General features: G+C 39.1%; 1 protein-coding gene and 2 long non-coding RNA genes across 17 annotated transcripts; 1 reads left to right on the forward strand and 2 right to left on the reverse strand.

The window, feature by feature from the left end:
* Positions 1-16603: 16603 nt before the first annotated feature.
* Positions 16604-28351, reverse strand: LOC128906555 (uncharacterized). Its single transcript, XR_008465219.1, has 4 exons — positions 27848-28351; positions 27040-27074; positions 23149-24176; positions 16604-16873 (listed from the first exon to the last, which is right to left on the reverse strand). It is a non-coding gene; the product is annotated as an uncharacterized LOC128906555 (long non-coding RNA).
* A 20314-nt stretch (positions 28352-48665) lies between these two features.
* Positions 48666-211961, reverse strand: QKI (QKI, KH domain containing RNA binding). Of its 13 annotated transcripts, none has more exons than XR_008465211.1 (9): positions 211374-211961; positions 173307-173449; positions 144643-144759; positions 120763-120813; positions 101322-101465; positions 61869-61956; positions 59254-59550; positions 55950-56580; positions 48666-51836 (listed from the first exon to the last, which is right to left on the reverse strand). XR_008465211.1 is itself a non-coding variant. In XM_054193915.1 (9 exons), the coding sequence occupies exons 1-9, from the start codon at positions 211513-211515 to the stop codon at positions 51820-51822; spliced, it is 1068 nt and encodes a 355-aa protein (XP_054049890.1). In that variant the 5' UTR covers positions 211516-211961; the 3' UTR covers positions 48666-51819. The 13 variants fall into 13 exon arrangements, 8 of the variants coding, with proteins under 8 accessions (XP_054049890.1, XP_054049891.1, XP_054049889.1 ...); XR_008465213.1 differs by having other exon boundaries at positions 56506-57352; XR_008465212.1 differs by having other exon boundaries at positions 55950-57352.
* LOC128906554 (uncharacterized) lies at positions 211946-223677 on the forward strand. Of its 3 annotated transcripts, none has more exons than XR_008465217.1 (2): positions 211946-212186; positions 213280-223677. It is a non-coding gene; the product is annotated as an uncharacterized LOC128906554 (long non-coding RNA). The 3 variants fall into 3 exon arrangements; XR_008465216.1 differs by lacking the exon at positions 211946-212186 and adding an exon at positions 212688-212806; XR_008465218.1 differs by lacking the exon at positions 211946-212186 and adding an exon at positions 212699-212806 and having other exon boundaries at positions 213322-223677.
* Positions 223678-254104: the final 30427 nt, after the last annotated feature.

Below are 254104 nucleotides of genomic sequence, written 5' to 3' on the forward strand. Positions count from 1 at the left end.
TTTTTTGCACCCACACATCCACAGCAATACAGGTCATTTTCCCCAGCAGGAGAGAGACTGTAAAGTGGTATTAATATCATGTTGGGTCAATAAACACAGAGCACACCAGGATTTAGGAACCTTTTATGTGGGCTAGCCCTTCGAAATCTCACCTGATCTCAACACAGAAAAGGGAGAGGGGTGAGAAAATCGAGCGGGTGAGAAGCACTGCAAAATATGCCACGTAGTACGTTTCCTTTGTTAGATGTTGAGGCGTACTAAGTTAACGATCATTAAAATCCAATTAAGAACAGGGGGGAAAAACACTCTGGGTGCTTAGAAGGCCCCAGCCTTCTCCAGGGAAGGAGAAAGCAGACAAAAGGAGGTAAAGGCAGCTTGCCATTATCGTTGCCATTCAGAAGGGGAGGAACGCTGGATAAACTAGAGCTTTTCCACTTTATTTTGTGTTTCTGTTTTTCTCAGACCTGTCTGGGATTTCAGCTGTTAAAAAAAAGGAGGGAGGTGGGGGAAGACAGGCTCTTCAAGTTATTTTATGAATCCAGAAAATGCTTTACACGTTTCAATTTCTGCCACTCTGTGTTCCTTTTCACACTGCTAACCACTTGAAAGCATCTTGCAGGGGAGAAGCTACCAGAGAAAATAGTTTTGGATGCTCCTTGTTTATTATATGCAGATCAAGCAGTTCTTATTAACTCAGTTTCCGTTCTTCCTTCATAGGTAGCAGTGCTGTGATATTATTTGCAAGCAGCCAAGGTAATTACCATCCAGCAGGGTCCAATTGTTTTCAATTAAAAGCTTGACTGAAGTCTTTAGTTTTTAATACCATTGTGACCATCTGCTTTCACTGAAGTTCATCAGCAAAGGCACAGGCCTCATTCTAATGCTGCTTAATTATATGGAGGAACCTTTTTTTTTTTTTGGTTGGAGATTCATTTTTCCCTGCTAAAGAAATGGGCAGCAAAGGGACTGCCTGGCTTCACTAATAGCCTGCAGCAAGATGGAGTATCAGGGAAGATCATTACCTTCCTGGGAGATCCAGCTGTTACCACACTGACAAGAAGATCCAGGGGACCAACAGGAGAAAGCAGTTAACCTCAGCCGCCCTCCTCTCCGTTCAGTCACTTGCCTCCTTCTTCTTCCAGCATATCTGAAAAGGCCACAAGGAAGAGGAGTTCATCTAAAAGCAGGCAGCACAATCCTCCCCTGCTGAATACACTTTCGGACTCTGGTCCATGCCAGGAATGCAGGCAAGCTCTCCCGCCTGGGCATCCACTCCCTCCTCCTTGCACGTGCAGTGAATCTTTTGCAGTCCTGTATCATCTCAGATCTGAGGATCTCCAAATCCCTTACAGGCATTCATTAAGCCCCGTGCAATCCTCAGGAGAAGTAAGTAAATATAATTTTCCAGATGGGGAAATTAGGGCGGCAAGAGGTTAAGCGACTAGCTTGAGGCCAAACAATAAATAAGTGGCAGAATCAGCATGAGGATCTGCAAAGTCCCAGGTTTAACGAAAGTCTCTTGAGTGCTCAGCTCCCGAAAAGGAAAACCAACACCCCAGCCCTCAAATCCTCAGGACATTTAACTCGTTTACTGCAGCTCTGCTTTATATGTGCCAGTGCTAATAAGCGTGACTACATTTCCAACTGTACTGTGCAGAGAAAGGCATTTTGTAGATTTAATGTGGGAACTGCTGTCTCAATGCAAGGAAGCATGCTTGATATTACTCCATACCGTCGACCCAGACAAGCACACAGCTTCCTTACGAGTGCCTTCTGCCATTTCTGCTTCACACGGTTATTTCCAAGGACTGGCCCCCCAAGGGGCAGGTACTTTGCCAAGTACCAGTTAAAAAGGAAGAATATGCGGTACGACACTGTCAAAGCTGGGGAGATGCGCTGCACTGCTCTAGTGGCAGTTTGAATCCCTGAAACAAGAAGCCGGAGACCTTTCTGTCTTCTTGGCCAGCCATATAGGTACGCCCATCTCTCGGGTAAATCCAGAACCGTTCATCCCAGACTTAAATCCCTGCTCCTCGCTAATCTTTGGAGAGGCAGAGACTTGCGTTTCACCCTCGCACCTGGGGGTGTCTCTTCATTCTCAATGCAGTGTGTTAGACCCCCATTAACGCTCCCTCCCAAAGGCCAGCAATCCTGCTCTGAGCTGGTATGTCATGCAGGAGCACTAAATCTACTTCAAGGCTGTGATACAGCCAAGCCCGGGTCCTTGATGCTGTATTGAGACCTCTACAGCTCCTGTGCAGCAAAGGCATTGAAACTGGAATCTGAGGCTTGGGAGATAATTACTTCAGAAAATGGTGTAAATGACTTCAGTATTTTGAAAGGCTTGAGGTGTTGCTCTTCAACTACCTTCAGCTACTGCAAATGTAATGCAATTTGTTTCCATACAGATTTCTTTTAAAGCTGTGTGTAGTATGTGTCCTAAATACATAATTACACACCAGAGTATAATGGCTCATTCGGGTTTATTTTGTAACCAATATGCATTTTAAAAGCAAATTCTGAAGGAATATGCAGCAACAAACATGCAGCACACATTCTGGAAGATGGTTTTCTTATACTTTCACTCCTAAGAAGCTCCCGAAGGCCTATTCCTGCCAGAGAAACAGACGAGAAAAAGTGAGAAGAAATAAAACCTTTCTTTAAGAATTACCTTGAAGGAAATAAAATGACCCTGTTAAGAAAATAGTCCAGTAAACACAATTTTGGCATGAGTGTCCCGTGAATTGGATTGTCTAGGAAATTGGTAATAAGATTTTGCATCTTTTCTTCCTGCGTTTGAAACTAATCTGTGCTCATAGCAAGTCAGCATAGCTATTCCAAAGAAGTTTTTAGTGACCTATGTAAAATCATTTGGCAGTGTCCGTTTGGGCAGCTCTTACAGAGCTATGCGTGCACTGCAAGAATTGTAGAGAAATTTCTATCCTTTTCCAAAGTACTCTCTATAATCCCCCAAAAAGCCATTTTCTAGTGAAAAGTCCTACAAAGACAAAGGCAATAATGCATCAATGCATGCAGGTGAAAGATTTAAACAGCGCTCAGACTGATGGGAATCACCTGGGGTTGATCTCAGACAACCACTCTCACTTATGTTATTGGTAGTTCAACATGCTGCTTTATTCACTAATTCTAGCCAAAAATGTTTGGACTCTTTTCCTTCTTTTGTAACTCCACGAATTGCTGTAAGACAAGGAGCTGCCTTTGGACAGGAGTGCATGACCAGCAGCGCCTTCCCTTAGATCTTCCCAGCAAGCTAACACAACTGTGAAGAGCATTAGGTTTGTCCCGCTTAATTGGAAGCATTTAAAATTGAGATGCTGAAATTGAGTACCATCTACACTAGGAAATAGGCACTTCCAAAGGGAACCTAAGAGGTAAAATCTCCCTTCAGAATTGCTTCTCTTTCTCTATGAACTACAGAGGCAATTTAGCACAAACAGGTCCTAATTCTGGCACCTGAGGTAATCGCTTAAAGAAAAATAAAAGTTAATCAATTCTCCCTCTTTGAAACTACCTGTTAGCTATATTTAAGCAGAGGAGCTACTGGATATAGGAACTTCCCTGTTTTAAAGATTAAAGGGAGCAAAATACTTTGCTTTCCTTGCTACCTTATGGTCATTTAATGTGTGAGTAGGTGAGATATTCTGAGTCTGGACCCCAGTGGGCAAAGTCAATGGTGTAGTCTGTGGGAATCCAGTTAGACAAAAGGGCAGGGGGCTGTAGGTCAAGGCAAATATAAAAGTCTTTGTGTGAATAACAGACTTGTTCTGCTTTAGTATCTGCCAATGACTCTACAGCATCCTTCACAGCAATAAATAAATTAACCCACACTGACATGCAAGAAAGTTTTGCCTATCTTTGTAGAGGGGGACAAATCAAGCACAGAAGGTAGCCCAGGTTTAGCAAAGGCAGGAGGAAGAGCCTGAATTGCATTCTGGCTAAATATGAGACTATGCTACCAAATTTTACATGAAAAGTATACAGCTCATCCTATTTACTCTCTGTGAGCCTGCAGGCTATGCACCTGTACTGTACAGAAATGTGCTTTCCTGCCCACGTGGTGACCCTGTGCAGACAAGGCCTGCACGTAAACATACATGGAGTATAGTTATTGGTTTCTCAGTTTGTTTCTGGAAGTGCAAATAAGTCTGAAGGAAGCTGACGTGGACAGAGATGACAGTGTTTGTTGGAAAGAAATCATCTCTTCCTTAACAAGTGAGAGAATCCTGTTTCCTCTGCTATTTTCAATCTAATATGACTAAAGTCAAAAATCCAAATCTCATTTTCTTTCTTCTTGCTCTTTTGATTAGTTCAATGAAAGTACTGGAGAATTTTTAAGTGAAAGTATGGAAAATTACTCAGGGCCCTGGGATTTGTCCACCTCCCTGCTGGAGCTCCAAAGTGAGGAAAGCTTCATTCCGTTACCTTCTTTCCCTTCTTGTGAAAGTTTCGCATTCACTGAATCCAGATGGGATCTGTATTTTCAGTGTATGTGTTTAAGGTCAAAGAGCTGCAATATTAGTGTTCAGATTTTACCATACTCTCTCAGACCTGAGGAAAAATGAGATTTCCAAGCACATCTGCATCATAACAACTCACAGTCCGTTCTCTTTAGATCTAATAACATTGCAGTTCCAGTCAGAGGCAGCGGAGCCTAATGAGATGGAAAAGGACCCTTCGGCCTCAAGCCACGAGAGGTGTGCTACACCAGTCCGTGCTAAGGGGGAGACTGATTGCTCTTTTAAGCCTTCCCAGATGGTCTCCATTTTGGTTTCCTGACTTCTTTTACCTCTTCTCCCTAAGACAGCCCCACACACACTTTTTTAGAAACATATATGGCTCAGCAAAATGCTTCGGACTCAGCTGAGGGCCGAGGGGGAAGGAAGCCGGTATCTCACACTTTGTACATTTTCTTCTGCGTAAAAGGAAAAGCTTCCTCATTTTTTCCACTGTCTTTATCCCTTCTTAAAGCACCCAGACAGCTTAAAGACATAGATATAGAGTCTGAGCATCAAGAATCTATGTGAAAAACAATGTTATCAGAGGATCATTCTGAAAACCTGTATTTCAGGGAGCTTTGTGCCATTTCCTGAGTAACACCCTCAGATCTCATGTACTGTCTTATAATTACAAAAAATATAACTTAGTATAGCATGCACTATGTCAGCTTTGATTATGCCAGCAGAGAAAGACATGGGATACAGAGAGAGAATAAAGGAAGAATGATGGCTGTCTACCGGCTTATCAATTTGCATCTCTCTACAGTAAATCTAAGTCCTTTGTGCTGTCAGTCATGCACTCCTACGGCAGTGATCGCTGGAATATGAAAATCACGGCTTTGAGATCCATTTGTACGTTCACATATTTGCACAGCCTTTCTGGGTTTATTGCTTCAGTGGCTGCAGCATCCCCCATCAGCACAGGGCCCATGATTTGAGGCTTGACGTTTCCTCCTACTATGCAGCTTATGTGCAGCAGTTCATACCGACACCCTCTGAATCACCACCTCTCTAGTTCAAATTACGAAGGAAAATGGAAAAAAACCCTCAGGAAACTGTAAAGGTAACAAATGATCATGTGTTAGATGACATATTTCAGGCCTATAAATCCCAATAATATGTTGTGATTGTGGCTAAAAATAACACACCTCCTCATCAAATATTTACTGTGACATGAATAGCTGCCTGGCCAACATCATGCTTTTGAACACATTAACAGCAACTGCATATTTTCAGCTGAAATGACACACTGGAAATTAATGAAGACAAGAACACATGAACAAAAAACGTCTTACTGCTGCCGTCGCCTCTGTAGCAACTGTCAGCAGTAAAGAGCAGCTTCCTGGAAATTTCAGAGGCATGGCATTCAGAAAACAAAAATCATACTTGTTACCAGCACCGCAGGTGGTTATGCGCACACACGCTACAACTACGTTTCTTATAAGCTGAGCAGTAACTTAGGGCTTCACCCTTCCCAAGCTCTTTCCCATCAGGACCCACAGCCTGTGGGTCTGACTGGCTCACAGTCAGTGAGATTTCTTGCTGCTGTAAAATACAAATGGTGGCAGAAAAGCACTTTCTCAAACTTCTTATGTGCCCAGTGTGGGCAAACACTCTTCCACATAAAAATTCCCACAGATAACTAGCAAAGAGGAAAAGAAGAATCCAAAAACTTCCTTGTCCTAAGAAATGCCTTCAGAGATTCCCCTAACATAGAGTAAGCATTAAAATCTGTAGCAGAGTACAATCCTCATCTAAATACTTGAATGCAATTTGCCCCTAATGGGTTAAGAATTGTGATGCAAGGAAAACAAAAGCCACTGGAAAATATGGCAGGATAATAAATTATTGCCAATTTCCTGAACTTACGTAAGTTGATCAGAATCCCTTAGAAAACTCTCTAAACAATGTTTCTGTCTTAAAATCCTCTGCATTAAAAACCAGAAAACTCATATTCATGTGCTCAGCTTTCGGGCTGCATTCCGCAAGGCAAGTACAATTCTTCCAGATCAGCAAATCTGTACAATATGGCAGTGTTTGGTTCCCACACTGAATAAAACATGGTCTGTCCTATCTGATCCATTTATTAGACTCGGCATTATTTTCTCACTATAAACATTCCTAATAGCTTTGGACCATTTTCGTCATGAAGTAACAAGAAGAGCATGAAATCTCTACTGTCTTTAAAATAAACATATACATTACGTTTTGGGTTTTTTTCCTTATGTTGAGGCTGAAGTCTCCTAATGCTTGGCACTCCACAGGGTTTCTGCCGCAGAAGGTTATTTTCTCCTTACCGTCTCATAAAATCACAAAATTCCTGTCTCTGGGAGAAATGGGTATTACAAGCAAGTAAATGACAACAGAGAGAGCAGAAGGCAAACATTTTCATAATTTACCCTTAATTCTAGCTTTAAAAAGATATTTGAGTCCCAGAGTTTGATTTGAACCAGTAAGGATCCTTATTTGGGGAACAAGAGGTTACGACCAACAAACACCATTTTGCAGCATTTGTTATTGGTAATAAATAACCCAAAACAGTATTTGCTGGTTTTGCAGCTCCTTAGACATCTGTGATACCTCTACTGGAAACTAGTCTCCCTTATGGCAAAACCACCACCTTCTTCAGCATCACTAGGAACCGCGGTGGGATTACCCTAAGGTCCCTCGAAGTCGGCAGCCTAGTACTGACAGTGGCCGACTGCAGATGGCCAGGAAGTGGTAAAAGGGCAAAGAAAGCCCACAGTGAGCCACAGTTACGGCCTTGTGTTTCTCTTCCATGTCCGTGTGTCATTTGAACCAGCCTAAATTTTCATTTTAAGCTGCTGCCTGCTAAAATTGCCTTGGTGAGCCAAAGACAGAGCCCAGAGCATAGTGCAGTGAATGTGTCCGGTCTTGAGTTTTAACTGCCAGGTCTTGACAATCTTGCCAAAAAACCTGAAGAGGTATCTACGCCCATAACACCAGAAAACACTATACACTATACAGTCTTTCACCTACTCCGTGTTCTTTCACCTTCGAGACACAGTTTTGCATGAGAAGTACTTGAATGACAGCCCTAGCAGCAGTCTATCACACCAGAATAATAAAGGATTAATTACCTCCATCATCAGCACTCTATTATTATTTGTAGCATCAAGCGCCTGCTCTTTTCTTGTGAGCTACAAATGCCTGGGAACACAGAAAAGAAGACACTGTACATTAATTCAACAAGTCTTCTAGCCTGCACCTGCGTTTAATTAGTTACTCTCAAATCAGACCTGCAGAGCCAGAAGCTGCAAGTGAGAGCACCGCTGACTGCTGGCCTGGCTGGGCTGCCGGTGTAATTAATTGCATTCTTACCATGGCTCTGTCCTCTGCACAAACAAAAGTTAATCATTTACTGGGAAAGTCTGAGCTGATGCTTCTCCGCCATTTGAGCCAAGGCATAGAACATTTCGATAACGGCATCGCCCCACTTCGTATTTACTGCTTGCCTCCCAAAATGACACGCTGACCACCTCTGTGCCACTGGAGACCTACACGGAGGCAGCGGGTGAGAAGCTACACAGGGAGAAAAAAGAAGTGAAAAATCTGAACTAGAGAAGTGCTGACCACAGAAAAACACCATTCAGCAGCTGTCCTGAAAACAAAGGCTTTCTTGGGCAGAGGTTTGGCAAAATGACAGCTAATAACCTGTCTGTGATGGCATTCCTCTAGCCCTCAATGTTACGGTGTTCATGTAAGCTTCAAGCTATTCATACATATTAATGACCATATCCTCAAAGCACTCTTTCAAAAAGAGGGAAACATCATTATTGCTATTTAATCCATGACAAAGAGAGTGGCTAAAGGTCTTCTCCAAAGTTTCCACAGAAACGAGCAGAAAAGCAACATCCACTGTGCCTTGGAGTGGCTGCTGTTTTCAACGCAAGAACATCCCTCTTTGCTGGGAGCTCAGGCAACCACGAGCTACACCTCACCAGGGGGCTGGCAAGAAGACAGTGCAGAAACAGAGGTTTGGGCATGGAGCTGGTACCTCTGAACCAGGCGGTACCTGTGGAGCATGTCTGAATGGAGAGGACGGGGTACAGGTCTGAGCAGAAGCCTTGCACTTTCTTTGCTGCAAAGGAGTGGGTGGATTATTGCTCCCAGCTCCACTTCTTCTTCTCCTTCCTCCAAGGACGGCCAGAACTGTTTTCAGGCAGTACTCGTGGGGCTGGAGCGAAGATAGGAAGGAGAGGCATGGCAGAGCTCAGCAAGCCTGGGAACAAGGAGAAGTTTCCTTTCCCTGCTTGCTGGAATAACCCTCTGGGGTGATGTGAACTTTATTCCCTATGAATAAACTGCGAACGGACTGTTTGTTTGTGAATGGGGGAGAGGGACTCAACGAACAACAACCTTCAAAGCTTGCGAAAGGCGCAGTTTGGAAATTATGGACTTTCTTTTTAAATCTTTTCACTTCAACTTTTTGAGAGCAGCCTGGTACATCTCTTTTTAAAATTAATGGCATATACTTGATCAAAAATGCTAAAATGCTGGTTCCAGCAAATTACACAGATAATTAAGCCTAATTTCAATAATGCTCCGAAACACTGCTAATAAATCTTTGGGCTCTTGCGTTTCTTGCATATACACTAGCTACTTCACGAGCACCAAATTCCACCCTTGCAGCTCCTTTTCTGTCGAGCTTTGGCAACCCCAAGCTAAATTCTGCTGTCAGTTTTATCCCTGTAAGTCTGGAGCAATTGCTTGTCCTTGGTGGCATAACTCAAGATTACAGCTGTGTAAATGAGCACAGAATGTAGCTTGAAACGTTGTAAATCTGACCTTCAGCTTGCTTCCATGAAAGGGGAAAACCCAGGATCTTGTTTTCACATCCAGTAAGCTTCTTGAAAAACTACCCTGCGTAAATATTGTGATTACAGTCATAGATATAGCAGTATTAAAACGGAGTTAAAACTGCCCACTATCTAGGTCTACTGGGAGGGGGCAAGATGCCGAGTGTTATATTTATGAGCTACCACAAGCAACACATGCTTTTAATAACTGATGTGCACTTTGGCCCCCTACTATGTCGCAGCAAGACCTTCAGCTTATTTTTGGTTAATAGGGCGCTGTCTGACCTCAAGATAGTGCAGCATTTCATCACCAGTAGCACTTGAATGTTGATCACCCAACCTCCATCAATGTTGACCGCCCAACCCTCATAGCTGGGTCTGTTGTTTTGGGGGGGCTCCGGGGGTGCATGCCTCCTAGACCACCAGAGAGTGAGACCCCCATGGACCTGGGCATCACCGTTGCTCCTGCTGAGCTGTTAGCTCACTGCCCCCCCCCAAAAAAAGCTGACCTAAGGCATCTGGGGCCACGTCTTCACATGGGGATGGACAGACTCAGTCCTAGTGTCCTCCTGTGCAATGGGGTTTTGCACTGGTTCAGAGATATTTCTGCCTGTACCCTCGAAATACGCGTGAGCAGAGAGGGACCGGGGAAGTGAGATCTCCCTTGTTGCCCCAACTCCTCATGATAAGCAGGCCCAGCAAATAAGAAAAACACTCTCACAGCCCTGAGTACTTTCCTGCCTCCTTTTAGCCACCATTTCTCTGAAGGGTATTGTACAAGACTTGTCAAAGGGAGGGTATTGGAACACACATTTACCAAACTGAGTTAGAAGGAAGAATATCACAGAAAACAGGCTTCTAAACAAAACACCAAAAAGAAAAGAGAAAATAATAATTTCAGTGTCTTTTGTTTGTAGAAGCACAAGTTAAATAATTCATGGTTTTTCTAAACAACTGTTTTTGGAGAAAACATCATTTGCCAAAAGTGCAGTACAATCCTTGCAGAGTTGCCATTTGCAGTTATGAAAGCACATCTTAGTTATTACTTATATACACGTCTGAAGCGTTAGCTAGATTCAGGCTAGGAAAAACACCCAAATGCTGCACAATAAGTGCTCCTTTACATGATGGTTTTGATCATCAAACTATCCAAATCTCTTTGCCCTGTCCTGATGTGTCCACGTAACATTCAGAAATCTCTATCAGGCCACTAAGTATAACAAATTACTGGCCTATACATTCAGGACTTTTATCTGCCCAAAGAATAAAATGATGGCTCTGTACTACAGCACACAGCTGGACAAAGCTGGACAAAGATGCACATATCTGTGGCAGCAAGAATATTTTTCAACGGAAGAAAAGCTCGCAGAGGATATGCCAGCATTTTATTCGCTTCTAGACTGCATTATCAATCTCTGGCATTACCCAGAATTAAAAGTCACTGTATTTATGCAAAATACTTTTAAACAAGCAGCATCTCTTGTCTTCATTTCTAACTTTCTTAAAGCATAATTTCGTGCATTACCATAAATGAATGAAAGAGCGATGAAATCTCATCAAAATGTGAAGGGAGACTGGATCCAAGTATGACGGCCTGTAATTCACCTGCCATTGGGGGCTGCTTTTAAAAAATGGACCAACTTCACTTCATGCTTATTGCTATTTTAAACACTTTAAATATTTTAAAATAACATTTCCATTTTTCTTTCTGTATTACAGAGTGAATGTGCTTTCCATTTTAATTCCTAAGCTCAAAAAAACAATAGAACAGTGTTTGAAGAAGCCATTTCACATACACATCAACACAGACGTGGACTTGGAGACAGCAGAGGTGGCAATATTCTTGACCAGCACCATCAACAGACTACTAGGAAACTGTGGCAGGTCAGCTAAGGACCTATATCAATGATGAAAAATAAGAGGGGATTTCTCTTTACTTAACATTGAAAACAGTTTCCCTGATAAAACCTTCCTAGCGCCCCATTTGTTTTGGAACCTGTGGGATCTGCAATTCCTTCTGCAAAGGGGGGCTGTTTCTGTGGCATCGGAACAAAATTACCCACAGATATTGAAACTAAAAAATCATTAATAAAATTACCTAGATTTAATTTACTCCCTTTTTTTTTTGCCTCCCCTGCTTTCCACTAGCTTATCACTTCTTCAGAGTTTGTCTTGAGCTAAATGTCACTGCAAAATGATGTGCTAGGTGCAGAATAATAAATTTCATCCAAGACCTTTCGAGTTACAGGTCATTTAATATAGTAACTGTGGGCAAGCCAGGCCCCCATTGTGCTCCCACTAATGTCAATGAGTATTTCTTGCCCGTGAGTTCAGAAACGGATACCATCCCTGGCTGTGACAGATTGCTCCTAATCTAAATTTGTCACACACTGTCACTGTCCGTACCTCATTTTCTGGGTGCCCATCTTCAGGCATCCAAAGATTAATTTGCAGAGTAGGCAGGTGCTATTGGAAGCGGAGGGAAGACGATCTCCGCTTTGCGTGCGGACACTCTTGCTGTTTGGATGCAGTTGTGGTCCTTTACGCACAGCCCTCGCGAAGGGCTCTTCCCCATCCTAAATGCAGGCACAAAGGGGAGAGCTTATCTGGTTATTGCTTTGTGTCTGCAGCAGAGTGGCAATAGTCCAGGGAAGCAGAGAACATAAAAAAGGAAACAAGAACTGGGAATTTATGCCCAGGACAGACAACAACAACAAAAAAAAAGCCATTTTTTGTTAGTGCTGGCAGATAGCTGGGTGCAAAGACACCGTCATTTGCACTTTGGTTCTGGCTGTGGTCAGGATTTGTATGCTTTGTAATGAAGTCCATCCCGCATTTAAAAAAAAGAAAAAAACAAAAAAAAACCCAACAAAACAAACAAACTAAAAAACCCTAACAAAACAAACATTTCATCCTTTCAGTAAAAACTAACCATGTTCTTTTGTATCTGGCTAACTTCAAAGGTGGAAAAGATAAACGTCATGAAGCTCCAAGCAATTTCAACAAAAGCAAAGTCCTTGAGTTACCTACAGGGACCTGCCCAATTAGCTGACTCTCTTTTTTGATTTTGCTCTCTACAACTAAGTTTTTCAGGAAACAAAAAGAATAAGAGCACTTCAGTGCACCCAGTCAGCTATGAATATGCCCAGGATGAAGATGCTCTGCTGAGAAAGCCACAGGAAGAAAAGGACTGATCCTCTGTAGAGTCCAGGAAACCCAAAACCCCCTACTGAATAGTTAGAGTGAAAAATAAAGAGATAAAATAAACCCAAGCCAACCACAAAGGATATTTGTTTAGTCAGGAAACACCATCCATCCATAGCCCAATGTTCCACTTCACAATTCTGATGCGTTTCAATACATTTTTTTCCTGGGCTACGTAATATACCATTCATTAAATGCATGCATATATATTAATCCTAAAAGACTGAACAGTTTCCCTTGCCAGCTTTTCCGTATCAGATTTTCCCATGTTTATAACGTCTTTCTCTGTTCCTGCGAAATAGACCTGTACAAACAAAAATCAATCTCTGCCTGACTGCACAGGGAAACACTGACCCTAAGTAACCACCATGTGCAAACACTGTGGACAGCCCAGATTTCACTCCTTTAACCTGTCCAACCCTTGGAAGATGAAAAGCAGGTCAGGATTTTTGCAACAGAATTTTTTCCAACAGACTTGTTCTCCTGAGGTCTTCACATTGCCACTGGAGGATAGGAGTTGCTGGCTGAACACAAGGAGAGCCACTGGCACGCAGCAGGTCAGTAAAATGTAGACTCTGCAAACCCTTAGATGTGTGTTTAAGGATAAGAGTAGCAAGTGAAACCTTGGCCCCAGCGACATCCATGGCAGTTTTGCTGCAACGTCAATGGAAGCAAGATTTTAACCCATGGGATTAATTTATGAGATTAATGTAAAGGACCAGGGCCCAAATTGTTCTTTACTCATCAGAAATGAATAATCCTGAGTTTGAAGTAACGCCAGATAACCAAATTACACATGCAAATAAACACATTATGATGGACTGCAGCAGTGTAAGTGAAAAATATTATTCACCTTCCAGGAGAAAGAAATAGTTTTTTAAATTAACCTTTAATTTAATCTATCCCTTTAGAATAATAGCTTAACAGAAAAAGTTATTACCCTTTAGGAAATATACCCATAATGGAGGCTTCCCAGGTAGCTTTCATGAAAACATTCAAAATAGATGTGAACACACATTCTAGGTTTCCATAAATGTCAACATTTATTTCTGGTAAATATTGTCCCTTGCTTTACCTCTGCCAGTGGTGTCTCCTCAGAGCAATAAATCCATGCAGGAGTCCATACCTACTTATTACTCTCATTGGATTAGCAATGATTACAAGTGACTGCTGCATAGCCGTACTAGATGGAGTCTGAACTCTTCCCCCATGGGTTGTCGGCCTCACACCACTGCATGATCCCCAGGAGGTATTTTCCTGCTTTCAAGCGGTACAGGCATTCCTGGCGAACCAGGAAAGTGCAAGGTCTGCCCCTGCTCTCAGGTCAAAGTGATCACCGAGCATTTGTTAATGACGAGTTGTTCCATAGCTAGAAGGGACATCTTAACATCCTACCCTGCCTTGCTACATACATCTACCTGGCTGACATGCAGTAATCATGTATACTAATCATACAGACCAGAGGTTAGGATAATTTAATGTATTTTCTTCAGAATGCCCCTAGGAGAGATGGAAGAATTGCCATGCCCTTTTCTCAAAAGAGAAACAGTCTGTATGTACCAATACAGGCCTATATGCAGGCCTTTTGCTATGAGTTTGGCAAATGGCAACCACAGCCAAAAAACGTAGGGCTGCATGGAGAAAAAAACCTGCTAAAAAGGAAGGGGCTAAATTCACCCTGGGGCAGCACTAAGCATACAAGGTCCTGCAAAGCAGACAGTCTGAGTGCAGGGAAGCGGAGGGTAATACAAAGCAATTCACTGGTTTCCCAAAGAAGACAATACCGTCTGTGGAGGGCTCATGGCCAAGACAAATAGAGATGTGCTGATTGTACATCTGCCCACAGGCTAATTTTGCTATGGGAGAAGGGAGCCTCGGAAACCTTGAGCTATTTTCCATTGCAGGAAGCCCTTGGTGATGATGGGAATGTACAAATTGCCCATTCTTTCCCTGAGAGTGAATTGTCCCTGGGTTGCACGGCTGCACCAGGTGTGAAGAAGTCTGCTGGCAGAAGATCCCTTTGAACCAAGACCGAGGACCTAAGGGGGGCAGGAGGGAAAGATGAAAGCAAGAACAGTTTCATGAGAATGTGGAGAAGAGTCTTTAGCCTTTTGCTAAAGGCAAAAAAAGAAAAAGAAACAAAACCCACTGGACATGAACTCCAGCGCCCCTGAGTGAAATTCCACCCCTGCCTCAGAAGGCTGAGAAATCAAGCTATGGAAAAGTAGCTGCAACAACACATAGCAGTCAGACTCACTGTGAACTTCTCTTTTATTGACCACAAGCAAGGAATGCTCAAGGGAATTCAAGGAAAATACATCTTGTGCTACTGGTGAAAAATAACAAAGGAGTAGCCTGGAGACAAAAGAGGGACTGGGAAGCCACTGTGGTAACTGAGCCTAAATAGTAATTGCAGTGAAGCGTCTGGGAACCCTGCCTCTGTACAAGTAATGATATGTTCAGTGCTCCTGAAGCTGCTCTCAAAACATGTTCTAACAATGATGCATTTGCAGTGTTTGGAATTTGTGCTGAAGACAGTTAATTCATACAGATGGAGAAGGCCAAATGGATGGCTTGACCTTGGAACTTGGCCTGAAAGGTATTCTTAGTCTCAGCAAGAAAAGGGCTGTTCATTTTGTATAGCAAAGCCTGAGAGGAGCGCATGAGAAACCCAGGGAAGCAACAGTGACATGCTGGGTTTTCTGTTCACTTAAAGCCACCTCAAGCTTCAAATTGAGTCATTTCTCCATTTGCTACAAACATTGCCCAGACCCCCCTAGGGACATGAAAACTGATCCAGCACTTTTCCCAACACATGGTTACACAGACCAAGAAGTCAGGAATGATGGAACAAGCTCCAGGTCAAACCTTCTTCCCAGGTTTGAGGAAGGTTAAGGCCTGGCCTTGCAATGCATGTAGCCTTCCGCTGGGAACTGGCCCTCCTGCCCTAAGACCCTTTCACCTTCAGTAAAGGACAAAAGCAACAAATGCAAAGGAGAACCTGCCCTGAGAGCCAGATAAACCTGCTCGCTCCTTTCCACAGGGTGAATGGACCATTTCCTGAGATGCAGCTCTTGTGTCTGCAATAACAGCAAATGGTTTGTCTTCTGAAAGGTGGGAGGTAGCTATCACCTAGATTGCTGTTACTGGAGCTATCCTGACCATGGGTATTGACATGGGTATGGAAGATACCACTGGGCAATGATCCCTCTAGCCTTTCAGTCTCCGTGATGGGTTATTCTGTAAAATAACGTGCATCAGTCTATGAATTGGAGCCTCATCTGAGTCACTAAGTAGCTTCGCTGCAGTTAGGCACATTTAGATGCTGCCTTGAAATCCTTCTCAAGCCCATGTAAAGCTCTCAGATGGGAACTTTGTGGGGTTGTGTTTATAAGCGGTGCTTTAAATGCTGGACTCTGTCCCCTGGGTTGGCAGCCCACCTGCTTTCCAGCAAGGATTCGGGCAAAATCCCCAGTGCTATCTGCACCTGGATGCCAGAAGAACAGCCAGGCTGCTCTCCAAAGCAACATGGGGAAGAGCCACGAGACCACCCCAGTGTCCTGCAACAGAAGCTGTCAGGAGAAGCCTGAGCAGACTCTCAGGGGTGGGGTTCTAATGCAGCACTGGTGGCTGTGATGTGGCACCTCTCATATGGGCTAGCCTCATCCATCTTTGCTCCCCGCAGCCCTGCTACTATGAGCCACCCTTTCCAAGAGTGACACAGTCCTTCCCGTCTGCTGGAGACTCACCTCCTTCCCGGGCTGCCTCTGCCATCTGCTCTCCCCAGGGCACCAGCAGCAGACCCTGCACTTGGGGTGACCCCAGAGGACACACACCTGCACCATGGTGGGTGGTTCTAGACAAAAACCCCTACGGATCAGCCAAGCTCACATACATCCCAGGCAAGAGCCCTGTCACCTGCTGACAAGTGACATAGCATAAAACATAGAAACCTTCTCTGCTGCTTTACCCTCTCCCAATCCAGTATAAATCACACCAAAAGGCAGAAGAGGTAGAAGCCAGTTAGCTTTTCCCCCTTTGCCCACTCACCTGTCCCTCTGCCCACGCACCCTTGCCCAGATGGGAAGCAGAGGCTCCAAAAGGCCAAGAGGACTGTCCCTCAGGTTGTCCAGCCTGGTTGGAAGCAGAAGGTCCTGATGCAGGTGGCATGAAACCTAGTCTTGTGAGAGCTCATCTTGGAAGTGCACAGAGTTCAAGACATGGTTTGAACTTGGCAGCTCCCCTCCAAGCTGCCCACTCTTCCCTTGGCGCAAGAGTGAACCTAGGATGTGTCCCAGCTGGAGTCTGGGATCCACTCTCCTCTATGTGAGGCTGCAAAAACAAAGTGACAGAGCCTGTAAGATGCAGAAGGCCTCCCCCTGATGTCACTAAAAGGGAAAAAAAAAAGACAGTCCATTGAAAATACAAGCCCAAACGTGTTTCTTACCATTTCCATACATAGTACGGGGCAACATACCCTCTGCAAGGGCATTTTTACCATGTCTGTTGATCCTGCCTTGTGCCCACTCAGGCTTGTATTTAACTTTCCACAACAGACTGTACTCAGCTTTTGGCACAATAAAACAAATAGGTTTCTTCCTTTTTATTTGTGCATGTCATTAACATTAAACACGTGATGCTGCAATGACAATGGAATTGATGGCTTAATGGGTTGAATTTTAATTTAAGTAATATTTCCATTAATCTAAAAGCTCTCCCTTAAAAGTCTGTAGAATTTATTTATTGGAAAAATTCCAGCATAATTCTACTGAAAATTCTCCTCTGAATGATAATATGTCAGACTTTTAAGGCTCTCTTCTGGCAGGTTTTCTTTTCGCCTTTGAATGTTACTGACAGAAGAATACATTTCTCACAAGTCTTCTGTGTAACAAAAAAAAAGACAAAGAAAAAGAAAGAGGGACTGCTGCAGAAATCACAGTAGGTGCAGAACGCCACAGCCCCAGATCTGTCCCCTTGGCTGGAGGAGTGCATCCCAGATTTGTTACTGGTTTATTTTAGGTTATGGAAAATGCAGAAGATTAAAAAGGCAGGGAGAAGCAGATGCCATGCAGGCAGAGGCAGCTAAAAGCCAATCTCCATCCGAGAGCGCAGAGGCCCTGCACCCAGCACAAGAATGTGTGTTGAGGCAAAGCTGAGCTGTGGCAGCTGGGGCTGGGACAGAGAGGTGCAGCTGCACTAGAGGAGGCGAAGGAGCAGGCGGCATTCCTGCTCTCGGAAAACAGCAAAATCCACCGTGCAAACCAAATAAACGCTGTCCTCACACCCCGCATGTTTGTGCTCACTGGCTGCAGAGCCCAGGGGAGCAGGATGGGGTCGGAGCTGCCTCCAAACCCCAGCTCAGCCTGCAGGTTTGCCCCTTTCCAGCTTCACGCAAAGGGCACAGCTCTGGTGGTGTCTCCTCTAAGCATGTGCCATCAAGGGGGCACACACACACATCTGCACATGCTTTTCCATGAGACAACCCACCCAGGTACTCTTCTGTCCGGACTTGTTTCAGGGAGAAGAGGGAAGACTAGAGACACGTGAGAGTTGTCGTCACATCGCTTTGTGCTCTGCTGGGCGACACACGCAATCCCTGGCAACTCCAATTAGGCAACGGAAAGTGCCTAAATAGGACAGCGCGGAGCAGCTCCCCTGGGAGCGCAGCCCCGAGCTCGGGATGCCACAGCTTCGTCCAGGCACATTTGTCCAGCCTCCACCTCCCCCAGCCCGGGGATGAGGTGGTTGTGCAAACAGCGGGGAGGCACGTGAGGATGACTACCTCTCTCCTAAACGGCAGCAGGCTCCCCGCCAGACATCCAGCCTGGAGCCCCATGAGTCAGCGCAGGCGAGAGGGGCCCACTCAGGCAGAGACACTGGGCTTCCCTCCTCCCCACAGCACCCGCCTGACGAAACTGGCCAGCCCCGGGGCACAGCCGAGGCTCTGTGTGGGCATCAGAACAAAGCACAGGAGCCCAGCACCATCCCAGGGCCAGGCCAGCACAGCCGGATCCTCCATCCAGCTGCAGCTGCTTTAGAGAGTTTAGATCCAAAGTGAGCACACTGAGATACCCACTTGTCTGCTGTGGACGGAAGGGGTGGACGTCCCCACGCCGCAGCAAGTCCTATCCTGGGCTGCACGGGGGCTTGGAACAGGGCAGCACTGAACTGAGACCCTGAAGACATCCAGAGCAGCACTGGTGGGCAGCACTGCTCTCCCCGCACTGCTCTCCCCACTACAGACCCAGGGTAAGCAGCAGGAGTGAGGTCTGGGTCAGGACACAGCATCTCTCTCCCTTCCTCTCCCCCATCCACTGCCAAAACACCCTTGGCTGTACCGAACGACCCTGCGCTGCAGCCAGCAGCGTATTCATTTTAATTTAGGGTAATTGTCAATAAGACTTCAGAAATAAACTGTACGAAGCAGCAAAACCTCAGCACAGAAGTTGCTTAGGACTTGGAAGCGCTTCCAGCTCATGAGAGCCTGTCTCCACCCATGGGTTGCACCTCCAAGACAGGCTGGTTTCTTGAGCAGGGAAGGTGGAGCAGCTCCAGCAGCAGGCATCCAGCAGCTGGAAGACTTTCCACTCAACTGTCTAGCTCAGCAGTGGGAACACATCGCTCCCAGCAACTCTGTATGGGTCCAAACAGAACCCACTTCTCTTCCTTGCCAACAGTAGATTTCTTCTGGAAGATGGCACCAACACCAACCCCTCAGTTTCCTGGTGCTTGCACACAGCCACGTGCTCCCTTCCTGACGCAGCCCTGTCAAGGTCTGTCTTTCTCCAGGGTTGGGGAGGGTCAGGAAAGGCAGCCAGCCCTTCGTGTGTGGCCTGAGCCTGGTCAGCATCTTTCACTCTTCATCACTCAGCCATGCCTCCCGCCTGCGCTGGCTCTAGATGTCTCTGTCTCTCTCTCTGCTCCTCCCCCCGCTCCCCATTGCATAGACCACTTTTGTGATACATCTGAAGAAAGCCAGTGAAAAAGACGTTAACTCCTGCCTGAACAATATAAAATGCTCCCACTTTTTGCCACCCAGAGAGTTAAGTAAATCCACCTGCTTTCTGCTACATGCAGCATACTGGTGCCGACCATCTCCTTGAAGTGTTGTGCAGGGAAACACATCACTGGGACACAGCCATGCCAAATACCTGGTACAGAACACGTTGAAGAAAGTTGCTCTTATTGGCAGCCATTCAGTTAGTTCATAAAGCCTGCAGAGACAGATGAGGACTTTGCTTTCGCATGCCTCGTTCTCTTCATCCATGCATTGTTCTCTTTCTTTTTCCCTTGTCTCCCTCTCCACTCCTAGCACCTCCCCGTGCCCACTCCAGGTTTCAGCCACGGTCCAGTCAGTTGGGCACAGGGCTGACTGGCAGCTCTTATAACTGGGAAGCCAATTCACACCTCTGCAGCCGGCTCAGCCCATATCACTGAAGCCCTCGGTGGCTCTTTTTCCTCATGTGGGAAGCAGTTGTGCTTATCTACTTTAGCAAAGATATTATTTCCACTTAATATACCTAAGAATAGCATGGGGTGTTGTTAAATTAGGAATCTAAGGTGTGAGAGTGTGTCTACGGACTGCTTTGCACGGCCACACACAGCTCCAGGAGAGCCATCTAGGATTTGCATCCCCCGGGGCTGAACTAAAAAAAGCAGCGTCAAGATGGCATCTGGAGGAGCCCATCCATCTCCCTCCCAGCAGGGCGTTAAGCAGCTACGCTAACAGCAGTTGACAGTGGGAAAGTTAATGGGTGCATGCATTAACCTACATAAGCGTGTTTAAGTTAGGAGGGCTATGCAAAAATCAAATGGGTTAAGTTTCCAGGCCGTCTGTTCCACAGATCGTGAAACCAGCTAAGAGGGCTTGAGCTCTGTCTTGGGAGGGGAAGTAACGTGACTTCACATCATCACATTTTTTACCTCAGACTCATCAGTGCAAACCAGTACGAGTGCGCGCATACATGTGTGTGTCTGTATATGCTATCTCCCTACTACCTCCAGAAACGTAGACCTATTAAACACGTGATAGAAGAGGGGTTTATTTCTTTAGACTCAGAAATTTCAAGTTTAAACACACCCCTACTGTGTTCACTGGTCCAGGTAAGAGCCAGCATCAGCTCGCCATGGCTTGGCACGAGCCCAGCGGTAGCCACCTAATAGATCTGTGCCATAGCATCAAAAGGTTACGGTGAATTTTTTTTCCTTGAAATAAGCAATAGACACTACTGTTGGGCTTAACAGAAGATGCAGAGCCTTGAGGTAAATATTTCATGATAAACAAGAAACCTGTGTAAACAGCAAGTATAGATATATAATTGATGGCAGATGCACTTGGGACTGGAGCAAGATCTAGAACACTTGGCTTTAGACACAGTATCCAAAGTAGCTACTTCTCCCTCCAGGACTGACCTCTGACATGTCCTCCAGGGCAAGCTTGTTCAGCTCAGCTCTATCTAGGAGCTTGGGCTGCCCTAGAAAGCTTGAGCCATGTGGGCTGGGAAGAGGGAGAGGCAATGGGAGCAAAGCCAGACTTGGTGAGTGGAAAATCTCTTCCATAAAAGCTTGTGAGACCTTTAAGGATCATCGTAATGGCTTTTTGTTGTAGTAGTTGCAGGGATCATTTTTTAAAACAAAGAGATAACATTTGGTTCATTTCTTTCATTTTGGAAAAGGGCAGCTCCTAAGCCCTTATCGTTAAGAAATAAGAGCAGTGTTACATGTTCAAACAATTTATGTGAGGATCCTGCCGTTTGTTATGGGAACAGCAAGTACAACTGCAAGTCCATTATCATCCCTCCCTGCCTCTGCATGCACAGCGTGAGCAAGTGAGGAAGATTAGGGGTAAGAGCAATGGAGCCTGCAAAGTCAGTGACAAATATTCAGTACTTAAAACTCTCTCTGAGGCTTCCCACACCGAGGCGAGGCTTTGCTTTGGTCAGCAGCCAGACGAGGACCCGCTGATTTTTCTCCAATTTACTTCAAGTCTCAAAAAATAGCAACCTCTGTTCGTGATCTGCTGCCTGAGACACAAGCGACTCAGTGCCGCCGCGGCACTCTCCCGATGCCCCGATGAGCAGTGGTGACAGGAGGTGGGTGGCAGAACTGATACAGATAAGTTACTAGCATTGGAAGGAGCTTCTGGACACTTGCCCATGTTAAAACCTGCCAGTTTTATCTGCCTTTTTACTTAAAAAAAAATTAAAAAAATCACAGAGCAATGGCGTTACATTCTGGTCTTGTTTTCAAGCCCACGCTTCCTCTGACCTCCACTCCCCATATCTTCACCCTCCCACTCGCAGCTAATCTCTCCCTGCCTCCCCTTGTTTCTCTGTTGTTTCTGCAGAAAACACGTTTATGCTGCTGCGAGTCTGCGGCAGCCGACAGACCATTTCTCATCATAAACCACTCCTGGCTGCGCAGCCAGGCTGGGCCCCGCTGCCCGAGCACTCGCCAGATTATGGATTTTGAGAAGAAGGAGCCCTGCACACGAGAAAAAACCCCCACATCTCCTGTAACAAGCACCCGCACCAGAGCAAGCACAGCGGGATGGAGGAGAAGAAAGAGGAGGAGGAGGAGGAGGGGGAAGAGGAAGAGGAGGAGGAGGAGAGCAGGGACCAGGAGGTTTCGGTGCAGCCCTCTGTGGCGTCTCGCGCTGTAAGTCCTCAGCAGCGAGGCCGTCATGGGCAGGGAAAAGGAAAATCAGTTACCGACAGGCAGCAAGGAATGGCAAGGCACCTGCTGGATTTACTTAGCAAAAAGCCTTTAAACAAAGAGAAGGTTTCTGAGGAGTGGAAGAGATCAAAATAGCAATTTAAGCAGCTTTCTGAGAGCGTGGTCTAGCTGTTCAGGCACATCCTTCTGTTCAGCGCTTCCGCCTGCCGATGTAATTAGGCGCAGGTGCAAACGGAGGGCCCTGGAAAGACGAGGCCGTCTGCTGTGCCACCATGCCTGCTGTAGCAGAGAGATGTGACGTTCCCATCACGGCGACCTGTTGGGGCAGCGGCCGATGCCGGGCCAGGTTTGGGGGGCAATTTCCAAGGGAAGGTGTCCATCCATAAATGCGAGGTTGTTAGCGCCCAGCCAGAAGCCAGCAGCAGCAGGAGAGCCCACCCTGTGCCCGGCTGCCTCCACTGCCCTGTGGACACAGCGGTGCTCCCGGCAGGGGGTCGGGGTCCAGCATACCCGAGTCCCCGGAGGGGGTGGCAGCTTTGCTCCAGGCTGCCAGGCTGTCACCGAGGGGTGAGGGGGGCTGGCCGGCAGCAATGTCCCCTTCAACCATCGCAGCTGAAGCTGCTGCCAGAGCAGGCGGCACCTTGACATCGCTCCTGGCAATGATGCTTTAGCATGGGCAAAAGCAGAAAAGGGGGAAAAAAAACTTACCTGGGGAGATGTCACGGTTTTGGCCGGATTGGCCGATCAGAACGACGGATGGCCCTCCCCACCCCCTCTCCTCAGAGAGGAGAGGAATAGATGAGGAGATTTACGAGTTTAGAGAAAGAACTAAACTACTTTAATGAAAATAATAATAAATAAGAAAATAGTAAATAATAATAGAATAATAAAAATTAAAGAAAAAAAAGTATACAGTATATACAAAACAGTACCCAGCTCCCAGGATGACGATCGCGTCACCAGCAGACACAGGGAAAGTCCCAGACTGGAGTCAGCGACAGACAGGAGCTGAATTCCGGAACTAGAGTCAGGAGTGCTCGGATCGGGATCAAAGGCAGACGAACTGACAGGGTCCTCTTCAGACGTCGGCCATTGAAGAAAGAACGAGCCAGAGCCCCTTGTCCCTTTGATCCCTCAGCTTTTATACTGAGCATGATGCATATGGGATGGAATACCCTGTTGGTCAGTTTTGGGTCACCTGTCCCGCCTGCTCCTCCCTGCAGGTGGGACCCCTCTACGCTTCTCCGCTTCTGACCCTCTAACGGGGCAAACAGCAAAGTTAGCTGACCTTGCGTGTTATAGCAATAAGTCTAAGCAAGAGCCTCTGTGTGTACCATTCCTTGGTATAACCAGGTCTTATCACTCTGAGAGTGAACAGTTTCTGAACAATATGCTGTTAATTTCAGACTTCAGAAGAGGCCCAGCTAAAAAGTAAAATTGCAAAACAGAAAATTGCTTCTGTTTTACCTCAAACCAGGACTGGAGATGACTAAACAACGCAACAAGACCCGGAGCTGATGAGGTGCCAGGGGGCCAACAGGGCCCCTCAAGACGAGGGCCAGCCCCCATTACGGACTTGCTGCCTTTGGAAAGAGGGGAGCATTGAAGGAAACCCTCTTCAGGAAGGCTGCATGGGCAGCGGAGGAGCGCCTTGCTGGGGGAGGAGAGAAGGAATCGGGGGAATTTGCTGTAATTGTTCAGCCTAATTGTAATCATGTCCTCAGCCTCTCCAGCGGCATTCCTTTGCCTATGGTGTCTTCCTCCCCCTTCAGAGGGAAACAGATTTACAGGCTCGGCTGACATTATTCATTTCAGCGGAAATTTGAGAGGGAGCCACTTGTAAAAGTCTGTGTAAAACAACAAAAGAAAAATGGCAGAGGGACAGGGCTGATAGATATTGACAGTTACAGATGTCTTCATCTGCCTGAAACAGAAGAACTGCATGCAGTACTCCAGCCACCTGCACCAGCAACAAGGAAAGAAAGAAAAGGAAAAAAAGGCATAGTTAAAGGACAAACAAGCCTCTAGGTTTTGGAGAAACCTGCGTGTCCCTAGACCTGCGCCAAACTGCTTGCTGCAGGTCCCTGCAGCCTCACCTGAGCCAGAACAGGCCTGCCATGAGAGGCCAACACAGCTACAACACTGAGCCTGAAGTACAGCATGGTAACTTCTAAAGGAATTGAGATGTGATAGGAAGTACCAAAGCTGTGGGAACAGCAACTTTGCTCCCTTCTGGCTCTTCTGTTGGAGCCTCAGATGCTTTGGACAGTGATCAATGAGGGGAAAACAACAGCATTTTCCATCTGTACTTGCTAAGCAGACACACTGGTATGAGCAGCTGCTGTAACCAGGGCATCCCACTGGCATCTTCTGCCCATGAATCCGTGGCTGGAGCAAGATGACTCCTGCTACAGAGGTTTGGAAAACGCACCGCTTTATAGAATAAGAAGTTTTGTACCAGTGAGAGAAGAATCAAAAAGCGATGCTCCCAGGAAACATCGCTTTTAGTATCAAAACTCTGGTGTCAAGGCACTAAGTGAAGGCTGCCAAAGGGCACGGCCAAATGTGCAAAAGCAGTGTGGCGCTGAGGAGTTGATGGCTGCAGCATCCAGAACAACTCTGGCACCCCAACACGTAGCAGGATTCAAGGCCAGATACCTGGAGGGTCCAAAAGCCCTGGCTCTCAGGCCAAAAGAAACACATCTCAAACTGAAGCTACAAAAGCTTTCTGGAACAAAAGAGACAGTGCAGAGGAGGGAAACAACCACCTTATGGGAGCAAGCAGCAAATGAAGACTTTGAACCAGAGGTCAAAATGTAGATATGAGCCCTTGAGAGCAAAGGCATCATGAGATATGGGAGCTCAGAAGAGGGCACATGGTTGAACCTCCTTGCCTGAATGGGTCTGGCAGAGCCACAACCCAGCAGCATGGATGGTACTTGCTACCCCACAGCTTAAGGAATGGCCTAATTTCAAACAGTGCTGACTACCAAGCAGGTTCTCACAGAAAATTCAGGCCATATTTCAGGCCTTATAAATGCCTGAAATCCTCACCTTAAGCAGCTCTTTGAAACCACCTGCTCAGGAGTCACAGCTCAATGTCCATGTGCATGCACATGCCTGGTGTGCACCCTCATGTTCAGCCTCTCCTGTGCCAGGGAAGCACAATTCCTGCACACAGCCCTCCCTGCTACATCCCTCTCAACCTTTTCTCTTCCAACACTGGAGGAAGCACTGGGACACCACTGGGGGTAGTGGGGGGGCCTTGCTTAGAGCCTAGGGCTACCAGTGGTGTCAAGGGCATGTTGGCAGGGACAGGTCTCTAAGGAGCAGATGGCAGAGAAGGAGGAGGAGGGGAACTGGTCTTTCAGTAACAGAGGCTGGATGAAAATACAAGTGTAAAGGCAAAAAACCCCACCCGTGTTGGTGCGAAATCATTCCTCTCACAAACACCAAACCTGATCACCTGAGTGCTGGGACTGCTGTAGAATACTTTAATCAGTTTTGGGAATGCTTGTGTCCAAAGCCCTGGTGAAGGTTGTGCTTGCAAAAGAGATAGATGTGCCTAAGCCCCCGGCCCGTTGCTCAGCACCACAGTGTACCTGATGCTGCCATTGCCATCTGCTAAAATCTGGCCTTTTCAGCCTCCAGAGTGAGGGAGGTGTGGGTGCTTGGCATCCGTTACCTGCATTACCAGAAGGATCCTGTAAATACTCCCTCAGCCCCTCCATTGGAGTGTTCAGTTCCTGCAGAGTATACTCTTTCCTCCCAGGTGCTAATCACACCAAGGATGCTCTCCACCAACTCAAACCTCCTTTTCCTCTCTACTCCACAATCCCCACAGATGGGGGATCTCCGACCACAGAGATACAGAGCTACCGACCGGTTCACTGTCCTGGCAGCAGTGAGCAGGAAACTCAGAAGCTTTAGCACCACCCCCGTGGACACGAATCCAGCTCTCCTGTGTCTCCTAATGCCTTTTGCCCAGCAATGCTTCATGCAGAATTAAATTCATACAGTTGAGCACACATTGGCAGAGATGTGCATCAGAAGCATCATGAAGGTGCCTCTCAGAGTTCTCTGTAATTCCCCAGATTCTGTAACTGAGTGCTGTAATTGAATAGATGGGAACGTCAGCAGAATTTTCTATCGCTTATAGAGAACAAAAGACTTAAAATTTAACCTGAGTGACCTCTGAGGGCTCAAAACCATGGACTCAATAAAATGCATGGCAAAGAACACCAACACATTTGTTGGAAGTTTTCATGAACATTTTTTTTCAGCTAATCTTATAATTTATGAGTCGGGGAGATCTGACTCATGATTTTGGAACGTTTTGGGGTGGCAGAGAAAGATGCCCCATGCATGTTTGTATCTCACTGCCTCTGAAAAGGTCAAGACCACTCATTAAGTTGTGTGTAAATGCTCTTGCAGATAAAGCAACCACACAGCTGGATGAGAGATGTACAATGAAGCGGTGTGTATTATGTTTTATGGAGTAGGATGCTATTTCACTGAGGGGCTGACCTGAATAGGCAGCTTGATCTCCTTCTGCCTTTGTAATTTCCTGAGATCTTGTGATGTCAGACAAGGTTTATGCAAAGAAAATGTTACAATATCCACCGTATTCATGTATCCACCACACACTAGAGGTGTAAACGTGAGATTTATTTCTGCAAAATTCACCTTCACCTCTCTATTCTAGTCAGTAGCATCCTTTTACACAGCTCAGGTGAATTTCCATACTGAGCTAGAGAGTTCACCAAATGAACAGATTATGCTATGATTTACTTTTGGGATTAAAGTATCTACTTACTGCTCACCTATTTCCAGTCATGGAACCTGTAAACGGGCAACCCTGCAAAAGAAAAATACAAGAAAAAACTCGTACACGTATATTAAAACATCTAAACTTCTCCTTGCTCTTCTTAGGAAACAAACAAACAAATCAAATGTATTTGAAATCATGAGCATATAAAGAAGGATTTGTTTCTATTACCGTAGCAAGCAGGATGCAACGCAAACTACTGAAAGGTTCATAACGATGCAGCTCTAAAGGGGTTTGTGTCAGAAACACTGCAAAAACAAACATGGAGCTATAGAAATCCAAGGTGGTTTGCTATGGCTGACTCTTGTTATCCAAGTTAACGATGCTGCCATGTCACAGCAGCACACCCATGCCTGGTGGGTCTCCAGCGGTGCCGTTTTGCATCCGTGGAGCTGACTCAGCCTCCAGAGGGGCTGCCCAAGGCTGCAGGGCCAGTGCCCTTCCTCGCCTGGGGAGGGGGGAGTGGGGCAAAAACCAGGGGGTGGGGGCCTTGATCACGGCTCTGAGGGCTGGAGAGGCGGGAGGGGAAGGGTGAAGAAGGTTAAGTGCGAGGAGCACTAGGAAGGGAAACACCTCCCTGTTGTCCCTTCCCAGCAGGAGCCACTTCCCTGCATTCCCCCCTGCCCTCCCTCCACAGCTCTACCCAGCTTGGCTTCTCAGGGTAGAGGATGGGCAAAATAAATGATGAAGACGGTGGCTGGTTTTCTGCCAGAGGCTTGCACTGCCCGTGTCTGAAACCAGCCCCGTGTGCTGCACTTCATGCTTAGTTATAGCTTTGATTTTATTTTAAGCAGGTAACTCACCTTAAGACATGATGTTGGTTTAAGTTCCCAGAGGTAGCCAAGAAAACAATGTGTTGGTTTGGTAATAACGACCCTTATTGTCCAGCAATTAATAAAAGCTGTGCCTATTAACATGCCATTGATGTTTGCACTGAATCATGTCTGAAACCTGTTTGTTAAGCCAGAGATACCTCATCATCCTGCTGGTTTTATCAGGCACAGTTTTTGGAAGTTCTTCCTCTCCTTTTTTTGGATCTAATCACCCATTTTCCTGCCTCCTCCCTGGCTCCTGTGCCCAACGGCAGAGCAGGAGAGGGAAGAGGAGCTGGCAGTAAGAGCTCAGGACCCGGCTACAGCAGACAAGAGCTCAGGACTCGCCTCCCAGGACCTGGCTTCCCATTGCCTTCAGTCTGCGTGCACGTATTGCACCAATCTGCAGTTGCAAGTTCAGCAAAATCAAAGCAGCATAAGGCTATCGTCATGCTGCAATGAACCAGACCATTGACATCCAGGTGAAAGTTTCAGAGCATCAAACACGTGTTTCTCCTCCTATAAGGGCCACAGCTAAGAAAGGCTCTTCTGCGTGAGCTTCGGAGAGGCTCTCTCCTCTAATTCCCTGAAGAAAACCCAAAAGCAGAAAGCGAGACCAGCATTGGTATATTGGTTGATGGGTACAAAATCTTCTGACAAGTCGTTTGCTCGGCCCTGATTGGAAAATATCTTTAATTAAAACACCACATCAGAATCCTGAACCAATTTCATCCCAGCTCCGCTAAGTGCTTTGTACAAAACATTAACTCTAAAATCTCATTACACATTAGCAATCCCTGTGACAAACACAAATGATAATTTAGCTCTAATGCGTTCTGGAGCAAGCCATTTTTAAGAGAGGCACATGATATCAGCTTGCTAGGAGAAGGGGAAGAGTTGAATTTATCTGTCTCTTTATTTTTTAAACAAATGGCTCAAGCCGTTTCAGCAATGGGCTGTACAAATCATTGTAGTGTGTAGATGTGACAGTGCACAGCAGCTGTTTAGCCCAAATCTGGCACTTGAGCCTGTGCTGGGTTTTGAAATCCCACCAGCAGTGCCCAGTTCCCAGGTCTTTAAGCATTCAGAGAAGGGAAACAGGGGTGGGGAAGGTGGGGATGTTTGTTGATTTTACAGGACAGAGGGAGAGGGAAGCGTGTCCGGAGACTGCAGGTTACCTGAGCTTCCACAAAAGCACAGGCAGAGTCAGGGAGGGGGAAGGAGAAGGCGTAGCGCCGGCCTGCAGCCATTGTAGCTGGCTTCGGGGGCAAGAAGCACGACTGCAAAAAAGGCAAGACTTGCAGCAGTAGCGCGATCCCTGGCACTGGTGGAGATTGTGCACCACTAAACATTGCACAACCCAGCCAAGACCACTGAGGACACTGCAGCGGATAATATTTATATTAAGTACAAGAACCGTCTTAACAGCACTTCTAGGCAGGAGGGACAGCACTGGAACTAATGTTATTTGCATTGTTTATTGTCAGAAAGATGTTAAACGTCCCTTCTTCGATTAACAGCAACACCCTCAATCTCTCCCCAGTCTTGAAAATGACCTTTCCAAACTCCACAGGCTGCACCTGGATCAATTTTTCTGTGTGCAAGTGGGCATGTGGGCATTTAACTTTGTGAAATGGGAAAATTATGGCTATTTACTTTGGGATTATGAAGCATGTACATGATGAATATTATACAGGGATTTTAAAAACAGGCAAAACCCAACCAGCCCATCTTCCCAGACACCTCCTCCAAGTACCATCTACCAGATTTGGTCGTTTCCTTGAAATCTAAAGCTGGAATCAGGTTTTTTATTGGCTGACATAAAGTCACTGAAATTTTCAGCTAAGAGAGGGCTTTTCCCTCATCTGCTGCTTTCTGGCTGCACTAGAAATCAGCTGGATTATTTCTGATCAAATTTTGTCTAAGGACATGGGAGGGGAGAGATCTCCTGCATCCATTCTCTTGTCACAGCTGAAACACATCCCTGTAGCTTTATGGATGTGACAACATTTCCAGTGGAGACAGACTGTTGCATCTGTAGAGAAAAAGGTGCAAATGAAAAAAAAAAACCACCTCAACTTTGGCAACGCACATCTCTCTCCTGTAAAAATACTTGAAAACATGTATGTTTGCTCCAGCAAGGAACAAGCCCCCTTAAAAATTGTTGCAAGATGGATGCAGTCTTCAACCAGCATCTTCTTCAGCAGCAGCTGTGCTTTAACTCTGCCCGACAGAAGTCAAGAGATGTTTACCTCCAGCTTCAATGGGTGCCAAGGCACGATAGCTCCATGTGCTTTTGAAACCTTTTTCTTCTATGGCAGGAGAAGGAAAATGACCACATTGGACTAAAAAAAAAGGGCTTTGTTTTTCTTTGCAACTGAAATGTCATTCTGTGATTTTCCCTATCTCCAGTCCTGGAGGCCTGACAAAGTGACGCAGCTCTGTGCGGGGAGCTCCCTCTCCCAGAGCTCTGCGGTGGATGTAAAGTCCAGCAGTCTCCATACAGAGATCTGCTAAGTGTATGGCGTTTTACTTACACTTCCGTTACAAAACATCTAAAAACTATCACATGGATCAGACAATGAAGCTCTGCTTGAGATTCAGGAAAAATGAGAAGCCCCATAGGAGGTTTTTGTGAAAAGGCAATGCGCTTTTGTTAGGGAGGGTGATGGCAGTTGGGGTTGTCTGGTTACCACAAGGCCAATGGTTCCTTCATTTTTAGTGCTTAAGAATAGTACTTTGGGATTGCATCTCTCCCTCTCTGTCTTAGCCTGCACTGAAGGCCAATGTCCCAAAATCATTCAGTTTCTGTAGAAGACCTTTACTTGAAGGGTTTTGCTTTTCCACCCTGGCCACTCAATGGACCCACCGGTTCTCAGGAAAGCCTCTCTGATACATACTTTCTGGTTATCTACTCTTACCTCTTCAACTGCTAGCTCTTGCAAAATTCAAAGGGGGAAGGTGACTAACGTTTTACCTTTCGTATCTAATTTTCCTTTCTCTTAGCTTTGCTCAGATTGGATTTCTCTTTTCTGAAAAAGACAGAAGATGGTCTTAAATCATACGTTGGATTTTGCCACTTTATTATGTTGGGGTTTCCTCCTTGCCTTGCTGCTTATTGCGGCAAAAGCCTCCTCTGCCTTACATTCAGATCAGATAACTTGGAGCCTTTCTGGTGAGCCCACAGATCTTAATTTCTTCACTTACAATAAAGCTTTCCTGAATTACTTTCTTTCTTCTAGAGGATTTGTCTTCCAAACCACCCTGTCATGCTGCCAGATTTCAGCATGATTTCCCTTCCTTTCCCCTTGCCACACTTGCCTCAGATACCGAACTCTTTTATCACACACTTTAAAAAATCTTTTTTAGTAAAACTTTCAGTAACAAGTAGCATGATGTGAAGGTATCTCTACTGCTGTAACCGCATCTGCATTAGGCAGCTGTTCTGTTTCTGTCCTCTGGGTTGAGACCAGCGCACCACCTTTCAAGCACAATTCAGTCAAAAACCATTCCATGCTGCTCACAGAAGGGGTGGGGAGTAATTTGAGCGGATCCTCCCCTTTCCTCCCCTGCATGGCCTTTGGCTAATCGCTAAGTCATGTCTGTTGGTTCTGCAGAAGCAAGTCCGTTTTGGAGGGGACCACCTTGATAAACACTGCAGGGTGGGAATGGGAGCTGTGCTTAAAATTTGTGTTTGGCAGTGACAATCAGCATTATCGAATGATGCTTCATTAGTCATGTGAAGAACTGGACAATGCTGTTGCTTTATTTTACAGCCTCTTGCCTCAGTTACAAATTCATATCCTGACCTTGGTCCATATAACTCCAGTCATAACATCGTCCTTCTGTGGTATACCTAACAAAAAGTCATCAAGGTCTTCGATCGCTCTGGACGTGCTTCACAGCTCTGCCTACATGCCCCTATAGCTGTGCACCACACCCACCTGGGACCTCACCGCCCTTGTTCAAAAGCAGCAACTCAGCCAAGGTAGCTTAAAAAAAAATGTGGAAAAAAAAAAAGAAACGGTTCAACTTGCCCCACTCCTTAGTTCAGCTTATCCTTGCAGAAAGTCACTGTCTGTATACTTTGTGCCAGTCACACGTTCAAAAACTACATTCAGTTCATATCAAGAGGAATTTATTTCTCATCGCCGCTCCAGCAGAAAGCATAAGCTTCACTTTCTGTGGAATACATCACGTCGCTCCAGAAATAGTCTGATACTTCTTCAGCTTGTTCAAGAACAACCGAGCTACCTGTTGGAGAGAAGAGCTATCGCTACAGGCAGGAAGCACGCTGGAGCAAGGCAGAGGACAAACTAGCTCCCGAGAAGCCCGGGAGTGCAAGAAAACGAATGGGGTGAAGGACGAGAGAGCATCAGGTGCAGCCCCTGTGTATGCTCTCAAAACCATGGATCAGATGTGTCTGGATGTGAATCAATTAGATGGGTGGGTCAAATACAAATAAGCCTGCGTTTGTGAGAGATGAGGTAAGTCTAAACTGGCAATGACACCGCAACGATTAGACAACGACTCTTTCAGACCTGCAGCTCTTCATGCTGCAGGCTGTGGCTCACCTGCAGTCTGCTTCTGGCGGCAGGAATGATCCTCAGTGCTCTTACTGCCTTCTCCCAGCAAGGGCCCCGATGCTGTTTGCTCAGCTTTCCTAGCCTTTTTCTCGGGGGAGTGGCCACCCCATGGCCTGCCCCATTAGGCTGTAGCTGCTTCTCCACTTGGATGGTGCCTGGATAAGGGAAGCGTGAGGCAGAGGGACATCACAGCCTGATGGAGCTGGGGCTGCCCTCTGCCCGGGACCAGCCTGGCCGTGCCACCAGCCATCCTGGCAGCTTCTTCCCTCCCATTGAATGAAGAAGGCATGAATGCATCAGTCTTTGCAGGATAACCATTGCCCAGGTGGAAAACACCCCCTTGGGACTTCTGCTCTCAGTTCCTCTCTCTCCTCCTTTCTCAACCAGAGGCTGTTCTCTGCCAGCATCATTTCTGGTAGGAGTTCATGGTAGGACACCCACAAGTGCTGCTGGAAGCAGTTGGGAAGCGAGGCGTGGGAAGTGGGAGGACTGTATCTGCTCTCACACGGATCAGTGCCCCCCTTCAAGAGGGGCCTGTAGATACCATTTTCCAGCTTTGCAGCCCTTGCAATTTCTATGGTATCCCCTGTATAGTCTCCTGTTGCTGGTTGTACTACAGGGAAGAAATTCCCCACCCATCAGACTGGCTCTACCCAGGCCGTACCTGCCACAGCTTGTGGTGGTCATGCTGTCCTTTTCAGTAACCTGCATTCACTGTGATTTGTGGCTGCCTATAAATCTGCCACCCCTGCCTGGTGGCATCAGAGCTCTCCCAGGAGGCATTGACCCTGTGAGGGAGGCTGGGATAAGAGCAAGCTGTGCCCTGCATCCTGCTGCAGGCAAGGCATCCCAGGGCACAGAGCACAGCCATCCCCAGGGAGCAGGTAGGCTGGCTCACAGGAGAGCAGCTGGGGTGGCCCACTGGCCATGCAGGCAAGTCCTGTAATGGGTTTTGCCCCCAGCATCGTCCTACACAGCACTGGAAGGGCACAGCCACGACCACCCAAGCAAATGCAGATCGACTACATCGGCTGAGGGGATGACAAACATAAGGAGGAGGAACGTGGTGTGAAGCAGCTCCTGGTGGGATCAGAAGCAGTGCAGCTTTCACACAGGTTTTGCTTAGCATAAAGGCTCCTCTGATGTTTCATGACTATCAAAGGCTTTGAAATTCACAGGAATTTCGAGGAAGGCAGAAAGTTCATCTGAAATGAGAGAAAGATTATATTTTCCCTCCCACCATATTTCCAGCTTCCCAAGAATTTTCCTTTGAAGACTCCACTGCTCCCAGAAATGTCTTTGTGATGTTTTTTAAGTCATTTCCCATACAGGATCATTACAGCACAGCACAAGCAAACGGCAGAGGTTCAGAAAGCAAAGTATGGGGGTGAGAAGTGAGGCTGTTGCTGAGCTTCGGCTTCTCAACAAAACCAAATCATTCCACCACAAAGCAGCATGGTTAGGAGGCAATTATACCAGATGTCCAATATAGGAGAGAGAGCAGGGTCTTTCCAAGGGGCAAATTTGACCGAGCAGTGCCTTACTGCCTCATTGCTGACTAGAGCAAGGATACAGATTTGGGCTAAGGGAGAAATTCCACTTGAAAAAAATTTTTTTCTGAAGTCTGGGTACAGGCAAGTCCCATCTGGGAAAGAAAGCGCTCGCAAACTTCCTGCAGCAAGGAGGAAGGGAGAAGGGTTTCATGGCGAGGCATTTTCTAGCCCCTGGAAGGGGATTCCACTGGCTGGTCTGCTCTGATATCTGGCCATAAGGGAATAGATAAGCATGGGGCAGACTGCAGAAACTATGAGATGAAACTGCTCCTTTCCCTCTGATAAGAGGGAGCAGGTGTTGAACCTATTACTCAGATTATGGTGGATCTGAATTCGTCTCCCCTTGAGCAGAAGCTACAGAGACAGAGCAGTTGGATTAAGTTTCACTTTCTTATGTAAAATGACTTAACTGGGTAGATAAAACTTAATATATTTGTGAAGCCTCATGTGTTTCCCTGAGACTTGATCTCAATAATGTCTTATGAATGCCTTGCTGATTGTTTAATGAATTATTTTTCTCCCTCTCAGACTGTTATTAATACATTATAAGTAGAAGAAATGCACAGACTGCTTGAAATAATTCCTCTAATATGAGTTCAGCTGCAGAACTCGAAATATTTTGCCTCCTGCTACATCTGAGCAAATGCTTTTTGATGAGGGTTTTGGGGCAGAGGAGTTCCCCCTCTTCTTGTGATGTAGGAAACCCCGCAGGATCTGAAGGGCAAAGAGTGAGCCGCACCGGGGAAGGTCAGCTTTACAAATACATGAGGCTTCAGCAGAAACCAGCTACTTCGCGTTCACATCGTTTTGTACCTTCACCGTGGGCTTCCAGTCAGCAAAGGAGAAGCAGGAGGGACAGAGAAGGTTTGAAGACAGAAAAGGGGAGATAGATAGTCCCATTTTAAGGCTGTGATACAGGACTAGGACCTTATTGTCCCCCTCGCCTGCTGTGGGCTTCAAGAGAGATTCAGTTCACGTCCACCTCACATAAAATTTAGTTGTCTGAAGGGCTCATGTCCAGCCAAACCAAATCCATGGGGGGCCCGGGCAGGTTACAGAGGAGGAGAACGATTCCCCCTCTTTGTATTAGACTTTTCTCCTAATCTAGGATGAAGTGCCCATGTCCGGCAGCTGACGAGGGAGGGAGCCTTGCTGAGAAGCCCAAACCAGGACTAAAGTCAGGCGTCCCACTGCTGGTGCCAACACCCACCCACACAGGAGTGTTATGTGGATGGGTCTCTATTAAAAGCTCGTAACTATAAGAGGCATTTTTTTTAATAGCTGTGAACTATGAGAACTCAAAGTTCTTAACACCTGAAACTATTTTCTGTGTAATCCACAGATTATGAAATTCTGTCCCTTAGCACAGTTCACCGTGGTGGTTTCATGGATCATTTCACTCGCAGGGTTAAAATAACAGCCCACACTATACCCGTAGGCATGTAAACGGATCAAACTCAGCTACCTCAGTTACTCTCAGCAGCACTATGCTCATGGGGGGAAAAACAACAGGGCATTACAAGAGAAGGAGAGAGTGCCAGGAGAGTAAATGAAGGATGGCATGAAAGACATGGAGTGCTATAATGTCAGCTGCATTTACAAACTTCCATTATTATCCTTCACCTTCATCCTTGCCTTTTCCAAATCAAAGTGCTTTCACTTTAAATAGCACTGTGCAGGCAGGGGAAGCTGATGAAAACACCCAGTGGTGCAGTTTTCTGCATGCAGCCAAGCCAGCCCATGCCTTGCATTCAAACCAGAGGCAAACAGCTTTCATAATCCCCGATGTGCCGCTACCACAGGTTGAGCTTAAAGCCAAGCAAGGACATCGAGGACATTGTACTCAGGGGAGTGGAAGGTGGCAGAGTGGCCTTTGAAGGGGTAGGACACACCCTATCCTGTCCTGCAGCGTGGGCATGGTGGAGAGCAGGGAGGACAGAGGGGGCTGGTGTACGTCGTGCTGACCCCAGGAGCACAGGGCCGTGGATTTCCCCAGAGACAACCCCACACACTCCTCTGCCCAGTTTGCTGCACACCAGCCCAACCAGCTCCAGCTGGCCGGGCTGGTGTGCGCAAGACAGGAGAGAGTGATCCCCAGCTGAAATCTGATGTTGTTCAAATAAAAACAATTCGGCAGCTTTAGAGGGAAATGCCAAATACAGAAAAAACACGGAAAGCTTCCTAATTACTTATACTAAGTGTTTGGGCATACACACTACAAGAACGAGTTTCTTCCATTAGTAATGTTTGCATTAAAACCACCGTCCCAGGGTCTCCTCTGCCCGAAAGGTGGCCCTGAGGCACACCAAGGCTGCAGGTTAACTTGGAGTCTCAAGTGAAGAAGCATGAGACAGGCAGATCAGCACTTTTGCTATTGCGCATTAGGGTGACTCACAGCTTAGTTTCAAAGCCACATAGATGAGGATTACTCACTGCTCCTTTCAGCTGATCAGAGCTCTTCTCTTTCCAGAACCAGTTAGCAATCGTCACCTTTGAAAATCAAGGGAGGGCCGCACCTGCAGCTGGACTCATTATCATCATTTAGACATGTATAAGTCATCTTGTGGCAAGACACCGCAGCGCTGAAGAAGGGCAGGGAGGGATGCTCTGGCTTCTCTGCTCCGGCTGCTTTCTCCATGACTCCCACAGCACCGACCAGCTGGTGGCATGTCAGCTTTCCACCACACAGGGCGAGGGCTCCCGCTCCCTGCACAGGGCACAGGCGAGTCATGGGTGGTCCCCGGGTTGGAGGCTGCCAGGTTTTAAGCCACTGAATAACATAATTTCACGACTGTCATTTGTGTGAGCCAAGCTGTGCTGTGGGGTCTGCCTTTCCAACAGGACCCAGAAGTCACTGAGGTCATTTCAGGAGAAAAAAACCGCCAAGAAAAGTGTGAAAGAAAGAAAATGATGAAGAACAAGTTGGGGCAGCTAGACAGCAGAGGCAATATGCAAGGGCTGGAAAAATACAAATACACCGCAAGTCTGAAAAGTGGTGGCTGACAGACACCTTTGCCCTTAAAGATATGTAGGCACCTAACTGCTGACTGAAATCAAGGGGGAGGTAGATAGATATCTTTGCACCTTTAAAACTCAGGGTGTGGACTGCTCCCAGGCCAGCACCTGGTCCTCAGAAATGGCACGGACTGACCGAGGATTGAATGGGAGAGCCCCAGAAAAGCTCTTCTCTTTCATCTCAGGTGTTACAAAGTGGGATACTGAAAACACCTGAGGTATCCCAGTTCCATTTTCTCTGCTCTGATAATGAGTGTTTTGAGCTTAGCTAGTCTCCCCCACCTCTTTATCTATATGAAACCACCATTTTAAAAACACCGGGTTTGGTGCTGCATTGCTGACTCCTGCGCTTGGGCAAAATTGCTCCAGAAATCAGAAAGCACTTGTAGGTCAATATTTAATAACCTTGTATTAAACCATGTGGTCATTATTGTCCTAGTGTTACACTACGCTCTTGGCAGTCATTACAAGCTCACTTGTAAAAATATCTCCTCATGTCTATACTTTCATCATGCTGGCTTACTAAAATAACTCCCGTATGGCAAATGCTCTTCCATGATTACTCCCCTCTCTCCAGTTGTATTGCTTGTACAGCTGCTTCTCCTTGGGTTGTCAGACCCACGTGGCACCAAATTACTGACCTCTCCTACGTTTGGCAGGGAGCTAGGAAGCATTGCCACATTTCCCCACAATGGTACATCATCATTTTTAGTATTTGGGGTGTTAGAGAATAGGTAGAGAAAGGAAAGGAGATTTCTGCCAAAAACACATGCCCTGGTTCTTAAAAAACTTAATGTTTCAGGCATTAATTCATCCCAATTAATTAGGGAGACGGCTAAGATAACCCTTTAAGTAACAAGCACTACAGCTGCTGGTTGAAAGATCTTTGGGCCTTCCTGTAACAAACCACAATAAAACGTCTGGTGGTTGGAGTTATAGCTTATTTATAAGGATGCCTTAAGCAAAATCCAGAGGAGAGGGAGAGGAGGGAGAAAACGTCTGACTAGAAATTGTATTTAATCTACGGAGGGCAGGTGATGACTTAGGAGATCCAAGAGTGCTGTTTTTACAGTCATGAAAATAACACCAAACACTGTAGGTCTGCACTCAGGCCACCAAAAGAAGAATCTTGCGAAGCAAGCAGGTGGGGCTGATTTTAATGCAAGGAGGAAGCGTCTCTGAAGTTATCCATTTTCTTTTCAAAAAGATTCTTGCAGCAGGCAGGGATCAAGTAATTACTTTGCCCCTGTTCACAAGATATCTCGGAATAGTAACAGACCACACACCCAGGAGATGATTAAAGGAAGTCAGGGGTCAGGAACACAGAAAAGCTTGTGATACAGAAGAGAAGATTTGCATGGCCATTAATATTTCATGACTTACCAGCCACGTGGTTCAGAGCAAGTATCTGCACAATAAAGTAGAATTGTCTGCCATCAGGTTGCATATTTCAAGACGTACCTGAGTCATAAAAGTATTATTTACGTGCCTTTACCCATGAACAGAATGCAAACCCCTCTGGATCTCTGTACCCATCAGAGAAGAACCTGGAGGGCCTGTCTGAGGGCTTAGCAGGATTTAAGTGGGGCCTCTGCCCTGGGCTAGACCTCTGCACAGGGTGAGCTTCAGCCTAAAAGCAAAGCGTAAGTGGTATTTTTCTTACGGCAGGCCGATTAGATCCAGTACAAAGGAAAGGAGTTACTGCACCATTGGTATGTCTCTTCAGCCATTATTCCAACCCGTGAAACAAAAGTGTTATTTATATGCAAGTGTATAGGTAGCAGTGCAGACAGAAGACCTTGAATTCTCTGACATTATTCCCATTATAGACACATCAAAGCTGGTAATTAAACTGGGGGGAAAAAAACCATGAATGGCTACTTTTCTCCCAGTGAAAAGAGCAAGACCTGTCAGGGATTAAGCAGAAGCATTTCGTCCCAGGATTTTGGCAATTCTGCTTTGTGAGATTTTTTTCTGAGCGAACAGACTTTACTGTGGCAGCAGAAGCAGGTCCTTTCCTCACACGCAATCAAAGCTAGGAATTTTCCCTGCCTGCACACGCCTGTGTGTGGCAGGAATAAGCAAGCGGAGCGAGTGGATCGGCTGCCTCACTGGCACAACCGGCCTCTCCCGCTGCCGCCAGCCACTCATGAAACTTTTTTTCCTGCCTTTGCAACTGGGTCCTCCCTTTCCCAACCTGCTATCAGCGCTGAGGCTCTTGACTCAGAAGGAATGTTTAGAGCCGGAGTGACATTGCTAAATCGTCCAAAGGGGTCCCTCAGAGGAACAAGGCACGTTAGCATCACTCCTCAGAGCCACGGCTACTCTCGTTCTGGTAGCGCTCTCTGTGTGCGTGAAGAAAACGGTGAGAGAAAATGAGAAGTTGTAGAAAAGCAAAAAAGAAAAAAAAAAGTACAGCACCAGAATTGCTCCCAGTGTTTTACTGACAAGAAATGTAAGTCCTTGCCCAGAGAATTTATAGCTGAAATGAGTCTAATGGCACTGGGCCTGATGGCCCCGTCTGCGTGCATTGCAAATTACTCACATGAGCAGCCCCACTGACTCCGTCTGAAGGGTTCTCCGACGTGCACAGTCTGGCTCACAGTGATTAGTGACAGCAAACTGCAAGGGGAAAAGGGATGACAAGGGAGAAATTGCTCTAAGGCAACATTATTTACTATTTCCCTCCCTCATAAAAAGAGTCAGAAGTCTGACTATTTCATTCACTGGTTTAACTTTTTTTTTAAACTAGGCATTTGCCAGAGCGGAAATAATTTATTTCAAGGTTCCCTCACACTGGGAAGTCACAAGACAAATCCAGAGCAGGTGAAAGTCCTACTTCATTGATATAATTCATTTCTATCACTGTGACATACATGACAACTAATGAAATGCAGTTGCTTACTTCGCCAAGATAAAAATCTTAGAAGAGTCTTGATTGAGGAGCTAAATCCCCACTTCTCCACCTTCCACCTACTGGGGCTGGCCAGAAGTGTTTGGTTGCCAGCTGACTTGTGGTTGAAGGTGACCAATGACAAATCAGCCAATACTGACTGGGCTTTGGTGGGACTAGTGGTACGGCTGACGAGGTGATTCTGTTTTATACCTACCTGCTAACGCTGGCTGGTGCTTTAGAAACCCAAAGCCCTGCTTCTCACAAACAGCATTTATCTCTTTCCTTCAGACGCAAGTAGAAAGCTCACTGCAAAATCGGCATCCTAAATGTAACCATGCACAGCTACAAGCCTGAGGCTGCAAACATTGTTGTTCTTGCATCAAAGTTAATTATTTTAAGGCATTTCAGCTTCAAAAATCATATGGTAGCCTGAGAGTTGAACAATCAGAACCTCGCATGACTGCAGAGGAGACCTGGTGGTTTTATGCCAACTTTTGCTCCCAAATGCGGTCAAGGAAGAGCAATACTAATAAAATAAAAGCAACAATCCAACACCCAGGTGTGGATTTAAAAAAAGCAACCCAACTTTTAAGTTCAACTGTCAAATGGAGATAGTGTATGTCACAGATATCCCCTCCTACATCCAACAACACTCATGCACCTTTGTTTAAAACTAATGCAAACTAACGTAGTGTTAAACTATCACTGTATTATAATGGTGTCAGGATTGCTTTAGTCAAAAGCTCAAAGCTGTTCAACCTCAGTACACACAGATCGGTGAAACTATCCGTGTGCTGGACTCTTCAGTGGGCTCTGTGAACAACAAAGAGTTCTCAGAGCAGATAGGCATTTTCCTAAAAGGCAGCAGAAAATTTGAGCAACCTCAGTATTTTCTGTCTGACAATACCAACAATCCAACAAGTAAAAAGCGGTGAGTTAGATACGCTAGTACTATCATCGTGCCCGTCTCCCGTGTTGTCCTGGGAAAATCTGACTGCCACCAATCAGGTTTGCAATTCAGCCCCGTCTTGCCTGTCCTGCTGGGTCTCAAGTGCAACTGGCACTCCCTGCTTCTACCTTCCACCGGTGAAGAGGCAAAGCAGCGTGGTTCCCTGCAGCTGCATCTCGGTCCCTTCGCCTCTCCTCAGACTTCCCGGCTGCGTAAAACTGGAATGCAGCTCAGTCCATCCACAGTGAGCCTGCAGGACGGAGAAAGTTATGAACGCAAATCAAGCCAAAGGAAGAGACAGCCATCTCTGTCACTGCTGGTACCCACTGAGGTAATCTGGTCTGAGACCTAGGAGATTGTGCACCCTTTTTATACTGTGGGCTTGACTAAGTAAGAAATCAAAAGTTGGTGGGTTTTTTTTGCTTACATGCTTTATTTTTAAGTACATTCAGGATAGTAAGACACTTGGACACTGTGATGATGCTAGACAGCACTCAGCATTGTACTATCTGAGTACTCCACAGTCTTGAATGCAGTCATCCACAGCTGACACGCTACTTGGGTACTCTTATTAACCTCATTTCACCGACGGGGAACTGAGGTACAACAGCCTTTGTACAACAATTCAGAACAAGAGCAACAAAGGTACTTGAGTGAAAGAGTACTGAGCTTCTTTATGGGTAGCTGGGGAATACAAAAGGCTAAGTTACAACCATACACACTGTGCACATAAAAATGGGGAGAGAGACATACCCAAGCAGCTGAGCCGCTAAATTAGTTACTCTGGGTGTGGTTGAAAGACAGGGATTTATTGACCAGTACTTTCCCCTCTGCACTCAAGCAGGTATGTTGTCTCTGCGTACCAGGGATTTTCTTTTTTTGTTGATGTTGCTGCTAAAAACAGACAAAAGAAGATAAGGCAATGGCGTTTTATGGAATAACATAAAAAGACTTTTCTGTTGAAAACCTAGATCATCACCCTCCATATTTCAACACCTGAATAAGGCTTAATTCCCACTTCAGGTGCAGGTGACTGTGGGTTTTTTTGTGGATTTGGCTGCAAGGATCTTGCTCAGAATTGCACAAGTCATGAGCAATGAAAGAAGCATCTCAAACCCAGGTGTTCCAAGTGTTAGATTTGTGCCTTCACCATCGAGAACATTCTTCTTCCATCTGCTTGGGCGGAGATATATATCTATTTAAAGCAGGCTTTCTAAATAATGTCACACTTGCACATCCTGATTTAGACCTGAAGTCTTGCTTGTAGTCTTTCTATACCAAGACCAAACTGTGCCACCTGGCCATACTAATGAAGGGAGAATTTGGCTGTAAAATGTAAGACAGCACAGGAGGGGGCAGGGCAGAACCTTAGAAGAACAGAACATGAAATTCAAATTAGGCTGAAAGATTTCCAGCAGAGAAATTAACAAGTTTGCTTAAGATAACAGGGAGATATGGCAAACCAGCTCTTCAAGGACTGAGATAATTTCAATTTTCTTCACTTTAAATTCCAGCCTACAGTCTCTGATGAACTTCTTGTCAACATAGCATGGGCTTCTTGACAGTGCTGGTCTTGTCTTCTCCTGGCTCATATAAAGTCCAAAGTAATTTTATTCATCTGTTCAGGACAGGATTCAAAGCCCTGACATTATTATTTTTCTTTATCTTCTTTCAGTCCAGATAGGTATACATTTCCTATTTTCTCTCAGAAACAAAGCTGAAGATCTGCTTCATTTGTTGCCTTTCAGGGAAAGAATCAAAATTGTCTCATCACTAAGGTTATATGGGAAAAGTCACACAAGAGCATGCCAGTAATGGCTTTGTGGTCCCCTCTGCAGCACTGGATCCACTCTCTATAAAAAGATCCAGAGATTTACTAGAGTAGTATGCATGTGAAGCTCTCCAGATTGCACCCATGTTAAAAACAAGACATGGATTTTGCCATGGCAATTAACATGCAGTAACGTCTTAGAGCTGGTAACAGATGTTTGAACTTTTGGAGATTAGCGTGTAGGCTAGAAAATAAACTACGCTCCCTGCATCACAGTTTTACCAGGTATTAGGTAAAGGACAAGACCTTAAAACCTTCCTTTGAAAAAGGCTGTGCTCCCTGAAAAGGCACGTACACAAGAGTGATTTGCAGTATCTTGTCATTTCACTACCTCTGAGCCGTACAAGGTACATTCTCAGTCCCATGAAAACCACCTTGCCCATTGTTATAAATTATCAAACGACAGAATCTGGAAATCATAATTAGAAAGGTGTACACAACTAACAAGTAAATATTACACTATTATTACATTGTGCATTTCTAATGTACATAATACAGTGAGACTCCAAAATAGCAATCCTAGTATCTTCATTGTATAGTAACATGTTTCCCATAATACTCTTATACACACAATCTGCCTTTTTACTGTAATAACTCCAGTTAAAAAAATACCCTTTAAAGCACTGCCCTACAAGGTACAGACTGATACGTCTTTCGTATTACAAAAAGACCTGGATCATTTTCATGATTTGAGAGACTATGAAAGCAAACCAGAAGTAACACTGAGACAACTGCTCGCTGAACGACAGACCTATGGCAAGAGGACCTGGGATCTTCCTAGCTTCAGGCAGTGGAAGTACCACCTATTTCAGAAAAGCCACCCTCAGTGAACTGAAAATCAACAGAATTCATTCTGAAAACGTCCCACTAACTGTTTAGACTCTGGTCTGCATAAGGGGTTTACAAATTTGGAGAAAAATTTGGAGAAACCACCTTCATTTACTGATGAGCTGCTGAAATGATGCAATGCTGAGAGGTGTGCCATTATTTGGTGTTTTTTCCTTGAACCTCACATCTGAGTTTATCCAGTTGGCTATTCGGACTAGTCAACCTTGTTTGCTGCTGAAGATGAAAACAGTTTGAAAATGCACCGACAGAAATTAAAAAAGGCAAATACATGCTATGCTATTTCGTTACAAAAACTTTAAAAGGTATAGTTTGGGGAGCCACTGGTTATTTGTGGTTGATAATTTTTAGAAGCGTTCAACTCAACAGGCACTGGCTGTCGGTTGTCTATTTTTAACTGTTTGAGAACTTGACATGGATACTGAGAAAAGAATTGGATAATAGCTCTTTCTACTTTTGCTGGTAGACCTGAACATCAAAGTGAAAGACACACATTTCAGACACTGCATTTTGCACTCTGGTATGAATGCCTCTCATTATTTTGACATAGATAATGTTTGTATTTCCTCAAGGTAACTACAATAACTATAGTAAAAACATTCAGGAGACATCTAGTAACATCTGGCCATCCTCCATGAACATACCAAAACACTGATGCAGAAAGTGTTGGTAGAACAGTAGTAAAGTCTGTTGATAGAAATTTTCCAGTCATAAAATTCCACATCTAACTTAATTTGTAGACCAATAAACGCAATTCCTAGTATGAACATGATCATCAACAGGTATTACTGGCTTGGGGCCGGAGATAAGGAAGATCATCTCAATTCTGTTCTGTGGAGGTCTGGATGGATGAAGGAGAGGGTTCGCACAGTGTGGCCAAAGACAGCGTGGCAAGTGAGGCTGTGCCCACACTTCAGGCCAGGGCTGCAGGGCAGAGTCGTGCCTGGGTTTGCTGCCAGCGTAACAGCAAAGACGTCGCGGGCTGCTTTACCACCTCGAGTGGCACATGCCAAATAGCATCTCTATATTCTACAACTACCGAGATTAACGCTCATTCAGATATGATGCCACCACTTTGTTGTGACTCACCATGGAAGGTATCTTTGAATGCTAGTTATGCCAAATTTTCCTTCCTGCATGGAAGAGTGTAGGAGAGGAAGTGCACCTAAACCTTGGTATTCAGCCTCCTCTCCCCTATTCTACCAGACTTAAAGACACCATATTTAACCTTATCTGTACGCTAACTTCTGAAGGAAACCATTTTTTATTTAAACACTGTAAAACAGAAGGAAGTTTTAGCAAAAAATACCTTGGTAAAGAAATTGTCTTGAACTATAACCGGATATCATCACATAAATATTAATGAACTGTTAAAACACCGTAATCTATTTCTTCTCCAAAGTGTTTCTCACTAGATTCATACTGGGTAGGGTGGCAGATTTATTATCTTCATCCTCTATAGTAACCAGAACCTCCCCACCAAAACAGTATGTTAGCTTTACTACAAAGTAGCACTCCTCTTCCTTATTTGCTCTAAACAATTCTAACAGTAATGCTCACAGAAGTACAACAACATCAAAATCACTTGGTCATCTTTAAGAAGTTTATAGAATTGGTGCAACCGCAAGCCCATATTCAAAATATGTATTGCATGTTTATGATACGTAATGCATGCTTGCTTCATTTACAGTTACAGACAACAGCATATGCAACAAGAAACTGTTAAGCAAAAAATACCCTGGTAATCAGATGACCATGAAAATTTAAGCCTCTTCAACAATTAACATCTTTCATAACACTGTTAAAAGCATTAATGAAAATTGAAGTGTGAAAAATGTACATTCTTTATTCTGCTGTTTAGATACAGAATAAAATTTAACTTTTCAGAAAATAAAACTATAGCTACAGCTTTGAGAGCTGTCAGTTTGCTTTTGAGGATAAAGTACATGCACTTTTTCCAGTTACTTTATTGCACATAATGTACAGTCATAAATGGTGTTTTATTTACATGTGTTCTGGCAACGTCCATGTTTGTTTCTCCCCTCAGAATACATTATTTTGCACAAACAAAACCTTAAATGCTTCACACAAACTGCCACAATACAAGTCAAAGCATATATGTAGATATGTTGTTTTGTTGTTGCTGTCTTTTCAATTCATTCTTCTAAGAGTTTCAGATCTCAGTTAATCTTTGCCTTGGGAGTCAGATTCCTCCCAGTTAGTCTGTTGTCAAAGACGGACATCCGAAATGCTGGCACCAAGAAATTAGCACTGCAACCTGCTGTGCCCAACACCCACCTCCTATGCAGAACCATACCACCTGCAATTAGTGCCCAGGCACATAGAAGGAAGAGCTTTCGTTAACCAGTTTGATTCAACATTGAGTACCATGTGTTAATGTTACGGTTCATGTGTTATTTGGACAGTGTTCCATTAATAGTGTTTTAGAAAAATATATCAAATATATTAAAAACAAAATAGAAATTCCAATAACAATTATGTACTTTCAACCCTAGGAATGTGTTACTTCGATTCCATTCTGTACAATGTGCTATTTACGATGACTGCTATTTTTACCCAGACACAAAGAAATAAGTTTCGTATACTCATAAGTATGTTTCCCCCAAGTTAAATTAATTTCTTAATGGATGGCAACACACTTCAATGTCTCCCTGCATTTTCAGGGCAGAAAACGTTTTAGTGGTCCCCCTCAAAGAGTACAGTCTGGGAATAAACCATTCATTACATGTAGATTTTGGACATACTTTTTAAAGATATGTTCAAATAAAATATCATTATTGTCAGTATACACCGAAAATATGTTCATTAAAAACATATGAATTATGTCCCTGAAGACTCTTTATGAAATATATTCTGGATTGATAACACACATACAAAAAAAATACTCTCAGAGAAACCATATTTGTTGTACTTTGGTACAACAGTTCACTTTTAAGAAGTGAATAGCTTTGCTCAGATTTTTCTTTGAAAGGCTTTACCACGTTTTTGTTTATATTCTGACCTACTAAAAAAAAATAGATTTACCCTAAAATAAATCCCACTGGAACAGCAACTTTCTAATTAACTTGAATATATGATCTTTCAAATGTTAGAATTTGACCCCAGAATAATAATAAAGAACAACCTAGCTTCAGTGATGTAGCAACACTGAAGCCATTGTCCAATTCAGTTCTAAAAATAGCTTCTTTCTTTCCTATAAGCAGGCAACGTATAAAATGGTTACAATTTCAGACAGGCACTTAGGTAAACTGAGAAATGCATTTGGTGGACAACAACAAAATTTTGATTTTAGAGTTTTCCTTTTTTTGCTGTCCTTCAGCTTTAAAGTAGTTCAAAACTTACAGCAACTTTCACTTCTGCACATAATGAAGAATGAGATGAAAATGCACTGTGGACAAAGTATGACAGTAGTTCATATCTAATAAAAATACAAAATAGTAAAAATATTACAGAAAAGCAGTAGTTCTGGGAATAGAAGTATTCTTCAATATAAAATACTAATCTTTTGTCCCATCTGAATAGTTTCACCTGAACTGGAGAGAGGACTCCACCAACTTTAAATGCCTGCCTCTGATAAAATTCTCTAGGAATATAAATTATTTGCTCTGAAATGACACTTGTGCCAATGCAATCAAAAGGTCCTGACGTTATCGGTTGTAAATGCCTAATTTTTTTATCATCTGCCCGTGGCTGACTTTTAGGATAGTAACATAATCAAGATCTATTAAGTTAAAAAGATTCTGTACAAGTGAAACTACTCTAAATGCACTGATTTTTCAGCTGTACCTATACATTTTTGTAAAACAAAAAGCAACATGCCATTAAAAAACTAACAAACACCTTCATCAGAGCTAGACTATTTTTCTCCATAAAATAAAGATGCATTCTATTTTAATTACTACCAATATTGTGAGAACTTTTTTAAATTAATGTTTTATATCACATGGATTTCAAGATACGTATTTGAAACATCATAAATTAAAGAAGGCATTTGAACAGATGCAAAGACTCCTCATCTGAATTTTTACTATCTACAGGAAAAAAAAATGGGCTTTCACAAAAACTGGTGATATCTGAAGAGTTATCTACATCAAGGATCTCCCTCGACATAAACTGTAATTACTGTCCACTTCAGATTACAAATCTAGGAGGACGACGTAGGATACGTAAAGGAGCCTCGAACAGCAGAAGCTTTGAGAAACATTTCTGTAAAAGCATTTGCATAGATGTACATTCAAAACAGCACTTCCCCCATTTCAATTCCCTGCATTCATGCTGCTACAGTCATCCACAGGGATATAGATCACATAAAAGCAGCCCTGGAATTTGAAATGGCTGTTGCATGGTAATTTAGCGAAAGGTGTATTTTCGTACTTTCTGCAGTCAGTAGGAAATGATCCAGTTTGACCTTTGGCTTACAGAAATTGTACTCCCCTGAGCTAGGCAATACTGATAGGCTATGGCAGAAGTACAAAAAAAATAAAAGTTACTTAAAAATAGCATGGCGTGAAGAAAATAAGGCACTTTTGGCAAGGAAAACCCCCAGATTTTGTATTTCAATGTACGGTAATTCTGTCTAGAAGTATTTTGTGCTTCGAAATGTCACGTGATGCAACAGTGAATCAGGTGCCAAAACCAACAAATCACCAATTCTTATGAGATTAACTGCAACCTCTGAATGGTTCAACAAAGAATCAAACTGGTTTCTGTACACCGTCACGATTTACCAATGCACTGGCATCTTTGCTCTTTTGCTGTGAGCTGACAGTAATTATTTTAGAGAAAGAAAAAGAAAGTGTGGAATTAGTAATGCAGATGCTGAAAGGCAAGTGGCAAGACTCTACAAGAAGAATGCCTCAAAAAAATGCTACTTTGTTCCCATTTCTACTGGCACCTATTCCCCAAGGTAAAAAGGCCAGAATGACCAAAGCCAACTTAATAGTAGTGTGCAGAATGTCAGCCGACAAACAACATAAAAACAAGTCACGTGTTATCTGTGGTCACGTTCTTCAGGGTTAGTCCAGTAACTCAAGACTTTACATTCTTCCGTCTTTATTTGTTTATTTTAATTAAACATGTAATGGTTAATAAACAGACATAGTCCAGAGTTAGTAGGTTGGTATTATAACATTTATTAAAATAATGCTATGGGTTAATAGAAACAGCAAAGAACCAAAGAATTAAAATGCAAGCTATGTAAAAACCCAACTAAAACCCAAATATGTCTAATGTATTCATCCAGTAGCTAACTAAAAGCCCAAGAAAGACAACACTCCCAATATAATAAAGTACTGCAAAACAATTGGCAATTTTTCAGTTATCAAAATTGTGGGTTTTGCATTTTGTATCCTTTTTTCTCAATCAGGAAAAAAATTCTTTTGAATGTTATATAACATACATATAAAACAAGATAGAAAAATACATTATAAACTTGTAACAATGGCTGTAAATACATTATCTTACATGTTTCTCATAGGCAATAGGTTGGTTATGGTACATACATAGCATGAAACTACTAAGATAATAAAGAATAGACAAATACATGTCATCTGTACGGTTACATACAAGCGACACTCCCATCTACCCACTCTAAAAAAAAATTACATAATACTGTCAGAAAGAAGTCTTAAAACTACTTATTTTAATAAAGAAAAAGTCATTAAAGAATGATAATACTGAGAACCAAGGCATCCAGAGATTTCAAAAGTCATGCTTATTTTTTTTTAAGTTGATCCAAAATTTTGTCAACTAAGTTTTCAGAAGTTTGTTCAGAGCAAACGTTACTTTCACATGTCACACATCTATTTCATACACTTCCCCTCCCCCCCCGTAAAAGACCTTTGATAAACATCTAAAATGTCCAGGTTTTATCATAGTTGAGATGAAACTGGATCAAATACTGGTATTGTTTTAGCAAATCTCTCTTCAAATGTTCGAGTGTCGCAAGTTTATTCAACCAACCAACCAAAATAAAATCAAAATGGCACAGCATATACTGTAAGTAAAATCAACACAACTGTATGTGTAACAGGAAGACAAAGCCGGTGGCACAATAAACAAAAAGCTAGCTGAATACGGAAGGATGAATGTCTATTGCATAGTAAATAAACTGATAATTATTTCCAGGTGAGACAAGATGTTAGATGAGGTCACCATGCAGGTGCTTAAAAATGTAAGCCCTCTTAGCTTACTATTGACCTTTCATTTGGAAGCTGTGAAGATTTGCAGGAGGAGAATAAGTTGACAAGAGGGGAATAAAGTTATCACCTGATATTTGCCAAGTTTAGTACTGAGCCCCACACAAAGTAATACTTAATGTTTTCAGAATTAAATACTGTGCGTTCAACAGCTTCAGCTCTTGCAATTGCCCAGCTGTATGAATCTCATGTGGAAATAAAGGTCAAAAATAAAGTACAGCTGGACTTCAAACAATTAGCTGATGCCCCTCTCCTGCTTAGCTTATAAAGAAAAGCCAGCGGGCAGACCTAACAATAGTCAAAGAAGAGCTGAAAAATAAATAATGCGCATGCTGTTTGCCACTGCAGGAGCTGCTCGTAAAAACCGGGGACATGCTCAGACTGTAACTGAAAACTAGCTAAGCTCTTTCAATGTCATTATCCACCGAACATCAGTTTTCTGGGCGACGACGAAGCCTCCTATATTTGATGTGTATTTATTCTAACCAAAAATCAAGAAAACTCCTCTCCATCCCTGAACAAAAATGACATACTTCCAGCTCTACAAACATTTGTCAGCTAATAGTCTCATCTAGCATGAGGCGGTCTGCATCACAGAACCCTTTGGTTTACATTGCACAAGTACGGCATTTGCTATGTTTTAGAAAGTGGAGTGGCTGAAATAACAATGGGCTGGTTTGACAAAAACTTAGCAAATATTTTAGGTAAGGAGATTTTGGCAAAGTCACATCACACTAGTATGGCAAAAATCAGGTAATTAATATGGTCAACTCATCATTTGTCTTTCCTCACAGCTTCTTTCACATACTGGGCGACTGAGTGGCATGCAGTAACTTGTCTGAGGGAGAAGCTGATTATACAAGACATTTGACTAAATGACCATGAAGAAAATAAGGCACTTCCTTTTCTTTAGACTTATTCCAATACTTAAAAAATAAAAAAGAAAGACTAAAAGGCTCTTTTGGTCTTTTGTTTCTTGACAACCACCAGAAAAAATCATTTAATGAAATAAAGGGTTTCTTTGTTCTTTTTTTCTTTTTTTATAACACTTGAAAGTATAAAATGCTACATTTCCAAAAATATATTTTTTTCTGCACCAGCACCCTTGTATAGTAAAAGTATCTACTTTTTTGTTCATTTTGTTTCAATGCACTACACTTATCTACAATTTCATTACATGTATACAGCAAATAGGCAAGCATGGCTTTTACATCCTTAATGAATTTTTTTTCTATACAGGGAGGTTTAAAAAAAATATTTGAACAGTTTGCCCAGTAATGTGACACATAATGCATGTACCTTGTTCTCATGTAATCTTCCGAGGAGATTAAAATATGGTTAAAATAATTTAAACTCAGATTTTGCTTTAATAGTGTTGCTGTTTTGTTCTCGGCATTAATGTAGTTCTGAAAAGTCATCGGAATCTGCATTTCATGGCACACTTTCCTTTAAAACGTCCAATTTGGCAGGCAATAGAAAAAAGGCGGCAACGTCTGCCCTTTGAGGGCACCGGTAGTGACTAAACAGCGTATCAAATTTTGAATACTTTTTGGAATCCCTTCCCCAATGACATCCCTGACCAAAGGTTCATGCATGATGCATCATCACACAGTACATTCAGAGAGAGCTTTGACTTCTTTTTTTTTTTTTTTTTTTTTTTTTTTTTTGAGAAGAAAAATATTCCTAGAAGTCTCTCACAGTAACTGCCTCTGTCATCGGGTAGTTAAGGGACATCTGTCTCCATCTCGTGCGAGGCCTCCTTACCGTTCGCTTGGGGCGGGACACTAGAGGATGATCAGTGCGGAGGGATGAGTTGGACCTTATTGCTTTACTACTATTCAGTGCAGGTTCTAGAACCACTTTCACCCAAACAGGAGAACAACAAAAAGCGGAGTTGGAGGACAACAATTTCTTTGTCTGTTTTGTTAGATGGTAAGACGAACGGACAAGTGCCCCAGCTCGCTGCACTGAAGACAGGCAAGCAAAGGCGTTTACCAGTTAACTGATCAGCAGGCAGGCATGGTCAGGTCATCATTGGGTGAAGAGTTCAGAGGTCAGAAGGTCATAGGTTAGTTGCCGGTGGCGGCTGGGTGGTTAGAAACAAAAAAAAAAACAAAACAAAAAAAGAAAGAAAAGATAGAGAAGAGATTAGTTCCAGCTAGTGACGGCTTAATGACAACATGAAAACTAATCACAACTAATAAAAAAAACAAGCATGTTTAATTCTGACATACTGATCGACACCATCTACAGAATGCAATAAAATCATGACAGCCCTCCATCATGATTTGGACACGTGAAGGAGAAGCCCGCTCCCACAAAACCGGTTAACAGGAGAAATAGAGATAAAATACGACTAACGACTAATGGTTAGTAGCAGTCGATGAAGGAAACTGGAAAACAAAAAACGATGAACAGTTTTGGAACTGGGTAGAAGATTTCTGGAACAACAGTCAGTGCGCAGCATCAGTATCTGACTGCTATTAAGCATTAGTACCTCCCCAGGTGCAAGCATTAAAGCAACTATTAATGATGGATGTGATTATTAATAACTGGTTGTTAAAAGAATGGAGTCATCTAAGGAATTCTGGACTTAGAGAAACAATTTGGTTCAACAAACTATGGGCCAAACAAAGGGTTTTTGTTCAATAAATTTTTTATTGCCTTTCATTTATTCTATTTACAAACAACATGGAATTTCTTGGCCTCATGATACAAAGCAATACTAAACTGAAGTCTAGCAATGTAGGCATCATCGTGGGAACCAGGAAAACGCTCAGCCTGCTACTTTAGCCAGCATTTTCCCGTTCAAAATACTATTTTACACATATAGGACACTTATAAAATGCACTTGCATGTAAACACTGTAAAAGTCCTGCCATTTTAAAGTCTATACTTAAAAAGCTCTAAGTACATCAAAAAATAGAGAAAATATCTAATTGATACTAATAAGGCATTTTAAAACTACAAACAGCTCTCTTTATTCATTTTCAAAGCTAATACTCTGCAAATACAATAAAATCTGACATTTCATATACATTCCTGCTTTATATTTTTATATTTTAAAAGAAGCCACCTGTAAATACTATTTTCTTTTGCAAAAAAAAAAAAAAAAAGAAAACCAAAACAAAAACAACAACAACAAAAAACCAAAACAAAAAATAAAACCCAAAAACACAAACAAATTACAGTAAAACATAAAAAAGTTCTCAAGTGGAAAGTTATCATTCCCAATGTTCTTGAGCTGTTCCTTCTTTAATCATTCTCTCACATTCTCCTTCACCAAACTTGGTCCACTTAACAGTAGTATGATTTTTTTTATAGTTTTTTTTTTTTAAGACTCATTCAACAGCTTCATTATAGCTAATAAATTCTGAGGTTGATAAAGTTTTTGTACTGTTGCCATTTTGACTAAGGCAGAGGAGATGAAAGTGAGAAAGGTATTCAGTGCAAAGTTAGATTTGTGCCATTACATAAAATGAAGTCCAGTAGGTGTAATATTCACAGATAGCATCGATTTAGCAATCCTTCCTGTGGGCTGATTTACTTTCACATAATAAAAATGGCCTATCATTTAGGATACAGTTCATAACACTATGAAAAATTACTGCTGTAACGTAAATGAGACCACATGCTCCCTGAATTTTTTCAGAATCATGCTAAGTGGGATTGGTTTAAATTAAAACGGCTCTTTCAAAAATAAGCAAAAATAAAAATAAATATTTTTGTGTGGCACAATCTCACCACTTTACAGGTATACTAGAAACAGAGTCTTAAAGCGTTTTGAGACCGATTACAATTTTGATTAAATGGTATTAAAATTTATATATAAATTATGTGACAGTTGGTCTGGATAAAACATTCAAGAAAATTCTCAGCATTAATATTTCTTGTGGAGTTTATAATCAAAGCAAGCTACCTTTTAAAAATACCAGTACACCTGTGATACATCCTCTGCCAAGTCTCTGGCCTTCTACAGTACACACAGGTTTGTCAACTGTGCAAAACCATTTACAGTTTATTACAATTAAATCAGTCAGTCTCTCTGTTATATGCATCAAATTCAATTTTGTATTATTTATAAACTGGGGTTTTATTCTGAGTTAAAATGAGCTATATTTTTCAACCCTTCACCAATTCTAAATGCTTAGTTGTAAGAGTAAAACATTTACACATTTGGGGATTCTTGCTTTAAATGCAGTGCTTATCTCTAAAAAAAGAAAAAAAACCTATGCAAAGAATAAAAACCTACTTAAAAAGTGAATGCAGTAGTACTACAAAGTCATTTGAAAGTTGATGTAGAACTTAAAAAACCCCAAAACTTTAGACCCAATGAATGCAAATAGAGATTTAGTGACATTTAACGATATCAAAAAAAGTTTCTGCATTGAAAAAAAAGTATTTCGGTTTGCTGACATTGTTTTTCAAGGCCACAGCTATAGAAGTATATTGGTGACAGAACAACCAAATAGGTGAATATGGTAAATACTGATAGTGTTCTAATTCTGTAACATAATTTTAACATAGTAAATGAAACTGCTTTACTGCTGAACAAAGTTATCTTCAAAACTTTTTGTGAAACTGTTAAACCTGTGCAGTGATAATCTAGGATTTAAAATTCAAAATACAATGAAGTACAGTTGTAAAATTAACTTTGTGTAAGTTTCTTAATACACACTGGGATTATTTAGATAAGACTTTAAAATAATGTTTTCCTGAAATATCAGCATGGTTTTCATGCTGTAAGTGAGAGGTATGCATGACTTATTCCACAGGAGATAAGCCATGTGTATTTATTTATTTACTTAAGACACTGGGCTTCCAATACGGCTAGATATGAACACAGAATTATCAGAAAGTGGCTGTATTTTAAAAGAAGATGAAACGATACCATTTAGTAATTTCAGTTACTTATAAGCGACCCAGACAAAACATCTAGGCCCTTTGCAAAGTATTTAAAATCTATGTTGAGTAAACACTACAATGATGAACTTAAACTACAAAGTGGTATTCCTGCCACCCCCCTCCCCTAATGCTTTATCAGTGTATTTACTGGTTGTCTCAGGCAAATATTTAATTAAACAAAAAGGCAGTCTCACCCGTCACCTGAAACTACCACTGCAGATCATGAAAGACCATTAGCAAAAACTGATTTTTGCAACATCAGGTCAAACTTTCAAAGATAACCAAATCCTTACCACCCATTACTCTTGACAGAGACAGGTTTTAATCTTTTTTCCACTTCCTTTTTTTTGGGTAAACATGGGCTATGACCTTATCCTGGTTATACCCTGTTGCCCATTGAAGAGTTATCAAGAAATGAGAACAAGCCAATGGGCTGTAGATAGTGTGCAGTGATATAAAAGAAGAAGCAATCTTCTAGAAAACTTAAGTAGTGTCTTATTATCAGCTTTACGCTTTCTGTAAAGCACAAGATCCTTACATATGAAAGATAAAAGTGTTACCTAAATAGAGCAAATATCCAGGAGTGCCCTTTCAACTGTATTGATTGAAATCTGTATTGTTTCCTGTAGTTAATTTATGGGAGGCTGTGAGAAGTGAAGTGTAGTCAATGTTAGGAGATGTCAGATCTGTCACCTGAATTTGACTTTTGAATATTACAATATCATGGGAGCCTGCACAACACTGATTTTGATGAGAGCAGAATAATAATACTTGGCACATAACGCTTTGCATCCTCAAAGCCCTGTACAAAACAAGAACCCCCACAACACCCCTGTGAGGTAGGGAAGTATTATTATCCTTATTTTACAGATGGGAAAACATACACAGAGAGATTAAATGACTTGCCGAAACCCACAGTGAGTCAGCAGCAGGGATGGGATAAGAATTCAGCCCACACACTGCTTCCTAGCCAATGTCAATAAACCGAAAATATCACTTTTCTCAATAAGCTTAAATACTTCATTCAGGGGTCCAAAGGCATTACACTTGAGGAACAGGAGAAAAATGAAGATTTACTTTCCATTCAAGGGTTAAAGAGAGATGCCCAAATATTGGATGTCATCTCACCAACAGGACTTCAAAAGTTGCTTCTCCTTCAGGTTACACATTTTAGCAGCAAAAGGCAAATACCAAGAAATAGATTTTGGTAAAAAAACCAAAACACCCTCCCTTCCCCCACCCTTAGTAATTCAAACTCAAACAACTTTTGAAGTATTATCTTCACAGCCCTTACCTTTCTGAATTCAGTCAGGTATCTGAGAACATGCATCCTCCTCATAATATACAGTACAGTGGCTCAAAAGTTTATTGGAAAAAAAAAGGAATCTAAATCTTCAGATTTCTCCAGACACAGACAGGAGGCATTTATTCCTTTACTTCTTTCTCATTAAGCAACCATCCATTCATTTTATTTTGCAACACCAATCTGATACTTCCACACCAATTAAGAGAACAAATTGGGGGGGGCACATGACCAAATTAATTATTGCAGCACTGAATTCATAGTGTTTCCTGTTGCAGATGGATCTTTACATAGTTTTTAAAAGGGAATCAGTTATAGCATTTATATTGAATAGATCATAAAGTGTATATATATCATTGAGCTGGGAAAGTCAAGTTAAAACTGCAAGCCTTCCCAAAACTCTAATGAAATATTAACTAACCAGATTTTTGAGGAAAAAATAATGAATGGGTCAAAATATGGTATTTGGTTAACCAGCTGTGGTGTTGCAAATCTCATGTACACTCAAAGCACTTCTTACAAACAAGAACTGCAGAACTAAACTAACCTCGGTCTGCGGTCACAATCCTTTGGTAAGGATGGACACGCATATCGTGCCTTCGAACTTTAGTAGCCACCGCACCTAGTTAAATTGCAATTACCAAGACAAAGTTAGAAAACATTCAAAGAAAACATTAACAGCAGGTTTATCAAAATGGATTTAAATGATCATTAACTACAAAAGTTCATTTTAAGAAAAGCAACAAGTTAAGGCACAGTAGTTTCAAATCTTAATCTTAAAAAAGAAGTTTATCTGTGCAGATTAATATTGCATTTATTTTAAACATCCTGGCCTTAACCTGTTTAATCCATTCATTTACAATCCCAAAATTACAGTATTTCATGAAATCTATTAGACCCAAGCACATTTAAGCTTTACTAGTCACATATTCACTGAAGTGCCTTTCTTGCAGCAGGACTATTTTAAATAATGCCATCTTTTAATACTGACAATTATTTGCTAACCTTAAGATCACTTCCAGTTCTACCACAAAAAAAAAAATTTAAAGCAATTCTTCAAGCCTACAGATTGTGATTTTAAACTTTAGGTCAATAAGTATGAACTGCAATGAATTAGGTGATTAGTAAAGCAAACACTATATAGAACACTTAGCAGTCAGTACACTACTATACACTCATAAATTACAGCTACTCTGTAATAATAGGAGCTAACCCAAATTAATAGCACTATTTTACTTTAAATCTATGTGCAAAAAAGTGCAAGTAAGTCACTGACTGCTAGGCCAAGCTTTTTTCAAGGCTGCTGAAACTAAGCATTTGTTAAAATTCAGATCTGATGAAGGATCAGTTAAGACCGTTCTTGAATTCTTAGCCTTTCGTTGGGAAAGCCATACCTGAAGATAAAAGGAAGGGAATTAAAAGTTAGTCACCAACTAAAATTTGATCCCAACACCAATACCCCCAAAAATACTAATAGGGGTGTATTTCTTTGCCATTTTTAACAGAATTATTTTAAGACGCCTTAAAGGTCTGCCACAAAAATATAGCATACTATTAATAAGAATTAATGTAGTCTGAAATAAAACTCAACGAGAAACTAATTTAACTCAATTAACTCTATACAGTTGCTCAGATAGTAGAGTAGATGTATTAAGAGTTACTGAGTCTATGCTACCTAAGTGGAGGTGTGGTCTTTTTTTTTATCCCCCCCCCCCCCCCCCCCCTTTTCCTTTTTTAAATAAGATTCTTTGGTGAGTTTAGGGCACTACACCTGTAATAAGCCCAAAAGTATGCAATGTTTTCAGATACCATTTTAGGAGTAATTTCCCCCTCCTCTCTCTTTACAGAAAACTCAGTGAGAAATCAAAGTTCCCTTCACTGTATTAAATTATTACTATGGAATGACGTATTTCTTTATTTGCTTTTAACTGAATTCAGGAGAGAGGTGTGCCACTAACTAGCAACTGATAGCTACTGTGATGATGCCTGTAACAGTGACTTTACCCCAGGGTGTATCAAAAGTGGACTCGCAGATTGGGGGGTGGAGGAGCTGGGGAGAACATTTACATGTTTGAGGGAAATCTAATAATTATCATATGCTCACTGAATTCTGGCTATGGGGTAATAGAAAACAACCATAAGCTGCTCAAGGACAGACCCACTGCATACTTTTGTCCTACTAACATTTTTATTATTGATTCACTAATCCTGAAAGGCAGAAGTCTGAAAAAGTCTGAAATCATTTTCTTTTTTACTATATAAAATATAATGTGGGAACATGCACACATACAGATAACAAGTATTTGTCACGTAAGTGAAACACTGATTTTTTGCAATACTTTCAACAAAATATTGACTTTGAACCTTTTTGTCCAGTGTTCATTAGAGATGTTTAGAATTTGTGTAAATCAATAACTGCCACTAAACAAACTAGGATCAAAGTCCTATAAAATCAACATTATGCAGCACCAAGGTCATATGCAATTCAGAACAAGCTGAAGAGAAAATATTATTTAGATTGTGTAGAGGGTAGGGAAGGAAGAAACTATTGGAACTGCTTGTTCCATATTGACCAGTTAAATGAATTGTCATGGCTGCTTTATCATTCTTGCCTCACACAGCAAGTCAATGAATGACAGACATTTCAATCCAATGTATATAAAAGAAGCCATCAGTAAAGTTCCTAATTGTATCATCCTTTGGTCAGAATTTAGCCCGCTTTATATTCATTCACTGAAATTATTTTCTGCTTACAAAATAATTTACAGCTTTCTGACACTGAGGAGAGATTTATCAGTTGTGTACAAAATAAAGCAGCAAAAAACCCAACAAACTGAATAAAGACCTTTCTACTCTCTTCGGCTTTGCTACTAAAAAAGGTATAGCAAAATAGGAAGTTCTCTCTTCCACAGATTACTGGAAATTAATTTGTATTGAAGACAGCACAAACAAATCTAGTATTTATGGGAGCCCAAATGACACATAATAGATGTCAACTTCTATTTGTTTTTTTCTTCCCTTGCCTATGTATTCACCATCTAGTGTCATAAAAACATTAAGATTTCATTTTCAGTAACCTTATTATTATACTAAATACACATATTTAATAATGCAAAACATGTTTAAAATGTTTTGGAGTTACACCATTTGAGCAGTTTTCCTAGGCATTTTTGATATACCTGAGACAAGCTTGTTGCTTCAAACTCTTTTCTTTGAGCCCCATGACCTCTACCTTGCACATACAACAAAAGCATAGGCAACACAGTCTCCAGTCATCCGCGTACACAGATCTTACCTAATACACCACTAGGTTCAATAGGATACTCAAGGATTGATGTAGCTGGTGCCAGCGTGTAGGGGTATTCATATGGTGTGTAAATTAAACCAGCTTCGGGTCCAGGTGGAACTATTGCAGCGGTGGGATGAGGAGTTCCGTTTGGCATGACAGCGGTTTGTATTTGTCTGATCAAAGGCATTATGGTAGGGCCAGCTGGCGTAGGAGTACGCAGGGCAGCTGGTGGGAGAACAGGCGCAGGCCCAGTAATAATCCTTGGAGCCTGGGCTGTTGCTGCAAGAGAAAAGGCAAGGGCTGCTACAGTAAGCAAAGAAATTCAGAGGAAAGTGTGGAGATAGCAGTACAAAACGTGGAAAGAATGGGAAAAAAGGGGAAAAGTAGGAAAGAAGAAAAATAAAAGGAAATCATTAGTACATGCGCTGATCACACCGTGCCAAAGCACACCATTCAAATGCAAACAGCTTTCCATTTTCCAGTGTGATTAAGTATGAACATGCAAAATAAAAAAGCCATTGTAAAACAGTGAGGTAGATTTCTCAAACAGGTTACACAGCACAAAAGCTCCATTTAGACCGTATTTCTTCATTTATGCTATCAAGACTGCATGAGACCGAGATGCATGCAGGAGATACAAGGAAAATACTGTCATAATCAAATACAGAGTACAAAATTTAGTGCAACCATAGAGTCCACAGATACTCAGTTATGCAGAGCTGTCGTATGAGTCCACAGTTTTTATACATCCTAAAATTGTATTTAAACATATATGCAATTCCAGTTTCCAGGATTAGTAAAGTTAAAGACGACCTAGAAACACAATGCCTCTCCTCTCCTACTCTAGCATTAGTAAAATAGACTCAAAAGTTACTTCCATATCAAATTCCTCAAAATAAAATACTTTCTTTGTATTAGAAGTTCACTATGGTCTTGCTTAGGGTGAAGGAAAAAGGTGCCTTTATTTTTTTTCCCCCCAAACAGTGCTAGCACATTTCATTAAGTGTTATTTGAAGCCTGTTGGCACACAAGATGAACAACTTCTTAAACACTAACACATCAGCTGGTAACAGTCAGTCTTGAAGGTTTATAATTTATAGATTTCTGCACATTACTGTTGATCTATATTGATTTAATTAACTTACAGGTGGTCTGAAAAAAGAAACGTGAGGAAAGTTTTTCAGATCTGAGACTTTTGTTTAAAAAAATAAAAGTAATTAAAAAAACACAAGTGCTCAGACTTAATGTATAATTAAAAAAACTAAACCCTTAAACATTTTCATTTCCTTTCTTAAAGGGAAATAAACCAATACAGCTTCTACATCTTCAAGTTTTCATTAAAATCAAAACACAATCAGTGAAATTGTCTTATTATCAAGAAGTGAATATTAGTGTGGAAATCTCTAGTCAAAAAATGAAAAAAAAAAAATCCATCTTCCCACTTACACTGATACAATAGACCAATGGGAATAGCTCAAACAAAAAAAGTTCACGTTAATACAAAGGTTTCTATGCAACACTTTGCACCAATTTAAGCTAATCCGTCAGCTATTTTACACATAAATTTGTAATAATTTAGAGACTAAAATATATTTAAAAGTGATCTAGCTTTAAATATTACTGTGTTCATTAGAGCTGGAAGATTTACCGCTACCATTGTAGCGGTAAAAGCCCTTGCTCATGTCTCTTTTCAAATCAGAATAATTACACTGGTGTAAGCACTCTCAAATTGACCTAACTGCATTCCAACCTTTAAACATATTCAACATGGAAATGGTGACTGTGCGGAGAAACAAATTTGCAAATATCAGTGGGCCCTTAGTGAAAAGACTGATTTAACTGTGCTTACATTTGACATCTGTATCACAGCTACAGCAAAAATTTACTTTGGAACAGTATCAGCAACTACAGTTTCAGGAAGAGAAATGAGATTTTCAACTAGAGAAAATAATTTGTATCACAAATAATAGCTATATGCTTTCATTAGTAGGTGTATGTAATTAATTTTCAAGTGTAAACCTGTGCATACATGCATTTGCAAAGGCATTCTCACACAAATGTAATGGAAGAAATCATAAAAATGGCTCATTACATCACTGATCCCTGTGAACTCAGCTGTGAAATCAGTTGATGAATTGTTGGAAAAACATAACATTGGGGGGACGCATGCAAGCAAGATGAAAGGAAGGAATATAATACAGAAAAATGTATTCACAGTATCCTGAACATCTGTAATGTTTTCAAATTAAATCTCTAAAAATAAAATGGAAAAGGAGTCCATTGTCCTTCATATGTATTAAGGAAAGAATGACTGTAAAATAGAAAAATCTGGCTTACGGGTTGAATTTTCTTAAACTATATATTTGTAAATATTTCAACCCAGCCATACTGTTTAAAAAAAAGAGGGGTCCCGGGGGGAAAATCCAAACAAAAAAAACCCCAAACTGACATAACTTATCTCCAGAAGATCTTTTGGAATGGCTACCTACTGTCCTGTAGGCTTTTTACTTCCCTCCAACCTCCAACACAGTTGTACTGCACGTTTGCCAAAAAGTAGCTTTAAGAATCCAAACCTGCAAATATTACTATGGCATTGACCCTCGAGCTTATGACATGCTTACGTGATTTGATGTTGGCATCTCTGTAGGTGCCATTCAGAATTGCAAGCTCCATCAGCTGCATCTTTTTAAGGCTGTCTTCTCCTTCTGCCTGCACGTGAAAAGACGAGAATAAAGTCAGGGTTATTAATTCACTAGTGAACAAGATTTAAGGGACATAGAATAAAATGCCTTCAAGTTCTAACCAAGCAAAATACCTGCGTACCATTAGGAACAAAACCAGTAAGCTTTGTTAACATTTCCTTAAATTAAGTACAACTTGCATGTTGTCTATCATTAAGTGGTGTTGATAAATATCTTAAAAGAGTTTTGAAAAAGGCTCATACCATAAATTACAAAAATAGGGGTAATGTAAGTTGTGATTGATAGAAATTGATTATGGAAATTTTTTCTCAAATTTCAGTAAACGTTTTCATGTACTCCTAAAGGTATCTTTTAAAAAATTGTATTATTGGGCTAGAGGAAGAACAGGCACCACAGATCTTAAGCAACTTCCAATTTATTGTAACTTGCTCCACTAAAGTTGATACTGACTACTTCAGCGGGGGGAGGCAAACAAAAAATAAATAGCCAACTTCGAGTAGCTTTCCAAACAAGATATCAGAAACTGCTGTAAGGCAGAATTTGTAATCCTGGCACATGTAGATGTATTCCGATAGGGATATAACTATTATCTTCATAATGTACATTATTCTTGTTTTTGCTTCAATGTAAATGACTTCCCTGAAGTTATCTACTCCTGCAGCTTGCATAAATATTGCATAGTATTCAGTAAAAAAAAAAAGGTAAAAAGGCTCACTTTTCCAGTTACTAACAAAAGTATTTCTAATTAGTACAATTTTAGTTTAAAGACCAGACATTTTCTGATCTGTCTTTCCAGAAATACTACCATTTGTTTATTCTACATCCTATCAAGCAGAAAAAAAGATTATGATACGGGAAACCCAAGAGAGATGGTCAGCGTGTACTTTGATGTTAAGTTACCACCTTGCTACTTGTATTGAATGACACTGCTGAAATTCTCACTTAGATGGAAAAGAGGGCAACTTCACTGTCAGCTGCACGGCATTCTTCCTTTGATAAACAGGATTTCTTATATGTTTACTTATCTTGTATATTCACACAATGTTTCCCAGATATTTGCAATGGCATTTCCCAAGATAATGGGAACCTGGATAATAACATACTGTGCCGTCCACTCTGAAAATATTAAAGTCTGATTTCAGAGAGAGTTGTTTACCTGACTAACTCTTAAAAGATGGTTTGAACTAGGACTTCCAAGAGCACTTGTGATTACAAAAAAAACAGAATAAAATGCCACAAAGAATAGCAACCACCACCAATAATAATAATAAAAAAATTATTGAATAACTTTGTGTCCATTACAGCACTGCACCAATGAAATGTCATCTCAAACTAGTTAAGAGTTAATAGGATTATCTATGTGCACTGTTCCAAATGTGTAGGGAAATATTTTTTCAGGCTAGTTTGCAGCAAAATATTGTTATACATACTTTAACTCCCAAGCTACGGAGAAGGGATTTACTAAATTACAAGACAAAAGACATTTTTAAATTGTATCTAAACAAACATAATACTTAGTGTGAGGTATGCTCAAGGACCACCACCCCTTGCAATGGCAACTTTGAAATCCGATTTTTATCAACAACTTAACATAGTAAGATGGGTCAACACTAAATTACTTTCAGATGTCAGAAATGAGAGTCCTAATTGTAATACTGAAGACTTGCACAAACAAAGATTACACACAGCACGTAACAATTTATGTTGCTGATAAACATTCAGAATATACTGAAAGTTAGCCATTTTCTTTATATATTAAATACTGTGTGACAGACCAAGCCAACACTAATATTGAAAAAGTAAATACACATTCAATTAACATTTTAACTACAAATTAATTGTACAGTTAAGTACTGTACTATCCAGAAACCTCAGACTCCATAGTCATTAAAACAAGACCCTCTGGAATACAAAATGTACTGATTATAGCATGCTTAATACGACATACTCAGAATGGACTTACAATTTACATTGAAAATAAATTATTTTTTTTAAGAAACTATTATTCTATTGCATCTTTGCTGATAACTCACCTGGATGATCATGATGCAACAAAAACAATTCCAAATCTATCTGCCCATCCAGAGCTCAGAAATTCTTGTCATTCTGGATATACCTTATCTAATTTATTTCAGCAATAAAGATTTTTAACACATTGATTCCTCTTTTCCTCTCCCCCCATAATGGTTATGCTTTGTTATTGGCTTTTTGCTTGGGTTCCTTTATTTATTTATTTATTTGAAAGTGTGTAACAAAAAAACCTCCTCACAATGTCAGCTACATCCCCCATATAGCTCCATTAATGTTACTAAAATTGCTCACTTCCTTCAAATAAGAGTTCAGGTGATTGATCTGACACCATTAATGAGTCTCAGTAAATGCTGAATCTTACATTCCACTTGCTAGGATAATTTTAGTAACTCTAATCCCAGATTTTGCACCACAGTGAACATTTCCCAAATGTAACTATTTATGGGATAATAATTTTAAGGCAGAAAATGTTTTTTCTCTTATGACATCCCAAAAAGAAGGGGTTATAACAACTTAAAAGCAATAAAAGACAGACAAAGTAATTGTTCTTACATTTTGCTACAGGTCACTATTCTTCCTATGAGAAAAGGCATTGCAATTATCTAGGTTTTACAAAGTATGTTTACAAAACTAATAGTTGCCTTCAGCATACAAAGCAGACCAAGTCCTTTTATTTTTGAGATTTACTTCTCTGGAGTACTGCTCAGCAGTTGATAAACTTTTGCTCTTTTAAACAGTCTCCAAAACATAGTTTAAAACTTTTATTTAAAGATTGTATCAGTGATAATTCACAGATGTCAGATGTGGACTTGCATTAGTAGACATTAACGCAGTCTTTCAGCTTCTGGTATTTTGTTTTTTACAGCATTAGATAGAGAGAGAAAAAAACAAAAACAACACAACCCCCCCCCCTTTAAAAATATCTTTACTGCTGACCACAAGGGCATCGTTCCGACTCCTCCCAGAAGATGGCACTGTTTATTATACAATACTATCTCCTCAAGACATGGGTGCTTACCACTATTTGCACCACCCTACTAGTACTGCTCAAAATCCTGCTGCCCTCTCACACCCTAAACACGCAACAAGTCACTTGCCACCAAGCGGTCAGGAGCCTTTCAAATACGCTGTCACGTCCTTCATTCTCTGGTAACAAGCCCTCCACATATCGGTGAACATCGTTCACCAATATGCCAAGCCCTCACATTTCCAAGAGCTGGGATAGAGCAATGGGCACATGTTTTTGCCTGCCCTATCCTCTCTCTTCCTTGCTGACAGCTGATCAAACGAGGCACACCGACGGAATCTAGCTTAGCTCCAGGCACTTCTGCAGGCACTCTCTGTTAAAGCAAAGAGAGGTTGCATCAGGGATACAAAGGCAATCTCTAAAGGGACAGTACATTACCTGTACAATAGCTACAACAAAGCTTAGTCATTTGTACCAAGAAGAAGCTACTTTGAGCAAACATCAATAAGGTCACTGAAAGCCAGATTTGCATAACTAAGTTGAGGCTCAAGCGATTGACTCAAACCTCTCATCCTCTTAAATCTCCAGTGCTTTCCTTGTATTTCTCATGTACAAAATAACATGCAGATTAAGAAAAAAAAAAACAAAACCTTAAATGGTATCTTGAAACATAATTCTTTAAATGTAAGCTCTTGCAATTGCTCACTGAATACAAATATTGAAGAGACACAGGCAGTAAATCCTGACAAAGTCAACTGTGCACAGCCAACAGCGGTTCCCCTTCTGTGAACACACAACCAGTTCTCCTCACACTAGCTCAACTCAACTTAGGATAGCAATAAAAAGACCTGAAGACGACCAAATGCCAGTGATCACTATCATTTTAAGTAAATTGTTTTCTAATCTTTGTCAGAGTACGATTAACAGTCACAAGGTTTGAAACGCTATTAACAACTACAAGTGCCACCTACATGAAGTCTCTGCAGAAACAGTTCCCAGAATAAAACAATTTCAAATGAAATACACAACGCTGACCATACTGATGCCCAATTAAAACCACAGCTGTGTCTTCTACACTGGGCAATACTGTCTGTTTAAAAAAGAAAAAGAAAAAAAGAGGAATGCAGTTATGTAATAAATTGCTATTAGTAAGAGCTTGTTTCATGTCATGAAACAGGGAGCTCAGATAAAGCACTCCATTTAATTTTTTTAATGACTTCTTTTTATCAATGTCCAAGCTATACTTCAACCTCAGAAACCCCAAGATCCTCAGAGAATTCTTTTAACTAATGCTTCTGAAATTATTATTAGGCACTTAAATGCCTCAGATTCTCATACACATACAGTGCGCCCTTAAGAGTATCATAGAGTTTAACTTCTTATTTATACACAAAACATACACAAGCATGGTATCAAGCTGGCAGACAGACCAGCATACAGACTCCAAAAGGAAGTGCATCCACTGTGCTATGTCAATGAAGACATCAGAAGTTAACAACAGTCGTCAGAGGTGACAGGTAGACTGTTAAGATTCTGTGTACAGTCAACTCTGAGAAGCCTATAACAGATTACAGTAGAGAAGGAAAGAAAGGTACTCTCTTAAAAGGAAAGAAGGATCAAGTAGCAATGCTTACTACAGAGCAGAGATCCACCAGCTAGCATCCAGTAGAGCCAGTCACTGCTCATAGTGCCCTGCCATACTGCTGCCGAATCCAAACTGACACGCATGGAAGGTGACTGCAGCAGAGTTAATTTACAGACCAAACAATCCACTCACTCGTAGGATAGCATGGACACCTTATCCTGACAGAGCTCCTTGAGCCTCACAGTCTCACCCAGCTAAGTCTCAGAACATACCCTGATTCTCATTATGACCAATATGGGCAAGGAAGGCTTTCAGCATTTCTGTACAAACGTACATACTTTCCCCGTATAATGCTCATTTTCCTTTCAAAGTAACTACTTTGTAAAATATAACAAATATACTTTTTTCCTACATTCATAATAATATAGATATGCTTAAGGTGTCGTTCATTGACAGTCTAGCTTCCAAATGTCATGCAGTTTGGATGACATTTTTGCAATCCTGTCGCACATCCCCGCACTTCAGCTGAATTCTCATGAATTAAACTGAGTCCAACCCTAGGAAAGGCTGCAGTCAGTTTTATCTTGCACCAAATGCAGCCAAGTCTGGCTTTGGTTAAGGGAGCAGTCCTTCATAAGCTGTTTCAGGGCTATCCTTTCAGGATCAGAGCAGGAGCAGCAAGTGCGAAGAAGAAACAATAGTGAAGAAAAATGATGGATAAATGTGAATACAGAGACCAAAAATCAGTCCTGACCTTCCCCAGACAACTGCAGCAGGCCTGTCCCACTCAGGGAAAGAACAAGCAGGCACACCCAGCAAGACAAAAGCACCAAAGAGCAGCACGTACCTTCCAACCACCTCAGCAACTTCTGCAGACTACCTTCCTGCCTGCCCCATACCACCTCTGCTTAAACAGCAGCTTGGCACCTTTCCTGCCACCCTCGGAGAGATCTCTTCCAGCCACCACGTTCTGTCCAAGTCCATATACTTTTCTCCACATTTACTTCAGGCAGAGAATTTTGCCAATAAGACATTGTATTTTTTAGTACACAGGTAAGGCATTAAGTAATTTTACACACACTCCAAACAGAAGGGCAGAGAACTTGGCAGTTATGGAAGAACACTATACTAATGAACAAGAATAGATACTTCAAACTCTTCCTCAAATAGAAAAGTCACTTACAATTGCCACATACAAGAAACCTAACTTTTCTACCACCGTATCTCAGAAATACACACATTAAATCCACACTGTCATTATTCTTTAAACTGCGTATCAGTACAGTATAAGCCACCCACAATTTATTAGTTTAATACGAATTTTCGTAAAACACAATGGCACCACTGAAATTTTTTACTGTTACTGATCTTAGCCTTCTTACGCAGGCGGCGCTGCTGCCCCTGAGGGGTCTGTCACCCTGCCTTCCTACAGTCCCCAGCTGCTATACAGCCGCACAGCTGCAGCTTGGAGGCTTGCGCTGTGACACTCCCTGGACTCTCCGGGCTCTGGAATGCTTTTATCTCCCTGACAAAGAAAAATGTTCCACTGCAATTCACTTGTAGATCAGTAAGTATTCCTAACATACCATGCGCCCGTCAAACAGCCTTTACACATGAATGTCTCCATTCAGGGACAAAACCCTTCCATTCATAATCTATAAACAAAAAACCTCACAAACAATATACTACAAATTCCTAGACATACACGTATTAAAACAAAAAACAGATCTCAGACATCAGTATATTGTAAAGTATATTATAAAATACCACAGGCTAAACCACGTTAGAATCCTTGAAGTGCGGGTATACATGCTTAAAATCTATTCTGTGTTTGGAAGGTCTTTTTTTTTTTTTTTTAATATCCAAGTTGTTAAAAGACTGAAGTATCTATGGCAATGAAATCCTATGCAAGATGACAGGTAACCAGATGTAAAACACAAAAGAGCTCTTTAAAAGAATCTGAATGTGAGTAGCTAAACTATTAATCAATTACCTACTGCGAGATTTCACTTTCATAAAGGCTAACTTTTACTTCTGGCAAGCTACTCTGCTACTCAGTGTTAAGGAAAACATCCCATCATCCCTTCCCTTCAAAAAAATTGACAGAGACTTCCAAGTTTCCCATGCCCAGAATGTAAATATTGATAGCGAGAAGTTGTTGGTAAACATATGTTACTGAGACTTTCTCATTCTTGATGATACACTTCCGATGGTGATGGAGCAGAAAACCTACAGCATCGCTTTGTTCGTGCTGAGGAGAATTTGCGGAAGAGCTCTTTTCTGCCATAATTTGGCAGCTATTCTTGTATCAGAGGAAACTTTTCCAAATACTTCTGAAACAAAGTAAAATAAATCACTGCTTTAAGACCAGCCATATTTCTTAAAGCCCTGTATGCCATCAACGCTACTGTGGCATTGAATAGGTGGCAAGCTATAGCTCAGTTATTTCTCTATTTCTTTTTCAATACTGATGCACAGTACTATGCCTATGAGGACAGGCAAAGATAAATTAGCATCATTATTTCTTCTGGGCAACACAGTCTGCTTATCTTCTTCAAAGCAAGCTCTCAGTTCAAATGATATGCAAAGACGACTGTGCTGTTTGACTTGACAAATTCATTGGTCATAATGTTAAAGATACACAAGGAGGAAAAGGCAGCATATCTTTTTACACTTCCCATCACCTTATCTGACGTGTCCCTGTTTAATCATGATACTTGGCTTACCAGTAATATTTTCGAGAGTCCTTATGCCCTCCCTCCCCCATTTTCCATTTGTGCAAGAAGAAAATACAGATAACGCAAGAAGAAAATACAGAACCATCAGCATGAAGCGCATTTCATAAGCCAGACTCAAATACAGCATCAGTAGAACTCAAGGGTTTGCTTCATCATATCCCCTCTGAGTACTAGTTGTTAATATATGGGGCGGCAGTGTGGGAAACCACCAGTAGCATTCTGCTTGACCTTAACAGATTTTTATGTCTGTCCCAACATTTCTTCACAACAGACATGACAGGCTCGTATTGAAATCACAGGGGTCTGGGCTTTCAAGAAAATAAGGTCCCTTGGGTCAGTTATGCTAGACATAGCAATACTTAATTCCAGAATTTGCTTTTTGTTTAGCCTTTTTTTTTTTTTTAAATTATCATTCCTCTTTCCCTCACACCTCAACCTTTTAATGGTGTTAATAAAACCAGTGAAAAGAATCTCTGTACACCACACAGAACAGCTTCAGCAATTCGTAAAGCTCCAGAACAGGAATGCATCTTTCATGACATACATATATACACCAAACCCCCAAAAATCCTAAAAGAAAAAAACATTTATACAGTGGCCTTCTAAAATGTTTTTAAAAAGACAAAATTATACTGAAATACTTCAAGATTTGTTAGCATAGACATTTGCTAACATTTGTATTAAGATTTAAATGAAATGGCTATCTATTTTTAGCAACACGCAAGCCCAGTTGAAAAACTTTCAGAGCTAACATTTTATTTTTGATATTTCTAATTTTGGAATGCTAGACATTCAAAATTGCTCCTCACTGGCTAGCTTAATTCCGAAAGAAGGAGCTAAAGCTAAGCACACTGAATCAGGTACTGCCAGGCAAGCCTCTGGTACAAATTTCCTGCATACAGCTCCACCAGCAACATCCTCAGTACTACGAATACACTGGGAATCTGAACAGAGCCGAAACCAAACACGACATATTATGCAGCTCTTTATTCCAGCTGTAGCTTATCAAACAGACTGAACGGTGCCAAAACACTTCGAGGCTTTGTTGACACACTCCACTTATATCAGGACAAATGCTTTAATCCCACCCTGACTTTTAGGTAAATTATAAAAATAATTTAACCGACTTACGCTACACAACTACCTATGATAAAGGTGTTTGTTCTAACAGGTACAGACTAGAGGCAGTTGTTAGAAATATAACAATGGAATGATCAATTAAAGTACTTGTAGATAAGGCTGGCCTGACCTGTACCATTTATTTTTCCTCTGTTATCCCACGAGGTTTCTATTAAAAGTTTGAGTTTATACACTCTGAGTGGCTGTAAATTTCCCTTAAGTGCACAGACAGCGAATGCAGGTATTGCCGGGGGGAACAAACCCCATTATGAGGTTTCAAAACTAGTATTTTATTCAAACTCTAGAGACCCCAGTGCCAGCTAATTTTGTTTCCAGCTACGCTAATGTTTTAGTATATAAACAAAACCTTTCATTCTCAAAATGGTACTGAAATATGACCCCAAGTTTTCATATGGAAAGCATGCCCATTATGTTTTTAATCTGTTCCTACACAGAAATAAATAAAAAAAAAAAGTGTAAGAAAAATGACATTTCATATCAAATTTAGTAACCTAGAAAGAAAATGACAAGTCTCTCTCTTTAGAGCAACAAAAGAAAACTAACTGCTGGTGATGAGGAGTACGAAGATTGTTGCTGTGAATTAGTACGCATCTTTCAACTGTACCTTCTCTTACATGTTTCACTAAACACAGAATTCAGGGCTGCAGACTACCACATGAGAATTCAAGCTGCAGTAGTAACTTTTAAGACATTTTTATCTTCAGCTTGAGACATCGTGAAAAGGTAATACTGACTAATTAAAATAAATTCATGTATAACAATACAAGGCAAAACCATGAATGTTCAGGCTTATCCAATTATAAAATGTTAGTATTCAGGGAGCAGTAGCCTTCCAATCGCCACACTTAACTGCTGTAGTCACATTTTCAACAAGAATCACAACACCTCAATGTGATTAAAAGAATTGTTTCTGCATTTCACCTACGTTCCTTTTTGCAAACCGTTTGCATAAGTTGTTTTTCGATTTTCAAGATAACAAGAAGTACAACAGCCCAGTTTTGTTGACACTGTCTTTTTCTACACACACACAACCCCTAAGGTGGAGTTGTCAGATGACTGTTTAACTTAGAACTCTGTATAAAGCTACCAACTAGAGAAATGATTTTTTTAAAATGTAAGATGCCCAAAGATTCAGTTGATCTAAGTTTTAAATTTTTAGTCCAACTGTGGAAACACAACATTGAAAGTTTAAAAGGACTTATGCAGTCAATATATACTTTCAGTAATTCTCAACAGCTGCTAAAAAGTAAATGAGTAGTACTAAAAGCTCACAATTACTTCCAGCTGCTTACGAGTATATGAGCAACCTATAGCTCTGTTGAATGTAACATATATGTCTTATATGCATTTTCCTGGTACTCTAATATAAATGTTACTGTTTAAAAATTGAAGTTAACTCTTCCATAAACACCACAGACACCCCTCCTGTTCTTCTTGAACTCTCAGAGCTGATGAAGTCCAGAAGGAGGGGGTGGTAGTATTCCAACTGGCTAGTCTCCTCTCTCATACGGCTGGCTAAAACCTGCTTTCACACAGCTTAAAAATACAGAGAAGTGAAAAAACGAATTGTGTGCACTCTCTTTAGGGGACAAATATGTCAATCATATGACCTTCCGTTTGAAGGCTCAAGCTGCTCAAGGCAGTGTGTTGCTAGGGAGAAGGCTTTCTGTGCTATTTATTGAGCTTTCTTTTCAGCTTTTAGAGACCAGCCAATGCTTATTTTCCAGAGACAGGAGGGAGAACTCTGCGCTGCCTGGCAGAGGGTGGCACAAAGGGCCTTTGAGGAGCACCTCTTACCCAGGGAGCCCCACCGCTGGGCGCACCTGAGCAACTAACCACATTCCCTTCTTGGCAAATAGAGCTGTAACCCATGGATATCTCACGGGCAAGTAACCCTTCCTGCCCCAAGAATGAAAGGGGAGCGATTCTTGCTGTTGAAGGCTGTTATTAGGAGCGTGTGCTGCCAAGGAGCGGCCATATGGCGTACTGTCAGGTGTCCACCAGGTAAGAGCATCACCTATAACACACACATTTGATGATAAACTGAAAAAAGGTGGCTTGGACTCCAGGTAGCCATGAACGTTTATTCATGCTGTCACATAAGAGATGAGGGAAGGCATGAACGTTTCTTCTACCAGTTTGTACCATTTTTTTTTGTTTCTACGTAACATAATTTTAGCATTAAAAATAATTTTAAAAGCCTCATAAGGCAAAGTCTCGTACATTTAGCCAAAAGACTTGTGACATTTATAAGTATTACAGAAAAATATACATGCAACAGATTTTCATTTTGTTGTCAATTCCTTTAATCTTCGCAACTTTAGTTACAAAAGATTAGTGGATTCTTAGTACATCATTAAAAATCATGCAACATACTTCAGTTTCTTATAACTACTCTAGAATAGCAGAAGTGATAATAATTTGACTTCTTTTTTTTTTTATAAGGCAGTCACATAGTTTTCCAGTGTAATCATTCAGATTAATTCAAACATACACAAGTCTTACTTTAATTATTCATTATAGTTCTTGGGGAAGAAAAAAAAAAAAAAGAAACTTGAAGCTGGAGTAAGACACGTTGCTTGTGTTAAAAGAAAATTAAACCGACTTCTTCTTTTTTCAAGATATTCACCTCTGGCTTTGGGAATTCATCACATACTTAAAGGTCAGTATTTAACATCCAGATTTTGACAAATAAGAACCACCTATTTTTCATAATATAGTTATGCAAAAGAAGTTTCTTATGATATTCAACTTTGTATATGACGTTTTATTCTGCTGCATTTTTTTAAGAGCAGATTATAAAAACTAGGAGATGGTAACAATAATTTAGTTTTTAGACTATTACTAGCACTTTAAAAAAACCCCAAACCTTTACATTCTGAAAAAAAGGTTACTCAATTGCAATAAAAATACCTTTCCATTATTTACCAATTTCACAAGGAATATACATTTCAGCAATTTATATATAAAGCATAGTTAAAGAAACTTTCCTAAAACTATCGTTTAATTAAAAGAAAAAAACAAACAAAAAACAACAAAACCAAAAACAATCCGCACAACGACAAAAAAAACCAACATCAAAACAACAGTTTCTATAAAAGTTGCTTTCTGGAGTTTGGGGTAAAACCTACACATTTTTTATTTTCTTTCCCCAGCCAAGACCATTCAGATGCCTTGCATAAATAACAGAATTTACCATTTTTGCATGTGGGACATGTTTCAGAACTGTATCTCCCACAAGCAATTATAGATAACGACAGTTCACATATAGAAAAACACGATGTAGTTTTCCATCCAGAAGGGACTGGGATCATGAGGTATCTGAGTATCAATGAGAGACTTGCCAAAATAAAGGACTGGTTAACCTATCGGAAAGTCCCCAAAGAAATTACTGACCAGAATTTTTTCATTTCTTCTTTCCTAAAATGCTACGAACTCGAATCAACTAATTAGCATTAGTTTTCTATATAATAATTAAATGAACCTACATGATAAAACAATTAAGGTCTTTAAGTCTAATTTTCCATCCTAGAATGAGAAGTATGTATCAGACCTATCTTAAATAATTAATTTCACCATCATTCCCTGCTGCTCTGCACACTAATTTAAAAATCTGCCTCCTCAGCAGAAACACAGACACACTACACTTAAGTAACCATTCAGCAGAACTCACAGTGTAAATTTGATCAAATTTCACTGTAAGTTAAAGGCTATACTGGGACTGAAATAATCAAGAATTCTGTGCTTCTATTTGTTGCTGATCTTAGCATATTTTATTGCATTGTACCTGAACAGCTTGCTACAGACTCTGGATCAGACAGTACATCAGAACTTCATTTAATGGTTTTCGTTTTTCATTTTCTAAGCAGCTGAGTACCTGAACTGTGGCTGAAACAAACCACAGTCACTGAGCCACCTGGATCAATGCACATCATGCTCAGGAAACAGTTCTTGATAGGATAATCCTACAATATTTCTACGTAAGCTCTCCCTTGTAGCTTTCCAACAAACCTTAAATGCCAAATACATATTGTATCAACTCTGCGGAGAACAATCAATGTTAATATTAAAAAAATAAATCCACCCTAATAAAACCAAACTGTTCAAGTGGGAACTTACTTTATTCCCACATATTCACTACCAGTGCCTTGCCCATCACTCTCACTCCATATTGTATTGTCAACTGCATATTGATACGCAATCTCCACCTCTTTCCAGAATGATCCTTGAGTCCTTGTTATACAAGTAAAACAATCATTCTCGATTGTTTTTCACATCTTTCTGTATAAATCTGTTTAAATATTGTCCAGACACTCTGGTTCCCAAAACACTTAATTGTTCTAATCCAGTCATTAGGAGAAACCAATTCTTTCTGTTTAGATATTTGAAACATGTACAATTAAACTGTCTCTCAGAGACTGCAGAATTATAATTTCATATTCCAGTAGACAAGGTGCACACCCATAAGCAAAAGCAGCTTAAAATACATTTTCTACAACAGGATAAATCACCTTAGTCCCTCTTAATCTCCTGAACTCCAGAATCTCATGAATATTGCAAAATAATACCTGAATTCACATATTCTCCAACTTTCTGGATGATATATATATTATTTTGCATTAAAAACCTCACAAAACACCACCACCACCATCCCCAACCAGAAATAATACAATTAAAGCTCTCAGTTACAAGATGCGGCTTTAAAGTTAAGAAGCAAACCTAAAGAGGAATGCAAATTTTTGTATACTATCTGAGAGTAACTGAAGAATGTTCATTTAGCCACCACCAATGGGAAGGGACAAACAAAGTCCTTTTCCTTAAGTCAAGGGAAACACAGATAACAAAGGTCCAAAAGGCCTGAAAAGCTAGGGCAATTCTGAAGTGATTCAAATAAATGGAAAAATGAATGGAATTTTGTTTCCGGAATGTGTCAAAATAAGCTGCTGTGTATCTGCACATGATTGAGTTCAGAAAGCTGAGACCTTAAAAAACAGAGAATGGAATGGGAATCAATCAGATGGAAAATTTACGGAGAATAATTTCAGAGGAAACGTGTTCAGACAAGTTTACCTAGAAAATACAAGAGCCGATGCTACAACGTAAAAAATTAAAATGCTATCTTAAGACTTTTTCCCAGGCTACAAATTAGTTCTGGATGATTAGGCTGAGGTTTTACACGGCTATCAAAGGAGTCCAAAATTATTTCTGAAGATGTAAAAAGCCTCTCAGCTGGCATTCCTGTGGTACTTTAAGCCAATTTAACTGGTGGTGGTCACAATCCTACTCTTTCCTCACTGTTACTATCCCGCGTCCATCACTGTATCCATGACTGAGCCATGTCAACCTGCTAATCTGGCAAAAAAAATATTTTTTTTTTTTTTTAAATATGAAGAGTTTTCTGCCGGATTACAAAACTGATAGAGCTCACCAGGCTCAAAGGTGTGCCATCATAAGGAAGGACAGACTGAGGGGAGCTGAGACCTCCCCTGTGCAGAGCTGTCAATTGACTCAGCTGCGTCTGGAATTAGAGTCTTAGTCTTGCTAATACTGAAGCCTGGCAGTCTAATTTCCAAACTAGAGGCAGGATTTTTCTTTTCTAACTGGAATCCACCATCTGCCAACCAACTGAATTATTTTCATATTTAAATATTTATTTTCATTTTTTCTTACTCTTCTTTCTCCTACAATATTATTTTTTATTTTACTCAGTTTCTGCCCATTTCTCTTCACTTAAAATCATTATCATTTCTGAGTTTCTTTTCTCTTGATGCTGACCTTCAGTGGAGGAATACCATTATTGACCAACTTCCTTGACCAACTGTACTAATCACGCTCCTCTAGTGGTTACCTCAAACTATGTGAAGTACGCTTTCTCCATTTGTAGATTTGCTCATCAGAAGCAAAGGCTACAATCTCAACCATTTACTTACTATTCTAAGTATCTATACCCATGCGTGTTTTGCAGAGACCTTTGAGCTTCGTTGGTATTTGCGCTCTGTGCTCTAAAAACACTGAACCCCCCCTTAATTTTTAAATCTCTTCTAACATCGCCACCCTAAACTGGCAATTTTTTCACCTTAGGCCACCAACTTTAAATCCATACCACTAAAATAGTATATCCAATACTTACAAAGCTCCATGTTAATAAACTGAAAATAATGCTTGATTTGATAGTGTGAGGACCCAAAAAAAAAGAAAAAATAAATTTCCTAATGAATATTTTTTCCTGTTTCTGGATTATATTCTTCCATAGAACTACCCTAAGTGATAACTGTTGATTTTCTTTAGACAAGAATTCTATGATTTTGGATGATGCATTTTATTTTTATGCCTCTGCATGCAATGTTAATTTTAGCGTAACAGTACATAAATGCTATTCTGATCTGGAAGTTCAGATACCTGCAATATGCATGCATAGCTTCGGCTCCCAAAAGCTTCTAAGTTAGTGATTAAGTGAAAAGAATTGCAGAAAGAAACAAACTGTTGGAATCTAAAGATCAGAGGCCAATGTAACAATGCCTCAGCAGAAGCAAAATTAAATGGAGAATGGATAAAAATACTTCAAGAGAATTTATCAGAAAAGGGGGAGTGCCTTGAGAAGAAACAGCTGCTACCCCTACTGTTCTAGCAGAACGCACATTTCTTTGATTCTCTGGATTCCCAGACCAGCAGGAACCAAGAAGCCTAGAAATACAACAAATTAAACAAGGAGAACAAGTACTTTGCATGGCTTTCCACTTCCTCCCCACTATGGTATTCCCAACCTTTTCTGTGTCCATGCCACTGACACTTCCTCTGTGTGCTCTGGTGCTTGTGAGACATTCAGTAAGGTGATTTACCTCTCAAAAATCACCAGAAAATTTTGTGGATTACTTTTGTACCATTTAGCAAATACAATCAGCTCATGGAAAGGCCTGACAAGTGCTTTTTTATTATATTCATCCGCAAAATAAATAGTCTGCAGTTGGATTGAGCAGTGAAGCAGAAAGGGGACTTTTGCTTCTAATTGTTAAACAGGCTCATCACATCTCATGAAAACACGCCGCAGTTGGAATCAGATTCAGATCTCTGCAGGTCCAACTCCATTTTACCTAAGACAAGATAACAGGTAACCTGGCTCCTATCCAGATATTTTTTAATATGTTATACTTTTGGATCGTAAAACCATAAGGTTTCTCTCTGCGCTGCTCATGAGATAAAAGACAGAACATCCTTCAAAGAAAATATCCATCTTCTATCAAGTAATCTGTCTGATGCATGTCTTCATTCACTCTGGAGAAGGATGTTTCTGATGTGACTGATCAATAATTTTCAGGTTATGAAAACCCTTCATAAAAAAATTAAGTTAAATACTAGGCAGCAATTCCACTTACCCCCCACTTTCCTCCCAGGTATTGCAAAACTAAGATCATACTATGCAGCCGAGAACCAGTTATCAATAATTAGCAAATATCCCTATCCCAACATCTGATCTGGCAGAAAAAACAGTTGAAGCTGTTCCTGTGCCCCCATTGTCACTTATTTCCACCTCAGCTGTGCAAGTCGAGCACAGAAGAGGAGAGGAAGACTTGAACTAAAGATAGGTCCCAATCAAGCCCCCCAACCTATGGAACCAAAACTCTGAAATGCGGAAAAAAATTCCAGAGTAAGAAATTTGAAAACTGTAATACCAGTAACCCCATTTTCTCTTACTGCCTGGTTTCTGTAAATAGCATTGATTTGCAGAGCTGCTGTAAGCTATTGGTACTACAGATCTAAGTGATGCACTCGGTTCCATTCAGTATCCCAAACAGTTCTCTGTATCACTGCCTTTTCTGTACTTTTTTTTTTAAAAAAAAACAAAACGCTGTTAATATCCTCTAATCATTTAGCATCCCTCTTGCAATACAAAGTGTGTAAGTATTCATAGTGTCAGTTTCACAAGCCACTTCACACTTTGATAACACCTTTAAATTTTGCTGTCCCCTTCTACTAACTCAACTAAGAAAGTACAGGGGTGGGGATAAGTCTGGTGAAATCAATTCACTGGCAATCTTAAGCACACATGCTCTGGAGGAACCAATATATGTACATTCTATGAGGAACCAATACTTCTCAAAGTAACTTTAAATGAACAGCTAAAATTCTGAGTATTAGTAATAGTAAATGCTGCTCTTCATCTAATTTCTTTGGAGATAGTTCTGAAGTTTCACAGAAACAGTACCCTGAGGCTACCAAATGGAGTTTCAGCTGCATCATTAGTAACAGTTCAGGAATTTGTTAGAACTTAGCAGCTGTTCAGCTACTGAATCACCAGCACAAATTTACTATTTTCCTTTGCTAATTTACAGGATTCCTGCTAGTGATGCAAGATTATATCAAGGAGTTCTAAGCATATTTTTACTGCTTTAAACAAAAGTCTAAATTACTGCACTTATGGGAGTACTGCTCTCTTTTTAATTAGTTCCTCCACCATATCCTCATAGTTATGATGAGTAAAGATTTGAGATACACATTAAAAAGGATCAGAAGGAAACATTTAAGCTTTAAGCTATATACCCAATATAAATTATTGTGGGGGGAAATATTGCATACTATTCCAAGTATGAGATGTCCTTGAATATACATTTTTAAATCTAGTATCAAAGTATTTAAGCATGTGTAAGTTTCCCTATTTCTTTCTTTAAGTTATCAAATCTAAGTGGCTAGGAGAACATTAATACATGCTTCCAAACAAGCAGTGCAAAACACCAGTCATCAGTTCTTACTGCTACAGCCGACTTCTTGAGCACAACTGAAGGTTAAACAAGCATAAGTGATGTTCATCACTTGAGGCATTTGTGAAAGCACCAAGTCCATCTTCTCACATTTCAATAGCATTGGTGCTGACAAAGAAGTCAGCAGGTCAAAGCCCAACTCCCTTCAGAGAGAAGGCAGGCCTGAGCTGGGAAAACATTTACATGTGACCCAAAAAAAAACAGTTCGAAGGGCCATAGCACCTTATTTGTTTTCCAAAGAAGCCTTCAACGCCCTCCTCCCCTTTCAGAAGCAGATTTGACAAGTGTTGTAATAAATACTACATGCACAGAGGAAAGTTGAAATCAATAGCAGGTTAATGTTTATTGAAACAATACAGAGAACCATTTTTAATAGCATTACTTGAAAATAGATCTAATCTAGCAAAGGAAATTCAATTTATGTTTAGAGCAATCAGATTTTGTTTTTTACTCCAGGGATTTGTTGCAAACTCCGTCTCTCAAAATGTGCTTACTGTACTGTATTTAGCAGAAACAGTTTAGCCTTAATAAGCTGATAGTCTGCACGGGAGCATGGATCAACTTATTCTCATTAAGAATGTAAGCAGCTTTCTAACAGCCGCCTTTGCTGTTCAGCCTATGCCAGCGAAAGCAGGGATCTCTCCTCTAAAACCCGTAATTTATGAGTTTATTCAAACCCGCCAAATTGCTTTAAGTAAACGCCTCTTATATTTGAAAATTCCCATGGCAACTCATTTAGTTTGGCAGGAAGGCAGACCCAAATTCAATCCCTTTATCCTCCAGCTAAACCATTACAATGGTAATTCTGCTCTGACACTCTGAAGAGACTGCTAATTACTGCACTCGGGTCCCCAGACAGATTTCCCATTCAGATTAAAATGGCTGCGCACGGCAGAGCACGGTAGCAACACCTTTGTGTACAGGAAGGGATGCTCTCACACGGCGGCTCTCTACAAGAGAGGCTCCATGACTGCAAAGACAAAGGATCTCCTATCGGCTCGAAGCTGTGCAGAACAAACGTTAAGAAAGGCAAAAACCAAGCAGCACGACAGCAAAACACACAACTGAACCCTAACTTCAGCGTTTTCACTACTGAAGATAGTCACCTCCCCGATGAAATTAATTCGTCTTCTATTATTGCTGTTATATACTGCACGTAATAGCCTAAACCACCGATCAAGGAACTACATAAACCGCTACTGAATATTGCGTCATGATACTGAATGTCTAAGAGCCCACAATCTCACTGACACCAGAACATCTCAATTTTTAAAAAGCCACCCAGGTCCTTTTACAGCGTTATTTATTTTGAGAAGGGCGTGGTGTTTATTTTTTGTGACAATGCTTTTTTCCCCTGTCATTTTTAATCAAGAAAATGTGAAGGAAACTAATGACTGCTCCCTTGCTCTTCTGCCCCAGCTGTTCCCTCTTCATTGAAATGTAAACAGCAGCTCAATGTTGAAGAGAATAAACATTTGCCATAGGTGGACCAACATTTATTGCATTGGAAAAGCCTAAACACTGGCTTAATTTTGTCTGGTAGAAAGAACAAAGATGGTGGTCTCGCTGTCCTCCCAGAAAAAATTATTTTTTTAGTACTCTGAAGAAGTGGAAGGTAACTTTTTTTTCCAAATTTTCCAAAAAAATGGAAAAAAATTTAAAATACATTAGCATCTTTTACAAGTGATCATAAAACCAAGCCCTAAGTCTTCAGATAAAATTTGAGTACATACTACTTTCTTCCTTCCTTAATGTGGCAGAACTACCTACCTTACCCCAATGGTTTAGCATGGACACTGGGAACAGGAGCTACCCAAAAGAAAGCTAGGAGAGAGCAAATGCACTAGATCATAGCAATTACCAACTTATGAATCCTCAAATATTTTTTCAAGTGGAGGCAACGACCTCTTTACCAAGAGTTCTCTCCACATGAAAACAGGTTTGTAAGTTTTTATTTATATTTCAGAGTTCCTTTATAAATAATCTACAACTCTTCCGTGTTGAGGGATTATCTCTTGAAAACCTGTTTTAACCATCCTAGTTAGCTACTGATAGACTGTATTAATGAATCTTGATTACTTTTGATCAGCCTTTCAGGTTCCACTAAATATTGTAGCTCCATGCAGTGAAACAGTTTGATAGCATAAGGAAAGATACTCGTATAACTAGAATCATAGAATGTGTTGGGTTGGAAGGGACCTTTAAAGGTCAGCTAGTCCAACCCCCCTGCAGTGAGCAGGGACATCTTCAACTAGATCAGGTTGCTCAGAGCCTCATCAAGCCTAGCCTTGAATGTCTCCAGGGATGGGGCCTCCACCACCTCTCTGGGCAACCTCTTCCAGTGCCTCACCACCCTCACTGTAAAGAACTTCTTCCTAATGTCTAATCTAAACCTACCCTGCTCTAGTTTAAAACCATTGCCCCTCGTCCTGTCACTACATTCCCTTGCAAACAGCCCCTCCCCAGCTTTCTTATAGGCCCCCTTCAGGGACTGGAAGGCCGCTATACTGTCTCCCCGGAGCCTTCTCTTCTCTGGGCTGCGAGACCATTTTGGCACTGAATTTGAGGATTTATTTATGGAATTTAACTTGGAGAACAACATCCACGCCAGGGAGCTGCACTTCAGCATGTGTGTCGCTGGTTTGCACAAGGCTTTTTCATCAGTGAAAAAATTCACAGCTCTGTTGTTAACCAAACATGTATTTTAAAGAATCATAAACTAAGTGGTATGGCCGTGGCTGCAAAATGATTTCTTAACCCTTTTCAGGAAGGTAAATACCAACCTCAAAATAGGTTTTCTCTAAGCAACAACTTGTTATTTTTTTCAGGAAAGCCTATCCCCTTTTACATAAGACTCAGGATGAGAGACATTAGAAGTTTAGGGGTACTGAATGTTGGCACTGCTGGCTCCAGTAGGTCTTTACTTCCAAGTAAGTAACTGCTAAAGCTAGGAATGCTTTGGATACAAACCTGATCTCCCTCTTTTAATACTAGATTTAATAACTGACCTATCTGGAATGACTTTTCTTCACTTCCTTTCACCTGTATAATCTTAACATTAGATAAATTCTACTATTTCTGTAAGTTTATAAAGATTCTACTTCCTCTCATTTATAACCCACAGAAGAAACCCATTTATTGGTATGCCTTAGTTAAACCTTTGTAAACCCACATATGAAACTGACTTCACTTTTATTAAAAAAATTTTGAGGCTACTGTCATAAATGTATTGCTGAAACTTTTCTACAAGGTTGAGAGACACATGAATACCAATGCTCCTCCCACATTATACAAAAATGCTCGTATCTACAGGTTAAGTCATTTTTGTTTTGAACTCCATCTCTTTATCAGCTTGGAGAAACAAAATGAGGATGCCACACATATCTAGGATGCTTATAAATCACCCCACCACTTTATTTAAAACTTTTATGAAGAAATATTCATAATAAGGCATACTGCTGTGCCTTTCATATGATATAGCATGCTCAGCACAATCTGTTATCAGGATATTACTTACACCTGTTGGTCCATTCAGAAACCGAACTGGTGCTTAGTTAGGTGACCTCTCAGTTGGAGTTTATCCCTTTTCCTGAATGTTAAAGATCCACTAGATTCAATTAATTTATTTCAATGCTGTATTCTAGCCATTTTTTTCCCATTTACACTTGACTTTCTCATTTGCTTCACTTACATGTTTATTAAACTAAGCACTTAATTGACATTTCTAAAAAGCAAGTCAGTCAGTGAGGCAAAAGAACAAACTGCTGAATACCACCTGCGGTCAGTTTATGTTTTCCACATTTGACCCTGACCTGAATATCTTTTGTTTCTAGTCATAGTTAATGCACTTAAATAATTTAAAAATAATCTGTTTACATGAACAATATTTTAAATGCTCAGAATTAAAGTACTATTTTAACTTCATATGGCTGCCATTGGCTTCTTACTGAGGTGGCCAATCTGTCACATGAACTATCAGCATTTGCTCTGAAGTTTGACTTTCTCTTGCAACATTCTTCATTAGAAATAGGCTTTCAGACTTCTAATATATAAATAAACCTCTAGTTAAGCTTTGTTTACGCACCGCTGCTATTCTTATATTTATCATCACATTTCATTGATACATTTCAGCTGAAAAAAATGCGTTGTCAGCTTCCACTCAGAGGCCTCTATTTACTGCCATAAACGAAGAATATACTTTTACAATTGAAAGTGTTTTGACATTTTCACATCAGAAAATGTTGTTGTAGTGAATGAAGTATTTTCATACTACAACTACTGTATTAGCTTTTAAATCCTTTAAATGCATGTATACATTTATTGTCTTTTTTAAAACAAAAGCATTGCAATTTTGGAACAACGAGGTAAGGTGTCACAGAAGAAATATAAATTGAATATTTCTATCTTCTTACACATAGCTGTAAATGTGTAAATTCAATAGGTATTCATAACATGAAAGATAACTGTAATATGCCCAGCATATCTAGGACTGTATGGCAATAAAGACAAACAACAGGCATATGTCTCCTAAAAGCTTAAGAAAATGTAGAAGCACCAAATCAAAGCTATGTGAGAAGAATGGTGTAGCAGCACTAAATATTTCACTGATGAGATGAAATCAATTAGACTCAATGCCTTCTGAGTCATTTTAGGGAACACAGAACATAAGTCCAAAAGCTGTTTCAGATACATGCCCAGAACAAGATGACAGCAAAGAAGGCAACAACAGGTGCGAGCCTAACAAAGTTACACTGACATAACAAGCTGTTGTAGAAAACACGCAACAAACTGTTGCGGAAAAGTTATGACCGTTGGTGAAGACAGCATTTTGAAAGGGAAAAATCTGAAACATAGCTGGAAAAAGACAGACCTTTTATGTAAAATACAGAACTAAGAACAACTGTCCTTTTATTCATAAAACTAAAGTACAAGGATGAACTTTGTTCTGCGAACTACTTAGTTTTGGTCATATCGCCATTTTTTTTTAGAACAAGAACACCTGTAGTGTTCTTTTCTTCCTTTCTCCAGCTGAAAACTTACCAGAACTAGTATAAAGAACTAGATGTGCAAAAATAAGACACATTCTTAGAAAGTTACACAAAATGGATGCATAGTCAACTTTTAAAACGTTAGAGAGACATCAAGCAATGCATTTAATTTCAAAATATAGTCTACTTTCCATAGCTAACATTTCATATTTTTTTCTAAAAGTATGATTTTTAAATTCCATATTAGCATGATTCATAACATTTGAGAAAGATAAATTTCCAGTAACTTTCATTAAAAAAAATTACTGAGATATTCTAAACTTACTTCATTTTTGTTTTAAGAACAAATTTAGTTCTGAAATCCTATATGCAATGGCAAACAAGAAACCCAAAGACAATTTTATCATAAAACATTTCTAATGAAATACAGCCGTATTGTTAAAAACATCTTTTAAGTGCAGGCTGGCTCATCTAAGAAAGCAGTCAGACCCATCTGGCCCAGTTAGTGAAGCAGAGCAGAGTCAGTCTACAACTTCTATCAACAGAAAAGCCAAAAAAAAAAAAAAGTAACTCCAATATATTGCTCCATCTGACCTCTACATGCAATTCATTTGGTGGTTTATAAGGACATTAGTGAAGTCAGGACTAGTACCAAAGAACACGTAAAAACAATCTAAAGTAACATACATTAATCTGAGATGTAAGGAGCATTTGAGATAAAACCATACTGACACATTAATTATGCTTGCCCGAATTATATTCATTTTTTTCCTAGAAGTCTGTTACATATCTTCGTATGCCTGTAAAACATTCAATGAGCACCTATACTGTAGCATCAAACACTGCACGTATTCCCCTACATACAGTGTAAGTACTACAACCAGAATAGAAGATCAGCTTTTCCAAACAGGAGCAAGAGTGCAGAAGCCCATACAAGAAAGCAGCTCAAGTATTTTGTATGAAATTTCTCTTCAGCACATTAGACAGACATTGAAGTTTACAAGCATATTACGTGAGACACTAACTATGTATTTAATATGTAGTGCGTTCCCAAGTTCTACGTATAAATTCTTCTACAGATGAATGTGTGCCACTTCCACCCTCCCTAAGAACAGCTGAACATCAAGCTTCAACTATAGAAATACATTTGTCTTCACTTAATCCAGGTAAGTATTAGTGCCTGGTGTTATTACTTAGTATTTTAATAAGGGCACAATTTCATTTTGGGATTTCTGAACGTTTTCTACGTTGAAGACTATAGTGTATGCTTATATTTGGCAGCTTATGAACAGAAAGCTCTACTTGCCTTACTGTGACATTAAAACACAGATTGCCACCCACAATTCCTCATGTTGCTTCATGATTTTTAAGCATTTGTGAACAGTTAATCAGCCCACCTGGATGGTGTCTGAAATCACTATACGGCTTCATATTTTGTATTACAGTAAGTTCGTTCTTTTTTCTTTGGTTACCCATGAGCCACCAAACAACAACAAAAAAATTCTGGTTTTGTTTTAGTTTTGATAATGAAAAGTAGATTATCCATTTACTAAAAAGGTTCAAGTCACCTTTATCATCTTAACTATCCCTCCACAGTTTAAAAACTCAGAATATAAAATCTGAAAACATTTTATAGTAAGGTAATGGTTAAGCAGTCATTTCCCTGAAAAGTTCTCCATGGAACCATCATAGTGAAACCAACATTTGATAAAGATATTTGATAAAAAATCTGAACCTACTGACATTAACTATTTTGGAAATTTTATTATGCAGTAGAGAAACTTTCTCCAGGATGTTGTCTTTAGAAAATTATCTGTAAAGGAAAACTCTCTGATGTAACCTTCAGAAACAAAAGTTAAATAGCATAAGGATGAAGTATTATAATACTCCTAATGAATTATCTCCTCCAAAGAACACTCCTTTCTTGTAACTTTTATTAACTATGTGATGCAGAAGTGACATATGGTCTCGGGAACTACAAATTCCAGAATACATTTAGAGTCATGTCCATTTTTTAAAAGTCAGGAAAATCTTCACAAGTCTCACAAAACGTAATTCTTTTAGGAATGACAGTCAAAAACAATACATCAATCAATAAACCAATTATAGTACCACCTTCTTTCTGTGCAAAAGGTCACCTCCTTTCTGTGGCTAGTGTGACACTTCAGAAACAAAGTCAGCTGAGCTGCACTGCAGCAAGAAACGCCATCTTTATTTTAAATGCCCAAGTCATTCTTGAGAGCAAGAGATTCAGTATTAAAAACTGAATCAGACATGAACCTAATTGGCGATGGAGAAGAGTATGAGTGGCCATTGAGTGGTTTCTTTTTAGCTTCTAAAGGACTGTTGCGAAATTAACAGTATAGTCAGGACAACTGGTGATGACTGGTCATTTGCATATTTTGAAGGATCTTCCACTATCTAATTATTCCTGACACAAAACCATCATTGTCACACTTACCATTACTGCCAGCATATATTGCCCAGGCAAAGTAGCTGTAAGACACCCATGACAGTTCCAGGATCTGCATGTACAGCCTGTACCAATTTGCAATGTACAGACCTGTATCATTTGATCTATCAGAGGCAGTAATTATCCTTTGCACAAAGAAGACAGACAAATTAACATCCCTTTACAAACACTGTCCAGGATTCTAAACAGATGTGAAAACTTGGAAAGCTGACTGTTCCTTCATAAATCACTCAAAATCTGGCATCTGAGGTCATCTAAGCACATGGGTGCCAAGAGACCTGGGTCTCAGAGTCAAAACAGCTGCTGGTATTACTGAAAGGTTCCATTTATGTTCAATGGATGAAATCTGCTCTGAGAATGAAGTGGCATTACCTCTGAGAAATCCAACGTTGCTCTGTGAATTCTGCACAGTAAGTAGGAAACGGATGTTATTTTTGTAAATTTCAACCTGAAATTTAGTGGAGATATAATATTTAAAGAAGGATCAACCACATCTTTTGCAAAAACCTAAGAGTCATCTTCTACAAGTTCGTCATTCGGACAAGGAAAAAACGTGATGCTTTATCTTTGTTTGGAGACAGTGCTTCTCTGAGGATCTTTGGACATATGGACAGACAAGAGTCTGCACTGAACTGACAGTGTCTCTGGCCTACTGGGAAGAAGTGAAAACGTATCCAAATCCCAAATCTGTCTTAAATATGATTCTTGACTCCTTCCCAAAGCAATGGACACATGGATGCTAGAGTCCAGCTAAGAATACTTTCAGAGATGAAAAGGGTAGTTGCTAAATCTGTAAGTCTTTTCAAGATCCACAGATATATTCGTCATTTTATGCCCGGACATGAAGATCCTGTCAGCACCAACAAAAGACACTCTCGAAACCAGGAACCAGTCCTGAAATCATAGCGAGAACAAAGATTTAACTGTTTTACATTTGAGAGTGGCAGAACAGTACAACAGACTGTCAGTCTTGCTAGGGAGAGTAAGGGGTATCTGAGGAGTAAGAACACCCAACTGGTTTACCTGAAGAAGGAAGATAAGCAGCAAATAACAGAGCAGAGGCTTTTGTCCAAGTCAGTACATAAAACTGTTGAGTGTGCATAGAATAGAGAAGCAACCAAAGCTACTCTTTGTACATCTGCTCATAGTTGTGAGTGCGAGGTCTAGATGTCAGCTACAGAGGTCTAAGTGACAGACTGGTTGATATACCATTTTATGAATTCTTTTCCCAGAATATTTTTTGGAGGAAGCTGCAGGACTCAACAAGGATTGAGAAATATCAGTTGCTATGATTTTCCAAAAGCAACGTATTTGAGATGAGGCAGCAGAACACGATGTATAGCAAAGATTCTGGAAGGTGGTGGAGAGTCTACAGAAGACCTAGCAGACTACTTCCAAAAGCAAGTGTGGATAGATTTATGTACCAACAAACTGTGCTTGAGGAAGGTGATTATTACTGAGATTACTCGGGATTATGAGTGCTCTCCAAGCAGGATGATACTCTGGTTTCCTCTCCTCCCTTATGCAACAAAAAAAGGGTCCTAAGATGCCACACTGTGGGTATCAAGAGAAACAGAGGGCCCTGCTCTATAACACCAAGTACTTCTTGCATGAAAAGGAACTGAGACTTAAATCATGATCAGATCTTTTTATTCTTCTGGATCAACAAACACTGGCATAAGCATAGGAATAGTCACCTGTATCAATCTCTCTATTCAAAAAAAAACTCAACGGAAAAAACATTTTAAGCTCAACCACACTTTCTAGATGGTGCTACTGTTTGTCCCTCTTAACTGTGTATGGTGCACCACACAGGACAAATGTTATTCTCTGCCAGAAACGCAACACATCCCTGTTATTTTGAGGAAAAGAAACTTTTATCACCAGAAACACAAAAATGCTCCTGACAAAGTAATGGAAGTGTAGACATATGCCTGAGGTCAAAGCTAGGAAAAGAACTGGTATAAAGGATGTCCTTATAGCAAAGTGTGAAGGTACATATAGAGGAACACAAAGGATAATTTGAAAAAAAAGACTCTCCTCCCCAGAAATCCACAGGAAACCATTATTTCTATGCTTTTAAGTATATTACTTGTTTGGATTGGTAATACATGCTAATAATATTAATGCTTTAGAGGAATAAAGGCATGTTTACAGTTTAATTCCTATAATTGTAACTCTCAAACTAAGACTTTTTTTCTGAAATTACTTGTTTTTTTCAATCATAAGTAACAGTCTGATGTTCTAAAGACCTTTAAAGACAAAAATTATTTTTTCTACTTTTTACATAAGCTTCCCTTGAAATACAAGCTGTTTAAAAAGCAAAGCTTAAAAAAACCAAAACTGATATTGGAACACCGAAAGGAGTTAAGTGTTGGGGTTTTTTCCCCTATGAGCTACTAGAGCTACCTCCATCACAGTTTACTGAATCTAGTAAGAAAAGCCATGCCTTAAACCACAGATGCTTTTCATTAAACAACATTTAATCATATACCTAGTTGCCTTGGTTCCCCTCAACCTTAAAATTGGGCTGAAAGGGTATGTGTGATTGACATTTGAAGGAAACTGATTAAACAGATTAAAATGCAGCCAAAATAAATAAAACCAGCATTTAGAGTATGTTGGGGATTATGTCTCAACATAATCATCGTGATCCCCTAAATAATCATAAAAGTTGTCTTAGCAAAGATTTCTAGAGTTTCCAAATCAATTTGAGACTTTTAGTAAAAATAAATTCCTAGATTTCAAACCTAAACCTTTGATTGTTATTGTCATATCCATATAATCGTGCATCTTACTTTCAAGTTCCTGAAGGTGACCTAGACTTTTAGAAGAGCCTGTATACCTCAGATGTACAAAGTGCTATTAATTTTAATGGAATCTAGTAACTGGACTCACTTAAGATCTTTTAAAAAAATCCTAGCTACAGTAAGTAGTGAAAGAAAGTATGTGTTGGGACTGCTACAAATAGATTACTTCTAACAGCTGCAAAATATATAGAATGTAAAGCATGGCATAATAAGAATAAATTGCACTATTTATCAGCTTTAGTGTCCTACGTACTTCACTTTATTTTCCAAGTACTGTAATATGATTTACACAGGAACAAGAGATGACATTTGCTCAAATGGTACTGTTAGAGTCTCTTTAAGGCCCAGTTGAGCACAACTCCTAGGTGACTGCAAAACTGCTGACCTTCCCACTTACTTTCTAAGGAAGACAAGAAATATTATTTAATACCTGGTTTACTAACAACTTAAAGCACAAAGGCTACATAGCTAGATATATAACATATAATTTTAAAAGTTCCTCCACAAAAATATTTCAGTAATACATAGAATTTACATGATTATGTATGCAACAAACCAATTTCCAAGATAATTTTAAATTAATTCTAAGATGAAACCAATGAAACTATTCCTTATTAGCATGACTTTCTGCATGAACACCAAGAACCCTTCAGAGTTTCCCCCCCACAATCTCTACTCTTACAGGGTAACATAACCTTTGCTCATTCTTCTGTTTCCAGGACCACTGACAAAACTACAGATTGCTACAAAAAAAATAGCATTCCAGGAATAACCTTTCATATATATGTGTGTATATATATATATTATTTTTTTTTAAACAAACATTTACCCCTCAGAGTATTTTACAAACCAGTAAGGAGCTATCACCACACTTTACTGATAAGAAAGATAACATTTATTTAAAGAGTGTCTTTGCTAGCATAGGGGAAAACACATATTTCTATGACCAGAGGAATTTAAAAGCCTGATTTTTTTACGTGTATGTATCTTAAATCTGACTGACCTTTGGATCTTCAGAAGTAACAGATTTCCCTGAAGCTTTCCTCAGTGCTGAGTATCAAAGCATCTCTTTGCAGAGTTCTCCACCATCCACTAAGACAGGAGCTCATACTGCAAGGATCACTAAAAGAGTCCATCTCTACAACCTACCTGCTTTGGAAATTAATCAGTAATTTCAGGAATGACTACTGAAAGGCAAACACAGGCCTTGCTTTTGCAGGCTTAAGTATTCTTCTCAGCACTACAGCAATAGACTATCTGTTCCAAATGACAAGAAATACCATTAACTATAAAATCAGATTAGCACATTACCATATGTACTACAATGGGTTAAAAATGTTGGAGAAATTCAGACATTGCTCTAAGCTCCCTTTGTCTTTCATAATTTATCTTCCAAGGCAAAACAACAAGTGGTTATACTCTCTCAAACAGCTTTCCTGCACAATATGACATGAAGATTTTATTATTCAACACATCTCTGTTGATAGCACTGATTTTGATTATAAATTCTAACAAAGTTGGCAAGCAACCTCTCATTTTAAAACTTTTAAACTTTTCTTTAAGACTCTATCAGCTATAGGTCTGCTCATTAAAAACTAAATGTTCAGACCAGCAGATACAGAAAAATAAAGGCCCCTGGCTGCCTAACATAGCCAAAAGGCTTAGCAAAGAACTAGAATTACCTACTTGCGTAATTTTCATCACTGCAGCACGTACATATGACACATCTCTACTTCTTCTAGTTTCATTTCACCTTTCCAGACCTATAATTTGCTTGCTTTAGTACAACGATATCAGTATAGTAACTATGATTCCCAAGAAAGCCAGGGTAGTCCAAGTTTAAATCTTGGTTTCAAACTAGGACACATAAGCTATAGAGTGAAGAAATCCCAAAGAAGCTACTTTTAAAATGAGAGATTTGGGATTTAAAACACACTTCATTTTCCAACAAGTTGAATTTGATGAACATAACTTACTATGTACATAGATGTTGTAGAAATATTAAAAATTAGCTGATAATGGTAATACTGAAGATGTAGAAGGCAGTTCTGTTTACATTAAGTTATCCCTATTCATAGTGTGTTTGAAAATACGGCAGAGCTTCTAAAATACTTATTAAAATACATAAGATATCAAGAAAAAAAAAAATGAAAACCCATACCATTTCCAACACCACACACAAAAAAAAGGATTACTTGGAGTCTTAAATGCTTCTCATTAATAACTGTTCCAAGCAATGCAACTTTCCAGTAACATCTCATTGAATTTTTCACTTTCCAGGACAGTTTACCAGTCTCCAGTTTAATCTAAAGCATTTTACAAATGGCCTAGTCCAAAATTATGTAAGCTATTTATAATATTCAGCTCCAATTTCTTATATCATGCTCACCTATGTTTCTCCTGATAACAGGATCCAGCACATTTCCATATTAAAGCCTCAGCCTATAAACAACTTACGAAAGAAAAATCTTATTAATACTCCACTGGAAGCTCAAGCATTTCTGTGCTGTTTTAAAAAAGAAACACTTGAGTTTTCTATTGAATAGTAGGTGAAAAACCCTGGACACTTTTCCAAAGGCTAGAATGTCAACATAACATCGTGTAGAGCAACTTGCCCAGGGAAGTTGTGGATGCCCCATCCCTGGAAGTGTTCAAGGCCAGGCTGGATGGGGCTTTGAGCAGCCTGGTCTAGTGGGAGGTGTCCCCGCCCATGGCAGGAGGCTTGGAACTAGATGATCTTTGAGGTCCCTTCCAACCTGAACCATTCTGTGATTCTATGAACTTGATGGCTATAAATCATCAGTCAGCACTGAACCACAGATGTTTGTCTAACAAGCTTTATTTTTGCATAATTAGGAATCTAGATTTCAAAACTAACACTAGCAATAAATAATGCTTTAAATAGCTGGAAAAGGGAAACGTTTACTGGTTACTTTACTATTATTTCACACAAAAATCTTTGCAATTGCTAAGATCCCTTCAGAAACCACTGCCAAGATGCCTTGTACATAAAGTGATCTCACCTCCTTAATATAGTCTGGGTAATATTTAGTATAAAAATGTGTTAAAAGTGCAGGACAACAAATTTCTACTCTTTATACTGTGTCTTCCCAGGAGTCACAACTCTACAATTAGCATTTCTTCCACCTAGGTATAAGGCTGCCATTTCAAAAATGAAAACCAACCAACCAAACAAAAAACAACTCTAACTAGAAATGAAGGAGAAGGAAAATAATGCATACGTAATTTGTTGCAGTTTTCTTGTCATCTTTATAAAGATGGACAGACAAGGAGAATCCTAGCTTCATCATCTACTTCTTACATAAGGCCAGAAATACTTTAACAAGATTTTATATAAACATCCCAACTTACCACGTTCTGCTCCAGGGCCATCAATAGAAACAAGAACAAAGATACGGAAGAAAACAACAACAACAAAAAGACTACAGGAAGAACGGAAAAAATAACCAAGAATAGATGAAGCAACTTTAAAAATGGGATGAAGAATTGAAAAAAAGTTACAGATACCACAAAACGAATTACCAGAATAGGTCAATGTCATTTTTTCTTTCACGACTATGTCTACCAAAAAACAAACAGATTAAGCGCATTTCTGGAAGACAGACAAAACCCATGTAGAACCTAATTAGAGCTCCGAATCAATGCATAATCCTGCTTTGGAAGGGCATGTGCCTACTGAGTTTCAGGCGACAGAGCTTCTTTGTTTCTCTTTGAGAAGAGACTATTTTCTAAGTTTCCCAAGGTCTTTTTCAGCAATTACCATCTACCATTTATCAAGTTATACATCGGCAACACCTTAAATAAATGAATATAGAGGGTGGTGGTATACATCTCCAATAACTATTTTGGAAAAGAAGGAAAAGGGGAAGAGGGATGGAATATTCAACAGTAACTGTATGTAGGCACAATTAACTTATTTCCCTGGGTTCTAGAGGCCATCAAAGATGTCCTGAAGAAAATTCAGAGTACCAGCTGGATTAAGGTGCTTAGAAATAGCTGTTAGAGGAGCATCTTTCTTCCATTAGTATAACAAAAGCCTAGAGAGTACAAGAATCAGTATGAACTGCTACCTAAGTTATAAGCTAATAAACATACTTACATAATTATATCTGATTATGACTACGTGTTCAAATTTGTAAAATAATCAACTGAAATATGTGAGGGCAGAGATCATCATAAATTTGTATTCAATCTTTAATTATCTGCCAACTTTTTGAAAATAAAAAGTTGAAAACAAGTTTATAATCATAACACAAACCAGGAAATTTTAGATCCCCTTTCAAAATGATTCTCATGAACAATATTCTGATAAATAATATTAGTTTTCTCCTTCATACTATGAAGATGATTGAAGGAGAGTTGAGGAATTTAACAGAGTTTAAACAAGGTTTAATTCAATTAAGTTAGAAATCACCTAAATATCTTGTAATAAATATGGTCTCCAAAAATCATTTCCATCAACAGACGTTATTTTGGTGGTAATGAACCACTGGCTCTACAGAGTTTCTAACACAGTACACAATGATGGAGAGAGCTGCTTCACACTTGCAGCTGGCCTGAAATAATTTTGTTAATGGTCAATAATAGTGTTGATAAATTCATATCAGAATTTACTTAAGGACTGCTCAACATAACTAATTCTTTATTCAACTTGTGAATAAGCTACTGAAATTACCAGTACCAGATACTGGTCAGTGGAAAACAGCACAGGAAAACCTACATAGCAGTAGGCTTTCCTCTTTTGTTTTCCACTGTCATATTCTGCTACTCTAAGTTTGTGATTATTTTGCTCTCATTATCTGCAGGTGAACATACTCGCTCGCAGTTCTACAGAAGTTTAAGTTTATTTAAGGGTGGTCTGCTGTGATCCCATTTTTCCCTGGCTGTGTGTTCTCATTCTATCACTTCTGTCAGTGCTAAAACAAAACTGACTCCCTAGCAAATCAGCTAATCCAAGGTTAAGCGCTCCACCAAACGGACTGGCTACCCGGTCAGATGAAGGCCAGTACTTTCTGAAGCAGGAACAGCAAATCGTGAAGGAATGGCAGGACTGCAGCAGCCCTTGGCGCATACTGTCATGGAAACATTAAGTCTGCTTCACACTACTAAAAATAATACACTATCACCTCTCCTCCACATGAAAAAGTTTACCACGTTATCTAGCAGTCACTCCCAAGAAGTTTGGGCTGCTTCATTACCCTACCTACAGAGCTCCCCTTTTGATCATTTACATGACGTGCGCTGTAAGAGCCTTGCATCTGAACTGACAAAACACATGTAACACAGGAATTTCCTAAAAAGCTTTTAAGGACAGCAGTGTCTTTTTTTTCTGCTACTGTATCACTTATTCATTTCATAACTTTAATTGAACAAGCAGCAAACAATGGATTGCACAGCATGACCAACATTGCAACAGGGAGACTATAGAAGGCAGCACTATATTCTCACTCGTGAAAGCAAAAATGCAAAACCAGCACACCATGCAGGAATGAGTTAGAAAGAGCTATTCAGCGAAGTCAAACTTGCATGCAGAATTTATAGTGGCTTTTTAGATGGCTAAAACAAATGAAATCTTCTCCTAATACCTTTCAATTTCAAGCTTTTGCTAGTCTTAGCTACAGGGCAACAAATTATGCACAGCGTTACTACAATATTTTTTTTTTACTAAAGCTAAAGCACAATTAAAATTTTTTAAATTAAAATTCTTTCAACCGTATCAGGTTTTTGCTATGGAATTCCCGAAGTTCTGCGAGTAAAAACAGAGACATCCTTCAGTTTATTGTAAAAAGTTGAAAACAAATCACAATTGAAATTTACAACTACACTTAAAAAGAAAGTATTAGACACTGATTTTAATTAATAAAGAAGTCCCACCTCATCACACTTGCTGAAGGCAGTATTTGGGGAAAGAAACGCTTTTAGGTTATCCAACTGAAAACTAAAGTGTTCAGCCAATACTATTGCCCCTTCATTATTTCATTAAAGAAAATGTGTCGGATAGAAGAGTGACTAAAACCAGGAATACCATTCAAAATAACATCTCTAGTAACAGAGTAAACAGAAGGACAGTTAGCGAGTGCTTATGTACTAAGCATCACCACAAAGAACGTTCCAATTTGTAAAAATCATGCAGCATTCAGCACATTAAACCAGATGAAACACTAGAATGTCATTTTCTGCTTTGATAATGAGTACAGTAAGCATTTGCGAGAAGAAAGTCTGTGAGTAAAATCCTTGCAGGTTAGTCGGACTACCATGAAAAAGACTCACTTCTTCAGCAAAGTAACTACAAAATGCTTGTACTGTGTTTTTCTAACATCTCTTCACAATTTAAAGCAACAGATACTGAAGCAGAGACTGCATCCCATTTAACACAGAATTTTGATTTAACATAGGGTCACAAACATTTGTTGTAGCTGTCTGCATTACATCTTCATACAAAGCTTTGCCGATTTTTTTGTTGGCATACTATGTTTCAAGACACTGAACATAAAGAAGAGTATCATGCTCTATGACGCTTACAGTGAATAGTTTGTTATTTGATTAATTTATTTTTTTTTTACTTCATAGCAAGATGATGGCGAATATTCTCTTCAAGGTAAAGACCAAATCCTACTGCCCCAGATTTCCTTTCACTATTTACTGTATTCTTAATTTCCCTGCCTTCTGCTATACAGAATATAATAACCCTTTGTTTTATAAACAGTGTATGGTATCTGTTTTAATCTTTTGACATAAAAAATAATTCTTAATGTTTTTCCCAGTCCCGTCCTTTATCATAGCTGATACTGAAGGCAGCCATCATCAGCACAGGTTTTCCCCATTTTCTGCATGATCTCCATGAGAATTCAGTTGCAACTTGTCAAGGCTGTTTTTATTGCACTACAAGTAAAGCAGAATACAAGATCTTACGGTGCTAAGTTGCTTATTTTTCTCTGTAAACAGCCAGCGTTTCTTATCGTACTGCCCTGGTTAACACATCGTCTACGCATTCCGTCTGCTGCTCCTACTTTTGCTTTTTTAGTAGTGCCTTGCACTTAACCTTACAGGCCCCTCAGGCCAAAGTAAATTCACCCAATAGTAAAACCTTAACTCAGGAAGATTCAATCAATCACTTTCAGCAACTGCTTCAGCCTCTTGGGCAATTTTCAGGTACTTCCACAGTTGTTCTCAGTCTGATTTCTACTTCTCTATTATTTGTTAAGCATAGCTATTTTCTCTCTGTTGTTTATGAAAATGTTTAGAGACAAGAGTGTATGTCCTTTATTCCACAGTTTCACTAACTCAGACTTATTCAGCCTTCCAAACAGCTTGCTAGAAACAGACTACAGTCGTAGCAGCAACTATGATACGGTTAAAGGATGGTAACATCAGTTAATCCAGCACTCTTCGGGCCAGTTTTTTGAGGCTTTTTAGCTTTGCAAAGTTGTTTTTTTTTTTTTTTTTTAATTTGACCTGAAGACTGGCAAAATTAATTTCCAACTTCAGCTCTTCCATACAGCAAGAATTATCCACACTTTCTTCTATTATTATATGGCTTATTAGGTTTTGGTGGTTTGGACTGTCTATGAATTTATGTTATAGATCATCTTGCTGTGGAAACTGTGTTCTAGTAACATCTTTATTTTGCATCCTTTCCTTCCTCCATTTTTAAATTTCTCAACTACAACACTGAAACATCTACTACTAAACAGGATGAAATGCTTGGGAACACTATTGAAGACTGATGGTAATTGTTGTCCAGTGCATAAATCTGCTACAAAATACACAAAAATGACCATTATAAAATCGGTTATTTGTTGACTCCTATCTACTTTACATTATAATGAATGTTTTTCCATATTAAGGAACAATTTTCTTATCTCCTACATAGCATGGTTTTATTTGTGTTTGAATTACTTTAAAGAAAATCATTGCCATTGACATTCATCTACTCTAAGGATTTTGACATTATAAAATCAATATTGCTATGGTATTTATTTTAATAAAGCTCAATTATTTTTTTGTTTAAATAATGACACTTTCCCCCATACCATACAGCTAAATTTAAAGATATCCCAGACTGAAAAGTCTAAAATGACAATTATAGGTAAAAACCAACCAAACAAAATTAAACTACCTTCTACTGAAATATTATTTCCCACCCATCACACTGTTGAAATTCCATCATCATAGTGGCAAATGATACACAGAGTTTGACAGGGAGCATCACTGACTAATACTGTGTTGAAGTTGTCTTCAGACAAGATGGAGGCAGCAACCAAACAGAACTACAGCTGCCCCAATGCAGGAAGAACAATACAAGGAATTTGAAAAACACTGATTCCAGAACAAATTAGAATAGTAAGCAGAAGCCCGAAATACGATGTTTTCCTTAGAAAGGAAGAATGTGGAGTTAAAGGAAAAACGGGTAAAGAGTATTTGCCTGAAATTTGAATTCTGTTGTACGTGCCTCACCCTGTATTAAGACAGCCAGTATAAAGATGAATTGGTAATTAAAGAGACCTGGACATCGAAAGGAGTATAAGGAGAAGACCTGTATAACAGAAGTAGTATTTAGGAAACACATTCAGCTAGAAGAGTTTATTCAACACTTCTTAGAACATGTAGAAGCCTTACATATTTCTCGCACAGGAATTCAGACCTGCTGCCCAGGACCTCAAAAAATAATTCGAAACCCTTAATGACACTGTAACTCAGTATGCTATGCTCAGTTATTACATATGTGCCTTTACACGAACTCTTCACTTTTCTTACGTTCTGCAGCACACAATCCAGAGCACCTTTTGTTTTTCCTTTGCAAGAGAACCACCCACCTTATTGAACTCTTGCAAACAAGAAATAAACTCTCAAAGCTCTCACAATGAAGAGAGATCAATAACCTGTAGAATTCACTTTAGAAGGAGGCATAAGGATGGTACAGCTCAGTGTGATCCCCAAAGCCTTCGGACTGCTTTATTCTTCCTGTTTTTCTTTGCAGAAAAACATGAAAGAAGCAGGACCAAATGATCTTGCAGGTCCAGATGATGACCAGTATCTCACTGAACTATGGGAAGAGGAAAAGAATTAGAACTATAGAACTTGAAATACAGCCGAAATTAAAAAAAGAGTTTCACGCCAAAGAAATGTAAATTAAATACAATTCCCCCCCCCCTCCCCCCCAACAAAAAAAAAGGGAAGTTTTTTTTCTCCTTAGGGAGAAAAAAAATGGGTTGTTCAGCCAGTCTGTCTCAAGTTGTCCTTTTTATTTCTAAAGATAAACTGTTTGATTATAACACCACCTTGGTAAAAATCCAAGAGCAAGTGGAAGGGGAAATTAATAATTCACATCCACAAGGAAAAAAATCACTAGTGATCGAGATTCATAAAGATGAGAAGAAACACACGCTGCTACTGAAATAGTCTCTGTTCACCCAACTACCTTCAAATGGAAATCCATTTTAGTAGTGTGCCTATTTGTGCACTGTTACTATAAAAAGTAAGTAGGCTTTTTAGTATCTTGAGTATAACTGATTATTCCAAGAAATTAGTAACTCATTCCTCATCTCTAACACCAGCTTGCCTTTCTGAAATGTATCTCAGAAAACCAAAGCATTGCCAATATATGGCAAGAATAAAACTGAATCTTCTCTCATACATAATCTCAAATTTTATTCAAGTTGGATGGAGATGAAACAGAAATACATTATTGTCTTTTTATCAGTTTCAATCCTCTGACATTTATTTGGAAAACAGTAATACTTGCAGATATTCCACGTGAAAGGGAATTTCCAATTTTACATTCATACATTTTAGATCATCTTTGGAATCTTCCAACATCCACAATTTCACCCATCTTATTCTAATTAGCTAGGAATTCTTTTTTTCCTCATGCTTACCCTGATTATGAAGGTTTATGGCTGCCTTCATAAATTTTCCATTCATATCTTTTAATCCCAAATCAGAATTTTTCAACACTCAAACTGCCTGAAACCATAAGTTAACTAATCAGCCATTTTTGATACTACTTGAACAGATGCAACAGGCTGTGCGAAAACCAAGTTCATCGATGTACTAATTCATCAGTAACGAGGCATAGTTTTCACAAATGAGAGCCAGACCTTTAACTCTTGCGCAGGTAATAAGCACCGCCCAAATCTCATGCTTACACATTATATATATAAAGATGTTAATGAATGGAACTGACAAAGTGTTTTCAACTGATTATATCCTTCGACAATACTTAGCCCTTTGTTATTTATTTCTAGAGGGGAAAAAAAATTTCTGTAATCAGGATTATAGAGCTCCCCCAACTGATTAAATTACTAGATGAGGCAGAATATTTTAAAGACAAAGAGCTGTCTGACACTATCACAATGAAAAACTACTACGGTATTCATTTTTTTTGGAGGCTCAAACCACACCCATATACCAGCTCCAGAAAGCAACAAGCATAACAAAAACATACACAGAGTATACATGTTAGTACTTCAGACATACTGGGGGTTTGTGACCTATCAGGTTGTCCTGAACATGACCCTTCGGTCATATTATTCAGCAGTAAGAGGGTGGCAGAAGAATCAACAGATGTGTGACAACATTAATTCTGTATTACACAGAAGTTTGAGTTTTGTGTTTTTTAAACTATTTGCTGCATAGTAGTTAGAGAATAAACATAGGTGTTTCAAGTTTTGCCCATATAAAAAGTCTTTTTTTTATTACCATTTCTAATCCTGACTATAAACTCAATCTTAATGTGCTCGAGATCTCTTTAGTAAATGAATAAATTCTGAAGATGAACTTTCCTCTAGCTGACTTCAGTTTTCAGAGACTGACAATGTGAAGAGGTCCACATTACCTTTTTTTTTTTTTCATACTTCCTGCTTAGTATTCTACCATATTTTGTTAATTCAAAAATTAAGTCTCTCTCCTGATCTTTGGTAACTTTTAAAAATGTTTCTGAATAAATGTGCTTATACAGCATGTGTCACCGTAAGCTCCCTCACAGTCAGCATCTATTAGCATTCACTAAGCACCCAAAATCACTAGGTCATTTTAATACCACCTACTACTTTCTTTCACAAGATAGTCTCAATTTCTCCTTGTAACATAGAAAATTTTTCCACCACTGAAAAAGATATAATTTATTTTTATCATTTTATAACGGCACAAAAATGGTGGTAAAAATCAGCACAAGATACAAGTTAATGGCATGGGATGCACTATCCAGCCATGCTAAGTCACCTTGCTTTGAGTGAGAATACAGAGCAGATCTAAGAGAAGGGCTCTTCCAGGGTAATTCTGGTCCCTACGAAAGGCTTTAAGTTACCTGGCTGGGCAGAAAGCAGTTTATATTATCAAGAAATGAGAAGTACAACCCATTTTCCAGTCTCGCTGTGCTTATTTTTCCCCCAGCAAAGTTTTTTGATAGTGTGTTCCTGAAGGGTTTTGTTCTTTTTGTCAGGTGTTTAACGTGATGATCTAGGAAAACATGCCTTCTTTTCTTAAAGAATCAGAATCATCTCAAAGCGAACCATAAAAGCATATCATATTTCCCTAGCCTTAAAGTGAAGCATCCTTATACTGAAAGAAGGTGAGAAAGCTAGTGTTTTGTAACAGTTTAAAGGTATAAGAATTTCCTGCATCCGTATCTAAAACAGGCAAAAAAACCAACCCCAAAACCATCTCTTAAAAATATTATTCTGTTCTGCGGAATAATTCAATCCGGGATGAGACATTTTAAAGATCACTAGAGTATTACAAAAATATTAAGCTTCATTTTAGGATGCTGCTTTGCAGGCTTACTCTTACTGCTTCAGTACTAATTGTATTTCAGAAGTAACTTCTAGAAATGGAAAACGAAGACTTGCATACAAATACTTACTGCAGGTATCAGTAACTTTTTTACTTCTTCAACAGCCCTCTTCAGTTTTATTTCTGCTCTGTTCTGAGCGTCCTCCACAGTGATAAGTACATGTAAATCTTCATTCAGGTGTTCCCAGTTGGGCTTGCCTCGGTTCTGTTCTTCCTAAAAAAATTAAAACATGGAAGCTATGAAGCATTGTTACGTTCTGTATAAAACAATCACATAAACAGTAGACAAACTCAATTCTGTGAATAGTACAAACTGTATTTTCAGCGAGATAGGAAAAGACATTGTGGAGACTGTTTTATGTGGCTACTTAACAAGAACTTAGGCTTCAAAATATCTTTTTGAGGATTTTGTTTGTGTTTTGGAACCTCATACTTTTTTTTAAAGAAAAGACTACAAAACAGATGTGATTTCTTAGAGTATCTTTCCCAACCAACCAAGAAGTACTACAAACACAGCATTACTTTCAAAATCCTTTGGAGCCTTTCAAGGGTTAAACAGATAAAACATACTGATGGTTACACAAACCTAGTATTTTCAAGAAAAGTGATACAGACACCATACATAAGAATTCCATCTGAATCACTCCAACGGACACGAAAAGAGAGCAATTCTTCAGTTTTAAAAATGGCTTTTAAATACTTATGAAAAAAAGGCTCAAGAATCAAACATTACAAAAGGAATAGAAGCTGCAATTTTCAAAACAGAGCTACATGTACTGGATGAAGGGCAAAGAGGAGGAGATGACAAGGCTTTAATACTGAAGTTACAGAAGAGCATGTAACAAAATGGTCATCATTACACAGGTACTCTGTTACATCGACGGCATTAATAATCCCAAAGATAAAACTTAGTAATGTTTTCAGAAAGGTAGGGCATACTAAACAAAACATTTTTTTAAATGTACACATTTTTAAACAACAGATGTCAGTAAATTTAAGTAATACATGCAAATATCTGGACTTTCAAAAAATAAGATAACGAACACAACAACAGAAGAAGCTTTCTGTTTTTATTAAACAGTGAATAAAGCTAGCTAAATTTCCCAGAAACATAATTTAAATTTGACAATATTTAAGATATAGTAAAATGAGTAAAAAAAAAATCAGGGGGAATCAAAATTTTAGTAAATGAGAAAAGTTTATTGTAACTTTTGACTTTAAATAAAGGCCCATATCAACAAAACCCACTTATTTAAAACTTAAAATCTTGGTCATAATAAAAGAGCCTGCTATTTGTAAGACAAACACTTATGGCTTAACCACAATTCACATTTTTAAAAAATTAGGGCAAGCAAAGTTAATTGCAAATGTATCTCTTCCTCCAAATTTCATTGAAATTCTTCCAGGAAATCAGACACGCAGAGGAAATGTTCGAAGATTTAATACTAACAAATGCTCGCAGTACTTTATATTCATATATACCTGAGGGAGCAATGTTCCTTAGAATGTTCTATCTTTAATTCAGCTGCTTTGTCTGAAATGTTTTGTGGAATAGACAAGGATAAAAAACAGAATCATGAGAGATGTATGTATAATTTATGTAAAGGAATCAGCACTTTGAAGGAAATTTCTCTATTCTTCATGTAACATATGCACATACGCACTACTCCATACTATCAGCTACAGTGATTTTTTTTAAAATGTTATCTTCACCAACTTTCTAAACAATGGTGACTGTGAAAATATCTCTGTGAATTTCAGAAGCTGAAAAAAGAGAGAAAAACAACTCTCATTTATAAGAGAGTACTTGACGCAAAGTGCGGCTGAGTTATAACATGTTCTCTACTGTAATTTAATCTTTGAAAGAACTATCTACCACAAGGTATTTGCAGCTTATTTCACTCAATCATGATCAAATCTCCACTATTACTATTTAAACAATTCAATTTACTTTTTTAAAAATCCAAATCAGGAGTGAGTTTTTTTAAGATGGTGACAAGTTACATTACAGGTATGATGAACAAGAGAAGGTTCCTAAACCAGCAGAGGGCAGAGCAAGAAACATGCCACTACCTCTTCTTGTACTGACCGGTGGTGAGCTGACACAAAGCTGGAATGGGAAAAGTACCTGTTACTAACACATGAGATGAGATGACATGCATAATAGCCTGCACAACCACAGTACCACGGGGCGGGGGGGGGGGGGGGGGGAAGGCAAATCACAAGAAAAGGTGTCCCCAAGTAAAACATCAAGTTCTGTTCCTGAAAAACAGGGAATGCCTAACTGCAGTTTTAGCCACCATACAATTAAATGGCATGCTTATACATAGTGTGGACAAACATAAAGGGCCCCTGCTGTGCTGCATCGATTTCACCTGTCAGCAACGAAAAATAAAATGCACATTGTTATAGTGGATGTATGACTGATTTATTGCCTCTGGGCAATCCTGACAGGTTGCCCAGAGAAGCTGTGGATGCCCCATGCCTGGAAGTGTTCCAGGCCAGGCTGGATGGGGCTTTGAGCAACCTGGTCTAGTGGGAGGTGTCCCTGCCCATGGCAGGGGGGTTGGAACGAGGTGATCTTTAAGGTCCCTTACAACCTGAACCATTCTGTGATTCCATGATTTGTAACCTTTAGAACACAGAAAAATACTTTCTTTGTTATATAAAACAAAGTAGCCTGCCTCTCTGTTATTCGGTATTTAAATGTTTCAGATTAACATAATCTCAACTATTGGTGCTGTACTTCAAATTATTCTGTTGCAGCATGAGGAATTTTTTGTTCAGTTTAAAAAAAAAAAAAGAGAAGCTGCACATAGGACAATAAAAATATGATACTGTAGATTTACTGTTTTTCCCCACACCCCCTGATTTACTTTTAGGTGGAACGCATTGTGTATAAAGTCAATAATCACACGTATTGTCAGACCTCACAGCATTCACAATCATACAAATACTTATCAGTAAGATAACTGAAATAGTACATGACTAGTTCTATATATGCTCTTCTATGGTCATGAAGTACATTAATAAAAGTCCTGTTGTTGTGGAGAGTACTATTTCTTAAGTCAAATGGTAAGACTGAAAGAAAGGTTAAGAAGAATAAAAATCCACATATATGTTTTGAAAAAATAGTTAGGAAAAAAAAATAGAGTTTGGAATGGGATGTCTTCTGTTCTACCTCAACGCACTGGGGCCTCAAATTCCTCCACTGCTTCCATTCGGTTGGAATGGAACCCATGTGGTTGCTTTCTTAGTGGGTTAAGTTTTCCAAGTCTTTCAGTTTATTGAAAATGCTGGTTGAATATTATACCAATACGTATGTTCATTTATTTATTTGGTTGGTTTTACCAAAAGTGGGAAATCAGATCTACACTAGGCCATTCATTCAAACAGAAAGTCAGATGCAAAATGTACGACAGGTTTAACTCACGGGAGGAGAGAGAACCTGCAACCCCTTGCAGCTAAGAGCTGCATTTTTTTATGTTGCCTCATTCTCCTTTTAAATTCTGAAAGGATGGCTTGGAAAAACATATTTTCCCCCAAGTAAAATCTCTACTTAAATTAAACTAGTCCTCTGTGCAACAAGTCTTGAAAACATCTTTTCCCAATCCTGTTTTATTATAAAAAATGCTGAATGGGTAAATTCAACATATCTGACATTCAAGTTGGAAGGTGTCTGTCTTAAGACTCATGAAATGTGGTGCAACACTTCCAAGGGTTGGTTAGGGTTTTCTTTTGAAAATGTTTGGGGAGCAAATGGCAAAAAGATGGGCAGGAGCCCTGCTGCAAAACTTTGTAGAAAGAAACTACAAGCTGTGGGTATCTTGAAGTAAACTGCTGCTAAAACAAACTAGATTACTTCACAGAACCAGAGAATGGCTGATATGGGACAGGACCCTGGAAATCATCCAGTCCAAACACCCTGCTCAGGGCAGGGTCAACTCGAGCATGTTGCTCAGGGCCAGCTTTTAAATATCTCCAAGGATGGAGACTCCATCACCTCTTCTGGCAACCCGTTCAGTATTCAATCAGTGTTCAATCACAATAAAAAAAATAAAAAAAATAAAAAAGCTTTCTCTTATGTGTAAACATAATTTCTTTTACTTCAGTGTGCCCATTGCCTTTTGTCCTTCAGTAGCAACTGTTGAGCAATTCAGCCTGGTTGCCAGGTCTACCTATAGAAAAAGCAGCGTCAAGTAATAGAAATTGCCATGGGAGTTACTTTGGGCAAAAAACGTTTGTTACCACAGCAGGAAGGGTATGTGCGTAGAAGAAAGAAACAGCACCAAGAAAACCAGAAAACCTGAATAAAAGACTCAGGAAAAAGAAATTCAATTGCATAAATTCAAAATTATATTACATACACAAGAAGTAATTTATAGCATGAAGTTTTCCTGCATCTCGTAGATTGTTTATGGAAGAATTATACAGGAAAAATGGAGGCAGTGAAGATTCAGGAAACTACAGAGTAAGATGATTTATGCCACAACCTTGGGGAACAACAATATTAGAAAAGCTTAATTACAACCAAACTATCTTGTCTGCTAAATTAAAGAACATTAAGAGCAACATAACTGGCAGATGAAATTTCACTGTGCTCCTTGTTTGGCAGAAATTTCACTATCCTTAAATATAGCCTAATTCTGTAAACAGATTTTGCTTTTATTCTGTTGTCTGTGTGTATACGCTCATTATCCTCAGGGTACCTATACACAATAATGGACTTGAAGAAACTGCTCAGTATTTATCTTGCTATTAAGGTCAATGGATCAGGTAGTTTTAAAAAAAAAAAAAATAATAATCTTGCTACAACTTGAAATTCAGTTGCACAAAAATAAAAGAAAAATCAGCATAATTACAGAAGGTTTTTTGTGCGGGGTTTTCCTAATTATTTTTTGTTTTCTCAGGAAGGGATTTAGTGGGGAACCAAAAAGCAGGCAGAGAGGATGCAATTAACTCACATCTATACAGCCAAGCTTTAATATTAGAAAAGTTGTTCTATGAGAATTACTGAAGTTCAGCTCCCTGTTGATTTGTGTCCTATGTTTTCCGTACACCTCACACTACCACAGTAATTCCAAGTCGTGGTCTTATACCTCCTGCATCCCAGTCGTTTAAGGCCACTTCTACTTATATCTCCATATCCCATCCCAAAGCTTCCTTCTTAATATGACTATCGACTTAACAAGAAAGAGACAGCAGCTTAGTAGCTTTCTGTAAACTAGGCAAAGCACATGACTGAAAACTTGGTATATCCCTTCCCTTGACTAGAGGTATTAAGTTAGGCCTCTCCTCTACCTAGCCAGTAATTTTCGAAAAACTTAAAACTGAAAGGAAAGAAGTGCCTGTCAAGCTTGACTGAAATTGTTCAAAAGATTCAAATGGTGAAAGGGGAAGATATTTTAAGAAAGCAAGCCATCACAAAATATTTTATCAAGAACTTTTAAAAAAAAAATCTCAAACTGTATTTCTCACCACAAAGGGCCAAGGACCTTCACAGTATGGCTGAGTGACTAAAAATAAGTTGATGATTAAAAACTGGTGAAATACAATCCAGTCATTTCTAGCTGTCAGAATGCCATTAAGGGAAAATGAAATAAACACTGAAAAGAAATACCTTCCTAGTATCTGTTTATATAAAGGCAGGGATATATTAGTTAGACAATAAAGAATGAATGCAATGCGATAAGAATGGAAGTTTTCCACATGGCATTTTTTTCACAAAGCTATGGCCCGTAGTATAAAAAAAGTGCAACTCCCATCCTATGTACTTTTTCCACTCTAACTCATACAGTTTCCAGTAATATTGGCCACTAGAAAAGACAAATACAGCTCAGTAGCAACAGCAGGAGCCTTTTAAAGAAATAAAGCCACTGACTCAAGTAAATGTTGAGTATCCTCACTCATCTTGAAGTGATAGGTTATTAAATTCTGTTTTCACCAACCTATTACAACAAGCTGCTCTCCCAAACGACAAAAAAAAAACCCACAAAAAAGCTAGAGTAGAAGGGAAGAATGTTTTCATACAATGAAATTGAATGCTAAAATTAAAAGGCATCAGAAAAGCTTTAGTCCTCTAAACCATACAAAGGTTTAATTCAAGTACATTCTGAGAACTTTAATTAAAATTGTCCTAAGATATAAGAAACAGTATAATCACTCACAGCCACTTCTCACAGTCAAACTGAGGAGGTAAGATGTGGAGAGAAGAAATTCAACTATTTAATAAAATCAACACAATATATTTTGTCTAATAGATTGTGCTATAGGTACATTACAATTGCATCTAGAACAAGTAGTTCTAGATGAATGTTTCTTTTCCATAGTGAAAACATTCACACATATTTATCAAAGTTTTAAAAATAACTGGAAGAGCAGTTTAAAAGAAGCTGTATGAATTTTAGAAGTTAACGTGTTGATTCAAAGCGATTTTGAAACAAAAGTTAAATCTAACTAAGAAGTGATAAATTAGAAAGGTCATTGTAAGCAAATTCTAGTCTTGCTCTAGATTAAGTATTTTTAAATAAGAGTTGATATGTATTTGCAACCATGCAACAATGTCAGGTCTGAATTATGACTCTGAGAGAAACATTACTCAACCATTCAATACAGATTACACCTTATTTAACCTTTTGTAAACACCGTTGAACTGGTAAAACCAAGCCAGAGGAACCCAAGACATTTAGGGAAAAGAGCATTCTAAGTCATTAGTCACAACTTTTCATGGGCCACAAGAGTTGTCCATCTTGTGCTGCTCAATGTAATTTTTGTTCTTGTAACTGTTCTTTCTGCTAACCTGCACTACAGAATTTTATTTTTAAGTTTTTGGCATCTCCACTGCAGAGATCGTTGAAAACAAACATTTGGAAGATGGAGGATTTCAGTAACATATTGTGCAAGGAATAAACCACTTAAAAGTCTCAGATATACAAATAACTCTACATCAGCCAATACATATTCATGAGTGCTCTAGCCCTAACGAAATAAAATCACTTGAATCATCTCATACTGTTGTCTTACTGTATACTTTTGTGAACAATCTAACGACCTCAAAGGTTCACTCCCCATTACCAGTCAGTTCTTATTCCTCCACTGGGACTGGGCCCAGCACCACACCAGCTTTTCATAGCCAGGGCAACATGGTGATGCAGCAAAACGACACCCCTTACCCCCCTTTTTCTGCTGGACAAGTGGGTTGAATAAGATCATAAGGGGCTTTTGAGTGTCAACACAAGGTCAGTGCTATAATTGAGAAAGGGAGAAGATGAGGGATCATATTTTAACACATAACTGCCACTTAAAGACTCACCACATCTCATGAAACTATCCTAAGTGAAACCTAATTACGTATGTGCCAGGGACAGAACAACAGTTATCTTTATTATCTGACATGAAGCTACTTGTTCATCTGTGTAAGAACTATTAAATGCTAGTATGTAGTAATAATTGTAAATACAAATATGGCATTTTCCTCTTCCATTTTTGCCAGTGAATTTAAGTCTTGACCAGTGAAAAACAAACAAAAGCACCCTGAAAAACAACACCCCTCCCCCCCAAATTGTATTCTCAAGTGTATTCACATGATATACTCCTGACATTAACATTTCAATAAAAGTTTAGAAGTAGCCTGCAAACAAAATAAGTGCTTAAGTAAGAAGCAAAAATAGAGGTTTTTATCAGATGAAACTTGAAGCCAGCCCTGCAGAAAACCAGTTTAAAATGATGCACTAATTACAGTATCTGTTTGAACAACAGAAGTAATTTTATAACATGAAGCATCGGAACACACTGATTGTCCTAACCCCTGCTGATAAACTGCTTTAATTGTGCAGTTACAGTCAGGCAAATTAACATAGACTTTTGCTCCTACTGAGCTTCTAATGGTAGCAGTTCACAAGCAAAAAGCTGGTGAAAAAATAACAAAAGAAATGCTGAAAGGGTAGCACCTGGTCAGGGAGAACACCATAGCTTACTTCACACTTAAAAATTTCTGATCAAAGTTCTCTCCTATAGAAGCAACAGATCAATTGCTTAAATTAACAGTCACTTATTTACCGTTTTGAATCTCAGACAACTTATATTATTTAGTATGTCTTTAATTATCCATTATTATTGTATACTAAGCCCCCTTCAAGACAATTCTGGATTAAGAAGCGGTATCTTCCAGCTCACATTAAACTAGCCAGTAGCTGTCAAACACTGTCATGAGGCATTATCTAAAAGATCTTTTAAGAACTATTCTGAAAAAATCTGATGGCATAAACCACCTTAATGTTTAAACGTGCAGAGGATTCTGTTCTCTGTCTCGGAGCCTCAACACAGACTTTGTGCTCAGGAAACTTCAAACCAAGCGCTGCCCCAAGTTCAGATCTGCCCTGCAGCCAAAATGGTTCCTATGTGCAGGAAACACCACATTGCATCTTTCTAAAGCTGTGGCTTCACAGCACAAGACGACGGCCCAATAACCAGGGGCTTCTGATCAAAGAGGAAGGCTCTGCCACCGCCCAAGCCAGCACTCTCACTAGCTGGACAGTCAACTGCTCCAGACAGCAGAGCCAGCAGAAACTGCATCGCAAAGGCTGAGTTTCTCTCAAACGCGCAACAGGATCGCATCTCTCCAAGGTTTTCTTCTTTCGTATTTGTCTCAAGTTGTGCCAGTGTGAAAAATAAGAGCAATGGTTTGCGGAACAGGCTGTATTGTCAAATGCTATCAAGACTCAGGAGCCTGCTAAGACATATTTTCACTGTTTTGGGATGAAAGTAAAGAAGTTTTGTATGCATCAGTACCCTCAGGGAATAAATGAGAATTTAGCACATGAAGCGCACAGCATAAACACAATACCTTGATATATTTGTTAGAGATGAATGCAATTAAAATTACCATGAAGTGTCAGACTTTACCTAGTCAGAAGAGTGAGGCTGTTATAACTATTACTAAGGACTGGAGGCTTTTTGCAGTTGTGAATGACTGGCTAAAACATATAAACAGCACTTTGAGGAGAACCTTTTTTTCCAGCTTCAAGGTGAGCCCCTTAGTTTTTCCTTTTTCCATTCATATGAAACTTTTACTTTACGATGATGACCAAAAAAGATCATCATCGAGCCTGTGATTTAATGATCTGTGAACTTAACGGGAAACACCTGAGCTGTGGTTTCAATTTCTGAATACTTACTCTATTTTTAAAAATAAAAATGCTACCACTATTCCTCAGCTGTATTAAAGGGATAAAAGTGGCCATTCATTGGTTTCCCAGTCTTCTAGTCTACACAGTATAGTAGCCCTGAATATTTCTCTAGAGATTTTTTAAATAATTAAAAAAAACCAACCCACGACCAAAAGCCAACAACCAAAAAAACCCACACCAATCCCCAAACACTGTTCTTGCCTGCAATTTGGACTACTGTTTACAGCATATTGAGTTTTGAACACTGCAGTCACTGTAGTATTAGTCACTAGCACTTGTAGAAGTAAAAACCATAAATGATATTTTCGTATTCAATAGAGAACACGATCAGCTCTTAGGCTGGTAGTATAATTTTGCAATTTTTGAAACATTTTCTTTCCTCTTTTGAAGTACTATCATTTAACTTTCATCAACTGTAAATGCCCCAGATAATTGTGGCATCTTACTCAATTTCAACCACTTTTATTTCTTTAATCCATGTTTTATTTCCTCTCTGCCTTGCTTAGATTTGATTGCTGCTTTGCATAGCGGACCTGGTCAATGCATGAACACTCCTCTCCTCAATAATTTGAGCTCACTGTTAAATTGATCCATTTCTCAGTTAAGCTCATCCTCAAACGCCTGTGCTCTGGCTCTTCTATGACAGCTGCACATATAAGCTACGTCAAACAAAATTTGAGGGTCAAGAAATAACAGAATAAACCCACACTTTTCTTCAGATGCTATTCCTACTTAATCTAAGCACGAATTCCAGCAGTTTTCACTCATTTATGTTACAAGTCTAAGAAACAGACAAAGCTACATTAATTCATACATAATTTGTTAATTTTTTTAATATAATTAGGAATAAATGATTGGGGGTTTAATTTTTTTTTTTTTTTTTTTTAAACTTCAGACTGAATTTACAGTACTGTTAAAGAAAAGGAGGAAAAAGAAATACAAAGGGGAAAAATGTATCAGCTAAGTGACCTTTTGGAGTTACCAGAATAAATAGAGCTGCTTACACCCTGCATTTTAATGCCGACATATTCACACTTCTGCCTTCCTAATCTCAATTTGCCTATCACTTCCAGAGTCCAGTGACTCAGCCTCTGCTTGAAAATACAACCATTTTGCTTTTAAATTTTCAAGAATGAGGCACACATATGCCATGTATGTGAAAAATAAAAGATATATCAACAGGGATTCCTCTGCATAAATCCCGGTGAAGGTCTTAAGGGAGCATATTGTAAAGACAACTTTGTAAAATGACAGTATAGTCACGCCAACCCGTCACTTTTTTTAGTTACAAAATAATTGTAAGCTTTTAAAAGAAGACAGAACTACTCCTCCCCATTTTCTCATGCTGTTAACATTTACAATAATGCGTGATTACTAACCTCCTTAACATCTTTTCAGAAACTTCCTAACACTTAGTAGGAAAAGTGAAGTTTCACTCACTCCAGATCTTTGCACAAAAGTGTATGAATATATCACTGCAGAACATTTTTAACAGAAACTCAGATTGAACATGTTAGCATAACCTCAGTGTGTCAAGAAAATTGAGAAGTACTACCTCTTAACCTGCAATGTAACAGACGAGTTTCAGATACAGTTATAAAACTCTGCACAGAACTACCAGCTAAATTTAACAAAATCCAATGGAAAACTCTTTCCTACTCCTCCCTCATAAAATCAACTGAAGTAAAGAAGAACAGGTTCATAGTTCTCCTCATGTGTACAAAAAAGTTAAATGACCTTTGTTTAAGAATATAAACAGTTACTACTGTTTCTTTAAAACCAGATGACTTGTAAAAAAATTGTTTTTTTACAGTAACGTGTTGTTAGCTTTATTTTAGGACACTGTGATCTTTAGGTTTTTACTATTTGTCAGAGCAACAAAAATAAGAGCCTCATGACTCAAACCAAACATACCTAGGTAGCAGTTAAGCTTCGAATAACTTCCCAAGCCATACAGAAACTGGTTTTTGCTCAGTGAAGTTTAAAAAATTAAAAGAGAGAAAACAAACATTCATCACCTCCGGTTTTTAGAATCATAGAATTGCTGAGGTTGGAAGGGACCTTTAAGATCATCGAGTCCAACCTTTAGCCTGCCCTGACAAAAGCCACTTCTAAACCATGTCCCTAAGTGCCCCATCTACCCTTTTTTTAAACACCTCCAGGGATGGTGAATCCACCACCTCCCTGGGCAGCCTATTCCAATGTTTAATAACCCTTTCAGTGAAAAAATGTTTCCTAATATCCAATCTAAACCTCCCCTGACATAACTTGAACCCGTTTCCTCTCGTCCTATCACCTGTCACCAGGGAGAAGAGGTCAGCCCCCATCTCTCTACAACCTCCTTTCAGGTAGTTGTAGAGGGTGATAAGGTCTCCCCTCAGCCTCCTCTTCTCCAGGCTAAACAAGCCCAGCTCCCTCAGTCGTTCCTCATAAGGTTTGTCCTCCAGACCCCTCACCAGCTTTGTAGCCCTTCTCTGGACACGCTCCAACACCTCAATGTCCCTCTTGTAGTGAGGGGCCCAAAACTGAACGCAGTACTCGAGGTGGGGCCTCACCAGTGTGGAGTACAGGGGGATGATCACTTCCCTAGTCCGGCTCACCACACTGTTCCTGATACAGGCTAGGATGCTGTTGGCCTTCTTGGCCACCTGGGCACACTGCTGGCTCATATTCAGCCGGCTGTCAACCAGCACCCCCAGGTCCTTTTCTGCCGGGCTGCTTTCGAGCCACTCTGCCCCAATCCTGTAGCGCTGCATGGGGTTGTTGTGACCCAAGTGCAGGACCCGGCACTTGGCCTTGTCGAACCTCATACCATTGGTCTCAGCCCATCGGTCCAGCCCATCCAGATCCCTCTGCAGAGCCATCCTACCCTCAAGCAGATCAACACGCCCGCCCAGCTTAGTGTCATCTGATTTTAGATTGGTTCAGGGGCAGGTTAGGGAGGAGAAAGGGTAGAGGAAGGGGAGTAAGTCTAAACTTTGATACTTTAACCAGTGACACACTGCCAATAGCACTTTACCGCTGGACTACAAAAATGCAGCAAAATGCAGGAAAGAGGCCATGCACAGAAGAGCAAAGTTGGTTTTGCTGCCAAGGCCAGGCTGACATGGTTGCAGTACCAGAGCTTTATCTCAAAGCCTGTACGGGAATACGCTGCTTGGGAATGGCTCTTTCTGTTCTGGATAAATGTGTAAGTTAACAATAACTGTGAGTTTTGACAAGACCATGCACAGTCAGACTGCAAAAAACAGAAGTGGGGGCAATAATCAATGTTACAACAGATCTCATGCATAAGCTTTGTGGAGTCCTGACCCTAATGAAAAACAGGGTATCAGCATTGATATGATTATACCTAACATTTTTCTTATTTCCCCTTTCTTATTTCAATCCTCGGGATGAATCTGCCTTGAAGATTTCCTCAAAGATGCATAATGAAGAGCAGGTGTCTGAATCACTCCTGCTTCCTGTAGGTCTGCAGGGATGGCAAGAAGATTCAAGGGCTCAGGCAGCTAAATGCTATCCTGAATAATTAGATTCAAATCACCTCTTATGCCAACAGGAAAACATAGTGCTAAACATAAAGCAAACTTTTTCATAAGTGGTTGCTTAAATGAATATTGCCAGCTTTAGACACAATGTCTGCGCTTATAATTAGAATACCGATCTTACATAGTCAACTCAGAGAAAAAAACTCTCCCAAATCACGGAATCACGGAATCTTCAGAGTTGGAAGGGACCTCTAGAGATCATCTAGTCCAACTCCCCTGCTAGAGCAGGATTGCCTAAAGCACATCCCTCAGGGCGGCATCCAGGCGGGTCTTGAAAATCTCCAGAGAAGGGGACTCCACAACCTCCCTGGGCAGCCTGTTCCAGTGCTCTGTCACCCTCACTGTAAAGAAGTTTTTCCGTGTATTTGAACGGAACTTCCTATGTTCTAGCTTGTGCCCATTGCCCCTTGTCCTGTCACTGGGAACCATTGAAAAGAGCCTGGCTCCGTCCTCCTTAAACCCACCCTTTAGGTACTTGTAAACATTAATCAGGTCCCCCCTCAACCTTCTCTTCTCCAGGCTAAAGAGTCTCAGCTCTTTCAGCCTTTCCTCATAAGGGAGGTGCTCCAGTCCCACAATCATCTTGGTTGCCCTTCGCTGGACTCGCTCCAGTAGTTCCCTGTCCCTCTTGAACTGGGGAACCCAAAACTGGACACAGTACTCCAGTTGTGGCCTCACCAGTGCAGAGTAGAGGGGGAGAATGACCTCCCTCGACCTACTGGCCACAGTCTTCCCTATGCAGCCCAGGATGCCACTGGCCTTCTTGGCGACAAGGGCACGCTGCTGGCTCATGGATAATTTGCTGTCTACCAGGACCCCCAGGTCCTTCTCCTCCGAGCTGCTTCCCAGCATGTCCGCCCCTAACCTATACTGGTGTTTGGCATTCTTCCTTCCCAGGTGCAGGACCCTACACTTGCTTTTGTTGAACCTCATTAGGTTCTTCTCTGCCCAGCTCTCCAGCTTGTCCAGGTCACGCTGGATGGCAGCACGGCCCTCTGGAGTGTCGGCCACCCCTCCCAGCTTGGTATCATCAGCAAACTTGCTGAGGATACACTCTGTCCCCTCATCTAGGTCATTAATGAATATATTGAACAAAATTGGTCCAAGTATTGACCCCTGAGGGACACCACTCGTTACAGGCCTCCAACTGGACTCTGTGCCGCTGATCACAACCCTCTGAGTTCTGTCACTCAGCCAGCTCTCGATCCACCTCACTGTCACCTCGTCTAGCCCATACTTCCTCAGCTTCCTAATGAGGATGTTATGGGAGACAGTGTCAAAAGCCTTGCTAAGGTCAAGGTAGATGACATCTACGCTCTCCCCTCATCCAGCCAACCTGTTATAACATCATAGAAAGCTATCAGATTGGTCAGGCATGATTTGCCCTTGGTAAATCCATGCTGACCACTTCCAATAACTTCCTGTTCCTCTATGTGTTTGGAGACGACATCCAGAATGAGTCGCTCCATTACCTTCCCAGGGACAGAGGTGAGACTAACCGGCCTGTAGTTCCCTGGGTCCTCCTTCTTGCCTTTTTTGAAGATTGGAGTGACGTTAGCCTTCCTCCAGTCCTCAGGCACCTCTCCTGTTCCCCATGACTTTTCAAAGACGATGGAGAGCGGTCTAGCGATAACATCTGCCAGCTCTCTCAGCACTCGCGGGTGCATCCCGTCAGGGCCCATGGATTTATGAATGTCCAGCTTGGCCACAAGTGATAACTACTCTGCGTTTTCTTGTACAGAAGCGTTTCTTCTGTAGACTTCAGTTTGACAACAGAGCTAAACGGTAACTGCTCACTCCCACCAAAACAAGTGGCTTCAATCCTTTATCTTCCCCTTGGCTGCCTGCAGAGTCCTTCCCTCATCATTGCACCAACAACAGCTCTCACTGGGCCCTTCTAGAGACAGTTTAACACAGCAGCAAACCACTGCTGTCAGATTAGGTTTTGCCCGTTCAGCAAGCTGAACTGGCTCAGTGACACATCCCCCAAGTAGCAGACTGAGCACAAAGGAGGGCCCAGGCATATCCCTTTGTGGGAAGCTGCCAGCTGTCAGTCACACCTTCAGCAGGCTGCGCAGCTCCAACCACCCTCAGAGGGGGTGAGGACGCGGGAACCCCACGCTCTGCCTGCCTGACTTGCCACTCAGTAGACATGTTGGGCACTTACCAGTGCTGCTTATGTCAAATGTAATTTTACTGTAATACATAAATTGCCATTTAAAAATTAAGTATTCTGAAAACTCAGTTTCCACTCATGTCACGTTAGGCATGCAAAGCAATCAACATTTTCCACTTCAAATGTAACATTTCAGTTGCTTACCTGAGAAACGAACATACTATGGCCCATTTATTTAAATGGGAGTGTGGCAAAGAAAAAAACCCTAGTCACTCACAGCACAGTGATTAACTCCAAGGAAAAGCTCATTTGTACAAAAAGGTTGTAACAAGCAACCTTAATTCTAGCATCTTCTGGTTTGAATTTGCAATCTCAACACTCTTAAAAATGTGTAATTTCACAGACCAGCTAGGTTTCAGTGGCCCTGTTTCCCTATTCATCGTACAGCAGCACTAATACTGCCCTATTACATTATCACTTAGAGTGCTTTCCACTGATGAATTATATCATTAATATGTCACTCAGTTATTTGCTCTCTCATTTCTTTACACAGTGATTTCTCCCACAGTTCTAAATTCTGGAATTTTCAGATTTACAGAAGTGTTAGAAGGATGCCTTGTATTTTGGATTAGAGAGGAATGAGACCAGAAATGACGCTCAAAGTTAATTCTGCAGTCAGCAGGCCTTCTGAAACTCTATTACGGAAGGGCTTTATCTTAGTGAGCTGGTACTGTTAAGCAGATGATTGCCCGTGGCTCCTATCCCACTGCTTAGATGGTGGCTTGCTCTGCTCTAAATATTGGTCCTCTCCACAGCTCATGGGTCTTTTGGAGAAGATAAACAGTCAAATTCATTGACAGATGTTAACAAACTCATTTTCCACAAATACTGTTGTTAAACAGACATTATGCTGCAACTGGCCTAAGTTCACAGCATGTCACCAAATACACTGTGCTGTCCAGACAGGGTAAGAGGTTTTCCACCAGTTGGAAACAACTGAAAAGCTCGATTTCAGGGTCACTCTAATCCATATACTAATTGATTTGCTGCATAGCTAGAAAGCTTACATGTTAATTGCAATGTTTTTATGCAGGTTGAGCCTCCATTCATCAAGTTTTCTGAGGGAGTTTTTTGTTTGCTTTTCCCTTTCTTCTTCTTTCGTGTGTTTTGTTTTGTTGTTGTTTTGCGGAATGATCTATGTGAACTTTGTGTTGTCTGCCTTGGATTCGTACTATGGTAATCCTAAACAGGGCATAAATAATAGTGAGTATGTTCATTGTCTATGATTTATTCAACTTTTTCTTCAACGGTGACCCACAACCAGTAGTACTGTACTGAGTGGAACAAACAATGTAGCATTTCTACAGCATTTTGTATAGCATTACTGCTAAGACAGATTTTAACATATTTAATAACAACAGTCTAGCCTTATATTTTATCTCCATTCTCTTATTTTTTCGCTAAGCTATTAACAAGTGTACTCTAAAACTACAATAATTTAGTCTTATGGTGATTACACAAGGATATACTTATTTAATCTTTGGGTTTTAATCATTTTACTCCCTCCTCCTGAAATAGTTCCATTCTTCCCATATTTACTCAGTTGCAACAATTACAAAACAAATTTATTTGTAAACAAATAACCCAGACAACAGTTCAAAACAAACAGAGAGTAACAGGCAAGATACTAGCGCAAATTAAATAAAACTAACTTCTACTTTAAAAATAAAACAAAATTTTATTATGAGGAATACAGAAAAGTCCCCAAATTTGTTACTGAGTACAGAACTGACAATAAATATTAGCTAATGAACTAAAGTTGAGTCCTTGAAAGAATTCAGAACTACTGCCTCAAATGATCTCAGCACACAAACTTTCCACGTATTTATGACTGAAACCTTGCACACAGTCTGTAATTACGTTGTTTCATTGCAGCAGTTGCCTCAAATCCTTGCTACAATTATACGGGATTTGACACACACAAGTTACCACCTAGATAATTCAAAGTGTGACCACTGTTCCAAAACTTTCTATGACCAATTTCATGCAACAACTCTATTGATTATAACGACTGCAGAATGAGGGGTATCCAGCCTGTGGCATGTGTTCTCAAGGCTAGATTAAAACGTAGTAATAGGCAAGCCAGCTAAAGACCGTATAGCCAAGCACCAGCTTGGCAATATTAAATAGCTCTTAAGAAAACCACTGCTAATATATTAGGGAAGTCTTTCCTACAGTACAGAGATGATAGATCTTCAGGATCAGTATTCCCCCTCCCCCCCTTACCTCTCAGGTGACATCAATTCAGTGACTAAAAAACCCAAAACATCAGTAAGCCAGTGTAAAATAAAGTGTCATAAACCCCTTGCTGATTACATAAACACAAAAGAAAGTTATTAATAATTTTAATTCAAAGTCAAATATCACAATATTTACATTGCATACATGTATACTGGTCTTAGGAGAGAATGTCTAGATATGCATCTTTGAAGATCCCAGTCAATTAGCAGTCCTACAACTGCTGTTTAGGAGAAAACATCATCCTTCCAAAAAGACATCTGGTTTCACATGAACTTTTTGAATCCCACAATTTTTGGTAAAATGTACAAAGACATTCACCAAAGGAATGTAATTTTAAAAAATATCTTGTCATCTCATCAAATACTGAATCTGCTGGCATTTTCATTTGCAAGATTTTGAGTAAGAGTGCACGAACTGAATAAAAACTACAATTAACCAAATTATCACAGCTCCATCACAAGTCACTGTAATGTGAAAAATTAAGACTTATTTGATTATGCAAAATTTCAAGTTCTGCTTTATCAATGCAGTGTCCCTTCATAAACTGTCACAGGTATTAATTTGAGTCAATACGTCTTATTAACTAGCAAAATGTTTTATCCCACTGAACTATACTGTCACATTAGCTCACCAAAAACTAGCTTCTTTCCTGTCCCCATCGTAATCCTCTATCACGGAACGGCACTTTTCCCCCCCAATTCCCTAAAGAGAAGTTGAACAAAACTTTCTCAAATACATTAATCCTGTATTGTTATGAAACGATGAAAACTGTCTCTATTTATTGATGGTAAGGAAAAGGGAGGTCCAAAAAACCCCAAAACACTATTTTCCTAACTGAAGTGGTTTGAAGGTTCTTTACAAAGCATTCAAAGAAACATGGGAAGAATTAACAGTGTCAGCACGCTACTTGTCATTAATATTCTCCATGTTACAATTGTAGTATTTGCTATTACATGTTAAATCTTTGCACTGTATTACGATTTAAGAATTCATCCAGATACGTCACAAGTGAACTTCACTACTTAAAACACGAAAAGGACACCAAAAACACTGAAAAATTCCAGCCCTTCTCAAAAACCAGCTCTGATATTTCAAAGAATTAAAACCCAAGTGTACAGTTTCATAACTTTGCTTCCCAGTTCTCAGTTAACACCCATCTAATATCAATCACAGTCAAAAATGCTAGTCTGTTTCAAACATCTGCATACTTAAATAAGAAAATTAAACATAGCAAAAAGTCCATTAATGGTAGAGAGAACAGCTATTGCAAGCCTGTATGCTCCGAACTTGTTGGGTACCGGGTATTTATCATCCGAAGATGTAAAAAGCATCATCTCCACAGCATACCAAGAAGACACGGTCATCCAGTTCAACTAATTCAAGAACAATTACTGCACTTTGCCCAAAGCCTGTAGTCCCACAACAGTTTAAGCTATTCTAAGTTGGTGCTGCAAGTCCCACCTGAAGTGCTTGTGATCCAGTTCATGATTCTCAAAAGCAATAGGACGTTTCCAGCTTTAGTTTTCAGCTGGCTCAGCACTGAAGCAGGTCATCATAGTCATTTAGATCATCAGTAACTGTCACAAGGAAGGGAGAAAGTATACCTAGCCATGGCTGTGCAACTGGTACTGAACAACAAGTGTTGACTTAAATTGTCCTAAGAGCAGCCCTGGAACTTCAGATATCAGAAGGTGCCACGTTTTCTCATGAGCAATAGCACTCAGAGGCTGACTGATTTTTAAAACTTCCGCAAAACAGATGCATAGTTCCTTCCTGTACTTCCAATACACTCTTCAGAAAAAGAGCAAAAATACTAATTTAAGAACATAAGTGATACCTTCAGGAGAAACTCAACATGAGCTCTCAGAAATGTCCCCAGCATAGAAATAATTACAGGTTTAGACCCAGTACATAAAACGTTGTTGAATTGCCCTTAGTGAGAATGCTGAAGAGCTGATATGAAAACCACCAGCTGGAGGGAGCAAATATTAGCCTTTTTTTTTTTTTTAAAAAAAAAAAAAAATCACTATGATGAACCACACAACACAATTTACATTTTGAAGATCGGTTCAAAAGAAAAAAACTTCAACAACTATTCCCACAAAAACCTTACTAATATTAAACTTCTGTATTTTACACCAATTGGGTATTGCAACAGCGTGTAACTGAGTGAAGCCTGTCAATAATCAATAAAAGCTTAACTATATTTTTCTTCACATCAAGCACACAAAGCAGATTCACCATTTAGGGAAGGGGGTGGGGTGGGGCGAGATTCTTTTTCAACGAGGGTCTCCTCAAATTATAGGTGATTTGCAAAAACTTATTGGAATGTTTACAAGAAGTAAAACATTTACTTGCCTCTACCTCCAAAACTGCTGGATCATGGTTGTCTCTGCTCTTAAAGGAGACCTGAAAAGCAAAAAAAAATTGGGCTTGTGCCCTATTTTGCTTCTTTAAGATGTTTAAGAGAGGCATGAAGAGTTGGAATTAGGGTTTTTATTTTATCCTGTGATGGACACAATTTATTCCTTCTTGTTTACACTTGAGATTGAAATCCCAAGAAGCCATAATATAAGACAACCTAGTTAAGGGAAAACAATGCAAAAATCAACAGAAGCTAAGTCACAGAAGAAAGAAAAAAAATTCAGTTTTCTTCCCCTTACCCCCACCTCCTTCAAGTTCTCCTGCATTTGAATAATGAATAACAGAAAATCCCTTTCCAGGGTTAAGTATTTCTGCACTATCACTACTGGTGATTTGCACACAGTTTTAAAAATTAACACTATACATAATTTAAAAAAAAAAAGAGATAAAACATCAGTTAGAAATTTGATTGAGGTTATATTTCAAAATTTTAAGATAAAAAGCGATCGGAAAAAAGCTCAAATCCTTTTCAGGGCCTCAAAATAGCAAATTAAGTAGTAAAACAGTTTTTAGAAGTTCTTTGCAAATGGGAAAGAGTGAAAAAACATGAGCTGGCTAGCTATAAATGGGAGACAAACATGACTTTCTTTTCCACTACTGACATGCCTGTAAATTGTCTGAATGCATGCTGTAGTGAGGCAGTTATCAGAACGTAAAAGCCGCTGCAATGTTTTTTCTAAAACATCTCATCTGATAGCATGACGCTAATTAAAAAAAAATTAAAAATGAAAAGTCACATTCATACCAGATGCAAATGAGCAAAGGGGGTAGCTTATTTTAACTAATACGCATTACTGTTGGGGCAAACATAATAGCTCATTAATTTTAAGTAAGATGGGGTGGTACCACGTAATCCATTCAAAAAATGGTTTAAAGCCCCTTCTATATTCCTTCCACTCACACTTCAACTATGTAATTACTATATATGAAAGATGAAGTCCAATTTTTTTTTGTAAACAGGGAAGTTAAAAATGTTGCTTATGAAAAACATGCGATCACCAAAAAACCCAAAAGCAGGATGCCTAGAAATAAGAAAAATATATCCAAAGCACGTTAAATTACATACTTAAAACACTATTATGAGAAGTCATGTTGTCTTAAAATGATATATTACAGATAAACTATGCTCAACCAGTACAGGGTTGTAGCCAACATTTTAAGTTATGTCTAATCAGTGAACTGGCTGAAGCTCCCCATCATTACATACATGGAATGGGATCTTGCTGAAATGCTAAATAAGCATTAGACAGCACCAGCACCCTTCTCTGACAAAAAGAGTAGATACACTCAGAAAGGAACGCCTGGTGACACAAGGCACAATTTAATAAGTATTTCTTTCAGGGACAGGACTGGGTTAAGCAACTTATTCTGATAATGTGAATTCTGCACAAGAGTAGGCCAGAGACCTGGGCTGCTTTACTCTAGGGCTATTCCCCAGCTTAGCTCTCTGTGTATTACCAACAACTGTGATGTTACTTCTCCAGTTGCAACAAGCAGCAGGCACCGATTCAAACAGTACTAACACTGAATGAAATTCGCCAGCAGTGTAATTCAAAGGTGGGTTGTTTTTTGTTGCTTTGGGTTTTTGGGAGGGCTTTGGGGTTGGTTGGGGGCAGGGGAGGGTGTTTGGTGGTTGTTTTCTTTTCCTTCTACAGATGACTATAAGCAGAGAATAGAATTTAAAAAAAAAATATCTTTCTTTAAAATATTGAAAATTAAGTATTAGAAAATAAGTCAAAACTAAGAAAATCAAGTTTTGTTCAAAAGAGTAACTTAGAGGTCTATAAGGCATAAGATTCCAAGATCATACACGAGATTGTTACAAAGCTATAAAGAAAAAATTCACAACATTACAGTGTTTTCTCCTTTCTGTTGAACAAGAATCCTTTTCATCAAAAACTTCTTACTTTATTGGGTGAAATTAATGGTAAAATAGCAAACTAGGAGTTAAAGCAAAAACATTTTCGTGCAGACACTCACGTATCTCATATCATGGAATGTGAAGGTGAAGTTTAACTCTGCAAGTTAAATTTATTTAACAACTATCTACCACCGAAAACAGTGGTCCTGGCTGCTACTTCTGCTGAGCTGCCCCTGCTGCTTAGACAATTGTACAGGGGTCAATTTAAGAAACTCACAAACTCAACTGACTCCTGAGGATGCACATGAAGTAGTGGGAACAGATGTCCTAAGGCTTTTAAGGGGAACCGACCATTACATCAATCCAAATGCAGTGTCATACCACTCAGAAAATCTTCAACGATTTGTGACAGCAAGAAGATTTTGTCCTTTGAGGACTACTAATATGATTAACTTACAGAGCTCAGGCATTACTCTGCTTAAGAGTGTGCGAGCCTCTTCAATCCCGCATAATTTGACAAAAATGTAAGTAAAGACCGTTTGAATTAAATTCTGATTTAAGGACATCTGTGGTTATTTCAATACCCATTACACCACCCACTTAAAGAAGAGTGTATTTATAATGTGTCAAATTCACTTTAAGACTACTAAACATACCAAGGACACAAAAATAGCTTACTTTTTTTTACTAATGTTTTTAATACCCCTTTTACCATGCAACATAACCTACCCATGCAACTATTTATCTTGATACACCTCCTACCTATGCAACTATTTAATACAACACATTAAAATCCCATTAAAATGTTATGGAACAGAAGTGACTACAAGACGTTTGAAAAGAACTGAGAATTACATCAAAATATCCCAACTACTAGTTTCAATGCTATTCTCCACAGTAACATACAGTAATCTAAAGGACATTATCTTCTGCTGTAATTTACAAACAATGCCTAGACCATACACTCAGAGTTCTTGCTGTAAAACCAACGGTCTCAAGAGAAAGACACCTTCACTAAAAAGTGCTCGGAAAAAATTATCAGAAAAAGTTGCTGATATGATTTTTTCCCCCTGTTAGTAAGCATATTTTAAATATTTAACAAACTACAGTTACACTCAACAAGAGTAAAAAAAAAAAAAAAAAAAAAAAAGAGTAAAAACCCCAAGTTTTCAGTGCAAGTCATGCTCAGCCGGGCATATACAGTATAACCTCCATAACCTCCCTGTTTCACCCGTAACCCTTAGCCTGCAGGTAGGGTTAAATAAGATGTATCCCACTTTTGTAAGTAGAACGTCACATTCTCATAATGGGAATAAATAACGTCTGAAACGAACTGCAATAAAATTTTAGTGACTAAGCTGACTTAGTAGACCAACATACAACTACACAACACACCATCACTCAAGCACCACAACGCAAGAAAGGGATACATTGCAGTTGCAGTGTATGCAAAGTAAAAAGTAGGCACAGCTTGTCTTCTATGAAGAAGTTAAAACAGATCAACAGGATAAAATATGCAGACAAATCAATGTATGAACAAAGCACTGAAAAAAAAAAAAAGCTGTCATCTTTGAGATATGAAGTGTCCCAAAGTGAGATGTGAAATGCTTTTATTTGGGCACTTAAATATACACAAACTGTTTTAATAGCTTTCTCTAACATAATACAACATGCACGATAACTTACTTATTGGAGTTTTAAAACACTGCCCCATTTTAGGCAGGAGGTGTTATTCCAGTTCTTTACTCTGAAGATACCAATGAATAAACTCTTAAATCTGATAATCAAATAGCACATAAAAGTGCCACACACAAAGATTCAAAAACACAGGCATGCCAACAGTTTTTTTCCAGTATACATCCATAAGTAGAGGCACTAAAAAAAATAAAGAATTAGACTAAGAAATAAAGTTTGCACTGTATATATTCACCAAGAGTCCGAAGAGCAGCTGATTTCAACTCGGAATAAGTACATAAGATCTGAAACTCCAGGCACAGAAATAACTAGTACACAGCTCCACACTGAGCTTTTTGTTTGTTATTTCAAATGTTTCCCTTCTGTAAGGGGATCAGCATCTTTTTTGGGTGGTACGTGGACAACTATACACAGTCCTGTTAGCTAAGTCACCCCAGGATACTGAAATCCATGCATCCTGCAAGTTCTGTATGTCCTAATGTTCATCCCCACCTCCAAGTAATTACGTAGCTCTTACCACCATAACCACTGTAACTGCTGGGATGAAGACAGACTGGGATTCAAAGAAGTGCTAAAATATCTAGTTTGATACATATGAAAATTACTATTCTCAGTTGCAGAAAGCAAGAAACCGTTTATCATCATTGAAAATGTATTTGTAAAAATCACACATAAATCAGCATTTATAAGTTTAGGGAAAAAAACTGCTTTCTGCTCTGTTGTCATTATTTTGTGGTGACTTAACAACATGACCTCCTGATCTCTCAGGCTTGATCTTGTTCATCTCAAACTTGCTGCAGAATTTCACATCCTGTTGCCTCTTAGTGCAATCATGCCTCACTTCCTTTTCTCTCTTTAAAAATCCTTGAGGACAGTCTTGAATTTATCACACAAGTGAATACACCTTACTTCTTTTCTTAAAACAAACAAACACATCTCAAAAAAAATCTGCTAAGCCCGTTTGAACTAAGAAGTTTTTCTAAGCTAAATTAAGGCCACTAACAAGACACACAACAAATGCCCAGTGCTCTAATCATTAAAACTTGCTCCTGAATCCTCTTCGAATTCAGGATGAGCTATTGACTAATATAGCGCCCTATTCTCAGTATGACCAAGGCAATAGAACTTTATATGCAAAAAAACCCTACACAATTAAAATCTGAGTTCTCTGAGATTACATGCAGCCAAACCATACTAGAGCCTGAAAATTTTAGCTTGACCCTCACCAATAAACTATTTTCACTTTAACATATAGGAATATATGTATTAAGTCCATGATGCACAGAGCCAGATATGGGGGAAAAAAACCCTTAAATTCAACCCGATTGTAGAATTGTTACATACCTCAGTAGTATACACACACAATGTATATATATAGGGAGAATTAACGTTTTTGTGATTTATATAAACCTTTGATAAATTAAATGTTCCAGTACATTATATTGAAATTTTATTCAGAACATCTTACTGTTATCCCTCTTTTTATACCTAAGCTTAACTCCAAGTAATTTTTTTCCAATTTCAGAGACTTTGACCAGAAGGAATAGTCAGGATGATCTAATCTGGCCTCCAATATATCATAGGCCATTACTTTTCAACAGAAAAAGAACTGCTCTGACAGTAATCATTACAGATTAGTTTAGAGCATATCCAAGGTCATTGTAACTTGACTCTGCTAATACATGGAATTAAAGTTTGTTTCTAGATGGATTCTTCACACTTTCTTGAAGAGAATTCTGTATCACTCAAAATTTGATTTAGAAAAAATATTCTTAGCTTTGAGGCACAGACATTCCAAGGGCTATCTGGTAATTTTTCCTTACTTTCTTTCACAGTAAGTTTTGAATTTTTACTCCTTAGAGAATCACATTCTCCTCTCAGCTGTCCAAATGGGCAAGAAAAGGGAGAGGGGGGATAAAGAACATCAGTATCACAACTTGCTACTTAAAAATCTAGTGTAGCTCTGCTCAGAACGACCTTAGTAGAAAGTGTACTTAAAATACCAGATGCACGCAAGTACATTGTTATGCAGCTAAAAGGCAGAAGCACAAATGTGAGACATGCTCTATAGGTCCCAACCATAAATAAAATATTGTTCACATTTTCAGTGTTTTAGTTGCTGATCCTACATTGGCAGGATCTCAGCCTGCTGGAAATTATGATTCATTGTGTACCTCTGCAATAAAAACAAGTTTTATGACATGCTTTCAGTAGTACTGTTTTCATCAGAGAAAAAAAGGCATGTTTAGCATGTGTATATATATTTCAAATGACAAGTACCATCAACTCAGATTATGGTGGGAGGGAGATAAGGGTCTGAATTTTCCTCACGTGATACATAAACCCTGTCACCAGGATGCTTAACAAACAGGATTCTTCTGGAGGACTATTTGGAGACCTGGAAGTCAACTCTCAGCTTCTAGATTTTTCATGTCCTAAAGCTTCTTGGTAGAATAAATTTGAGGGGTTTGTTGTTATTTTGTTTTTTCCAAAGGTTATCGAGATAGTGAGCTTTTACTATTTGATCAAGTATATGACTTAACACAACATTTTTGTACAGCTTAAAAATGAAGTTTAGGAAGAACTGTTGATGGGATGAGTGCAGAGAATTACCTGATTTGTTCATTCCAGCTGGCATTTTTCAAAAGGAAAAAAAAAAAGTTAGACAGGAAAAGAGAATTTCCATTCAGTCTTAGACTGAGGAACCTCACTCTAGGGCACAATCAGATAGACTGAAATTCCCCCCAAAAGTGACTGCAAGTCCTAGAAGAACAGTAAAGAAAGGGAAAACCTGCTCATACAAAAAGGGTTTAGGAAAGGCAATTGCTAAAGGAGAAAAATGCTCCTTTACTTTTCCACATTTTAACACTACAAATAATTTCAAAACAGAAGTTTTCCTCTCTGCAAAAAGATCTGCGTATAGAGATTATGTGACTACACAACAGAATAATACCTATTCAAAACTGAATATCACAAAATTATCTTTAAATTCTGTATATGGAAATAGGCAATTTCTCTAAAAAGAAAACACATGAAATAGTTCCTCAAAAATCTAAATTAAATGCTCAAAAAAATGTTAGTAAATTATTTTCAAGTGAGCGAAGTCAATGAAGTATAATCAGAACAATTTAATTTAAACAGAAAAATCTGATAGGCTCATTATCTTTGCTTTACAGAGAACAAAACATACAATATGTCCATTTAAGACTTTGTTCTGAAAGAACACAGTCCTCAACTTTATCTGAAGTTGGGATTTTATACTAAATACGTGAATGTTTAAGGAAGTCTCAACCAAATAGCTTTGATATTAGAAAAACTATCTGTGACTGGACAGTGTAAGTTGCAAAACTCACCTATAAAGTGAAATGACTATTCAATGGGCATGTCTGATCATAGGAAGCTATCTAATCACTGCAGAACCTAACCCTACATGGATGACCTAACAAAGTCACACTAACACTGTATTGCAGCACTTCTACGCCATTAAATAATTCTACTAATCTAAAATGCATCCCAAATTCACAGTCCACATTGGTTTTTTTTTTACAGTGCAGAAGAAAGAAAACTGGAAAACAGTTAAAGAAAGAGACAGAGATCATTCCACTTCAAAATGCCAGATCATAAAACACCTTATCAAATTTTTATTTAATGATTATCACTGTTTACTTTGTATGAAAGGGTAACATTGTGCTGAGTAGGAACAAGTTTACATTTATTGACTTTATGAATTATCTAAAGAAAATTTAATCAATAGTTATGTGAAAATTTATTGCTAATTATATGCAATTAAATAATTTCATTAAATTTATTACTTAATAGGCCCCAAACCCCATTTACTTCAAAATAAAAGCAGACTATTTCTAAGACATGCCATTTATGAGATCTCATCTAAGCAAGGCTTTCTACAATTTTCTTTCTGTAAACCATGACAGATTCACGCAATTAAAACTTTTTTTTTTAAACTGACTTTTCACTGCAGTTTGCTTGCATCCTGTGAAATTACAAAGTTCCACTACCACATAAAAGCTACATTTCTGCTCTTTAACAGTGACACTCTATTTAGGTTTTCAACAAAACAAGAAAATCTTTCAAGTTTTCCACAACTTACAAAGCCATTTAAGGTAGTGTTTTATCTGCGATGTTTTGTTTTGTTTTTTAATTCTAAGGTTATATCTAAGACTAGGCATTACTGTTAACTAGTCAGTATGTGCAATATACCTTATGAACAAACTTTATTAATTGTGCCTAATTATTGCAGGCAACCAAACTTACTTTCTACATGTGACCTCTCTTCACCCAACAGCTGAAGCTCCGAAGTTCTAGTTGAATTACCATGCATTGCCATATCCACTGAGATCTTCAAAAGAATTTCATGTGCATGCTTTAAAGCTGTTACAGTAATTACTCCTTTTCACTTACTGTTTCGCATTTTTGGCAAAATTAGTCCAGCATCACACATTCAGCTTTCACTCCAGAATAAAGCTGTTCAAGCTTGTTGAACACAGACCTTCCATACTTCATAAGTAAAGCAACCAAGCCTTAATTTCTTTGGATGAATGAAATAAAATGCATTTAAGTGCTACTGGAATCATTCTATACCCTTTCATATTGTCTACTAATGTATTTTGTACATTTTCAATTTTAGAATAGTCTTTAGCATTGCTACCTGAAGGAGACAAAGATCCATACAGATTACCAAGTCTTTCTTCTACCTTAGCTTCCTTGCCTTACTCCCCCCTTGTTATTTCTGTTTCGATATGCAAAAAAGAGCTGCTACTTAGAGAATCCTATCTGAGACTGAAGGGCTCCCACCCAAAATACTGTATTCAGTTTTGTCCCATACTTAAGAAATCTAAGGGGAAAATATTAAGCTGATAACAAAATTTTGCAAAACTAGATCTGAGGACATTTCTTTATAAAATAACAAGTATTAACAGAATTTTAGAAAAAAAACATGCTTCAAATATTTGTAAAAGAAAAGCTCAGACAACAGATTTAATTTTAAAAACGCCTCTTTTTCTGACATGTAAGGAATACAATAAAATTTCAAAAACCGGTGAAATAAGGACCCATGACAACAGATGCTTCACACAAAGGAATGACACGGAACAGGATAGGGCAAGCATCTTCTGAATTTTTAACTTCCACATTACAGTTAAGGATTTTTTTTAAGTTCTACTGTAGACACTGTTAGTAAAGTGCAAGATTTGAGAGTCATAAAAAAATAAAAAAAAAAGATGCAACACAAAACAACCAAAACACCAAAACCCACCACACAGAAAAATGACAAAATTCGTTTTTCTTTACTGTCACTAGGTTCATGGAAAAAAACCAAAGCTGCCTCCAAACAGCTGAAAAAATCCTGTTAATTTTCTTCACCTCACGTCTTCCACACCAGATAAACGAGGGCATTATCACTGTTTAATACAAGTTTTAATTGAGTACTGTCACTGGTGGGAAGAAAAGTGCGGAACCACGACTTTCCATATCAAACAAAGCAGGTAATTAACAGCTATTCTGGCACAATCCCTTATCACCAAAATACACAACACTGTTAAGTTCTCTCAATGCCAATGCTTTGCTTCAACAAAGGAAAGCTGATGTTTCAGGGTCACATTCACTCCTTTAATACACAGGCATAAATTCAGTGCTCAGTCAGACACCTATAATTAAACACAAGAAGAATATAATTCTAATATTCAGACAGGCTTGCATATGAGTGGGATATTTCCCCCTGTAAAGATGATTGCCTTTCATTTTTTGGTTTCAAGTAGCTACAGTTCACTTAGTTTTGATTACATAGCAATTAGATATGCAAATACAGGAGATCTAAAAAAATGCTTTTCCAAATGTCAGATTGTAAGCAATCAAGCTTATTCTTTTCTCCTGTACACACAAGCTATTCATTAAATAGCTATTGTCTTAAAAACATTCCAACAGATTGCATTTATCAGGGTTTTAGAAGCAAATAGGGGAGTGCACATTACCCAGAACATGGCTCATCAGGGAATGAAAACGATCTTACAATTAATTTAATATACATGATAGGAGTTAACTAAGTTGTAACTAAGTATCATATTCTTTGGGCACTTTTCCCACTACTGTTATTATCAATATCTAAGCTCACGACATCTTCAAATTAACAAAAATTCATTAGTTCATATGTTTAATGATACTGTATTGGTAATAAATTTCACAGCTAAAGTTGCTAATTACTGAGTATCAATAATTTTGACATTGTCTATTGAAAATATGTTCATGTAAAGAAAGTAACTATGAAACCACGCGGTCAGTATAATTTTGGCAAGAATAGCTATTTTGAACACCCCTTTTTTGAAGGCCCACAGACATGTTCTATTAGAAGTGCAGAGTTACAATTTCATGTAAATGGATCACATATATGAGCTCGGTTCTTTGTGACACATTTCACAGGGCCTCTAGAAGCACCCACAGTTTCAGAGATCCACTGATCACAGGTTAAAATGATGGGAAAGGATGTTTGGCAGCAGCTCTGAAGAGCCTGGAAAAGCAGAACTACTGCAATATTAGATGGATACGTCTATAAAATAGTTACCCACAACTATGATCTACCAGCTTGTTCTTGCAGAACTCTAAAGAAGCAGGAATAAAATGGGATTGGGGCAGGGGCTGGTCGGTCGTTTCTCTAAATGATCACAAAATTCTCCTCCAAGCAAATGGGAGGGGAAAAGAGATCCCTAAAAGCAAGCCTGTGTTTTCAGTGACTCAGCCGTGAGGAAATGCACACTAACAAAGGAAGCTGAAACAGTTCTTTCCTAAGGCTTAGCTTTCAAGCCAAGTAACTGAAGTAAATAAAATGCTTTCCTAGTTGATTCCATGATTGCCAATCACCCTTCAAGATGTCTCTCGCAGGAGCACGGATCCTTTTTCAAGGTCAGGAGAGCAGCAAAAATTACAACAGATGCCTGATTCAGAGGTCTGCTTAAAAACCTGAAAAAAAACCAGTTTAACTCTGAAGCCCAGGTGTAGGGCCTGAAATGTTCTGGAAACTCAGATCCAAAGAAAAGCTGGAAAGGCTTTTTTACAAGAACTGACATTTATGAGCTAACAGATGAATGCGCGTGACAAATTATTTGACATTCTGAGGGTCTTCAAATTTGCTTCATTTTTTTCCTGCGAAATGTTCAACTTGATTTTATCTTTCCCTCCTCTTGCAATAAGGGAGCCTTATTTAACCAGCCAGTAAGGCAAGACTCATTGCCTGTCGGCTTGCTGTTGCTGTCCATGCAATGTTTATATCCCTTGTGTTGCTTCTTCCCTAAGGGTCACTATAAACAACCGTTTGAGCAGCAAACGGAACCTGCGTATTTGAACTCCTACCCACTACAGCCTGACGTAAAGACTGATACTGCTGACAGGGGAACCCAAATATTTCCTCCCCTGCAAAAACTCCCCCATCTATTATGTGCTTCTCCCAAGGAAGACACTGGAAAAATCCTGTATCTACTACTGTGAAAGACCAGGATCCAAAAAGCATACTCAAAATGCCAGGTTCTTGGCAGTTTCTTTATGTGGCAAGATTGCTGGTACAACATTTAGTCAAATTTACTATATGTCGTACTCCAACTTGCAAAACCAGCCAATTGAAAGGGGTTTTAAGAGGAACACAAGTAATAGGCCAAATATGATTAATTTTAAACCATTACAGTTTATTCTACCTGGTAGATTCTTCTACTATAAGTCAGGAAACATGTATTCAATTAGACCGCAAATAATAGGCCTGAAGCCTGCAGTAACCAAGTAAAATCAGACCTCCTTAAGAGAACTGAAACACATAATCAATAAGAAGTATGTTCTTCTCTTCAAAACATTTGTTTCTTCAGGTTTATATAGAAGATATGGCAAATTCAAAGTATCAAATTTTTCTTAGAAATGGCAAAGTGTTTTGTTTTGGTTGTTTGGTTTTTTTGGGTTTGGTTTTTTTTTTTTTAAGGGAAGGTTAATTTTACTACCAAATTAACTATCCCAAAAAGGTGTATTTCGAGCCAGATTGAACTTTTCATTTAAAAGGCTAGATAGTGAAAAATTCCACTATTCAGGCTGCAAAAAACAATTTTGGCATTTGCAATACCCTTGTCTCCTCACCAAATATTGACTAATTTTCGGATGAGTTTCAGTATTTTAAACTGCATTAATACCTATAAAATTTATCACTTATTTTGGCTTCTAACACAGCTTTTCTTGAGACCTTTTCTGATTAATTCTGTTATGAGTCAGCATGAGTTAACAGATTTGCAGTCTGGGTCTTTTTGTCAGGCAAAATTTTAAGTGAACATTCAATTGCAGTGTTATCAACTTGAAACATAAATGATTGTTTCAAAGCCACCTCAAAGACTGCTTTGGTCATTTGAAGCTCACTAACTCACTAGATGGAGAGTGAATACAACATGATATTATCAACACAAAACAACCTATAGTTTTCTCCATAAAAATTCATTCAGAATCTTACATTTCTTTGTCAACTACTAGCTTTTAGTTCTGCAAATTATATATTACAGTATGTTTTGTCAGTTCAGCAAGCTATTTAAAACAAAATACACCCCAAGATCCCCAGCAACCTAAAAATTAAATTCCCTTGAATACCTACGGTTGTAAATATCTGGGGCATTTGAAATCAATAGTACTGTATCTCAAGTGGCTCCCAAATAATTCTATCAAGTGGATCATTTAAATCAGTCAGGTACTCCAGGTGGATTCAGACAGTTGGCTAAATGTGGTTTGTCATTCCATTCGGCAACATCTGATTGCCAGGGAAGCATTAATCGTTTCTATATGGCTGCAGGACTAAACATCTAGATAACCACTTATAAAGATACTCCAAACTGTATACAAGTAGTGACAGAGTTTGTATTAATGTGCTAGGGGGTCCAATCTTTCAAAAAAATGCTCCTTCCTTATTCAAAACAAACACGCAATTGCTGAAGTGAACACAGAATGGACGAGGTGCTGTCAGCACTTCTTTCCTTACACTTTCAAGTACCACCACGGCAGAAACTCTAAGGACCAATAAATTAAGGTACATAATCACATTTATTAAGAAAAAAAAAGAATAAAAAAGTTTATCTAGGCCCAAATGTCAGTATTTGTCATCCAGAATTTAAAGATCCTATTCATAGAAAAGGAACCGGCACTTTGATATGTAGAAACATGGGAGCTGGAGGAGAAAAAATACTGAAAAATAGGAGACCATGTCCATGCTTTGGACATGATTTTGGGAACAGCTCCCATAGTTCCAGACTGCAGAGATGACACACGTACAACACTCATACTATATCAAGAGAGGAGAGGAGAACAGAAAGACCAGTTTTCAGCTTTTTATTCATAACACTGGTGTCTGATTTTGATGGCTATTGAGCTGGAAGAAGTTTTCTTAAGATAAATTGCTATCAACAGTGCTAAAAGAAAAAAAAAATTCCAAAGAAAACCACCACAATACCAACTACACTCAAAGAAAGTAATTTAAAAAAACCCCTCCAAATAATTAAACAACCCCACACCAGAACATCCAATTCCTTTTTGCCTCCATGGAATGTTACCCTCGCTGGAAGCAGTCACACCAACCTCGTGCCATGACACATGGTCAGAACAGTAGAGAATGATTGGAAATAAAGTAACACCTGAACAAGACTTACTAACCACAGAAAAAATTATTATCATAGTTTACATAATATGTATTATATCAAACATTTAGGTTATATTGCACTCACTGGCCACATGTCAGACCAAGGCATTCAATTTAACAGGCTGTTCTTTGCTTAAGAAAAAAAATTCCTTCCACTTGTGCACAGAAAAACACCACCAGTACACTTGCAAAATGATGCATAAAAGCCAGGACATTTTGGTTCATAATTGCATTGCCTGTTTTACTTCTCTCAGGAATCAAAAGGGATTTCAAGTATTGCAGTTGAGATACCAATTAATCTTAACCTCTAACTTTTACTCATTCCTCATGTCACATCTACAAATCACCTACAGAAACCTCTAGCCAAGTCTGAGGGCAACATCAGTATCTACACTCTGCATCACTTCACACTCTCCACTTCTCTTCACAAGCTACTACGTTCAGAGTTCACATTCCAGTAACTTCAAGTCAAGTGCAAATTCACCAGTCACCCTGACTCTTAGGAAATACTTTTATGATATTTTTGCTGTTGGATTTTTTCTTGCCTTTCAGATAGTCTTCTGCATGCAAAATGATTTTGGCTGTTAATTAGCTAGTAGCATGAGAAGTCTCTCATTGATTTTCTTATGCCTTATCTTCCTTGCTTGAATTACTCAATTCCCTCACTATTTTAACTCCAGTTACTATGCGCTACCTTCATGCGATATATATATATAAAAAAATATATATAAAAAAATATATATATACATATATATATATATAAAGTGTTGCTAGAAACCAAAACAAGTTTAGTGCACTTTCATGGCATCTTATCATATTTTCAGGGGATAAATGAAGCACCATGGACATTAATCCTCCATTTATTATAATGATTTATAAACGACATGACCATTCAGAAGGAGGTCAGCAAGGATGAAGATAGAAAAAGACAGCCAGAGAAGATCTCCCTAGAGAACTTAGAGGAACCACGTCAAAGCAAGGAAAATTAATATAACTTATGAAACAAGGGAGAAGTTTGTGAAAGAGGACCAAAAAGAAAAAAAGTTCCCCTAGTTCAAAACAAAAGGAATAGAAACATTAAGAGAGAGATTCATGATCCTACAAAGACTCAAGAAGAAAAAAATCTCCCATAGCTCTTGCTATGAAAATATAACTGCTCCGTAAATTATTTTAAATTGTTCTCTACACTACCATGGATATGTTCATTCCCCAGAAATATTAGTTTGTCACACATGAAAATATCCTGGTGCTTCCCAGTAACTCTGTGGCAAATTCATGACATTTTTGTACCAACTAGACACCTCCTTCCTGGACTGTCTCCACCCATTCTCTTCAAGTTTTCTACATAATTCTGTAACATCTTCTAATGAAACCAACCAAGAATTTGATATTCTCATTGTTTTCTTACAGCCAAAGTCTTCCTGTTACTTCAGCTGCCAGTTATTCCATTCTGTCAGGCACATGAGAGCTATTGCCTTGAATGAAGTCACTGTTTTGCAGATTTGACTTTCAACACCAAAAACCAGCCTAATTTTTTTTTTTTTTTTTTTTTTTTTTCATTTCAGGCCATTATGGTTAGAGGACAAGGTTCTCGTTGTCTTGTAGGAATATACTATTGAATTGATTTAAGAACCCAATTACAATCAAGAATTATTCAATTAACAAATTCATCAAGCAAGCATGAATACTGTATATTGTGTGTGTTCCATAGCAAGTTTGTGGCACTTAACAATCAAACCCAATAATTTACACAGAATGTCAGATTCTATTAAGTTAAACAGTCTCCAGGCAAGCTCAGCACTGGCCATTGCTAAGTTAAGTGTTCTACTGCTGTGAGAGTACAAAGTTTTCTCTAACAGAAAACAAGATTTGTGTACCTGGCCTTAACAAACATTTGAGTAAATTTTCATCCTTCCATGCAGATACTCAAGACATATTTAAAACTCATAACAACTCGGTTTAAAGTATGTCGGTTTTTAAGATAAATTCACAGTGTGCATGCACTTCAGCAAGTCCTGCATTTATCAAAACATTCCCCATTTACTGCCCAAAAAGATGTGAAAAATGTGAATAATTAGCAGACAGAAGCTGCTAATTATTCTCAGTAAATGCTAATAAAAATATGCAGCTGTCAATAAATCCCTCTCTATCTGAAAACTGTAAAGACCAACAATAAAATCTTGCAACTATAGCTAGATAAACTGTAAAGTAAGAATACTGCCCCACTGCATACCCATTAACATCTACACAGCTACTTGAATTTCATTCATATCCTTAGTATACTGTACTGTAGGCCATACCCAGCAAAAGGGCAACCTGTGATTAATAACATCCGTTTTAATCCAAGTCTAGGCAAGACAAAGGTTAACACAGAGCCAGCAGATCTGAGAAAAGTGGAAAACTGTCACCATCTAAAACCAAGTTTAAATGGCAAGCCACTCAGACATTTTAGGAATTACGATTTGTGATTGTTATCATACAGTAGACTTTTCCAAATTGAAAAGGAATCCAGTATCTTACTGCAATGAAACACTACAGATTACTTGTCGCTATCTGGAAGATAAAATAGCAGAAAATCAAATATCTCTATCTTCTAAATGTTTAATTACTAATTTAAGTATTTAGTTTCAGCAATAGTGGTATCTTATTTTGCGCTTACTCTTTGCTCTATGCAAAAATCTTCCTATCAGTCTCAATAAAATTGCTAAATCTGACCCTAAGGAGCCATATCCAGGATGGTAAACAACAACCTGTATTCTGCCTCCCAGCATCCCCCCCAGAAATACAGAGAACCAAGAGCTGCCAAGAACTGAAACCTACTCAGAAAACACACAGGCATGCTGCTTTCCTCCCTTAATCAACAGGTTCTGCCTCCATTCCCACATTTAAGTAGACTCAATCTTCACACATGACAGGGAAATTCCCATGAGCCTCAAACTAAGTACAGTCTTTCCCACACAGAAATCCAAGCATAGTTTCACGATACTCAAACACACTCAAAACGCAACCCTGAACACAATTCTTTTTCTGGTAAGCAAACTTATAATATCTCAGCATTAACTCTTAAGAAAGTTCAAAGAAATCCAGCCATATACCAAACATTAAACCATCCACTGAAGGGCAGCCCGATAGGTTAACGTCATAGCATAGAAAAATCTAGAATCCAGAAGGAGTTTAGCATTGCTGATAAATGAGAACGGTGGTAAAGTCTGCAAAACCACTAGTTGTCCTTCACAGAACATCATGAAAATAGGGAAATATCTCTGCATCTATCCATCATTTGTGGAATCTCGCAAGAATCGAATTCCCCATTTGAGTATTATTAGATAACACTCAACACTATTACCCCTGCAAGAGAAGATTAAAGTTTTAAGAACTCATATGACTGTACATAAGAATGCCCGTACTCTGCTAAAACAAAGTCTCGCCTGGTTCAGTAACTTGTCTCTCATCTTTTTCTGCTGCATAAGTGTGGAAAAACTTTCAGGTCACTGTAGATTTTAGTTACTTAAACCATTCACTTCTTTCACTACTTTGCTAGACAAAGTAAAATGTCGATAGATGTCTGCAGACGATTTTGTGAATACCTCAGAACAATTCAGTACGAATTGTCCCCCAAGCCTTTCAAAACTTCTATTCAAATGCAAGATACAAACAGCTGTGAGCTGTAGCCTAGTCAACTTTTTATAACACAATTAACACACTCTGTGCTTCCCACCTAACAAAAGCTTAGGAGTAATTTTGCAGAAAGACAGTTTCTACCATGGTACAGATTAAGATGAGTCAATCACCGTTCAACAGACATAGAATTTTAATTTATAAAATAGAGTCTTGTTTACACACAGATGTTCAAGCAATGATTTAAGATTCCTTTGATACATCCTTTCTCCACTACACTTCATGCTACTTTTCTTCAATTTCAAGATAACCTAGATTCTCTTGCCTCTTGATCATAAGGCTTTTTGCTCACAGGGAACTGACAGGAAAGACAAATAAAAGGAAAGCAAGGTATAATACAGGCTGTTTTCTACTAGCGTGGCTTTGATTACACTCCTCCAGTCTACAGCTTCCAGTGTCTTTACCAACATACTTCTTTAATACCATTAAGTCAATTATTTCCATATCTAATTAGCTCAATAACCAGTTAGCTATTTACCAATTTAACTGCTCTCGGAACAAAATGATATATAACCAAGTCTTGCTGTCAAAGTTGATCATAGCCAAAGGCCTTAGCTATTTTTCAAGTTACATAGGAGAACATGTCTTAACAGTGTTAAAATCTGCACAAAGCTGCAATTTTCTATTGAGCACATGGAGAAATATATCCAATACATACTGGATATATTCAGCATGTAGCCAGTAAAAAGCAAAAGTATGCATGAAACAAACCTATTTAAAAGATGCATGGTATCCGATACATATCAGTAATATTTTCTGAAAGACTAATATTGCTTTGCAATAATACTTCAGGCCCTCAGGCACCTGAATTTTTCTGTCCTTCAAAATCAAATCATTCTGATCTTGAAAGTAAGAGCGTTCCTCATACTGTTAAGTGAAACACTTTTGCAATAAATTACTTCAAAGAAGAAACGTTTGTCAAATCTTATATAAAACTTAAGGAAAACATTATTTTCTTGTAAAATTCAAGAATTGAACAATTCTCTACATAGAAGCTCAACATGAGCCAGCAATGTGTGCTTGCAGTCCAGAAGGCTAACCGCATAATGTGCTGCATCGAAAGCAGCGTGGCCAGCAGGTCAAGGGAGGTGATTCTGCCCCTCTACTCTGCTCTGGCGAGAGCCCCACCTGGAGTACTGGGTCCAGCACTAGAGCACCTAACATAAAAAGGACATGAGCCTGTTCGAGCACGTCCAGAGGAGGGCCACAAAGATGACAAGAGGGCTGGAGAACTTCCCCTGTGAGGACAGGCTGAGAGAGTTTGGGTTGTTCAGCCTGGAAAAGAGAAGGCTCTAGGGAGACCTTATAGCAGCCTTCCAGTACCTAAAGGGAGCCTACAGGAAAGACAGGGAAGGACTTCTTATCTGGGAGTGGAGCGATAAGATGAGGGTTAACGGTTTCAAACTGAAAGAAGGTAGATTTAGATCGGATATTAGGAAGAAAATCTTTTCTGTGAGGGTGGTGAGACACTCGAACAGGTTGCCAGAGAAGCTCTGGATGCCCCATCCCTGGAAGTGTTCAAGGCCAGGCTGGATGGGGCTTTGAGCAACCTGGTCTAGTGGGAGGTGTCCCTGCCCACGGCAGGGGGGTTGGAACTAGATGATCTTTAAGGTCCCTTCCAACTCTAACCATTCTATGATTCATTTCAACATATGTGTCATCACAATAGCTTTGTTATCTGTTCACACATAGTACTTTTCACAGAATGTAAAAGATGAGCATCCTATAATCAGGGTAGCAATAACAGGGCTTGTTTAAGAAGACGCACTGCAAAGTACGTGTTATTTAATGTCAGTAACTTCACTTTATAAGCTAAGACTTTCCATTGGAAATCAAAGTGTATCTGATGGTATTTCAGAGATGAAGAGGTATTAAAATATTACAAATATATATTACTTTAATTCTATACAGCATGTAAATGTATCACGAGACAGTTACATTTTTTCACCTTAATCTTTTCCTCAAGCTTTGTGTAGGCAACAAGGATAATTTTTTAATTCCCTTATAGCCTTACCATAAAAAAGCAAAACAAAACTGGAGAATCCAAAGAAATGGAATTATCTATTTACCATGACAACTCTGCACCAGCCAAAGAGAAAGACTGGTACTAACCGAGAGCCCGTCTTTCGTGAAACCTTATATAATTTCTGCTTGCAAGGTGAACAGTGATGTAGGAACAAGTAAACTGTAGGTCAGGAACCACAAATCAGTTCAAACAATCTAATGCAAAGCAAAGTGCAACAGATTTCAAGCTGTTGCAGTGGCTGAAGGCACTGAGTTCTTCAAATTTACAATTGCATAGCTGCCTGTCTTCCTCTTTGAAATAACCAATTGTAAGAAAAAAAAAAAAAAGTGTATCATAATGAGATGCCTCCTCATGATGCCCTCTCCTCACACACTGTTCTAGAGGAGATTCTTGATTAAAAGCAGGAAGAAGTGGGAAAAAAACCAATGTAGATGACCAAGACTGCCACAAGCCAGCAGCCTGATGCAGTAAGGCTGCCTACGCCTCTAAGTGACATAATGACAGTCAGCATGTTCAAGAGCACAGAGCTGACTGACTCCCTATGGGTGTGTCTATGTCTGTTTTATGGAATTCACGTAAGACAAGGGAGATGACAAAAAACAATGTTTTGCTTATCCATCATTGGACAGTAATCCCTTTTATTAAGCAGTATTCTTTGATTAGTGTGAAAATTGCTAGTTTTCCTCACTACCTAATGACAGGTGCATTCAGACAAAGCAAAAAATGCCTTGGTCTTATTAAAGTTACACATTAATTAGCTTTTGATGAATGTCTGTAACCCCTCTCCCCTCCCCAATAATCTCCTTCAAGTACCTCCAGGCTCTAATCACAATATTCTCAGTAATTAAGGTTTTGATTTTAAATTTGTCTAAAGCTGCCTAGAGAGATGTTCTGATTACCAGCTGAGCCTCAGATACAAATGATTTGAGGATTTCCCTTGCTTTCTGGGGGAAATTTGTCATCAAGTTTCAAGATTTGATGCTACTTCAAGTCATTTGGCCATATGACAAAGATTTCTAATTCAGTACTTCTGTTCATAAGCTCACACAGGAGAGTAACATTTTCTACAGAGCAAATCAGGATGGTTTATTTTCCAGCATGCCAGTCTTTGTATGTTCTCTTGGATTCTACAACAACTAGCAAGGTAGGAAGAGAAAAGTAGACAGTTAGTTTGCTCTAGGAGATGGTATTTAGTACCATGCAGCTGTCACATTACAGGTTGACAGATTGGTATAGTAATTAATTCCTTCCTACATCCAATAAGGTTTCTTTTATAACTAGCACTGGCCAATCAGGTTTGCAGATATGAAGTATACTTACAAAATATACATACAAGTTAACCTGCATTTCTTATATCCTCCAAATTTCAAAGCAATTCAGTCAAAAACTGGAAAAATCTTGAATACTCACTTTTCTAAATAATGTTGACTCCAGATAAAAGGAATGGGGTTTAAAAAACAATTAGTGTAACCTAACCTTCCATGAGAGAATACTATTACTTCTGTATTTTACACTTTGAAGTGCACTAGCATTTTGAAATAGAACCTGTGAAGAGAGAACCCCCTTGAGAAAATAAAAGGTGGTTATCATTAAAAGGCACTGACTGCCAAGGAAGCTGGTCACCTTGTACTGCAAGTCTATGGAATTCATCTGTAAGTATAATTGATCAGGAAAAGAGGCAACAGCCAATAGCAGGAAGTGTCCTTCCTCCCAAACTGATAAATGTCGCTCCTTACTTTAGTCTGTGATCATCATGTCTTGAATACAGCTTCCAAATCTTAATATTTAAAAGAAACATCTTATTGGGATGAATCACAAACTGCATCACAATAAATGTTTATTAAATTCTTCCTACTGCAGCAACAATGGTATAGCAACAGAAAAGGCCAACCTGAAAAAGATAAACTACTGACTAATACCAATCACCTCAAGAGAGCAAAAGAGCTATAGAAATATTAGGAATGGATGGCATGAAAATAGGTTTTATCAAGAAAATTATTTGGCACTCAACACTGGTTTACAACCAATATTATACTATCTGGTATTCAAATATATTATACTATTATACCATTCAAATATATGAAACTATTTAATGTTCAACACTAACTGTAGTATTATCTCATGAAATCATCAATGGTCAAGTGCTCTGTGCTCCAAAAACATCAGACAACAGACAACTTAGAAAAGGTAATGGGCATTAAAGCACTGACTGGATCAGTTTGTTTACAGGGGAATGGGTCTCTTCAGAAGAAAAATTGAGGCCTCAGATGCAGGTTTTTTTCTTTCTTTTTACACTAATGTAGCTGCTTGCAAGTATAGCTATTGTTAACACAACTAAGCATGCTTTTCACACAGCAAAGCCAATCTGCAAAACTTTAAAGGCTGTATCAAAGCATCATTGTTAATGACTATCTTAAATATACATACGTTCGCTACTAACAGTGAGAGGTTATTTCTGGACCATTAAGCTTGGGGTCTCAATCTATACTTATAAGCTTTCTGAAGAATAGATGCCTAAATGTTTTAGCTTATGGTATCTATGAACATAAATGAACCAGAACTAATATTTCTATTCAGAAAAAAAGTTACATAACCGAAGTTCTGATGAACTACCCCAAACTAGAATTACCATTCCTAAAAGAAAGAGGAAGCAGCAATAAACTTAAATTCTGCCCATAAATGAAGAATTGTATTATTGCTAAAAACACAGTGTCTTTTAAATGGGAAAAAAGCTGAATGAACTTTTAAGAACTCACTTTTTTTTTAAGGTAGCTTTCAAGAGTAGATCGAATAGTCTTCTCTTATAACAACTAGGTAAAGTTTGAAAACTCTTAAAGGGAGGCAATATTTTCATTAAATCTCCTGCCCCAGGCAATTTTTTTAAAATAATATGACAGAATACACAAAAATCTGACTATTATGTTAATAGTCATGTAAGAAAGGCAGGTATTGCTTTTGCAGAGGAGAAAAAATGTTTCCATCAGAGGTGACATGATAAGGGAATGACTAAGACAAAGAGGCTCCAGCAAGGCCTTGTAGAACATCTCTTATCACACAGACAAAAGGACAAACTGATTCGTACTGGATTAGTGTCTAGAAGGGTAGTCAAACATTTAACCAGGGCCAATGACATTAAGCAATTTTTTTGTTACCAAAAAGGAAAGAAATAAACTAGTCAGATAATCTCTTTAGGTGTAGCATAAAGAGAAGTAAACAGAGGCAGGACATGCGGGAAGAATTTTAGGTGCCTCGGACAGACTGTGAACCCTGGAGTACCCAACCAATGGGAAACAGGGGAGGGAAAAATTCGGCCGGGATTAGGGAATAAAAAGGTGTGTTTCAAGAACTGGAAGTGTGCCTACTTGCTAGGTCACCCGTTCTTGCAAGAACATGAATAAAAGTGTGCTTCACAGAGGATTCTGCCTGAGCCTATTTCATTCGGACCGGAACTTGTTTCTCACAGTCACAAACATAGCTATGTAATTAAGTTTGTTCGCATACTGGCAACGATACACTTCGTTTCAAAGTATAGCATCTACACCCACACAATTTGGTACATCAGGTGAAGCATGCTGAAATTGTAATACTCAGAAATTTTAATGTTTCCTACCACCCCCCAGTTATAGAAAAACTGTATTTCAAAATCCTGTCCAAAAATATCAACTCTACAAATTCTATTTATCAATTTACAGTTTAAAACTCCCTAACAGTAGGACCCATTTATATGTTAAATGTACCTCAAGCCAAGAGACAGAAAGAATTCAGGACATAAACTATAATGTTTTAAAAAAAGAAACCTTCATAAATCAAGCATTTAAGACAATATCACCTTTTTATTTCTACAGAACCTAGACAACAAAAAACTCTCTAGGTTATAATAGATCTTAGCTCAAAAACTGGCAATCTAAACATCCAAAAGAGCTATAGGTAGAATAAGAGAAAGGGTGGTGACAGAATTACAGCAGACTATGAAAACAAGAGGTATCAAATGAAGTTTGAAAGCGACAGAGGCATAAACTCTGGGAAGGCTGAGATTTTTAACTGGGCAAACACTATTTTAACTGTTATTTGCTCCATATGTATCAATAGAATGTATTATGTGGCTGATCTGATAAGGAAAAGAGGGGGTTTTCTAACTAAAGAACCAAAAGAAATAATACTTATGGGAACAAATTGGAAAAGAGTACTCTTAAGTACACATTTCAAAACTGTTGTGGAGATGCTGGTGTATCTTCAGCAGTAGCAACCAGATGTGGAGGGAAATAGCTAGAAAGTAAACCTTCAAAAATAAATTAGTTCCAGCAGTTACCACCAGAGCAACTTGATATTTGGGATGGCGCTGTCCTGAATAGTGCAGTTTCCCCTATATATACAGGCAGAGCACGTACGTTTACAGGACAGGGCAAGGAACAGCCACTCCACCGAAACACAAAACAAATCCAGAAACACACTGCTTCTTGGTTCACTCAGAGAGAATTCCCTGCCATATGAATGTTTAATGTTCACATTAAACATTTTTTCCAATCCACACTACTTGCACAAATCACTACTTTGGTATTTCAATACAAGAAAGTTTTTAAGAATACCTTTAGGTTAACAGCTCTTCCTTAGAAAAATATATTTAACTTCAATTTTTACCTTTACCTTGTGAAACATGACACAATTAGAAGTTAGTTATTACTGTAATTGCTAGTTAGACTCCCCACTTGACCATCATGGAGCATGCACATTTAACTTCTTTAGGGCAGGTTGTGTTATTTACCAAGTCTGTAAAAACACTAGATAACAAAAAAGCATATAGTAAGAACACAACAAATAAGAGAGACATGAGCTTACCCCCTGTTAGAAAATAAAACTACGCATCTGAAACTACACTACCTTTCAAGAGCTTACCTTCTTTTTGTCCCTCATTGAGCCCTTCCCTCGGACCATTATCTTGCATCCTGTTTCTGCCTCAAGCTGTTTAGCTGTTAGTCCCCTGGGCCCAAGGATTCTTCCAACAAAGTTAAACTGGAAAAGAAAAACCCAACATTATTTCTATAAAATCAAGTAAACAAGATTAATTTAAAATTTAACAAGATGTATTTCTGTCTTTAAAATATCATCAAGTGTTTTCAGAACACTATATTGAATACCTGAAGTTAAAGAATGAGATAAGCACTATTTTCATACATTAGATGCCTATGCGACCCCTACTTTGGGGGATACAGGTTTCAGGTGAAAATAGGTTTTTAAGTTTAACATCCGGTATTCTAGGGCAGCGGTAGTCCTAATTTCCTCCTCTTTAAGTGCTCTTACAGAAACTACGAACCACCCCCTCTCACCACTAACATGACCATACATGCTCATTAGTAGGCCAACAATGCGAATCACATCACAGAAAGGCACAGGTTCTGGCTGCGTGACCAGACATGCACACAACTTCCATGTGGTGGGACTGATGGGGTGCCAGATGTAGGTCTGTAGGCACTGAGCCTTCAGGAAAGGCCTCCACTATTCATTTGCTCCCTGCCTACAGCTAAGGAGCCCACAGAAAACATTCTTTTTCACCCTTCCATGCTGTTCTGGTGGGCTCGATCTGGACAGCACGCTGCTGACTAGCCACCCACATCTACAGGAACTCTTCTTTATCTACCCACGCCATAGTATTTCCTTCAGGGGAAAAAAAACCAAAAACAAACAAACAAAACCCCAAAATAAACCCCAAAAAAACAAAAAAAACACCACCAACAAAAAAACAACTGAGGCTTGTTACATACTCACTTTAGGTTTCATGGGCAACATTTCTGGAAAACATTGTATTTGCCACATATATTTTTATATATATATATAAAAAAATAAATATATATATATATAAAATGTGTGTATGTATGTGTATATATATATGTATACACAGACACATGACAAAAGCACATGCCATTTCTTAAAGTTGTATCCTTTCTTCAGTTGTGCATACAAATAGAGCAAGTATTTTATGTTTAATTGGCTAACTTCAGTATCAGCAGACTACCCCCTGCCTACACTTAACACAGTAATACCGCCATTTAGCCATACATAACATTATTTCCTAGTTATTTTCCAGGGTTTTTCCTCTTTCATTATTTTCAATCACACATTCTGGAAATTATGACATAAATAAAAAAAGCACTAAGTAAGGGTAGCAATTAAGAACATACAGCAGTACTCTGTGACAACTACAGCGCAAAGATGAATTGCCAGGCTCAAAGGATACATAAACCTAGAAATTTCAGACCAAAGATTGAATTTAAAGAAGATACTAAGAACAGAAACTCTTCAGTAAGGACAGAAGTCTGGGTATTTTAGATCCTGGTAAACAAAGCTATTCAATGGAATTATAAAGAAGTCAGCTTTCATTTCCTCAGCTAATTAAAATTGGGTTTGAGTACTACAACTCAACATATTTGAAATTCTTATAAAACTGCAAAGACCAGAAATGATTTAGGAGTGAGCAGAAACATGAACAGAAGCAAATTAAAGTTCTTAAAAAAAAAAAACCACCAAAGCAAAACAAACTATGTTTCACAATGGCTAAACTGTTCATAGGGAAGATGCACTCCCAAAATTATTTAATATTCCAAGCTCAAAAAACTAAGACATATTTTGAAGTCTGAATCAACTGTCAGGGGAAAAAAATACAGATTAAAGGTACTTGTGAACGCATACACAAACTGTGAATCATAGGAAATTAAGGAAGATTCACTAAGACCTAATAAAGCAATGAACGAGCTACAAGTGATAAAGTTCAGACTTGAAATATTATCAAAATCCTGCATTTGTTACACATTTCACGCTTAATACCAAAATCATACCACTATCTTACATAAACAGCATCTCGCTTGCCTTTCTCCACAACCACACTCCTGCACACTAAACCTTTAGATATCTATCCCATTCCACTGGTAAAGCTAAAATAATATTGCAAACCTGACTGTAAACCACTCTTCTCACCAACACACAAGGTGACTATCACTGCATTCTTTATCTCCCCCAAAAAACCAGCAGCCTCTAATATTTTATTAGCTTGAATCATGATTAAAAGAATAATCGAATTCTAAGGTAAGATAATTTGGATAAAAAATTTAAATAGAACAATTTATGATACTAACAAAAAAAACCCCGGAATTTGTATTACTCTCAAACTTTCAACTTTATTCATGTTGTCTGAAAACTATTTAGAATTCTGGCTTCCAGTTGAAAAATTGCTGACTTAAAACATTAAGCCAGTTTCTTTTCCAGCTACGCCCAGAATATTCTCCTTATAAAGAGCCTTCATAAATTGTTCCAATGTAGCTCAACCCCATCTTTTCTTCCCACACTGTGTGCATTAGAACCTTGAACCTTTTTGGATAGGTATTCTTTCTGAAACTCTGATCCTTCTTGTTACCTCTCTTGGGCCCTCCAATTTGTTAATTTCTTAAAGCAGGATGCCTGGACAAGACAATACTTCAACTGGGATCTCAACAAGGTTAAGTTATTCAGAACAATTATATCTTACAAGCCGCATTCCTATTAACGCATCCCAGCTTCTTTCCATTCCCAAAAAATTCCATTTTAATGTTTGGTTCAACATTTGTTGACTGTCCATACTCTTCTCCATTACTTCTGTTTTGCTAGTTTTCCCCGGTTTTGTATTCAATTGCATATGCAATTTTATACTCCCTATAACAACAAATCCTCTACGTTTTGTAACGAATTCCACATTGTTGACTTCAGGCACACTAATTTCAAGAGAGTTGTGAATTTTAATTCCATCTTTAAAAGCATTTGGTATCACTTAATTGTTTTCTAAGCATACTTTCTATCTCACCAAGTTACTCCTGAATGTGTTAGAGATTCAAGCTGCTGGAGGACTCTGCAGGACCCCACCTGAGGTGCAGTCTTAATTAAGTCATCAGTAACCAATTATCACATGTTAAGCCAATTACTGCTTTAATAAATGATTCCCAAGCTTTTGTACCGATGGATCACTGTCAGTATTCAGTTCCCTCAGACTACCATCTCAAAGTCCTTGCTGAGAACTCTAAAGGAAAAAGCAATTCTGACTCTTGTGAAGGGACTAGGTAGAGTAGTGACCAGCAGACCACAACTCAGGAACACAGTGTAGACTAAGCTTTTTAGTTGGACAGTCTCAAAAGTGTTATCAGAATCCAGTTGTATCACAAGGTACTGCTCCTCTTACCTGCCAGGCCAGTTAGACCATCAAACAGAACTACTGGAACCAGATACATCCCACAAATTCAAAAGACCATTGTTTGTCACATTGAACTCAGTATTTCTCATGCTCTTTATCCCATACTCTCTCCCAATCATACTCTTCTTCATCACCTTATGTTTCCCTACAAATAACACACCTGTGCTCAGGAAGACTGCTTGTTTTAACACTTGTGCAGAGACAAAGCTAGGAATATATACCTATAATTTCTTACAGCTTTTCTCATTCTGCACTTGTCTAATCCTCTAGGATTCACCTTACCCCCAGTGAATTGCTAGAAAATAAACAGCAGTGGTTCACAAACCAGTTTCACCAATTTAAGACCATATTACTTTGAATGTATCCAACCTCACACACGTTGGAAATAGAGAATATGTTAAAAATTAAGTAGAAATGACCCATGCTAAGATTACCTGCATCTTCAGCAACAGCACAGAGAAAGCAATCAAATACTTGATTTTCCTTCATCAAGTTAGTCTCTCCTTCCACAACATTAATGCATCTCTATACTCAATGTATTTTTATATGTCAAACATTTTCACTTGCTGTATTTCACAATTATTTTCCTGGGTTGTTTTTGAAGAGCTGAACTAAGGTTTTGAGGTCGCAAATCTTCCTACACAAACTCAAAATCAGAACTCAAGAAACAACCTCCAGACGAATGTGTTTGTGACATGAATAAACACAAAAGCATCCTATGCGCCACCTAGAATCCTTCACATTTGAGGAACAATGGAGGGAACCAGAAAGTATACAACACTAACAATATTCATAAAAAGCCAAGAATTGGAGTATCTAGCAAAGCTCAGGTGCTGAAGTTGTTTGGGTTTTGATTTTCTTTTTATTCTTTTCCTGAAGTTCCAACCTGTTACACCATGTTGCTCTCCCTCTCTGCCTGTTTCTCTGCATTGTCACTCCCATTCCCTTAGTCTGCTAACCTTACAAGCCTTAAGTTTCCAGCATGTACAAAAAACACAAGCAAGATCCTGCAGTAAGACATTTGTTGCCTTTCCTTGAGAAATGCCCGAAATACACACTCTTAAGAAAAGGAGACAGACAGCATACATTGAGAGATTCTGTACATGAGGATCTTTGTTACTGAAGGTGTTCAAGCAGAAACAAACATATTAGGGGAAAAAAGTTGCTCTAAATCCCATTGTTTGTGCCTATTCTGGGATATTAATGATTACTCTGCAGCAACTGATGCTCCCCAGAGCTGACAAAATTTCTATCTGCTATTCTACCTAACAACTCCACTGCATCAGAAAGTCACTGATAAAACCAGCTTGCATTCTCTATGCATAGAACAACTGTTTCCCAAGCAGACCAGGTGCTTCTGCAGTCCTTCTATGCCTCACCAGCCCCTACACCCAGAACAGTAGTAGTAAAGGAAAATAAAACTATGCTGAAGACTCAAAGCTGCTGATTAATAAAAGGTTGCAAAGAAGTGTCTGATTTTTACAGCCTATGGGAAATGCAGTGTTTAAGAAATTTTCCATGCAAGCTAAAATCTGAGGAACTTGAGGGAGTGCAGTAGTACTAAATTTCATACTGATATTGTGTCTTTTGTATTTTGTGTTTTCCTTTGAAACCTGGAAGTAAGATATGGCAAGTTCTAATTTATCTGATGAAAAAAAAAAATTATTTCCTTCATTAGTGCAGAAGAATTTGAAAAAACCTTATTTGATTAAAATATCCAAATCTAGCAAAAAAGAACACAAGCATATCCATTTGGTTAAACAATTATTTTGCTCAATTAAAAACTAATTTATTCTACCATCTTATTAAAAAATGTTCCAATGATTTTCTATACATTGAATTTGCATAGTTACTTATCACTGGAAAAAAGCCAAAACAAGCTATTCTTAAAGTCCAGTTCAACCTAAGGAAATAAAAAAAAAAGCACCTTAGAAAGCTTATATATTCCTTGGATACAATGCATATCTGAGTATAAATGTTTTATATGCAACCTAAACATTATTTTAAGGAAAATCTCAGTAGTTCTTCATACCAAAACCGAAAGATGCTGTGTGCTTCATGTTGACTTTAACTAAGAATACTTTAAGATATAGTAATAAACATTTAAATTGAGCAAAAATTCTAAATACACACAAAAAGAGCCTTTTCTTTACCAATAATCCACAATAAATGCTTTGCAATGTGTCTACATTTCTAGTAATCTGGCATTTGGTCTCACCTTTTGATCTCCAACTTAGAAAAAAAGTCACATAAGTTCTGTGAATTCCTCAAAATAAACACTGCAATTACTACAACTGAGTACTTGTAACCGTAAATGTCCACTCTTGATGATGTTATTTAATTCTTTACTGCCTGTAGAAATCCACTTTAGTATAGTTATGCCATAAATGAAAGCATGTTCTCCATTTTGAGACTGCCTTTACATATATGAATTCTATAATTTTTTTTTTAAACTGTAACAAGTCACAAAAACTTCAGACTTTTACATCAGTTAGAAAACAGCTTAGCCCTTCCCTTATTGATATTTTTTCCAAGTACAGTATTTTATTTTACAACTCAGTTAAGTATTAGATGTAACTCTGCAGGCTGTAAGCAGATTTTCACGAAGACAGAAAAGTACCTGATATTCACCCTTCTCAAACCCAGATCACCTCCCGGATTTTATACTAAAACATCAAATGAACTAACACATCCCAAAAATGTGGTTCAAAATGTCCTGGTGGTTTAGTTTGCTTTTAAAAAATATGGAGAGCAGCATTTCCTGCTCACTTCATTTTCACATGCTTTTCCTCACCAAATAAAAAGCAGCTGAAGACCAATACTCTGGATGGTTCAGTGCTTAAAATACGTCAAGGTTAAGAAGCAACTGAAAACTGGGTGTTATAATGGAGAACATCTGGTAATTTTATCCTAAACTGCAACGCTGACATTCAGTTTAGACATTTTGGAGTGAACTTTCTATGCGTTCAGATCATAATAGTCCTATTCCAAGACCATTTGGGAGATAACTTAACCTGACACAGTTACAAGTGCTAACTGCGGAAATAATGAAGAGACACAAAGAAACTGCAGCAAGAAGAGAAAGGCATTCAAACCAAAGCATGATGAACGTGTATGACACTCATGATGTTGTTTGTTACATGTGAGTACTCTCTGTAAGCAAGATTAATGTTACTCCTAAATATAGATAAATTTGTTAAAGTTACAATTAAATTTGAGTACTTATTTCCATGCATGGTTTTGATGAAGAAAAGCAGATAATGCATTTAACTGAAACATACTTATATGCAAACTTAAATTGGAAATACTACTGTAGAAGATAAAGAATAGTACTATGCTGACAAAACACGTCATAAATACTCAGAAGTCAAGGTTCTGAACCCAACAAAAGCTTTCACTGACCTACCAAAATTAGCAAATTTGCAGTTGTTTTTTATTGTTTTCTTTTTAAAGGAACATTGTTTTGTGATACTGGTAATAAATTTATTTTTTCTATAAAATATTTCTGCATTTATTAGAAACAGCTTGAATTGCTTTAAGATGAGTTTTAGATAATCATAAATAACTTCAGATATATATGGCTGATTAGATTTTTTGAAAGCCTGTAACTTGAAACAAGAATAAAACCACTTGAGGTACCGTAAAACAAAATATAGCATATTAAAACTTAAGAAGGTAAGATTGTATACTTTCAGTTAGGTAATTCAGTGTTTTATAAAGAAAAAACTTTGTAGTATAACATTATAGATAGGTAGCTTTGAGACTACTTTCTCAGAAACTTAATCTGAAACATTTTATAGGAGAATAGAAATAACTGAAATGGGCTATTTACCCTATCTTACTCCAAATATGCTTTCTAGCAGTAACATTTTCCAGTATTTATTCAATTAATGTATCGTGACCAAATACCCATTTTCACAATGACAAGTTTGTCACAAAGTTGTTGTGTTATTTTTGCTGTTGGTTTTTTGTGTGTGTTTTTTGGTTTGTTTGGTTTGTTGGTTTTTTGTGGTCTGTTTTTGTTGTTGGTTGTTGTTGTGCATTTTTTTGTTGGTTTTTTTTTGTTTGGTTTTTTTTTTTTTTTTTTTTTTTACAAGAGCAGCTGGACTGATGTATACTTATATACATGTATATATACACACACAAACACACTCATAGACTACTTTTAAGAGAACTAACATGTGCACCTACAGATTGGTTTTTCTCTTTACTCAAAATGACCATGAATAAATTTGCCACCAACAGTAAGATAACAGCAGGAATTGATAAAAGACATAGTCTTTCAGTTCACATTGACACTCCCCTCCCCATTTTTTTCAGTCAAAATATTTTCATGAAATACTTCGAACAATTGCCACTATCTCATCCAGTACACAAGATGATACCACTAGATTTTTTGATAGGTGGCGATTAGGGAAATAAAAAGTCTCTTTTTCCATGAACAGAAAACGGCAGATACATTTCATGCCTTATTAAAGATATTTCCAGTGATTCAATACCACTCATCACAACAGAAAACAGCTGTACAGATTTTGTTGAAAAAAAAGCAGTGGTAAGAACTACACCCAAATAAAAACAAGTGCATCATATATACAGATTACTCAGCCACCACACCATAGATTAACTAAAAACAAAGATGAAAAGTTGACATACACAGCCACTTGTACACATTTAAGAAATAAAGTGGGAAAAGTATAACGTTCCAGGAATGAAATAACTTTGAAATTGCAAAATCTTTCATTAACTGCATTAGCATGTATTTTGAGGATTAAACATGTTCCAGTGGAATTCGGCAAGTGTTCTGCATAGTTAAGAAAAACAGACTATCTGATGAGATTTTGCAGGGAGAGGAGGCTGACAAAGCAGATGGTATTATCATTGTCAATACAGTGAACACAGACAATAGAAGTTAATTTTTACATACAAACTAACTTTAGGTAGTTGTTAAAGACTGCTAGTAACAACAGTGAAGTTGTTTCCTGAAGGCTCTTCCAAAAACACCTACTGGTAATAAAAGAGAATCGGCAGACAGCAATGCATGAGAAACATTCCCTCCATCCCTTAATATAGCATGTTTTCTAAGCAAAATAACCAAGTAAATGCGAAAGTACATATGTAGTGAATACCAGCATGACACACATAATCTGCTTATGTCAAATATATCCACTTATATATGCTGTGTGTATCTGACATACGCCATTCTAATACTATAATCAAAGCTAAACGAGAACTATTGAAGCATTTAAGTGATGAAGTTAAGTAGTAAATTAGAAATGCTGTGCTGTAATTTACGCATATAAGTTATCATGAAATAATCTCTTCATCACTTACAAACAAAAATCATTAAGGTAGTGGAAAACAAAATACAGAATATCAACCCTCAGAAAGTTAGGATCTGTCATATTTGCAATTAGGTACTTTTGTGCTGGATAAACAAAACCAAAACCTCTAACACACCATTTGAAATACCTTCAAGATTACCTCAAGTGTGAGAAATTTAATCCCTGACATTTAATAAAGGGTCATTAGAGGTAAAAGTACTTAAAGTTGTTCAAATTCTCTAAAATTTGAGTTGTCACAAAGAAAACAGCAAAATCTTTATCACTGGTGAAAAAAAGGAGATAATGAAAATATTTTTCTTTTTTTAGTTTAATAAATGGCCAAGCATCATTTTCAGAGCATATATAATTCACTAAGACAGGTTCCATCTTAGTTAGTTCACTGTATACTTTTTAAACACAGATTATGTGGATTATTTTTTTTTTTGGTTCCTAATTCAGTCACCATAATCACTTTCCAACATAAAAGCCAGAGAGTAACTCATCTTGTCACGGGCCAGAACTGACAATTATTGTGGGAGTAAGACAAGCTTAGTCTAGTTAAAAAACTTCTGTAAGTAAAATATTTATTAATGAAAGAATAGAGTATATGAACAAAATTGTAATATATTACTAAAAGATATAGTATTTTTGCAGTAGCAGAACAAAGTTAACATTCAGTGGTTTTAAGTCTGTCGTATTATATAAAAATACCAGCATCCAGAGGAATATGAAAATAACACATCGGTGCAGAGGTTCTGCGTATTACATGTCTCAGAGGTTACAATGAAAAACTCAGCTAGTAACAAAGAGAAAATAAGTTCTCTCCGTACAAATACCTACATCTAGTACTCTTTCCCAGAGCTACATTTAACCTAGATATTACATCATGCAGTTATTGTAGCAGTTATTTTGGTAACATTTGAAGTTCCTTTAAATTAGATTATTTTAAATTTTTTTTTAAGCACAACTTCTTAAGCCAATTACAACAGTGTAGATTCCATGTGACCTCCAAAAAGGACAAAGATCTACAGAAAGTTTTCCAAGCCCACTAGTAAGCACTATTCATAGCTAGGGAGAACACCTGAAATCTCATCTCTAAGTACTGGGTGTTTTTAATGTTGCATGGCATGCGTGAGTCAGTCCTCCTCCATTCTGTTTAACCTCTAACTCACCTCATCTAGAAAACCAGTAAAACAGCATCAGTACAAATTACACACAGAACAGATAAAATTATGTTCAGAATTAAAATCTCTTGAATGAACATGCACGTGCTGCAAGCCAGTTGGCTGACCAAAACTGAGCGTAATATTTAGCATTTGTTGGCCTGTTAGTAAACAGACCTTGCCTATATAGAGACTGCACACAGACTTTTAATAAGAAATGTTGATACAGGTTTATCTGTGTTTTCCCGTAAAGCTTTAATAATAAGACAGTAAAGAATCTGTAATGAACCGTAACACCTTGTTCTCCCTGTGAGATTAAGAATCGCAGGCTTCCCTCTTGGACATCAGCAATACATGCTTTCATGATTTCAAGGATGGATTACCATAATAAACAGTTTGGTCTACCTTAAGAACTGCTCGTTTATTACTGTTTTTTACTAGTGAAGTTCTCCGAGTAACATTAAAACAGGTGGTACAATTAATAAGAACCTTTAGAAATTTTTAATACTAACAATCAGATTTTTTTTGCGTTTAGATTTTTCTTTTCACTTAAAAATGTAATTCTATTTATTAGTTACCAGAATCACAAGCATTATATTTTCCAAAGGATAACCCTGAGCCCCACTCAACTATAAAGTTCTCTTTGCTAGTACCTATACGCCAGCACCATAACATTATTTAACAAATTAAAAACTGCTTCAAATTGTGTAAAATATGTCAAAATAAACAGCATGCCACATAATTTCAGATAGAAAACTGAGGTTGCTTTAACTGGGTGATAAATTTTAATAAATATATTGCTTGCTACAATAAAAATTAAATTGCTTACATGAAGCAGTACTGTACAGTTAAAGCCCCAAGAGAGCACAGCAACATTAAAGAACATAACCATCTTAAAATAAAAACATCAATTTATTCCATTTAAAGATGCCACAATTCTGCAGGGTCAGTTTTATTTCTGGAGTTGACTTGCCAATTACCAGATTAGTTACATTTGTTTCTGACTGAGCAGAATATCAGCCACCGGTGATCACTGAAAAAGCTAAGAATCTTTTTCTGATCACTGCAGCTGTAAACTAGACAAACCAGATTATCCATGTGATGTCAATAAAATACAGTTTTTACTCAGCAGACTCCATCCTAATGCTTAAAGTGCTCCTTTAAAAAAAAAAGGCAAAAAATAAAAATGCATTTAAAAGTATAGCTGGGATTTAGAATGAATTACTAAATCCTTTAAATCCACATTATTCACCTCTAATAACCCCTGTGCTGAAGGCTTTGAGAGCTTGTTTAACTGACAAACAGCTTTAGAAACCCCATGTAAATACAATGGATCAGATCTATAAAAGAGAAGGGCGGGGGGGAAGGGGGGCGCGGGGAGGAGGAAATAGGGCTAGCTTTCCAGGTCATTTTAATAATGGTAATAGAGCTTTCTTTTTTAAAGAAAAAAAGAAATCCTAGAGCACAGATTAAAAAAAAAAAAAAAAGTAACACACTGAAGTATATAACTTCTTTCCTCTAAATTCTTAAACTGCATCTTATAAGAGAACCTGAGTAAATTATCAAGTATTCACATTAAATACTTGATGTTTCATTCAGATGTTCAAATTTTTTAATGGAATGTTAACATGATAGCTAGAAATTTATCTAAGTAACACTTAAGTTTTAGCACAGAAGTCCTAATGCACACGACTAAAGACATAACGTCATCAGTAGCCAAGCCTAGTTAACAGATTGCATTACAACTAGACAGAGAAGCCAACATACAGTTTCCTTTGTTATCTGTTTGAACTAGGTATCTGTCAGAACTCATTATCAAAATTCAGCCATAAGAATTCAGGATGTCATAATTTGTGTACATCCAAAAATAAAAATATTCAAAATAAATTTCTCTTGTTGTCTAGTGTTCCAACATAATTTTCATCCACACATTCAGCAACAAAATATAACACAGTCTTCCCAGAAAAATTTATTTTCTGCTCATCTAGGCAGAAGATTCCACCTGATTTTTTAAACACAATGAGTACAAGTCTTATCAAAGCCAAAAAAGATGGGGGAAAAGAAGTTTTTATATGTTAACACAAACATAGTATCTTTAATCTCAAGGGCACTGTGTTGCCAGATTAGCTGCTAAAGAGCTAACAGCATTTGTTCACAAATTCTTTGGCTATTTTGAAGGTCATTCTATCCTAATCTACTAGATCTGAAAAATTACCACATCTAACCAATATTCAATTCAGTTTTCTAAACATTAACTCACGACTTAAACATTTATGCCAAGACATTTACCATTTAGTTAATAATTAAGTGATTACTAAGGAGTTTTACTGTCCTAGGATTGTATAAGGAATTTTTTTTTCCTTTTTCATTTTTCTGTAGCAAGATTACACCTCCATCATATAATTTTGCCATTAGATAATGCAAGCTTCAGATGGAAGCTAGAAAGGAATCCAAACAAACCAAAAGGCAGATCTAAATTTTTTGTGAAAATGAATGATACACTGCCACCATAACGACCTTACAGTGTATTGTCAAAGAGTCAAGAAACTTTAACGCGCTGCAGAAGTTGCACTGCTTAATCTGTTTTAAATAGAAGCAGCAGAAGTCAGATAAATGGACCACAAAGTCTGAGAGAATTAATTTAAGAATAACTTAAATTACTGACCTCTAACACAAAACTATAAAGGCTGTGTGCTTCTGGTTTTTACTGTACAGAAATAAATAATCACTTGTAAAAAAAGCTAATATTATAAACGATCAGCACTTGTGTTAGATAAAAGCAATAAAGGTAAGTTTATTAAATTAGCTATAATTTTGCTGATACTCATTTTGCTATTTTTGTATAATGTATCACATATATAATATTTGCATTGACCTAAAAAACTTACAGAATTCAAAATGGAGAACCACGAAGGGCTGCTGTGCTAATTCAAAAGGTAACCAGCACTTCATAAATGGTATCATGTACTAAACACAAGACAAGATTTTCAAATGACTATATAGCTCCACAGCCATCAATCTCTACACAGAGGTACACAAAAAAAATATAAATATGATTAAACACAATAAATCAAATTCCCTGAGGAAAGAAGCTCAAATCTCTCTAATCTCTTTTACTTAAGGCCTGAAAACCGTATCTGGTGCATCATCATGCTACGTACAGTCCACCTGAACTTTTGCATACCTATTTTAGTACTCCCTGTAGAAAAGATAAACACATACAAAACCAATAAATGAATGCAAGACCATCTCAAATTGATAGGAAACCACTCTGATAGTACTATTGTAACAAGGAGAAGCTGCTCCTATCATGGGAAAAAAAACAGCTCTAAACATTAAGACAAATGAGACTCATCTATCATTGTTGCAGTCTTCTAAAAGCTGCCACTAAGCTCCTGGGCTACGCCTCCCTTCTACAAACACTCCAACAAACTTTAAGGAAGAAGGCATACCAGAATTTCCCGATCTCTTCCCACCGGGTCAGACTCTGCTGCTGCACAAGGAGCCTGTCCACATTTAAGATAAAAAAAAAATGGCAAAGTACTTTCCACTAAAGGCTTTTATGTTGGACTACAGATTCACCCTCTTTAGCCCACAACTTCTTTTAGGGAAAGGCTGAGTCCACTCCTTCTCACCTGCTACGCCCAGCAGAGAACTGCCTCTAGGGTGCCCCACCAACACAGACATGAAAAGGCTTGTTCATTACCAGTTTACCTGTTGAGGAGCCATAAAGGAGGTTTTGCTTTTCACTTCTCTTTGGGTCAACTGACAGCTGTAAGCCAGGAGAAACAATCAAGTTCGGGTTCAAGAACTAAACAAGTTCTTGAGAAGATACAGTAGAAACCTCAATCAACAAGAAGCAGCAAACAGCATCAAGCAGGATTAATCTTACAACTAAGGTGCTGGACTCATTTCAAGCTTACATTCTAACAGCCTTTACTGCATGTAAAAGAACTAGATGTAGTTACAAGTTACATACCAAATATGAACCTTTTAAGCAATTAAACACCGATTTTTCCAAACATTAACTTTCACTTCTAAAATGTATCAAATATAAAATAACACTTAAACCACATGATACTTTTCTAAATCTCTAATAAAGGGGGAGATTAAGTTATATAAAATTTATACCATTTGAGAGCATTCACGCTTAAAAAAATAAACTTTTTTTTTTTCTAAATTAAGTACTAACCTGCAAGGTACTTAATCAAGTATCAAAATGTTTCCGAAGAGTCCCATTAAGGAGTGAGAAAACATCAAAAGAATGTTAACGTAAAATCATCTAACAAACGGCTTGAATCAAAAGTTATTTATTTTTAAAAATAACTTTCTTTGAAAGTAAATTAAGTATTTTTTTTTTTTTTTTTTGCATTGAACAAGCCACAGAAAACTGCAAAGGAAAACTTTAGATGAGTTTTATAAAACTATTGTTATAAAATTAAGATTTTATGTTACTAATAAAAGCCCTCTTTCAAAGTTTGTCCTTCCAAACTCTAACCTTCTCTGTCATTAGGGCTGACTGATAAGCCACCAGCTGTTTTTTTCTTCCTCGTGCTACAATGCATTCTCTTCCTTTTTAAGGCTAGCATACCCAAGCAACAAACAGCAGGACTTAAGCCAGCTGCTAGAATGTCACAAACATATATATTTAGCTCCCATCTCATTTATTGCCATCCCTCAGTGTCAGCCATTTAATGTCCCTTTTGCTCCACTCTGCTGACATTCCTCACCGAGTTGACAACACAGCGGGCTGGATCAGCAGCCAGGAGGTACAAGAACACACAACAACAAAGCAGAGACCTTATCAGTTACCAGAGACAAAAGCCATGCCTTGTCAAACATACTCAAGGTGAAAAATATTTTGGGTTTTGTCCCCCCAAGTCCTTTCTGATCTCATTTTCAGTGTTTTTAAATTGTGTACTTGTTTATACAAACATTAACTTTAGATCTTTAGTGAAAGAGCACTTTGTTCTTCTAGCATGTTTAATTAGCGTTATTTTTTCTTCACCTAATAGGACAGAAATCCTCCCGTTCGCGCTATATTAATTTGCGCTATTTGCTTCACCTCTGCTTTCTCAATACTTTTCATACCTACTAATACAAACCACGCGTTAAAGTCACATTTGCTTTCCATTTAAGATTGTTTTAGACATTAACCCTTTTCCTTATGCCACAAGTTGAAAGAAATTCTTAATAGGGTAGTTTCAATTCCATTTCAAGTAACTATAAAATAATAGCCCTCAAAATGAATTTTATGCTACATGTCCTGTTCATGTAAAAACACTAATCTAATTACTGTCATATTTTGGAAATAATTGGATTTTAAATTGCTTCGAATTATCAACATAAGTGAGAAAGCTGTAAAGATAGACAAATTAACAATTTCATGGTTTTAAAATAGGAATCTCTGTTATCATTAGAGGCCCATTTGCAATGATTTAAAGGCCCACAGTACAGTTTGGTAGTTTCCTCCTTTAAGCGGTCATAAAAACCTTTAAACAGTAATTGAAAGATTGTTAACAGAAACTCTTTCAGGAAGTCAGATCCCGTGAACAATCTAATAGTAGGCATGCTTAAGTGAGATAGTGAATAATCTGTTTCATCCTATTCACTAAGACGGGGTTTTCAGAACAGTGACAAGACATCAGTTTCAATAACACCAGGAGATGAGTAAAAATTGTTCAATTCCATGCTCTACTTGGGAATCGTGACACATTTATCTAGAGAATTAACAAGTTGTGCTGTGTGTAAATCGGTCTCCAAAACCTAATTGTAGGTTCCAGCAGTGCCCTCTAAGCCTCACAGTTTACATCATTAAACTCATATTCCAGTAACAAAGGATCCTCAGGATATACAGTCCAACAACTAATTTCCATAATAATACCTTTTAATTAGATGTGACTACATGTGACACTACCCAAGGCACTTAAAGTTGGCAATTTTGCTGTAGACTACTTCCAATTCTCAGTAATTAGAAGTGAGAAAGATATGTTTAAATTGGAGCACCATTGCAGATGGTGATACTGTTGTTACAAATACTTTGCAGAAATGGAAATTCTTATACTTATGGGACACCATTCCCTTTTTTAAAATTATCAGAGAAATGCAGTCACTTTTCCTCCCCCCAAAAGGAAGAGCTGACCAAGCAGAAACAGGCTTTGAGGTTATACTTAAGTTTATGCAAAGGAGAGGTGCTCAATAACCACTTAATTTCATCTTATTAGTTACTGGAATTTCAGACAAAGTTCTGCATCCCTTTCAGGCAATAGGCTTTATGCTGAATTATTCAGTGTTCTATAATTCTAAGTTCCGAAAATAAGTTTATTAGTCACCTTGAAAGGTGGGAGGAAACACAGAAATTACACACTCCCAAATCAGAAGACCCTAAAGTTGTATTATATAAACAGTAATTACTATTTTTTCCTCCACAATAGCACTCTCTTTGACAAGCAAAGTTCAAAAAAGAAAAAAGAAAAAAGGTAAAGCAACACACCAAGCAACAGAGCAACTAAACTCATGAGAAAGATGCATAGTATCATTTTGCGGATAAAGGGTGAACGAAGGTAGGCATTACCAATGACAGCTGCGATGAAAGTTACCACATTCAACCAAGATATTTGGGGAAAAATGCATTTTATGAAATTTCTGAAGTGAGTGAAAAATTAAGGTATTTAACCTTCCTAAACATAAACATGTTTTTTGTGTTTAAACATAAACAAATTTTTACTTTGTTCCTTTACTTTTACACACATTCATGTATTGGTAACACAACTGCAATCTCATTCATAGAATTAAAGTTTTACAGTAGAAACAAACTGATTTATATGAATTCATGGCAGGTGAAATCAGAATTCTTACCTAGTTTGGGACAAATCAATGTCTGAAATACCTATTTATATCTTTAAATATATTGAAAAGGCACCAAGTATTTCAACAATCAGAACTACAAAAACTCGTGACTTAAAACAGAGAATTATAATGCTTAGCCATAGGGCCTTTGTACATTGCCATCAACTTCCATGTACACAGTTTGCACTGCATTAGATTCATTAGGAGTTGATTTACCAAACTAGAATTTCATGCCATGAAAATACTGCAACACATCACAGAAAGTAATTTTAAATTGCTTCAACAAAACAAAAGCAATCTCCCTCCCAAAAGTGTAGAGAAAAAAACAGTAGGGTTATGTAATTGGTAGTTTGCCATTCTACTACAGACTTCAGGTGACATGCTACCAACCAAGTGTAAAAGAAGACAGACCAGCAAGTTTTCAATGCCTACTTGCTGTTGTTCAATTATTTCTTCTAAAAGAAAAATCATAAATAGGGTTCTCAATGTTTAGTCTTAATTTAAAGTAAAAAATTGAACAATTCTGTTCACCTTCTGAAAATCATAGAATCTGCTGGGTTGGAAGGGACCTTTAAAAGGTCATCTAGTCCAACCCCCAAGCCTCTAGAAAAGGCTGTTACAAGAGTGTTCAATATACATCTAAAGCTGCCAGAATCAGTAAGTTTGCAAAACTCAAGCCCAAAACTGCGGGAGAACAGGTCAGAAATGCAGAAGGTATCCCAAGTTATAGCCCTCTGAATATTTCCTTTAGCACCTTGAGGTGTAATCCACCTTGTCTGCTTTAAATGACTTCTGCTAAAAGCTGTTACATTACCAAACCTTAACTCTTTGCTCTATCTGCAAGAAGGTAATACATAAAAAGACAAATGAGGCAAAACTGAAAAGTGCCTGAAACACCTTAAAAAGCCCAACTGGTCGGGAGCGTTTAAGGGTACAAGTCTCACGACATACGCACTACAAAGATATATGCTTCAGCCAGCACCAAACACTACAGAGCAGCAGTATCACAGTCTAGTATTACAGTAATAATAGCACCTTTGCATATAAAATCATATTATCCTAAACACTTACAACTACAACACTACTGAAATAGCAGTATATCACAATTCCTACCTTCAGGCTTCATTTCTAACTAGCTTTTGCCTTTTACCCAGGGGCTTTTAAAGTAAGGAGACAGACAGACATTACTGTTCTGTTATGACCACCACCACCACAGTCACTGCAAAAGAGGAACTACCTCATTTAACCACGGAAAAAAAGGCATAAGAAAGACTTATTACAAAGCTTTAAGATGCACTTCAGGTTTATATGCCAATCTACCTGTCCGTAGTAACATACATCTCTATATCCTAAGTTATCTTCCATCCCTACGTACGCTACAAAGCCAGAGTTCCAGGTTGTTCAGGTTGCCCACCAGCTGACTCCCTAAAGAAAATGAAATCCTTCAGAAGGACTCACAAGCCCTTGTTTACAACTTTCCAGGTATCAAGGACAACATCTGCACTTGCGGAAGAAATAAAAAAAAAAAAGATGCAAAGTATTATTTTGGCCAGATTAACTAGTAAAAAAATCTAAAGAGATCAAAGCTGAAGATACACTATCTTAGTATTTGTGTTGAGTGACAGCAACTTTGCTTTACTTTTAATGCAGGTGACAGCCACTTTAAAAATCACTTTAAGAACAACAGTAATCAAACACAGTCAAATGAGTTCAAACTATAAAATTCAAACAATTAGGTTAAACAGTATGACCCAGAAGTTTAAAGTTAACTTGAATACTATATTCATTATCATCAGTACTTAAGATACATTAACAAGATAACAATTGGTCGTTTCCACTAATCACAATAAACTTAGAAGAGCAATACAGACATACCTGTGTCATACAGCATTCACATTTATAGATCATGTTTACTTGGCGGGGAAAAAAAAATAATCTGAGAAACTGCCGCATATTTAAGACAACTGTAAATCATAATTCAGTTGACAATCTTCCCAGAGCAAGCAATCCCTTTATCACTGACAACAGGACAAAGCCCTCAGTATCCTTTGACACTACAGATCATCGTGTTTGTAACTAGAATGAACTTGAATTTTAGGTCAGTATGATCTGATTGTTTATAAACCCCATAGGTGAAAGATATTGATCAAGATTACATCAGTACCCTAAAGAAACAGGAGCTTCTGAAAAAGCATTAATCAACCTAAGCAACTTAAAATTAAGTGTTGGGTGGATGAATATAGACCATTAGGACAGGTGCATGAGCCTTCCCAGAAGACAGGGGGTACTATACTATATCATAAAGTGTAAGACAAGAGAACAGCATGGATGAGTCGAGACCTGCTGGTCAAACTATAGGGCAAGAAAGAGACGCACAGGCAGTGGAAGCAGGGACAGGTACCCTGGGAAGAATATAGGGATGCTGACCAGTTGTGCAGGGGTGCTAGTTGTGCAGGGGTGGGGTCAGGAAGGCCAAGGTGCAGCTAGTCCTGAAGTTGTCAAGGGGCACAAAAAATAGTAAGAAGGGTTTCTACAGGTATGTAAGCCAGAAAAGGAAGGTTAAAGAAAGTGTACCACCCCTAATGAACAAGACTGGCAAACTAAAAACAATGGACAAGGAGAAGGCTGAGGTAGGTACTCAACAACTTTTTCGCCTCAGTCTTCACCAGCAACCTCTCTCCCCACACCTCTCAAGTGGATGGACCGCAAGACAGGGACAGGGGGAGCAAAGTCCCTCCCACTGTAAGATAAGATCAGGTTCATGACCACATGAGGAACCTGAACATAGAGAAATCTATGGGACCTGGTGAGATGCATCGCAGAGTCCTGAGGGAAGTGGCTGATGTAGTTGCCAAGCCACTCTCCATGGCATTTGAAAAGTCACAGCAGTCAGGTGAAGTCCCCAGTGACTGGAAAAAGGGGAACATTGCATCCATTTTAGAAAGGGTAGAAAGGAGGACCCTGGAAACTACCGACTTGTAAGCCTCACCTGTGTGCCTGGGAATATCATCGAACAGATCCTCCCAGAAGCTATGCTAAGGCAGATGGAGGACAGGGACGTGATTCGAGACAATCAGCATGGCTTCACCAAGGGCAAGTCCTGCATGACCAACCTTGTGGCCTTCTATGATGGAGGACTGCATCAGTGGATGAGGGAAGATGCATGGATGTAATCTATCTGGACTTCCGTAAGGCCTTTGATAGGGTCTCCCACAATGTCCTTCTCTCTAAATTGGAAAAGTACAGATTCGATGGGTAGACCATTCAGTGGATGAGGAACTGGTTGGATGGTCGCATCCAGAGGGTGGTGGTCAATGGATCAATGTCCAGATAGAGATCAGTGACAAGTGGTGTCCCTCAGTGGTCCATATTGGGACCAGTACTGTTCAATATCTTCATTGATAACATAGACAGTGGGATCGAGTGCACCCTCAGCAAGTTTGCGGATGACACCAAGCTGAGTGGTACAGTTGACATGCCTGAGAGACACTATGCCACACAGAGGGACCTAGACAACCTCAAGAAGTGGGCCTCTGTGAACCTCATGAGGTTCAACAAGGCCAAGTGCAGGGTCCTGAACTGGGTCGGGGCAACCCCCAGTATCAATACAGGCTGGGAGATGAAGGGATTGAGAGCAGCACAGCCAAGGAGGACTTGTGCATACTGGTGGTTGAAAAGCTGGACATGAGCCGACAATGTGTGCTTGCAGCCCAGAAAGCCAACCGTATTCTCGACTGCATCAAAAGAAGCATGGCCAGCAGGTCAGGGGAGGTGATTTTGCTCCTCTGCTCCATTCTTGTGAGACCCCATCTGGAGTACTGTGTCCAGCTTTGGAGGCCTCAGCACAGGAAAGACATGGAGTGGGTCCAGAGGAGGGCCACAAAAATCAGAGGGATGGAACACCTCTGCTATGAGGACAGGCAGAGGGAGTTGTAGTTGTTCAGCCGGGAGAAGAGAAGGATCCAGGGAGACTTTATTGCAGCCCTTCAGTACTTAAAAGGGGGCTTATAAGAAAGATGAGGACAAACTTTTTAGCAGGGCCTGTTGTGGTAAGACAAGGGGTAATGGTTTTAAACTACAAGAGGGAAGATTCAGACTAGATATAAGGAAGAAATTTTTTATAATGGGGATGATGAAACACTGGCCCAGGTTGCCCAGAGGCAGATGCTCCATCCCTGGAACATTCAAGGTTGGGTTGGACAGGGCTCTGAGCAACCTCATCTAGTTGAAGATGTCCCCTGCTCATTGCAGGGGAGGTTGGACTAGATGACCTTTAAAGTTCTCTTCCAATCCAAACTATTCTATGATTCTATAAGAAACAACTAAAATGAGTGCAAGTAAGGTGTAAAAAGAAACTCTGGCTGCTCATCAACCAGCATTATTTTTCTAAAAATAAGTTTTTCTAAAAAAACCAACCAAAAACATATAAAAGCTTAGAATTGTGTATTAATATCATGCCAAAGTAACTGAAACAATCGTGTCCAACTACTGTTCTTAGTGGCTTTAAAAAAACGGATGAATACCTATTAGCTACACAGTCTCAGAATCTCCTATGCAGAGATATCTATTGAGGTAGCATTTGTGCTTTGTTCTAAATCCAATGTTCAAAACTAAGGCAGGTAAACAACATTTCCTAAGCTATGAAACAAAACATGGAAAGAGAAAGAAAAGTTCTTAACAGAAAGTTTACTCCACAAGCTGCTATTTGTGTACAATCTTCCTCCCAACAAGAATCATGGAAAAAGACCAAGTGACCAACATCAATGAGATGCAAATGCAGAGAAACAACAATCCTGTTCTTTTGAATTATAGATCAAATTCAAATCGGAAATGAATGCCATAATTGCAACATTACACTGAAGACTTTTCCTTGACAAGTGATATACACTTTAAAATGTATTAATAAGTTAAGGACTTCAGAAACAGCAGAACCTAAAAACTTCTTAAAAAACCCTAGTCTATATTCTTGCTTAAAAGGCAATTTTTTTTTCTTATTAATATGCACCCCCCAAGGCTTACGGGCAGACTTATTGTAGCAATAAATAACAGACCTTTTAGTATTGAGGACATGTAAGCTGATTTTTAGCTGAGAGCATGATTTAGGAGAGATACAAGGAAAACATCAGTCTGATATTTTGACTGGTACTCTAAACTACTTTTAAGAGCAATTCAGGATGGGGCTCAGTGCCTTTGCATCCCAGCGAAACACAGAGCAAGCATAATTAGTGAAGACTTGCATTTCACTGATCTACCTATATGAAGTTACAGAACTGATGTTGTCCTCTGACAAGAAAGTATTGAATTACTTTTGCAAGGGCAACTCCATAAAAATCTGAGTGTACAAACAGTAATACCTAAACTACAGAGCTACTAAAAAGGAAGAAAATTCTAATATGCCTGTCAAAAGCTTACTGACCACCAGATACCGGGGGGAATGGGTGGGGAGGCAGAAAGAAAAAAAAAAAACCACCACAAAAAACAGAAAAGGAAGATAGCATTAAGACAGATTAAGTTTTTAGGCAAAGTACAGCAGCTCAGTGTTATAGGTCTCCTTTGTCAACTAACCAAAGGAAAAAAAAAAGAGTCTTTAAAAACCTCTTCATTCTCAAGAAAGGGTTTTTTCTCTATGTATTTCCTACCTCCTTAAAACATTGTACTTCTCAACTACAAACCCCATCCTTCATAAGTCAACTTCAGCTCTCTGAGGAATAGCAAAGATCTGTTCTTGACAGATAACTGGGTGTATCTACTAGGGATTCTGATACTTAAATGGTAATTTGTAAATCTACACGTGTATCTTAAACACAGCTCAGCCTTGCTCTATTAAATATGGGTTTATCCCTTACTGATGTATTTCCATGTTTACTGCAGTCCCCTATCTTAGGTAAAATACACAAAAATGTTAATTCACAAAAAAATACCAGTAAATTCAGCAGGTGTACCCAAGTGTACCTAACCTATTCACAACAGCAAGCAAAAATGTCATGCTGAAGCACTTCCTCCTCTCTGTATGAAATCCTTCTTTACTATGATAAACACTTCAAAGAACAGATTGAACAGAAAAACAATGAAAAACAAAAGCAAAAATGCATAAATCTCTCTGCCCCACAACTGACCTTTCATTATTTGTACTTGCACACAACTCTTTGGTACTTAGTCTTGCAAGAGCTACTACACAAACTAGAAGTTCTGAGGGAAAACAGTGCAGCAAAATGAAGCATAGACAAACTGACACAACAGAGTTGTACATGATCAACCGAAACCACATACTCAAATATTTCTGGAGTCCATGAACTAAAGAAATTCAAGCACATAAAGTGCAGAATTCTAAAACAAAAGAGGCCATTAAGAAGACAGCTCTGATCAAACAAATGGCCCATTGAAAGCCTAATAACTCTGCAGATATAACTACAGTTGAGAGACAAGCCATAACGAAAGGCACCATGCAAGCAAAACTAAGCATGATAGATGTTGACTACTAGGTGTTAACTTGCTCTTCAAAAAGTTCAGTTGGACACATCCTTTGCAAACTCCAATTTTGTAATTCCCTATGTTAGCCATTTTTAGTAATATTAATTTATTCTAGCTAATATTTCAGACATTTCGTTCACAGAAAAATAACAGGCATCTACAAACTAACTGTTTAGACTAATTTAGAAGCTTACCACTTTCCTTCAGCACTTGGCTTCCCTGCACACACACTCCTCTTCACCCACATGTCCTCTTTGCCCAAATGTCTAGCACTAGCTGTTAATGTCAGATTAGAGGATTCCTACCCTTAGGAGTTAGACCTGTATAGTGACTTACCAGATGCAGTTTATTTCTGCTCCCAAATTTCTGAATTTACTTTGAAAAATATTAAGGGAAACACTGTCCCTTGCCAAAAAAAGGGCTATTTACTTAGTCTTTACTTGTCTTACTTCCACCCTACCCTCCTTTTTTTGTTTGTTTGTTTACACACACATGCAAAACAGAGCATCTGCAAATAGTTAAAGAGCAAAATTTGAAAGTAAGAATTAAATGGGAATAAGACTATTAACAGAGAAATGACTAGGTAATCGTTTGTCTAATTTAACTGCACTCAATACTCGAAGAGTTAAATGGGGAAGAAAAAACTCTCCCAAGGATGAAATATGGACCAAGTTCACCGGTACTCCTGAACTGATGCTGAGCCTGCAAGATTACCATGAGAAACTAAAGGACAAGATTTTTATCTCCAATGTATTCTAGACTGTCTTCCATCCTTTTACCTCCGAGGACAAACATGCTCTGTAGATTTGACAGGCTTATTTCTGAATAAAATTATGACAATGTGTGTCATCTTTCAGCAAGATGCTACCAAAAAAAAAGCAAAACCAAAAAACAAGCTACTGAGTGTGAACCAGGGCTCAAAAGAAACTTAACTTTCAAAAGGTGAATCAGATGGTCAGTATGGAAGAACATCCAATAAAACACTAGACAGAAGAGTAAGAAAAGCTTCATACAAATATCCAGGCATGTCTCCATTTTATTAGCATCTAAACAAAGGGGACCTTTCTCAATGAATCCATTCCCTTACCATTTGCAACCAGAGTGCATAAATCCTCTCATAAGTATATAAAGTTCAAACTCAAAATTAACTTTTTTGCTCCCACGACTTCTACTAGAATATTTTTCCAAATATCTCACTCATCCTGGAAATCAGTAAACAAATTATTTTAGTTCTTTCATGTACATTTGTACTTGTATCAGTAGTTAACCTTCTGCCAAACCTTCTTTCAGCCCTGCCGGTACTCTGTAGCCCAAGTTTATTCACAGAGACCCATTATATTCTCTCTTTCCTTCCTATTGCAAGGGTAAACAAGGCCAGCTCTTTTAGCCTCCTTCCCTGTTTACCACTAGGGAATGAAGAGCTTAAGTAAAAGAATCAGAACAATAAATAAAGAGGATGTTATCATTTTCCTAATCCATATTAGGGATGCTATTAAACTCTGATATTACCAAATTGAAAAAGGATTTAAACGTTTTGTCAGTAAGTTCCCCATAGTAAAATGAATCCCTGTGTTCATCATTCTGTTGTACTAATTAAACAGTTTTAACTAAAATGGTCAGAAAGTACGCACAAGCTGTTTATCACTGCTGGCCTCTGAGCTTCAGTATACTCAAAGGACATGCTACTTTAGATGCGATAATTACTGAGTTCTTACATTTTTACTGAAGAGGCACAGAAGAGTTCCAACAGAGAATTTCACATTAATCAGAGCTAACAGGGTACTTATTAATAATAAAGCCATGATTATAATAGAAAAACATTTATTCAGTCCAACATTTGTAGGTACTAATTCCAAAAACTGTTTAAATTGATATCAGACAGAAAGTTTAGTCTCAGCTCTTTAGGGAAATTCAAGAAAATTAATCATTTATCTGAAGCATAAGAAATGCTTAAGACTATTAACTATTCACCCACAAACAATAGCATATCCTCCATTCTTCTGCTTCCTACGAGCTCAGTAATTTTCCTGACATCTTTTCTTCTTACTTTTTTGAACTCTGATGGAAGATACTTCTCCATGAATTGGAAATGCCTTCAAATTGTAACACCAAAGACTTAAATGAGCATACAGAGATTTAACTACGTGCAGAACACATTTTTAACTGAAGGGTGAATTACAGACAACTAATGGAATTTAATCTTCTGGGTGCCTTCTGCACAATTTCTCAAATTTCAGGAGCACATACATGCTTCAGAAAAGAAAGTAGCTCCAATCTCATTTTGAAGACTAAAATGTCTATAAAAATGTAACGCCTTCCAAGGGTGCTAGAAGAAAATAACATATACAAATATACACAATTGCATTACTGTAGATTGCAATGGAAAAAACAATGAGCCAGAAAGCGAACCACCCCAACAGTTAACACAATTTATCACATTATGATTACATCATGAAAAAACGCTCTTTATACTACATACATACAAGAGAAAGTTAGTGACTATTTAGCAAGATTTTTGCATGTCTTCCACTTATTAGTACAAAAGTAGAAATACAGACTCTAGATAGTTGGCGTTTAAAAACTAGAGACCGTTTCTGACAATCAATTTTTTTTGAAAGTTAACCCTTCAATCAACTATGGTCTTAGAATAAAAATCAGAATTAAAATACTCTATATGCATTCATATAAAAAAATTATTAAGAGACTATAGAGAATTTTATATATTTATTTTAGCTTTGTAATTCAATTTTATATATTCTTTCCTTTATGTAGGTACCCAAATTACAGTCGAACAGTAATATCAAAGTGATGTAGGCTACGACAATTTAGTGTCATCTTTTATACATATACATATATATGTATGTTTTTATACACAAATATAAAACATGAGTTTGTTTAAACTTATGGCAGACCATTATTTTTTATGCCTCAACTAATTTTGGATTCTGTGCACAAAATGGCACTATAGTACTATTCAGTATTCACTACAGCCAACTAATCTATATGCTTAAAATTATACATCAAAAATATTTACCAGAATAAAAGTTTATTATAACATCATAAAAGTTTGTCAATTTTTTTCTCCTTTCTGGTATTAAAAATTTATTAAACCTACATCAGAAAACAGTTTCTGGTCACTCTTCTCTGCATAATCTTTAAGTTTATCCATCTTTATGTTTTTGTAAGGTGTACAAGATTGTCAGTTGGAAGAGAATGATGGCAATAGAAAAAATTAACTGGATTTATCTGACAAGCTCACTCTGATAGTCTGCACAGCATGTCTTCCCTGTATCTGATAACAATTAAATCAATTGCTAGATATGAGTAAGAAGTTTAACGTAACACTGTGTGATTACAATGAAATTATCTTTACAGGTGAAATTAATCTTTACAAGTGAATTTTACAGGTTTGTTTTTTTTAAGATAAGCTGGAATCACTGTACTCCAGACCTTCTGAATGCTGTACTAGCCTGAACGCAAAGCAGGTCATTTAACTTCTAACTTGTAGAAATACGTAATAGTATATTCTAGTTGCTTAACCAATTATTGAGGTTGTGCAGACCCCATTCTGAGTAGCTAGGAACAAACACAGACAACATGTAGACAGGCAGGAGCACATAGAGAACGCCGTGCTTAGCTCCCCAGTGAGGCTTGAACTGCCATGTGCCACCACAGTGGTAGAAGCTGTAGATTTTCTAGCAAACATTACACATCTCAAAAGAACCAACTACCTTTTTATTCCAGGTCACATGTATACAAATCACAAGTCTTTCTAACTTCTGAATTTGTAAATGTTTATTAAAATAAATTAGTGACCACTTTGAGGGCATTCTTCTGAAGGCACACAAAGAACTAGTAGGAGCTAGAGAAATTGCACACCCAAAGTTACACAAGTACTTTGACAGTAACAGAGACAAACTCTTTCCCGCTTCTTTACAGTATATTTGTCAATTAACTGGCAGTGAAGAGGCTAAGCTACTATACCTCTGATTTCTAGAGGAAAACCTTAATAATAATTATAGGAAATCCAACCCCTTTTTCTTCCTCCTATCTTGTGTTCCTGGTACAGCAAGCATTAAGTTCTGTAAAAACTACAACTGACAATTAAGGCAACTCTTTGCAAAGGACACATTGTCAAGTTATAAAATCAAAATTTCAAAAACTAAGTTATGTTTTAAAAAGACTATCATCAATATAACTCTAAGATATATACAGATACAGAGCCATTTACATTGCTTTACGGAACAATTGCATAGCACAGTTCCTCTCAAAAATCTGTAATTCCAAGGAGCTTCAAAAGAATAACTGTTTTTGGTGTGGAGATATGTATGCATGTACGTATGTGTACACATATGTATTTGGATATGCATACGCATATGTTTAATTTGGGAAAAAAGACAGAAGGGAAGGGAAGAGAGATGTCCTTACTGCCAATGCAAATTCTTTGAACACTTTTCCCAGTAGAGGTATTTTAACCCAAAAGCAACAAAACAACTTTGTGAAAACTAAAAAGGGAGAAAAAATTGTCTAAATATTCTTTTCTGAATAATGACTTGCACTTAATTTTCTTAATGGAGTATGGCACAATGAGGTTTTATTTAGAGGCCTGTACGTTCTAAGCAGCATTAAAATAATAAAGCTCAATTTGGAGAGCTTAATCTAACTAATGATACAAAGAAAAGTCACAGAAATACACAACGTTGCTTCCATTTTTTGCTGTTCTGTACTTTCTTCCACTTTATACCACTTCAGTGTGCAAATGCCTCACTTGGACCCTGCACTCCCCCGCTGCAACAAGACCCCTAAATTCTATTAGGGAGGAATAACAAAATTTCTTATTTTGTCAGTGACCAACAAAAATGGTTGGGGTAGATTTTGACAGGACTATTTTTCCCAAGTTATTTTAAGAAACCATTCAGACCACAGTAGTTCTAAATAGTTCTTCTAGTTAAATGAAATCATTCTCCCTCAAAAACGTAGGTGTACAATGGAACAGAACACCCAATGGAGAACATAACATTGGCATGCAAGCAAGGAGCTTTTCTTATGCGGGAGGGGGAGAGGGAGGAACAACCCCAAGATAAAGACATTTCTATCTGCAACAGAACTGGTTACACAGGTATGGGACAAACAGTAACTGAGAACAAGTACAGTCTCCAAAAGGTCTCTGAAGGGTCTCACTAAGGGTTCTCTAACTGACTTTTAGACACATAATAAAAGGAAAAAGCACTGTCCCAAGAGCTACTTCCCTCATAAAACTCACTACACAGTGTCTCAGGACTGACAGTACTGAATGAACAAGACAATTCAGATCTTAGATCTACGACTTTATAACCCATACTAGTTTGGTATTTAACACAACCTTCTTCCACTCACACTCACTACAAATCAAGCCACCAAGTGCAATATACACTACTTCCCTAAGACGTATCTTGTCAAAAGCAATTCAGTGTGATCCAAGGGTAGCATCACATGAAATTTACATTTAAAGACGACCACAAGGATCAAAAAATAATTTAGGGACTAAAAAGATATACTTACATCTGGATATTCTTTTACAGGCACATATAGTTTCTCTTGTAACTGTACAATAGGTCCCACAGCATCTGGTAATTCTGCACTTCTCTTCTCCGTACTACCATTTAATGTGTCGTTATACATGTCTTTCCGTACTCTGCTAATTTCTGTGGGGGGAAAAACGTATATTAGGTATTAAATACAGTAACAGATTATAATCTAGCATGACAGTCTTCTCTTTCTAATCTTTACCAAACCTTAATGCCATTTTCTTCTTCTCTTCGTAAGCTTGATGGTAACTTGAAAGAAAAATCTGTTCCGGTTTTGTTTAGGTTTTTGTGTTTGTTTGGGTTTTTGTTTTGTTTTAAATTACAGCACCCATCTTAAATGTTTTCTTCATGTCTGTAAATTTGCTACCTCCTCATCCTGTTTATGGAATTCAGCTATTGAAGTAAAAATTATGTGCAGCTATATAGAACACTTACAACATTGTTCACATAATTTAAAAGGTGTATAAAACCCAATTCTCTCACATATTTTTTATAATAGAGCATCTAGAAAGTGAAAAAATTAGAAATCCATACCAAACAAAAAATACAAAAACGCATCTATACAGAACTATTTACAAGATTAACTATAGCATTTGGAAATGAAATGGTGTATCTTTCAGCAGGGAGAAATCTGACAACCCAAGGGTGCAGTTACTGAACACATGGGGTGACAAGAAACTAGTAAACATTGTTTTACTGACCACCCTCAGTGAGATAACGAAAAAATTAAGACAAGTATGGTATCAGAGACCTGGGCAACCTCTATATACACCCAAAAGTCCTACTACTTCATTGCAAAGTAATGAAAAACTCCTCAACAGCATCAGGGAACGTCACAAGTGGACTTATTTCTACCAATTAAACTTGTATTACCCACACCTTAAGGTATTTACTTGCAAGACATAGTTGAGTAGTTATAAACAAAGTAGTTAAAAATGGATCATTTGATTCAAATAAAGTTCAGTTCCACTAAACTGTAACAAGCTGATAATGAACACAAAGCTTTCTCTTATTTAACAAAAAAATATATTTAGTAAGAGCTTGTATTTCATTTCTAGAACTGTTAAACTGGTATTTAAATTGTTGCTATAAGAAAAAAAAAGTCCACATTTCATACCTTACAGAATTCCAACTAGTATAAAATTTTCTCGAAGAGTTTATTCCAGTAGCACTAAAGAATTACTTAAAGTTAATGTATTAACCAAGTTCCAAACTGAAAACTAACATTTAAACAGGCATTGTTCCCAACACATTAAGACTCATAACAGTGTGGGTTGTAAAGCAAAAACAGACTTCAATATTTCCAGCCTTTTACTTAGAATTGTTACAACTGCTTTCAAAATCTTCAGAATTGAAATGAAACTGAAAACAGAAAATTTGTGTTTTCATCTGACCACAGGAAGCCACAAAAACGAGAAGTCACTTGAAATTCTAGCAGCAGACGAGATTATTATAACCTCTGTTTCATAATGAATTTCTTCTCTGCCAGATGATTTATAGCTAAGATTTCACCACTTGAAAAGCTAGGGAGGAGAGGGAGAGCGTCAGAAACAATGAAATCTCTGGAACGCAGCAGCCCTAATTTTCAACCGAGTTAGTCTGAATTAATTCTAACAAACTTACTCTGCATGTTCAAGAACAAGTTGTTTCTCCACTGGAAACTGACACACTCAATTGCGTATACTATATAATGATTTGGTGGTTAACACCTGTTTAAAATGGAGAACACAAATTTCGTCATCATATAATCATAGCTCAAGGAAGAAATCCACAGCTGCTGCTACACTGACAATTTTGGCAACAGGCACAAAATCCTCAGAACTACAAGCGGTATTTATACTGGCTTCAGTATATAAAGAAATTCTTTAGTACATCTCTTTGAACAAATATTATTATCTTTTGGCAGACGTTGCTTCCTTTTCATTCCCTTCAGATTTTCCATTAGCTTACACTACACTGAAACAAGCTAGGCAGTCTGCCGAAGTACTGAAGCGTAAGTACAACACGGTCATTTTTATTTATATTTGGCAGCTACAGAGTAGTTGCACTGAAAATTTCATTTTAAATTGTATCTTTCATGTAGAATATAATCACTAACTTTAGATATTCTAGTTTTCACAGGAGAGAAAGAACACTTATTTTAATCTTTCCCTTGCAAATAGTTGTATGTCACATTTGTGACACTGTAGAGCCACACATTCAGAATACACACAGATAGTATGATAAGCTGACTTGAGGACTACCACTGAATTCTGGTTTGTGTGAAACTTAAGCCATCTATCACACCCCAAATGTTATATAGAATGAAGACACCCACCAACTCAGGATTTTCTACTCTACTACAGGACCAGACACCTGAAATATAGTTTTCTTTGACTATCTAGTTTTTTATCTTCTCTCTCTACATTCAAGCCACTGGTAACACCAACAAACATCAGGATGGGGACAGTCAGCTACACTAACTCAGCATTGTCATCGGCTTCTCAAGTGCTACTCTTTCTTCTGCTTCTTGGCATTTTATCTTCTCACTTGCCTTAAACACTTTCCGTAAAATCTCAGAAGAAGCATCCAGAAGCAATAGGTGAAATAACAAGCATGCATTCCCAATTTTTCTTTAACTGCTAATCAGGTCTTCAAACTCCCTTTCTGCATAATACCCTATCCAGGAGTCTCTCTTTCCACTTATGTTGTATTTAGTAGAACCAAAGTACTACTGCTTAAATTACAAAATAATTAGATCAAACCTCCAGTTCACCAATTCTCTCTCACTACTAACTCTGGATGAAATACAACCTATTTCCTTCCCAACTTGATAGCCCATCCAACCACAAGCACTCTCCCAAATAAATAACTTCAAGAGCTGTATATCTGCTTAATATGCATCCTGTGTTTTCCCAGATTCTGCTGGATCTTTTTACACATCTTCAAGGTCTTTTTTTCTTTTATGACTAACAGTAGTTTTGTCAGATACCTGCCTCTTGTTTAATCACACCTCGTGTCTCAGCAAGAGTCCATACAAAACTATGAATTTTGATCACATCTTTCCTTTTACTGTCTCCATTAAACCAAATTCAAGCTTCTAGTCTATCTTGCAACTTTGCCACTCACTTCAAGCAGTTACACATATCTCTAGAACTATCTGCTATTGTATTTCCAGCACCTCCCTCAAGAGTTTATTAGAAGTGCAGTAAGATTCCAGAAAGCCTCACTAGCAGCACATTAGAAAAAGCTAAAAGCTCTACTCTCCTTTCACCTCTAGCAAGTATCCATTTTATCCTTTTCTGAAATACTTAACAATACTTAAAAATCTGAGGATAGGCGTAGTACAAAAGTAAGAAGGTCACATCTTCAAAGCACAGCTTTTTATTTTTTTTTCCACTGAATTCACATATCATTAAAAATAAGAGGAACCCAAGCAAACAGCCTTTTCTTTAGATTTATTTCACATCATTTCTTACACGCTACCAAGCCGATGTCTCATCTTTCCTTCCCAAAAGCTTCTTTGGTATGTCTCTCATGAAATCACACTTCCCAAATTCATTTGCAAGGTTTTAGCTCCTCTGCATTTACAATTCTTTACAAATTCTTCCACCATGATTTCTCACAGGAAGACAACTGATTTAAAAATAAAGCAAGCTTTACTTTCAAAGTGAACGTCTAAGTACAGTTCTAACTACTTTACCTCTATTCAACACCACAGTGATAATTATGTTCTATAACACTCTAGGGATTTAAAAGAGTTAAGTAAGCAGAGATACTTAATTATAATAGTAGTCATAGCTAAAAAAAGAATACAGCAGCTTCACCACACCTCTAAAACCTGTGAGCTCTGCAAATGCAGTAATAGGCCTCTCTGAAAAGATCCAAGTACCCATCCCTACTGTAGGTACAAACAGAAACTCCTATGAAGAATTTCAAAATCCACATTATTCACCTTTAACAATACTCTGGTCTGTACACTGTAAATTGTAAGTTTAGCAGTAAATGGCAACTTTGTCTTGCTCACAGCAGGGCAATGGAGTAATTGACTCAAAAAAAAAGTCAAACTGATTTCAATATAATATCTTATTCCACCTTAATATGGCATGACATAGTCACCTACGGGGGCAATGACATGCATGTTGGTCCGGGAGAACAGTTTTCTTCCTCTGTTCCTAAAAGCTATATAAGTAATGTAATCTTTTGTTTCATTCACCTACAGATAGTGTTTTTCAGTCTCTCTAATGTTTTTAAGATATGATCTGAAGCAGGACACACTGTTTGCACTGACTACCTTTGTACAGAGATGTACTTTTTTTTTTTTATTTCTTCATGACACTTAACGATAAAGTATTCCTCCCTCTTGAGCACATGACGGACTGTGTTCAGATGAATGTTTGTCATCACATTAAAAACCACCAAGAAGTTACTGCTTTTCAGCTGTCAATTATCATTCCCTTAGAGGAAGTAAGACTCAGTATGTGTTTAAGACTGTTGGATTGCAACGTAAAATGGGTTTACATCAACCACTCAGCAAGAATATTCAAAGTAGGAAATCACTGAAAAGGTTCAAATTCTTCCTCCCCCACCACTTTCAGAGTTGCAAACCACCCTCATCCCCAGTGCTCACAGCTTTAGAATTTCCCACCATGAAGCCCTATTATAAATTATTTACAATTTCTTTTGAAAGAAGAACAGACCAGGACACTGTTTTAAAACCAATGCATTCCTCATTGCAGTTTAAACTAGGACTAAGAATTTGAAGAACTAAAATAAATCTTCCGATGTTAACAATTTGCACCAATTTAGCTACAGCTGTTTAACAAACAGAGTTAAACTGATGCCACTCTCAGCCTATGTTCCTTTCCTAAGTCTAATACAACATTAAGCCATCAATGCACACAGAATTTAATTCTTTAAACTGAGAAAACTGTTCATCTGTCACAGAAGAGCCACTTATCTATCATTCTTGATTTTTACAATACACAGCAAATGTGGGTGGAACAAACCAATAGCCACAATCAGCAAGAGATTCAGAATGTATCAAAATACTAACCATCTTATAAAACCAGTCAGCATGCTTCCTTAGGGAAGCAAAGCACTACACTCTTAAAGATTCTCAAATACAAGACAGTTTCCACATGGGGCAAAAAAAAAAAAAAAACGAACTTATGAGCAAATTTTTTACGGTTAAAAATGTAAGAGGTATGGTGATAAACAGTTATGTTCATATCGCTAAAAATCTACATGGTACTTGGATCTCAGTGATGCATAAAACACTCAGTTTCAGTTTTCTACTTTCTCACAGAAATCAAGTTATGCCCAAAATACCGATGACACCAGATTTTTTTTTTTTCCCCACATACAGCATAGTTTTATGTGTTTTGACAGGAAAAGTTAATCCTTACAATAAATGTGTGTCTTACAGAACATGGCATTAAACAACAAAAATAAATAATATCTCCAATATTTCCACAATATTTTTTTGTGAAAAGTGAAAAATTCTGATAACTGTCTATCAGAGACAACTTTAGCAAGTCCACTCGAATTCACAAGATCAGCATGCCTTGAGCTGAGGGGACAGGCAGGGAAAAAAAAAAACTGATTCAAGTCCCTTCTCATTCTTTACTACTAAGAAGTTTATTTTTTTTAAGTGTGAAATGCAACAAAATGCGTGCAAAAAGTTAACATTTTTATAAAATATTTTTGCTGCACACAGCTGCTGCTGGATCACCAATTTAGGAATTTAAGAGATACTTTTAAGCAACAAAATAATTTTTTTCCAATTCTTTTGCAATCGGATAGGTCCCCAAACTAGTAAACAAAAGTTACAAACACTCTAACAGACAAACATACGATTAACACTTTGGAGGACCCAAATTCACTGACTATGGATCCAGGGTTTATTCAGGCAGACAATCCATTCCATGTCCATTAAAGCATTACCCATCAATTAGACAACTGCAACTAGATACCAGTAAGTTCTATATAATACACAGTGTTTTCTTCAAACAGCATCCAATAATATTGTAAACAAAACACCTGAAAAATGTAACTAAGAATGGAAAGGGAAAAAAAGCACAAAAAGTATTTGACTATTATATTCTGGTCTTCTTGAAAAATCTCTAAAGGCAGGTGGATTATGAACTGTCTTGAAAGCTCTCTGAAAGCTAATACAGAGCATGTGATCAAACTACAAGAGTGGTGTGCTGATGTTCACCCCCTGCCCAAAAAGAACCTTGTTGACATAGGACATACCAAATTGAAATACAACCTTTATTATAAAAAATTTAATCAGGAACCAAAACAATGTGACATCGCTGCATTTATGCCCTGAATTGATCAGCACTTTCTCTCAGAAGAAATGAAAAAGAATCTAGAAGTTCTGGACACCACCACTGAGGCTATGGCATACAAGTTATGCAGCACTGTCACCCCAACCCTTCCCAAAAAAAAAAGTGTTTGCATTCCAAATTTCAATTCATCTTTTAATGCCTTGGAAGAACTCTAGTTGCTTCTCCTTTGTTCCTCTGAGCCCAATCTGGCAGTACCCTTTCAATGATTAAACTGTCAGTCCAATGATAAGTGGGCAACACTTTCAGCAATTTGTCAGCACACTCGGTATCAAAATTCAGTCATTTTGTTTTGCAAGAAGAGCCTGCAAAACTCCTTCTGTTGTGGGCAGTTGTAAGGTTTGCAGCAAACTGACTTCAAAACCAAATAGAGCACACTCATCTGTTCTCTTTGTATAAACGTCAACAAAAAGCTTTTAAGTGCTTTATTATTGGTGGAACATTGCAACTCATGTGTTTTCTAATCTAGCAGCTTTAGTATGCTTACTTGGCAAAGAAATAGTTGGTTTTATTCATCACAATTTTAACAGTCTTCACTGTTAACACCAGTGCTGTTTTCTACTATTGCTGATGCAGCAGAAATAGCAACGCGAGCAAAAAACCAAGTCATTTTTAATATTGTGCCACATGGACCTGTACCCCGCGTGCATCATCAGTGTACAGACTAAAACATTGGCAAGCGCTTACCCTACCCACCCCCTGCTATTAATCAGTGAAATGCCTGAACATCAAGCAAAAAAGATTCCTACCATCTTTCCTTCAGAAAGCAATACAGAGTAAAAAATTAAAAATTTAGACAAACATGACCAAGCATCAAAGCTGATAAAACACAGTCCACTTCTGACAAATTTTCATACATCATCAGTTTTGGTTTCGAGCATGACATTGAACTCTAACATAATTAACGGCATGCATTTAAGAGTCATGCATTTGTTTCCGCTCACTAAAACTTGCATTTACATTATTTAATGCAATGGTATGTCAGAACAGCCAGAACGGGTCTGATCAAAAATCCCTCAACCCTGCATTGCATCTGACAATGGCAATCTGCATTCACTTAAGACAATAATATAAAGAATACTAAATACAGTCGTCTCATTTTCTTGGTAAACTCAAAAAGCCATACATTTGAGATGAAGTCCCATGCCTCCTCATATCCCAGTACTACGCTCCAAACAGCATATAAATCTTTAACATAAAAATCAGTTTAGAAGTCTCTAAAAGGACAGTTGAACAAGCCTTTCAGCAGCCTACTTGGTATCTTCACCTGACATCATCTAGCAACTGACATACACTATCCATCCATATCCAAACGAGTATCTTTGTAAAACTGAAAGCTTCTTGAGGTGAGTAATTAGCTGATAGACAAAAAACAGCACAACTAAACTAAACTTTTAAGAGTTGAGGATAATTGTTTTAAAAGTCAACATTAAAAATCAGGAAAATAAATCCAGAATATTCATCTCTCTATTAAGCCTCAGCATTAGATCAAGCTTACACAATAACTCAGTTAAAGTAGATGAACATATACTGTTCTGCTTGTTACAAGATTTCCTTACAACATGGATTAGATTAACAGTATCAAACTCTTCAAAATATTTTCCACTAGAGTCCATCAGCACAGCACAACTGCTGAAGCAGATTTGGTGGCTCACATTCATATCAGGCTTAATTATTACACTTTGAAGAATCTTCTACTCCAACTTCCTTTATTAGCAAGTTGCCCCCAAATACTTAGTTACAATACTTAGCTGCTAAACCTATTTGAGGTTTTTGTTTGTTTGTTTTTTGCATACCCCCTAGTGTGAATCAAATGATTGACAGCTAACCATAATAATAAACAACTTGGCTATCTTTGGTGCAGGAGAATCAGCAGTAATACAATTTTGCACAAACTACTAATCATGATCAGAAAGATGAAAGAAAGGAGCCATCCATTCTGTATTTTACCTCAGTTTACTGTCTGGTTTTGAAATTGTTCTTTGTGAACAATGAAAATTGACTGGTCTGCAATGGACCTTCTCTACCCAGACACTATTGCATGCTCCCTATGTTTGAATCCATTCATTCATATACAGTCAATTGGTGTTCAATTTCTACAGGTTTCTTCAATATACAAAATAAATTGTATTTATGTTGAACACCTATGAAGTCATGTAATGGGAAGCTCTCCAGTTAAAGCCAGAAGGTTATTTGCTCAAAAAGTATACCAAGTACTTCAGAAAACAGTAGCCTAATTCACATCAGAATCTCCTCAGTATCAGCAAAGAAATCACACACCCTATGCTATCCCGCCAGTACGTGCCAGGAGTACCTCAAAGTAAAAAGGCAAGATGCCATTTTACAACCTTCAAAACGAAACAAAGTAATTGAAAAAAATTCCTGGTTGAGAACCTCCAAATAATCAGTTCTGAAGTTTAGTGGAGAATTAGAATTTTGATGCAGTTATCCAAATTTCAGTTTTGTTTATTCTTGGAACTGAGAGGAAATCAGATAGTGAAAACTACACAAAAAAAAAAACAAAAAACAACACAACTTGAAAGAACTAAATAGCAGCACCATTACATTCTTTCCTGATTTCCAAGGGTGCATCTTAACATTTACAAAGAATAAAGTACAGCACATGCAGGTTATTTTCTCAATCTTTTGGAAACCATCCACAACCATCCTCCACAGACTTAGCAATTACAAGAAAATATTCTATTGGTTAATGGGTTCTTTGTCTTTTGTATGAAAGGAGTGAGGGCATTTTTTTTACTCCCATGATCACCCAAAAATAATTAACTGTTGACTAACACAGTGATGTCATGGGAGTCTTCTACTAATTGTTTTAAGGCCAAAGTACATTTCCCACATCTTCCACATACAAAGGCAATCTGAGGGAACACAAAACTTTGTAGCTACTATGAAGTATTTCAGGAACTATAGGAAAGCGAAGATGCATATCCTATGTCCTCTGTTAGTTTTTCACATAGCTTTGTATCAGTCTTTTCCTTGTCATAAAGCTGAATTTCTACAGTGTATGCACACAGTGATCACTTGACACATTTAAAGCTACATATCTAGACCATACATAGACAGTGAGTTAAAGGAAAAAAAATGATTCGTTAACAGTAGCTGATTAGTTATGAAGAATTAACATTATGCATTCTTTATTAAAAAAATATACTATACTGCTATTGAGATGTTGACAAAGACACTTTAAAGTCACAAAGGCCTGGATTTTGGCACTAAGTTTTTGTACCTCTGACATCTAAAAATAACTGTGATCACTAGTTATCAACAAAGAAATCTATTCAATACTGCTAGATACGAAACACCAAAAACTGAGGAAACTTCTCTGATCATAAGGAAATTAGTTATAAGCAAACATCTCTAATTCTAACCTGCTAGCATAGCAAAACAAAGCTAATCCAGGATTTGTAAAAGCAATGCCTCTACATATACGAAGTACTATTTCATAAGAGGCTGCCCTGACAGCTTTCATCACTTCAACTGGAATCTAATGCATCTGAATAGGACTGACTAGTTCCTCTCATTCCCAATTTACTTTTTTTTTTTAACTGATCATGTACGACAGTAATACAACCCCACTTTTAAGGGCTGCTCCCTATCACACGGTAGCGTTTTACAGGCTGCCCTACCATGGCTCTGTCAGCATTTTATTCACAAGACTGTAAGAAATTAACAATTTTGGTTGACAAGTACCAACACTGACATCGAGTTAGCCATCTACTACATCAAATACGTTAACTATTGCACTGCTCTGACATTAAATACATTATCAAGATGCACTATGCAACTTCAAACTAACTTCTAAGTATCAGAAGACTTCCGAGTTAGGCAGTACATAAACAAAATCTCTACCTAACCAAATACATAAGCAACACCATAGCTTAAATTTGACAACACAGCTAACCAAACTATAGGCCTAAATTAAGTACTACCCATCTGTGTTAAAAGATTATACATGTCCAACATATCTTTTAGCTTACATTTATTAAGTTAAAAAGCTTAATCAATCCTTAATATAGCAGTAGTCAAATATTCCTGCATGTGACAAACTAATAGATTGAACCAACATACGAAGTTGTTTTAGATTTGGCTATCAAAAAAAAGTTATAAACCTTGAACAAACAGAAGAACAGCACAATTTATTTAAGCTTAGATTTCAAAACAGGTCACTTTGATGAAGTAATGGAACTTGTTGGCAAAATCATCTGAACAAAAGGGGTCAAAGACGAATACTAGAAAAACTGGAAACTCTGAGCTGGATGTACAATAACCGAACACATACACATGCAGGAAGAGGTTCCAAAATTTAGTTCAGAAGTAAATATTCCAGACAGATACCTTAGGCCATTTGGATTACTATGCCAAATTTCAGAAATGTTGAAGAACTTAAAATACTGGTGTGAAGGTCTGTAAAGCATACTACAAGTTTACCAAAGTTAGACTGTGCTAGGCTAACATAATAACGATGAGAGCACTACAGAAAACTGTGCAGTGCTAAGTGGAGTTTCCCATGCAACATACTGCATGGAATTTAACTTAAGAAATGGTGATTCCTAGAAAAGCTCTTCAAAGTATAAACTAAAACAAAGTCACAATAGCTGTGCTAAAAATAGAACTAGTTAAAAGGAGATTGATCAAAGGTGATGGAAAACCTCATAAAGGATGAAATGAATATTATCTAAAAAATGAATTAGTGAAAGTGAAATCTCACTCTGAACTGTTAATGCTGCAAATCTAGGAGGTTGCCTGCTCCCCCACCCCCCCGGAATGTTCTGACACTGATAGGATGCAAAGCCCATTATCAATCACACACTGACCAGGAGGGACCAAGCAGTGACAGCAGTAGCAGAGCAAATAACTTAACTGATGTAGCTCTGTACAGTTTTTTCGATAAAGAATGGAAGAATTGCATGAACAACTCTGTTAAAATGCTGTATACAATTTTGGTGACCCTCATTCAGAAAAAATACTGAAGGTATGAAAGGATGTTTGGATCATGTGAAAACAGACAGCCACTCACAGGAAAAAATAAAGAGCTTGGCTTGAAGGGGTGTGGGGGAAACCACCACAAAAAAAAAACCGACTAAGAAAGGTTTGCTCATTGTCAATACACTAACAACTGCCACCAGAATAAGAGTTAGAAGGGCAACAGGTGCTGTAAAATTAAACAGATTTTACCTGTCCGCAAGTAAGTGTAACAGTAAAAAAAAAAATAAATTTCAGAATTTGAGACATATGATTTTGGAAGAATTCACCATAGTGAATTACAATTTTAGCGGGAAAAAAAATTGTTAAATCAAAACATGATCTGTTTTCAGATAGCATATTTGACACATAGCTTGGGATAAGAATTCCTTACCAGACAGTCTTCAAATTACAACAGATTAGACAGGCCACCCACCAAGATTCTGTATGCAGGTGTTTTATCAAACTGCTATATGACCCACTCTTATCACATATACAGTAAGATTAAATTTTTTATTTCAAGCACCAGTCTTAGAATCCATTAAGAACACTACATATGCTAATAAGTACAGTTTTACCTTACTGCAAATTCTAATTTACTATACAAGTACAATCAGTGACAGAAATTTATATGAGAAATATAACAAGTAAAAAATTTTAGTAACATCATTAAATACTTTAACTGTGGTGTTGAAAGGATAAAAAAAATATGTTTTTACTTATGCTAGGTAGCACATACAGAAAATAGCACTACTTAAAAACTCACTGAGTTCCTCTATTACAACTGTTAAGCAACTTCAATTTCACATTGCAGTGATTAAGATAACCAGTCAGCTTTGAAAAGCTGCTTGTTTTTCATCAACCTAGAGGAAAAAAAGCAGCGTGCTTGAATTCACTGCAAATACATACACCTGAATAATCTTCTAAAAGATAAATATACCTATGTAAACATGATTCTCCAGGGAACTGAAACCTAGCAACAATCAAACTAAATCTTACATGACTGAGGCCTAACTTCAAGGTTAAAAAAATAGGCTGTTTGTAATTGTCATCTTTATTAAACCTGAGTATTTTTCCGGACTTGAACATAAATTAATCTGAAGAGACATATTAGTATACTAATCTTACTGTTATCCATCCTTTTGTACCACGCATTAGTTCAGCATCTGACTCAACACATTACTAGCAAGCAGGAAATCAGCCAGGCAACTAACTTTTTCTAAACATGCACAGCCAGCAAAACTTCAATGAAGAGAATCACTAAAGCATCAACCTCTGATAAAGTGAGGAACAAGAACATTGCTACTTAGGTTTCTTTTACTGCAGTGAAAGGTACTAGCTGTTATTTGCCCAATTTTATTTACTGTTATTCCACATAGGGAATGGAATGTTCAATCTAATTTGCAGTCTATGTTAAAACATACTTAGCTCATCTTTCAAAGTTTCATTCCCTTCAAGAAAAAGTAAAGCTCTTCAACCACAAAAAATCTCCATGAAAAGTATTTTTATACTATGGCAAAATCCCACTGACTATCAGAGGTATAGGTAGATTCACAACTTTTTTGCTTCTTTACATGATAAACAGGTAACGCTGTTGTTTTTGTAAAGTGAGTGCTCTATTAGGTGGATTCTTTTTTCGATAAAGACTGAACCATGCTCACTCCCTTCAACCATAACAGAGCTTTCACTAAGAATAGCGAGACTGTAGATGGCCTGCCTACTCTGTAAACAGTAGTAAATGTTTGGTTAGCGGTACTACTCTTACTTCTAGAAGTAATCAAAATAATATAGCCCAGGCTGGGCCTTCCGATCATCCTTCTTTTTCATTTTACACACGATTCTTGATTTGCATGTAGCATCAGGCCCCCATTAGGCAGACCTCTCTTGACAGTTGAGATAGCCATAGTCAAAATTGTCCTCAGAGTATTTTGGTCAGTACAAGTCAAACTACCTTGAAAGTATCTTCATAAAGGTATATCAGTTTACAGGTACATCAAAGGTAACTTACACACTTTGCCATGAGATTCCAAGTGGCATGATTATGAAGGCTGTCACAACAGCAGTCAGCTAAAACCTAATAAAACAAAACCAGCACCTTTCCTCAAAAGACACTGATTGCACTCTCTCCAGGAACATAAACAGGTTAGTATTTCTTGATAAATTACTACTAACTTTTTCAGAGTTGCACAATGTAACTATCCTGGAAACTATGACAGTATTCTCATATACCCTTGATTCCAAAATGCATATCAAAAATGCCATTATTAATTGATATGATTCTTCATATTTGTAATCCACAATTGTTTTTACTAATCAGTAACAATAATTACTATTACCAGATATGTAGGCCTTTCCTTGAGACAATGCATCAATACGATATCACCTTCAAGAATAAGCACAAGGCTTCTTTACATGTAAATAAATATGGACTGCCTTGGTCTATACCTTATTATGTCTTTATGTTAATACTCTCTTGTTCAACATCAAGAGGTATTTTCTAAAAAATCTGAAGGAATTGCACTTTTCTGGGAAGTAGACCTTTATGAACAATCTCATAAAACACCACGAAGAGATCAACGAGAGCGCTTGCAGATGTGATTCTTTCTTCCCCCATCAAGATACTTGGGACAATTGATTCTAGAATCCACATCGCAAGCTTGAGTATTTGTTAAAACACTTCAGTGCATATGTTTAACATTTAAGTTGAGAATGGAATATACTTATAGCATGTTTTAGTGTACTTTACCAAAAAAAGGAAATAGGACTTTACAATACACTTGAGTCTGTTTAATAAGCATTCAGACCTTTTATGAAATAAATCTTCTCTACATAGATGATCTTTTTGTTTGGTGGATTTTTCTTTGTTTTTCTTCCTTTTCTTTGCCCAGACCACGACAAGAAGTAGTTTACTTTGACACAGTAAAATCCAGCACAATATGCATACACGGCACAACAAAACCGCAGCATATGGTTGTGATAAGCAATGTGTTTAAGATAATTGACAAGTTTTCAGGTAGTTGTGACTTATTCATGAAGCAAAAGTATGATTTTTTTTTCCTCTTTCTTACTTATCCCTTGTTTCCTAAATAAGCTCATCATTATTCTGCAAGTCACCTGCAATAGTCACTCAAATCCAGTAGCAAAACAGCAGGAGAGACAGGTCTGGTCCTTGCTCCTTTGCCAAAAAAAAAAAAAAAAAAAAAAAAAAAGGCAAAACAAAACACCAACAAAAAAACAACCACAAATCCACAAGGAAAATAGTTCAGAGAACTGCTGCCTGAGATCCTCCAGTATCAGAAACATCACTCTTCCTGTGGAAAAAAAAGCACACCTGAAAGTCATCATCTGTGTGCATCTTATGGATCAGTTTTACCAACACAAAACAATTGTACTCATATCTGGCAACTTGCTAAATTCAACCCAGTGAGCTAAGCTGGCATTTTTACATTCAAAGACCTCTGTCACATGAAATAAGGTATTAACTGACAGCAGAAAAAGATACTGTCCAGCAACAGAGGAGGAATGCGACAATTTGCCTCTGGGTTTCACAGATATTTCCTGACAGAAAAGACATTGCAAAACTCCAAAACTTTGGGTTTACTCCAGGCTCTGGGAAGAGACATATGGTTTTGTCCATTTTCCTCATCCCAAACCCTCTCCTACTCCCAAACTGTTTTTTTCTCTATACTCAAGTCCCATTTTTTACCTATGGAAGATATGATTCTTCATTCCTTCAGTCAGTTCTAGTTCCCACCCAACATTCCCTTATACCTCCCAAGCAGTCCACAAACCATGAAGGATGGCATCACCAGACTTTTTCGGCCAAACACAGCATCTTCTTGACTTTTTTAAAAAATAATAACAACAACAATAAAAAAATCCTTCTTGAAAGCTGAAATTTCAGAATAAAGTAAAACAATTGCTCACAACCCAGGAAAGCAAGTCTGTTCTCTCATGTCAACTGCAACGACACGGCCTTCTCAGGCTGGAGTAAGGCACACCTATCCAGGGTAAGACAGCTCAGTAAGAGAAACTGGATGGAGGTGCAGCACATACTCAGCAGGATAGTCTTTTTGGACAATCAAGTGCTCAAATACAAACATGCGATCTGTCCCATTTGAATCTAGGCAGATGGCTAGACAAAATGATCACTCACTTTAGCAACCTCTCAGAGCAAATATTTTAGAGAAGTGTATTTTTTGTTTTAAAGTACTAAGACATTTTCCCCCTATATTCATTCTTGAAAACTTTTTCACCGTTTCAATTGAAGCTTTTAAGTAGAGTTCAGCCTAAACGACGCACTTGGCATGAAAAGTTTTAGGTAATTCTGCAAAGTTACATAGGACAGAAGAGATCACTTAGTGGAATACACAATACGACCTTAACAATAAGTTGTACACAGCTACTAAAAAAAAAAAAAATATACATCAGCATGGCACATTCCAGAGGTCATACCTGAAGTTTTACATTACATAATTCATGTACTTAAGAAACACACTCATTTTCTGGACGACTAAAATAGGATTTCAATCTACGCACTAAAAATACTAGGATTACTGATATCATTCTTTTCAGTGCAATAGTGTTTGGTACCAGACACTACAGTGAAAGCTAACATCACATTTGCTAGTCTGCCCACGAAGTCACCACCTGAATTTTATTTCATGCTTTGTCTTATGCATCTTAAGGAGAACCTACCCACGCCCACCCCCCACCCCCCAAAAAAAAAACCCACCACCCCCACTATTCTAAGATGTATTTCAACTTTAAATACAGGGTATACAAATGGAACCAAGACGAGGCCTCAACCACACACCAGACTACACTACTGCTTCCAGCATTAATTGCCCAGAACTGTATTCTGCCCAAGCAGATGAACCATTGCTCATTAAATCACAGCCATGCACAACTACTAATGGCATATAGCTGAGGTTACATTACCAGAAGGGAAATAAAATTTTAACACCTACTATGTCGAATGTGAGTAGGAAAGCTTCATTTTCTGCCTCCATTTAACATTCAAGGCTTGTTTTTATAATCTTTGAGTACAAAAGCAGCCAAAACCTGAAATAGCCTTTCAGGCTTATATTTTCTGTTAGTCTTCCGTCTCTTTCCCTCCCAACTCTTCTCTTTCACACACTGTTCCATAAACTGGCTGCAGGGGGAAACAATTCTCTTTCAAAATCATCTTTGAAGAATAAGTAAAAAAGCATAGGCAAATAGTCAATCCCCTCCTGCCACTAGAGCCGCAGAGCATCCGATAAGAGCTTGACTGCTTTCAATTACATTGTGCTGTGAAAAAGCAAAACAAAACAAACCACCACCACCAAACAAACTGAAAAACCCCACAGAACAGAAAAGCTTTTTTGGGTCCTCCATCCATTACTGATTCTTTAAAAACTCATTTCAACATTATTTTCTTACAGAAAATGGAACCAGGCTATCACACCATAAACTGTTCTTGAAAGTACAAACAAGCACTCTAGGTAAAGTTTATAAAGCTCCATAGAGTGTAGCAAGGAACTAGAAATACAATCAGGAACACTAGTTATAATTACTATTCAAAACAGTCTGGATGGATGCTAAATACATTTCAGCTTGCCAGGAAAAGCTTACATGAGTATATTCTATTAGTTTCCCTCATTAATGCAATGGGTACGGAATGAAAAGATCTAGGCTGGTATATATTTTCAGCTTTGAATGGCAGCAGCGTTATTGGTATCAACTGTGATGCTTCCTCTCAAAAGTAAAAATAATAATAAAAAAAAAATCAAAAAGTTAACAGTGAACCACGAATTGTAGCTATGCACTTCAAATGTGGCCATAAACACTGGGGGCTTTGCAATCCATTTAGGTAAGTGGCCCCAAACTCCTCAAGAGCAAATTAAAAATTAAAAAACCACAAAAAAAACCACATAATTTTTAAATAATCTCTGTGACCTGCAACGTTCCCTCTTTAGGTCAGTAATGAAATTAAAGTGAAGCACAGAGATATTGCAGATTGCATGACAAAGGAAGAAACGCAAGTTATTTAGATATTTGGACACCTTTTCAGAACTTCCAATAATTGGAGGAGATCCTAAATTAAAGTTTTCAGTTGGTATCAATATAGAAGCACATTCTGCAGTAAGATTAAAAGAGACCAGTGTATTTAAGCAACCTGCTTCTCATATTTACTAAGACTTTGACAAATTATTTTAAGATTGTGAATCGCATAGCTTGCATTGGAGAAAATTTTTACTTTGTTTCTGCATTTTAGTAAACTGAGTCTTGCCCGCTTAGTGAAGTAGCAGCAATCAGTAAAACTAGGAAGTAAACTCAGTCTCCTATCTCCTTCCCTTAATTTTCCATTCTTGCAAGAAAAGCAACCAAAAAGCAAGCCTAATTTTATAGCTTCACACCCCCACCTCAATGTTTTAGTTCTTTCCTATACTTAAGCAAACAGTACTAAATAAACAATCTCCTCTTTCTGGAACAATCTGCACCTACCACAACTTTCACATCTGGTTAAGAACATGAAAGATAAGAAATTTAAAGGGGAGGGAGGAGGTGTTTTGTTTTTAAACACACCTCAATGAAACACTAGGAACAACAAAAACTGGACTTCCAAGTTCTTCATAAAGACTTCTCAAAAGACATTAATTCTCAATTTAATAGATTTTTGGCCCACAATCAGATGCACAGATCAATTCCTACACTTGGGAATGACTAGATGCCCTATTTAAAAGTCTTCCTTGATGACAAATGCCAAGGTACGTATTTACTAAAGACAAACTGAAAACAGACCTTTATAAAGTCAGTCAACAAAGCAGAACAGAAGCTAAACTATGAAAGGTAAGGCTGCAGTAAACAATATTTATGAAAGCTATGACATGTTAGAATAGATTGAGAGTCTTCAGGAGGACTGGAATATAAAATGTAGCAGATTAAATCCAATGCCACATGCAAAGTAAATTGCATGAAAAAAATGATGAGTTCTCTTATACATTACACTAAGGTTCAACAGTAGCGATTCACAAGACAGTCCACACCATTCTGAGTAGCATAACAAAGATAATTAAAAATAATGAATTTTAGGACTCCTAACGAAACATAATGGAAAATAACAAACAGAGCATGCTGAAAATAAAGCAACTGTTACCATCATAGAACACACATTAAAGTTTGAATAAATAAGAAATTCAAAAGACACAGAGTGTCTTCATTGTAGTTTATATTATAACAGCCTCAAGACCTTTTGTACCGGGCACTGTACGGAGAATCTCTCACTTTATCTCAAGAAAAAGCTCTTTCTCTAAGCTTATAACGAAGGTATCAGTATGGGGAAGTAGAAAAACGAGACAAAAGTAGTCTGCGCAATATATCTGGTTACAAGGAGAGACCTAAAAGAAAAAGCAGTTTAGACAAAAGATAAAGAAGATGAGATAGGATCAATGACATAAAGAAAGTAAACCAAGCCGATTTCCCCTGTTGAAATGCAAGATGGAGACCACAGTGAATGACACAAAGGCAGCAAAAGGAAAGCCATTTTGACATAATACAGACAACACTGCCAAACTGCAAACATGACTTTATGCAACTACAGGGGATAAACGCCAGTGTAATCACTGTCATTAGAAATAGACCATACAAGCTCTTAAGGGCACACCACACACACAGAAATAGTGACAAGAAGTTAGAATACCAGCTTTCCTTGATGGGCATTTGCTCTGTGTTGATAGATGCAATACAAACAAAAGCCTGTAGGAAAAAATTAACTTGAAAAATCGATCTACACCAGTGTTTGAAGAAAATAGAGCATTAATCATACATTGTACTGAGCAAAATGTTACTACTGGCAGTTTTGTTATGTCTTACCACTGGTTGTAACATGAGTCACAACTAATTTTTAAGAGGCTATTACACTATTTTGGTTTTTAGGTTTTGTTTGTTTGGTTTTAATCTGAAACTTAGGAAAGATGAATGGCAACACAGAAACTTAAATCTACACAGATATTTAATCAACAGGAAGAAAGAACTGTGACAATAAGGCTAATCCTAACCAAATGTAAGATCCAAAGAATTATCACAGTGAGCCGTACGGAATTATTCCTGCTCTCCTTTACAGAAGCAAAAAATTGCATAGTTAAAAAGGCAGCACACCACTCGTCCCAGAAAAGAGCCACAGATCTTGAGAAAGCTGTAAAAAGGAGAAAGAAAATTATGGCAGTGCAAGAGAGTTCACTACTCTAAAGGAAGGAGACTGCATACCCCAAATTATACACAATAGTCCAGAAGAAATCAGAACCATCAGAAGAGCATTATTCCAAGAAGTCAGGATTGCTATACCACTTCTCCTTCCTTTGAAGGTAAGGAGAGTTACTAAATTCACAGCACACTGCTGCTGAAAAATGAAGTCATCACTGTCTGTCTTCTCACTCCCAGCTGCATAGTTCCTTAACATCCCTCACACCAGCTCTGCCTTAGTAAGCCAATTCAACTCACTAGTTGAGCAAAAGACTATTCATACATTTTCTCTTTTTTTGCTTGATTAGCTTTTATTCCAGGTTACTGAGCTGAAACAGATCACTGAAGAATCCACTGAATGTCAGAATGAGCAAAAAGGAAGTAACAGGGACTCCTTCCCAACAAGAACCTCCTTTTTGCATCATCAACCTAATAAATTAGTTCACTACCATGTTCCATAATTTCTCTCCAAGGTTTTCCAGTAATTAAAAAAAAAAAACAACACAAAACACACACACACACACACCAAAAAACAGCAAGAAAAACAAACACGCAGGTCCTACAGTCACTTTGCAGTAAACAGGTTGGACATAATCTCTTCTTCTGTTAACTTAGCATACACATTCCAGTTTCAACTCTACTCAAGACCTGTACTTGGTCTTTCCTAATTAAATGGGTGCTTCTGAATTGCTTACAGGCAATAAAAAGCATAGGAACCGGAGTGAAAGTCATACCAGCCAACTCTGAATGTCTGTATACATCCAAACCTGTCTACCTGCGGTAAAACAAGAATTCTAAGGAAAAGCTGGTTCCCTCTTAGAACAAAGCATGAAAGCCCAGTTAACGTGTTTGTTTGAATCTACTACAGTCTCAGAAAATTAAGGTAAAACAAGATTATAAATGCTACTGCACATTTCTCAATCAAGTTAGGCCACGGTTTTCCAGTGACCAGAAAATAATACAGAAATTTATACAGAAAATATGTTCTATATAAATTCTATACTGTATTTTCTATAGAAAAATCTAAATAATCCAAAACAGTGAAACACATTCAAGAACTTGTCAACCATTCATTTTATTTTGCTACAAATCTATACTTCAAGCAAGGGAATATGGATGAGCTACTCATTAACTACAGAAATGGTGTGTGGTAGACGTCAAACAACAGCCAGAATGAGGTTTAACTGTTTTCACCACACAACTACTTAAAAATCCTCATGTCTTCTGGTAGTAAAGGGTACTACCTCTTAGGAACCTCTACTTCACTAAAATAAGAAAAAAAAAAACCTATCAAGATTGGTAACAGGTTTGACTTTTCTAACAGGCAAAACTAAGTTAAATCGAGAACAAGAAATGAGCAGCTCCTGTTCCATATACTTGATAAAAAGATTCTTCATGTTGGCCCAGAAATCAGGCCATATTTTACCTTTGGGAATTTTGCCTTAGGGATCATATAACTAAAAGAAGCATTCTACCACAGACTATACTTCTGATTTCATTTAAGAGGAGAAACTGGACCAATGAAATATTTGAAAGAATAACCTTACAGGATTGTTCCAAATGCCACATTTAATGTTTTGCCATTAAGACTTTCTATTCTGTTCACCTTCGTAACAGTGACAAAATCCAATACTATTCATTCTTAATTCTGCCTGAATGATAAGCACCTCTCAAAGCACCCAAAAGACCAGCCCAAAAGTGTTGCAGTGAGGACATTCAGTTAAGTGTCCAATAAAAGTACATATTTCTAAATGAATTTATTTGCTATTATTTCTATGAGCAGATGATAAGCATATGATCTTTTAGTAAGTGCCTAAAGAATGTTTTGTCTTCTTTTTTTAATATAGCGCTTACCATATATGGGAATCGTATTTGTAAATTCAGTTCCTAGTATCTTACTTCCAGCGGGACTTCAAGACCAGTTGAATCATTTACAGCACTGCTTCTCACACCAGTGTAATGCTGCAAACAGCCTTCAAATACATGGATATGCTTTTTTAAAATCTCAGATCACATTAGGGTTAAATCTGACATAAGGGTAAATCTGTGAAGCAGTTGATAAGTTTCAATTAATTATGCATATTAGGTCCTACTTTGTAACAGGAGCAAATATCAAGCTAATAAAGGAACAGATTTTTCCAAAAGCCTTACCAAGTAAAGTTTAAGCAGCAAGGTCAATTTTTTTTTTTATTTAAAAAAAAAAAAAAAAACACCGAATAACACAAGACTGTATCTAGTTCTTAAATAAAGGTAGACTGAAGTGTCATCCATCTGAACTAAACAGGCCAAGCAAAATACCCTGCAATTCCTGTGTTCTCCTCAATGTCGAAATGGGTGGATAAATTTAAAGCCTGCTCTCTCAGGAGTTGCTTTATAGGCAATTTTCTCCCAGTATCAAGGTCTGCAATTTCCATTTGGCTGCCAGTTTGCGATTAAATTCATCACCTTTATTATAAAAATGTGCTGCACTCCACGGCCTGCTGCACAAGAATCGCAGGGAAGACATTTTTCACTGCTAACAGCAGCATCATTCCGAGGCAGCCATCACATCCATTCAGACATTAGCGTCTCCAACGTAATGCAAGGACCTATCACTCACATGAAAAAGCCCTAACAGTGGGCACACCTCTGAAGAAGTTCTTCACAGGTGGTACCCTTAGATCAACTTTTTCAGTAAAAGCCACCATTATCTCCTACATTAGGTGTTTCTAGAAGTCAACGGTTTAATAACAAATAGATTGACATTAAACTTGTCTACTTGCATTAATCAAAACATTTCTGAGAATAAAAAACAGTCCTCATATGGACTACACCTTCACATACACCTTGCACTCCTTACTAAAATGCATGAAATGGTCTTGAAACTTTGTATTTTTTGTAAGCACTCTACAGGATTTTTTTTTTTTACATAAATCTTCTTTTCATTTTAAGTGTCCCTTTCTTTCCTGCAAACTTTTCAAATTTCCACTGATTTTCCCACCTCAACGTGACCTACTTTTCCTAAAAAGCTTTTGGGCGAGCCTGAAAAGTACTCGGGGAAAAAAACCCAACAAATATTCACTATCTCTTGATATAGAAGTCATAGAAGCAAAAAAAATTCAAGCAAACTACGCTACATGTTTTAATGTCCTCCTCTGCTGGGAATCAAAAGAAATGCCCCATCTTCATTTTGCTTCTTTTTGTAAGTGCTACCTGAGCTAGGTAGGATGTAATATATAATTTTTACTTAAAACCAAAAATATACTACTGGAAACACGGAGCAGCAAAGTTATAACTACCAACAGGAGAGCTAACTAAAAGTCACATGCCAAATCTTTATGAAGCATGGGAGTTACATTCATATTGGTTTGTGTTTCATTGATGAAAGACTTAAATTAAAGTAAACAAATGAAAGATAATATGCAATCAGCAATTAAAAATATTAAGCCCTTAGCATTCTAGTAAAAAAAAGCACAAGAATGTCATTTTAGCATGTGAAGTCAGTCACACTAAAAGGTAACCAAATGGTATTAGAGGTAACCAATCTATATGCACAGTATGGCTTAATTTCACGTTACCTTATTTAAGTATTACTCAGTTGCATTAACTAATGCTCATTTCAAAAGGTGCATTTCTCTTGCACCATTTTTCAAAAATACTTTGTTATCAGACAAGCAAACAGTATCCCATACAAAGCTAATGCATCTCAACAGTCAAACTATGCTGCGATATCTTCTTAACTCATTTCACCTTATGTGGCCACATAAGTGAAGACAGTAACATTGGAAATAGCAGTAATGCTGTTCAGGTCAATTCTACATGCCTTTCAAAGACATAAGAAAAACATGTTAAGCCATAAATCTCCGATATTTAACTAGTAGAACTTAAAAGAAATCATCTGAGAAGCCACTTCATAAGCACGAACTCTACACATCAAAGTTAAACAACCAAAGGCTCTTTAGCCTGTCTATAGAATTCAATTAAATTTCAACCAGAACTTCCAAATATTTGTTGGTATTGCAGAATAATGCTAGAAACTTTCTTTTGGCAATAAAAAAAATGGCATCTTGTCACACTGTAATTAATTGGTTTCCACTGCAATGTAGCATAGAAAGCTGATTTCAACTCAACTTCATTGAAAACAATAGCTTGGTATTTGCAAGCTGAAGTTCCGATTATTTCACAGCCCAGTGCATTTAACAATTGGCACATCAAGTTCCGGGACTATTAGATTAAATTATCAACTAGATAAGATAATGCAGCATCAGTGTTTACCTCTTGCCATTACAGCAAAAGCTGAGATTGGAGCTTTTCTAACTGAAACCACAATAAGAGAAGGATTACTGTTTTGTCAAGACCTGTAGAATTAACCAAAAAGTGGTTTGTTATAAAGGAAAGTGCTCTGCACGACACCAACACATATCAGAAGACAGGCAACAATCAGCATTAAAAAAATTCTGTATGCGAGTTTGCATGATGATATCTACCATGTTCCACAAGTAAATTTCAAGATTGTATTTTAAGAATAATACAGTTTTTAAAAACAAAATATGAATGTAATTTTTGCTGTCAAAAGTCAAAATATATTTGCACTACATTTATTATTTAAACCAGAATTTTTTTTTTTAACAAAAATAGTTCAAAGTAAAAATTTATAATTCTGGTTTTTTAAGCTACATGATAATATTCTTCATTCATAAAGAGAACATTTCAGTTAATGAAAGTACGTTAAAATCTGTAAGATATGTAAAGTCTAAAACAGCAGACTCCCCCTGGCCTTTGGCTTTATAACTATAGCGATCTTATGTATAACTTACAAACACATCAGAAAAAACACAATTTCTAATCATACAAAATCTTGTTCATAGAGACAACAGTCACACCTGGGTAACCTCTCCCTACTACTATATGACAGAAGTATTAACTAGTACCACTGCTCCAAGAGAAAGAAAAGGGGAGGGAAAGAAGGGGGAGAAAGAGCGCATCCATGTCTATATACATGCACGGTAGAAAACAGACAGAGAATACTAAAACAAAACCACTATTTATTTTACCAACGGGGTAATCAAAATTCCTGCTACCTAAAGAATCAAAATGTTGAAGATAATACAAGTTTTTACAGAGTAGCTACAGAATCATCAATTTTCTCTTTAGCTGACAAATTCCAGTGAGTTTAACAGCAGCCTCTTTTAGGAACAAACTAACAGTGGAAAAAGTGCAACCCACCGTACAAATTAAACATCCAACATTTAAACTGAATGCTAACTATAAATCACATGTAATTTTTTTAATACAATTTTATAAGCTTCTAAAACAATACAGATTTGAACTATAGTAGTTCTATCTATCTGATAAATCCACCAGAAAGGACCTTATAAATTAAGACTTTATATTCAGGATTGATTTAAAGGACGGATTTACTACATAGGCTGGATCTTCATCTGGACTACTATGTATTAAACAACATTAAATGGTACATTCTTTTTTCGTTTTTTGTTTGTTTGTTTTGTTGGGTTTTTTTAAGTCCATTTATCACTAACACCAAACAACAGATCCTGTCAGTTCACAGAGTTGTCCACTGGGGGAAAATTTTGGGGGAAAAAAATCTGAAATTTTTACAGCTAAAGGTACTTGAGCATCTGGAACTTGCTTTAATATCCTTGTTGATGAGTGACAATAGTGTGGGTGTTTTACTGCAATTAAAATTGAAAGCTACAGATACCTTTGAAGACAGTTTACTCACTGAAACTATTCTATAATAATAGCATACAAACAGAATTTAGTAGGTTACATCTCTTATACCTACTCTTGGCAATTAATATCTTAATATTTTGGAGTTCCAGTGCTGCAAACTGAACTCTATTGAAAAACAGAATTAGATTCTCTACATCTTATCTGGGCAAAACATCATCACACTCACTATTTCAGTGAATATGTAATAGCAGGAAGTCCTAAGAGAAGATAAGTGCAGATAGGTGAAAGAAGTTTCAGTTTACATAATGGTGAATGCAAATTTTTTTTGTGATCTCCTTGAAGTTTCTTGTTTCAAAATTTTACTTTGGCCCATGGACAAGGGCAATTGTTATAATGAAAATGCCTTTAAATCGGTGGTCTTCAAACTTTTCCACTTACAGACTAACAAAAAGTTCACAAAAGAGGTGAAGGTTAGCATGGCCTATTTAAATCTCCCAACAGCAGACTTCTTTTTTCTTTGTTGTCTTCAGCAACTCTTCATATGCAGTGGATGTTCAAATCACAGATTGAAAAATACCATTCTGCTAACTCATATTGTTTTTCACCTAGCTCCGTTAACTTTGCAAACAAAAAAAATGCTGTCTACTTCAGAGAGAACGTGGTCTCAGAGGTCTCATATCAAACACTATTTTGTTTTCATGCAATAGAAAAATATAAACCCTTAAGAATTAGGTTTAGGAAAAAAATTCTCTTTGATGTTACTTTTTGTGCAAGTGACTGCACAGTTTCACTGATGGTGCTGCAAAATGAAATACACCTGCTTTGTAATTCTTTGCTATGTCACAAAAGGATAGGACAAGAAGTGGCTGGAGTAGCTCAGTGTGACAAGCACAAGGAAAAATAGTACAGACTAAGTTGGAAAACGACAGTACATGCAGAGGAAGTCTTGATTAGATTGTACAAACATTAACTTCAGTATGAAGTATCTCCATCTCTCTTATCCTAAGATAATGTTCTGCCAAACAGATGATCTGAACCAGATGACAAGCTACTTGGATCTCACACTACCACGGCTACTGACACCTATATATCTCAGCATTATTCTCCTTTCCTAAATCAAGTGAAGCATACAATCTCATAACGTTTGAAGGCTAACTTATGTTTTTATATTATTTTGCAAAATGGAAACATTTCCTGAGTAGAAAGGCATTTCAGTTCAAAATGCAAGTACTTCAAGAAAATGCATTCTGATTTTTCTGCTCCTTTCATAAAACGATATGATAACAGTTTCAAGATCAACATATAATACAATTTTTGTAGTTACTTGTAGAGTAAGATGTTCTTAAAATGTACTATGTCCTTTTTTTTTTCATTATACCAATATTGATAGGTGCACAGTATTTGCATCCGTATTTGTGGCATTAAGTTTCATTAATTAGCTTAACAGCCTAGAAAACATCCAGGTTTCATTACTAGCAATAGTCATGCCTTCACCTTCCAAGAAAAAAAAAAAAAAAATCACGTTTATAGTGGCATAAGCTATGTTTTAACTATATATATTACATACTACAAGAAACTACTAATCCATAACTGGACCAGGAAAAAAGCTCCTTAAATGCTAGCAATTTATTAGTATCTTACCTTTGTATATGAAATTTCACACTAAGAGCACACAACAAAAGTTTGAAGAAAGAGAGAACGCTATACCTTTCCGAGTCTTCAGGAATTAAGCCCAAAACTTTCACCAGTCAAGTTGCTTATTCCAGACGAGAAAAATGTACCACAAATGTAGTTTGATATGTGTAGGAATTTACACTATAACATACCATTATACTACACTAGTTACAACTAATATATGACATACTGAAATGGTCTTTGATACTGATTTCAGTATTGAATTCTGCTCAGGGCTGAGAAACCTGCACATGTAGGTTTAGGTAGCTAAACAGTCAGAGAAAATCCATACAAACAGCTCCCACAAAGTACAGAACTTGAATGTTATTACTTTAAACTGTTCTCCATGTATCGAGTGTTCAACAATTTCATATAATAATGGTCAAAAACAATTTTAGCACAAACCATATCACATGGGATTAGAAAAAGGCCTGTGCACATGACAAAAAACATTTATTTATGTTATTATTTTGATAAAAGCAAAAAAAAACAAAGGCAATTTTACTAATGGTTTAACCCTCTCAAATTCACAACTATTTTCTTTATCCTTAAAAAAAAATAAATTTAAAACTGAAAACAAGCGGTAACTGCAAGTAACTGAAAGTTGTGAGGTCTAAGAAAGGTTAGTGCAAAACCAGAAGCAAAATTAAGTTCAGAATAAACTAAATCTGCCTCAAAGTTAACTTATCCAAATTTTTACTGCCAAATAAGGTTGCTGAGATTGCAAACATCAAGGGAAGTTCCAGAGTCTGTCATCAAAACACAACTCACATTTATCAGTCCTAAGGATTGATGCAAATCTTTTTCAACAAAGTATAAACGAGTTGTCCATCTGTCATTTTAAGCTGTTGAATTTAGTAACCTTCTCGAATTGTGGAAGGGACATGTTTCTTTTCTACTCAGTCAAGCAAAGGAGTGCAGTCCCTCCTCACTTAATTACCCAGCATACACCTAAATACCAACTGCCATCCCTCAACACTCCAGTGTTAGCTGTAGTGGCTATCTACCGCAGCGCCCATTTCTCTCCAATTCATCATAGTCAGCTTTCTTGCTGACACTCTTCAGAGCTGCCTAGTTGATTAATTGCTCTGTTATTCATCCTATGTTAATCTGAGGCTGACGCAAGAATACCCTTCTGAAGACACTTAACAGTATTAAAACTCGGAGCTACCAAGTGCCCTCAGTGTGCATTAAACCTCCCATTTGGAACCAACAAGCTTCCTCATGAATAGTTACGAATAAAATACAGTTATTAAATCAACAGGCACTAGGTTTATGTATCCCGTTAACTACAGACAGAGCTTCTACACAATTCCTTGCTCCCTGGAAGCTACACCCCAATTATTAGAAACTGGAAGTACTTTGATCCATATAGAAATTGACTTCAATTAACCCTATATTAAGTTGATATAGGGAAGTTCTCCCCCCCACCCCCCTGCAAGAAATTTCAAAATATGAGACTCAAGTCTCTGTAAACGTACTACAACAGCTAAATATACTTCCCTTCTAAAAGCAATTAAGTCACTAATTTTATACCTGAAAGGTAGATTCTAAAGTATCATTCTTCCTCTCAAGCTGTTTTAATACATATATAATCAGTCTTCCAGATAGAACCTTGTTTAGAATTAATTTCTAATCTGTACCATATCATCATTTTGTTAAAGTCTATTTACTAGTTGAGCACAAAGTTGACAGAACTGTGTGAAAAGTGGGAACAAAAGAATCTGTATAAGGAGTCTTGCTTCAGGTTGATTCAGAGGCAGTATCAGATTTCCATAAAAGCCTCGAGTGTTTTAAAGTAGTAGTAATTCCCTCGTAAACTGACCACATGAGCCTCTCCGACTATGCTTATCTTTATAGATGATATGATACTTAAGTAATTAAAGAACTACCACAACTTGTCTCTATCATCACCGAACACGCACCATTTTCTCACTGCACAGACAGTGAGAAACACAGCAAAAACATCATACTTTAAGCAAGACAGCTGAGCCTATTACAGCATTTTAACCTTGAACTCTAACACACAAATCAACTGTTAGAGAACACACTTGTCAATACAGTATACATGTAGTATTTAGGCAAAGTTAGTTTGGAAAAGGAAGGGGGGGGAGGCGGGGGGGGAGATGACGACAGTTGGACAACTTTTTGAAAAAAGTCTGTGTTAATTTCTGCCTCATCAAAATGAGACAAACTGAAACTCCCTAAAAGCAGTACACGGAGATTAGCAACACTGCTCAAAAGCAAAGAGCACTGGGTCAGAGACTTTTTCCTTCTGTTCTCCTCCTCCCCATTCCCGCAAAGAAACCAAATACGCTCCACAACAAACAAAAGTGGATTTGGCTTGCTCTGTATCTAAAAATTGAAAATTATGCATTAACTTTTGATATAATTATTTGCAGGTTATTAGATCAAGCTGTATTATGAAGAATATTAACCAATTTGCTAGTGCTTCAAAGTACGACAAATAAATGAAAGCACTATGCAACTTCAGCTGAATGTTTTAGTTGAGCTGCCATTTAAATAGATGAACCAGAACATTAAGTTTTTATTAATACTTGTGCTAGACAGATCTGATGCATACTTTTTAAGATTTCAGGCGTATTCCATCTCCTAGACACTAATGAAGAAAATATACTGCAGTTAGGATAGGACACTTCAACCGATTAATGGTTACAGAGATTTATGAAACAGTTCTTTAATCTGAATTAGACAAAACAATACGGTTCATTATTTCAACAGCTGAAGGATTTAAAGAATTCAGCAAAGTCTGGCTTCCATCTAGTGTCAGCAAGCCTGAGAATAGTCACATCCTTAAAATTTTGAATGGACCAGATGCACAATCAGTTGACATCAATTAGGAGTTTCAGACTTTAAAGTAAATGTTTAAGCAAATGTACTTCTCTCCCCAAGGCTCTGTTCTATATCTTCAGTATCGAGACACCTCAGCCATTGTGCCAACACAATTACTCCAAGATCACATATAGCGTGTTCGATCTCAGCTCTCAGATCTGCCTGGAAAGAAAGCCAGCACCATATAAAAAAAAAAAAAAAAAAAAAAAAACAAAAAAAAAACCAACCAGTCCAGAATACCAGCTGACCCTTTAAGCCAGAAACTGACCCACCAGATAACGCTATAAAACGCTGCATTATCTTCCCCTGTCTCTGCTCTGACACCAGCAGCCATTCTGATGCATTCATTACCCCTCAGAACTACGTCAACCTAACTCCTCCATGAAGCAACAAGATTTTAATTGTTTGTCATGCTGGGATTTTTTTTTTCCTTTTCAAATCAAGTTTTAAAGAAGTGTTAACGTTTATAGGTTTATATATGATTAAAAGCGTTAACTGCCCCACTATTAATACGCTCGGATGTCAGTCACTTGTCACACAAATTGTTTCACGGTTTACCCACTTTAAAAAGGGGTATCCTGAGGACCTTCCTGACCGGCACTTCCTGGAGCACTGCAATGGGGTTACAAAGTATCCCAACGTTGCTCTGGCGCACCCTGTGCTGGAAACACAGAAAGTCTTCCCTAACCCACGACGGTACGGAGTAAAGCATTCAGGCAAGCTGCAAAACAGTCAAAAATATTTTTAAAACTGATTCAAAAAATTTACTTCCAGCAAGCTATTCAATCAACTATATGCCACCAAAAATGCTAAAAGAAATCCCATTAATAGAAAACCTATTGCCATTTCCCTTCAAGAGAATGATTTTTTGCAATGATCTGAGAAGCAAAATTTACTATTTTGACACCGAGTATAAAAATCAATTCTCAAATGAAAAGCCATTGAAAACATTTTTTTTCAATTTTTACTCAGTATTTTAAACCATGAGAATAAAATAAAATAATAAAAAAAACCCCAAACCTGTTAGTGTTACCACACATTGCGAGCACTAACGTTTGCTAAAATAACTGCAGAGTACCAAAACAGCTGCAATTTCCAGTACCAGACCCAGACAACTGAGGATTAGTAACACAACTGCCTAAATAGAAGCACTTTAACTTGCACCATCTTGCTGCTGTTGTCAGACACCTCACTGGCCTGCAACAGACACCCTTCTCGTGGAAACAGGAATAACACTGTGGAGGGGCAGCTCTACTAATGAAGCTGGATATTATTTCTCCTTAAAGTTGTCATGGTTGCTTCGCTCATTCAAGCATAATTGTCTCAAAAATCTCAGCTCTGCTATTAAAAAGCTAACTCAACTTCTATTAAACATTTCCAAGAAAAACAACCAAAAGAAACCCAAACCCAGAAATTACTTTAATTGCACTGCGCAAGGTAACACGGGATATTTTCTCAAGTCAAAAGTAGAAATGTAATATTGCTTAAGTTTCAGCAACCCAACTCTGTGTCTCACCAGAGCAAAGGGATTTAATTCAGATTATAAACATTATACCTATCATCTGTTTCAAGATTCAAACAGCTCCAATGTCCTTCGCAGACCTAGATCCTCCCTGCTACAAAGCCGCAGACATATCTTACATGGCACTTCTACTGACCTAACCATTGCATCAAGCCTAATAAGATTAAAAGCACTGGCAGTTTCACTGTTCCTACTAGTTTTCTTAGCACTTGCTTATTACATTTCGATAAAATGTCTAAATCAACAGAAGATTTTCATAATAACCATTTTGAATAAAATCGGAACAGAAAAATTCATGCAGCGCGAATGAGAAGTTGTGAGTTATGTTTCAATAAAGACAAGGGTCAGTGAGTGAGGGCCTTTCATTACCTCACAGCTTTCCTGGCAAGGCATTTCCCCTATCTCCCTGCTCTCCTGCCCCACAACATTCCATATAAGCAGTCAAATATAAACCACCAGTCTCCATGGCAGACTCCTGCTATACTTCAATCAGCCTGAGCTGTCAGGATGGTCTGGTAATTAACGTTAACACAGGTCTTCCTACGGAATACATACCAGATCAGCATCTAATAATACATCTAATTAATAGGATACCTGCATCAGTATGCATTCTCCAAAAAGGAGAGCATTTTAAGGTTACAGACAGCAGTTTAAGACAATTCAAATGTACTTGCTTTTCTACTAAAGTTACACAATTCAAATTATTTTAAGTATCCTGTTCCTGATTTGGCATTGTTTAGTGTACTCGGAGAAAGTTTTAATTTAAGAAGGACTGAAACAGATAATCTGGTCAAAAATGTTACTGAACTACGAAAGCAATCATTCACTTTGTGTCCAGCCTTCTCTTCACACGCACAGCGCTCATCGAACACCAGCAACATTTTTCTGACTTGACCTTTTCTCTTTTGATGCACATAAACTTCATTTTCATAATTAAGACATTCTAAGTGCTCTCTTAAAATCCATTATTTCTCAGTTGTTGTTGGTTGGGATTGTGTTTTTTTTCCTTCCCCACTTCACTAATATTAACCAACACACCTTCAGTTTTTCCTTTGTGCGCTATGGAAGCATTGTGTGCCACTCCCTAAGCTAATGGGCACGTGGTCAGTTGTTCCTAACCGTAGCAAGAGATTTTTTTATATGACACTAGCTACTTTGGAAACTATTGCGTACAATTTTTGATGAGGAAAATGCAACTCAATTCCAACCTTAAGGACAAGTAACACTAAACAAAAATTCAAACAGGTCTCTCCCAATTTGAAGACAAACAAGTTAGCAGCTCCTGTACAGAACTCTTACTTAAAAAACTCGCTGATGACAAACATTTTAATAATCAATTATTGGTAAGCAACAGTGAACAAACTGCTCTCAAAACATGAGCTTACAATAACTGCTTTATTAACTTAAAACTTTTATCAGTTAAAACAACACCCATCTTTTTAAGTTATACACCAGGTGACTGCAATCCTATAAATGTTGCAGATACAGCTCCAAAAATAACTTGTTTTAAAAAAATAACCAAACTGTTGCGTGGGGGGGGGGAGTATTGGGGGTGGAATTTTTGCAATTTTTCCCTAAGCCAAAAAGAAATAAACTTTTTCTTAAGTGCAATGGAGCTTTTGTTTTGATGTTGCATGAGGCTGCCAAGGAATTACCAAAAAAAACCCAAACCAAACCACACCTCAGAACAATCCTTATGACGTTTTTGAACACACAAGTTCTAGAAGCTTTACAACCTCGTAATTACAAGACAATCATAAATCAGAAAAACACCTCAGACCATTATCTTAAGATTTAGAGATGATTAAAGAACCAGATTCAAAAGAGCACTATTGATAAACAGCACACAAACAATACCTCAATGCTCTTGTCACATGCTGTTTTGTACAATTTTAGCATTACAGCTCAAAGTTTAAAAATTAGTCTGAGACTCTCTGGGCAAAAAGCTATCAGAAGGCCTTTATCCTAAAGAATATTAATCTCTCAACTTTGCGTTAACAGGCATAGTTTGTAATGAAATTACGGGGGTTTATTACAAGATCTGATACAACTGAAAAACAGACATGTTAATGTGGCCAATGCCCCTTCATCAAATCTGACAAGTCAGCAAAACCCTAGCTAAGCACAGGCTACACTTACATCATCACAAACAATAAGGTCACGTACAAAAGTAACTAGATAACTTCTCAGGGAGAACTCATTTACAACACCAGAACACAGTTCTTCAGTCCCAACTCATGGAGACATTTCGGTTAAGACAATGAGACTGACACAAGAACTGCAGTTTTGGGCACTGGGCTCTGCAAGTTTGCATGCACTTTTCTCTGAGCACAGTAAACAGAGCACAATACCCAAGAAAAAATTATCCTCCTTAATCCCTACCTAGATGTTTTTCCAGCTAGCTTTGTTATAACTGCTAGTCAGAAAGAGGCAGCCCATTTGACACAAGAATAGATTTAACTCCAAAAGCTGGATGCATGGCTTAATCTACATTTAAAGTCATCTTCAACACAAGTTTGACAGGAAGGCAGAAATTTTTGAGGTATAGTTACAAAGGAAACATTAATTCCTCATAAAAGTCTGCACCAATTCCTTTTAAAAAAAAAAGTTCAGACCACAGGTTTGGTCTGTGTACATTCCCATCAGGTACAACATTCTGACCACTTACAGGTTCAAGAAAACAAAACGCAAATATAAAAATTACACTACTCAGATCTCAGTTAATAGTTTAGGCATATTTTTTCACAACCTGATGAAAGAATAAGAGTGAAGTACCTCATTAATTTCAACAGGTCAGAGTGCAATTGCAGAGTTTGAAGTGTTCAATTTATTTAAAAAAAAAAGTGCAAGAAGAAAGGTACAACTTTATTAATTTTCCACAAAGAGGACGATTAAAATATATGAGTTCTCAGAAAAAACAATCTAGGTTAGAATCATAAAAGTTAGCATCTGAGAAGCTGAAGCGCAAAAAAAAAATAAAAAAAAAATCGGGTCACATTTGATGGTGCAAACAATTACAGGAAATACAGCCTATTCCACATTCAGGAAAAGCCCTCTCTTCCCACAGGTTTGCACTAGTCTGATAAAAACAATCCAGCTTCCTAGTTATTATGATGTGCACTTTAAACATCCTTGTTAATCCACAAAAGCCTTATTTACACATAAGAAGTTGAAAGCACACATATGCAAAAATATCTGTAACCTAAACAAAACTGTGACTTTCATATTTTATTATCAAGTAGTTCTTTTAAAAGAAAAAAGTTTCCTCCATATACCTCTCACATCCAAGCTGATCTTCAAAACCAAATGCCATAAGGCAGAGACCATCTACTAAGTTAAGCACTAAAATTTTCAAAGATCAAACGCTAGGATACAGTTCAGAAAGAAAAATGTGTTTTGGATAATACACACAGCACAGAAATGGGCCAAAAAAGTAGATGTACATTCTGAAACCTAACCAGATTAGATGTACTGTTCATCTACACCGACAGGTCCATTTCTATCTCTTGTTGCGTACAATTACAAGAAGTAACCACAACACAAGCCCACTTCAGTTTTGTTTTTAAGTACCGGCATATAAAAATAAATAAAGAAAGAAAAACCCTAGCATTCCAGTACAGAAAGCAATCCCATGTTTTATTTGTTTGAATTTTTCCAGTAGTGACTTTATTTCTTCAACTTGACCAGCATAAAATAAAAGACAAAAGCTGATCATAATATCATTCTTCTCAAGCATAAACAAAATCTTCAGGAAAAAGGTTGTATAGTAACTAAAAAAAAAACAAACACAAAACCCCCACCTATCTAAAGCACAAAACAATAAACTAGAAGCAGCACACCAAATCGCAGGGGGGAGGGGGCAGAGACGGAACATGAACACTGTAACTTTATTTTTAGATTATATATATCAATCTATACATACGCACACCTGCCACTAATATTTGGTATTCCTAAAGATGTCATGAAACAACCGATGAAACTATTAAACATTACACTTTTAAGTGAGTGCTCTAAACCTTGCAGACTTTTCTAGCAAACCTATAGTTTGCTATTGCTATACCCTTCTGGAGGATGTCAGTGTAGCATATAGTTCTAGATATTTAACACAGTGGCTCTTTGGTAACCAAGAGAGGTGTTTTACAGAACAGTTGTTCCAACTTCTCAACTGTTCATCACTACTGACTATTCCACCTATGTAATACTGTGCATAATCATACAATATATGTAAGTCCATGCAAACATAGATTCCTGCACAAATCCACAAGTATTTTGTCATTCTTTGGTATCTTTTAATAGATTTGTTAATTTCACTGCTCGTCAGCAATGGTGTTCAGAGGCCAGTCTCAAGCCTCAGGAAAAAAAAAATAACTGGCGCCCCTTAGTGTTCAAATTTTGAAGTCTTGAAGCAATTTACTACATTTGCATGAAACATTTTTTTCAACATTCCAAAAAGTTTTCTGCCTCCACAATACTTCCACCCAATTGCCAACGTAAACAGGAAAAGCAGAAAAGCTTAAAGGGATAGCAGACTTCTTCCTGAGACTATTTAGAAACACAGTCTGTATTTTATTTATTTTTCTTTTAAAGAACAGTGTGAAAAATAAATAGCTGCAACACAATCCTTAAACTTTTTCAGCAAGAGTCCCCACAGACCTCATTTGGAACTCCAATACTTCACAAAACAGATTTCCAGAGCTTTCAACATTTAAAAACATATCAAAAGATGTCAGTATGTCCGACATTCCTTTTTCAGTGTCCTTTTCGTATGAGGGAATGTTTTTCTCTCTTTTCTTCCCTGATGACAAAAAAAAAAAGAAAAAAAAACGTTTCAAAAAGGTTTCAGGCCTCCTCTGGCCAAATATGTTAAGTTGAAGAGATTCAGGAATTTAAAAATCCAACACCAAGCCTCTGGAAGGCTCATTTGTGCTAAAAGGGAGTCTTCTCAGTCAAGTTTCTTCTTTATGTTTATCGTAAATCTAACTATTCTGAAGAGGTTGTTAGCTGTGGTGACCAAGAACATAAGTTTTAAGTAGTTTTACTTTTCACATCCATATTTGATCCAATATAAATTGAAACTTCACCAAAAGTCTTGAAAATAAAAATAGAATCTCCCATTATATCGCTTCCCACAGTGCATCATTCAGTATTCTTCACTGCTTTTTTTTTTTACTCCTCTATCTTTTATTTCAGAAGGTAGCATTTTCTCCATATGCTATTTTATGTTATAGTATAGTCACTATCTCATTTTTACAGTCTTGGGAGAGGCCGGGGAGTTATTCTACCAAATATAACAAGCTCTTTCATCTTCCGAGGTCAACAACTTCCCAAACTTCTTTTAGCAAGGAGGAATACGTCCACAAACAAGAATCCTAACTCAAAATCTCGAAACTCAGTATTTCATGCTAAGAATCCCAACAAGTTGAAACTGTATAAATAATTCATGGTTTTATTATATTCTACAAAGCCACCAAATACGATTAAACAAACAGGTCTCTCTAACTCTCCAGAAAGCCTACATTTAAGGTGGTAAGAAAGGTAATGCTTTTATCAAGAAAAGCAAACCTGAGAACTGAAGCATAAAGCAAAGTTAAAATACTAAGAGCAAGTGTATCGCCTAATTTTTAACACAGTGGGTGTGCTACTGTAGTGGGAAGACGTATGGGACACAGGAACTTCCCAGCATACTTTTTTTTTTCCCCTTTCCGAAATACCATTATTTATTTGTAAAAACGCAACCTTAAAGGGAGCTATTTAGGAAAAAAAAAGGGGAGGGGGCGGGGTGTCAACCCCCAGGAGCAGCCCCCTGCCCCCCCGGGGCAGGAGCGGGGTGCGGGGCTGGGGGCGGCAGCGGACATTTGGCAGAAGCAGACGAGGCAATTTCGTAATTTTTTTTTTCCTCCCCCTTCACTAAAGTCACACGTAGGAGTCTTTCAAGTTAGTTTCTTTAAAAGGTAAGGACAGCTGAAGGAAGAATTTGTTCGCTTCCCGTGCAATATAGGAAAATTATAATTAGTTTGCGGCCAGTTTGGGGTGGGGTAGAGCTGGAGCCGAAGAAAGAGCTCAGCCCCCTCCGTCTTAGTCATTCAAGTTCAAGCAGCTTCCAGAACAGCCAAATCTCGAAACCAAACACCCTCCCAACACTGCTCCCCCCCCCTTCTCCCCCCCCCCCGCCCCTTCTTCCCCGCCCGCGGCCCTCCGGCCGGGCCGGGCCGAGGAGCGCTGCCCGGAGGCGGACGCACCGGACCCCTCTCCCCGCCGCCGCGCCGCCAGCCAGCCCTTCCCCTCCTCCCTGCCTTCCCCCAGAGCGCATTCCTGAGCTCCTCTCCTCGCTCCCTCCCCTCCGTGCGCTAGTTACCCTTCCCCCGTGTTCCGGAGACGGTGCGGGGAAGGGAAAAAGAAAAAAAATAAGGGGAAGGGGGTGTGGAATAAAAACTAACCCACCCAGGGGAGAGCGGGGACCTGCGCGGCCGGGTCTGCCCCTGCCCCCCGACTCGCCGAGTCCCCCCCGGCACCGCACGGCAGCGGCCAGGGCGGGGAGAGCCCGCACTTCCCCTTTGTTTTCGGCTCTCCAGCTGGGGGCCGAGAGCTGTGCGGAGAACAGCGGGGAGAGCCAAAACAGGCCCCGGGCTCCCCCGCCGCCCGGCCGGGGCTGGGATGAGGGGGCCGAGCGGGATCCCGGGAGCGGCGCGGAGGCCCCGGGCAAGGCGAGAGGGGGGGTGCGGGGGGAGGAAGGGCAGGGCGGCGGAGCGGGGGAGGGGGGCGGCCGGGCGGGCGCTTTTACCTTCGTCCAGCAGCCTCTCGAGGTGGTTGAAGATCCCGCAGAAGTTGGGGAGGCTGCTCATCAGCTTCTTGTCGTTCATCAGCTGCATCAGGTAATCGGGGCTCGGCTTCGGCTTCTCCTTGGTTTCCATTTCCCCAACCATATTCCACAGCCCGCGCAGGAGGACGGCGAGCGCCCGCAGCAGCTCCGCCGAGCAAGGCGACGGCGGCACGGGGCGCCCGGCTGGATCCGGGCGGGCGGGCGGTGGGGGAGGGGAGGGGGCGGGGAGGGGAGCTTCCCCGAGGAAGGAGGAGAAGGAGGAGGATTCAAATCCGGAGGCAAACGCAGCCCCGCCGCCGAGTCCGAGGGGCCGGGAACACAAAAAAAAAAAAAAAAAAAAAAGGAAACTCGGTAGAAACCCCCCTGCGGGCTGCGCCCTCCTCCCCGGCCACAAGGACCCGCCGCCGCCTCTCGGTGCCGCCGCCGCTCCCCTGCTCCGTGCGCCCTCGGCCGGCGCAGTCCTCGGTGTGTCCCCCCTCCTCCTCCTCCTCCTCCTCCTCCTCCTCCTCCTCCCGCGCACACACACACGCCGAGCCCGGCTTCTCCTCTCGGCGCTGCCCCCTGTCTCCGCGGCGGGGGAGGGAGGGAAGGAGGGAGGGGACGAGCGGGGCGGGCGGGCGCTGCTGGCGCGGCTGCCGCTTCCGAGGAGCCGCCGCCGGTGTCTCTCCGCTGTTGTTGCCGCCGCCGCCGCTTGTTGTTGCCGCTGCGCCTGGCGTGTCCTCCTCTCCGCCTCCCTCCCGCCCGCCCTCCCGCCGCCGCTGCTGCCTGTGGCTGGTGAGTCTCAGCCCCGCCGCCGCCTCCTCACTTCTCCTCAGTTCGCTCCGGAGTTCGCTTCAGTTCAGGCTGCGCTGGCAGCGGCAGCAGCAGCGGCGGCAGGAGGAGGGGAGGGGGCAGGGCCGCCCGGAGGCGGGGACAAGCCCGGGAGGGGGCGGGCCCAGGGGTGGGTCGGCGGTTGCTCGGCGGCGGCGGCGGCAGCGCCGCTTGGCGGAGCCCGCTGTCGCTCCCTGTCCACTCCCGGGCTGGGGGGCCCCGGGGCGGTGGTGGCCACGCCCCCTCCGAGCGTCTGGGCGCGGGCAGGCCCCTCGCGCGCCTCCCGCCCCGCGGCAGCACGCGCGCGCACGGAACTCTTCTAAACAAAGTCGTGTCGCTTCACTGGCTCCGCGCGCGGCGGGGCGGGGCCGGGTCACATACGCCCTCCCTGGGGGGGGGGACGACGACTGGGGGGGGCGGTGGATAGAGCCCCGGCGAGGCGCGCGTGCGCCCGCCCGCCACAGGCGCGCCGCCACCGCGGCGGTCTCGCGCGGCGGCGGGGGGGCCGCGGCGGTTGGTGGTGCCGCGCATGCGCCGGTGGGCGGTGCGGGTGGCGGAGCGGCGCGAGGAGCGATTTCTAACCGGTAAAGCGGCCGCGGGGGCAGGAGGAGAGTGGGGCGCGGGTGCGCCGGGACTGGGGGAGCTCCCTGGCAGCCAGCCGTAACCGGCCCTGCGGGAGGGCGAGGAGAAGCGGGGGTGGCGGGAGCTGCTCTCCCCTCCGCCCTCCTCCTCCTGCCCCCTCGTCCAGGCAGCGCGAGCCCGCGCGCCGCGGGAGCGGTTTAGCGGCCGCCGTCGGCCTCAGAGGGGCGCGGAGCGGGCTGGGGTCCTGCCGCCGCTGGAGGCGGTGGCGGCCCGGCCGTACCCACGCCCCACCTCCCCCGCGTGCCCGACCCCGGAGCGACGGTGGTCGCCGCTCAGCGCCGTGCCCCAGCCGGGCCGCCCGCCCGCCTCGACGCCACCGGCGGGTCCCGGCCGCGGCGCTGCCTTGCCCCAGCCGCCCCGGCAGGCGGTTAAACTCCCTTTCGTTTGGTTTTTTTTTTGTTGTTTTTGGTTACAGGGCAGCGCCGTGTTTTGGCATCAGCCGTGGCTTGTTTGGCAGGTCTGGATGGGGAGACGTGATGGGAGCAGCAGCATCCGGCGGCCAGAATCAAAATTAACGTGCTCCATCCACTGTAGCCGCAGAGGCAAAGCAGCGCGACGCGGTTGCTTGTACGTATCTCTCCGTCCCCACGCAGCTACTCGGTGCTCTTACTCGATTCTTATTATTTAGGAGCGCGTCAGAAAGCTTTGCTGTAATTTTCAGTAGCTTGGTGGAGCTTATGGTATAAAGCTAGATAAAAATCGCCTCATGCTTCATGTAGTTTGCTGAAAGCAATCATTTTTAATAGGACTAGATATAAAGTCTAGATATTGCATGAAGTTCTGTAGAAATTCAAGTCTGTTTTCATACATACTGCACGGTATTTGAAGAAACTTTAAATATTAGGGTAATCACAATGAACAATGCTTCCAAAACTAAAAAGCAGTGCAGACACGTTGTTGTCTTGACAGGTGTGCAATTTTATTGGGTATTGTCAAGTAGTGTTATTCTACTTTTCCTGAAAGATGTGTGTTGGCAAAAATGTAGAGAAAGTGTAGTTCTCATAATAGTAAAAATGCCTTAGGTTACTGCATCCCTTCTAGTGTTTATTGGATTTTTTTGCCTTTAAACATGTAGAACTCGTTATTTGGATGTGAGAATTTTTATTTCATTTAAGGGTTTTGTTTACATTAATTAAAAATAAATGGGTTATGTAAGGTAAGTCAAATGTATTGTTTCCATCATTTTAAAAATATATATTCATCAAGAAAATATTATCTTTGTTACCAAAGAAGGAGTAACGATGTTACAAATCATTTTTTTCATATAGATCCTCAGTCCATCAATAGCATGCGCCCAAAGCACACTGCAGTATGGCTATGGATGATGAAACAATATGTTTTCTTTTTAGTAACAAGATTGTGTTTGCTCTTTTCCAATGTTATTTTAAAATTGTGACAAGCTAAAACATAACCTTATATGCTTAACAAAATTGCCATCCTTTTATTTATTGTAGATCAGTCTGAAAGTTGATGCATTTTTATTTTAATTTTTTTAGCCCTTTATTTGCTAATTTTTAACCACTGACTGCAGGCTCTTTTTAACCCTGAGAAAACTTGGTATCTAATCCTTCAATTTGATTAAGGGCACCCGTCAGACAGCAGGCTTTCATCATGAAATTAGATGAACTTAGATAATGTTAGAATAATTGTTTTGGACTGCTGATTCTCACAGTAAAAATAGCATATGGAGACTTTTTCAGCAGATTTGGTGCAGCTGTTCCCCTACCACTTCATTATTGCTTCCTGCACATAAAGTGCTTCCAGTGCTTGAATATGAGCAGACAAAACAACCACGCGATATAAGGTAAGAAATACCAGCACAGGTCATTGTGCAGTAAGTATCAGTTGTCTTGCCTACTAATAGGAACAATATAGTTTATCCCAAGCTATTTTGCACTTACTTACTGGAGAATAAGATGGTGCACACTAGCAATTAATGAGGAATCGCTCATGCGGTACAATGCAAAATTCAAGCTCTAGTTTGCCCTGTGTTAATCTGAATTATTTTCTCAGTCTGAACAGTACAGAAACTGAGGCAAAGCTGTGTGCTGAAGCTGCCCATGTCATTAGGCATAGATGACATAAATTCTCATCCTTGATTTTTCTGTAAACACTTCAGGACTGTGACAATTTAGATAATTGGAAAAATGCCCTTGGAAAAGCTGAATGCTTTAGCAAGATGTAGATAACTAACCATTATTTTAAATAATTTTAAATAAGCAAATCAGCATGATATCTTTCTTCATCAAGCATACAGTAAAAACAAAAGAGCTACCTAAAAGCCCCTCTTGGCATACATTATGTTCTTCTCTCTGCCTTTACCTTCCCATATTTCCACGTCCCAGGAAAGGGTGTTTTAAGAGTGCTTGGGAGATGAAAGTTGAGTTAGTTCTGGTTAAAGAGCTGTTAGAAGGTAGAGCTCCCATCAAAACTGGCATGTCTCCAGCCCAATCTACAGAGGTACTAGAAATACTCTTGCACTGTATTGAACTTTGCAGCTTTCCCGTGTGGGAAGAAATGAGGGGTTGGGTAAACAGGTCCTGCAGGGAAGGGAGAGAGGTTGTCCAGTATTGTTGTTGGGGGGGGTGTGGGGTGTGAATGTTGTTTTGGTTGGTTTGTTTCAAGGTAACTAGGTCATGTAAGGTTCTTTAGGTAACTATCCAACGCCTTAACTTCTGTCTGAACACAAGCAGAAATCTGTATCTTTAACTCTTGTGTTTTCATCTAGGTATCCCTTCTTTTGTCATGTAACCTGTAGTGTTCTCCAACAGCTTCTCTTTTAAGGTGAAGCTTTATTGCATTAATCTAACCTTGAAGTAAGAAAAATTATGATAACACCAGCAGCAGCCTCTCTATATTACAGTAAAGACCTGCAATAATCATAAAAAGCAAATTCAATTGCTGCTATAATGTTCATAGCTGATAGCACCTTGGGAATTAGGAGAGCTGATGGCTACTGGGAAACATACTCTTGTAGTTAAAGTGTCGGCTGTTACTTCCAGCGTCTCTGTTGACCATATGCAGTTGGATGTCATCAGCCTTCTGCAACGCTGTCTATAACAGGAAGGTACCAATGTACTATGCTACTCTTCTTTAGGGAAGGATGCAATTCTTCACTTACCTGTTACAGTCACTTGAGAAAAAAATACTGTATTTGTGATTCAGTATTGAATCATTCATGGTGTACAAGATAGTAGCTGCTCTAACTGTAATACAGCAGTCAGACATGGCCACAACCAGATGAACATCTGGAATTCATTCATCTCTGGAAGGTGATTAACGCATGAACAGAATAAGGTCTAGAGCCAGACTAAAAATCTCAAGAACCAATTAAATTAAAATTCTGTGATGTGTCTGACAACAAAAACATTTCCTTTGACATTAAGCCAAACTGACAGGTAACTTTTCAAACAGAAGCCATAGTAGTGCATCATTCAAAGTAAGTAATAAGCAGAAGGCATAGTGCTCACAGAGGTTTTCTTATTAAAAAAAACAAACAACCCAACAACAAAAACTGATGTTCCAACGACCACCTCAGATTCTTTAACTATTTATGCTAACACTTACCTGTCCACTCTGTATGCCAGACTTATCCTATCTGTAGAATTGGATGCTTTATTCCAGCCTGAATGTTTTCATGACATAGCAGAGAGTTGCAAATACATCTTGACTTCTGTTTAAATCCCATGATGGGCTTCATCCATTAAATATAGATAATAACAGACATAGATCATAACACATTTGAGTGCTGTGTGTAATCTTAGAAGAGATAATGCCTAAATTTGTCCACTGCTGATGCTAAATGATCGCTGAAGAAGTGGAAGATACAGGTTTTAAGCACACCTTTAGTCTGTAAGGATTCATATTTCTATCTTCTATACTTAAGGTACTTCAAGCTGTACAACAACTGTGAAGAAGGGTGTAGTAACCCACAGTATCACTTCTGGTAGAACTGGCTGTTCCTCAGATTGGAATAAAGGAGCCAGAAGAAGAGATAGCTTTGTGATTCATCCACTTACGCAAGAGTAGGAAGAGCTGCATTCTCACGGTTCCTGTGGTTCTATATTAATTATCTGGTCATTAAGTTGGGGAAAATAAATGCTAAGCTAAACAAAAAAGTATTTTCCACCTCTGACCTAAATCTTGTACTGGACAATTTTCTTGGTAAGGTACGTGTTCCATATACTTTGTTACTGTGATAGGATACTGTTACACAGATAGAATGGAGGGGCCTAAATTCTGCTTCATAAAATATTAAGCATTTTCTTTAACTCTCAGTAGTTAGAATCATAGAATAGTTTGGGTTGGAAGACACCTTTAAAGGCCACCTAGTCCAACGCCCCCTGCAATAAGCAAGGGACACCTCCCTCTAGACCAGGTTGCTCAGAGCCCCATCCAACGTGACCTTGAACACTTCCAGGGATGGGGCATCAACAACTTCTCTGGGCAACCTGTTCCACTGTCTCACCTCCCTCATGTTAGTGGAGGCATGGGTAACTCTGTGCTGGGCTTCTCCTTATAGCACCAAATAGCCATAGTTATGCGTGGAAAAGATGTAAATCAATATATAGTAGAATGTATTACATCAATGTTGAAGATTGCCATAGATGAATCACCTGTTGGATTATATTTTTCTTTAAGTAGATAACTTCTATGGGTATGGAGTATACATGGAGTTTTTTTATGTACTGCTGTGTAGGCTTTTCTCCAGAAAAGACAGCATTCTAGCAACAACAAAATGCATGTCTGTCTAGAGAGGGTGGTAATTCTGCTAGGCCCCCAAGAAATCTCTGTGCACTAGAAACAAAGTTTAGATTGGTTTCATTTCACACTCTTCAGTAGGAGATCAAAAAGAATGTCACGTATGCCAGTTTTATTATAATGTTGCTGAGAAAGGCAGAAAACTGTGAGAAGGAGGGAAAGAAAAGCAATCTGAGAAAGCATAGAGGAGAAAAAGTTACCAGCAATTAGGGAGAGAGAGTTAAATCAAGGTACTGCATTGTAAACATAAAATTTACCTACTTTATCATCTTGTTCATAACAGCACTTAAATTTAAAAGCTGGGGGGGAAAAGCTAATTATTCACAGAACATATTTGAATTGTGCATTTTGAAGGTATGTTTTACCTCTAAGCTAATAAACTTCCCTACATCTTGTAATTTATAAACACTTGCATTGTTTTTGTGTATTTTACTGTTGGATCATTGGTATTATTCTTAGCTCACTAAAAGATGTCAAGTAATCCCTTGTATTACACCATGAATGTTTCCAGTGTTTCTAATCCCATGCACAGTCCTGTAGCTTCAGTTAGCGTGCTAACTGCACTTCCCATCAGTAGGTTCACAAAATTACTACGTTAGCTATTCAGCTCCAGGCTTGCGTAGGGGAGAATTTCAAATGGCTTCTGGCCTGTCCCTTGTGGAGAACTCGTGTATGGAAACCCTGTGTGAGCCAGTTTGTGCCACGCATTGCAGAAGTGGGAGTATCAGCGAGTGTGTATTTCTGTAAGTGCTGCTTGACTCTGTGCAGGCACAGAGTCAGCTAACACACATTCTGGTTTAAAAGACTACAGTATTAGGACATCTGGAAATTAGGAATATTAAGAGATCTTAGCCATTTTTTCAGATATGCCTGTTTTGGTTTTTACCTTCTATCCAATTTACACTAGATATCTAACCTTAAAACTATCCAGGATAACATTCTGCATTTTAATTGACACAGTCATCTCAACTACAGTAGTGCCCTCAGCAGCTTTTTTTATTTGCTACGTGTAACTAAAAATAACAATGTTGAAAGACACATTTCTGTATAAGATAGGTAATCAAAAGTATTTTTACTTCTCATCATAGTGAGAAGTATTTTCACGTTCACTACAGGATTTTTGTTGTTCAGTACACAAGGAGCAGCAGTTCTTACGCAAGAAGTTATATTGAACTGGACAGAAAACATCTAAGTGAAAAATGTCTAAATAAGAAAACTTTGCATTTTTTAACACCTTACAGTAACAGGCAAGAAATTTTGTATTGGCCGGGCCTTCTAATAAAATGTAATTCATCAGTCTGAAAAATCCAGAATCTTATTTTTTACTAGAAATCTCTTTTTCCCCACTCAAAATACTTTATTTATTCCAAGACTTCATCCTTTTTTATTTGTTTAATGGTAAAGAGAGGTATCTGGAGTGAAAGCTATAAGGAAAGAAACAGGAAGCATCCCAAATCTCGTGCCGTTTTGGTTGGCATTTGTTGGCTGGTGCATCGTAAGTCCCTGTTTGACTGTCACTATAGCTCAAAGGACAAGTCATAACAATCAGTAAAACATAACTGTTGGGCTCAAAGCCAGAAGGTGAACATTTCTAAGTTGTTGGCTAATCTAGCAGATCGGACTCATTTTGAGCTACAGTCACTTCATACAAGGTCATGTGATCTTACCTAGCTAATGCTGTATCTGATTATTATTTAAAATTGGTTTATTGCTTGATTACAGTAATTCATTGTTATAAGTTTATAAGCACAATAAAGGGTGGGATTCACTTGCCTTATTACATTCCACTTGAATCTCCAGAGGGTCTACTTTTCTTTCATAGTTCCTGTATGACATCTGCTAGCCCCGTGCAGATGTCTCTTACACCTTTTGGATGTCTGGAGTGGCCACTGCGAGCTCTTGAACAGTCAGCTGAATCTCACTGTAAATATGCAGAAACATTTTTCTATTAACCACTTTTGTTCACAGAATAGTCTGAAAAACAGCTTGGGTCCAGGATTTTGACAACAACTGAATTACTCTGTTGAAGGTAATGCATTCAGTACTTAGTTTTGGCTTTCAGAAGTGTGTTAGTATTTTACATTCATAAAGTCATTGTGTTGGATAGACCACAGAGTACAGAGGCAAGGCAGTAGGCTGAAAAGTTCACTATGGTGTGAAAAGGTGAAATGTATGCAAAATGGACTAATGACCTAGATTTAGATATAGTGGTCTGATAAAAAAAAAATCACTGCAGCTAAATTTGAAGTGTCTAGAAAGTACACTTTACTCTGTTGGCCATCTCTCTCTTAAATTTTTATTGTTCTTAGTTTGAAATGTTTTGTGTTTGGTCTCTGATTGTGACTGAAATATAGGGAAAGGAAACAGAATACATTTCCTGTATATTCAAATGACTTTTGTACAGATCCAGTTCACGTGATTCTAGATATTCCTGTTCATTTAGAACATGAGAAGTTTTCATGTACACGTTACAACTTTTCTTATAACTTGGAGAAAGTGGCCTTAAAAAGTTCTAAAGTAGGCAGCTTTATATTATGGAATTGTGTCATTCATAAATAAAGATGATCACTGAAATGTTAACATCTCTTACATATTGTATTTGTTTAAAAATATATATTTGAAAGTTTCGCTGGCAGTTTTCTTCACCTTTCAGGTGTTTACATAACTTATCAAACTAAGAGAGAAAGTTTATGACACATTGATGACAGTTTTTTGTTTTTACAGAACAGGTGTGACAGTTGTCTCTGTTTTTAGCACACATGCACTCCCCCCCACCCCCAACTGTTGTCCTATCAGTTTAAGGAGCAGAGAAATGCAAAAATAAGTTTCCCAGAGAATATGTTCCACTACCCAGTTTGCATAACAATACTGTTTTCTTACGTATTAACAAATGAATAGTCTGGTCTGACAATATGCTCAAAAAACAACAGGTTGTGGGGGGAACTATAAAGAAAACACTACTTGAGGCAAGGCAGGAAAAAAGTTATCTTGAATTTTTGCAACTGTCTTTTGATGGAGCATGAAAACCAGGTATTAAGTGATCCAAATTAGGCAGCCTTCCTTCTTCCCACTGCAGAAAGGTCTGGAAAGTCCCTGTTATTTGGGAAGCTGGCAAACCACTTCTCTGTTAGAGGTGCAGAGGAGGCACAGCTGGACTTAAAGCATTTCCCCATCTCTAACATTTTTCTACTTGCTTTTAAAAAGTCATGACATAGCCGATCAGATGGCCAGTTTTCATGCCAGAAGTAGTCTTCCCCTTAGCAAGTCAATTAACGTATACATCCCTACCTTGTTTTTCCTTCCAGATAGTCTATTTATAGCTATCCATCTGATTTTCATTACTAGAGGCATGATTGATCTTTTGTCCCGTTTTGAAGTTTGTATGCACCTGTCTTGCAGGTTAGTAGTGAAATCAATTATCCCTCTAGCTACAGATATATCTTGGTACTTCATTAGAAGTTTGTCAGAGTAGGCGGAGTCCTTTGTGTTAGATTGACAACAGGTGATTAGTGGGGGAGTCATAGCAATGTAGGCACAGCTTGCAGGCTCAGGCTTGTACCTGGTGTTACATTGATACGCTCACTATATTGCTCCAGGAGTTGGGTTTTGGGGAGGTCTGGTAACAAAAAACAACCAACCAAAAACCCCCAGATCAGGTTTAATGAGGAGGCTGAAATACAGAGATTAATACGAAAAAATTATACTTGGACTTTTCTGTTCTCACACGTGTAAAATGGTAGATTAGCAATGCAGTAAGATAAGTGAATATTACAAATATATTATGTGATTAAAATGACCATTTTGCATATCGTATTGATGTAATTCTCCTGTTGTATCTTCATATGATTGATGTGGAGCTTGGTGAAGTGAGTGAGTTACATTATTTCATTCCAACTTTGTCCTCACAAAAACCAAAAACCTGCTGTCTTGGCTGCTTGTAATCAAGAATTCTGCTATGTGCGAAATCATTATTTGTGTCTAATTGCAGACTTTACTGTTCAGTGGCCTGTGTGCCCTTTTGTCTGAAAAGGATACCTAAAGCACAGCAGCAGCAGATCACAAGTCATTGTATGTAAATAGTGTGATATAATCCTTCAAAATTAATTTGATCTCAGACAATGAAATAAATAATTATTGAGTGTATTGCAACATTCCCTCATTCTTAAAAATAAAAATACAAAAAAAATTGCAGAATTCCATGTGTGGGGTTGGACTAGATGATCTCAAGAGGTTTCTTCCAACCTAAACAATTCTATAACAATTATGAAAATACATTAAATACCAGATTTTATTGGTGTTCTAGTTTGTGGTTTTTTATCTGTAACTTTGGACTTTTTGACAGCATTGTTTGTTAGAAATAGTGGAGTTTTGTGTATAAATCCGTATATAAGTCCAAATTGTAGGGTTTTGTAGCTGTACCGCAGATAATAATATGCTTTAAGCTACATTGTGATCTCATTGCCTCTCATTAATTGTCAAATTACCTAAAATTTCTTTTCGTGTAACCTACTTGTCCTTTTACATAGATGTTTTAAGTTAGTGTGTCAGTGCATGGACCACAAGCATTGAGAGAAATTTCTCCGGTTTCTGAAATGTGAAGTATTTTGCTTCTCCTCTCGAAAAATTACACGATAGAACAAAACTAGGAAGAAAGCACGCACATCCTTTGCAAAGCCAGTCTGTTGGGTCATGCGCAGAGAACAGCCAAGCAGTGAGACTGAGATTGTATTGACAAGAACAAGATGAATGGCCCCCTGGAGACTGTGGGGTTTGTATGCTCGTTTCCACCATCTTTTCATCCTTTTGTACCCCCTTTCAGTTCATATGCAGATTAACTCAAACCAAGTCCTCACTAAATACTCTTTTTCACTTTAGTTTTGGAAGGTAGACGGAGGATCTAAATATTTATGAGGCTTTTTTTCCCCTGGTTTATGATGCACTCTTGTTGAATGTTGAGGAATTACGTTAATGAATGCATGCCTGCACACACAGACACAGAAACCAGGCAAAAGGAAAAAAACCACACAAAGCGTTGTCAGCTCTAATGTCGGCACTTACTAAACAGTTCCCATGAAAAAAAAAAAAGGCAAAGAGATTTAAAATCTGTTGCCAGGAGAAAAATAAATTGTGTGGCTGAGCACAAAAGAAGAACAAAGTTTCATCTTTGCTTCCCTCAGCTGCAAATGTAACTCTTATTTCAGCTCTGAATAAATTTGAAATAAAACATGTTAATTGAAAAATGAAAGCTTGTCTAAAAAGTCTTAGCTGGATTTGTGTTTTTAGTAATGAAGAAAAGGCAAAGCTTCAGTCCTGTACAAGTTTCCTTTAACATCAGTAGTAATAAATATGATTTTTTTTTTTTGGTCTGTTACAAGGTGCAGTTAAGTATCATTTGATTTGAGTTACAAGGCAGATACTTAAATAAAACTGGTTTTGCTATGATTTTGCCAACTTCAGTATGTTAATTTAGGAGGATTAGATTTTGTGAGACTGAGGGGTTTTCTGGAAACTAAACTGACATTTTTTAAAATTAAATACATAGAATATACAGAGATTATAGCTAGATATACCAGAATATGAATCTATTTTCAGTATGGGTAGATCAAAACTAACTTAAGGAACATGTTTTTCTAGATGGAAGACTATATTGCATTAAAATACTACAACTGAAATATGGATATATTAATTCTTTTACTACTATGTTGTCAAGAAGAGTCATCTCTTCAACCTTTCATCATCTCTACCTTCCTTCTACCCCCTTTTATTCTCTGATGCACACATAGCTGTGGCAGACAGGGCCCTAACTCTTACAAGTGGGACAGTAGATTCTTTCACATTCATGAACCAGAACATGAGATCTTACAATGTGGTTTTGTGCTATCATTTAAAAACTTACTGAAGCAATTGCAGACTGTTACTTTTTGTCTCTTCAAGCGCAATAGTATTTCATAAAACATTGCCCTAATAAATATGTTCATGTTTTTATTGTACTTTGTTTTCAAGGTATTCAATTTCATATGTAATTAAATTCAATAAAGCCATCTACATTTCATTTATTCTAAAGTTATTGTCTATGATCTTCAAATACTGACGTTGCTATTTTCAGTTACTTTGCCTGTGATACCCAAGGGTTAAGTGAAACAAATTTTGCTTAGCAGATCCCAAGACACTAAAGTTGTATATAACCTAATAAAAACTTAGTATTTGACAACTGAAATTGCATCACTTTTGTTTAGTGCATCTTCTTCCCCTTGCTTTTGTGTTTCTATAAATCTGCATTGCCAGTTGTGACCACACATACAGTTTTAGATATTGTTGAAGTACTTAAAACCCTTAAACTTAAAAGTGATCAAAAAAATCTCAGTTGTGTCTCTTAACTGGGGACATTTCAAACTTACCTGGACTTGTCCGGCCTGGGCAAATTGAAGCGCTTATGTGGGGTCTTAGTGAAACACATTTGCACATCTGTATAATGACTTGCCTCTTTTTTCTGTGGGTGGGTTTGCAGGGAGGGGAAGAAGGACTTCCTTCTATATATACATGAACAGGACACTGGGTTAATAGGTGAATAAGGAAAATGCATCAAGCTGGTAAACACTGGAAGAAAAGAGCAGCAGGGAGATGAGATACTTGAATAAGCTTTGGAGAAGGAAGAATCGGAAGCCAGGGACAGAAAAGCTGGTGAAAAAAACACTGAAGAATGATACAGTGGTAGAGGCAGATGTAGCAGAAAGCTTTTATATGGAGAACAGCAAGGAAAAACCAAAGTTGAGAGAGTCCTTGGCTTGAGTAGGGTTTTTTTGGCTCCCTTTAAGCTATTAACACTCCCAAAGAGAGGAGGAAAAAAGTGGCACACGAGCCAAGGCTGCTGAAAGTAGGTTTTTGGGGTAAGAAGGGCGGGTGAACTGTAGGCCTAAGGCAGGAAGCAGGTATGTCAGAGTCCTGTGAAAGGCCTTCATTTACGACACCAGAAAAACCCAATAAATCCAAACCAAATCCCCAAAGCCAAAGAGGCTGTAGCCCACAGGAGTGCCATATTAATAATGAGGAAAAGCAATTATCTGTCCTTTGCCCAAAAGAAAATGGCACGGGAAAATAGAAGAATTTACAAAGATAGTATGCCTGAGCTAGACACGATACGCATGGGCCCACCAGCTGTGACTTGGTGCAGCACACTGACACGAGGGACAAGCCTGCTTCGCCAGTCTTGGAAGCTTATCTAGAAACTAGAGACCCGTGTGGGGAGCCAGAAAGTCCTGTCTGTACCAACGTGACTTCTGGCCTGTGTTATTAGCTAGCTCACATTCTTTAAATAGAACACAGGACATAAACTAGTTACCTAAGCTAAGCACATATTTTCTTCCTCTGAAACGCATTTGCATCCAGAGATTTCTAACCCATTAGAATAAGCTCTATTTCCAGAAGATGAAAATGCACAAATGCAATTGCACAAATAAAATAGTAGTGCTTTCAGTGCATTCTTAAAGGAAAGATCACAAACCCACCTAGTGATCTTCTACCTTGTGAAGTTTTGCTTCAAAAATTCCCAAGGGCTGGAGTACATTCTTCACTCTCCTGAATCAGAGACTCCTATAGAGGATTCAGAGTTTAGTTCCCAGTGCCTGGGGGAAAAAATTCCGGGGGGGGGGGGGGGGGGGGGAAGGGTCATGGAACTGATCATAAGGACCCAAAGTTACTGTGCTGTCAGGATTACCAAATGGGTTAAACTTTATAACAGTAGAAACAGGTGAATAACTCGCTACACAATTTTTACTATTTTCCATTGCTGAAAAATTTTGCCCAAATTCAGAAGTCACAAGATATATAAGGATTAAAAAAAAAAAACAACCAAAAAACCAACAAAACACACACACCGCTGGAAATCGCACTTACGTTCTTTCACCACTCATTTTTTGTGGTGAGCACTAAAAATGAGCAATCTTCCTTTTTCCTAAGGCTGATTCTGAAGCGTTGTCACATTTTATCTGAAGGCAGTGGGGTGCAGCCATGTGGTTTCAAGAAAGTACTTTCTTGAGTCTGCTTAATCTTTAGGCTGGGATTTTTCCAAATGGATTCCTGCATAAATTTACCTTTTTTTTTTCTTCCTAAAAGCAATTTCCTACAGTTGAATCACAGCGCTTTAAAGGGAATCTGCCACTCTGCCTAAGCTGTGAGAAGTCTAGCTGTTTCCATACTAGTGTAACAAGAATCATGTCACAGATGGAAGGCTTGTCTCCATGGATGGCACTGAACTGAAAGGGAATCTGAAAGGCATTTAATTTTTTTTGCGATTTTGATGTACATAGAATGGTCTGGGTTGGAAGGGACCTTAAAGATCATGTAGTTCCAACCCCCCCTGCCCTGGGCAGGGACACCTCCCACTAGACCAGGCTGCTCAAAGCCCCATCCAGCCTGGCCTTGAACACTTCCAGGGATGGGGCATCCACAGCTTCCCTGGGCAACCTGTGCCAGTGCCTCACCACCCTCACAGGAAAGAATTTCTTCCTGATATCCAATCTAAATCTACCCTCTTTCAGTTTGAAACCGTTACCCTGTGTCCTATCATTACGTGCTTACAGTATTCCTCTTTGGTGCTTAAACAACTGATTTAGGTGTATATCATGAAAATTGTCCGCCTTTCTGTGCTCACAGATGCCTCAATTTCTGCTGAGAGGTAGACCTAGAGCTCCTAACAGACAGAAAGACTACAAAATGCTGAAGCCACAATTACCAAAGTGCTTAGAGGTCTAGCGTAAGATGTCCTAAGACAAATTTCTCAAAAGACGTTCTCCCCTAACATTAAAAAAAAAAAGAAAAATATTGGTGAGTTTGTTCATCATCTCTCAGAATATCGACATAGCAGGTCTACAAATTTTCTCAAGTTACTATGGGTGATGCATGCTTTTTTCTTATCTTCTCATACGCAAGCAATGTTCACACTCATAGCTCAGAGTCATGAGCATAGTTCTATTAGCAAATCTGCAAATCTAGTTTCCAGAAATATCCTTCAGACACCTAACCTTCATGAATTAATTAATGAAGGAACCTAAGCCTGCCTCTAGACACGAAGATGTATTACCTTAGGTACAGAACTCCTCTAAGGCTTGAGTGTCGTAACAGCAAGGCTGTGGGATGCTGGTGGAGTTTACACAAAGTCCCCTCTTTACACAAATCAACTCCAGGTTTCTTCACAAATCATCAAGATGTTAGCGGTTGTTCTTCCAGGCAAGCAGCTTCTGACATCAACAGTGCCAACTTAAGAGGAAGGAAAGTGGAATTGGGAGAGTTTTCTTCTCCAAGCACAGTATTTTTCTTACTCTGCTTTCTCCTGTTTGAATTGCTCCACATAAAGGGGGAAGGGCAGAAGAACAGGCTTCTGTTTGATAACTGTTTTCTTACCTGATATTTTTGACAGCAGAACCTGTACACTTAATAAAACCAAAGTGATTATTTGAAGGCAAAAGAAGATAGAGGCAAAACTTGCAGACTTATTTGAAGAAAAATAGAGAATAAACTAGTATGGACCCTGTACTGTTATTTCAAGAATACCTATTCTCTGTATCAGAACATAATATTTTTGCACCATTCAATTTCTGACATTTTTTAAGCAATAACCATCGCTAAGTTTTATGTCAAGGATTGTCTTTGGCAAAGTGTAAGAATTTTTGTTTTAAGAACTGTTGAATATCAGGAATTAAATCAATAAAGGAAGCTTACAGAAACCTCAAGCATCATTCCTTCCTAAAGATCATTTAGTGTTCCTAAACTGTGTGAACTGAATTTGTTCGCACAAGTGTAATTCCACCAAATGTCAATGCTCATAAGTTGAGTACTAATTACATGATCTAATTTTGGAGCGTTCTAAAAGTATATTTCTGAATCAGTTATCTTTTGCTTTTTTTTAATTTGTCATCTTGGTTTTCACAAAAAAAAAAAACATTGTCAAAGTTGGAAACAAATCAATTAACATTTTGTGATGTTTGTCTGAGGAAAATAAAGGGATTCATTTTGTTCTTTAAACACTGCCTTAGTCATTTTACCAGGGTGGTTTTTAAGAATAATGTCATAAAAATGAGGGTAATGATCTAGAAAGGCGCTGGAATAAGACAAAAGGAATTTGGATTTAATGTCAACTTCTGATACAGATTTTCTGTATGCATCTCTTCTAAGAAGTTAAACGAACAGGACCAGGACCCAGCTGTGACTGTAAGGCCAGGCACCCTGGGCTGGCCGTGTTCACACTGTTAAGATTTGATCCAACAGAGCGCGGTCACCTGTCGAATGTTACCCTGCAAGTCCTTGGGAAAGTGCTTGTTGGGCCTGGGACAAAGATGTCCCCGGTGATGTTCTGACACCTGAGCAGCACCAACACCAGGATGCTCTCCATGGCACTGCTTAATTTCTCAGTGCAGAGGTAACCCCCACGTGAGTTTGAGCAAATCATGGGATTATTCTATCATTAAACACCCCATTAGTGGGAAATAACTATTTTTCCTTTCTTCCCCTTCTTATCTGCTATATCTGTGTGGGTTATGGTATCACTGGTAAAAATCGTCTCTTTCTGTTATGCGTAAACCACCTTTTGCAGTAAGATCATAGCTTTAATTTCAAGTTATTACACAGTATACTAGAGTAGTAACAAAAAGATTGCCAAAATTTAGATAAGCCTGATAAAAGGAAATCTTCAGCTCCCAACACAAATATACATACACATTCATACAAGTGTGAGGATGTAAGTATACTAATATATAGTAGTGCGTGTATATGTATACACACACACTAAATATGCTGTGCAAAAAAGTTCTGCATTACTGCATCCCTCTGCCAGCAGAATTAAGATAACAATCTATTACACAGCTGTTTGACAGAACTGTTACAGTTAATTAGATAAACTTATTCTTGCATCATAAATGACTCTTCTAAAAACCTGGACACATTTCCACATAGGCACATACGACATTTCACTCAAAACTGACAGCATTTTACAAACAAAAAACATAGTAGCTAATCTCTTTCTGTTAATCTTTTAAATTATCTTTTAAGATGGGGCTACATACCATATAATTTAAATTATAACATGGAAAAAACTATTTATGAAGGATGAAGTTAACCACGGAAATGAGGGATGGCACAGGAAAAGCAGAACCCAAGCACAGGACAGGTATTTTAATGGCTGCATACTTGAGACTGAATTTCTTTCTAACAGCAATAGCTGTACATTAAACAAGAAGAGTAGTAAAGAAGACAGCAAAGGACAACAGTAACTGCACAAAGAGGGACCCGGCACGACAATAACAACAAAAAAGCAAACTTATAAATTAGAAACTTTAAACTCGGAATACAGAAGCCTATAAATCTTTCTTTTCTTCTTTTCTTTTCTTATAGTAATTATAGTTCCAAGTAAAATGGGGTGAAATAACCAAAAAATAAGCAAAGTTTCTGTCTAATCACACTTCAAAACTGCAATCTACAAAAACTCCAGACTTCCTCTGGGTTTACCAGTGCCTGCAAGCTCCATCAAAAATGTGCATTTAGTATCAATTGGCACCATTTCTAGGGATAAATGTATTGAATAAATACTACATCTTGTGTCAGAACTTCCTCAAGCAATAGTAAACGATGTGACTTTTCAAATTGATATAGTACATCCTCCCTTAGTCCAGGGAAAGGAAAAAAAATAAATGATGAAGTCAAACACTTATTAAGGCCCTTCAGACCTGATTAAAGTCAAATTGCAGGAAACGTTTACTTTAATATAAAATATGCACAGCAACACAACCTTAATTAGACACACATGTCTCTCAAGATATCAATAAATGTTTCCTTTTGATAAGTCTGTTTAATAGACTGTAATAACAGGGGAACATTTCTGAAACATCATTTAGGCAAGTGAGAGAAATAAATAAGCTCAAATATTTAAACCTCAGCACCGATTAGCAGACCATTCTTTCCAAAGAAATATCTGAATTTCAAGTTTATTTAGCTTCAGCCAAACACAAACAAAGGCTTTGTTTTTAGAATAATTGGTTTTGAGACTTGAGAAACAGCTTCTTGGCATTGGTATCTTCGTTCACAGAAGGCTACGGAAGCAGCAAACTGCGATGGATGTTTTAGGTCCTGGAAAATTCCGCATCTGAAGGGTTTTTGTTTCATTGTTCTACCTTTGCACGAAGCAGAAATTGAGAGGTCAGAAATGGGATCTCTTGTGCTGCGCAGCTACCTGGTAACCACCCTGTGTTCAGCTTAACCGTGCGAGCTCTCACTGGGTTAGCACCTTACGAAACCTCGCAGCAAGCAATATATGGCACGCACTCTTAGCCATTTCAAGCAAAGTCTTCTGCGTTCCTTCACAGAAATACTTGCACTCCCTTTTTGGCCATTTACACCACAGAAAGGTTTTTGCAGTTTTGCTGAAATCTGCCAAGAATGAAGCACCAATATTTCTTCTTATAAAGGTTTCTGTTCTAATTCAGGCACGGAGCACTTGATTTGCGTTGAACAGTGGGCTGATGGTTGTAATTCAGAGGTGATGACAGAAGGAAAAACTGTCAAAACCCAAGAGCTGCTAGAAGAAATGAGCACCCAACGTGTCTCCAAGCACATGAGAGCGCAGAGGGGAGGGCCTGGGTCAGGAGCCAGTAATGAGCACGAAATAAAGCAGTGACCTGATCCTTAAGTCTCACATCATGCCAAAACCGTTCCGTGAACAAGCCCAGGGTTGCAGAACAAGGACATCTCTTTACTCTGAGCTGATCTTCTTGCCAGGGATGAAGAGGAGAATGAGCAGTCCTACGTGAGTGCAACCTGTGAAAACACTTACTGCATCTGTATGAATATTGTTTGATTTTCTCACAATGGTTTCGCAAGTATTGGTGGGTTCTGTTTTTTCCTGTGTGAAAGTGAACAGCCTCAATTATTCCGCTGTCATGGGCTGTGGAGCAAACAATTACATTTGTTCAGGTTCTTGTAATCCAGAAGTAAGAATATTTGAGCATAAAATCAACAGTGGATTTACACTGCAGTCAGTTCATAAAACCAGGTAACACTGTTTTTTTAAACTAGAGGGCAGATTCAAGCCCACCTGACATCAATGAATATTTCGATTCACTGATACCAGGATTTCATCCCTAATTTTCCAGAACGATGATTAAAATTACAATATCCTTTTGAAAAGGACTTTTCTTAAAAAAGGGGGGGAAAAATAATCGTTTTAATTCCAGAGACAGTATTTGAAAGGTTTTAAAACTGTGTGTCATATAAATGGTGGCTGACCTGTACAATAAAAATGACAGATATTTCATCTGTATTATTGTTTCTGTTACACCAGATATTTAAACATGCTGAAATAAAAAACCCCAGCATAAACAGCAATAGAAATCATAGAACTTAAAACACCAGAAAATCTTCACAACATCATTAACTGCAAATAAACTCAGTCTCAGACTCAGCATTTTGTATTTCTTCATGACACGACTAGCTTTTTAAAGAGACACAAAACGAAAAGCACAAAACACTTCTTAAAAAATGCACATACACAAAGGTACAACCTGAGACACTCAAACGTATTATGAAAGTGAATTGATTTTTTTTTTTATATCCCTATATTGCTGATTATACCACATTGAGGAAAAACCTGCATTTTAGCAATATATTTGCTACATTAAAATCAGTGGAACTGCCCAGACTGTCACTGTACCCTCAGTGGAAGAGGATGGATACTGCATGATGTCCTAGTAGGTAACCTCTTTTAAATAATTGGGATGTGGTGCTGGACTACATGCATATTTGCCTTCAATCCTCCAGAACACAGCAGTGGCCAATGCGTAATAAGGCCTTTGATGACAGGGAATGGGGGAAGAAAAGGGCTGTAACTTAGGTGCTTTCCACTCCTGGTCTCTACCCTTCAAAAATATTGGGGGGAAAAAAGGCACCGTTGTTGGACAGTTTGATTTCTCAAAGGTAAATGAAAAAATAATAGGCAGAGCAGACATTCCCCAGAATCAGAATGTAGAGAGGTTTCCTCTCCTTCCCCCCTCGCCACCAACCCTGACCTGGTCAGGTCTTCCAAAATTAAAAAACCACCGAGATGTCTTTACCACTTCTCAGAGAAAGCCTCAGTCTCAGCAGATGGGAAGTAGGCCTTTTCTTTTTTTTTTTTTTTCTTTCTTGCTGCCAGAAAAACACAACTATTCATCAGAAGCTGTGATACATGTAAGGAAAAGGAGAGTGAGCTGCAGACAGAAAGCAAGCAGCAAACTAATGCCATGGGTGCCAGATCACCTGCAGAAGAAAGCATTCTCTGAAACAAGGAGGCAGATGTTCATCAGTGCATATAGGGGTCAGGAGCTACAGACAGAAGGAAAGAATTTAGCATACAACTTTAAGTGCATCCCAGCCTCAGCGACGGCAGCAGAAACAGCATGGAAGTAGAGAAATACAAAGAACTAGAACAAATAACAGAACGAACCCAAGAGGAATTCAGAGGGTGGTGGCGAAGGACACTCATCATAAATGGGAGAGTGCGGCCGCAGTAAGCACGCCACAAGCAGAGTGCCGGAGCCGTGACAGTATGTGCTGCAGAAAAGAAAGTTTGTAACTGCAGACATTTTAAGAATGCGTTCATTCATTGAAAACAGCACAAAGCTCATAATCTCCTAGGGCCAGGGAACCTTTCCTCCTTGAAAAGTTAACCCACTTTTTCTTTAAAAGTTACTTTTTATGGTGTTGAACCATACGCTGGTATGTGTCACTGAAACTTTCTCCCTGTTTTGCCTCTGTTGTGCTGAGTATAAAGGACCTATAACTTTCCAGCTGGCTGTTTTTACCTGTGCTTCCATCGCTAGCAAGTCCGTAAATAAACTCTATGTGATTGCATACTGCATATAGATTAGGATATACCATTAAAAGCAATGGCACCCCTCTACCCTCTGCTACTACTTTACTTATTATATTGCATAGATAATCTACCAGATCCAGGGTTCCCTGCTGTCCCACCTACAAGGGACGTTTTTCCTCCCTTTTCTAAAGCTTCTGTTCCTGCTTCTGTCCTCACAATACACATCTTCAAGTTCCTTTTTTCCCCTTACTCTAATCTTCCACTCATCCACCATCTTCCACTGCCATGCTTACCTCCAGAACAGATATACTTCCTCATCCTTGGCTTTCCTTAACTTTATTTCACTACTTCTTCACAGTTCAACTTCCACCTTCCTTCTGCCTCTAGGCTACAGGTGATCCCTATAAACTTCTCAGATGGTTACATCTTCCTTATTCCTTTCACCTGCTACTCCAACTTTAAACGCGTAATTCAAACAATCAAATCTACTCATTTTGTTTTTCTGCTACAACTCTTTTCATTTATCTCATGACTCCTGACTTTCCAAGCTTCCTGCATAATTTCTTTCCTGCCTGATTTTCCAGGCTTCTCTTGTGGTGCCACTCTCCCTGAGCTGTGCTGCTCCAGCCAGCTTCCCTATTCCACATGTCCCCTTGTCCTGCAGTAATATCCACCCTTTTCTTTTGGCTGGTAATCTTGAAATGTATATTTTGGCCTGACCAATAGTCATAGTATTTCCATTGTCACAAGAGTTCTCCATTTCGCTGTGCTGTACAGACACACAAAGGTTTCAATTAACATCTAAGCTTGCTAGGGCAAGGATCTTCCTTGCCTGAACTATAAACGACCTTTTAAGCATGTAACAACAAATGCAGAGATTTTGACACCATGTTATTTCCAGAGGCCTTATTTTGTGGAAAGTAGAGCTCAGTGGTTCCTCTCCTCCCCGTCTTCTCTTTGCTCTTCCTCAGATCCATCGGGATCTCCCGGCACAAACATGATTTCACCAGAGTTGTTCTTCAGGTCTGTAAAATTGCATCAGACCCAAAGAAATGTAGAGGTTTCTGAGGTGACTGTAACTGCCTTGTATGATAATACAGCCTGCCGGCTGCTGTGTCCTAGCACACTGAGATTCACACCTTATTCCAGCTACCCCTACACTAAAAAGGACTGAAGTAATGGGGAAGTAAGGAGTACAGATTGAGAGACCCATGCCTCATGTTATTCTTCCTTTATCTTTCCTACAAAATCAAAATTACACTTTACTGTCTTGGCTCATACTTTGGGTGTTTCTCAACTAAATCTTGTTACAGAAGTACTGTGTCTATGTATCACAGACTAGGAGAACAACTAATCTGAGTTATGTCAGTCATGTTATGAAACGGCACCTTAACGCTCTGCCTTTCGTTCCACTATTTAGTCAAGCCTGTATCTTGCTCTACTGAATACAAAGGGACACGTCTCAGTGCAACATCTGCATAGGCAAGAATTAGAGGTGTAGTTTGTATAATCGGTTTACGTAGCTTTGTCAAATGGAGGCGTAATTTAAACAGCTTACAAAATTTCTTTCAAGGCGTACATTACACTCAAAGGATCAATTTCTTCTGCCAATATTATTGCAAAAAGTTGAATTGCTGATTATTGCAGCCTCCTCTGCGCATCAAATGGAATCCTGATCCCATATTCAGTTTCTCTGTTTTTCCAATAACACTGCTCAAATATCCCTTGAAATACTCCTCCCAACCACATACATATTACTCCACAAGAACAGATGGAGTTTATGCACAACTGGCTTTTTTTTTCTATAGCCAATTGAAATGAGCAGCCAGACAAGACAGAAATTTGCTGAAATTCTGAATTCTTTCTGCAGGTTTAAAGATTTTATAAGTTACCATTCATTGATTATGCAACATCCATGGTCACAAGCATCTGTTCGTTGCATATGGGAGTTTAGATAAACTCCTTTTTTTTATGCTACTGCAGAAAATAAGACACAAGCACGTAACTTTCTCAAAAAAGGGGAGCACCATAGCAGCTTTGTTTGCAGGATGAGCACCCTGCCCCCTCTAAACTGGGGCAGAAGCAATCTCTAAGAGAGGATGTACTGTGCCCATGCACCCTGAGCACTCAGGGACAGACATGATAAAGCCAAATTTTCCCAGCTGGGCAGAAACAAGGGGAGCTGTGGCCGAGATTCAGCTCCGGCAACTTACAAGAAGATTATGAACGGTTCATAATAAGCAGAAGTCTTTCTGGCAGCTGTTACATGTGTGTATGCAGATAATCTATCCATTTGGAAAAACTGCAGACCAGGTATATCTAAGGCTCCTGAAACTCGTGGATTTATTCCTAATCATCAGAAGACATGCTTATACATCGCAGAGCTTCATTATCAGAACTCTAGCCTTCCAATTTCTGCCTCCAACCTCAGCTGTTTGTTTCAGTCCATTCAGCTCTACGAACACCGGAAAAAGATTAATAAATCCTATTTTATATTTTTCCCCGTTCCTGACTATCAAAAATTCAAATCCAACCATTACAGATACAACATTTACTTAATGGCACACTTTGTTAAGTAGCACTGTTTGGTTGTCCTGAATATGCTAGGAACACAAGAAAACAACTTTTTAAAAAATTTAGGAAAATTACTCTGACTCATTCAATTTGTTTCCTTTATTCTACCATTATGAAACACTGAGCCGTAAGAACAGAGGCTTCCAGGGAGCACTAGGGATTTCATGTCTCTGCTGACTCTCAAACATGTCACTATGCTGTGCTATTTTTTGTTTTCCCAGACTCAGAATTAGCAGGTCTTGCTCCTCCTCAAGGTGGAAGAGAGCAACATACTAAAGAAATAATAGCAAAGTCAAGTAAATATCTATCACTGATACAACGGGGGAAAAAAACTCCAAAACCACAACCCCAAATGGCAAAGGAGGAGAGAAATGAATTTAAATCAGAAAAGAAGTTTGGCTGACATGTCTTGACTCTTCCTGGATTTTCAATCTTGAGTTCAGATCAAGTTCCTTCAGTTCAAAACTCAACAGATTTTTCCCTTCCTATTCCACTTTCTTTCACACATTGCCTTCTTCAGATCTCTTCTCCTTTCTACCCTTGTTGTCTGTGTCTAGTCCTGTCTTTGAACTGTCTTTCCATGTATAACTTTTATTTTTAAAAAGCTTTTATTCTATGAATCTTTAGCCATCTAATCAATTAACACAATAAAGTTAACTCACATAGCTTGGTTTTCAACCAGTATTTAACCCAAAGTTCACCACTTCTGTTTCAGACCTGAAATCCAAAAACATTTCTCCAAAAATATCATTCAGGCTAGTGTAAGAGATTTATTTTCTCTCTCTTGAAAGGACCCATTCTTTTGTGAACACTACCACGGTGTGCTCTTTGACCTAGCTTTTGTACTTTGCTATCCTGTACATTGTATTTCTCTGACTTACATTGTAAATTAGTCAAAACGAATACCTTGCCTGTGATAATCATTTTATCAAGGATGTTCTACAAATAACAGTAGAGTAGGAGATCAGCTTTGTCATCACTTCACTAAAGTTCATTACAGCATTTTGCTTACTCATTGTATAATAGTGGCTTGTTTAGGACTAGCCTGATCCAAAAAACACAAACACATTCAGAGTTTGTACCTAGATCTTAGAAAAAACCCAAAGTTCAAGGCAAACTCCAAAATCTGGATATAGGTTTGTATTCTTACACTCCCTCTAACACACTGTAGCTCCTGTAGTGCAGTATCCTAGGATTAATGGCTTCGTTTCTAGCCAATTTCTTTTCTAATTTCATCTGGCTTTGTTTTATATTTTCACAATCCAGCATCTCTGTTGACACTGCAAGATAGGATTAAGTCACATACGGAATGTTGTGTTTAGATGCTGCAATATATTGCAGAACACAGACAAAAATAGAAAATGGCAAAGTATGTGCAAAAGTCACCTCACAACTTTGCCAAGGCATTCTGGGGTTTTCTTAGGCTGGGTAGTATTTGCAGAATACACATCAATATTTTTTCTTTTACATAATGAACATGGTCTGCTTAAAATGATGTCCCTCTAATACAAACAAACCACAGCCTCTATACCTATATTTAATCCATTGTAGAAGTAAGGGGAGGGAGGGAAGAGATATTGCAGAAAAATTGCCTAGCTTCTGTTTCTTGACTTCCAAAAACTGGTGGTCTTATATGAACCAAAGCGGGGAAAAAAAAGAAAAGTCTTTGTATCTAGAATCTGCTGGGTGCTAACTTGACATGGCAATGAGACGAAAGTTGGATTCATGCTAGTTTCAACATCAGAGGATTGGAATGCAGCCTACTTAGCATAGAAGTCAAACAATTCACTGGCAATGGATTGCTTTCCACTTCTAGATCCGTTAAATAAATAGAAAACTAATTAACACTGTAGTATGGCAGATGTAGCAGGTTTGAATTTCATTAGAGCACTGGCTAAGAACTGAAAGAATTGAGAAGTCGTTATATGTCCTAGTGTCTAATGAATCTTTCATACTGTCTTTTTCATGGGACAGACAAGATACTATTTATGTGCCCTCTGCGTAAGAATTTCCTGATACATTTCCACTTAAAATAAGATTGAAAGTGTAAGCCCTTGAAATTACTGCAAGTATTCTTTTCATTTTCCATAAAATTACTTTGGTTCCAAAACAGCAGGGTTGTGTATCTTTGCCTTGTGCATTTCTGTTCAGCTACTTAAAGCTTTTTTAAATATGTTTTTCACAGGGCATTTTTATGTTTCATTATCTATATTTCTTTCTCCCTGATGAAAAGTGTAATAGGTTGTATTTCCTATAGTAGTTAAGAACAGGGATCACACAAAGGAATAGCGATACTCACATTCTGAAAGGAAAAAAAAATTATTTAAGGCATTTATTTTTAGACTTTTTCCCCCTAAACACACATTAAACTGAACTTCCTATATCCAGAATTGCATAACCAGATTTGGTAGTATTAATTAACAATAAAAGTAGTGTTTTGCCCCATAAGAATCAATAAGATAATCATGTTACTTAGGAAATGGTAGTCATATGATTTTGCTTTCAGTGCATAATGAATAACACTAAGTAAGTTCTCTGCAACAAAAAGGTTTTACAAACCAAACCAAGCCATAGGACCCGTCTGAAATTCTTCCAGGAAAGCCTGATTGAAGCCCTGTAGCAACTACCTGATTTTACTAAGTCTTATGGGTATGTATACATGCTTGCAAAGGAATATACTTTTAATCAAGAAGTACATAAATTCTTAAACCTTATACTCCCAGGAGGTAGTTTTGTCTGGCATGCAGGAAATACCTGGACCGTTTCTGTACTTTAATATTTGGACCTTGGAACATTTTTGTCACACTCCACATAGCTTCATTCCTAGGCAAAAAATAATTAAATGTCTTTCAAGTGGCCATTATAAAGCTAAGTGCTGTACATAAATATGCATGAGAGGTCATTATTGCCAAGAGATGATGCTTAAAAGGTTCAAGTGTCTCTTAGGAAGATTTTCCTACTTGCTCTACGTAAAATGAATACTTCAAAGGTGTAGTTGCATCTCCAGAAACTGATTTCTGGGTTTTGGCTTTTACCTCTTCTGTGTTCTTGTGGGGTCTCCCAGTGATCAAATATAAGCTCGCAGGTATCCCCAACAGTGAGCTGCTGAGACTGGAAACCATCCCTGAAAGTAGCTGTACTGCCTTAGGGATTACCTGTACCAGGGGTCTAGCTGGGATCCCCGACAGCCCCTGAGAAACTGCAATCACAGCTAGAAGACCCGGCAGAACAACAGCCTTTGCTTTCAGGCGCAGCGGAAGCCAACTTTGAAGTCAAGTAAGCACCTGGGACGCTCCTTTCTACAGCAGGCTCTTCCCAGCCTGCTACATCTTATGTTCCCTGGTCAGACACATCCAAGAAACAGCCGCCCTGCCCTCGGCTGCTGCGGTAGCAGGCAGGGCGGGAGGGTGGCAATGCGGCAGCACGGCTGGCTTATTCACCACCCGCTTTCCAAGAACAATGGGACAGGGCAGCACGGTGAGCAAGGCATTGAAATTGTTAAGAGCCACCGTGGGTGTGAGAGCAGGGCTGAGGAATGCAAACATACACATACACTCCCGGTGACTTTGGATCTCAGTCTATTGTCTGACAAGGCAAGACCCAGAAAAGATCATGCAGTCAGTATATTTAGACACAGGTCTATAGCCTGCTGGGTTATTTTCCAGCAACGCTAAGCAGTTACATCTCCCGGTGATTACTGTGGGAGCTGCATACAGCCAGCGGCTCTCTCCAAATCTTAGCGTAGACTCCTATCAAACGCTGTTTTCAGCAGTCCTGTTGTGCATAGGATACCTACGGTGGCAGCAGCTGTGCTTGTCAGATGCCACAATTACTGTGTATTTCCCCTGCCCCTCCTCCCCCCCAGTTCTTCCAGTGGGGATTTTGGCACTCTCACGTGTATATTAGCTTGGTATGATGTCATTCTTCCAACTGCACAAACCTTTCCAAAACGCTTGTCAAACCTAGAACTGTTGTGGGGTTTTGTCTTTTTTTTTTTTTAATTATTCTTTTTTTTTCTTTCTGAAAACACATGGGTAGAAGTATGAAATACGTATTCCCAGCCTTTACTCAGATGCAACAGGAAAGCTCACTCTCTCCTCAACACAGGGTAGCCTGGAGAAGGTGACTACATGGTCCCTGGCTGATGTTGCTCCTTTTCCACCAAGTCAATTAGTCACATCCTCTGTTACAGATGGCTGACTTGTAGATAACCCCAAGGAGCAAATACGTCCTTCGCTCTTGACCATAAAGTTAATTTATCCTGTACCTCCCTCCTCCAAATCTCAGTTTCTACCATACAACATGATTAAAATGAAAACCTGTAATTTTTTTTATGTTTCAGGTTTTTTGCTTATGATTTCAATTCACTTTTAGTAACATACTCTGCATCCCCTCAGTACATCTAATTCCAGAACCGTGGTTCAACTTGGGATTATATTGGTTCTTACTCTCTGGTTAATGCATCCATTTCTTGAGTTATTGCCTTTGCATTGATCTCTATTGATTCAGTTAAAAGACACGTTATCCTTGTTTCCATTTCTGCGAGGGAGATGTGCTTGCATTACGGGACCTTTAATGGCAAGGTTATCTCTCATGTCATAGCTCTCATCTGCAACGTATTTTACTGATTACTTTTCATGAGTAATCCTCAGCACAGAGGCTGCTCAAGAGATGGAACAATCTACGTGTCTGACACTGTTCGGTATTTTGCACTTAGCTAATGAACACACCCATGCAACATGGGTCACTGCTGCCTGGGACCGATTCTTCAGTGGTAAGGAAGGATGTCGTCAAACCAGTAAATCTATCCAGGGCACAGAAGGAACAATACCCAAAAGTTAATCCAGCAAAATTAAAGTTTCAGTGAAGATTTGATAACATCATCTGAGAACAGCAAGGAGAGGAGCAGAGGAACAGCTGGCAGAAACTTCCCTGCTCTTTTATAGCCAGATGTTAAGCGAGACAAGCGGAGGTTGTATGCTCAGACAAGAAGCTCTTTGGAAACAAGGGAAATGACATAGCTGTCAGGAGGTTCACTTCCTCTGCACAAAGGCAGCCTGGTTTCCAAAAAAACCCCTTTGCTAATGAAAATGTTGCAAATGCAGCAAGAGTAGCAATAGATGCTTTTTTGCTAGCTCAGCAAAAGAAAAGGGAAAAAAAAAATGGATGTGCTTTTCCTCCCTCCTCACCTAGAATCACCTACGTTTGTGCACTGGGACTGCGGTGCTTGCTTGGCAGGATGCGGGGTCCCTTTTAGGGCAGGGGACAAACTTCAGCAAGCCGGTGGTGGTGGCTCCGTTACCAAACTGAGCTCAGGACAGCCTGGGAGCTCGTGTCTGAACACTTACTACATTTTAGGGAAGCGAAATTCTGACTCCCAAAAATAAAAAAGGAGAAATGAATCTGACCAGCTTTACATAGATTAAGTTTTCTGCTGGTCCATGTCATGTTTTAAATACCAGCTCAGCTGCCCTTTACAAAGAATATAGGAGCTGGGGCTAACGATGTCTCAGCAGGCTGGATTTGTCTGATAAACACCGGTTAGATGCATCAGCCTCCGAGAGCCTTGAAGTCGAATGTAATCTCTGGAATTTTAAGCTTCCTCTTTCCCCACCACCTTCCAGCCCCTTCCAGACAAACTATTAATTTTAAAACAACATGTCCCTAATCCTATCATTGTTCTGTATGGTCACCAAATCACCAGACGAAACAGATCCTCAAGGGAAAACTCATGTCCCTGCATTGTGAGTAATGAATGGAATTATTTCATGCTTCACAATGCCCTTGAGGGGGAGTCATACCAATTAACATAACTGGGTTTTTCTTATTACATGATGGAAATTAATGAGATGAGAGGGGGTGTTGGAAAAAGGAACATGGTATAGAGTGGCGTTTTGTAATGCATTTTGATCAATAAGGTTGAGGATGCATGACTATATTAGCAAAGCCCAGCCCCTCAGAGATAAAAATTGACTCAGTATCAAGGAAGGCAGGCTCTTTTTGTCCATGTAAGTCCATCAAGACTGAACCTTATTTCAAAATACAGTTTGTGTAATATTTAAGTATAGGACAGGCCTTGTGTTTACACCTGGCATGTTACTGCCTGAGTTCACTAAAGGCCAACGTCTCCTAGACGAGAAGTCCACGTCTCCTGATGGAAGTATAAGGTCTTGACTGTAAGTGTCTAGACTGAACAGAAGAGTTTGACACTCAAGGAGGCATTGCAGCCATAACAATGCAGCTCTAGCATCCCTTATTTCTCACTATCTACACAAAAAAACGCAAAAATAATTGCTTTGAAGATAGGTAAATGCCAGAGGCAGTTAGGTTAGAAATCAGGATCCCTTATTGGCTTTGTCACAGTTTTGAGTTAATAAAGATTTTGTTATCTTTTTTGGGGGGCTAGATTCGTGAAAACATACCTGAGGATGCAGCTGGCATCTCATGTTTTCCCTTGCACCTTGGTCTACAAGTCATTTAGAGTAACAGCTTAACAGTACTAATTTGAAATACGTAGGGACACTGATACAGTAAAATTCATTCATTAAGGGAAGAATTTCTTCCAGGGAAAAGCAAGCTATTCACAGCAGCTCACTGTAAACATCTAGTTTCAGTACCTAACTGGGATCACCAGGCGGCCTCCATAGATACCAAAGCTTTCAGGATCAGCTCAGGGCCCCAGGGCATCAGCCTTCCCTCTCTGCTCATGCTGTGGCTGCAGAAGATGTCATTACCTCCTTTTCATACCAAGGTCATGGGGTCCTGAAGACAATTCTTGAGAAACTCCTCTTTTAACTGGTCTGTTACCTCCTCTCTGAAACTTACCCACTGTCGTTTCCCCATTAGCCAAATCTTTCTCTGTCTCACAGTTCCCTTTTTAATCCTCAGGTCCTCCAGCTTCACCAATCATCTGCATTTTCTCAGCAGGAGAACTATGCATTTCCTTTATCTAGGACATAATTCAATTTAATCAAAGAAAGATATCAGTTGATCTGGCATAATCTACTGCAGTAAGCTCAAACATAGCATTTTCTTCGAATTTCTCTTTGCCTCCATGTATCTTAATATACTTCCTTTCAAAAATTATGCTACAGCTCTACATACAGTTAAGGTTTCTCATTTTCCCCTCACTTACCTCCCTTCAGCCTCCCTCCTTCTGCAGATGAATGCTGGAACCCAAAACTTCAGTATTAACGTGTTCAATCTTTCCCCCTTTTCGTGTCATGCTGAAATACGAACAGCAGCAGGAGGGCACCTGGGCCACCCAGGCTGGTCTTGCTGGGTCATTGGCTCCCTCAGCTCTTGTTCTGTCTGTGGACCAATTGCAATACATAAAAATTAGAATAGCTTTTCTCAGGAGGAATCCAAAAAACCTAATCCAAGAAGGCATTACACAGGAGAGCTACAGACTGAAACACCTCCAGGAAGAGAGAGAGAGCGCTTTGAACTCAATTTCCCCACATCCCAGCCACATGCTCTGGTTACCGGCATAACGGGAGGTTGCGAGAAGTCAGCTGAGAGGAGCGCCTGTGGCCCAGCTCCAGCTAGGCTCCGGTTCCACGGCAGCATGCACCCCGCAGAAACAGGCACTGAACCACCTAATGTCACCAGGTGTCTGCAGCACTTCTTGTAGGGTAATTGCTCACTTAGTGTGACATGAGCTTTAGGTCCCATTGCTAGGTAACTATGCCTCCTCGTGCACTGTAAGGGCACATGTTAAGGTTAAGAACTCCATCAAAGTCTATAAAAATTAGATGTTGCAATGTTCACACCTAGTTCTTTCATTCCCTGAACCTTAAAAAGGAACACAAACAGAAACTTGGCTGCCATCCTCAGATATTTTTCTTACGCAGACTTGGCCCAGCTATCTCCTTAAGGCACCTTTGCCTCGACTTTCTTTTTCTGAGCTTCACATTTTTTCAGGCTAAATTACGTATACCAATGCAAACATCCTCTGCTTCCCAAAGCCTTCCTCCTCTTTGCTCTCAGTTACGGCTCTTTCTTTGATGTCCTCGCTTCCTTGTGCTCTTTCTTCCGAGTGACAGCTGTACAGGGCTAAGAGAGTTCAATAGATAAGCATCTCACTCCATTATCCACCTCTACCCCAAACAATCTCTACATAATTTTTTATCACCAGCTGGATTCAGTGATCAAGCCCAGCATACAGAGACTGAGTCCCGTACCTCCCATCTTACACAGTGATATCTCTTGAAATCTGTGGATTCCTCCTAACCCCTTTTTTTCTTCTCTTATTTAATGAAGTAAAAGAATTGGTTTCCACTTATATCTGCCTTTCTGGTAATGATAATCAGCTGTCCCAAGCACTCCCTGGAGCTCACGGATACTTTTTTTCCCCATTATTCTCCCTCAAAAGCCTGGGTTGGAGAGATGTCCCCTCTTAATTTCCCAGGTACCTCTCCCGTAGCCAGCATAAGTTTCCTGGATGATTTAATTCCTTTGGTACCTAATTTTAAAATACATCTGGGGTGTAAATAGACCACTTCTTAGATAGTTCTTTATTTTGGTGGGTTTCCTTGATTCCCTGGTATCCTTTAGAGTTAATCATTGTTTATTTTCTGTCCTCAGAAAACGTATAGAAACTGTGACAGACTTTCCACCTCGCCCTGCTGAATGCCGAGGTACAAGTAGTAATTCACTTTCCTGGCAATATCCCGATTTTCGTCAAGGTAGCCTCCCTGTCGCTCAGGAAGGTGATGGCTGTCTCTCCAAGTAACCTTTGTCTTCCTATATACCAAATTTATCAAAACTTTTATTGTGTTCACATCTTTTCCCATCTTCTTTCCCTGTCACATCTTTTTGGCTCATTTTCTTGCATTCTTCTTTCACAATAGGCTCTTGTACCCATTCCTGCAGCACTGACCCTGCTGATTTATAGGTCTCATATTCTTCTCTCTTTATTGCTCGTTGTGTTTCCCTGGTCGTCCACCATGGTCATTTCCACTCCAAGTAGATTTATTTCTCAATGGCATACAGATTTCTTGAACTCCATGGACAATACCTTTGAGTATTTCCCCACCGTATCCTACCTCTTCACTGTCTTCTGCTGTTTGTTTAAGAATACATATGCCTCTCAGTGTTTTCTGTGAATTCAAAGCTTTTGCACTTCTAATTTTGGGGAGTCACGAGTTCCTGATTTCAGAACTCATTAAATTTGGCCTGTGTTTTCGCATCCTCCTCTGATAGCCCTTCTGCATGATGCATAGTGTGCCTGGGCAGATGCCAAGTGCCACAATGCAAGCCCACAGCTTCAACTGTATATTCATAGCCTTTGCTATAGCGCCCATATAGCACATAAGTGCTTCAAAGATATGAAAGAGCTTGTTTTCACGTGACCCTATGAGTAAAGAAAGTGTTACTATTTACATTTTATGGAGAGGAAAGGCAAGGTTAAGACCCACATTTGTGAATGCACTTACGCGCCTAACTCTAATTCATCTGAAAATAAAAACAGTGTTCTGATTCTTTAAGTTATTCCTTTTTTCAGAAGCCCGGCTGCTTTCCTCCAATTAGCTTCCCATTTTCCAACACTTTCCAGCCCCCTTGTCCCACACGCAAGTGCTGCCTCCACCAACACCACTCTGTGTATTCCTCATGCCCACTTAATTCCCTCTCATATTCCCCTTTGTTCTCACACAGAAGCTTAATGTATATCTGCTTAATTAACACAGCTGAAGGCTGGGCCAGCCTGCAGGTGGGATCGCTTCCAGTGAGGCAACCCCTGCACTCTGACAGCAGGGTTTTTTCAGCTCTCTTTGTTTTCCCACACCACCTAAAGCATGGAGGACATGGATATGACCCCTTTGCTTTGTAGTGGTTTAAAGTATTTAATTCCTCAGTGGTGGGAATTTGCTTCCTACAGAGATGCAAAAACCAAGGGGATGAACCTCCTGAACACTCAATCCCCAGTAGATGTAAGAGGCAGCTGCCATGGTAAGCCCCCAGCCCCCTGCTCCTGGAAGACCATAAGACTTGCAAGACCCTAAAACTTCCCCTGCTGAAACCCCACAAGAGCCATTTCTGCCCAGACAGACAAAAACCCTGCTGGTGCCAAGGCAGTGGGTTACAAAACAAATGTACCCCCCACCACTCCACCATTTCGCCAGCCTTTGCCCTTCTGCCCGCTCCCCGAGGAAGCACGCTCTCCACCAGAACAGCCCGAAGGGGAAGCCCACCCCGGCCATGCCTGCGGGTGCTCAGGTTCAGGGCTGCAGGTCACCCGTGGCTGACCAAAACCCTGAAATCAGGGTACAGCCAGTTCCTGGTGGCTTTCTCATCCACAGGTCCACAAGGGGTTTATCTGACAATATGCTGGGAGACGCAATACAGGCACTCTGGTCTGAATTTCTCCCAATCTTTTCTCTTAAAGCTGTTCCACACCATAAGATTTTGTCACGCTTTTGAACAGGAACCTGGAAGCCAGGGATCATGCTCCCCTTTCAGAGACCAGTCTGCACAGCCAGTGGAGTCAAGAAAGAGATTCACCTCATCCTAAAAAAAAAAAGATGTCCATCTGGCCAGCTGATGGCACTGACTCTGTCCTCATTGACCACCCTGAGACCAGGGCCACCAGCTCACTGCACACAGGGCCAGCTCTTGAAGCCGGGCCAGGTGAAACCCACCCAGATCTCCCAGCGTAGCAAGCCACCCCTCGGGCCATGGGATTTTTCTTGCTGTCTCTGATGTTATCAGCACAGGTGACATCTGAGTGTCACCTACAGACAGGCAAAAATGAGGCGTTGAGGGATTCAGCAGGAGCTCATGCACAGGACATGGGACAGACAGCAATTCTCTGCTGACAGACAGGGGCAGATAAAGGGAAATTAATGAGGAGAGCAGCAGGAAGGCAGTCCATCGTGGTGCCACAGCCCTGCCTTCGCCTACATCCCCAGCTGGTTGTGAATGGTCCTGTTTTATCCGGCACTCAGTAATCACGCAGCAGTCACAGCGCCGGGCAGTGACTATGGCACTAGTCAGTTTGCTGTTACAATAAGATGCTAATATTTTGAACAATCAGGTACTCACCACCATAAAATAAAGCTAAGCACTCTAGGTCCTGCTTAACAAGCCTGCTAATGCACTATTGAAATCAATGACACATTTGAACAGTAAGAACTGCCCTGAAGCTTTTTAAAGCCTGCTGTCCTTATTTTTCATTTTGGGAACAGAAATGTTGCCTCCAGGAGGGCACCTTCTGTTTGAAAGGCAACGGGACCAAAAGCACAAAAAAAAGGACATAGATCAGTTGGTAACAAGCGCCAGCAAACAGCATCCAACAAGTCACTTCATCGCTCCCTGCCTCAGTTTCTTCAGCTTGCAGAGCGCCAGATATAAAACCAGAAATGGTCTTCTCCAGTGCCCAAACACTTTGCGACTCATGGATGGATAGAAATGCAGTATTAAAGGTTACAGAGAATTATTCTTAAATGGGCTCAAGTGATGTTTGTTTACACAACGCAGACTTGATAAAGCAATTGCAGATAAAACATATCAGAATATGTTTAAGAAAGAACATCCATCGCAATCTAAAATATGGAATTCTGTGAGAGAATGAGAAAATGGGAACTGCATAATCACAGACAGGAAAGGACAAAGGGGAAATAGTGACAAATCAAATATAGCAACTTTTTTCTCTCTCAAATGACACTTCTCATCAGCTAGCTTATGTCAAAGGAAAAAAAAAAAAAAATCTCCTGTGACTTTTATCTATTAGATTTTGCTCTCAATACCTGCCACGCTCAGGAGCTGCAGCTGCAAGAAGGCCCAGCTCTGCCACTCTCCGCTAATAGGTTTGATTGTTCTCTCCGAAATTATACTCACAGACAGTGACCTGCGAGTCAATCTGACACTCGGCTTCGCACTGGATAAGAAAGGGCCCCAGATAAGGCAGCGTGGGAGTGACTGGTGCAGCCTGACAGCCGGCAGAGAAGCTCTGCCGCCCCACCGGCGCTGCCTCCCCACTCGCACAAGTGACGCTGCTGATGGTGAGATAAGTCACTGCAATCCACAAAGTGCTGCTGTTTAGTACACAGTATTTATATTTTATGAATGTTAACAAGCAAGAAGCCCTGCACAACTGAGCAGTTACGAGCTCAAAAGGCTTTGTGAGATATTTTCTCTAAGGGCTCATTAATGTGGTCTTTTAATGGAGTACTTGCATATCTGAATCTTTAACTGTAGCTATAAATAGAGTTTATAAGCACTTGACAGTGTGTGGCAAAGCTGTGTTAGCAGTGCTTGCTCTGCTTTTTGTAAGTTCCATTTGCAACGGATATTTAAGAGGTGGAATTTAAACGTTTCCCAAAATGCAGACTTGTATACATCCTAATAACACTACACTCTGAATACCGTTTTCACTGGGTTTAACGCATTTGGCACATTCCCTCAACTAACCGAGCATCACAACACCTCAACAAAACAGCTAGTATTCCTATGCTATTGAAGGGAAAATTAGGGCATAAAGGCGTCAAGGTAGAACCCAAACATCCCACAGCAAGTCAATAGCAGAGCAGGGGTGGGAACCAATGAGCTCTAATTACTTGCCCTAATCATTAAACCCAGAGAGACAAAATCTGCCTTTATTTTCACTGGTGCTGAAGTAGAGTGACTCCAGGCATGTAAACCACTATCACTGACTGATGTAGCCGACAGCTGGATTTTTCCCTTCCGTACTTGGTTCCCTTGCGCTGTGAACCATTCACTTGGTACTGACCAGGTGGCTTTTTCACCCCTCTTGATGATCGGTTTGGAGTAACAACAATTTCAGCTCACCAGCCCACATGAAGCAACCTTAAATATACTTTTGCCAGCCCTAGTGAAGAACCAACAGAATTACCCAGCTTAATGTACTGTACAGGAGTGTTGGTCTATGACGATATAGTAAAAGCTGCTGGCAGATCACAGCTTTTAATAAATCACCATATAGTATTATCCATAAAATTGCCATTTCCATGGACTGCAGAACTTGTGACAGCTCTTTTATTTTGCCTGGCCACCTGGGGCTGTACCCATGTAACGCACCCACAGCGTGTCTGCACTGCTGCCCCGTGCGAAGAAGCCATCACAGGTCAAGCATGACAAGTTTGAAGGGCTAGTTTCCAAAACATCAGCAACTTGAAAAATCTACCACAACCTAAGGAATCTGCAAGGTTTAAATGGGCCTTTCTTCACGTGATTGTTTTTTTTTAAAATGGACCTCTAAAATATTTCCCTGCTTAAATGGGCGCCCTGGAAGCCTTGGTAGCCTCAGTAAAGGAACACAGAGCGGCGCATCCACCTTCATCTGTCTTTCCACCACCCTGTTCCTATCCAGTAGATGCATTGGCATACGTCTCCAGATACACAACAGGGACTGAAGCCCAGGCGTGTCTAGAAAAGGAAACACCACACAGCTCCTGAGGCCTCACTGGGAGATGCTTTCCTACCTAGCTTCAGCACTCAGTTGTATAGTACACCTACTTGGATAGAATTACATCTGTTCACTAGGTTGCGGGCCCTGAACACATTGACAAAGCCCCTTTAAGATGATTACAGGGGCTGTGTTGTCCTTTCAGGCTGACATCTATTACGGGTCATTATTTGGATTTTACGCTAGCAATTCTGAACGCTTCCATTTTTGGTTCATCTCTGATGCAACTGCAATCGAGTTTTCCGCATGCATACATCCTGAATTTATTTTAACTCTGCTCAGTGTTTAGAAGGTAAGTGAGGATGCTATTAGCCACCAGTCTGCGTCCATGAATGATCACTTATTACTTTCTCAGTGGTTTGGTTCAGACGTGTGAGAGAATATGTTAGCTTGTAATGAAACTACCCTGGGCTGAATTGTTTGAGGGAGCCTGTTGTCAAACCATTACTTTTATGTGGGGGAGCGGGGGGAAAATCAACCAGAATAATTTATAGCTTTAAAACGCTGATTTTCTTATGAACATGTATTAGATGCCTTAACACCATTAAACCATTGTAAACCAAAACATGATTAAATATTTAAGCAGTATCCTCTTTCCTACACAGTCACGAGTATCTATTTGTCTTCTATCACAACTGTATGCCCTTAATGTATTTTCAGCAGCATGGTGCCCCGCAGCACAAGCTCAGGATCAGTACCTCCTGGAGGAGTGGGTGTGCGGCTCCAAGAATATTGTCTGAGCAGGAGATCTAGCAGCTACATCCTCCTGTTAGAGCAGAGAAAGCACAATAAGAGTGTTTTGCCTCCTCCTTAGTCACCTCTGCTCACCTCCCACAGGGATACATATTTTTAATTGCTCTTTATTTATTTTGCATCTTCCTTCCTCTTCCCCGCCGTTAATCTTCCTTGCCCTGACCTTCCTCCTCCCATTGCCTTCCTCCTCTCATAGGCTACTGGTCTCTTCCCTCTTCTACCAGAACATTTGCTCCTTTCCTCATTAGCTTTTTTCACCTTCCTCTTAACAGAGCAAAACCTCTCAGTACTTCAGCCCTCTGATGTTGAGCTCTTCCCTCCTGTGCTCACGTTGTCTCTTCAGCTCTTCCCTGAAAGCCTTCATTTCAGAGGAGCTCAGCTCCATTTTTCCTGCTTGTGGTGGGCTCTGTCCCTGCTCAGAGGCATTTCTGAGCACACCCTGGGTGCTAAGCTAAACACCACAGAGAGAAGAGGAGGAGACAGGCTGTGGGACCAGGTTGCTGGACGTGAGCAGCACTTGCCAGGAGAGCAGTTTATTTCTGCTGCTTCTCCATGGCCTGGCAGGAAGACCATTTGCCGAGACATAATTTTTCAGGACATTTTTGCCCAGCTACAGGTCAGCTGGGATCCATCTCTTGAAACAGCAGCTGCATATTTCTCTTTCAGCACTATCAAGTTGTCCATGGGAAGACTTTCCACCTGGAGCCCAAACGGGACCATCAGACAGGGAGAAAAAGCCTAATGTACAGGGTCTGCGTACCAGCCACTTTCTCAGCGGCACTACTGCTCTTCCTCTAGTCTGGTGTCCAAAAGGCTGCTTTAATTATTGACTCAGACAGCAGCACTAGATCATCATTCACCTCAAGGAGAACATGATCAAAAATCATTTAAACATAAGACCGAGCTAGAGAATGACTGTGACATACTAGGAAGGCCAGTTCTGCTCTTCTGTGCACAGCTATAAATCAGGGTTGGTGAGGCAGTAGAGGAAGCGAGACAGGACCGCAACCTGGTGTGGGCAAGAGAAGGCGGCTCTGCCTTTTGCCGTCATAGAATCATAGGGTTGGAAGGGACCTCTTGAGATCATCTAGTCCAACCCCCCTGCCAGAGCAGGGTCACCCAGAGCAGGCTGCACAGGAACACATCCAGGCAGATTTTGAATGTCTCCAGAGTTGGAGCCTCCACCACCTCTCTGGGCAGCCTGTTCCAGTGCTCTGCCACCCTCAGGGTAAAGAAGTTCCTCCTCATGTTTAGGTGGAACTTCCTATGCTCAAGTTTGTGCCCATTACCTCTTGTCCTGTCCCCGGGCACCACTGAAAAGAGCCTGGCCCCATCCTCCTGACACCCACCCCTTAAGTATTTATAAGTGTTGATAAGGTCCCCCCTCAGCCGTCTTTTTTCCAGACTGAAGGGTGGGTTTGCTTTTTCTGGAAGAGGAAGAAAAGCCAGGGACAAAAAGCACAGAAAGCAGTGCAGGACCTTGCTACTGGCCATAAGGGCAAACATTGCTGCGGGGCTTCTGCCATAGGCTGAACTCTCATTTCCCCTGCAGCAGGATGTCCCCATCCATACGGCACATCCCACCCTGCAACATGTTAGCGCTCAGTTCAGCGGGCAAAGCCTGGGAGCGGTCACTGTTGGGTTCCAGTACGAGGTTTAAGATTTGGGGGTTTGACCTATTAATCTTGTTCAAGAGAGGCCACTCTTCCAGCTAGGGCTGGAGGGGATGCTCTGCCTTTGTCCCCAGGAAGGTTTGGCAGAAGCAGCTGTGCCAGTCAGGAAGGCGCAGACACAAAGAGGCTCTAGTAGAATCGGGGACTTTGCGGCGGTCCCTATCATCTCCCTGCCTGTGCGCGGATGACTGTGTCCCCTCTCACTGAGGTGTCCCGCATTGTTTCTGGTATCACAGATGTGAGGTTACAGTCGGTCTAACTTCATCTTAGTTCAACCTTAATTTATCTGGGTTTTTGGTTTTGGTTTGTTTTTTTCTTTCCCATTTCTGTGATTTGAATTGGGTTTTATAGGAGAAAAAGAATAAGGCATAAACATACAGTTTAATGTTCCCCTGTTAAATTCAAGTTTAAGGGTTATTACCTATTTCAGCACAAGCAGCTGCTAACACAAAGTTTGTTCCCCCTCCCAATTTAGTTCTGTTCACAAATTCCACGTTTCCCTGTGGTGCACAGAGGGCTGACCCCAGCGTGCCGCACACCCCATCTCACAGCCCTTCCCCACGGCCAGGGCATCACAGCCCTCACCCCCTTCCTCTCCCCAGACGTTGCTGTCTCCGCCCTGCTCCCTTCCCAGACACCCCTTTAGCTTTCGGGCATCAGCCACCCCTGGTTTTTGCGGTTATTTTATTTTCCTCCTCCCTCAAGCCCAGCATTGGGGTGCACAGCCTGCAGCAGGGTGCGCTTGGGCATCATGTGCTGCAGGAAAGATGGGGTGTTCCAGGCATGTGTCAGGAAGATCCCAAAAGGCAGCCCTTGGCCCTACGGGGAGGCTTGGTACTGCGTGCAGCAGGAAAATCAGGCAGCTGCAAAGCCTGTGGCACAAACCCTCTATACCTGCTTTTACAGCATCGGATTTATTTCAGTAAATGCCCAATAAAAGCGCAATAAGTGAAGAGGTATAAAGTTCACAGTAAAAAAAGAAATGCCTTTCACAGCAAATTTCATGACTCCTATTATTGTCTGATAGCAGCAGTTTTGTATAAATTCCTAAACAAATAGATCGTATCACTGATTTTAACCTTTGCCAGTCTTTGAAGCAAGGTCCATGTTACTTCTACATCAAATCACAACTTGACGTAAGAGATGGAGATTTCCAGCCTCCTGCATTTTCTGTAGAAAGTCATTTAGCCAGGAAAATGCGGGTTAAGAGCTAACGAGTAAAACAGATTAAAAGCGCACAAACCAAAGCGACACAGAGAAGCCAACTGAAATAACCCCACAGCTATAAGATGAGGATATGGTTAAATGCAAATACGGTGCTTCTAAAGCACTGCATGGAGTGCAGGAAAAACCCATGCAACCTACTACAATGCAACAATGTAAGTCTAAGGTAAGGTCAGGGGCCAGTTCGTGTTCTCCTTTTTCACACCAGTCCTCCCTTTGACTTCATTTAGACCAATGTGAAGGCCACGACAGGCAGTATTTATCTGCAATCGCTGCTCTGTGCGGCTCCAGCCAGTTCTGTATGTGCTGAACTGAAACCAGAGCAGTCACACGGCATCGCTTCCCCATTTTACTCTCATTGAGACCAAGAAGCGAGGAGGAGGTCTGGCACCAGAACGGCATCAGCAGTTGTCAGGGCAAGGGACTGGTTTTCACCCTCTGCTCTAACACACGTTTTCTGTGCGACTTCAGTTTGCTCAGCTGAAAGCAGAAATAGCAACACTTCCCGATCGCGCGGCAGCATGTCGGGTTTCAGCCGGCTGTCCCCGGGGAGCCGCCGACCCCCAGGAAGAGGCCCCTGCGGCCGCCTGCTGCACCAGCCGTAATGCTCCTCCATGGAGTAAAAGAGAAAGTGGGCTTTTGCTGAGCATTAGAAGTGAGTGGTCACAGCTCTTCCCCAGTCTCTTTACATTTGCAGCACATACGTCATTCCTGCCCTTGCCTGGAGCAAAGCTAGTCGAGAGACGCAGCAGAGGCATCTCCCTTGGAAAAAAAAAATAAAAAATAAAAAATAAAATCACTGTGTTCAAACCCTTGCTCTGATGCCTCCTCCCAACCACCGATGCCAATTGCCGTCTGCGTTTCCTGGTCATGGCCACCATCTGCCATGGTGCAGAGACCTTGGCACAGAGACAGCATGTGCTGGGCACACCGAGCACCTGCTTTTGCCAGGAGCCGGTTGGTGGGCACTGCAGGACTGGGCTCAGCAGGTGCCCAACCACCACCAGGGCCACACGGCCACTAAACATCCCCATTGGTGCTGGGAAAAGGTCCTTTCACTGACCTCCTTGGAGATCATGGCTTCAAGGGTACCTCCCACCCCTGATTCACAAGCCCCCAGGATGGGGCTGGGGCTCTACTCATTTCACCTAACCCCCAACCAAGTTTCCAGACCTTTCTGCACCTCACTGGTAACATCTGCCCTTTGAGGTTTATTTGTTAGTGTGTATGAAGGAGCAGACGCTTCCCCGAGCCTTCAGGACGGTGGGTGCGTGTGTCCACATGGACCAGGCAGCCCAGGAGGGTTGTCCCCATGGTGTCACAGGAGGGAGAGGGAGATAAATGTCATGAGACATCTCATGCAAAGCAAGTGAAACCACACTGTATAATTTAAGGAAAACATTTAAATTTCCATGCGAAACTTGAAACCAAGAACTGGAAATCAAAAACTACTGTTTGTACAACTGCCTCTGATTGATCGAATTATAGAAGACAGCTACGAGTGAGGGCTGGGGCAAAACCAAACACACATTCAACACACCATCCATCTCCATTCCCCAAAAGTAATTATAACAATATGGGAGACACAAAGAGACAGCACCACACTACACACTGGTAATAAAAAGCTAGAAATATTTGTGGGAATGAAGGGAAGCTGTTGAGCAGAGGCAATGCAACCATCTTCTTGGGGAGCTGAAAAATGCTCGAGGAATAAAAGCTTTAAAAAAATCCCACTGAAAACGGAGGAATACTATTTTTCTTTCTTTAAGGAGAAAAAACAACCATTATACTACGAATAAAGGAACACTGCAGGGTTCACAACTGCCCGATTTTCCTACTGCACGTGGTACACAAATTGTCTTATAATTAAAAGCTGCTATAACACAGACCACAAAAACTGAACCTGCACTATGTCAGTATAAAAAACCTATTGATAGAGAAGGGTCCTATCAAGTTTATTTAGGCCCTGTTATTATCATTACTGGCTTTAAGT

This window comes from Rissa tridactyla, chromosome 3 (assembly GCF_028500815.1).
Source record: "Rissa tridactyla isolate bRisTri1 chromosome 3, bRisTri1.patW.cur.20221130, whole genome shotgun sequence".
In the NCBI taxonomy this organism is placed as follows: domain Eukaryota; kingdom Metazoa; phylum Chordata; class Aves; order Charadriiformes; family Laridae; genus Rissa; species Rissa tridactyla.

Bases quoted from the DNA above. Each gene is read 5' to 3' on its own strand.
- QKI (XM_054193913.1), bottom strand. From the start codon at position 211,515: ATGGTTGGGGAAATGGAAACCAAGGAGAAGCCGAAGCCGAGCCCCGAT. The intron at 144,760-173,306 runs GTAAGTATATCT...TTTCTTTTCCAG, and splicing joins CTGTAAAAGAATATCCAGAT to TTTAACTTTGTTGGAAGAAT. The intron at 101,466-120,762 runs GCAAGTAAATGT...TAATTTTTTTAG, and splicing joins CAGCAGTTTTGGAGGTAGAG to GAAGAACAGAACCGAGGCAA.